The 266,774-nt window shown below is 45.0% G+C and overlaps 4 protein-coding genes across 7 annotated transcripts; 1 reads left to right on the top strand and 3 right to left on the bottom strand.

Annotated features, from left to right (window-relative positions):
• Nucleotides 1-68,477: 68,477 nt before the first annotated feature.
• Nucleotides 68,478-78,366, bottom strand: LSS (lanosterol synthase). Of its 2 annotated transcripts, XM_086615516.1 has the most exons (22): nucleotides 78,335-78,366; nucleotides 78,070-78,259; nucleotides 77,846-77,984; nucleotides 77,663-77,771; nucleotides 77,137-77,258; nucleotides 76,705-76,801; nucleotides 75,734-75,869; nucleotides 75,396-75,504; nucleotides 74,944-75,062; nucleotides 74,407-74,504; nucleotides 74,259-74,286; nucleotides 73,599-73,655; nucleotides 72,870-72,941; nucleotides 72,118-72,168; nucleotides 71,819-71,968; nucleotides 71,384-71,480; nucleotides 71,070-71,175; nucleotides 70,450-70,515; nucleotides 69,929-70,009; nucleotides 69,464-69,634; nucleotides 68,921-68,999; nucleotides 68,478-68,701 (listed from the first exon to the last, which is right to left on the bottom strand). In XM_086615516.1, the coding sequence occupies exons 1-22, from the start codon at nucleotides 78,349-78,351 to the stop codon at nucleotides 68,516-68,518; spliced, it is 2,280 nt and encodes a 759-aa protein (XP_086471642.1). In that variant the 5' UTR covers nucleotides 78,352-78,366; the 3' UTR covers nucleotides 68,478-68,515. The 2 variants fall into 2 exon arrangements, with proteins under 2 accessions (XP_086471642.1, XP_086471641.1); XM_086615515.1 differs by lacking the exons at nucleotides 74,259-74,286; nucleotides 74,407-74,504; nucleotides 78,070-78,259; nucleotides 78,335-78,366 and having other exon boundaries at nucleotides 77,846-77,962.
• A 16,160-nt stretch (nucleotides 78,367-94,526) lies between these two features.
• S100B (S100 calcium binding protein B) lies at nucleotides 94,527-95,304 on the top strand. Its single transcript, XM_009989303.2, is given in 3 exon segments — nucleotides 94,527-94,578; nucleotides 94,581-94,660; nucleotides 95,164-95,304. Coding segments are annotated over 3 exon segments (273 nt in total).
• A 12,223-nt stretch (nucleotides 95,305-107,527) lies between these two features.
• LOC147528344 (uncharacterized) lies at nucleotides 107,528-108,676 on the bottom strand. Its single transcript, XM_086615866.1, has one exon. It carries the CDS (start codon nucleotides 108,674-108,676, stop codon nucleotides 107,597-107,599), a length of 1,080 nt encoding a protein of 359 aa, XP_086471992.1. The 3' UTR covers nucleotides 107,528-107,596.
• A 426-nt stretch (nucleotides 108,677-109,102) lies between these two features.
• Nucleotides 109,103-247,897, bottom strand: DIP2A (DIP2 acetate--CoA ligase A). Of its 3 annotated transcripts, XM_086616102.1 has the most exons (39): nucleotides 247,801-247,897; nucleotides 204,456-204,527; nucleotides 194,913-195,032; nucleotides 186,117-186,236; nucleotides 179,227-179,472; nucleotides 173,490-173,618; nucleotides 172,558-172,677; nucleotides 168,703-168,900; nucleotides 167,024-167,115; nucleotides 166,685-166,795; nucleotides 165,764-165,887; nucleotides 165,380-165,489; nucleotides 164,477-164,579; nucleotides 160,805-160,869; nucleotides 160,385-160,478; nucleotides 159,796-159,915; nucleotides 158,252-158,366; nucleotides 157,048-157,187; nucleotides 138,188-138,324; nucleotides 136,720-136,800; nucleotides 136,409-136,536; nucleotides 134,339-134,453; nucleotides 133,006-133,207; nucleotides 130,958-131,067; nucleotides 130,738-130,818; nucleotides 128,078-128,201; nucleotides 127,159-127,280; nucleotides 126,744-126,855; nucleotides 126,430-126,539; nucleotides 125,792-125,922; nucleotides 122,420-122,588; nucleotides 121,081-121,251; nucleotides 118,942-118,971; nucleotides 117,768-117,829; nucleotides 115,881-115,938; nucleotides 115,339-115,413; nucleotides 114,323-114,497; nucleotides 111,706-111,829; nucleotides 109,103-111,111 (listed from the first exon to the last, which is right to left on the bottom strand). In XM_086616102.1, exons 1-39 carry the CDS (start codon nucleotides 247,895-247,897, stop codon nucleotides 110,859-110,861), a joined length of 4,746 nt encoding a protein of 1,581 aa, XP_086472228.1. In that variant the 3' UTR covers nucleotides 109,103-110,858. The 3 variants fall into 3 exon arrangements, with proteins under 3 accessions (XP_086472228.1, XP_086472227.1, XP_086472229.1); XM_086616101.1 differs by lacking the exon at nucleotides 118,942-118,971 and having other exon boundaries at nucleotides 134,309-134,453; XM_086616103.1 differs by lacking the exons at nucleotides 118,942-118,971; nucleotides 194,913-195,032; nucleotides 204,456-204,527; nucleotides 247,801-247,897 and having other exon boundaries at nucleotides 186,117-186,213.
• Nucleotides 247,898-266,774: the final 18,877 nt, after the last annotated feature.

Here is a 266,774-nt window from a genome sequence, read left to right as displayed (position 1 = left end):
CTTCCGGGATGCAACCAATCACACTGAGGGGTGGGCTACTGTTTGTGTTGTAACCAATCATAGATTGCCAAGTCTTGTTTAGAAAGCTATAAAGTGCGCTGAGTGTATACAAATAAAAGTTCACTTGTTTGATCACATTGATCGTGTCAGGTGTCCTCACTCGTCTCCCGCAAATGGCACCTGAACAGGGACCTTCAGATTCCTCACAGTAAAGTTGCGAGACTTGGCGAGGAAGAGGGCGGAAGGTCGACTGAATGATCCGCTGCCCCAGTGGAATGAGTAGTGACCCGCCCAGTCGCTGAGTGGGAAAAGGTGCGCCTGTTTAGTTGCTGGATCGACACTGGAATCTCGCCTAGAAGAAGTGAGCAGTCAGGGAGACAGATGGGGTTGGATAAGCAACAAGAGTCTGTCCTAAATCTGCTCCAACACATGCTCTCTGTGAGAAAGCTTAAATATGAGTGCTTGGCTCTTAAAGGGCTGTTACTGTGGGCATGGAACAAAGCGTTAATCCCCTCAGTAGGAGTTGTTTTTGAACTCGCTACGTGGGAGGCCATAGACACAGAGCTATGGGAGGGTATCAGTTCAGGGGGAGCGAGCGCGAAGGAGGCGAATAAATATGCTACTCTGTGGAAGTTAATTAAAGAAATGTTGCGTACCATGGAAGTTGAACGAACTGTTGCTGCTGCTGCTTTTGCTGCCTTCACCCCCCTCTCCTATTGATTCTTTAGAACAACTATGAACACTTCCTCTATCTTTTCTGCGATAAATGAGTGAGTCCCAAACAGAACTCCAATTAAAGTTTACAATTTATTAGGCGAATAAAAGCAAGAAAACAGCGCTGGGTGCACCGGGAGTCTCCACTTCACCAAGACGCACACCATATAGTTCTTATCTCTGGTTTATATTCCTTTTACTAATACCTATTCTTAATTATTTCTGAGAAAAGGTGGTCTTATTACAATGAGCTCAGAGAAGTCATCTCCATAGTCTCCACCCCTAACCCCCCCGAGTTGCGCATGCGCAGTGTCTCCTGGTGGTCGAGAGTAGGGGTCTAAGGGATGAAGGCTGTATGTCTTCCTCGTGATGACTTTTTCACCTCCCCAGGAAATTAGCTAAGTCATCATGACTGTGCTCTGAGAAGTCATCAGGATCGTCCTTGTTCTCCATCTTGGCTCCTGCTTATCTTACACAAGAGTTATGCAAGTTACAGATACATGGCTTGAGCAAGCTAACTTAAAAGTGGTTATGTGAGATTAGAGATTAAGCGCATACAGGCCCCCAGGCCCCTCTTGTCTAACACTTTGCAACTGGCAGTAAAGCAAAAGAAGAAGAGAGAGAAAAAAAAACCAAAACGTTAGGTGGCTTTTGCAAGAAGTGAGAACTATATATATACCATTCTGCTTTCTCTAGGACTACAGTTATACAAGAACGAACAGAATGGTTAAAGGTTACATATACAGAGAAGGTCATATTTCACTATGCGGCTCTAACATTGTTTTATATTGCCATGTATCAGGGGAACACATTTCATAATTTGGGCTCCTGGTTAGTAGTATCATGAGGCATTTCGCAGGTTTACGTTTTTTCATTTCACAGAGATCTTAAACTAAGACAATCACTTATCTTGAATAAGCACACCCTAATCCTCGCTACCTGTTTGCACATCCATCCATTGTCCCATATTGACATGAATCAAATGAACATATTTCACATTTTCTACGCTAATTTCTGTGCCTGTACTACCACCATTACCCTCTGCTATCAAAATAGAAACTGCGAATTCAGGGATCACGTGCTTAGAACTGCGCCGAAATGGTGGCAGCCAAAATGGCGGCAGCATGCGCCAAGATGGCAGCAGCACATGGGCAGAAAAAGGAGACTCGGAAGAGAAGGTGGAAGAACTACAAAGGGGCGTGGAAATAGGTAGACCGTCACGCCGGCCTAAGTCCCGCCTCTACCCTGACCTCACACTGTCCTGCCAAGAGCCCCGCCGAGAGCTCCACCCAGTGGAGGAACCTTTGTCCCCACCGATTTCATTGGGAGAACAACAGAAAAAGGAACTATTTGAAGAAGTCTTGCAGCAAGTTATGGACAAACTATCGGAACTAGAAACAACAGATGCTGACGAGAAGAAAAATCCACAGTATTCTTCTGATACTACAGTCCACAATACACCTAATCCTTTTGCTACGCCGTTAGTGCTGACTGCCCCACCACCCTTTGTGCCACCGGATGAACAAAAGAGAAGCAAAAGATGGAAGAGAGTTATTCGTGAAGCCTTAATCGAAGGAAATTTTCTACCATCTGCCTTTCCCATTGTCACAGACCATGAGGGAAATAGAAAATGGGAACCTTTTGACTGGAAAATTTTAGAAAAGGCGTGTTCTGCAGTATCACAATGTGGGCTTCAATCCAGTTATACTCAACAACTGTTGCAAATTATTTTCACAGCAGATGTGCTGATACCACATGATTCTCAACAAGTTGCCAATATTCTTTTGTCCCCTTCTCAGTAGCTTTTGTTTTCCAGGGCCTGGCAACAACTATGTGAACGTGAAGCTGCACGACCTCAGCATATAGAGGGAGATCCTCTATATGGTGTTCAAGCACAAATGCTGATGGGTCAAGGTCTTTTTTCAAATATGGTTTGAAAGGGTTACAGCAAGGGTTTTTGGGAGAAGTATTGCAGTTGTCATAGCAATTAGCTTATCAAGCAGTGACTTCAATTAGAGAACCGAGAAAAGTATATTCCTTTGCAAATATTAAACAAGGCCACCAGGAAAGTTTTCCTTCCTTTATTGATCGTTTACATCAGGCTGTTCGAAGTCATCCTGATTTGGACGAGACAATGAAGCAACAAGTCTTTAAAATGTTTGCCTTTGAGAATGCCAATGATAAGGCAAAAAGGGTCTTGAGCACATTGCCTAGAGATGCCCAAGTGGCAGATATGTTAGAAGTTATGGAACGCACCACCGGTCCTGCATCTTTAGTTGCTGCTGCGGTATATGGTGCTGTTCGTCCTCTATTAGAACAAAAAGGGGGAGGACCTAAGCAAAAGAAATGCTTTAGTTGTGGGAAATCAGGCCATTACAGAAACCAATGTAAACAGCCACAACAACAGCAGCAATATGGTAGCAAGAAATGGTGCAAAAATTGCGAAATGGATAATCATAATACCAACGAGTGCCAGCAGCAGGGAAACTGGAAACCGAGCACGCCAGCCCCGTGCGCAATGATAGTAAATCAGGGAGCAACACCAGTATCAAATCAGGAATTTGTCCCCTCCACACTGCCACCACAGGAAGTGCCGGAGTGGATGTGGAAACCACAGTAGATTCAATGCTCGTATCTGAAAAAGCAGTAGTAATAGACACAAATGTAAAGGGACCATTAGGTGAGGGGTTACCAGCTTTATTAATTGGTCGCTCATCTACATCACGTCAAGGTATTTTTATATTACCAGGAGTTATTGATGCAGACTACACAGCGATTATTAAGATCATGGTATACACATTAACTCCACCTATTTTTATTCCAAAGGGCAGTAAAATTGCTCAGCTAGTGCCTTTCCGTGCCTGTGTGCCTTCATCTGATAATGTTGAATGAGGAGAAGGAGGATTTGGCTCCACTGGTCAACCGCAAGTATACTTTGCTTTGGATCTAAAAAGGACGAAACCTGAAATGATGGTAACAATGTTGGGGCCAGATGGTATTAGAATAACCAGAAAAATGTTAATTTATTCAGGTGCTGATGTCACAATCATAGCTGCATGCAATTGGCCACCTAGTTGGCCGACCCTCGCTTCACAATTGGGAGTATTTGGCATTGGGGTAACTCAAGCCACCAGAATTAGCCAAAATGTGATTTCATTTATTTTTCCAGACGGGGCGCAAGTATCTACTAAGCCATATGCCATGAACACATCAATCACGTTGGTTGGTAGAGACTTGTTGAGCCAAATTAAAGTGCAAATCATGACCCAGCCTTTTTAGCTGCGGCCACTGGGGAGCAGCCTATCCTCAAAATACATTGGAAAACGAACAAGCCAGTGTGGATTGATCAGTGGCCACTCTCTCAAGAAAAGCTGCTCAAAGTACAGGAACTAGTATACGAACAGTTGTGTGCAGGCCATATTGTGCCGTCAATAAGTCCTTGGAACACTCCAATTTTCACAATACCAAGAAAGAATGGAAAGTGGAGATTGTTGCATGATTTGCAAGCAGTTAATGCAATAATGGAGGACATGGGAAGCTTACAACCAGGTTTACCGTCCCCATCAATGATTCCAGAGAAGTGGAAGTTGTTAGTAATTGACTTAAAAGATTGTTTTTTCACATTACCATTACATACAGATGATGCGAAATGTTTTGCGTTTACAGTACCTTCTGTAAATAGAGCCGAGCCGGCGAAAAGATACCATTGGATTGTGTTGCCGCAAGGCACGAAAAATTCACCTACAATATGCCAGATGTTCGTTGCATGGGCCTTAGATCTGATTTGGAAAAAATACCCACAGTACTTAATATATCACTATATGGATGATATATTAATTGCTGGAGAAGAACTTGGTGCAAAAACGCTTATATCTGAACTTACTACACAGCTGGAAGGAAAGGGACTAAAAATTGCTCCGGAGAAAGTTCGAGAAAAGACAGTGTGGCATTATCTGGGATAGATTATCACAGAATCCCAGATAAGACCACAAAAAGTCGAGCTGAAAACGAACATTAAAACTTTTTCAGATGTACAAAAGTTGGTCGATGATATTCAGTGGGTGCGCAATATTTGTGGAATTACAAATGATGACCTAAGTCCTCTAAATCAGTTATTGGGGACAAGCAACCATGCAAATGAATCCAGAGAAATTGGACCATCCCAAAAAATAGCTTTACAAACGATTTCAGCAAAATTAACTTCTCGATACGGATCGAGGTTCGTCAAAGATGAACCGATAACATTAGTAATTGTCAATTCTAATCAAAACAGGAAGTATCCATTTGCTCTTTTTATGCAATGGGACAAATCAAAAAGAGATCCTTTATCAATTGTAGAATGGGTTTTCCTACCCATGCAGACACATAAAACGGTTACAACAAGAATAGAATTGCTTGCCCTTCTGATAATGAAAGGACAGACACATCTATTAGAAATAGCAGGGAAAGATCCTGAAATAATAGTATTACCAATTGCATCTGTCTGGCTTGAATGGAGTTTATGACATTCATCAGAATTACAAACAGCACTATGTGGGTTTTCAGGTCAATTTAGTAATCAGTTTCCTGCTCACAAAATGTTAACATTTTTAACTGACCAAGATTTTGTTTCAACTCCACAATTGTCAGAGGTTCCGGTGGAAGGACTTAACGATATTCACTGATGCAGGACGGAAATCAAAAAAGGCTGTGAGTACGTGGCAATCTTCAACAGGTACCTGGGAGGAACATGTCATCAAAGGAGGCCCAAAAGACTCATTACAGACTCTTGAACTGCAAGCCATGGTATGGACATTTTCAAACTGGACTCAGCAACCTATCAATATTGTTTCAGATTCATTATATGTAGTAGGTATAGTACGTCGGTTAGAACAGGCTATGTTAAAGGCAATATCTAATCCAGTTTTAGGCAGGTTATTAGGTTAGCTGTTATATTTACAAAATATGCGCTCTGTTCCTTACTTTATTACGCATATACGTAGTCATCTAATTCAACAAGGCTTAGCAATTGGCAATAACTGTGCTGATCAATTAGTAGCACCTGCATGGACGGGACCACCTATAGATGCTTTCATATCCCCTTAGCGGACACACAAGGCATAGTAAAGTCCTGTACTTCCTGTCAGAAGCTAGGCTTTGGTCTCAGTCAAGGTGTCAATCCACGAGGATTACATGGGCTCCAACTATGGCAAATGGATGTTACTCATGTAACAGAGTTTGGACGTTGGAAAGACGTGCACGTCTTCTAGACACCTATTCTATGGCAATTTGGGCCACTGCACAAACTGGAGAGACCACACGACATGTCGAACGACATTTATATGCTTGCTTTGCAGTTTTAGGAGTTCCACGTGAAATTAAGACAGATAACGGACCCGCTTATGCTTCGCTTCACTTTGTTCGCTTTTGCAATCTTTGCACTGGGATACCGTATTCTCCCACTGGTCAAGCCATCATTGAGCGCTCTTACCACACGTTAAAAACCATGTTGTTAAAACAAAAAGGGGAACTCAGGGTTGGCTGCCCAGTGATTGATTAATGAAAACGTTGTATGTCCTGAACTTCTTACGGCTGGCAGGAAACAGCGATGAGCCGCCTATGTTAGTACACAGTAAAGGAATGGGCTTGTTCTGGAAAGAAAAACGCAAGGTCTAGTACTCTATAAAGATTTAAAAACAGGGAAGTGGGAAGGACCAGTAGAATTAAAAGCAACAGGCAGAGGATATATGTGTTAACTTACAGGAAACGGACCACTGTGGGTTCCGGCGAAGTGGGTAAAGCCATATATACCCGAAGCAAACTAGAATATGGCTTCTTCCCACAGATACATACTGGTTACTGACAAGAAATGGTTTAAAAGACTCAGAAGATTTCATGTTAATATGTAAATTGTTTTTATATTTCTTGTTGTTTGGTGTATTGCGGGTGTGGGGGTTGCTTGTATGCAATTCGAAAAATTCACTGTCAGCCAGCAGAGCACATACTTGGCAGGCCTTGTTGCATGCACTGGCCACGCGTGCAGCAACGCGCAGTCAGTGTCTTTTTCATAGACTCTGTTGAGGGTATAAAAGAGATGGCTCAGAGTGGAGCGGAAAGAGGCTACAGATAAACGGGGGACGCCCTGAAGGTGCTGTGCCTGCCTCCCTTCTCCGCGATGACCCTGCTGATGGACATAGTCCTGCTTAGCGGAATCTTGGGCATTGTAATAGACAAAGCACGCATTGGGCTTCAATATTTGCACCAGGATGAAAAGCCTTCTATTAGTTTTAGTAGTTATCACAATGATTCTCTTAATAATTTCTTGTCTGTTACGCTTGCTTAAGAAAATGATTGAACGGGTTGTAAAACAAGTCTGGATTGTTCAAAAACAAGAGGGGGGATGTGTGGAAGGATACCTGAGAATCAATGGACATGTGAACAATCCAGCCTTTCCTGAGAGCAGGTGCCTGGATGCGGAACAGGAATTTGACACTATGATGATGTTGCTTCCGGGATGCAACCAATCATACTGAGGGGTGGGCTATTGTTTGTATTGTAACCAATCATAGATTGCCAAGTCTTGCTTAGAAAGCTATAAAGTGCACTGAGTGTATACAAATAAAGGTTCACTTGTTTGATCACATTGATCGTGTCAGGTGTCCTCACTCATCTCCCACAGAAGAAAACTCCAAAATCTAAAAGAAGTGTGGGATTTAGAAAAAGCATGGAGGATGTACAGGAACAGAGAAAGCAATGAAAAGGGAAAATTAGGTAGAAGAATAGCCACAGCAACAGTCTCAGCATTAGAACAACAAAGAGCAAGATCCCAAGGACCCCCTGGAGGCAGAGGTAGAGGAGGGCCTCCTCAGGGATCTAGAGAGGGTTTCCAAACAACCTTACGATCAGATCAGTGTGCCTACTGTGGAAAACGAGGGCATTGGAGAAAGGAATGCCCTAAATTAAAGCCTGGGGTGGTTGCTGAAGCTAAATGATGGGGACCTGGGGAATCTACCCTGGTGGATCCACGGGTTAAATTAAAGCTAGGGAACCAGAATGAGGAAATAGAATTTTTAATAGATACAGGTGCTTCATATTCTGTATTAAATCAAGAACTAATACCCATAGGTCATGATTTTGTAACTGTAATAGGAGTCACTGCTCAGCAGAAAAAGGCTTTCTTTCTACAGCCAATTAACTTTCAGATTGGAAAACAAATAGGGATTCACCAATTCCTTTATTTACCAGAATATCCGAAATCTTTACTTGGACGGGACCTATTAGAGCAATTGGAGGCACAAATAACTTTTGAAAAGGGTAAAGTAGAATTCAAAGTAAAAGATGATCGATTAATCGAAGTCTTAAGTTTAGCTATGACCCAAATTGACAAAAAAACTGAAGGTACCTCAGAGATTGAAGAAAGCCCAGATCAAGTGTATCCAGGCGTATGGGCTTCTGAGATTCCAGATAAAGCAAAGAATGCTGTACCGATAAAGGTTGAAGTAAAACCTGGTTCTGGTGCAGTTAGAATAAAACAATATCCTTTAAGATTGGAAGACTGAAGGGGCATAAAGGAAACCATCGAAAAATTCCAAGAGTTTGGGTTACTGATTGAATGTGAATCAGAATATAATACCCCAATTTTACCAGTAAAGAAACCGGATGGGAAATAGAGAATAGTACCAGATTTAAGGGCAGTAAACAGAATTGTGGAGGATCTGTATCCAGTAGTAGCATACCCTTACACCTTATTAACTAGCCTGAAAGAAACGTAGGAACAGTTCACGGTTTTGGATTTAAAGGATGCATTCTTTTGCCTCACCTTGGCCCCCAAAAGCCGTCGTCTATTTGCTTTTGAATGGGAAAACCCCGATTCAGGATGCAAAACTCAACTCGCTTGGACAGTGTTACCCCAAGGATTTAAAAACAGTCCTACAATTTTTGGAAACCAATTAGCAAGGGAATTGGAACTTTGGGAAAGGCCTCCAGGAAATGGCATTCTTTTACATATGTGGATGACATTTTGATAGCTACAGAAAAGAGAGAAAAGAATAGACTGTGAGTTTAATTAAACCTCCTTGGATTAAGTAGTTATCGAGTGTCATTACAGAAAGCCCAAATTCTGCAGAAGGAAATTATCTGCTTGGGATACCTGATTTCCAAAGGACAACGACAGCTCGGAAATGAAAGGAAAAGAAATGAAATGAAAGGAAAGAGGCCATCTGCAAGACTCCAGAACCACCTACGGTAAAGGAATGTCAAACTTTTCTAGGAACAACAGGTTGGTGTTGCTTATGGATTTTTAATTATGGACTGTTAGTGAAACTTTTATATTAATTACTAAAGACAATCAGAAACAAAGAACCCCTGCTTTGGGTTTGCCAGATGTGACCAAACTTTTTTGGTTATGAAAAACGAGGAGTGGCCCTGGGAATTTTAGCCCAAAAGCTGGGACCCTACAAGCGAGCAGTAGCGTATTTTTCCAAACAATTGGACGAAGTCAGCAAAGGATGGCCAGGATGCCTCCGGACAGTGGCGGCTGTCATCTTAATCATTCAAGAGGCTTGCAAGTTTACCGTGGAGCAGAAAATGATCTTTTATACTTCCCATGCAGTAATTTCTGTTTTAGAACAGAAAGGCGGACATTGGTTACCACCATCAAGATTTTTAAAATATCAGGCAGTCCTGATGAAGCAGGACGATGTGGAAATTGTTACATCTACAATAGTTAACCCTGCCTCTTTCCTGAGTGATAAACAGGAAACTGACCCATCGTACATAACTGCATAGAGACGATTGAAACTATGCGAGCAGACTGGACCTGAAAGAGTCGGAAGAGGTCGATCATACCTGGTATACAGATGGGAGCAGCTTTGTGAAGAATGGAGTCCGAGTGGCCGGGTATGCAGTGACAACAACAGATCAGGTAATTGAAGCAAGATCTCTCCCAAAAGGTACAAATTATTACTATACTTTATGATACTCTAATGATTAGATTAATCAAGCAGCAGTCCATTTAGCAAAAACATTTCTGTTCAGAGAGGTGTGCCTTGCAGCAAGCTCTGAATGACAGCAAGTTCAAGGTACTTGAAGGGCAGGGTGAGATGGAAGGGAAAGGAAGGGAGAGAGTGATGCTTCCCAGGCACAAACACAACCTCAAAAAAATCCCCACCCAATAGATCAGCTTTCGATTGACAGACATGAATGAGAAAAGGTAAGATAACTACAGTGAAAAGTGCTGGAGAGGACTCTGGAAGGCACCCACGAACACAGAAAGCTAACAAATTCCACGAAGTGGAGTTGCAAGAATTTGTTGTTCTCTAACGCCAGAAGGTGAATGCTAGGTCTGACTTTCTATATGTAAAACAGATAATAAAACATTACCCAGCTACCATGAAATTGTGACCAACGCATCCGTATCTAATAAGCCTCATCTTTCAGACCAATAGCCTGCTGGTATAGTAAGTGCTGGAAAATGACTGTTTTTCACACCTAAGGTCTTCTGTAACATCACATCAACACAGTAAATATGTGCCTTTTAATGACTGTTGTGGTTTAACCCAAATGGAACTAAGTGCCAGGCAGCCGCTTGCTTACTCCCCCCACCCCCAACAGGATGGGAAGGAGAATCAGGAAAAAACCTCATAGGTTGAGGTAAAAACAGTTTAATAGGAAAGGAAAACAAACAAACAAAAATCTCAAAATAATGATAATAAAAGAAAATACAAAATAAATGATGCAAAACACGACTGCGTACCACCCACTGACCAATGCTTAGCCCATTCCTGAGCAGCAATCATGCCACCTGCCCCAGCCAGCTTCCCCAATTTATATACTGAGCATGACGTCACATGTTGTAGAATATTCCTTTTGTCAGTTTGGGTCAGTTGTCCTGGCTATGCTCCCTCTCATCTTCTTGTGCATCTGGTAGAGCATGGGAAGCTGAAAGCCCTTGGCTGCTTAGCAAAAGCTGAAAAATATCAACGTAGTATCAATATTGTTCTCATACTAAATCCGAAAACATAGCACTGTACCAGCTACTAAGAAGAAAATTAGATCTATCCCAGCCAAACCAAGACAATGATCCGTTCTACTAAATGACATGCAGCTTAAACTGTAATAATTAGAGCTTTGATGTTGTCTCCAATGATAGCTCCTAGAAGACAGCTTATAGTCCCCTAGGCTGACAGGCACCACTGGTAAGGTCTGCAGCAGACAGATAATGACTCTTACCTACCCACTGCTGGGGGAAAAAAAAAAAAAGAGCAGTGAGCAACATCCATCCTGAAAGAGGAACTCTCCTCAAAGCACCTGCCAAATGCAAGGTAAAGAAAAGTATCCTGTTGTGAGATAGACCTTTACAACACTCATCAAATTGCTTCCCTTTTCAGCATTCCTCCGGGCAGGGCTTGGCTGATTTCTTTTTAAAACAGGCCCTTCTCAGATTAAACACAGACAAAACAGTGCAACTGAACTGGCTGAAGGTGTTACAGAATCATTGATTTTTCCCATTTTAAGACAGATCAAGAAAAGGACAAAGCTGTCACAGAAAGCACACCTGCAAATCACTTAGTCACTTAGGGTAAAGCAGTCTGTGATATGATGAAGCAGTGAGAGAAAGCCAACCACCAAAATCTTACCCATAGCAGCTATTTTTATCACCTATTCTAGCAGACTGACACCCACACACTGCACGCGGGCTGAAAGCCAGCTATCCTAAAGGCCTTTGAAGAACTCCTCCATCATTTACAAAAATCGTCTAGATATTTGGACACTTATTAGAAAGAAAAGCAAAGCACCACAGAAGCAATCAAGACCCATCTCTGTGAGGTCCTGCAAGGGAGTCAACAATTTCCTTGCAAAATGCAGTATTATCAGTTGGCCTGTGGCTGTTGCCAACTGCAGTATATTAACAAAATATGTTAGGGCCGATGCTGCACTGTACACAAGTCTGCAACCAGATTATTAGAGATCCAGGAGCAACTTGCCTGCCCTGGCCAATTTCCAGCAAACAACTCACTTGGCTAAACCCAAGCCCTCCACCCAGAACACCCTTTGACAAAACAGCAGGTATTTCTGCTAATTTTATTTATAATATACCTTATAAATGTAAGAGGTTAACTGTCACACAATGAAATCTTTTCCATTTACTCTTTGGAAAAAGCCTAGGAAATCTGTTCTGGATCAGCAGCAGTGACAGAAACTGCAGTCTGTGTCCAGGCAACCTGATTTCACAGATGAAATGGAAATTACCTGGCAACCTACTCTGCCTCAGATAAACCGCACATGTTTAATAAGGGCTACTGAAGGCTGGTCTACTGCTTGTAAGTACTCTTGCATTTAGACATGATATAGTCAGCCAATTAGACATTAAATTAAATCTATTTCCTAAGAAATATTTATTCCATTAAAGGCCACATTCAAACATTCACAATCATGTTCCAAGACTCTAAATTCAAATTCTTAAAGAGGTAACAAAATAAACAGGCAGAGATGCGATACTTACTTTTCATTTGCTTCTTAATAAATTTCAAATGGTCCAACCAGTGCTAAAAAAAGAAAATCCGTGTTTAAAAGCAGTTCCATTTCAAGATTTTGTTGAGAAAACAAACTAATTACAGTAAAATTTAACAAATAAAAATCTCGTAAAAGGAAATACTGCCATATTTATTTGCTAAACTTCTACACATTTGCGAAAGTGTTTATTTGCACATTTACCAACTTACCTTCTTTCATGGGGAAAAGCTTGACTTATAAATGCATCAGTACTGCCAGGAAAGTTTCACTATTCCAGAGAGGAAACCTCGAAATCCAAAGGCACAAAGCAGTGGTGTGTAAGGAAAATATCCTTTCATCCCCAGATTTAACTGTTGCCCAAGTGCTCCTGAGGACAGCAGGCCAAACCCCTGTGTGGGAAAATGATTGAATTGGAGGGGAATGGGAGAACATTGTTCCCCAGAATTCAGCTAATATTAGAGCAGCTCTGACATGAAGCACAGCTGCTGCTCTCAGGAACAAACAAGGCCTCAATATCCTTGAAATGGGGAGGAGAGTGATACGAAGGTATCATGGCTCATCCCTGTTATCGGGGACAAGAAACAACAACAAGGCCCACGCAATACCCTTGAAATGGGGAGTAGAGTGGTACGGAGGTATCACGGCTCATCCCTGTTATCAGGGATGAGAGGCGCCTGGTAAAGATAACCATAAAAATGCCATCGAGGGAAGTGAATCACAACCGCTGCCTCAGCAGTGATGGCGAAATTGTGTCCTTCAGCTACTAAGTCACACCTCCACCCGCCTCCGAGCTGCGACCACCCCTCAAACGAGCAATTTACACCAATCCTAATTCGTGAACACCCCTCACGAGAGAAATTTACACCAATCCTAATAAAAGTTATGTATGACTAGAGTCACTCGAGCTCCACCTAAAAAGATATGAAAAAAGTATAAAATAGCAACAAACAAAAGGGATGTTAGGGAGAAGGCCCCCCATCGGAACGTCTGGGATCAGTCGACGGGCTGAACCTCTCTTCTCCCCCCCATAGGGACGCCTATTGGGTAAGAACTCTGTGTTATGTGCACTTACTTAATTACTTACTAACATCTTGCTAGCTATTTAGTATTATCACTGATCAGTAATCGTTTTATATTATCACTGCAGTATTCAATTAAAGTTGTTTTTGTAGTCAGTCACTATCACCGGCTATCCTCGAACCTGTATTCTGTCACAAATAAAATATATATGCATGTTTCCGGAAACTTTTGAATTATTATAAGGAGCTGGCCCATAGTACTACTAGTGATGATCCCTTAATAAGTGGGCGAATCACCCTCCGACCTACTGAGCTGCCAAGAGAGGGCAGAGGGAGTCGGGCCCAAGGGTCTCGCCTGACTTGGGAGCTGATAGACTGGTCTTTTGACCTCAAAACGTGACACCCTGGCTTTCCTTCTCCTTTCAACTCCCCAATTTGATGGAGACCCTCCAGATCCTGTACTGTCCTGCCTTCCATTGCTCCATAGCCAAGTTTTCTCAAGAAAAAGGCTGAGGACTTAACACTAAAAGCATTTGGGAAGCACTGATGCATACTTCCCTCCTCCTTTTAAATTAAGCAAAAAATCTTGAACAGATACAATTGCGATGACAAAAAAGTAGGCTTCCAAGCAAAGTTTATGCACTCACTCAAGTTGCATCCACAGAAGAGCAGCAATAAACACTATATAGTGTAAATTTTGCTTGAATCTTTTGACTATCTTTGTGCAATGTCCTGCACAAGGCTGCAATCTAATTTGAAGCAACTCCATGTAAACAGGCTTGTTGCACAAGGCAATAAAACAGTATGTGGACTTCCTTTAAATAAAAGTTTTTCTATCTTTATGCATATATTTATTTTAAAATAATAAACTAGGTACCATGGAACAAAATCTTAGGAGACAAAACCATCTTCCTTCCTTCCTATTAAAGCATTCATGCTTTCAAGAAAAGGAAAATCTCTGAATGACTGTCGCTGTATGTCACTGTTGAGACGGACATGACATACACAGGTTCAAGTAGTATTCATCACTGTGTGTCTACTTATTATATAATTAATTCCATCCTCTTGCAGGTTTCAGCATACTTTTATACTAATTCTAACAGTGCATGCGACATAAGCAATTAGGTGATTGGTTAACTACAGCTGTTTACGCGCCTTAGCCTAATACATGATTGGTGATCATGTGCTCTATATAATCCAAGCCAAATTCATTACATCATGCAATAAGTGCAAATACACAGTCCAGTTTCTTATCTTACAGTTTCTCCTTATCTTACGGTTCCCTGGGTCTCCCAGCGCCTGCAAGTTGTTTCCATTTCTTCTGTTCAGGAAGTTTCCAGATCTTCAGGGGTACACAGCAATCTCTCCAAGGTCAATTTCTTCATCTTCTCTCCTGGGATCCATGGAGCAGCTGTAGTTTCCCACAATTCTCCCTTTTTGTACTTGTGCTAAAAAAATTGCTCTGACAGTTCGCTGCAGGGCCCTTTGCAACAAACTGACCAGACAGGGCAACATTAATAACACAACTACAACAATAATCATAATTAACAACCCTGGTTTTAGCAATGATAACAACCAGTCAGGCAATCCCTATCCCCTGAACAATTTATTCAGCTAGTCCCATCAGTCATCTGCTTGCAATTTCTTAACTCCATCTTTCAGGAGCTGTATGCTCCTGTGTATTGATACAGCACATTCCTTCAAAGTCTTCACATCCATATCCTTGCGCTAACAATAAAAAAAATCAATTGCAGCTCTATTTTGCAGAGTAGCATGGCTAACACTATCAACATCAGTTAATAAATCACTCAATGCTATTGACGTAGCACTGATTTGCTTACTCAGCCAACATCCATCCTTCAACAAGGTAAACTTTCCACCACAGGCCAGACAAAACAAGCAGGAACCCACCAGGGGCCACCATCTGTCAAGACACAAGCATACCCTTGTCCCCAGGTTATCAGATCACAGGGATCAGACCACTGACCTGTCTGTAGATCCCGAACCCTAAACTTGACTCCTGGGGACATCCCACAGGTGGTCGTTAATGAGCCAAAGTGACGTATTATCAGGGGTTCCTGAGAATCATCAGAAACCTGTAAAAAATTCAAGACATACACAGCTTTGTTCAATCGAGCCTCTGGAGGATCCCCTGCTATTCCCCCTTTTTGTTTTTGCAGAAGCCATGTTATTGTGCCATGAGCACAGTTGACAATACCTTGTCCGGTGGAGAATGAGGGATATCAGTAACAAGTCACATCCCACAGCTGTAAAAATGAATTAACTTTTTCAGACAAATAGGCTGCACCATTATCCATTTTATCTGATGTGGGACTCCAGCAGTAGAAAAAGCCCGTTGCCAATGGGGAATGTCATCTTTGGCAGTTTCTCCCGTGTGAGCAGGTAGCAATGATGACCGAGGAAAACGTATCATAGATACATGGACAAATCTTAATCTGCCAAATTCAGCAATATGAGTAACATCTGTTTGCCAGATCTGTAGGGCCCACAACCCTCTAGGGTTGGTCCCATAGTAGTGTTGGCCTTGACAGTCAGGACATGCAGCAACAATAGCATGAGCCTCAGCATTTGACAAGCGAAATTGTTGTCTCAGGGCACGATAGCCCTGATGAAAAATTGATGAGAAGCAATAGCTTGTTGTTTAATATTGGAGTAGGTCCCACTGCTACACCTGATACTAATGCATCTGTTCTTGCATTTCCTTCCACCAAAAACCAGGAAGGGTCATATGACTCTTAATATGTAATACATAATAAGGAGAGTGTCGCTTTTGAATTTCAGTCCATAATAGTTTTAAATTCCAAAAAGTTTTTCCTGAGTACCATGACCAAGGATGGCCTTGTCTAACCCTTGCACTAAGCCAGCCACATAGGCCGAATCAGTAACAACGTTAACAGAACAAGAAAATTGCTGAAATACCATAGTCATGGCTCTCAATTCAACAATCTGAGGAGAGTCTTCTTGGTATTCCACTCTGTTGTGCCATTGATGTCCATCATACCAGGCAACGGCAGCCTTCCCTGTTTTTCCTGAACCATCAGTGAACACCATGGGACCAAGCACAGGATCAGATTGGCTTAATTGTTTTTGTGCAAATCAAATCTGGCCACCCATTTTTATTAATGGATGTGAGGGCAGGTGATAACTAATTTGACCTGTATAATTTGTCATTGCTGCTTGAAGTGCTGAACTGGTGGCCAGACACCATTCAAAATATTCACTTTGTACTAGTATCACAATGTTCTCAGGATCTCTTGCCAACAACTCCACACAACAAGCTCTAGTTTTCATAATAATTTGAGCTAAAAGTTCAAAAAGGCCAGAAGCAGTTTTCTTAGTTTTAAAGGGCAGAAAGGCCCATTCCAAAACATGCAAAGGATCTTGCCAATCAGAATTCCATTGTGCAAGCATTGCAAAAGGTATCAGATCATCTATCAAAACAAACACTTGTACTGGTACAGTTAAATCAATTCTCCATACATGTTTTTGCATGATTGCCTGTTCCACCTCTTCAATTACTTGTTTTGCTTCTGGAGTTAGAACGCGTCGTGCAGAAATGTCCGAGTCCCCTTTTAACAACCCCAAATAAGGTTGGACCCAATTAATCATCCCTTCTAGTTTTTGCACATCATTCAGGGTTTTACATCTATTGCAACTGAATTGGTTGTGGCGTTACCATTTGATCTAAAACACCTTCATACGCAGGTACAACCATGGCTGCTGGCGTTGCACTTTTTCTGGGGCAATCACCAATCCATGGTATTGCAACGACTTTTGTGCTTCAGCCTCCATTTCAGCTAGCATACCTGCGAAGGTGCAGCTAGTAAGATGTCATCCATATAATGATAACAATATCCTGATAGAAACGCAGCTCGAATAGGGCTCAAGGTTTTCGCTACAAACCACTGACAAATAGTGGGTGAATTTTTCATACCTTGTGGTAAAACTTTGCAATGATACCTTTTGGCTGGGTCACTGTTACTCACTGAAGGCACTGTGAACACAAATTTCTCCATGTCCTGGTTAGCAAGAGGAATAGTAAAAAAACAATCCTTTAAATCCATTACTACAATTTCCCATTGCATTGGAATCATAGTTGGTGAGGGCAACCCAGGCCGCAAGGCCTCCATTGTTGCCATCACTTCATTGATTTTTCTTAAATCATGCAACAAACGCCATTTTCCTGATTTCTTTTTATCATGAACACACGTGTGTTCCAAGGGCTGTGAGAGGCTTCTATATGTCCTGTAGTCAATTGCTCTTTAACCAGAAGGTGCAGGGCTGTGAGTTTTTCTTGATTGAGGGGCCACTGGTCCACCCAAACAGACTTTTCAGTTAACCATGTTAATGCCAGTGTGGGCTGTGTCACGCCCTGCAGAGCAGTGACCCTTACTAAAAATCCGTTGTAATTTTCACCCCACATTGTCAAGACAGTCCCTCCCCCACAAATTCAAGGGTGCTGTGGTCACACATGGTCTAACAGTGGCCTTCTGTCCCTCAGGGTTACTAATAAGGACAGGCTTAGCAGCCACAAAACTGTTAGCAACCCCCCAAGACCCATTACTCCCATATTATTCGACACTAAAGGCCAGGTATAAGGCCAGTCACGTTGCGCGATGATGGCAACATCAGCTCCTGTATCCAACAAACCCATTACTTTTGTCTGCGATGGGGTTGCATGATCCATTGAAAGTGTGCACATCATCTGTGGTCTCTTGTCGGGTGACAGTCTGGGACCAAAAAAACAGATGGTTTCTCTGTAGATCCAAACCCGTTGTTGCTGCGAACAGTCTGCTCTGCTCTAGGAACACAAATCACAAAGGCACAAGTTGAGCAATTTGAGTCCCTTTAGTAATGGTTACTGGTGGTGTTGCAGTAGATACCATACCACAGATCTGTCCTGTATAATCAGCATCAACCACTCCTACATGCATTATCAACCCTTGCAAAGTGCTACCTGATTGTCATACTAATAGAGCACTAAGTCCTTTACGATTGGTCCCCATGCATCCAAAGGCACTTTGTGACTTGAGAGTTATTTATTGCTACTGTGTTGGCAGTGGATAGATCCATCGAGCAGCTCTGACTGTTTTCCCTGATAATTTGTCACACAAGTTTGTGGATTGGTCTGCAGATGCTGCATTGCTCCCGCAAAGGGGTTGCCAGGACTGTAGGGCATTTTGTGTCTGCACCTGCCCCCTCGTGCTCTTTTTGCTGTTTCCTGGAATTGGTTGACCGTTAGTATAAAACTTTGATTGACATTGTTTAGCAAAATGACCTGTTTTCCCACATTTACGGCAAGTAACTGTTACTGAGCCATTAACTTTTCCGGCATTTGTTGTCACCTTCTGACCTTTCAGTTCTGGGCATTCTGATTTTGTATGTCCCAGGTTTCCATATCTGTAACACTTCTGCTCCTTAACATGCAACGAGCTAGGGCGGTGGCTAGTGCAGCCATTTTATGCTCTACAGTACTGACTTTAGCACATGCAGTAACCATTTCCTCTAAAGAGAGGTCCCCCAGTAATGTCTCAATAACTCTCTGACAATCAGGGTTGGCATTATCTTTCGCCAACTGTTTTGTTAACAGGGTGTCGTGGGTTAGGTTGAACCGCCCCTCCCATACAGCCGGTCACTCCCCCTCCCCTACCCCCAGGAATGAGGGAGAGAATTAAAGGATAAATGGGAAACCTGTGGGTTGAGATAAGAATGATTTAATACAGATTATTTAATACAGTGTAGGTGCTCACCATCCCCTCGTATGCGAAGCCCGTCTCGTCCCGAAGCTGCAATCCCGGACGAACGCGAGGCCCCGAAATAGAGAGGGGCAGAGAGAGAGAGAGAAGAAAGAAAAACAGCAGAGCAACAGCGCAGCAAGCGCAAAAGTGCAAAAGAGCCAAAGCGCAAAAGCCCTTCTTCCCGTCTGACCCTTGCTTTTATACTGGGCATGACGCTGCATGATATGGAATACTAATTGGCCAGTTTGGACCCTCAATCTTCAGTTCCACCACAAATCACAAGGGAATCGTGTCCCCCTTGTCCCAGCTATGCTCCCCCCTTATCCCGCCAGTGCTTCTGCACTCCAGCACACTGAAAAGTCCTTGGAGTCTCACGTCCAACCACAAACATCAGCTTGCTATCAGCATTCTTCTAAGAGCGAGCCTCTGAGTAAAACCAAAACACGGAGCTCTTCTAGCTGCCAAAAAGAAGAACTAACACTGTCCCAGCTGAAACCAGGAGAGTATCCACACCTTTATTCCGTACCATGCACGTCATGCTCAAACCTTACATATGTACTATTCCCTTAGCCATGGTCATCCCTCCAAAATGTGTCTTCATCTGTTGGAGCAGTCTCTCGGGGCAGGAAAGATGATGTGGAATTCGCTCGGTCGGTAGAACGGATGACATGTAGTCTTTGTTGCGCGTGGCGTCTGGAGCTCGTAGGCGACCTATCCGGCTGCCGTCTGCAGGTGGAAGATGTTGATCTCGAAGAAGTTGCTGGGTGTTTGGAGCCAGTGCTGGTTCTGCCGAAGTTCATTCTTCATTAACCTGGATGATTCTTAACATAATGGCACTAGTACAATGTGACAACCATAGCGACGATGGTATGCAGGGACAGGGTTATTCAACAATTCATATCACACGATTCAATTAATTTTATCATCTATTTTCACCCAACATCAAAGCCCCTTGAGGCACACATCGGACTTCCCCGTCCTTCTGCATCACCCACCAAGTGCAGCCAGGTCCTTGAGCAAAAGCAATCCCACGGCTGGGTTTACCTTTACCCGAGGCAGGAATAACCCCAACTGTCTTCCCGAGTGTATTCCTCATGTGCACTACAGGGACTTTATCTCCCTCTACAGTACGTAGAAGTTCTGATTGGGCAGCACCAGCTCGATTGGCAGATCCCCTAGTGTTGACTAACCAGGTGGCTTTTGCTAAACGTGTGTCCCAATGTTTGAAGGTTCCACCACCCATTGCTTTCAGTGTGGTTTTTAGCAGTCCGTTCTATCGTTCAGTCTTCCCAGAAGCTGGTGCATGATAGGGGATGTGAAACTCCCACTCGATGCCGTGCTCTTTGGCCCAAGTGTCTATAAGATTGTCACAGAAATGAGTCCCGTTGTCTGACTCAATTCTTTCTGGGGTGCCATGCCACCACAAGCCTTGCTTTTCAAGGCCCAAGATAGTGTTCCGGGCGGGGGCATGGGGCACAGCATAGGTTTCCAGCCATCCAGTGGCTGCTTCCACCGTTGCGAGCGCGTAACGCTTGCCAGTTCGGGTTTGTGGAAGTGTGATATCATCAATTTGCCAAGCCTCTCCCTACTGATATTTCAACCAACGCCCTCCATACCAAAGAGGTTTTAACCGCTTGGCTTGCTTGATTGCAGCACATGTTTCACATTCATGGATCACCTCTGCAATAGTGGCCATAGTTAGGTCCAGCCCTCGATCGCGAGCCCGTTTGTATGTGGCGTCCCTTCCTTGATGGCCTGAGGCATCATGGGCCCAACGAGCTAGAAATTTTTCACCTTTATGGTGCCAGTCCAGATCCACCTGAGCCACGCCCGATCCACCTGTTGATTGTTGCGATGTTCTTCCGTGGCCCGACTCTTGGGTACATGGGCATCTACATGACGTACTTTTACAACCAGCTTCTCTACTCGAGCAGCAATGTCTTTCCGCAACGGGGCAGCCCGGGTGGGTTCACCTCTGCGTTGCCAGTTGCTCTGCTTCCATTGCCGTAGCCATCCCCACAGGGCATTTGCTACCATCCAAGAGTCAGTATAGAGATAGAGCATTGGCCACTTTTCTGGTTCAGCGACGTCTAAAGCCAGTTGGATGGCTTTTGCCTCTGCAAACTGACTTGATTCGCCTTCTCCTTCGGTAGTTCTGCGACCCGTCGAGTAGGACTCCATACAGCAGCTTTCCATTTTCCATGTTTTCCTACAAGGCGACAGGATCCGTCAGTAAACAGAGCGTGTGTCTTCTCATTGTCTGATAGTTCATTATAAGGTGGAGCCTCCTCAGCACGTGTCACCTCCTCCTCCTCCTCTGGTGACATTCCAAAGTCTTTACCTTCAGCCCAGTTAGTAACCACTTCCAAAATTCCTGGGCGATTGAGGTTTCCTATCCGAGCTCTTTGTGTGATCAGTGCGATCCACTTGCTCCGTGTAGCATCAGCTGCGTGGTGTGTAGACGGGACGCTGCCTTTGAACATCCAGCCCGAGCAAGGGTGCCAGGAGCAACTGTGCTTCCTGTACCAATCACTTCAGAAGCAGCTCGGACTCCTTCCTATGCTGCCAGTATCTCTTTTTCAGTGGGAGTATAGTTGGCTTCGGATCCTTTTGTATCCTCGACTCCAAAATCCCAAGAGGTTGACCTCGCGTCTCCCCTGGCGCTTTTTGCCAGAGACTCCAGGTGGGACCATTCTCCCCGGCTGCAGTGTAGAGCACGTTTTTCACATCTTGTCCTGTCCGGGCTGGTCCCAGGGCTACCGCATGGACTATTTCTTGTTTAATTTGTTCAAAGGCTTGTTTTTGCTCTGGACCCCATTCAAAATTATTCTTCTTTTGGGTTATTTGATAGAGGGGTTTTACAATCTGGCCATAGTCGGGAATATGCATTCGCCAGAAACCCACAATGCCTAAGAAAGCGTGTGCTTCCTTTTTGTTGGTTGGTGGGGACATAGCTGTTATTTTATTAATCACGTCCATCGGAATCTGACGACGCCCATCTTGCCATTTTATTCCCAAAAACTGAATCTCCTGGGCAGGTCCCTTGACTTTACTCTGTTATATGGCAAAGCCTGCTTTCAGAAGGATTTGGATTATCTTTTCACCTTTCTCAAAAACTTCTTCTGCTGTGTTGCCCCATACAATGATGTCATCAATGTATTGGAAATGTTTTGGGGCATCACCCTGTTCCAGTGTGGTCTGGATCAGTCCATGGCAAATAGTGGGGCTGTGTTTCCACCCCTGAGGCAGTCGATTCCAGGTATACTGGATGCCCCTCCAAGTGAAAGCAAACTGTGGCCTGCATTCCGGTGCCAAAGGAATTGAGAAAAACACATTAGCGATATCAATTGTAGCGTACCACCTGGCTGCCTTTGACTCCAGTTCATACTGAAGTTCCAGCATATCTGGCACGGCAGCACTCAATGGTGGTGTAACTTCATTCAAGTCACGATAGTCTACCGTCAGCCTCCACTCGCCATTGGACTTACGTACAGGCCATATTGTAGGTAGTTAAGGCCTGGCAGTCGGAAGATAACGCGCTGTACGGATAGTTAGGACCCCCCCCCCTCCAGATAGCCAACCTCCAGATAGCCAATAGTGTTCAGCTCATGATGTAAGCAGACGGAAGCGACGTTGCAAACCTAAGCTATATAACACTGTGTCGTTTACTAATAAACGCCATTTGCCATCCACCACATTGGTGTCTGTGAGCTAATGGTCCGAGCGGCTCGCAGTCGGTTGTGTCGTCCCTGAACCAGGTCGCCACACCTCATTAGGCAACAAGTGGTGCCGAAACCCGGGAATTGCCACCTGGAATCGGGAAAACGGCAGCTGAAGCAACAGGATCCGGATCGGGCGCCAAACGGCCGGAGCGGCAGGACCACCCCGGCGGGGAGGATCCAGGATCGGGACCAACAAGGAGGATGGAAGCCCTTGTGAAGGTCGTATTGCAATTACATAAGCAGTGGGGTATTGATTGTAAACCTAAAGATTTTACTCTTGCAGTTGCAAGGCTTTTACAAATTGGGGTCATTGACCAGCCGGTGGATATTCTCCACCCCAAAGTGTGGCAAAAATGCACTATAGTGTTAGCCGAGGAGACGAAGTCCTCGGGTAGTGGAAAACATCTTAAGTCGTGGGGGAAAGTCAAACAGGCCCTGCAAAAGGCTATCCAAGAGCAGGAGACCTGGAAAGCGGCAAAAGATTGTTTATTGGCCATCCCGAAATTGGGGGTCGGGGCGGCTACGCAGACTCTGTACCCCCCAGATAGTGACGATTATGCTGAGTCTAAAGATCTGCAAGAGGGTGACATGCCCCTTCAACTTCCAAACCCTGACCTGCTTACGGAAGCGCAGAAACGAGCAAAATCTTTCTGGGGTGGGTTGGCTGAGGAAGCCAGGGGCGCTGCTGACAAATCAGAGCCTGGGGAAGTCTGGACGAAACCGCCGCCCTATGCGCCCCAAAATGGCGCTGAGCCCCAAGGGGAAGGGCGGAGCGAAAATGCCGCAGGCGGGAATAGCGAGGAGGTGCTAAAAGTAAGTAGTGTATGTGAATGTGAAAGTGAGAACAAAGAGAAGGAGAAGGGAGGTGGGGGCAGCCGAAAAAGGGAGGGGAGTGCGAGTGAGGGGCGGAGAGCCAATCGGAATGTCCACCCGAAAAAATGCCTTTGCAGAGCAAACACTTTGCCGAGCAGAAGGCGGGGCGAGCCAAGGGGGAGGGAACGGCCCGCCTGCAAGGGAAGTGGGCGGGGCCGGAGTCCGACAATGCTATTGGAACCCAGAAGTGAGCAGCCAGTCGAGTTCCGACTCCGGATCAGACACCAACTGCAGCGAGTGGCTCGCAACTGACTTAAACTCAGAGGAAGAGGAAATGGGGGCAGATAGAGTCAAACGCCAAAACACCCCTATTCGAATTAAAGGAGAGCCAAGAGGGGGACAAATCCCTCTCACGGATTGGAGGAAAATAAAGACAGTGTGCGCCGACTGTATCCCATTGGCCAAACTAGCGTTCCCGGTCCGGGTGACGGATGGGGGACAGAGGATCCACTCGCCAATAAACCCTAAGGATATACAAGCGATTGTTAAAGCAATTGCGGACAAAGGGCTTAATTCTGCCATGGTCTCCACCCTCATAGATGGTATCTTCGGGGGAGACGACATGCTCCTGTTTGATATAAAACAAACTTGTAGATTGATTTTTGACGGGGCAGGGATGATTGTTTTCAAACAAGAATGGGAAGACAACTGTGCGAGGCAACTGGCCCAAGTAGCTGGGCCAGGTCATCCACTACATGGCTCCAGCCTGCAGCGGCTGATGGGAACAGACCCAACAATGATTACCCCCCAGGCTCAAGCCCAGGGCCTGCGGGCCCATGAAATTATGGCAACTACCTGTGCGGCCAGAGAAGCTATTCGCACAGCCTCTGGAGTTATTGCCAAACCATCACCATGGGCCACAATAAAACAAAGTGAAAGTGAGAGCTTTACACAGTTTGTGGATCGCCTCCAGGCAGCGGTCGATTCTTCGACCCTGCCCGCGGAAGCAAAGGGCCCGGTCGTAGCAGAATGCTTATGCCAGCAGTGCAATTCGGTAACCAAAGAAATTTTACGATCCCTGCCAGCAGGGTCAAGTATCGCGGACATGATTAAACATGTCGCGAAGGAAGAGCATATGGATCCGATCCGAACAGCTGTTCGCACCACAATAGTCGATGTGATGACATCTTAGATGTGGCCAGGCAGGCCACGTTGTAGCAAACTGCCCCCAGTTGAGGGACCAAAATCGATCCAGAGGACTATGTTGGTCCTGTGGAAAGAGAGGGCATTTTGCCAGAGAATGCAGATCTAAAATTCAGGGAAACAGGAGGGGGAGAGTGTGCATGGGCCGTGCACGGCCCTCTCCCACTTGGGACACGAGGCAGCCCAACTATGCCAACCCCGAATGGGGCGAGGCGCTCCCGAACCCGCTGCCCCCCGAGAAGCGACCAACTTTATGGCTCAACCGATGGTCCCATCGGACCTGCTCATATCTCAGGGACAGCAAGGACCACCCTCTGGGGACGAGACCCCAGGGTGGCCCTGGCAGTAAAGTGTGATAAGCCGCCAGTGGTGTGGGGCATTTGTTCCCTTTATAATACCTTAAATGGCACCACTATTAGTGTTCCCTTCTTGATCGATACCGGAGCAGATGTTACAGTTATTCCCGAAACAAATTGGCCCCTGTGTTGGAAATTAGAAAATGCTCCTATGGTGGGTGGAGTTGGGGGATTAACCCGAGCTTGGAAGAGTGCTCAATTGATAGCAATAACGCTTCACACAGAAAAGGGACCAGAGAAAACTATTGCCCTCTTCCCATACGTCATGTCAGGAGTCCCACCCTTGCTGGGAAGGGACGCCCTAGCTCTATTAAAAGCCAGAGTGACAAATTTACCGTAAGGGCCACTGCCGCATACCCACTTCCACCAATCAGACTGACATGGAAATCATCTGACCCGGTGTGGGTCGAGCAGTGGCCCCTGTCGAAGCCTCAAATGGATGCCCTTCTTGAGCTAGTTGACCGCGAGCTACAACGAGGTCATATAGAACATTCCACTAGCCCATGGAACACCCCAGTTTTTGTAATACTCAAACAAACCGGTGAGGGGTTTCGTCTCCTCCATGACCTGAGTGAAGTAAACAAGAGAATTCAGCCAATGGGTCCTGTTCAAATGCTGTTGCCCATGAACTCTATGATACCAGAAGGACAACCTTGTGCTGTCCTTGATATTAAGGACTGTTTTTTCTCGATACCTCTGCATGAAGAAGACAAGGAGCGGTTTGCTTTTTCTGTCGTGTTTCCAAACAGCCAACGCCCTAACCTGCACTTCCAGTGGAAAGTGCTGCCTCAAGGAATGATCAACTCACCTACCATCCATCAGATCACGGTGGATCGGGCGTTAGCACCGGTTCGACACAGTGACCCGACCGCGACTATCATTCAATACACGGACGACATTCTGATCGCCGCGCCAACAGGAAGCCAGGTAGACCAGCTAGTGTCAGCGGTCTTGGAAACCCTGAAAACAAATGGGTTTGAAATCGCGAGCGCAAAAATTAAAAGAGGACCATGTGTAAGTTTTTTGGGAATAGGGATCACGAGTTCTTACATAATCCCTCCCCAAATAAAAATCCGTCAGCACATCAAAACGCTCCATGACATGCAACAGTTAGTGGTGTCCTTGCAATGGCTCCGTAATATCGTCCTGATCCCTCCCGAAACCATGGCCCCCCTGTATGATCTTCTAAAAGGAAAACAGCCGTGGGAGCAAAAAACTCTGATGACAGAAGCAATGAACTCTCTTGACTTTATCGAACAACAGGTATCATCGAGCACACTCGCTAGGTGGAACCTAGACGTACCACTTGACCTGTATGTACACTTCACAGAAGGAGGGGGAGTAGGGGCACTAGCCCAAGGCCCCCCGAGAAAGCTCAACCAATACAATGGATAGTTCTGGGAAAACCGTCACGTGCATTTTCTCCAGGAGTTGAGTGCCTTGGTAATCTTATCATGAAAGGCAGGAAACTTGCCCTAAGACACTTGGGCATTGAACCCGCCAGGATGTACCTGCCTTTCCGCAAACAGCTTCCAACGCAATCAGTAGCAATGTCAGAGTACCTGGCCATAACCCTCGTCGGATTCAGTGGAGAAGTTCGGTATCCTACAAAGCCTCCCTGGACCCAAATGCTGACAATTGTCGACATTGACCTTCCACAGAAAATCATGGACCGACCCCAACAAGGACCAACAGTCTTCACAGATGCATCCTCAGCGACCTCAACTGCAGCACCAGTATGGCAATCAGAAGGAGAATGGCACTGCATTAAAATGACCGATCATGCACTTTCAGTCCAACAGCTAGAAGCGACAGCCGTGGTACTCGCGTGTGGACTGTTCCCGATGGAACATCTCAACATAGTGACTGATTCGATGTTCGTGGCCAAGATTTGCCTAGCGATGTCGGGGCCCGGCATGTCAACATCCACAACAGCCCTAATGCTAGAAGAAGCACCTTTTTCCCGAAAGGGTACCATATCAGTCATCCACGTCAACAGCCATAACCCAATTAAAGGGTTTTTTCAAACCGGTAATGATAAAGCAGACGCCGCTGCAAAAGAATTATGGACGCTAAGAGGTGCACGTCAGCTACACGAGTCTCTCCATATTGGAGCTAAAGCGCTAGGGAAGAAATGTGGGATTTCAGTCACTGAAGCAAAACATATAGTGGCCACATGTCCCCACTGTCAGAAAGCGCCACTGTGGTCTAGTGGAGTCAACCCCAGAGGTCTTAAAGCCTCTGAAGTGTGGCAGACAGATTTTACGCTTTGTCAGTTGCTGAAACCTCGAGCGTGGCTAGCGGTAACTGTAGATACATATAGCAGAGTGATTGTAGCTACACAACACCTTAAGACCGACTCCAAAGCGACCATCCAACATTGGCTGACGGCCATGGCATGGCTTGGCGTCCCTAATCAGATCAAAACGGACAACGGTCCGAATTTTGTTTCTAAATCAGTCCAGGCATTTGTTCTGAAATGGGGTATTACCTTGACACATGGTATCCCATACAATAGCACAAGACAAGCCATAGTTGAATGTGTGAATCAAACTCTGAAATCTAAACTGGAGGTATTAGCAAAATCAGAAGGCTTTACCAGTGCCATTCCCCCAAGAGACCAAGCACGCCTGCTAGCAACTGCTCTGTTAGCACTAAATCAATTTCCCAGGGGGAAGGAAGTAAATAGCCCCACCCAGAAACATTGGGCCACCCGAGCGCTAGAAGAGGGCCCGCCGGTCATAATTAGAAATGAGCTGGGAGAATGGGAACGAGGGTGGAAACTAGCTCTGACAGGGCGAGGGTATGCTGCCGTCAGAAAAGATGGCAGGGTTAAGTGGTGTCCACTTAAGTCCATTAAACCAGACCTCCAGAATAAAGCTAATGAAAACTCTTGAGTTTTTGTCCACAGGACCGGATTATCGGACGCCCCCATAACCCATACACTCCAGTGGCAGAAGAGGACACCCCGGTGACAGGAGAAGACGACAAGTCGACAAGCATCCTGTCCACATCTGACAGCCCCGCATTGGCAACTTCCAAACAACGGCAAAACAGTCCCCATAGAGGGGCGCCGCGATGTTTTTGTGTTATTCTACTTCTGGAGCTTGTAACGCCATCTAGTGGCTCGTATGAACATCAACCATGGGAATGCGTGCTGATGAGATGGGAGGACCAAAAGATACTACAAAAAATCGTTACCCCAGGGCCCCCTAGCTTTCAGGTGTTACTCTGTGAACTAGCTCCAGTATTCCCCTGTTCAAATGACGCAAGTTATTATATATGCCCCAGCTCTAACCCCAGCAGATCTTACTGCAATGCCCCTGACCAATACCATTGTGCCTACTGGGGATGTGGAACTATAGCCACAGATTGGACGCCGGGGCAGGGCCGGACAAATATTTAAAAATACAAGAAGGACCCTACGGGTGCGTCACCCCCCAAAAAAAAACCCTGAAACCAGGATTTGCAGCGACCCATGGGATACTCAGCGACCCATGGTGTCACTATCTTATGTTAAACATAACCAATGAGAACGACTTGGGGTGGACTATTGGAAAAACTTGGGGCCTCGGATACTACAAAACCAGTAAAGATAAGGCGAAAATGTTTTCTATTAAAAAACAGGAAGTAAAGAGCGGCACAGTGATCAGCCCTAATGCCGTAATCGGCACAGCGATTGGCCCCAATGCCGTAAACAAAAACAATAACCAGTGAAGAAAACAAAGCTTGCTGATCCCCACCCGCGTTCCAACCACTCCCCTACCAGCTAAGCGGATAGTTCCCTCAAGCGAACCAAGTATGAATCCCCACTATCTCCCCGACATGCCATTTTTTGATGTGTTAGTTGCTACCTTTCGGTCGCTAAATCAGTCAAACCTGAATCTCACGAGCTCTTGTTGGTTATGTTACGATGTGTATCCCCCTTTTATGAAGGCGCTGCCCTCAATGTTCCCTTTAACTACTCATCAGACAGCAGCCCAACCCAATGTAGGTGGAACACACCACGAAAAGGAATCACCTTGAACCGAGTCAGAGGCCAGGGTGTGTGTTTTGGTAACACCACACTGGCAAACCAGAATAGTGCTGTTTGTGCGAAAACTGTTGCAATTGATAAAACCTATAGATGGGCAATCCCGTCCGCATCTGGAATGTGGATCTGCCAACAGTCAGGGATAACCCCATGTGTGTCCCTTAGACTTTTTAATGACTCTGCTGACTTTTGTGTACAAATTTTGATTGTTCCCAAGGTCCTATACCACTCAGAAGAAGAGATGTATCATTACTGGGGAGAAGACGACAACAGACTCCAAAAAAGGGAAATATTGACAGCCGTAACGATAGCGACGCTGCTTGGTTTGGGAGTAGCCGGCATGGCCACGGGAGTGACCTCCCTGGTGACCCAGCAACGAGGCCTGTCTCAACTGCAAGCCGTCATTGATGAAGATTTGCAAAAAATTGAGAAATCTATGACCTATTTGGAAAAATCCCTCTCCTCGCTTTCAGAAGTCGTTCTACAAAATAGACGAGGTCTTTGTGCTGCCTTGAAAGAGGAATGCTGCTTTTATGCCGACCACACTGGAGAAGTTAGAGATTCGATGGCCGAACTGAGAGAGAGATTGGCTCAAAGAAAAAGAGACAGGGAAGCCCAACAAGGGTGGTTTGAATCATGGTTCAGCCGTTCACTGTGGCTGACCACCCTGATGTCTACCTTAATGGGCCTGATCGCGACGATCATGCTGGCATTAATCTTCGGACCCTGCCTGTTAAATAAGCTTGCGTCATTTGTTAAGAGCCGACTGGAGAGAGTCAACATTATGTTCGTGGAACGCCAACAATTGCTCTAAGAATGTACCCATTTAGCATTACCCCCAGTCACACCCCGTTGTTCCCAGTCGCCTCCCAATAACCACTTACCCAATGTGCCTTATGTCCGTTATTATAACACTAAGATGTATATTTTTAAACTTTAGATTTTTAACTCTAGACTTTTTACCTAGATTTTATACTTTAGATTTTTATATTTTAGACTACCTCATATACTTTAGATTTTTAAACTCTGGACTTTCTAGCTAGAATTTTAGATCTTTTAGACTACCTCGTTAAGCATAGGGAGGGGGGAAATGTAGGTAGTTAAGGCCTGGTGGTCAGAAGATAACACGCTGTATGGATAGTTAGGACCCCCCCCCCTCCAGATAGCCAACCTCCAGATAGCCAATAGTGTTCAGCTCATGATGTAAGCAGACGGAAGCGACGTTGCAAACCTAAGCTATATAACACTGTGTCGTTTACTAATAAACGCCATTTGCCATCCACCACATTGGTGTCTGTGAGCTAATGGTCCAAGAGGCTCGCAGTCGGTTGTGTCGTCCCTGAACCAGGTCGCCACACCTCATTAGGCAACACCATATAGGGCTGTTAAAAGGTGAGCGGGTAGTCGTCGCAAATTGCTCGCAAATTGCTGTCAAATACTTGTTCATCTATAGCCCCTTGCAACTTTTCCACAAATTGTAAAAAAGGTGCCCTGACCCCTCGTTTAATCGTTGAACATCGTCTTAGGCTCCGCCATTTCTGCCATATGCATTAAAGCTTGCATCCCTATTTGCTTAATTTGCACAAGAATTTGAGGATGCCACTGTGCTTGAGTTGCCAGATTACTAAACACTTGACCCATTCCCATCAACACGTCAGCACCTACACCATGACAAGGGTCGCCTTGGGGCAATTGCATATTTTGCAACGCCTGATGATCGGCCCGTTGTCTCCAAACATTCATAAAAAACGAGTGCTGTACTTGCTGAAACATAATTTGAGCCAAACATTGAAAATCATAGGACACTGATATCTTTAAGTTCAATAATCGTAACAATTGTGTTACTGCTGGAGAATTTGGTCCATACTGGGCTACTGCCTTCTGCATATCCTGTATAACTTTCCACATGTTGATTGGGCTGATTAGAACTTGGGAGGGCTAACTCCACAGGGAATGCACTAGGTCCTCCCTCTATTTCCATCACAGGTGGATCCTTATTGACCAGTGTCCCCAGTGCTTCAGTCAAGTCTCAGTCTCCAACCTCCATTGCTTTTTTCCTAACTGCATCCCAAAAATGTACTGCATTACGTGGCTGAACCATCACTGCAGCAGGTGGCAACTCCCATGACCAGGGTAAGGGATGTCAACACGGTAGACCCCCCTGTTTTCCTGCCCACTTTGCAGAAATGGTGGGTATCTCAGCAAAATCTCTCATAGGATCATTATCTCCATCACTCTCTGGTAAAGGGGGATATAACTGATCCTGTATTTGTTTGTCCTCTGTCTCCTTAATATCAGAGGAATTCAATGGAGAAGAGAGAGAGCATGTTTCAACCTTAGGAAGTTGCATACTTTTCTTTTGCCTCTTGCAGCTGCTGCCAAGGCAACTTGTAGGGAGCAAACTTTTCCACTGCTTTTAGCTGTTCTGCAGGGGACACATACATTCCTGAGGATTTTTTTCTCTGTCCTTAGCTGTTCTGCAGGGGATACGTACGTTCCCAGGGAGTCCAGCTCCACTAAATAAGCAGATTTCAATAATCTTTTTCTCAGCTTAGCCACAGGCAGTAACCTCCCAGCTGAGCTACCATTCACTTCAGAAGTCTCTCCCACGACCTCGTTTACTGCTCCTCTGCAGTTATCGGAACAGAGTCCATCTTATCCTCTGCTTTATTGTGCTCAGGCTTCAAGTCCTTCAAAGCCTCTAAAAATGATTGCCACATTGTCAATAAGTCTGTAGCGTTTCTTGCCCCATGAGAAGCAGCGATCAAATAGTTTCTCCCCTAGGGCTTGCCAAACAGACACACTGAATGCTGCAGCAGAGTTCACTTCAAGCCCTTGCCGCTGCACATGCAACAACATTTTTTGGAGGTTATTATTAGTCACTTTCATAGAATCATAGAACGGCATAGGCTGGAAGGGACCTTAGAGATCATCTAATCCAACCTCCCTGTCATGGACAGGGACACCTCTCAACTAGATCAGGTTATTCAAGGCTCCGTCCAACCTGGCCTTGAACACCTCCAGGGAGGGGGCATCCACAACTTCTCTGGGCAATTTATTCCCAAGTCTTACCACCCTTGTACTGAAGAGATTTCTTCCTAAGATCTAATTTAAATCTGTTCTCCTTCAACTTAAACCCATTTCCCCTTGTCCCATCAGTGGACACTCTTGTAAAAAGTCCCTCCCCAGCCTACCTGCAGGGTCCCATCAGGTGTTGAAGGCAGCTATTAGGTCCCCCCGAAGTCTTCTCTTTTCAAGGCTGAACAAACCCAGCTCCCGCAACCTGTCCTCGTAGCAGAGGTGCTCCAGCCCCTGGATCATCCTTGTGGCCCTCCTCTGAACACGCTCCAGCAGATCTATGTCTCTCTTATGGTGGGGACACCAGAACTGGACGCAGTATTCGAGGTGGGGTCTCACAAAAGCAGAGTAAAGGGGGAAAAATCACCTCTCCTGACCTGCTGATCACGCTTCTCTTGATGCATCCCAGGATACAGTTGGCCTTCTCAGCCGCATGAGTGCACTGTCAGCTCATAGATTCATAGATTTCTAGGTTGGAAAAGACCTTAGAGATCATCGAGTCCAACAGTCCCTAATCCCCATTAAACCATATCCCTAAGTAGATCATCCACCCTATTCTTAAACACATCCAGGGATGGGGACTCAACCACCTCCCTGGGCAGCCTATTCCAGTGGCTGACAACCCTTTCAGAGAAGAAATACTTTCTAACATCCAACCTGAATCTCCCCTGACTAAGCTTATACCCATTTCCTCTTGTTCTATCACCCATCACTAATGTAAAGAGCCCTTCCCCCACCTCCCCACCATCCCTTCTCAAGTATTTGTAGGCTGTAATCAGGTCTCCCCTCAGCCTCCTCTTCTCCAGGATAAACAGCCCCAACTCCCTCAGCCGCTCGTCATAAGTTTTATTTTCCAGCCCCTTGACCAGTTTAGTCGCCCTTCTTTGGACTCGCTCCAGGAGCTCAATATCTCTCTTAAAGCGAGGGGCCCAAAACTGGACACAATATTCCGGGTGCATGTTGAGCTTCTCATCTATAAACACCCCCAAATCCTTCTCTTCAGGGCTACTCTCAACCCACTCTGTGCCCAGTTTGTATTTGTGCCTAGGATTGGCCCCACCCAGGTGAACGACCTTGCATTTTGACTTGTTGAAGCTCATGCAGTTTGCACTGGCCCACTTCTCAAGCCTATCAAGGTCCCTCTGGATGGCATCTCTTCCCTCAAGTGAGTCCACGGCACCACACAACTTGGTGTCGTTGGCAAGCTTACTGAGGGTGCACTCAATGACATCATCCATGTCACTGACAAAGATGTTGAACAGCACTGGACCCAGAACAGACCCCTGAGGGACACCGCTTGACACTAGTCTCCACGTAGACATTGCACCATTGACCACAACTCTAAGTGCGACCATCCAGCCAGTTCTTTATCCACCGAGTGGTCCATCTGTCAAATCTGTGTCTTTCCATTTTAGAGACACGGATGTCATGTGGGACAGAGTCAAACGCCTTGCACAAGTCCAGGAAAATGACACCTGTTGCTTTACCCACGTCAACCAGCGCTGTAGCTTTGTCGTAGAAGGCCACTAAATTAGCCAGGCACGACTTGCCCCTAGGGAAGCCATGTTGGCTGTCACCAACCACTTGGTTATTTTTTATGTGCCTTAGTACAGCTTCCAGGAGAATCTGTTCCATGATTTTACCTGGCACAGAGGTAAGGCTGACTGGTCTGTAGTTTCCCAGTTGTCCTTGGTCCCTTTTTTAAAGATGGGGGTTATGTTTGCCCTTTTCTAATCTGTAGGAACCTCACCAGACTGCCAGGACCTCTCAAATATGATGGCTAGTGGCCTAGCAACTTCAGGACCCGTGGATGCATCTCATCAGGTCTCATGGACTTGTGCACCTTCAGGTTCTCTAGGTGTTCCCGGACCTAATCTGCTCCTACCCTGGCTGGTTCTTCACTCTCCCAGACCCAGCCAACATCCTCTGTGATTTGGGTGGTGTGGTTCAAGTGGTTACCAGTGAAGACTGAGGCAAAAATGTTGTTAAATATTTCAGCCTTCTCCATGTCCTCAGTAACCAGGACACCCGTATCCTTCCGCAGAGGCCCGACATTCTCTCTCGTTTTCCTTTTTTCTCTCACATACCTATAAAATCCTTTTCTGTTATTTCTAATATTGCTGGCCAGATTTGGTTCTGTCAGGGCCTTAGCTTTTCTAACCTGGTCTCTGAGTACACCAGCAACTTCCTTGTACTCATCCCAGGTTACCAGTCCCTGCTTCCATGCTTTGTGTAATCCCCTTTTGTATTTTATTTTAGTCAGGAGTTCTTTGCTTATCCATATAGGTCTCCTGGTGTTTTTGCCTGATTTCTTCCTTTTAGGGATGCAATGCCTTTGAACTTGGAGGAGATGATCCTTGAAAGTCAACCAGCAATCTTGGGCTCCCAGTCCTTCCAGGACTTTATCCCATGGCACGCTACCAAGGAGGTTCCTGAAGCAGTGAAAGTCAGCCCTTCTGAAATTGAAGGTTTCAAGCTTGCTGAGCTTCCCCCTCTTAGCTGCCCTTAGGATCTCAAACTCCACCATCTCATGGTCAGTGCAGCCAAGGCTACCCACGAGTTCAACATTACCTACCAGCCCTTCCCTATTGACGAGAACGAGGTCTAACATGGCACCTCTCCTCATTGTTTCTTCTACCACTTGGATAAGGAAGTTGTTGTTAATGCATTCCAGGAATCCCCTGGATTGCTTGCTCCCCGCCGTGTTGTTTTTCCAACTGATATCAGGGTGGTTAAAATCCCCCATGAGGACCAGGGCTTTTGAACGAGCAGCAACTCCTATCTGCCTATGTAGGGCCTCATCCACTTGGTCCTCCTGATTGGGTGGTCTGTAGCACACTCCCACTGTAAAGTCGCCTACCCTTCCTTTCACTCTGGCCCACAGGCACTCGGTTCTATCATCATCACTTGCCAGGTGGAGCTCCATGCATTCTAGCCTTTCGTTGACATAGAGGGCAACACCCCCTCCTCGTCTCCTCTGCCTGTCCTTCCTGAACAGTTTATACCCCTCTAGTCCAACACACCAATCGCAGGAGTCATTCCACCATGAATGTCTCTGTGATGCCAATCAGGTCATAGCGCTGCAGCCTCACAAGCATCTCCAGCTCCTCTTGTTTATTGTCCAAGCTGCGGGCATTCATATGGAGGCATTTGAGTGGAGGTACCTGGAGCCCCTGATGATGCTCAGATGTTTCCATAGTAACCAGCCCCTCAACAACCCCTGCGCTCTGTCTGCAACCTGGCATGACACCTTGATCCCTTGCTAATTCACAAGACTGCACGATCTTGCTAGTGCATTCCTCCCCCACAAGCACTGGCATACTGCATTCCAGCTCCCTTCCAGTGATCCTGATTTCACCCCCACCCCCTTTCATACCTAGTTTAAAGCTCTGTCTATGAGCCCTGCCCACTCCCTTCCCAAAACTCTTCTCCCTCTGTGGGACAGGCTATTACCATGCCTTTCTAACAGACCTGGCCTCATGCAGATCCAGCCGCTGTCAAAAAACCCAAACCCCTGCCGGACACACCAGGCTCGGAGCCAGGTACTAATCTGCTGGTACTTCCTGCCTAATCCCTCATCATTGCCCACAGCTGGAGGGATAGAGGAGAACACAACCTGTGCTCCTGATCCTTTGACTAGGTGCCCCAAGGCTCTGAAGTCCTTCTTCATTGTCCTTGGAGTGGTTCTTACTAATTCCTCACTGCCTGCCTGAAACAACAAAAGGGGGTAATAGTCTGAGGGCCATACTGGGAAAGGAAACTTCTTCCTGACATCTTTAATTCTGACCCCTGGGAGGCAACAGACCTCCCTGTGCAGCGGGTCCGGTCTGCATATTGGGCCTTCTGTTCCCTTAAGCACTGAGTCACCAATGCCAATGACCTGTGTTTTATTCCTTATTGATGAGGTTTTAACGCCAACGGCAGTCCAACTAGGCTTTGGTGACACCTCCAAGCAGGGAGAACCATTGTTACCGAAAATCCGGAATAAGAAACTTATCAACACCAATGGGATGTAGATAAGCAGACACTTCTTTATTGCGGCGCCGGGTGCACGGGGGATATCTCCTCCTAGCGTGCGCCCCTTGCACCAAAGTCAAACTTCTTATATAGAGCTAACATATGCAAATCCATTAGTAAATCATACATAAACATATAAATTCCCAAAAATCATTAGCATATTCTCCTCCCATTTCTGATTCTGTGCCATCAAAGTTAGCATCATCGAGAAATGAGTCTGGGGTGCAATATAGGTAGGTGGTCTGTGAGTCGGTGGTCGCGATCTCCCCCTGCCGGAATTACCTTTTGCTTAAGTTCACGGTTTCAGGCAGGTACCCATAGACCATTATGAAACCGTTACGGTTGGCTTTCCTCATCTTCATTAATCTAGACCTTGATAGCTACATGCATTCTTCTGGTTCTATGTAGGTATCATAAATCAGTTTACAAATCAACTTGTGCTTTGTACTACATGTTCTTACTGGATGATTCTGACCGATCCCTTTGGTCCTGGTACAGGGCGATAGGAGTCTCATAGCAGCAGTTTCATAGCAGCATGTGTTTACTATACGAGCATACTTTTCATTAAAAGATTTCTTATAATTCTATATTATTAAAATCAACTACTAACTAGTTTATAATTAAAAACTATTGATTAAACTTTAATTACCAAAAATTCTAAGTATCAGTAACATTTCCCCCCTTTGAAAGCGTTGAAATTGCTATTTCAATACTTTCACCACTTTTACTTTTATTGTTGATACTCACTTATCATCATGTTCAAAGCTAAGATTCGTTTCAGCATACCTTGGCGATAAACCGTGGTCTGGTGGAATAGTAGGTAACTCTCTCATGATTCTGAGATTAATTGCAAGTCTACTAGCAAACTGTTTCTTTAAGCAATTGTATATTAGCATGATCATGAGGAAGACAATTAGCAACAGAAACAGAGTTTTAATCAAAGATTGGATCCAAGAGCTTAGATTCCAGCCTAGTCCTTTGAAAATTTTCCCTATCCAATCTTCTGACATGTCCTCTCGGATTGATTCTGTTTCTTTCTCAACTTTTTCTAGCAAATCCAAATCATGCTCCACATCCTGTGTAACGTTTGGGATGTGTATACAACAGTGGTCTAATTTATCTTTGAGATATCCACATACTCCATGTTCTTTGAGTAAAAGCGTGTCTAAAGCCATTCTATTTTGAAGTACCATTCGAGATGTTGCCTGCAATTGAATGTTTAATTCTTTGAATCCTTTCTTTGTAACATTTGCTAACTTTTCTACTTGACTTGTTAAATGATACAGCCATTCTCTGTTTCTATATGAGGCTATAGGATTTAAAAGAGACTCAAGAGCCCAGCTGATTTTTCAGTCCTGTCGATGGTTCGTTCCAAGTATCATCTGTCTCAGACCTTTTAGTTCGTTTTAAATTTAGACTTTCTAGGGGTCCTTTAAATGGTGACTTTTTTCCAAATTGGACACAATGTTGGCATGCCTAAGGTAATTTGTTTAACTTTGCCATCTAATGGTAAGTGTGTTGTCCAGGTTCCATCACTTAGTGCCCAGACCAGGTGTCCAGGACTCTGGATTGTACTTTTCTTACAGCTTTATAAATGTTCCCCTTTTAATTTGATAATCTGCAGTCACTTGAAGATCGTTTTTGAGTCCTCGACAGAAACACCCATATCTCACTGCAGCTGCTAAAGGGGGAATTTTTGTATTATTTTACTTACTGTACTACAATTGTAAACTTTGTCACATTTCCACCAAGATACTGGACTTTCCTCTTCTAGTGACGTAGTTCCTCTATCTGTTATTGTTGGCCAATATCCAGAAACTGACCCCACCCACGCAAAACACCAAGGGGTTTTTGCCATGTATTGAAATTGGGAGAATATATTCATGGACCAAATTGATTTCCAAGTAAGTTGCTCTTTTTGTGAAGTTTGAACGCTTTCTTTGCATTTCCATTCCATTACCATACGGCTCACATTTTTCTTTATTGGTTCATCATAAGAACACCATCCATAACCATATCCTGTATCTAGTCCTGTCCAGCCTCCACTGATGTCTACGAAGTTTGAATTCAGTAATTTTGTACATTCATCTTTACTTCCTGGGGACTTCCATTGTTTTCTAATATATCTCACTTGTTCATACCATTGAGTCACTGGCTGTTGTTCACAGTGAGTGGTCTCATTTTTATGCTCCTGATTAGTCAAATTCATGGTTAAGATTCCCCATGGAATGGATTCACCTACTGCTCTTGGTATTGGTAAACAAGCAGTAATTTGTGTAACATTCTGTAAATTGGCAAATCCTTTAATTAATCCTAGTATCAAATTTTCCTCAGAGGTTTGTTTGGGAATTTCAATCACTTGTTCTGTTTCTAATTGTCTTTTGTTCCTACTCACCAAATCAGTCCATGGTTTTACCAGTACTATCTTCCAGCATAAGATCCAAAGAACAATTACAAACAGATATGAGAAATTAGACATGTTTCAGAGTCAGTTTCAAAGTCTCTGGGTCACGATTCACAATTTTCCAGGGTGCTGGTGCTTTCTTCACTCGAGTGTAATGTATCCAGGCTGTAGATTCTGCAATCTTGACTGCTGTGAAAGTTGTCAACAGTATCTGGAAAGGTCCTTTCCAGCGCTCTTGCAGAGGTTCAGAAGTCCACGTCTTTACGTAGACATAATCTCCTGGTTGGAAATCATGCACTGGAGTGTCTAAAGATAAAGGTCGATTCCAAATCACAGCACTCCGAATTGCAGCTAAGGTTTTCCCTAGAGAAAGCAAATAGTTATATACATCTTGTTTTCCTTTTACATGCATATTTGGATTTGGTTCCGGGGACTCATAAGGTTTTCCATACAACAATTCATAAGGACTGATAGAGGTTCCACTCTTTGGCTGTACTCTGACTCGAAGTAATGCCAAAGGTAATGCTTGAGGCCATTTTAAATTTGTTTCTTGACAAATTTTACTTATTTGTCTTTTTAGAGTCTGATTCATTCGTTCTACTTTTCCACTGGATTGTGGCCTCCAAGATGCATGTAAATCCCAGGCAATGCCTAATACTTTGCTAATGCTTTGGACTACTTCAGCAACAAAGTGGGACCTCTGTCAGATGAAATTCCAATTGGAACTCCAAATCTTGGAATTATTTCTTGTAGTAACCATTTTACTACTTCTTTTGCTTGTGTGGTGCGACAGGGAAGAGCTTCAGGCCATCCTGTAAAAGTATCAACCCCCACCAGGATGTACCGGTACCCATTCTGTCTAGGTAATTCTGAGAAATCTACTTGCCAATAATCTCCAGGTTCTGTGCTAGATTTTAATTTACCCATTTGGACTTTTTTCTTGATTACTGGATTATTTTTCAAACATATTTCACATTTTGCAGTTATCATTTTAGCTAATCCTAGCATTTTAACCGATATTACTTGTTTCTGTAAGGAAGTTACCAAAGCTTCTACTCCCCAGTGACATTCCTGATGCTTTGTTTGAATTATTTCTCTCATCAGAATGGGTGATTTCTCTCATCACTACTTGTCTACTAGGGGTTACCCACCATCCAGCTAAGTTTTTCTTAGCATTTAATAACTGGCTTAATTTATCATCTTCCTCCGAATATTTTGGCTTTTCCCTAGGGAGGCTACTGTTTTGGAGGGAATTAATGCCATTTGGAACGCTTGGTTCTTTGCTACTTTTGCTGTCCTATCAGCTAAATTATTTCCAACAATTTCTTTTGTGTTTCCAATTTGGTGTGCTTTACAGTGCATGATTGCTACTTGTTCTGGTTTCTGAACTGCTTGCAGCAATTGTAAAATTTCATTTTGGTGCTTAATGTTTGATCCTTGAGAGGACAATAATCCTCTTTCTTTCCACAGAACCCCATGGACATGCACTACTCCAAAGGCATACTTGGAATCAGTCCAAATATTCACTTTCTTCTTTTCACTTAATTCTAGGGCTCGAATTAAGGCAATAAGTTCTGCCTTTTGGGCAGATGTGGTGCTTGCCAATGCTCTGGCTTCTATAACTGTGGTGTCTGTTGTTACCGCATATCCAGCGTATCGGACCCCTTGCTCCATAAAGCTGCTGCCATCTGTATACAATTCCCAGTCTGGTTGCTCCAGTGGTACATCTTCAAATCTTCACGACTGGAATAAACATACTCGATAGTAGCCAAGCAATCATGTTCCAGTTGTCCTTCTTCCTGTGTGGAGCTTAAAAACACTGCAGGATTTACCAGGTTAGTTGTTTTTAGAATCACATCATCCTGTTCGAGTTAGTACCACTTGGTATTTTATCATCCGGCTTGGGGATAACCAATGACCCCCCTTTTGTTCTAAAACAGTTATCACCATGTGTGGGACATAGACCGTTATTGTCTTTCCCAAAGTCAATTTGCGAGCTTCCTGTATCAGCAGCACTGTTGCTGCCACCGCTCGCAGGCAACTTGGCCATCCTTTACTCACTGTGTCCAGTTGTTTGGAGAAGTATCCGACAGGTCGCTTCCAGCTGCCCATCTTCTGGGTCAACACTCCCAATGCTAGGTGTTGCCTCTCATGGACAAACAACTGAAAGTTCTTAGTTAAGTCTGGAAGTCCTAAAGCAGGTGCTGACATCAAAGCACGTTTTAATTCAATAAAAGCTTTTCGTTGATCTGGTCCCCACACAAAAGGAGAAATCTTCTGGGCTTCATACAAAGGTTTAGCAATCAGCCCGTAATTCATAATCCAAAGGCGACACCACCCAGCCATTCCCAAGAATGCTCTGAGTTCGTGAATATTTTCTGGTTCAGGTATATTGCAAATAGCTTTTTTCGACCTTTTCCCAATTGTCGCTACCCTTTACAAATTTCAAAGCCCAGATACATTACAGTCTGGCAAGCTATTTGGGCCTTTTTCTTAGATACTTTGTACCCATTTAGTCCCAGAAAGTTCAAAAGGTCTATTGTTACCTGGATACAGGTCGACTTTTCCTCTGTAGCAATCAGCATATCATCCACATATTGCAGCAGTAGATGTCCAGGTCTTGGTTTCTCTTGTTTCCATATCTCGAGTTCTCTCGCCAACTGATTCCCGAAGATCGTTGGACTGTTTTGAAATCCTTGGGGTAGTCTTGTTCACGTTAACTGCATCTTTCGTCCAGTCTGTGGATTTTCCCACTCAAAAGCAAACAGTTTTCTACTTTCCTTTTCCAAGGGTATACAAAAGAAAGCATCTTTTAAATCAAGCACTGTAAACCACTGATAGGTCTCTCTTAACGAGGTTAGTAATGTATACGGGTTTGCTACTACTGGATAAATATCTTTGACTATTTGATTCACTGCTCTTAAATCCTGTACCAGCCGGTATTCTCCGGACGGTTTTCTGACTGGCAAGATAGGAGTGTTGTGTTCGGATTCACATTCCTCTGAAATCTTATATTTTAAGAATTTGTCAATTAATTTCTTCAATTCCTGTCTGATTTCTGGCTTAATTGGATATTGTTTCAATTTGACTGGTTTTGCTCCTTCTTTTCATTTTACTTTAACAGGCTCTGCCAGTTTTGATTTGCCAGGGATATTTGTTTCCCATACTGTGGGAATCATGGCCAAATTTACATCTGAAGGAATTTCTTGTCCCTCGGTTATTTCTTGGATCATCAGAATTTCACTTGTTTTTGATTCTGGTATTTTTAAGAGAATCTCTCTTTCTTCAAAACTGATCTGAGCATTTAATTTAGACAATAAGTCTCTTCCCAATAAGGGTACCGGACATTCAGGTACATACAAAAATTCATGAGTGATTACCTTTTTCCCAAATTTTAAATCCAGGGGTTTTAGGAATGGTCTGCTTTCTTCTTTCCCAGTGGCCCCTACAATATTTGCCGTTTTGTTCCAATTTTTCTTTTACAGGTGTTTAATACCGAAAACTGTTGCTCCAGTGTCCTACTAAAAATTTAACTTCTTTTTCTCCCAGCTTAATTACAACCAGAGGCTCAGCTGGGTTCCCCTCCGGTCCCCTTCAATCATCCAGCATCATGATTTTAGCTATTTCTTGCTGAGCACTTCCCCTTCCTAGGGCAGTCTCTTTTCCAATGTCCCTCTTCCTTGCACAAAGCACACTGATTCATTCCTAGGGGATTGTTAAAATTCCTGCCACCACCGTTCACAATCCTCCTCTTCCACCGAATCCTGAACCTCTTCCTCTGCCTCGTCCTCTATTCACTGTTCCTGTCATGACTGCTAGCAGCCTGTTTTCCCGAGATTTTCTTTCCTCCTGTTCTCTATTGTTATACACCTTCCAGGCTGCTTCCATCATCTTATTCAAACTCCTAGAGTCTTCTCCCTCTAATTTCTGAAGTTTCTTCCTTATGTCTGGTGCTGATTGTCCCATAAAAATCAAAGCCAATTGTATTTGTGCTGCCTCAGTTTCCACTTTTAAATCAGTATATTTTCTGGCAGCTTCTTTCAGTTTTTCCAGAAACACTGAGGGAGATTCATTTTTGTCCTGCCTTACTTCATATAATTTAGACCAATTCAAAGATTTAGGCATGGCATGTTTAATTCCATACACAGTCTCATTTTGATACCGTCTCAATCTCTGTCTGTGCTCCACATTATTTGGATCCCACTGCGGATCCCCAGATGGAAAATTCTGTTCTAAAGTTCCAGTCGTATTTTCATTCAGAACTGCCGCTTCAGCCTGTGCTCTACCTGCTTTCAACACCATTTGCTTTTCTGTATCATCCAATAAATTATCTAAGACCACCTGCAAATCACTCCAGTCTGGGTCCTGTGTTCTAATTATAGTATCCACCACTCTTCCTACTCTTTCAGGATCCTCTCTATAAAGTCCCGGCTGCCTGTTTCCAAGCCATCAAATCGGTAACTGAAAAAGGCACCTTTACATACACCGGCCCATTGCTGCCAACTCCCTGCCGCAGGGGAGCTATTGTGTGTGTCTGCTGCCGAGTTCTCCGAGAAACAGGAGTATGAATTACAATCTCAGAGGGACCCTCCTCGGCATCCTCAATACCACTGCTTTCTGGTTCTTGCATCTGTTCCTGATATTCTCGACCCCGATTTCTTTCTCTCCTAGGAGGAGATATGTCTAATTCTGGTCCCTCATCAACTTCAGAAGTAATCCTCTTTTTCAAACAATCCTTCCCAATTTCACACACTGAACAACACTTTTTCTCCTTTTTATTCCCTGTAGCAACAGCCATTATCAAACCATTTCCATCCGCTAGTTTACACTCTTTCTGCCAATCTTTTCTTTGTCTCAAATAGAAAAACAAATCTACATAAGGTATTTCATCCCATTTCTCTTTCCTTCTACAAAACAGCATTAACTGAAAAATAGTATTATAATTCAAAGTACCATTCACAGGCCATACTTCTTGATCTTCTAACGTATACAACGGCCACCACTGATTACAATATTCAATCATTTTGTTCTTTCGCAAATCATCTCCTATATCTCCCCAATGTGCTAATAAGCATCCTAACGGAGAAGTTTTCGGAATTTTGTCATTTGCAGCCAAATTACTCATACTTTTACTTTTAAACAAATGAGTTAACTTAGATTCCATGATATAACTGTTAATACAATATATAATCACTCAAATCTGTCACACTGTTTTTCTTCGACTGCACCCCTTACGGGATAGCAGAGCCACAAATCCAAACCCCGCACTCACTTCGTGCTTAACTGCACGTCTCTCTCTCACGGTCACACTCACACAGTTCTGTAATTTATTACCTTGAGCACAAGTATGTAACACAATAAACACAAAACTCAGCACCTTAGTACTCGGTCAAGATAAACGGTTCCACGATATAGCACACAAGAAAACTTCTAACTTACGTTAGAGGCACAACTTATAGAACACTATAGCTAGCATATAGGTTCCAACTCTCCGCTGTGTCCAAGCCTGCAATAGCTTTCGCTTATGGCTTACGGGCAGACGCCCAGGCTTCCACTCCACGAGGATCCTCTGCCCAACCCTGCGCAGCTTTCGCCACGACTGACAGGCAGGCTACAGCGAGGGGACTCGAACCCACTCGCAGTGGGACTCGAACCCACTTTCCAGAGGCGGGACTCGAACCCCCTCTATGTGGTGGGACTCGAACCCACTCACAACGGTGGGACTCGAACCCACTCGTTTGAAACAAAAGAAAGAAGTGTCTTACCCAAAATCCAGGGGACGTCGCGAAGAACCTTATGGATCGGGGATCGATGGGTGTCCCCGAGAAATCCTCGGTGCCGGCTGGAACCGATCAGGTCCCCGACTCCTCCGGTCTCCTTCAGCGAGGTCCCATCTGGGTCGCCAAAACTGTTACCGAAAATCCGGAATAAGAAACTTATCAACACCAATGGGATGTAGATAAGCAGACACTTCTTTATTACGGCGCCGGGTGCACGGGGGATATCTCCTCCTAGCGTGCGCACCTTGCACCGAAAGTCAAACTTCTTATATAGAGCTAACATATGCAAATCCATTAGTAAATCATACATAAACATATAAATTCCCGAAAATCATTAGCATATTCTCCTCCCATTTCTGATTCTGTGCCATCAAAGTTAGAATCATTGAGAAATGAGTCTGGGGTGCAATATAGGTAGGTGGTCTGTGAGTCGGTGGTCGCGATCTCCCCCTGCCGGAATTACCTTTTGCTTAAGTTCACGGTTTCTGGCAGGTACCCATAGACCATTATGAAACCGTTACGGTTGGCTTTCCTCATCTTCATTAATCTAGACCTTGATAGCTACATGCATTCTTCTAGTTCTATGTAGGTATCATAAATCAGTTTACAAATCAACTTGTGCTTTGTACTACATGTTCTTACTGGATGATTCTGACCGATCCCTTTGGTCCTGGTACAGGGCTATAGGAGTCTCATAGCAGCAGTTTCATAGCAGCATGTGTTTACTATACGAGCATACTTTTCATTAAAAGATTTCTTATAATTCTATATTATTAAAATCAACTACTAACTAGTTTATAATTAAAACTATTGATTAAACTTTAATTACCAAAAATTCTAAGTATCAGTAACATTTCCCCCCTTTGAAAGTGTTGAAATTGCTATTTCAATACTTTCACCACTTTTACTTTTATTGTTTGATACTCACTCATCATCATGTTCAAAGCTAAGATTCGTTTCAGCATACCTTGGCGATAAACCGTGGTCTGGTGGAATAGTAGGTAACTCTCTCATGATTCTGCGATTTATTGCAAGTCTACTAGCAAACTGTTTCTTTAAGCAATTGTATATTAGCATGATCATGAGGAAGACAATTAGCAACAGAAACAGGGTTTTAATCAAAGATTGGATCCAAGAGCTTAGATTCCAGCCTAGTCCCTTTGAAAATTTTCCCTATCCAATCTTCTGACATGTCCTCTCGGATTGATTCTGTTTCTTTCTCAACTTTTTCTAGCATATCCAAATCATGCTCCACATCCTGTGTAACGTTTGGGATGTGTATACAACAGTGGTCTAATTCATCTTTGAGATATCCACATACTCCATGTTCTTTCAGTAAAAGCGTGTCTAAAGCCATTCTATTTTGAAGTACTATTCGAGATGTTGCCTGCAATTGCATGTTTAATTCTTTGAATCCTTTCTTTGTAACATTTGCTAACTTTTCTACTTGACTTGTTAAATGATACAGCCATTCTCTGTTTCTATATGAGGCTATAGGATTTAAAAGAGACTCAAGAGCCCAGCTGATTTTCAGTCCTGTCGATGGTTCGTTCCAAAGTATCATCTGTCTCAGGACCTTTTAGTTCGTTTTAAATTTAGACTTTCTAGGGGTCCTTTAAATGGTGACTTTTTTCCAAATTGGACACAATGTTGGCATGCCTAAGGTAATTTGTTTAACTTTGCCATCTAATGGTAAGTGTGTTGTCCAGGTTCCATCACTTAGTGCCCAGACCAGGTGTCCAGGACTCTGGATTGTACTTTTCTTACAGCTTTATAAATGTTCCCCTTTTAATTTGATAATCTCCAGTTACTTGAAGATCGTTTTTGAGTCCTCGACAGAAACACCCATATCTCACTGCAGCTGCTAAAGGGGGAATTTCTTGTATTATTTTACTTACTTGTACTACAATTGTAAACTTTGTCACATTTCCACCAAGATACTGACTTTCCTTTCTAGTGACGTAGATCCTCTATCTGTTATTGTTGGCCAATATACAGAAACTGACCCTACCCACGCAAAACACCAAGGGGTTTTTGCCATGTATTGAAATTGGGAGAATATATTCATGGACTAAATTGATTTCCAAGTAAGTTGTTCTTTTTGTGAAGTTTGAACGCTTTCTTTGCATTTCCATTCCATTACCATACGGCTCACATTTTTCTTTATTGGTTCATCATAAGAACACCATCCATAACCATATCCTGTATCTAGTCCTGTCCAGCCTCCACTGATGTCTACGAAGTTTGAATTCAGTAATTTTGTACATTCATCTTTACTTCCCGGGGACTTCCATTGTTTTCTAATATATCTCACTTGTTCATACCATTGTGTCACTGGCTGTTGTTTACAATGAGTGGTCTCATTTTATGTTCCTGATTTGTCAAATTCATAGTTAAGATTCCCCATGGAATGGATTCACCTACTGCTCTTGGTATTGGTAAACAAGCAGTAATCTGTGTAACATTCTGTAAATTGGCAAATCCTTTGATTAATCCTAATATCAAATTTTCCTCAGAGGTTTGTTTGGGAATTTCAATCACTTGTTCTGTTTCTAATTGTCTTTTGTTCCTACTCACCAAGTCAGTCCATGGTTTTACCAGTACCATCCTCCAGCATAAGATCCAAAGAACAATTAAGAACAGATATGAGAAATTAGACATGTCTCAGAGTCAGTTTCAAAGTCTCTGGGTCACGATTCACAATTTTCCAGGGTGCTGGTGCTTTCTTCACTCGAGTGTAATGTATCCAGGCTGTAGATTCTGCAATCTTGACTGCTGTGAAGGTTGTCAACAGTATCTGGAAAGGTCCTTTCCAGCGCTCTTGCAGAGGTTCAGAAGTCCACGTCTTTACGTAGACATAATCTCCTGGTTGGAAATCATGCACTGGAGTGTCTAAAGATAAAGGTCGATTCCAAATCACAGCACTCCGAATTGCAGCTAAGGTTTTCCCTAGAGAAAGCAAATAGTTATATACATCTTGTTTTCCTTTTACATGCATATTTGGATTTGGTTCCGGGGACTCATAAGGTTTTCCATACAACAATTCATAAGGACTGATAGAGGTTCCACTCTTTGGCTGTACTCTGACTCGAAGTAATGCCAAAGGTAATGCTTGAGGCCATTTTAAATTTGTTTCTTGACAAATTTTACTTATTTGTCTTTTTAGAGTCTGATTCATTCGTTCTACTTTTCCACTGGATTGTGGCCTCCAAGATGCATGTAAATCCCAGGCAATGCCTAATACTTTGCTAATGCTTTGGACTACTTCAGCAACAAAGTGTTGCTATAGGAGTCTCATAGCAGCAGTTTCATAGCAGCATGTGTTTACTATACGAGCATACTTTTCATTAAAAGATTTCTTATAATTCTATATTATTAAAATCAATTACTAACTAGTTTATAATTAAAAACTATTGATTAAACTTTAATTACCAAAAATTCTAAGTATCAGTAACACCATCATCCTCACTGTTATCCAGTTGCCCTTTCAGAGCACTGTACCTGTTATGCAAGGACAGCTGGGGGCAGGGGAATTGCCAGGCAGTTACGCTTGCCATGCCGAGCAGGGACCTTGTGCCATTGCCCCGTCCCCTAATACCTCACATTCCCTGATCCCCTTTAACCTCTCTACTTCTTCTTTCAGCTCTGCCACAACCAGATTATGGAAGCTGTCAATTTCCCTCTTGCCTTCTCTAATTATTCTTAACCTGCTCACCTCCTCCCTGAGCTCCAGCATCCTGGAGCTGCACCACACAGTTTAGCAGGTCATCAACCTGCTCGCACCTCACACAGCCCTCCTCAGGGTTGCTCCCAGCAAAAAGCTATGACCTTCCTCACAGCCTGTGACCTGAACACCAATATCCCTTCGAGTGGGTGCAGAAAGCACAAATCTCCTCCGAACTCCTGGATAAGGTGAATCACTTCAAATCCCGCCCAATGAGCCGTAAGCAGCAGCAATTACCCCCTTGCTTGACTCGTACTGTTTATAGCCCCGTGAGCCGCGGGTGTGCTGGCACCGCCCCGGCTCTCCCAGAGCCCGCCTGCGCCTGCACCGCCCCCAACACCGGCAGATCTGGTCCCGGCTAGAAAACGTTTCGAAAAAGACCCAGAAAAGAGCTTTTCTTCGGCTTTTTTCTGCAGCCGCTCTCCCCAGTCGCAGTCTTAGCTGCTCTGAAATGGATCTTTTCAATATTAGCGTCTAGAAAGAAAGGACGGTTTCCTCCTCCTTTGTGAGGCTATTCCCCATTGTCCCGTTCCCAGCGGCCCACCTTTTCAGGTGTCTAAGTCGATCCGGATCAATTCGCAGCTTCCCCGCCGCTCTCAAGCTACGCTGGGCTCCGCCTCCACCGCACTTGGCTCTGCGTTCAAAAAGTTTGTGTCCTGACGTATCGCGTCGGGGTCACCAGATGTCGCTGTATGTCGCTGTTGAGACGGACGCTGTTGAGGGAGTTTCCAGATCTTCAGGGGTACACAGCAATCTCTCTAAGGTCAATTTCTTCATCTTCTGTCCTGGGATCCACGGACCAGCCATAGCTTCCCACAAATGACTCCTTATCATTCCACTAATACTGCGCTACCATGGCTAAATAATGTGAAAAAATATTTTTGGATAGTAATACTGGTATTTATTTACTAAGTATGTCCTAAGCCAAGGCAAAAGTTTATTTACCACAGGTGTAGAATGGTACAGATCAAAAGTCTGACAACTTAAGACCCTTGAGGTAAATAAATCTCACTAAAAACAAGAGTGAGAGAAAGAGAAATGGAACAATTATTCTGAAGGGGCTTTTATTTGCACGAGACTTGCTAGACTGCTTTAGGTGAGGCTGCCGAGGAATCCATCCTTATAATCTGAGAAACCTCTACCAGAGTAGAAATAAAACATTGAAGCAGCTCATAAAAATACATTCCTTAGAGTTGCAAGTAACTTATTGTATCTCCACTTAGATCTCTTAAGAAGAATTACACCAGAAACCACAGCAGTTCACAGCAGCTTTGTGAAATTTCCAATTTTTGATAAGGAAAAAATATCAACATTGAAACTTTGCTTTTTTTACTGACATTACACAAGTCTGTTACTTTCACACCTCCAGGACAGATTAATTTTTATGCTTCAAATACTACAAATATGCCTTTCTCCTCAATATTTATTCTGTCTTAACGACAAACCACTCACAAATATACTGATTCCATCAAAAGAAAAAATTAGCTTCATGTTAAATAAAACCAAACATGAATAATATCTACACTACAGGCAAAAATCCTCTAATAATTTTTTATCTGTGGCACATGTTCAGAAATAAGCACCGCACAACCTGAACTACAACAATTCCCAATGAAATAACAGCTGATTATCCTGATCTTGGAACGTGGTGTTCTAGGTGTACTAAAACTCAAGTGGCAGTAAGTTTCAAACTGATTATTCATAAGAATAAATACTTCAAAGAAGGTTTAAAAATAACTAACAAGACTCTAGGAACTACTTGTGAAGACTATAGCCTAGACAGGAAACAATCGAACACTGTCCGTACCCAAGCAGCCAAAGGCAGATTGCTCCAGGAGATAAAACACAGCAAGCAGTAAACTCATTTCTCTTCAGAAGCAAGAATGAGCTGCCATTTTATCCCCATCCCACATTGCACATCATGGCTGTGTGAGAGTGATGTGACCACCACACAGATCACAAAATGAAAATACAGAGGTAGGACATGGACTGCCAGTAGTATTGGCCCAGAGTTCCCAGGTCTGGCAGTTTTCATATAGATTTGTGAAATGCCACCAATTCAAAAGTCAGATATTTTTTGCAACTTCTCTGAAAATCAGGCTGAATTTCAACATTCTTTTGCCTCAGATAATGTTGGAGGGCCTCTTTGCACTCAAAATCACCCCAGCTTTCCAACTGTCCCTCTGAGCTCAAAAAGTTTCATAGCATTTTAGCTATGAAAAAAGGCTTAGTCTTGGCTACATATTTCTTGCTGCCTCAAGAACAGGAAAGTGAAAGCAGCGAGTTCTCAAGTCTCACTAGGAAGCTGAATAAAACCAGAGGAGACTTTTGCTCTTTCAGCACCTAGGACTGTAGCTCTGCCTCAGTTCTGCTCTGGCTAAACAACTGTACATCATTTCAGGATCTGAACTCATCAAAGAAACTTAACTATGGATCTCAGAGTGTAGGACTGAGGCTGACCACAGTCATTTCAACTATACAATGCCACATTTCCTATATCCAGTCTGGACTCAGAAGTATCAGTGCAGAACGAGGAGGAGGATTGGTTTAGGTGTGTGTTATAACAGGAAGACAATGTCTAAGCTACTTTGCCCACAGTAAGGGGGGGGGGGAACCCCACACCAAACCTGGTCAAACTGCAGGTAATCAAGATTCTATGATTACGAAGAGTAGAATAGAATAGAACAGAACAGAACTGTCCTGTTCTGAACAGAACAGAAAGTTCGGTTGGAAGGGACCTATAATGATCATCTGTCTAACTGCCTGACCACGTTGTCAAGGGCATTGTCCAAATGCCTCTTAAAAACTGACAGGCTTGGGACACCTCTCTAGAAAACCCGTTCCAGTGTTTGACCACCCTATTTGACCCAGTAGGTTTGAACTATTCCCACACGCCTTGTCACTAGATCACACGGAGAAGAGATCAGCACCTCCCTTCACCTCCTCAGGAAGCTGTAGAGAGAAAAACTGGAAGTTCAAACGCTAGATTAACTTCCATTTATTCCTGTTTAATCCCAGCATAATTTCTTTGCTTTGCCAAATGAATAATGTTTCTTATGGCATTAACTGACGCAAAACAGTAGTTAGTTGGGATACATGTGTTGAAAACACACATCAGTCAATTCCACATGAAAGAAATGCCATTTTAAAAAAACAGATTTCTAAAATACTGGAAGCACATATTTATCTCAGCATGCTCTCCTGTTGATCACTCACTTTATCTAAATGAAGAGGAAAAAATAAGTACCTCAATACTTCCCAAGTGGTAGCAACCAACCCTTTCTCAAAACAGTCACTCAACAAGGGAAAGATGTATTTGCGGCAAGATCTAGCAGATAAACGATAGCTACTGTAAGGACCACAGTGCCTGCCAAACGAAGACTGAAAAGAGCAGTACCACAGGATGACGTAAACCCATCGCTCACCTGAGCTTTGCAAATTCCACCGTCTCTCTACTTGTTTCCTAAAAGGATGAAAAATCCTTGTCTTGATCCATACAGCCCTTTTCCTGAAAAGGAAAAAAATTGCATTTGATCCTTTCTGGTTGGCTTGTTTTGCTAGTTTAAAATGCATGAAGAATGTCTTGAATAGACTGTTTTTCCCTTATGCTTATTTATGTACTTAACTATCAGTAAGAGAAAGCCCATTCTTACTGGAAGTTTTATTTGTTCTCTGAAAAGTATTATTTAAATGCTTTCTCAAGCACTACCTCGAAGTACAGGAGGGAAAACCATGCTAAATGCTCAGGTTCAGAAAAGAAGGTGTGCTAAACAAAAGCTGGCACCTTTAAAACCAAAAGCCAACTATCCAAAGCAACCTGGTATAGTGGAGGGTGTCCCTGCCCATGGCAGAGAAGTTGGAACTAGATGATCTTTGAGGTCCCTTCCAGCCCAAACCATTCCATGTCATCAGCCACCTCACTGCCCATTGTTCAGCACCTATAAAAGCAGGGGCCCCAGCAGCTGGCCCACAGTTTGCCGAGCTTCGAGGCCTTCAGACGCCAAGCATGCTTGGAAGGAAGCAGAGCCAGAGCAGCGAGGTGGACAGTGGCCCACCTCAGCCTGGAATACCACAGAGCCACTCCCTGCAGCCATGAGGGAGTGGGACACAGAGCCAGCAGAGCAGCATCACCCCTCAGGTCATAAACATGATGGAACTCACGTCTTTGACCAACAGCACGCAGCGCCTGGCTGTGGGCCCACCGGGGAATGCCATGGAGCCCAAGCAGGTCTGCCTGCCAGGGACCAGCCACAGCAGTGAGGCAGGTGGACGCCCACCTGTGTGGAGAAACCTTTCGCAGGATGCTGCAGCAGCCAAAAGGTTTCTCCACACACCTGTGCATGGGACAGAACAGAGATGGTTCCTGCATCCACCAAAGAGGCAGGGACCTCCCAGAAGCCTCTAGAAGGGTAATCAGTGGAGAAGGAATGTCACCCTTCATGCCACAAGCATGACCCACCTGGCTTCTTGGATCAGCAGAATGCAGTGCATGGCCATAGGTCCACCAGCGAATGCCGTGGAGCTCAAGTGTGTCTGCCTGCCAGGGAGGAGGCAGAGCAGCAAGGCAGGTCTCTGGCCACCTTTGCATGAGACAGCATAGAAGCAGTTCCAGCATCCACCAAAGAGGCAGGCACCTCCCAGCAGCCTGATGAAGCATGAAGGAGGATGATGAGGAACATCCCTCCTCATGCCATGAGAGCCACTGCCTGTGCTCACATGATCTATGTCGCCCAGCACACATCTGTGGGCACATAGGGGAATGGCATGGGGCCCTGGCATGACTGTCTGCCGAGGCGTGGTGTGAGGCCCAGGTGTGACAGCCCACCAAAGGACAGCGTGGAGCCCATGGAGGTGGATCCACCAGAGCAAGGCACGGGGCCAACAGCTGTTAATCCACCAGACAACAGCACAGAGCCGGATTAATCTTGAGAACAATTGAGTCATCTATAGCAGTGGGTCTACGTGCCACAGGGATCACCTGGCAGTATCCCAGCCATCCAGGCTCCTTCAGGACTGAACAATAAACAACAAAAGAATAAAAATGCTTTTGTCCTCTCTTATTTGGCACTTACATTATCACAGAGGCATTATCAACATTGCTGAAGGGCTGAGCTTCCCAATTGGTAGACTGATCAAATTGAAAGTAGCCCCCCCTTTCTGTCCTCTATCGACACAAAATCGTGTCTTGTCATGCCATCTGGACTTGAAGTTTCAAAGTACTTTGTTTGTCCATTCACCAGGATAAGTGTTGGCTTCATGTCTGGAGAGGCATTGTGACGTTCAGGCCCCGAGTGACCACCCTGGTCATGCCTGTTTCCTAGAGCTCTTCGTTGTTTCTCTTGTTTTCTACCTCTCTGTGTCTCTGTCCTGTGTTTAGATTACAAGCGCTTCAGAAAACAACTTTCTGCTGAGGTTTGCACAGCTCGCACCCAGGACAGCCATGTCTGTGATAGTCACATGGTTTTCATTCTGCCTTCCCAAAGCAAGCCAAGCCATAATGCAAGGAGTTTAGTCTCATCTGTCTCCCAAGCAAAGCTAGAAATAGTGTTAACTTCAGTTAACTCGTATGGGACATCAAGGAAGCTTGTCAAGAAACAGTAGTGTCCTGCCACGTAGGCTTTGAACTAGCCCTGGTTAAGAAGCTGACCAGCAGATTGTCGCTAGAGGACGCTCAGGCTGCAAGGGCATGCATTTCCCAGCATCCACATACCTGGAGGGAGATCTGCTTTAAAAGCCCTGTGCTGGAAGGACACGATAGGCATGCATAAATGCATTTCTTGGACTTGTCAGTAGAGTAATCGCCTAGAGCAGAGGACAACAGCAAAAAAACAGTGAAGTTCTGGCGTTTTTCTCAAGCCAAAGAGGCAATTTCATAAGGAGTTTCTATCCTTAACAGCTGCTAAAGTGCCAGCTGTCTGAAAACATCTCTGGCTCTTTCAAGGGGTGACCAGATTATTTTGTACCTACTAATGCAGAGCAAAAAGACAGCTTGTTTGTCTCCTCTAAATGAATGGCTGGAGAAATTTTACTAACTTGGTCCAGCTGTAATCTTGGTGTTTATCTTGGGAAGCTCACAGACTGGTTATGCTGGAGCCACATACTTCCCATTCCTGGTCATGGAGGGCTCTACATAGTAACAAGGACCTGGAGAACAGCTGTCTCCATGGGAGGTTTTGCCCCTTTACATGTGTAAGCAGAGGCTTTGGTTTCAGTGGGATTGCATTTCAGGTAACCCAGGAAGAACAGCATATGAAAGGACGCCTGCACACAACAGCATGTTTAAAGCTCCTTTGTAACTGGAGGAGTTACAAGTTTTTCCTCCAGGAATAACACAAGCAAGCTATACAGTGCCTTGTAGTGGCAAAAAGTAAAGCTCTAAGCACAAATGGTTTTGAAACTGCATTGCTAAATCATCTTAAAAAGAAAGTGGATCTCCTGCCAGCCTAGTTTCAGTGACTGTCGGGTTATTTTCTGTATGTAAATACTGCTCATTCTTTCAAAAGGGAAACAAACATTATTACTTTTAATCCCACACACCCAGTATTTCAGACTTGCAGTTCAGAGCTCTGACCCCAAAAAGTGAGTCATGGGCTTTGTGCCATACGAGGCTGCTCGAGACAAAGGAACTCTCCAGAAACTTCTGAGATGCAAAACAAGACAAATCCCTGCTTTAAGTTTCTAACATAAGACAAAAAGCACTCAGTTGTCACTATGCCAATGAGTCAAGTTATTCAAGACCCTCGGGATGGCTACCGAGGCACCTGCTGAGCATTAAGAGCAACAGAATCATCCACACCTGAGGAAGGCATGTGTGCTGGGTTTATGCAGTAGAGCTTTGGTAGTGGGGAAGGGGCTATAGGGATAGCCCCTGTAAGGAGCTGCGAGAAACTTCCCTGGCTCCAAAAGTCATCAGACCTGCCTGTGGCTAGGGCTGAGCCAATCAGCACCTCTGTGAATAACCATATTTAAGAAGAGGACAAAGAAACCCACACCATGAGGGACCTGCAGTGAAGATAGAGGGGAGGGCAGGCATGGGGCTTGACACCCAGCCTCCCGTGCGCCTGCACTGGGCTGATGCCACTTGGTTGGTCATGGCTGCAGCAGTGTGACCTGCAGTGCTCTGAAGCATTCCACTCCTGGGGCGCTCACTGGGCAGATTTCATCTTGCTCAGGTTCATCATCAAGGTTCATTAGGCCAGTCTGGCCTGGCATGGCTGCAGCAGAGAGAAAACTGAGACCTGAGAGAAACTGCTACACAGACACCAGGTCAGTGCAGATGGAGCAGATGGAGGTGTGCTGGAGCTGGGATTCCCCTGCAGCCCATGGTAAGATGGCAGGTGGCCCCACTGCAGCCCATAAATAGAAACAGTGGAGTAGCGATGCATCTGCCATCCATGGAGGGCTTCACGCTGGGGTGGGTGGCTGCACTTTAAGAAGCTGTGACTCCATGGGAAAAGCCCATGCTGGAACAGTTTGATGGATAAGAACTGGATTCTGTAAGAAGGACCCACATCGCAGAAGTTCGTGGAGAACTTTTCCCATGAGAAGTGACTCCACATTGGAGCAGGTGAAGAGTGTAAGGAGTCCTTCCCCTGAGGAGGAAGGAGCAGCAGAAACAGCATGTGGTGAACTGACCTGCAATCCCCTATTCCCCATCCGCTGCTGAGGGAGGATGTAGAACCAGGAAGAAGGGAGCGAGAGCAGGGAGAAGATGTTCTTAAGATCTGGCTTTGTTTCGTGTTATCCTCTCTGAACAAATGGGTTTGTCCCCAAGCCCAGTCTGTTTTGCCAGGGGCCATGGTTGGTGGGTGATCCCTCCCTGTTCTTATCTTGACCCTCAGGCCTTTTGTTACATTTTTCTCCTCTCCACCACTGGGAGGGGGGTCTGGGGCAGGTGCAAAGGAGAGAGGGGGAGTGAGTGTGAGAGCAGCTGAGCTGTGCTTAGTTGCCACCTCAGGCTAAACCCTGGGAGCATGGTATAAGCTGCAGAACATAGACATGAGCTGGAACTGCCTTGCCCAGACATACACATCACATGGAAATGACTGCACACCCTTCCTGTGCCCAGTCCTGACTGATCCTGAACAGACCTCTCCACAGCCCTGACTTTGAAACCCCCTCCTGCCTGACTCTGCAAGCCTCCCCCCTGTTGCTCACCAGCCTAGGCTGCAGCCCCAAGGATGTCGTTGCATCTCCCACAGCCAGGGGGAAATGACCCACCTTTTGTAGGCAGGGCCTAAACCTTAATTAGGTAATTACCAATTCAAGCCAGCTGGGTGATATCCATAATTCCCCCTTTTTGTTTTACAGTTTTTTTGGTTTTCAGGAAGGCTTTACAGTGAGCAGAGACCCAGTTCATTCATTCCAACTCCAGCACACTTCCCTCTTTCAGGGTAGCAGCTTTACCTTCTTTATCGAAGGACTTCTCACTCCAGCTCTGGCTCCAGCTCTTTTGTCTCTGGCGAGAGTCAGGGTTACTGTTGCTCACCAGCCTAGGCTGCAGCTCCAAGGATGCAGTTGCATCTCCCACAGCCAGGAGGAAATGGCCCACCTTTTGTAAGGCCTAAACCTTAATTAGGTAATTACCAGTTCAAGCCAGCTGGGTGATATCCATATCCCCCTGCCAACCACCCTGCACAAACATAGCTGGGGGGCTACCTCGGCTAACTAGGATGTCGCTGTGGTTGCCAGGTTCCTCCTCATCATCATCTGTAGAACTGAGAAACAAAGAGGGGGATGTGGACCAGCACAAAGAGATGGAGAAGGACAAAACTGTGGCCAGCTGCAGGATAGAGATGAAGGAAGAGCAAAAAGGTTTGGGAAGCAGGCCAGAGGGAAGAAAAAAGGGAGAGCCAGCTGAAGGCATGCAGAAAAAAACAGCAATGGGCAGCACCAGACAGGTGGAGCAAGAAGAAAAGCGGGACATGGAGCTGGGCAGAGGAATAATAATAAGACAGGTACAGGGAAGAGTCAGAAACAACAGTGAGCTGAAGAGAGGGGGCCTGGGACTCCCCGCAGACTACAGCCCCCAGTACGCCCGTGACCAGCACGGCCGGCGGTGCCCCGGGACTAAAAGTCCCCGGCACGCTCCCACCGCGCGCAGAATGCCTGCCCCCGCTCTTCCCACCGTTTGTGCCCCCGCGCCCGGGACTGCCGAGGGACGCCCGGCCCCCATCACCCCGGTACGGCCCCAGCCCCGCCGACCGCTCCCGTGTCCCAGACCGGCCCCTCCGCGCCCGCCCCGCCCCCGGCCGCGCAGCGCCGTCGCACCGAGGGGCTGTGGCCGTCAGTCCCACCGACCGCCCCTAAAGCTGGAGCCGCCCGGGAACGGGGAGGCTGTGGCCGGCGGTCCCTCTGGGGTCATTGGGGCAACAGGGGTGTCCCCGCACTCGCCAAAAGCTGGAGGGAGGGCTCTGGGTGCACAGAAAGGAGAGGGTGGAGGTACAGTGTTAGGCGGACAAGAGAACAAGCGGAGAGCTCTGGGATGCTGCAGCGTAAAGAAACAGCGATGGATGGTGCAAACAGAGAACTCCCCAGGGCACACGGAGAGGAAAACAGACCGCCCTAGAGCACACCAAAAAAATCACCAGGAAAACTTCAGGATGGGAGAAGGCTACAGAGAAGTCTTGGTGACGTGCTGCAAGACACACACAGATGCCAGGGGCGTGCAGAAAGGCTCATGGAGGGTTTGAGGTGTATCCAAGCACAAACAAAAAGCCTTGGTGCCTACCCAAGGGGCCGGGATGCCTGCTGTGGGGCTTGGGGTGGCTGGTAGGCTGTCATCTACAAGTACCCCTGGCTCCACGCAAATCCCAGCTCTGCTCGTGCTGGCCTGGCTCTCGACCCTGGACGTACCCAGGTCATCTTGGGGTGCTGTGAGCAAACCAGGAGCGGCCTGGGGACCCCATGGTCATGCAAGAGAAGCCCCCTCTGCATCCCTGTGGGTAGCACTGGCATTCCCCAGGGATGCTAAAGGAGCCCAGGAGGCCCTGGGACCTGCCTGATGCCTCACCCCCAGCATGTCACCTCCTCACCTGCACACTGTGACAGCCACTTAACAAGTACAAAGGGACTGCAGGCACAGCCATGAGTGCAAAGAAGAAAGCAATCATTCATTAATTAAGGCACATAAGTCACAGGAGTGAATCTGCTATGGCGTTTAGCACCCATACCGTCTTGTTTCCCCTCAGGCACCTCAGCAGTCCTTACTGGAGCAGTGCTTGTCTGATGGAGAATGGTCGTTGCCTGTAACAATGGGCTGCAAGGCAGAGAGGGAGGAAGAAAAAAGGGCCGGGGAGTGCGACAGAGGGATAAAGAGAAAAAGAGATGAGCTGGAGAAGGACAGTGGGATACAGAAAGGAAAAGCAGTGACACAGAGCATGACAGCAGGGTAGAGGACAGGAAGAGTCACAAAGGGACAGAGAAAGAGAGAGACAGGGAGCAGGACAGAGATGGAGAAAGGAAAAATAGTGACAGGCAGCAGCATGGAGAAAGCTGGAGGAATAGAGACAGAAGAACATGGTAGGGATCATCCTCCAGTCCTGCAGCAAAATGGGAATGCAGGAATGTCCTGGTGCCCCTGGGCCATGTCATGGAGGCACACAGGGCCCTGATGTGCCAGAGACTCAGCCCAGTGATGGGAAAGGCAGGTGAATGGGCCACTTTGGCCCCATCCCAGACCGCATTCCCTTAGCAGGCCCAGGGTCGGCCAAGCAGGTTTCCCAAGGGTGAGGCACTAGGTGCATGGGCTCCAGCCTCTCACCCACAGTGGCTGGCAACACTCGACTGCCCTGGGCTCTCCCCAGAGGGAGAGAATAAATGAGTAAATCCTGACTGTGCTCATGCAGCCTCTGGGAAGAAGCCAGATGTTGCTGGTGTTTCCTGATGGAAGTGGCGTAGCCCAGCACAGGGGCTGTCTTGACCTGAGAAACATTTTCCTCCTTTCGCCACAGTTACCACCCAAGAGTTTAAGGCAGATCCACTGTGACATCCAAATGATGCCCGAGAGCGTGAAAAATTTAAACAGGACACCAGAGATGTTGCTTCTACCTCTTCTCTGCTAAAATCCACTGTTCTCATGAGATCCAGGGTAGTGATCATAGAATCACAGAATCATTAAGATTGGAGAGGACCTATAAGATCAACAAGTCCAACTGTCAACCTGTAGAAGAGTGCAGTCCCTGCACAAAGTCCAAGTCACGTAAGACATGTACATGCCTGCAGCAGGATGCCTGCGAGCTCTTTGTCGATAACAGGGCAAAGGGACAACTAACACTAGATCCATATCTGGTGTTAATGTCTGGGAGGAGTGTGAAACTGGGTGGAGGTCCGGTGGTCTCATTCCTCCATTTTTCCACTCTGGACAAAACGAGCTGTTACCTCCACCCATGCATGGTGGAAATTGATGGACTTTGTGCCATTAACATAAGCGATAAGCTTGTCTACAGTCATCCCCACATGCACGTCCACACTAATGATGTAATGTAGATCTTGGGTACAAATACGCCCCCAATTTTGACCCCAAACAGGGATAGGAGAAGACTTGATGCCATACTGACGGACTGATTGAGGAATTCGTTCCCCTCTCCACTCCCCCCACTTAGGATGCCTCGTGGGTAAGGTTCTCTGCCTCAGTCTATGTTGAGTGATATTTTCGTCCTCGGTGTATTTGGTATTTTGTCCTGGGTGTGTTTTGCTTCCTAATGCAGGTTGTGCATTAGCGGGCTTATTCTGCCACGTAGCTGGGCTGCAACAGACAGGTTGTGAGCTCTCGGTATCAGACCTGTACGGTCTGTCTGGTAGATCAGCCGTAGCTCTGCAGTTCGTTTATCAAAGGCAATATCAAAAAGAACCTGTAAATGTTGCTCTTGTAAATAAATCATCTTTGTTCGTGCCCCCCTCCCGATTTTGTTTGTCTTGCATATTCTGTGTCGGCCCTAGGACCGGTTTTATTTCCCCTCTATTCGCAACACAACCCAATACCACCATGCCCTGAAGTGCTACATGTACACAATTTTTGAACACTTCCAGGCATGGTGACTCCACCACTTCCCTGGGCAACCTGTTCCAATGTTTGATCACTCTTTCAGTAAAGAATTTTTTTCTAATATCTCATCTGAACCTCCCCTGGCGCAACTTGAAGCCATTTCGTCTCGCCCTATCACTAGCTACCTGGGAGAAGAGACCAACAGCAGCCTTGCTACAACTTCCTTTCAGGTAGTTGTAGAGAGCGATAAGGTCTCCCCTCAGCCTTCTTTTCTCCAGGCTTCTTTTCTCCCAGGCAACTGGGAACCCCAGTTCCCTCAGCTGCTCCTCGTAACACTTGTGCTCCAGACCCTTCACCAGCTTCGTTGCCCTTCTCTGGACACACTCCAGCACCTCAATGTCCTCTTGTAGTGAGGGGCCCAAAACTGAACACAGGATTTGAGGTGCGGCCTCAGGGACACAATCATTTCCCTAGTCCTGCTGGTCACACTGTTTCTCATACAGGCTGCCTTGGCCACCTGGACATACTGCTGGTGCATGTTCAGCCAGCTGTCAACCAGCATTCCCAGGTCTTTTTCTGCCAGTCAGCTTTCCAGCCACTCTCCCCCAAGCCTGGAGCGTTGTGTGGGGTTGTTGTGACCCAAGTGCAGGACCCAGCACTTGGTCTTGTTGAACCTTATACAGTTGGCCTTGGCCGGCTAATGCAGCCTGTCCAGATCCCTCTTGCAGAGCCTTCCTACCCTCGAGCAGATCAACACTCCCACTCAGCTTGCTGTCGTCTGCAAACTTACTTAGGGAGTACTCAATCCCCTCATCCCAATCATTTATAAAGATGTTAAACAAGACTGGCCCCAGAACAGCCTTAGGAAACACCAACAGGATTTAACTCCATTCCCCAGCACTCTCTGGGCTCAGTCATCCAGCCGTTTTTTTACCCAGCGAACAGCACATCTGTCTAAGCCATGAGCCACCAGCTTCTTGAGGAAAATGCTGTGGGAGATGGTGTCAAAGGCCTTACCGAAGTCCAGGTAGACAACATCCACAGCCTTTCCCTCATCCACTAGGTGGGTCATCTGGTCATAGAAGGAGATCAGGTTGGTCAGGCAAGACCTGCCTTTCATGAACCCATGCTGGCTGGGTCTGATCCTGATTGTCCTGCACATGCTCTGTGAGCGCACTCAAGATGAACTGCTCCATGATCTTCCCCGGTACTGAGGTCAGGCTGACAGTTCCCCGGATCTTCCCTCTGGCCCTTCTTGTAGATGGGTATCATGTTGCTGTCTTATGCTGCTTGCCTTTGCCCTTTGCTTTTCCAAAAAGATAGGGCCAAAAAATCACAATGGTTGAAGCAGAACAATGCACAGGCACAGCCTGTGATTACTTTTACAGCTCAAACACTAATTTTTACTCAAGTCTTTAAATTTGTAGCATGATGCTCAGCTGTAGGGCCCCCCACTCCCTTGTGCCATGGTGCTGTGCCAGCTCTTACAGACCAGCTTCCTTGCATGCCTGGACAGCATGGTGATGGGGGCTGGGATGACACATGCTGTCACACGCACATGGCAGCTCTTAGGGACTTCCAGCCCTCTCTGGGCACCACTCAACCCCACCTGAGCACCCAAAGAGCCCCAGCCTCACTCTCTTCCTCTGTACTAACCCAGGCTGGGGAAAGGTGCATTTCCCTCTTGCCCACTTCTGCAAGCATAGAGGCTGGGAGACAATGTGACTTGAGCTCTCCTCTGGCTTCACCTCTCAGCAGGCGACTAGGTGGCTGTCCCAAAATTTACATACAATAAAATAATGGTGGTGGTGGTGTTAAAATTTAAGCAGAAGACCACTCCACTCTTCCTTTACAAAGTTCTCCCAGGACGTTCATCTTACGCCAATTTTCTCAGCCTGTGATAATAGGTGAAAGAAGTACAAAAGGAAAGTGTCACACCAGTTGTGGCTGGGAACAACCGATAAGCAAAAAAAGGAGGAAATCAGTAAACATTGAAATGTAGCTTAATTTATATTTTTGTAAAATGAAAGGCAAGATGGCAACCTTGCACAAGATAATCCTAAGGTTTTTTTCCCCCCTAAAAAGCAGTGGTCCCTGGAGGTAGAGTGGCTGAACTGCTGGGGCCATCAGCTCTTTCTTAAGCACTGTTGTTTACCTTCACTATTCCTATGTAGAAATTAGATTAAGAAATGACCACCACATAGCAATCTCAAAGCAAGGGGTTTGGTTTCTTGGGGTGGGAGTGAAGGAGGAAGGATAGTTAATATTCAGAAAACCTCAGTGACTTTAACAAGCTCCAGTTTTGGCATACTGTATTTGAATGGGAGACTGGAGAACCCCAGTTTTCCAACTTGTGCGTAGCCTAGCCTTTGAGTCATGACACCTTAGAGTACCTCAAAGCTGGTATTTAAGATACCAGCTGCCCCAAGATTGTAATTTCAATAAAGTCATGTCACTGTCCTCACTCAACCAGGGACCTGCTTGTCAGATACATGAAAAAACTGAGCTGACAGCCAAGAGGCTTCAAACCACAGGAGTGTCTAGGACAGCTTTAAAACATTAACAGACACCATCGAGACCTAAAATCCATTAAAATGGCCTTTGTCTCAGGCATAGGAAACAGTTTTCACACTCTATTAAGGAATCATAATTACGGTCTTGTACTCAACATAGAAACCAAATTAGTTTTAGAGCAAGAAATGTTGGTTCTGTTAGTGGCAAGGATATGGTCACGTTGCTGGGAAAGCTGACTGCCAGTGACCTGAAGAAGCAACAAGTCCAGCTTCCTAACTCCTGATAGAAAACCAGTCTCTTTTTTAAACTGATAACGACTATTTTGGAAAAAGTGGTTCAAGGACAACTAAAGCAGCCGTATAAACAGAGAAAACTGTAAACTAACTCCAAATGAAAAAAGTATTACTTAAGTACCAGTATGAGAGAAGTATTACTTAAGTATCAAATGTCTGGATTGTCATGGTGACTTTTTTGGTCTTTATCTCTCTTGTTGGTCTTGATAAAACTGGGGGATAATAAATCCTACTTCAAGTGTAGAGCAGAAACTAAGTCTAAATCCCCACAGATATTTGAGGATCCAGATGACTTGTGAACTCCATGAGATTGGTTCAAGAAAAGCAGATCAGCCTGGCCAGGTAGAACTGCTGGTGTTTGACAGCACATCTCCTGGATCTCAAACAACTGTCCTAACATGGTCACATTGCTGGATGAGGCCAGTCACCTCACAAATAGGGACACAGATGAAGTGGAGACGTTTAATGCCTTCTTTGCCTTTGTCTTTAACACTGATGATGGGCCCTGGAACCCCCAGAGCCCTGTGCTGGAAGACCATGACTGGTGGAATGATAAACTCCCAGCCAACTCTGAACTAGTTCAAGACTTCCTGCTCCAGCTGGATGCACATAAGTCTATAGGGCCCAATGGGATTCATCCCAGGGTACTGAAAGAGCTGGCCCACTTCATCACAGGACCTCTCTCCATTATTTTTCAACTGTTTTGGGAGTCCGGAGAGGTCACCGTCAAATGTTGTCCCAATTTTCAAGAAGGAAGACCCTGGTAATTACAGGCCTGTCAGTCTCACTTCAGTGCCTGGTAAAATTATGGAGAAGGTTATTCTGGGAGTTACTAAAAAATGCTTGAGAGACAAGGCAGTCATAGCCAGCACGGGTTCACAAGGGGAAAGTCCTGCTTAACTAACTTAATTTCCTTTTATGACAAGGTCACCCATCTGCTTGACCAAGGGAAGCCAGTAGATGTGGGGTTTATCTCATCTTAGCAAGGCTTTTGATACTGTCTCTCACAGTATCCTTCTGGACAAAATGTCCAGCATAGAGCTAGCCAAGTCCATAGTATGTTGGGTGAGCAACTGGCTGATGAGTTGGGCTCAGAGTGGGCTCACATCAGGCTGGTGGCTGGTCACCAGTGGTGTTCTCCAGGGCTCAATTTTAGGGACAGTGCTCTTTAATGCTTTTATAAATGATCTGCACGCAGGAATCAAACGTACATTAAGTAAATTTGCTGATGATACTAAATTAAGAGAAGCTGTGGACTCCCTCCAGGGTAGACACCTTAAAGAGAGATCTGGATAGACTAGAGAGCTTGGCAATAACCAACTGTATGAAATTGAACAAGAGGAAGTGCTGGACTCTGCACTTGCAACAGGGTAATCCTGGTTATACATTCAAATTATGGAATGCATCATCTGGAGAGCAGCCCTGTGGAAAGAGGTCTGGGAGTTTGGGTTGATGGCAAGTTGAATATGAATCAACAGTGTGCCCTGGTAGCCAAAAGGGCCAACTGTGTCCTGAGTGTCTCAAGCACAGCATAGCAAGCCAGTCGAGGGAGGCGATTGTCCTACTCTGCACTGCACTGGTGTGGCCCCACCTCGAGTGTTGTGTGCAGTTTTGAGTGCCTCAATGTAAGAAGGACATCAGACTATTAGAGTGTGTCCAGAGGAGGGTGACCAACATGGTGCAAGGTCTTGATGGCAAGACTCATGACGGGTGGCTGAGGTCACTTGGTTCGTTAAGCTCAGAGGAGAGAAGGCTGAGAGGTGACCGCATCACAGTCTACAGCTTCCTCAAGGTGAGCAGTGGTGCTGATCTCCGCTCTCTATTGACCAGTGATAGGTCACAAGAGGATGGTCATTCACTGGAACAGGCTCCCTAGGGAGGTGGTCATGGCACCGAGCTTGTTTTGAGTTCAAGGAGTGTCTGGACTCCTAGTCACATGGCTTAGTTTGAGGTAGACATGCGAGGAGCAGGGAGTTGGACTCGATGATCCTTATGGGTCCTTTCCAGCTTGAGATATTCCATGATTCTATCATCTCCCTTTCTGCCTCTCACTTAAAATCAAGACAAAAACAAAATTCAGCCTGAAACCCCAAGCTAACAGGTTTCTTTTACCTTTAGAGAGGACCTATCTGCTGCCCAATATCTCTGCTTTATGTGATATAATGCTACTCACTATGACCCTCCCACATTTTCCAGCTCTGAAACTGAAGGAAAGCGAGGAGTTCCTGGAATCCCAAGGGAGGACAGAAAATAAATTACATTCACTGGTTTATGGTTATGTCATGGGTTAGGCCGATCCAGCAACTAAATCCCATGCAGCTCTCCCACTCCAGTAAAATGGAGAGGAGAAAAATGTAATAAAAGAGCTGAGGGTCGAGACAGGAACAGAGGAACACCCACCAACCACGGTCCCGGGCAAAAGAGGCTGTTTTCTTAAAGCAAAACTATTTATTAACAGCTACCTACAAAGAGAAAAGCAAACAAAAACGGTTACTTGAGAGGATAACAAGAAAACAAGGCCAGGTCTTAAAAACAACACCACTGCCCCCCCTTCGTCGCTTCTTCCCGGCTCTACCTCCTCCCCCCAGCGGTGCAGGGGGCAGGGAATGGGGGAGTGCAGGTCAGTTCATTCCAAGTTGTTACTGCCGCTTCTCTTAAAGGAGAAGGAGTCCTTACACCATTGTCCCTTGCTCCAGTGGATCCCCTACTCACGGCGAAAGCGTGAGTCCTACCCGCTGGGAGGCAAATCCTTACCCCATCGGATTTGCCCCAAGTGCGGGCTTTACCTGTCCTGGGCTTTTAAGGAGCTGTAGCCACTCGCTCTGGCGTGGGTCATCAACAAACTTTAAATGCGCTCTGGCGTGGGTCGTCATACCGACCTTAAATGCGCCTCCGTACAGACTTAGATGTGTAAATGCGCCTCGACCTGTGCCCATGATTCACAATAGTCTCAGGCATCTCCTTTAACAAAGCACCTCCCCATCGGCGGGGGTCATCCCACGGACTCTAGATGCGTACCGTACTCAGGCTCTGGCATCTCTTCTCGACGCGGGTCCTCCACGGGCTGCGAGTGGGTCTCTGCTTGCTCCACCGAGGGCTGGCTGCAAGGGGCTGCTCGCAAGGGGGACTCAACCACGGTACATGTTGTTCCGTCCCATCTTCACTGACCTCTTATCTGTGTGGCCGTTTCTCTTAGATTTCAGTCCTTTCTGGGTGAACTCGGCCCGGTGGGCACCCCGGGAGCGGGGCTCTCCCCGAGTTCCCCAAGCGGCTCCGTCACCGCCATCCTCGACGGGGCGGGCACTGGCCTGGCCTGGGCCCCGGCCCGGCCGGGTGCCGGGAGCGGGGGCCGTGCCCCCCCTCCCTTCTCCTTGCTCCTGGGCACAGGCACACCTTTCCGGTTCCTTTGTCCGACGTAAATAGAGAAATTCGCAGAGGCGCCGATTGGCTCAAGCCCCGAGGGGGATGGGAGTCCGGTCTGATGGGCAGCTTCTGCCTCCCGGACCTCCCCCCCCACTTCAAACCATGACAGGTTATAAAATTTGCAAGGCAATCCTAGTTTTGTTTGATTAAAAAGAAATATGTTCTCAAGCCAAAACCTATGTGGAAATCCAAACAGCCACATCCTCTCCAGACACATAACTGCAGGATGCTCGAATCAATTCCGTTTCAGCTAGAAGAAAGTTTAGTAACTGCTACTCCCTGCTCCTGATCTTGTGCAAAGATGGAAACAAAAGAATCCATACTGCTGATTGGTATCTTACATCACAAATCTTTGGCCCCTTACCAATGAAAATGTTTATGATGAAAATGGGATTTTTAGTGATAAAACAGCTTCTTTGCAGCACTCCTAGGGACACCATGTTGCTTGGAGCATTAAGGATCAAGAAACTGTACACAATGAAAGAAAAAAAGCAAAATTACAACATGTTGAAAGGACACTGGTTTTGTCAAGTTCCCCTACAATGACTTAAAAACAAAACAAAATCAAATCTACAACAAAACCCTCTTCCTGCTTGTCATGGAGAATATGGATATGCTTTAAATGCAGAGTAGGATCACAGACAGGTGTAAAAGAGTCCAGAATTTGGAAAAGGCAAGCAGGGCTGTCAAAGCAACCCGAGTTGAATTTGCTTAAATAAGCTTTTCTAGCTAACAACTTGGGCAAGGGGATGGAGCACATGCTCAGCAAGCCTGCAGACCCTACCAGTCTGGGCAGGCAGAGGTATGATACAGAGCAGAACTGCTTCTCAGAGGCTGGAGAAATGGGTTGAACAGGAAGGTAAATGATTTTTCTATGAAGTTAGACCCAGGGAAATAGAGTATTTTGCCCCTAGGATGGAATAACGCCATGCAGCAGCACAGACCAGCCAAATGGCTGGCCAGCTGGCTGGGGAACGGCTTTGCAAAAACGAACTGGGGGCCCTGGTGGGCAATGAGTCCAAGAGAGTGCAGCCAACTGCACACTGGGCTTATCTGCATGAGTGTAAGTAGCAGGTGGAGGGACGTGATCATTCCTGTTCAGTCAAATGCTTCCTCAATCACATTCTTCTGGAGCCAAAGGCAAGGTAGGAGGGCGAAGCAGGCACAGGCTCCAAGCATGGCTTGCTTTGTTGGTAGAGATGGTGCCCATACCACTGGAGACTGGTGACTCAAGCCAGGTTACAAGACGCTGCTGTGCAAGCCTTCGTCTGCTTGGGACACACACTGTGGCAGACCATAAGGAGACCAACACGCAGTTAAGTTCCACTTGCAACACCATTATCAGTTTATTAACCTGTCTGCCAACACAACTTCCAACTCCTCACAACAAAATATGAACACCTAACTGCACCTTAGCCTGAACAGAGATATCTGCTGTGCTGGGAGAAGGCTGGAACCCAGGGACCTAGGCTGTGCCCTGAGACTCACCACCTCAGTGCTTTCTGCTTCAGTTTCCCCTTTTTCAAAGTGGGAATGATGCTGGTGACTTCACCTGTTAGGCTCTGGGAAGCCACCAGCTAGGGGACAGAACGGTAAGAAAACTGAGCGAAGCACTCCTCTTTCCCATCTGTCTGAGAGAGAGAATAGGTGCTCTCCCCGCCCCAGCACAGGCTCCAGAGCAGAGAGCACTTCAAAGGCAGTCGCTGACTCCCACAGCACAGAGGCCAGCTCAGCAGGGACTGTGCAGTGCATCCCATCATGATGCTGGGCACAGGGGAGGCCCCAAATCCCACGCTCTTGCAGCAGACAACCAGCCTGGACAGCATGAAGGGAAGATAAAGACAGCTTTGATCTACCCAGAATGAAAGACAGTCTGTCTAGATGTATAATACAACACAGCTTGGCAGCCTTTTCTTCTCAGATCACCAAACTGGTCTGAAAAGGCACTTCACTCCCCATCCCATGAGGGAGGATATACCTGGGGAAAAACCTTTGAAAGTGGAGTTTTAGAAGAGGTTCGATAGAAAGCAGAGACTCTGCAGCACCATGGCAGCACTCCTCCCTGGCAGAGGCAACAGTCCATGTGTTAAGATCAGCACTGAGATATCCTATGCAGGAAACACCCTCGTGGTCCCATGCAGCAGCTGGTAAGTCAGTGGCCATGGCATCTGCAATGGTCCAGGTTCAGGCAGACAAGGCCTCCAACGTTGTCTTCCCCGCCCCAGCCAAGGATCTGGATTGCAGTTGCCCAGCCAGAGGGCTGTTGGGATGCAGCCGGCAGAAACGCCCTAGTGTCCAGATGGGGAAGACATTGCGGTATGCAGTGTAACTGATGGCACATGACTTGTTGAACACCCCAGCAATATTCTCCTGAGAGAGAGACAGAGAGCAAGATGGTATGGGTGACAGGGGACCACAGTGTGTCCAGGATATGCTGATGAGCTCATTGCCTTCCTGAAGTCCCCCACCAAAAGCCACATGTGGCTTCCCTTCCAAGTAAGGGAAAGAACACCATTGCAATGGCAGCACAAGGCCCAGACCATCTGCAACACTAGGGGACCCCTTGGAAAGACCAGAGGAAAGATGTACCTGAGGCCAGTCCCCATTGGGCAGCTGCTTATCAATCAACACTTTGATGCCCCTTTCCAGCACGTTGATGTCAGGGTATCTGCAAAGCACAAGAGAGATGCGAGCACTCTTATCCAAACCATCTGCAAACCCCCATCCATGTGCTTAGGGAACTCAACCACCTCCAGGCTGCCCTGAGCTTGTCCCAGGCATGCTGCGTGCTTTGGGAAGGCCCCTCACAACCCTAGGACACCAGACATTATGAATACGGCAACGTTTTCTCAGGCTGGAAGCCTGCGGTTGTGATCCAGACCTTTGCTTTGCACTGGCTCCCCCTTGCCCAGCATTATGAGCCCCACTGGCCTGTGGAACACGGCACAGGCAGTGTCTTGTTGCAGGAGGCTTGTGACCGAAGAGATCATCAACAGACATGTCTGGGTGCATGGCCCACACCAGTCAGCCCCAGAGCCCGTGCCAGCCCTGCCACACAGCCTAGCCTGCATTTCCCACCTCACTGAGCACTCAGGGCCAGGGGGTGCCTGAAGAGGTGAAGGCTGTTCCTACCTGACGGCCATGAGCCCCAGCAGGGCCCAACACGTGCTGTGGATCTGCGACGCGGCACTCTGCACGTACACACGCTGCTCGCACGACTCGAAGTCCTCTCCCCACCCACCATCTGCCATCTGCTTGGAGAGCAGGAACTGGCAGGCCTGGGCCACCTCTCGGCATGCAGCCCTGCAAGGATGGGGCAGAAAGTCAGACAGGGCTGGGGACAAGGAGCATTCGCGCACTCATGTTTCCCAGCTGCAAACAGGAGCTGTGCTCTGCTCTGCCCAAGACTGGGTCTGCCCTGAGAGTGTGAGGCTCAGGCAGCGAGTGCCCTGGTCGTATCACAGGCACAGGATTTGGGAGGAGCAGTTCCCGAGGCAGGAGACCCCGTGCGCAGCCAGAGCACCCACCCAGCCCCACCAGTTTTGCCCCGGCCCAAGAGGTAGGCAGGGGCAGGGGAACCAGATAGCCCCTTCTCACCCATTGCGGTACATGTGCTGCATACTGGCGAACGCCTCCAGACCAAACCAGGTGCCATAGGTGAAACAAACCCCCCAGCTCCTAAGAGGAAGAGGAGAGCGGTACTATCAGGGGTGCAAGGCCCCAGGTAGAGGCAAGCTGCCACACACCCATGTTCACAGCAAGAGCAGAACCAGGCACAGAGCTGCAGCCCGCCTTCCCCTATGGCACAACCGTGCTCAGTTGCACCCCAGCTTGCTCAGGTGTCAGCAAACACTCTGGGACCAGAGGAGTTGGGGCCACCCTAACTGCCAGGGGTCGGGTCGAGGAGAGAGAGGAGAGGGAGAGGGAGAGGGAGAGGGAGAGGGAGAGGGAGAGGGAGAGGGAGAGGGAGAGGGAGAGGGAGAGGGGAGAGGAGCCAGAGGGGCATCAGTCCCTACTTGCCCTTCCCACAGATCCTGCCAGCCAGGAATGCTTGCCATCATGGGCCCTCTCACAGTGTGGCAGACAGGGGAAAACTGGACACCGGGAACACTGCTTACCCTTCCCACGACCCATCAGCTCGCTGCTTTTTGCGACAGAAGTCCAGGCCCTTCTGCAGAGTCTCCCTGGTTAGGAAAAAATACATCCACGTCAGAAGCAGCTCAAACTCAGTGGCTGTTTCATCAGGGGCATCAACCAGTCTCTCTGAGGCTTTGATGGGTTCCACTATTAGAGGGCTCACGAGGCAAGAGCATGCAGACAGGCAGCCACATTGTTCAGGATCTCAGAGTCAAATCATGCACCAGTTGGGTGCTTTTCTGCCTCATGTCAGCACACAAGCAGGGGACCCAGCCTGGCTGCAAAGGGCAACTGTTGAGTCAAGAGGCAGGCAGCTCTCCACCAATTTTCCCCAGCCTTATCCCAAACAGCCTGTGCCCTGCTCCTTGAAAGAGGCTGGGCCCCAGCTTCTTGGGGGGTGCTCTGGTTTGGAGAAGTCACCAGCGTCCCAGCTGTGCACACACCAAGGGCCACCGCAGGGGCTGCTCCATGCCAATGCAGATGTCCAGGCAAGACCCTTGACAAGGCTCAGCAGGGGCTGTGCCAACACAGGCCACAGCAAGCAGCATGGGACATTGCAGCCTGTCTGCTCCCCTACCCGACTCTCATCTCAGTGCCTCACCTGACCTCTGGGTCTCTGTGCTCAGGGAACTCATCGTGGAAGTGTCTCAGTGCCTGCATGACAGCCGATGTGCACTCCACGTAGGTGTAGTCAATCATGATGTCACCTGCCAGCAGGTGAAGGGTGTCAGTGCAACAGCCCCTCTGCTGGGGGGCCTCTGAGCCACATGCTGCCAACCTCTCCCTTAGAGCCAGGGCACAATTCCCACAGAGAGACCTGGGGCAAAGCCAAGTACCCACTAGGCACGGCGAGGCCAGTCCACTGTGTCCCTTCACAGTGGACAGGATGACCGGCCCCCACGCAGCTTCCCTTACCAAACACCTCTGAGGGGTTCAGCAGCTCCAGTAAGTGGCCTCCTCGCTTGGTTTCGTATGTGGCAAAGCCTCCATCCGAGTTCCTCATGCTCAGCAGCTGCCCAGACAAGCAGACAGAGGGGCTGGGACTGGCTCACAGGCAGGACCACTCCAGTCTGGCCCAAAGCCAGTCATGAGGACAACGTCAGACCCCCAAGTCGATGGGGTTGGCAGACAACCCAGGTCCAATACCACGCTGACAGGCAGGCCCAATCTGGACCATCACATCACATTACATCACACATGTAGCTCCGTATCACAGTAAAGATGGTGTTGCCGTACCAGGCCACAGGCCTTGTACTAGCTTAGTAACACCCGATCTAACAACTCATCAGCCCTGGACTTCTCTTATTTTAGCTTGGTTTAGCTGCTTGCATTTTCCTTTGCAGCACTTACCACATTCACAGCATCAAAGAGGCGCTCAGGGGGGACAAGCTTGGCTATGAAGGGGCACTTCTCCTGAAGCAGCATAAGTGACTTCAGTCCCTCTGCTGTGCAGTCTGCCACGATCCAGCCACAGTCTCGAGTGCTGAAGGGGAAGCCACCCTGGAAAGGGGTCACAAGGGCTCTGCACTTTTCCTTGACCTGTTCCTTTTGTGTAAGGTGGGTAGGTGCTGCCCCTCATTCCCATCCCGTCTGTCCAAACCCCTGCCCCATTCATGTGTCCTTCAGGAGACCAGTTCCAGCCATTGTACCTTGTTCATATGGCGATAATATTTCTGGTAGTCAGGTGGGTTCTCTGGGATCTGCCAAAGACAAGAAACAAGTAAGGGCAGGCTGGAGGTACTTGGCTGCAGGACCATGGCTGAAACCATCGCAGATGCAAAACTGTGTGGGTCTGGGCACCACCTGTCCTTTACTGAGGGAGGCACAGGGAAAGAGGTCAGATCTGGAGCTGGGAGTGTTGAAGATAAATCACATTTTGGCCTAGTTTCAGTAAGCGCTGCTGAAGTCCCCTCTTAGGGTGCTTTCCTGCCAGGGAGCCATCTGCCTTCAGTGCTCCCATTGGCAGCACCATGAGCAAGACCTATGACTGCATCAGCACCAAGCTGCTGGTGACAGTGACCTCCACCTTGAACCACTGGTCTGGCCAGCAGGAGCTGAGCTCATGCAGTCACTAGCCAAGAAGCCTGGGTTTCCCAGAAGAGTGTCTCAAATGTGTGGGCACCAGATAGGACGAAGGACAAAGAAGCCTAAGCTCTCAGTTTTCCAGCCCTTCTTAGCCCAGGCAGCCAACCCAAACATCCCTTGGTCTGGCCAATGTCCTCTCCAAGCTGAAAACATGGCTCCCAGCAAGAGGGAGCAGAAAACAGGAGGCTGTCCCTAGGACTTTACTAGTCCAACCCTTTAGAAGAGCTCTTCAGAAGGCAACAGATGCATCCAACAGAGAAGCAGCCAAGCCTGCATAGGTAGCATGTAAAAGACACCACCAACTGGCTCTGCTCACCTGAGTGAAACGGAGGAACTCATAGGCATTTTGGAGGCAGGTCGTGAATTCAGGCATCTTCTGGGCTTCTGCCTAGAAACAGAGATGTGCAGTCAGCATTCAGCAAGGGGCTGTGGCCACCAAACATGCCTCTCCGGAAGAAGAGGATGTGCTGAGACCTTGCTGACCTGCTGATCTAGGCGCTGTTATGCCTTGCTCTTCATGTAGCCCTTTCTGTAGGTTTGCATTCATACTTTTCCGTTACAAACCTCTACAGTGAGAACTGAACAAACAACAGGTGCCAGCATCACTGAGAGAGATATCTGCATCATCAGGTTAGGGGCTTACCAGGGCAATCACACCACCCTCCAAAAAGCATGCCCACCACAGCTGTCTCCGCCTGCAGGAAAGCAGGAGATGTGCACACTGTCCCTCCCAAATGGCAATACTCTGGGGCCAAGCAGAGCGAGGAAGATGGGCCGGGGTTTTACCACAAGACTACAGCAACTGGGAAATCTAACCTGACCCACTCAGTCAGTGCTGTGGCCTTCTGTTTCAAAAGCAGCTGGCAAATATGGCTGAGGTGGGCTCTGAGAAGACGTTGTTTGCCTGGCTCAGTCATATGATGCAATGCCAGAATTGCCACAGCAGAGGTCTGAGGGGATGCACAGTAGAAGCTGCTAGTATTCAGGGGTGTGCCAGGAGCGACCATCTTCCTAACACAGCACGCAGCACTGAGAGGTGCATTACCTCCAGGAAGGCTTGGATTGCAAAGGCAGTATCCCAGAGCTGGGATCCATTTGTGCCCTGGAAGAGAGAAAGTGGATAGTGAGGGGCAGGTGCTGGCAGCAGCCTGAGCCAGCTGTGGGGTCTAACAGACAGCATATCCCTCCTGCATTAACCCCACTAGCTCCCTCCACGCTGTGTCTCAGTTTTATGTCACCCAGCATCACGATTGATGGGGACAGATGCAGCAGCTCAGACAACAAGGGAAGAGGAAATGAGACAGCTGCTTCAACCTGCTCTGTGCACAGCCAAGACAGGAGAGGTGGTTAGTGATAAGGAGCAGAGGGACCCAATGGCTATGAGAGAAGAACAGCTCAGACCACATGCAGTATCAGGGGCCTGTCTTTCTCCTTCCCTTCTCCCAGGACCCGTGGGGATGAAGGGGATGGAGGCCTAGAGCTGCCCCCTCAGCTCACAGCCACAGAGAGGCAAACTAGCAGGATGGGCACTACTCACTCCTGGCACAGCCAGGGGAAGCGGCAGTGAGACAGACAAGGCCACCAGGCACCAAAGGTGAGATGCCAGGAGCTCAGGCCCAGGGTCAACAAGCTATCTCATTATTCCATGGGCTGCCTCAGCACACCAAGGTCCCTCGGTCACAACTGAACTCCTACAGCACTTCACCTGCATCTTCATGCCGTCGAGGCCAAGCCTGTGGAAGGAGAGAGCACAGTGCTGCAGTGTAGGCACAGCAAGTCCAGGATGCAGGTCGGGAGCCACAGTGTGCTCACTCCACAGGGATCAGAGCCCTACACTATGTCAGAGCCCTTACCAGAGATAGTCAGGGATCCTGGAAACATGCTCCTGAAAAGCTGGGGAGTTCTTCCCATCCACAAACCAGCGAACCAGCATGTTGATCGTCTTGGAAATCTGCCGAGAGCAGCACTGTCACTGCTCTGGATACAGCTTCTTCCAGCCCGAGAGACATATATTCCTCCCACCCAGCACAAAGGCATCTAGACGTGGTCCCAGGCTTGATTCCAACAGCTCTATCTGTGGCATCACTCAGCATAGCTAAGTTAGTGGGGTAGGTGCCATGAAATTACTTCAGAGATTCCCCTCACTCAGATCATTTCCCTGGACCACGAGAGGTACCCCTGACCAGGGCCACAGCTGTCCCCATGCCCTCTGCATCTTCTGTGCCCTGTTAGCATTAAGCTCTTGAGTGTTAGGAGCACCAGGAGTTGTGCCTGAGCAAGATCTGGTGATTATGGTTACACGCCACAACTGAAAAGGGCTGGGGGGACACAAGCTGGTCTCTAAACACCAAAGGGCAAGATTTTTAAAGGATCAACAGCCAGTGTCCTACCGGCCCAATGCTGATGCACTTGGTATATCTGTCATCAGCTCTGATGTGGTCATACAGCTCCGCGATGGCTCGCTGCCGCAGGCGAGTGCTGTGGTGGGCTTCGTACACATTCATGATGGCTACAGGAGAAGAAAGGGACATGCAATGAAAAACCCACCCCATGCAGCCAGATTCACGTGCTGTGGCAGGCTGCACCACTGTTCACGTGATGACCAGTCGAGGGAACTGCTCTGCCCCAGAGTGGCCTGAGCACCTGAGCACAAGACCCTGCTACTCTCAGGGAGGGAGAAGCCCAAGGATCACACAGTTCGTATCTCTGTCCCAGCTCCAGGGCATACATCAGTAGCTGGGAGTAGACCCTAAAGAGCCCCCATGGTACAAGGCAGCTTCAGTTGCACCACCACCCGCTCACATGGCAAGGGCCCTCCCACTCCAGCCAGCACTGCACTCACCATAGGCAATCCCCAGCAGCCAGCTGTGGGGGGTGTACACATCACAGGCAGCCACATTGTTCCTCTGGGCTGGCCAGTCTATGCTGGCATAGTCTTGCACATACAGCTCCTGCGAGAAGACAACAAAGGGCATCAGCCTGGCAAGATGGGAGCAAGAGGCAAGCAGAAGCAGCTTACTGCTGGATGTCAGCTCTGCTGCCTGGACAGAGACACTGTGCAGGTAAGAGAGCTGTCACTTTGCAAGCCAGAGGCTGGCCCATAAGGACATGGTAGGCACAGCAGGTGGTCAGGGAGCCATGTATCCTTGTCAGGAAGCTCCATCAGGGTCAGCTCCTTACCTGCCGCAAGCTCTGGATGAGCTCGTCTTCTTCTGCTGACAGACGCCTGGCATAACAGTAGCTCATGGGGAGGTAAACCTGGCGGCAGTGACACCAGAGCCGGGATGGGTGGGCTGGGAACCATGTAGGAAGCAGCCTGTTCGAAACAGAGAAGATGCTACTGTGAGGAACAAGGAGGGCCAAGGGCAGCACAGAGAGATGATGTTTTGACAGGTGGATGCTTGGAGCAGAGCACACCTTTCCCTATCACCTGTACCAGGTCTGCTGCTGCTGGTACAGCTGCAGAAGAAAAGAACGGAATATCCACACAGCCTGGGCCTGCTCAGATCCTCCCCACCAAAGCTGCTCCCTCCCCACCAGGGCCAGCAGACACTGCTCCTGGCACAGCTGACACAGGGCAGGCAGGATCTTGAGCTCAGAGATGAGGGAGGGGAGAAGCTGGTTCAGCGGCTTCTCTCTTCCCCACATGACTCTGAAAGCAGATGCCCAGACTGATGGTTAAGTGCATTTGATGACAAAGCAGCCCCTGATTTCCTCTAGGGAAAATGTCATACACTTTCCCTCTCTGACACCAAGTGGCCGGCCCCCTGAGTAATCAGAGAGGGTAGGAGTGAGGGTTAGAGCTGGAAGCCTTAATGTGGCTGTCCTGTCCTGCTAGGGCCCAGTTCTGGCTGGCCACAAGAGCAGAAGTTACTGGTGGCAGGCAGGGAGCACATGGATGTATCGGGGACCCTGTGGGTAAAGCTAACAGGGCTGAGCTCTGGCACCTCCCTTTGGCACAGTGTTCAGCGCTATCTACCCACCGGCTGGCCTTGCTGCTGGCATTCCAGCTGACAAGCAGCCTGAGCACCCCCAGTTCCAGCCACAGCTGGAGTTATCCCAGCAAACATCAGCGCCTGGCACAGCTCTGGGTCAACGCTGGTGGCAGGACTGACAATAGCCCCTACCTTCACATCAAGGGTGGCACATACCACATCTCTGGGAGAAGCGTGTTCATTCCCTCCCAGCTGTAAACGTTCAAGACAGCCAGCCAAAACTTCCCCCAGGAAGGGATTCCCACAGCACCTCCTGCAGAGAGCGGTATCAGCTTTCAATGTTCAGGCAACCATGCCAGCTCCCCACTTTCTTCCCAGTCGCCAGGTCCACTTCTCCCCATGTTTGGGAGCACGTCACTCAGGCTGGGACACATGTCCCAGAAAAGGGCAAGCAGGCAACGGTACAAAACTGTAACACACTTTCTCATCATTAATTGAAAATGCAGATGCCATCAAGGGCAAGCAGGAGCAACAATTCCTCCACTACTTGGCTGCCCCCCATGTTCCAGGCAGCCCTTGGGTCCCGCCAGACCTCTCTCATCAGCATACCAGCCCCATGGCTGCTGTGCTGGGCACAATGGAGCTGACCTTTGCTGTGCAGGTTGACACGGGCACGCACAACGTCAGGGTCATCTGGTCCGACCCCCAGGATCCTCAGGGCTATGTAGTTGAGTGCTGTGCCAAACACTGTTGATTTGTCTTCCACATGCCTGTCGCACATACAGAGAGACAGCAGAGCCGTTAGCATTAGTCAGACACAACCCACTGCACAGGGCTGTCTGTCAGGGTGAAGTGGGATGCCAGGGATGACTACAGAAAAAGGGAGACCCAAATAACCCCGGGAGAAACATTGCTCTGCACTACCCCATCACACATGATGCTTTGATATATAGTGCCACAGAGGAGATGCAGCCAGACCTGACGCTTCAGCCATCTCTGTGGCAAAAACATGGCCACAGAGATGTGGTACTTGGGGCGCCACACAAGTCAGTCCAGCCACCCAGAGGTACCACAGCTGCTGAGTCCCACTCCCCAAGACTGGGCAGATTTGACAGCAGCTCCAAGTGCTGGATCTTGGAGGTGCCATGACTACAAGAAGTATCTTTCTACTCACAAGCCCCAGCCTCCATCTGGGAGCTGCACAGAGCGCAGGTAGCGCACCATCTCTTTCCGAAACCCCTCCGGCAGCTGGATCTTGACGGTGTGGCACGTGATGAGGAGACCTGGAAGATCGGACATCCTGAAGCCAAAAGTGACACATTCCACGCTCTGAGGGAAGGCGCCCCGCGAGTCCTACCTGGCAGGAGGAAGAGGGGCCCGCCGTAGTCGCCCGCCCAGTGCCCGTCCTCGGCCTGCAGGGCGGCGTAGAACTGCATGCCTTTTCGGGCAGCCTCCCGGGCCGTGTCGGCCGCCGGCAACGGCGGCAGCGCCTCGTCCTGCGGCGACACAGCGCCTCAGCGAGGGCCGCCTCCCGCCCCGGGCCCCGCCGCGCGCCCCCGCCGCGCGGCCCCCGCCCCGCACCGTGTCCAGGCCGAGGCTGTGCTTCTCCAGCACCGTCTGCGCCCGCTGCTCGCCGTCCGCCTCGCCGCCGTCGCCATCACCGTCGCCCAGGTAGCGCCAGCGCTGCCGGCCGCCCTCGCAGCGCAACCGCCAGGCGGGCAGCGCTGTGGCCGCCGCCGAGCGCCGCGGGCCGCCGCGCCGTCGCACCGCCCTGCCGGAGACGGGCCCCGTTAGCCACAGCCGCCACCCCCGCTCCGCCCGCCAGCCCCGCCGCGCCGACACCCACCCGCCGTCCGCCGCCATCGCCGTCCCCGTCCCCATCACCGCCGGGCCGGCAGCGCGGCCGCGACCCGAGCTGCGCCACCCTGGGCCGATATCGCCCCACGGGCGGCAGCCAATGGGGCCGCGAAGCCGCGCCGAAAGCCCCGCCCGGTCGCAAGCCCCGCCCCCTGGGGCGGGGCCAGCGGGGAGGCGTCCCCCGCCCCCGGCGGCGCGTGTGCGGGGGCAGCGCCAGGCGTGGGGCGTGCCGTGCCGGAGCCCCACGGAACCCGCATCGAGTGGCGGTGGGTTATAGAGGAGCTCTCCCGCGGCTGCCCCCTGGCCAGTGACTGTGACACCGCCCTTTTGCCGGGGGGATGGCGGGAACCTCCTGCCGGTGTGTGCCTGTGGTCCGTGTCACAGCTGCGTGGGTGGCCTTGCTCAGAAGTCCTCTGCCAGCCCCAGCAGCCGCCACGGCATTAAGTGCACTTTTATTTAGAATCATAGAACCGTAGAATCATAGAATCATAGAGTGGTTTGGGTTGGAAGCGATCTCAAAGATCATCCAGCTCCAACCTCCCTGCCATGGGCAGGGACACCCTCCGCTACACCAGGATGCTCAAAGCCTCATCCAACCTGGCCTTGAGCACTTCCAGGGATGGGGCATCTACAACTTCTCTGGGCAACCTGTTGCAGCGCCTCACCACCCTCTGAGTGAAAAATTTCTTCCTTATATCTAATCTAAATCTGCCCTCTTTCAGTTTAAAACCATTACTCCTTGTCTTATCACTACATGCCCTTGTAAAAAGTCCCTTTCCAACTTTCTTGTAGGCCCCTTTAAGTACTGGAAGGGGAAGTTAAACCAAAGAGCTGTAAAGATGCCCTTTCCACCAGGGACTCCCTTGCAGGCTGGTGCACAGAGCCGAGGGAGGTGATGCTGTGTGGGGCCAGCAGGCAGCCCAGCAGAGAAAGGGGGTCTGGAGGGGAGCAGGCAATGAGCAGCAAGAGCAGCAGCTCATGGGGGCACAGTACAAGCGAGTGGTTGATCAATATGGACATGTACCCAATGGAGTGGGCCTTGATGGCATTTTACCACTTAGCAGTGGTGGTTCCTCCTGAGGAATCCTCCTTCCATCAGCCACGAGCCCGGGCTTAGTTCCACAGGCATTGCCCTTGGACCTGGTGGCACCTGCTGCGCAACCAGCTCTGACACCTGGCCCCAGGGCATGCCATGGTGGTGCTGCCCCTGGCTTCATGAGGATGTGCTGCTGCACGTGCCCCCACACACATCCTCCTTCTTGCAGCACCTCTTGTCATGGGGGTGTCATTGTGCTGCCACCAGCTGCAAGCTGGCTCCTCTGCCCCGGGCACAGAGACCACACTCACTTCCCCAGGAGCGTCATCTCCCCACAGACCCCCCAAGAGCCGCCCCATACCTTTGGGTGACAGCGCTTACCCTGAAAGCGACTGTCCCTGTGCACCTCCAAAGCCTGAGCATGTGGTTTCCATCGTTACTGGAAATAATAAACCAGCTCCGGATGAGTCTGGGTGCCCAGCCTACATCCTCACAGACCACAGGGGGCATGTCTCAGTGCTGCACTGACGGGGTCAGTGCCCGCACTCCCACTGCCCCCATGCTCCCCAGCTGCCCTGCAGCCCCACCAGCTGCTGCTGCCTCAGGAACCTGCTTTCGCTCACTGAACCTGCAGAAAAGCTCCCGGCCAACGAGATGCTGGCAGCACCCTCTGAAAGCACCACTGGCGGCAGCACTCTCGATTGCCGTCCTCAGCACAGCTCTCCCTGGGTGGCAGGCACTCGCTAAATACTGGGGCCCTGCCCGGGCAAGGAGGTGACACCCATAAAACATTTTGTTATGTTTTACGGGTGTTGTAACCATAGGGTTAGAGGAGAACAGACACTTGGCACCTCCTGTCATGGGTACAAGGGTCGGTCAGCCCTTATAAAAACATGGTCAGGGCTGGGGTGAGGGTGGGTGGTGGTTCCATCTCTGGTATCGGGTGATGGGGTGAGTCAGGCATCCCCACTGTGAACCCTGGCTTGGTGCCTCCAGCATGGGCAGTGTCGGGAATGGGGAGGTGTCACCCTCCCACAGGTGCTGCCGTGGATCAGTGGTCCATGAGGCCTATGAGAGGGGACAGAGCTCCTCCCGTCCTGTCCTGTCCCAGTGATGTGCACCCATCTGTCTGCCAACACCTCCAACACTGCCCCGCGTTTAGCAGCGCTCTTTTCCTGGGCCAGTGAGCAGATGGGTTTTAGCCCTTCAAAACCTCTCGGCGCAAGAGGGCTCTCCAGATGGAAATATGAGCTCCATCAGGTACACAGGTGGCTGGGAAGGGGTTAGCACCCTGACGTGAGCTGGAGAAACCCAACAGGAGTCTGGGGAGGTGCATGAGGAGTCAGGGAGCCCCTCAGGGACAGATGGACACCTGCGGTTGCACTCGTGGCAGAAGCGTGCAGCCCAGGGATGGCAGGCAGGAGGCAGGCCTGAGCTGGGCTGCAAAGGGGATTTTGTGGGACAGAAACGCCTGACTGGCAAAGACTCGTGCACAGGCTGGGGCCCTGCAGCCACATCCCAGATCTGCGGGGACACGGACTTAAAGTGACATTCTCAACATGGATGAATTTCCCTTTCCTTTCCTCCTGCAGACATCGTTTTTTCTACCATCCTTGTCCCTCCAACAAAATGCAGTCTTTCTGTAACACACGCCAATAAAACCTGCTCTGGGAAGGAAGCATGTGAGCCAGAGATGCTTTTCTTGCTGCTCTTGTGTGTTGGAAGGGATGGGTGAGAATTTAACACATACTTGTTTAAATGCAGTGATAAAATTTCTTGCTGCTGCCTTTCAGAGCAACCTGGCTTCCCTCCTACCGCAGAGGCAACACCAGATCAACTAAGCCAGTGGAAAGTTCAGGCAGAAAAGCCCAAATTCACAGCTGTAAATACCTGTGATCAAAATTCAACCTTGACTCTAAGGTCTTGGAGGCAGGGACCCCCTCCATGTCTGTGCACTGCCTGGCACAGCAGTCCTTGGGAGCCTCAGGGAGCAAGAAGTCCCAGGGATAAAAGAGCTACTCCCAAATGGGGCACCCATCAGCACCTCAGGACAGAAACATGCCTGTGAATTAATACTTATTGCATTCACACACTACAAATTGAATTCAATTTAAAATGCTCCTCTGGTAGCAAACAGCTTTTCACTCATGTCCAGCATAACTTCAGGGATTATTTGAAGAGGATACAGTAATTTTATTTGGGAATTATAGAACTAATTTGGTATTTATTTTATAAACTAGGCTTAGGTCACACACAGTTCAGCCCTGGCTGTGTTCAGTAACAGCAGAATTTTGTCTGAACAACAGTCCTGGAGTCCTTCTGGGAGCTGTCGTGGCATGAGGATAACATCTTTGACTTGTGCCTGGTACCACTGGTCCTCACTAGAGAGAGCTGTGTTGCGTCTCTTGCACAGTTTAAATGGACAAAAGGAACTCTAGGAGTTGACTGATACGAGTGTTGTATTTGGGGCGTAATAGCCTGTTGTTTATTTTTGGTTTAAGAAAAAAATTCAACGTAATGAATCTGCCTGAGACAAGCTTCATGTAAGCATCTCCAGTTCCTTGGGGATGTTGAAAGCCTTTGCCTGAGAAAGGGATGCTGCCAGCTTGCAAACGCAAATGCCACAACTTCTCCCCTCTTACTGGACACAAGACTCAGTTCACAAGGTCTTACCTCCCAGCTGCTATTTGTTATGCTGCCAGAGTAAAAATGGCAAAGGAACTTTAAAGCCATGGGATATCACCTAGTTTATGTTAAACGTGGCCGCCTTTGCTTTGAGAGAAGATAGACCTGAAACGGCCTTTCTGTTTCAGCAGAAATATTTTAAGCAGAAACACAGGTGGTTTAGCAGCATCTAGAAAAGACCCACAGTTCCCTCTGTCCTGGTGAAGGTAACTGGGCTGCAGGCAGCCAAAGTGTGACCTCCAGCACCTGCCCCACCTGCCACGGCTGCTGCCTGGACCAGTGGCCAGAGGGACACTCCAGATGGATGCTGCAGTGCCTTCTCTCAGCACAGCTTTGATGGAGGACATACTCATATATCTTTTTGAATAAACTTGAGTAGTCTCTTGTTTCAGCAGAATTCAGCCAGGAACTGACCTAAGCTCAAGGCTGTGTTTTAGATAAGGTGGCAGCAGCACAGTTTGGTGTTTCCCAAAGGGGTCATACAAAATGCCAAGATGCCAGCACCTGGTGGGCCAGCAGCAAGGTTCAGAGCTGATCCTCTGCAGCCCTAATGCCCGGCTGAGCTTGGCGGACAGTGGGGGAATGAAGGGATTGGGGAAACAGCAGTTAGCCAGAGCCCAGAGCCCAGGATTTAGGAGATGAAAGTGGATGTAAAAATACCTTTGAGAGGGAGGCTCCATCTTAACCTTGCGAGTCTGTTCTGTGGGGGCAAAAAAGTCCCATTGCTCACAGCATGGAGCCTGCCCTGTCCCTCCTCGCCCTCCGGTGGGGCAGAGGCGGCACTCGCACGGGGCTGGCAGGGATGGCACAGGGCACTGAATTGAGCCCGTCATCTCCTTCCAACAACTTCAAGAAGCACCAGCTCATTTCCACAATGTGTCCTGATGTTTCTGCTTCTAGGCACCATTCAAGGCTTCCCGTGAGGACTCCAGCTCATCTCTGACTGCTGTGCTTGTGGGTTCAGAAATAGACACAGCGGCCACGGCACAGAGCCGGGGAGCCCGTTATCCGCAATGCCACGCTGTGAGCTGGGACTGCAAGCACAGCACTGCGGAGGCAGTAGCAGCTTGTTCCCCCTCCCACCCAAATTCCTCTGCTTTCATTTTGTATCCCAGCTCAATGACTGCTGGCCTTTGTCGCATGGTCCGGCAGAGCCTGGTGCCACACACACACCAGGAGACAAAGAAACACACTGGCTTTTCTCCCTGAGCCTGCTATGAAGAGCCCACATTGTGTTTTACTGGAGAGAGGGAGACAGGCTGAGGGCTAAAGTGTTTTGCTTGGCTTTCGGCTGTGTAAAACCCTCTGTTTCTTCCAACACATCAGCCCAAAGCTCTATGGGAAGTGGCGCCCCTGAGGAAAGGAGCCCCAAGGTTACACTCTTCTGTTCAAAGATCAGGACCACAAATTTTAAAATAATGGAAGCAGCGATTGGGGCAGCACTAAAATCACAGTCCGGTCTCAGCCCCACACCCATGCCCAGACCTCCTGGACTTTCACAGGTCGGGCCAGGGACCATCCAGGCCAGAAGAGCAGTGTTTGCTAGGATATGAGCCTGGACGAGGATCAGGAAAGTCACCTGAAGCTGGTCATTAGCTGTCGCTGCTGTCTCGGGGACGGAGAGAAGAACGACACAGAATTCAGGTGCAGGAGAAAGAGCCAACGCCAACAGCAGGAGCAGCAGCAGCAGGAGTAGGAGCAGCAGCGGCAGCAGCAGCATCAGCATCAGCCGTTTATTAATTACAAATCCGTATATATATATAATATGGTTCACAAGGATGGCCAAGGCAATTGGTCGCTTGACCATCCACCTCCCAGAGCGATTGGCTAAATGCTACAACACCCATTTCAAAACAACTTTCCCAGTGTGCCATAAACAAGACTGCATAACAAGCTACAGGTGCAAGATAAAGTCTTAGTTTACAAAAACCTCAAACTGTTTCTCAGCTAGCCTGCATGGGAAAAAGAACTTTCACAGGACGCTGCAGTAGCTGGAAAATTTCTGCTTCTAGCCTTTTAGTATCCACAATTCCCCCTTTTTGTTTAAGACTGATTTAAAGTAGGCAGAGAGATTCTCCAGCAATGCCATAAGAGATACGCATATAGCAAACCCAGTTATACGTCCGGTCATTAATTCTAAATAGCCTTAAGGGCTCTACATTCTGACTCCATAACATAAGAAACTTTAAGTTCAGTCTCTGCTTGTAGAAGGACCGGGCTGATGGTCGATGTCTTGGTCGTCATCAGGAGGATCATCAATCGAATGATCTGCATTCTGGCCATCATTTGAAGGTTGCCTTGGAGGTTGCCCGTTCTGCTTCTGGTGCCGCAGGTCAGGGCGAACGCATCTTGCAGGCAGCCATCGTACCCCAGTATCTGTGGAAGCGCAAGCATACCCACGACCCCAAGCAATAAGCTCACACGGGCCTTCCCACTTCTTAGTGAGTAGGTCCCGTACCCAGACTTTCGCTCGAGGCAGGTGCGTCTCGCCTGAAGACTGCAACGAAAGAAAATGATTCAGAATAACAGGATTATTTGAATTTGGTGGCACTGTAAGATGATTAATTGTATATAATGCTTTTTCTAGTCGACTCTGTGGGGTTTCTCCATGCATTCCCCCTTTTTGTTTATCTAAAACACGCTTCAAAGTGCCATGAGCACGTTCAACAATGGCTTGGCCAGTAGGAGAATGCGGAATACCCAAAGTATGATTTACACCCCATAGGTGTAAAAACTGCTGCGTCTTCTGTGAGACATAGGCCGGGCCATTATCGATTTTCACAGAAAAAGGCACGCCCAAGACCGCGAAGGCGAGTTTCCAATGGGCAATGGCATCGCGACCTTTCTCCCCAGTATGAGCAGTTGCCCACATAGCTGAGGAGAAAGTGTCAATAGACACGTGCACATACTTAAACCTGCCAAATTCAGGAACATGCGTTACATCCGTCTGCCAAAGCTGCAGGGCCTTTAGGCCCCTGGGGTTTACCCCCGATGGCAGAGGTGCAGTGAGTCCGTGGCAGTCAGCGCAAGCGCTGACAATGTCCCGAGCCTCAGTGGGCGTTAAGTGGAACTGTTTCTGCAGGGTGTGCGCACTTTGATGGAAGAAATTATGCGATGCCTTGGCTTGTGCAATTTTGTCAGGCTGAGGCACTACCCATGCAGGGTTAGCTAGCATGTCAGTCCTGGCATTGCCTTCTGTTATAAAACCTGGCAAGTTGGTGTGACTATGGATATGCAAAATGTAATACGGATGAACTCGAGCTTGAATTGCACACCACAAAGTTTTCAATAGTGATAACAGAGCCGCGTTATTCACTTCCTTCAAAAGTGAACAATCTAAGCGTTGGGTTATGTCTGCTACGTAAGCAGAATCAGTGACCAAATTCAAAGGTACCTGAGAGAACTGCTGAAAAGCCATGGCAACAGCCCTCAGTTCAACCAACTGGGCTGAGCCTGACTCGTGGCCTTCCAGCACCTGCCACTCAGATTCCTCCTTCCAGGTAACAATAGCTTTCCCGGTTTTCCCGGACCCGTCGGTGAAGATGGTGGGTCCTTGCACTGGCACCCGACTATTTTTTGGCCGCAAGGTAAAGCTTGTCGATTTTGCCAATTGCAGTAATTTATGGCTGGGCAGATGATAAGCAATCTGTCCCGAAAAGTTTTGCAGCGCACTTTGCAGAGCAGCACTGTTAGTAAGGCTCCACTCAAAGTGTTCCTGCTGTACTGGAAGAACAATTGTTGCAGGATCCGCTGCCATTAATTGCAAACACCTTTGGCGGCATTTGATTATCAGACAAGCGATTAATTCAAACAATGTGGATGCTGTCTTTTTTGGCTGATGTGGCAAAAAGACCCATTCCAGAATATGCAAAGGGTCGGGCCACTGTTTATTCCACTGGCCAATGATACCTGTAGGATGAAAATCTGGAGTGGTAATGAAAACAGTGATATCAATGGAGCGATCCACTCGATAAACCTGACGAGCAGAAACAGCCTGTTGAACCTCCTCCAGTGCCCGTCGCGCTTCAGGAGTCAATTTCCGAGCTGAATTCAACTCGGGGTCCCCCTTTAAAATATTAACAAGTGGGGAAAGTTGTGCCGTGGTTAGCCCTAGATAGGGACGTAACCAATTGATGATACCCAGCAATTTCTGAGCATCATTCAGGGTTTTAATAGAACTCGAGAATTGCACCTCTTGGTGTTGTATAGTTTGATCCAGAATTTTGACTCCTAAATATTTCCAAGGAGGATGCTTTTGAACTTTCTCCGGAGCCACCTGCAATCCATAAGAATGCAGAGCAGCGAGCAGCTGAGGCTGTATCCTCAGCAGCTCGTCCTGGGTAGATGCTGCCACCAGGATATCATCCATGTAATGGTAGCAGTATGCCTCAGGAAACTGCTCGCGGACTCCGGACAAAGCTTGAGCGACATACCATTGGCAGATAGTCGGGCTGTTCTTCATGCCCTGAGGTAGAACCTTCCATTGATATCTCTTCGCAGGTTCGGCATTGTTAACTGTAGGCACAGTAAAAGCAAATTTTGGCTTGTCATCAGGATGTAAAGGAATAGTGAAAAAGCAATCCTTCAAATCAATGATCAGGATTTCCCGCCCTGCTGGAATCATGGTGGGTGAGGGCATACCAGGCTGCAATGCCCCCATACTTTCCATCATTGCATTGATTTTTCGGAGATCCTGCAACAATCTCCATTTTCCTGATTTTTTCTTAATTACAAAAACAGGAGTGTTCCAGGGACTAGTGGAAGGCTCAAGGTGTCCCTGTTGTAATTGCTCCTGAACTAACTGATGAAGGGCGACTAGTTTCTCTTTTGGTAGGGGCCACTGGGGTTGCCAGATGGATTTGCTTACTAGCCACCGCAAAGGCAGCGTAGGATACTCTGCGCCCTTCAGCACAGTGGCCCCCATCAAAAATTTGTCCCAATCCGTACCCCCCAAGCCGCCAATACATCCCGCCCCCAGAGGTTAAGCGGAGCTGCAGTGACATAGGGCCGAACTGTAGCTATTTGCCCCTCTGCATTTTTCACCACCACAGGTCGTTCGCTTAAATAGCTCTGTGTGGTTCCCCCCAACCCTGCAATGGCTGACCCCACAGGGGCTAAAGGCCACCTAGGAGGCCACGCAGAGAAGGAGATGATTGTCACGTCAGCACCCGTGTCGATCAAACCTCGGAGCTGAATCCTGGACGGCTGGGCATTTGGCAGGATTAGAGTACACATCATCTGCGGCTTTTGGCTAGAGATGTCTGCGGTCCAGAAGACCTGCGGAAGTCCCGTAGATCCAAAGCCGCCATCTCCACGACTTCATTGTTCTGTCCTGGGAACACATGACTTGAAAGGCACAAGTTGAGCAATTTGAGTCTTTTCAGGAATAGTGACAGGGGGGGTGGGTGTGGAAACCATAGCACAAATCTGGCCTGTAAAGTCAGCATCAATAACTCCTGGGTGTACAAAGATCCCTTGAGGGGTGACACTAGATCTTCCCACCAGCAATGCACTCAGTCCCTGTCCTAGGGGCCCGAATACGTTCAAGGGAACCTTATAAACATGACAGGATTCTAAGATGACTGTTGCTGCTGTATGCACATCCACTCCGATTGATCCCTGGGTGCTGGCTCTAAACTGGCTGAATAGGCCTGTGTCGGTGCCATGCCCTGGGGAAGTATTTGTGTCTGAGCGCACATCCCCTTTGCGCTCCTGGTCGAGTTTCCCGAGCGTGTCAAGGGTCGACCATTGGCATGATACATAGATCGACAATATTTTGCAAAATGACCTGGCCTATCGCATCTCTCGCAGTGAGCAGCTCCCCTGTTCTCCTTCTTCTTCTTCTTTTGTCTAATCTGTTTCTGCTTGCTCTCAACCTTAGGTTGCCTTTTTAGTCCACGATCAGAATTTAATTGAATAGGCTGCAGAACTGCAGCCAGAGCAGACTTCGGATTATCAGATCCCATTTTGGAACAGGCTTCAACCATGTCTGTTAGCGTGGGATCCCCTGGCAAAGCATCTATGATCTTTCTACACTCATCATTGGCATTATCTCTTGCTAGTTGTCTGCACAACAGCTGCCGCAAGGTCTCATCTTCGACCTGCTTCTCGAGGGCGGCAGCAATCTTTTCTACGAAAGATAAAAAATGCTCTTTCTGCCCCTGAGTTATTTTCACATATCGTGTTTTAGGAGCAGCCATGTCTATGCCTTTTAATAGGGCTCCCATACCAATCTTCTGAGCCTGCTCAAGGACCTGAGGATGCCAGGTGGCTTGAAGATCAGGATCAGAAAAGGCATTAGCTCCCATAAGAGCATCTGCTGGAACTCCATGTCTAGGATCAGCTGGAGGTAGTTGCATATTCCCAGCCGCAGCTTTCTCAGCCATCTTTCTCCAATTGGCCTCAAAAAACTGAATATTGTACAGGTTGAAATAATACCTGACCTAAATGCCTAATATCAAATGGAGGCAGCAGGTCAGTATTCAGCACTCTAATAATCTGCATGACTTCAGGAGACCCTAGCCCATATTGTGCCACTTTGGATTGCAAATCTTGGACCACTTTCCAAGCGATAACTTCATGTGTGTCAGATCGACCTGAGTTAGGAAGAGCTTTCTGTACAGGAAAGGCTTGGATGATACCCTCTGTGGGTTCACTACCACCTTGATCTACCTGCACAGCACTTTGAGGCACTATAATAACTCGCTCAGGTCCCTTTTCATCTTTAGGCATCCCGACTTTCTCTATTAAATCCCAGTCACCAACCTCCAGAGCCCGCCTCTTGACCGATTCCCAAAACCGCTTTGAATTATTTGGACGCACAGTCACACTACATTCGGGAAGCGTCCATGGACGGTTGTAGGTCAGCTGTGTTACTGGTTGCCGATGTCTGACCACCGCCACAGTTTCCCGCAGTGTAGTAAGCGAGTCCGCAGTAACACTGCTGGCATCGTCGGGCCTCACGGATGAGGCAGGCTGGCAGGGCACAGGTGCCTGGCCAGCGGGCGGTGCAGCGGCGGAGGCTGCGGGCGGTTGCGGAGCCACGCACGGCAATGCAGCTTGGGGGGCTGCGGCTTGCGGCGGCATCACTGTCCGTGCAGGCGCCGCCGCCGGGGGGGGTGCCGGCGCCGCGTTCGGGGCCGCGTCCGGGGCCGCCGTCGGGGGGGCTGCCGGCGCCGCACTCGGCGCCACTTCCGGGGCCGCCGTCGCGGTCGGGGGGGCCGCCGTCGGGGGGGGGGGCCGACGCCGCCCTCGGCGCCGGTCGCACCGCCTCCGTCAGCACCACTAGTTGCTGTAATATTTCCCGCAAAAGCGTCGTAGGCTGGTGTGCCGAGAGATCCGCCACCGGCGTCTGCGCCGTTTGCGCCGGGAAACGCGCGGATGCTGGCGCGGGACACAAGGGCGGCGGAGCCGACGCCGCCGTGATACCTCCTGCCCCTCCCGGGTGCGGTAGAACCCCGGCTGCCGTGCCTGGCTGCGGCAGTGGCGGAGCCGTAGGAAGGACACATCCCGCTGCAGGCACTGAAGCAGCCGGCTGTACGGGCGGCCGTAGCGCGGAGGAGGAGGGGGGGCCGCTGGTGTGGAGGGTGGGGGACGCTCCAACGCTTTGCTTTGACCGGTTAGTTTTGCTAACTGTTCCACTGGTGAGGGGTTCTTAGGTGGAACATAATCCCGCGGGGAGGGGTAGGACCTCCGCGCAGTCCCCGCGAGTCTCTCAGTGCCCGAGGGCAGCGGAGACGCGGCGGGTACGCTGCCTGTGCTGTCCGGGGTCAGTGTTCCCTCAAATAACTCATCGTCCCCTTCAGAGCCTTCACCCGCAGATTCGTCAGAGCCCGGTAATTCTTTTCCTTCTCTTCCTGCTGTCCACTTCCGCATTATACCGTATAGGGACCACCACGTACATAGCAGGTCAAGTACGCTCTTATCTCCAAGCATGATCTCATGAAATAACTTATCCCCTAACAGTTCCCAAGCTTCTGGGTTAGGGGCAGTGTCCGAATCAGCTACAAACTCATGTTCTGCTGCCCAGTTTAGCAATTCACAGAGAGCTTCATCACTTATGTCAGCTCCTGCGATTGTTATCACATTTTTGAAGGCAGAAAATATTGTGCTTTCTTTCACGGAGCTTTGCCCCATCTTCTCAGTCTAGAGTTTTGTCCCCGGAGCCTCGGGGGAAGCACGTACCTTCTAAATTCAGTTGCGGTTGTATCACGTCGGGGTCACCAAATGTCGCTGCTGTCTCGGGGACGGAGAGAAGAACGACACAGAATTCAGGTGCAGGAGAAAGAGCCAACGCCAACAGCAGGAGCAGCAGGAGTAGGAGCAGCAGCGGCAGCAGCAGCAGCAGCATCAGCCGTTTATTAATTACAAATCCGTATATATATATAATATGGTTCACAAGGATGGCCAAGGCAATTGGTCGCTTGACCATCCACCTCCCAGAGCGATTGGCTAAATGCTACAACACCCATTTCAAAACAACTTTCCCAGTGTGCCATAAACAAGACTGCATAACAAGCTACAGGTGCAAGATAAAGTCTTAGTTTACAAAAACCTCAAACTGTTTCTCAGCTAGCCTGCATGGGAAAAAGAACTTTCACAGGACGCTGCAGTAGCTGGAAAATTTCTGCTTCTAGCCTTTTTGTATCCACAATTAGCAGAGGCAGGAAAGGACCAAGGTTCTGGTGTTCACACCTGATCCTGCTGCTCCTTCCCACCCTATCAGCCTCAGCCAGCACAGAAGGGCGTTCCAGGTCATGTTCTGTAACATACAGAAGTCAGAATGAAATGGACAGGTAAGAACAATCGGGAAAGAGAATTTCAAGACTGTTCAGGTTTTGATCTGCCAAATACTAATTTTTTTGTTCCGTTTTAAGAAAAGGTCACTTTCAGGAATGACATCAGAAAATGGTTTAATGAGACCAAGCTAGGACCTTGTCTCTGACTAGGAATGGTGTGCTTTGATGCATTTCTTGGCTCATGACTGAGCTAAGACATCTACCAGATCAAATTGTTATCGATGGAGAAAAAATAGTTTGTTTCCTGCTGACAGAACCCCATTTATAGTCAGCTATTAAGTGGATACAAATATCCTCGAAAAAAATTGAATATTGCAAGATTGTTGACAAACTATCTCCACGCTAGAAACACCACTGCCTGAAAGTGTGTCCCCTATTCCTGCTAGTCCAACTAGAAAACTGCTGCAGTTCGCAATGCCATAAATGTGAGAACTTCAGTGGTCAGCTCTACGTTTAAAGTCAACATACTCGAGTTTAACAATGGGGAAATAATTTTTCCCAAACCTGTGTTTGAAGCTGTTTACAAAGGCTTTCAAGAGCTGATGTAAGGAAATGATCAGTGTGGACGGGTTTCTTTCACACTGGTACATGAAAAACTGTGAAGTAATATGATAGGTGTTGTCTCAGTGATCGCATCCGTGGTAGCTCCGGGGAACACAGGAAATGCCAGAGACTGTGTTTATCCAGCAGCCCAGTCTTGAGTCTTCAAAGGAACATTTTTGAAGACATTCAGACTTTCATCCTACCCCACAAGCGTAGGTATAAGGCTCTTACACTCTTCACATTTCCCACAGGAGCTGACTGTGGTAATAAAATGACACCTCTGGGCTCTCCATCAGGGGTATTGCTGAACTTTCTTCTTGGTAACAGTGGTGACTTGTTCCGAGTTGCACTTAGTCTGAAATTTGACAAAGGCCTAAGACATAAAGCAACTATTGATCCTGTGCTGTGGTGAAAAAGGCATAAACGGAAACATGCCACATCAATAATAGCAGACAACTTCAACTTTGGCTCATCCCATCTCATTCTTGAGAAATAGCGTGGCTAGGCAACGAAACACAGTGAAAACCTGCTTTCTTCAGCATGTTGTCCATCTTAATCGACCACCCGCTTGTACCGTGCCCCCAGGAGCAGTCTGGGTGAAAGATGCTGCTTTCTGCTTGTCGCCTGCTCCCCTCCAGACCCCCTTTCTTTGCCAGGCTGCCTGCTGGCCCCACACAGTATCACCTCCCTCAGCTCTGTGCACCAGCCTGCAAGGGAGTCCCTGGTGGAAAGGGCATCTTTACAGCTCTTCAGTTTAAATAAAAGTGCACTTAATGCCGTGGCGGCTGCTGGGGCTGGCAGAGGACTTCTGAGCAATGCCACCCACGCAGCTGTGACACGGACCACAGGCACACACCGGCAGGAGGTTCCCGCCATCCCCCCGGCAAAAGGGCGGTGTCACAGTCACTGGCCAGGGGGCAGCCGCGGGAGAGCTCCTCTATAACCCACCGCCACTCGATGCGGGTTCCGTGGGGCTCCGGCACGGCGCGCCCCACAGCCCAGCGCTGTCTCCCAGTAGGCACCAGGTAGGAGCTGCTGCTGCCAGCTCCATCCTTCAACTGCTTACAGCCTGGTACAATTGCAATTTCTCCACAAAGGGTCCCATCATCCCCTAGACTGCTGGGGTGGCAGAGAAGATGCAGCTGGACCCAACTGAGGTGCACAGCGAAGGGATAAGAGGCCACAGGCACAAGCTGCCATGATGGATGTTCCCGTCACATGGAAAGAAAAACCTCTGCCCCAAATATTTGCTGCAGCCCTGGGACAGGGTCCACAGGGACAGTGGTATTTGATCGTTCTCGTGCACCTGGGCCTGGCTGTGGGGTGCCATGGGGCAGATGTTGGGGCCCCCAGCCCAGCTCTAACCATGCCTGTCCTGCCATGGCTCACAATTCATTGCCTTTACTGTGGATGAGAGCAGCAGCACAGGCAATACAGCCAGACTGGCTCTCCTGCTGACTGTCCAGTTATTTTTTTTCTCACAATGGTGGCTTTCTCCACAAGAGCTCCCACGTCTGCAGCCGTAGGCTGGCATCGAGTCAATGCATCTCTGTGCGAATTACTGCGCAGGGCAGGGCTGATGCCCAGCTCCGGACGCCCCCACCTCCAGCTGCCATTGGCGCTGCGGGCACAGCGGCAGGGCCACGGGCTCTCTGCCCCTGGGCATAAGAAGCCAGCAAGTCCCTGGGGCGCTGGTCACATCACATTGCCGCAGGCTCTCTGCCCCTGGGCATAAGAAGCCAGCAAGTCCCCGGGAGTGCTGGTCACATCGCATTGCTGTGCCACAGCCCCGCCGCCAGCAGGGAGGTGAGAGGGGCTGGGAGATGCTGGGGCAGGTGCTTGGCTGCTGGAGCAGGTGGGGTGCTGCTGTGGGAGGGGTGGCGCGGGGGGTACTGCTGCAGCTCTGACCTCTGCCATTGCAGTGCAGGCTAGCAGGGTGCTGAAACGATCCTTATCTTTGCAGACGGGAAGCAGGCAGTGCTGCTGACAGCTAGCCCAGCGTGGCGCAGGCAAGGCATGACCATGCAAAGGGCTATTGGGATGCGTGCATGAAATGCTTTAGGAATATTTCCTACCTGACTGGAAACAGCCTTGCAGTTTGGATACCGACTGCTGCACGGAGGAGGGCATCAGCTTGACAGTCAGGCTGTGGGATAAAATCTAGTGCCTTCAGCACTGGGTCTCGTGGTGGAAAAACAGAAGCCAGACTGCAGGGCAGGAGGCATTTGTCCATGGGGTGTGAATTAACCAAGTGCCAGACAATTAGGCTTTTTTTTTCCCCAGCATCAGGGCATTCAACAACTTTTGGGAAGGTGGTTTTGCATCTCTCCCTTTTCCATCAGAGTCTCTTTGGTTTGTCTGTTTGTGACACCTGCAGAAAACACTGCAATCCCAATTATTAACATTCTTGAGAGGATCTCCAGATCAAGCACAGGAGGAGGGAGGTTAGAAGAGAGGTGTTTATTTTGTCCTGCTGGCACTCATCAAAACTGGTTCCTGCCTGGGTTCCCCTGACTGCTCAGCTGCAGACAGGCCTGCAGGCGAGAAAGGCAGAGGCAAGAGGGGCCAGGAAAACCTTTCTGAAGCTCCACGTGCAGAAACGAAACTCCTGCCTGCCCCTCTCCCAAGCGAGTAGAACAGAGCAATGGGTTAAGCAGCAGGAGCCAAAGAAGAGGTGAAGTGACAACATGTCACCTGCTAGCCAGGTTGGCACATAACAGAAAACAGAGTGCCTTGCTGGAAGCCACCAGGGCTTTGTGACCTCTCCTCGTTTTTCTCTCCTATGCCCTGCTCACACAGAGACGCAAGATGCCAAACTCACACCAGTCCCAGGGGACATGTCAGCTCCTGGCACGCGCCTGTCCTATACTGGGCACTCCTTGTGTTGTGGCTCTCCTCTCTTTAAGAGCTCCTGGGGGCAGAGACAAGGTCTCTCGGGATCTTCCACGCTGAAGCCAGAGTTGGTAGCAATGCTTTTCAGCAGCAGGTTTTGAGTGTGCCAACTGGCGCTGGCGGCGCATGGGAGGAGCCCCGGGGTGGCTGCGCTTGCAAAGCAAAAGGCATTGCTGGAGCTCACCCAGGCTAACGCTTTCATTGCTCCTCAGGGCCACACTGTGACCATGTCTGAGCTGGAGAAGGCCATGATTGCCATCATTGATGCCTTCCACCAGTACTCAGGGAAGGAGACAAGCACAAGCTGAAGAAATCAGAACTGAAGGAGCTCATTAACAACGAGTTGACCCATTTCCTTGGCGTAAGTATCGCTTTCCGTGCAGCACACCTGGCTAGGCTCAGAGAGCCGTGTCAAGCAGCTGCTGGGCTCTGCTAACTCCATCTCCCATGGGAAGTAAGCACAGGGGAAGAGATTAACTCATGCAGCAGCATGTTAAACACTTTGCTCCAGCTCTGCAGGACGAGAGCAACAGCTTGTGCTGGGGACTGGGGTTCAGGTTGGATACTAGGTAAATTTCCTTCCTTTGGAAGGGAGGACAGCATTGCCCCAAGGGGCTCAAGATGCCCCTTCCCAGTGGCACAGGTGTGGCTGTGATTCCCACTTCGGGAGGGCTGCTGTTGCGCAGATGCTGCTGCGGGCGCAAGATGGTGCCCCAACACAGACAGGAAACACCAACGAGATATTTGGGATGTTTCTGAACAAAGATTCAGCCATGAGCGCACCCAAGAAGTGAGGACATGTTACTGTCTGGGTCTCGCTCTGATCCTCACCAGCTTTGGCTGACTCTCTTTCTGTCCCTTCAGGAGATCAAAGACCAGGAGACTGTGGACAAAGTCATGGAGGCACTGGACAGTGATGGAGATGCAGAGTGTGACTTCCAGGAGTTTGTAGCCTTCATTGCAATGGTCACCGCTGCTTGCCATGAGTTCTTTGAGCATGAGTGAGCTGGTGGGAAGCAGACGAGCACGTCCTGCTCATGCCAGAGAGATGCAGAGCAGCGTTGCTCCTCCGGCAAAAAGACTGGGTGTGATTAGAGGCTCCTTGGAGTTAAGCTTGTGCTAGACTTAAGCAGCTTATTAAGTTCTGTGGCTTTGTGAGCAAGAAACACCCGCACAGCTCAGGAAAGTTTATCGACCAGTGCCCACCTGGGTGGACGTGGTGTGTGAATGCCTTGTCTCAAGCTCCTTCCCTACTGCTGTATGCAAGGGATGTGCACAGGGCTGGAGGCAGGCAGACACTGCAATCCAAGCTTGCTTGTAAAGGGAAAAGGGAAACTCAAGGGCTGAAGTAGAAGGTGATGCAGAGGGCCTGGTTACAGACACCTGGTTCCGAGCCCCCCGGCCTGAACGGAAAGGCTCCCATTGATTCCTGTGGGCTCTGACCACCCTGTGCATGGTACTAACCCAGGCAGCACAGCCCCTGTCTTACCACAGGGGCTCAGTAGAGCCCACGCATTTCTTGGCAAACTGAGATACCCTTGGCTTGAAAGGCAAAGCATAACCATCTAACAGTCCAGGCTCTTCTCTTGTCGCCAAATCCTCCTGCTTTTAGCAGCCTGCAGAGCTGGAAGTGAAAGTGTACGAGGCTCCTGGGCTGGGGACAGCTTCTAGGCCTGGGGTGTGCCTTGGCAAAGTCTCCAGGCTCAGTCAGAAGGGAAAAGAAGGATCTATCTGCCCAGTGTGACCACAGCGCTTTAATGTACACCAGGTGCAGCCTCCATAGTATGTGGAAACAATGACAATAAAATGTTGTTTTGGTCTCTGGGCCACAATTAGTCTCTTTTCCTGGTGAAGAATGTGTCCTTTTCTCCCAAGCTGCATGCACCTCCCTGGCTGCCCCACACTGCCAGAGGGAGCAGCTGGAAGATGCAGCCTGAAGCACTGCTACAGCTCACATCCCTGGGTTTCTTTTTGGGCATCGACCCTTAATCTCCTCCCTGGCAACACTGTGGATGGCCAAACAGTTCAAGGCTGTCACCACCACAGTGATCCACGTGGCTGTCCAAACTGGCAGATGTACCTGCAGGGCCAAAGGAGCACAATGCACCTCTGTGGGACTGCTGCTCTTCAGGATGCGTCCACTGCTGCCAGTGTCAGCCAGGGGCTTGCACTCGTGAGCCTTTGCAGAGCCAAAAGTAAACCTAGGACAATTTCCCCAAAGCCTATGCTCTTTTTCAGTCTGCAGTTGCCATCCAGCTCAGCGATACCTGTGGGTTAAGCATTCACGGCTAGCGACATCTTTAGTGACAAATTCATGACAAAGATGCCTGCAGATGTTGTGGTGGTTTTAACCTCATTCCACATTCCATAATGACTTCATGTGCAAAATGACATGTCTTCAGACAGTGACCATCTTGCTATTTTCATCTGCCTCCCTCAAGCTGTGAAAGGGGGCACTCAGGCAGAAACTTGTGTACAAGAAGGACAACATCCTGTACTCCATCTAGAATTAAAAAAGCAGTTTTGCCATCCCAAGGGTAGTGCTTATTTGTTGAGAACTTGTTTAGCATCCAAGTTACTTCCACTACATTTTTAACATCCTCATCAGTTCTCAGTTCAGCTGTTTCCAACACTTGTATGGACCCGAGGCAGCATCTGAGGACAACAAATGGGGACACTGTCTCTCCCAGAGTGTCCCCAAGGTTAGGCAGTGTAAACAGGACTCTCATGACCCTCTCTCGAGCCTGAGGGGTTCAGCAGAGGGGTTTGATGCTTCAGCACAAGGGTCTGAAGTGAGGCTGTCTGGCAGGTCTCCACGTCCCACCTGCCTTCTGCCTCACCGCACCAGCAGTGCTCACATGGATGAGGAAGCCTTCTCCAAGACCCAGCCTTTTCGGCAGCTCTGCACGGCATTGCAGCAGCAAAGAGCTGTAAGTCTAACATGCAGCTTGAGCACTGGCAGAGCTGGAGGGACTCAGAACAGGCTGTCCTGTCCCTTGGCGAGCAATGAGAGCAGGAGCAGGGAGTGACACAGTATGACTGCGTACGTTTCTGGCAGTGGGGCTGGTCCTGACTTAGCAACACCACGGTTGGGGATTCACAGAGGCTTCACCTGGCACAGGAGAAGGTGCAGCAGAGCTAAAGCAGAGTGGGCGACACCGGCCCGAGCACCCAGCATGAGGTGTCTGCTGACAACTGCAGGCAGCTGACAGTCACCACTGCTGACTCCTCCTGCATGCTGTCCCCTCGTGTGCACAGGCACAGTGACAGCCACAGCCGGTCACCCGCAGCACCTCTGCCTACATCCCAGGTCCCCATGGATTGCACGAGACACGCATCCAGCCTACAAAAAGGATGCTGCCATGCCAACAAGGGGTTTGGGTAGTGCTGTGAGGAGCTCAGGAGCACCACAAGGCTTTCCGGGGAAAAAAGATCTCCCAAGCCTTGAGGCTGACTGAGGAGTCGCTGTCAGAGCTGCGCAAGGCAGACATCACAGTTGGCTCTGAAGAAGGCTCAAAAGGCTTAAGCAACTCGCTAACCTCCCAGCAACGACAGGCTAGATTCTTAACAGTGCCAGTGCAGACATGACTGGTTTCCAGGCTCTGGCAGGGATGCTTCACTCTTCAGGAAGGGAAGACAATAGACTAATGACATTATGAAGTAATTTTTAGTTATGTCCCCATCCCAGACAACAGAATCAGCCTACTGGATACCTAAGGTGTGTGTGCTCTTACAATACTTTACTGGCACTGTTTAGACTGACCTGGCATTGCATCGATCCCAGGAGAGCTCAGAAAATCCACATTTTTGTCATTAGTGCAGACTGGGGTGTGATAACCTGCAGAAAGGCTGGTTTGGTAACATGGAGCTCTGGGGGACCCCCAGCGTCCTGGGAGGCTCCCTGAGGATGAAACAGCAGCATTACCCTAGCAGCACCTACCTGACATTTGGACATGTGTGTCAGTTATGCTTTTGACTCCCTATAGAAGATGCAAGTGAATTTCCCACCAGGAAGGGCACCAATGGATGGTTTCTTATATTAAATACCCTATCAAGACAAGAACTATTTATCAACAGTACCAAAAGTGAAACAAAGAGAGCACAACAATAGGAGGGAGTCTAAGACGTTTAACAGACTCAAATTAACTTCACAAACTAGAAAAGTGACAGACGGGGGCAGATTTAGTACACGCATGCTGTATTGTAGCTCTGCTGAATTACACTTTCATAATTTAAAATGCTGCCACTACTTTTTGCTCTGGGAGATTAGCATCTGCACTTTTACTCTCTCCCCAGATAATTACAGGTGAAGCACATCTGTGAAAGGGAATCCTCTCTCTGGATGAGACACAAAATTACCGGCACTGGAAGAGCACTTACAGACTCCCACAAAAATGTTCTTCCATGTAAGATCTACTCTTACTGGGACTGCTGATTACTGCTGTTAGCACACCTAAGAAAATTTTCCTCATTTTGTTAACTGCCGATGGGATGTGCGTTCAGGCTGAATCATTCAATAGCAGAGTTCATGTGCCGACAGTGAGAAAAATAACTTGCCTTAAAAAGAAACCCAAAATACACTTTTTCCGCAAATCATCCACAAATCAAATACGGACTTTCACAGACCCCAGAGAAGGAACATTCCTGACCTTGTTGGATGGAGTGAAGCAACCACGCGAAGGAAGCGCTGCACCGCTGGGCTGTGCCTCCCACGCATCCAGAACTTCGCGCTGGAAGCTGTGACAGCACTGAGAGGTGCTCCTCCATCCCAGCAGTCTAGAGACATGGAAGCACTCCTGCTCCCCCTGTACATTAAGCTGAAAAATATATTTCAAAATAAAGTGGCAGCATTTCTGTGAGTGATCCACGGATTGAATTTGCTCCACCTACCACATAATAAACCTAAAGGACTGGCCTGGCCTTACTGTACTGCAACAGCCAGGGCATTACAGCATATTCCCAGTTTTTCCATTCTGAAATATTCTTGACACTGGATTTTACTGTACGAAGCCTGAGTTCATCCTGTGAAATATGTTCATTTGATTCGTGTCAATATGGGACAATGGATGGATATGCGAACAGGTGGCGAGGAGTAGGGTGTGCCTATTCAAGATAAGTGATGATCTTAGTTTAAGATCTCTGTGAAATGCAAAAACGTAAACCTGCGAAATGCCTCATGATGCTGCTAACCATGAGCCCCAATTGTGAAATATGACCTTCTCTGTATATATAACCTTTAACCATTCTGTTTGTTCTTATACAACCATAGCCCTAGAGGAAGCAGAATGGTATGTATATAGTTCTCGCTTCTTGCAAAAGCCACCTAACATTTTTGCTTTACTGCCAGTTCCAAGGTGTTAGACAAGAGGAGTCTAAGGGCCTGTACGCGCTTAATCTCTAATCTCACTTAACCACTATTAAGTTAGCTTGCTCAAGCCATGTATCTGTAAGTTGCATAACCCTTGTGTAAGATAAGCAGGAGCCAAGATGGAGAACAAGGACAGTCCTGATGACTTCGCAGAGCAGAGTCATGATGACTTCGCTAGTTTTCTGGGGAGGTGAAAAAGTCATGACGAGGAAGACATACAGCCTTCATCCCTGAGACCCCTACTCACGACCACCAGGAGACACTGCGCACGCGCAACTGGGGGGGGGGGTTAGGGGTGGAGACTATGGAGATGACTTCTCTGAACTCATTGTAATAAGACCACCTTTTCTCGGAAATAATTGAGAATATGTATTAGTAAAAGAAGTATAAACCAGAAATAAGAACTATATGGTGTGCGTCTTGGTGGAGTGGAGACTCCCAGCGCACCCAGCACTGTTTGCTTGCTTTTATTTGCCTAATAAATTGTAAACTTTAATTGGAGTTCTGTTTGGGACTCACTCATTTATCACAATCCTGAACAGTGTGGGCTTCCGATAGTAGGGAGAAGGCAGCTGACAGAGCAGAAAACTAGAAGAGCAAAATGGGAACCTTTTTAAACAAAACAAAACACCTCCAAAACTATTAAGGAGCAAGAGAAAACTGATCTTTAAAAAGCCACTTTTACATTTTCTTGCTAACGAAGTTTTGATTCTGCATACCATGTTACGAGCACAGATAAAACCACCATGGCACTGCCGTCCATGTTTGGCAAAGAAAAATGCCAGAAATAAATTGTTATTTTGCAGTTACCTTTGCAAGCTAAGTTTTAAAGAACACTAGAAAATTAGAAAATGCTTTTCACTTCCATAGGCAAACTTTGATGTTTAGGTAAAAATAGATTTAAAAAAAAGTGACTGGAGGAAAAGATAGTGGTGTGTATTATTTTAGTAACATGTATTGAAATACAAAACCCAAAGAACTCTGCTTATATGGTACTGGCATATCTGAAGTGGAAATAAAACTCTGTGTCTACTTCCTCCTAAACAACACAACTGGTCACAAAGCAAAATCTGAAGACTGTAGGAAAAATTTACATTAGAATTTGTCATGACAAGAAACTCTGGCTTAGAAACATCTCATTTGAAATATCTGACCACACAAATGTTTAAAGTGTATTTATATAAACAGCTGAATAGAAACATCAGTTCTGCAATAAGAGATCTATCCCAGTATATCCAGTATCAAGAAATCCTGAAGTGCAAAAAGTTAGAGAATTTAACACACTTCTGTTAGCTGTAAATTAGTTCTTAGAGGTAATCCAGCTCCGTTCTCTATTAACATGACTTCTGGTCTGATACACTGCAATTGAATGTGCAAGCTTTCAGGAAATTCCTTTTTTGGCCTTAAAACAGAATCGTAAATATGTCATAGAAACCAAAACCAGGTGCCGATCCAAAAAGATCCTTAAAGTGCGTAATACCTGTTTTCACACAATGGCAGGAAAATACCATTTAAAAAATCAATCAGGAATGTGCAAGTAAAATGAACTCACTGCTTCCTTTTTTCTGCTGTAATAAATTCCTGGCTAACAATAAGCAATAAACAAAGGTGTAAAGTAGCCTCACAGTCCTGTTGCTGCAATGCCATAAAGCTTATAAAGTCAGTGCAAAATGCTGGCTCATAAAGAACACTGTTGCAATAAAGGCAGTTTTATTAATGTTTATAGAGTTATTTGTACTCACTGGAGTCTGATCTCACACCCCGGAATAAATCTAAACCACTCTGCTTCGACAGCAATCTTTTTGTGGCATCCTGCCTCCTTCCCTCACTGACTGGCCAGTGAACAAGCTACAGCAATTTGTTAATTCAGAAGGAGACGGCGTAGAATTCCCTTTACATTCCCAAAAGATAAGGTAAAAAAGAAAAAAATCATTCTTGTACCTTTGCTACAAGCTGGTAGTTCAGATGTCAAACCAACTCAGTTTAAGATGAACTACAGATTTTTGACACCTGTCTTCATCAGTTTTGAGGAAGATGAGTTAAGTTGCTTGGGCAATAAAACCTGCGGTGCTTTAAACGCACTTCATGCATGGCATTATCTGGATGCTAAGTACAACGCCTCACTGTAATTAAATGGTAAAACCAGAAAATGCTCAAAGATGCTGTATTCTTGCTATGTACAGTGCTTTTAAAAACAAATTGCATTTTGCAGGATAAATTCCTGCACTGTTGGTACAAATCTGTTTTCTGAAGGTGCGCCACCCCTCTTGCCTCTTCACACAAAAACCCTGCCTTCGTTTAAGAGACTACAACTTAATTTATTTCCACATACAAAGAAGCATCCCTCTTTCAGTCTGGGTAAAAGCAGGTGCTTTGGTCAGGAGGAACGTCTGTAAGTCTGTGTTGGAAAATGTTGCTGACACAAAACAAAACCACTGGGGCTGGTGAACAGCGTGGAATTCTCCCGTAACCACAGAGCGTTCTGCACACCAAAACAACTGCAGGGAGCCTCACAGACTCTTATGTATCTGCTACACCTCCGAGAATTGTTTGCATTGAACCCTGCATCAGAGAAAGAATTCCATTTGGAAACAAGCTCTGGAGTAGCACTGGTGCGGCATGTCATTTTCTTTTGACAAGCATTAAACAAGGCACTCTATCTCCCAGGACCCATGTTGCAGAGGGCCAGGAACAGTTCTTGTCTTAGTGACTTAGGTAATTTCTGCGGAGATCCACTTCAGAGCAGGTAAGACTGCGACTGGGGAGAGCTACTGCAGAAAAAAGCCGAAGAAAAGCTCTTTTCTAGGGCTTTCTGGAAGCATTTTCTAGCCGGGACCAGATCTGCCGGTGTTGGGGGCGGTGCCGGCGTAGGCGGGCTGCTGGGAGAGCCGGGGCGGTGCCAGCACAGCTGTGACTCACTGGGCTATAAATGGCCTCAACTAGTCGTTGCCCACTGCGAAGGAGCTAAGGAAGGCTATTGTTCCCACCTAATGATGGGACAACTGCTGCAGTTTACAGCTCCTTGGACGGGATTTGAAGTGCTTCACCTTATCAGGGAGTCATGGTGGCCACTTGGAGGAGGAAAAATGTGCTTTCAGCACACACTCGAAGGGATGTGGGTGTTCAGGTCACAGGCTGTGAGGAGTGTCACAGCTTATCCTTGGTAGCTGGGAGCAACCCTGAGGATGGCTGCGTGAGGTGTGAGCAGGTTGATGACCTGCTAAGCCGGGTGGCGCAGCTCCAGGATGAAGTGTTGGAGCTCAGGGAGGAGGTGAGCAGGTTAAGAATAATTAGGGAAAGCGAGAGGGAAATTGACAACTTCCATAATCTGGTTGTGGCAGAGCTGAAAGAAGAAGTGGAGAGGTTAGAGGGGATCAGGGAATGTGAGGAATTAGGGGACGGGGAGTAATGGCACAAGGTCCCTGCTTGGCGTGGCAAGCGCAATTCCCTGGCAATTCCCTCGCCCCCCCAGGTGTCCTTATGTAACAGGTACAGTGCTCTGAAAGGGGAACTGGATGACAGGGAGGGTGATGGCTGTCCCTGCTTGGAGGTGTCTCCAAAGCCGGGTCGGACTGCCGTTGGCATTAAAAACCTCATCAAAAGAGGAAAATATAGACGAGGGGCCACATGGAGGGTTGCCTAAGATCAGTCAGTCTGCTCCACGATTTCTGACTGCCTCTGTTAAAAGAAGACGGAGGGTAATTGTCATAGGTGATTCCCTTCTGAAGGGAACAGAGGGACCAATATGTCGACGGGACCCAGCCCACAGGGAGGTCTGCTGCCTCCCTGGGGCCCGGGTCAGGGACGTCACTAGGAAACTCCCTGGTCTGGTACGGCCCTCTGATTATTATCCATTACTGGTCATGCAGGTCAGTACTGATGAGGTAACAGAGAGAAGTCCAAAGGCCATCAAAAGCGACTTTAGGGCATTGGTGCGATTGGTCGAAGGGTCAGGAGCCCAGGTAGTGGGCTCTACTTTAGTGGCAGGAAAGAATATAGAAAGGAATAGAAAAACAGACTTGATTAACAGATGGCTCAGAGGCTGGTGCCACCGACAGAAATTGGGTTTCTTTGATCATGGGGAGGCTTTCACTGAAACAGGTCTGATGGCACCGGATGGGACTTGCCTTTCTCTGAGGGGAACCAGGGTCTTAGCGCAAAAGCTAGCAGGGCTCATTGACAGGGCTTTAAACTAGATTTGAAGCAGGAGGGGGGGGTGTCCCAGTTTTAGCTGGGACCAGGTTAGCTCTTCTTTTTAACAGCTAGAAGAGCTTTGTGTTTTGGTTTTACTCAGAGGCTTGCTCTGAGAAGAATGCTGATAGCAAGCTGATGTTTGTGGTTGGACGTGAGACTCCAAGGACTTTTCAGTGTGCCGGAGTACAGAAGCATGGTGGAATAAGGGGGGAGCATAGTTGGGACAAGGGGGACACGATTCCCCTTGTGATTTGTGGTGGAACTTAAGATTGAGGGCCAAACTAGCCAATTAGTATTCCATATCATGCAGCGTCATGCCCAGTATAAAAGTGAGGGTCAGCCGGAAAGAAGGGCTTTTGCGCTTTGGCTCTTTCGCCGCTTTTGCTCTTTTGCGCTTGCTGCGCTTTTGCTCTATTGCCTTTTTTTCCCCCCTCTCTCCCAGTACTCCCGCTCTCGGAGTACTCTCTCTCTCTCTCTCTGCCCCTCTCTATTTCGGGGCCTGGCGTTCGTCCGGGATTGCAGCTTCGGGATGAGACGGGCTTCGCATACGAGGGGGTGGTGAGCATCTACACTGTGTATTAAACCATCTGTATTAAATTGTTCTCATCTCAACCCACGGGTTTCCCGTTTCTCCTTTAATTCTCTCCCTCATTCCTGGGGGTGGGGGAGGGGGAGTGACTGGCTGTGTGGGAGGGTCAGCCTAACCCAAGACAGGGGGAATATCAAAAATGATAAAGATATGCTGGAAGTACCTGAAGAACAGAAGAAGGGAATTCCAGCCGCTCCAGCCAGGAAGTCAGATTCATCTGGGGCTCAACTTAAATGCCTTTATGTCAATGCGCGCAGCATGGGGAATAAGCAAGAGGAGTTAGAAGTGTGTGCACGCCTGTTGGGATATGATCTTATTGGCATCACAGAGACGTGGTGGGATGAATCCTATGACTGGAGTGTCAGAATAGAAGGGTACAGGCTTTTTAGGAAGGACAGGCAGGGAGGAGGAGGAGTTGCCCTCTATGTCAAGGACCAGCTAGAGTGCATGGAGCTGCACCTGGGGACGAATGAGGTCCTGACTGAGAGCTTATGGGTTAGGATTAAAGGCAGAGCAGGGACAGAGGACGTAGTAGTAGGGGTCTGCTACAGACCACCTGACCAGGAGGACTAGGTGGATGAGGCCCTCTACAGACAGATAGGAGCTGCCTCACGTTCACGAGCCCTGGTCCTCATGGGGGACTTGAACCCTCCTGATATCTGTTGGAAGGACAACACAGCAAGGCACAGGCAATCCAGGAGGTTCCTGGAATGCATGGATGATAACTTCCTTCTCCAAGTGGTAGAGGAACCAACGAGGAGAGGTGCTATGCTGGACCTTGTTCTCACTAACAATGAAGGGCTGGTGGCGAACGTGATGCTCAAGGACAGCCTTGGCTGCAGCGATCATGAAATGGTAGAATTCAAGATACTTAGGGAAGCAAGGAGGGTGCATAGCAGGCTCACTACCCTGGATTTCAGGAAAGCAGACTTCGGCCTCTTCAAGGATCTCCTCGCTAGAGTACAATGGGACGAGGCCCTGGAGGGAAGAGGGGCACAAGAAAGCTGGTTAACATACGAGGATCACCTCCTCCAAGCTCAGGAGCGGTGCATCCCAACAAAGAGAAAGTCAGGTAGGAACACCAGGAGGCCCACATGGATGAACAAGGAGCTCCTGGACCAACTCGGGCACAAAAAGAAAGCCTATAGGGGGTGGAAACAAGGACAGGTAGCCTGGGAGGATTACAGAGAAATTGTCCGAGTAACCAGAGATCAGGTTAGGAAAGCCAAAGCCCTGATAGAGTTAAACCTGGCCAGGGACATCAAGGGCAACAAGAAAGGCTTCTATAGATATGTCAGTGATAAAAAGAGATCTAGGAAAAATGTAGGCCCTCTCCGGAAGGAAATGGGGGACCTGGCCACCCAGGATATGGAGAAGGCTGAGGTTCTCAATGACTTCTTTGCCTCAGTCTTCACTGGCAAGAGCTCCAGTGGCACAGCCCAAGTCACGGAAGGCAAGGCAGGAAACTGGGAGAATGAAGAACCGCCCACTGTAGGAGAAGATCAGGTTCGAGACCATCTAAAGAACCTGAATGGGCACAAGTCCATGGCACCGGATGAGGTGCATCCACGGGTCCTGAGGGAACTGGCAGATGAAGTTGCTAAGCCACTATCCATCATATTTCAGAAGTCGTGGCAATCTGGTGAAGTTCCCAATGACTGGAAAAGGGGAAACATAGCCCCCATCTTTAAAAAGGGGAAAAAAGAAGACCCAGGGAACTACAGGCCAGTCAGTCTCACCTCTGTGCCCGGCAAGATCATGGAGCAGATCCTTCTGTCGACTATGCGAAGGCACATAGAAAACAAGGAGGTGATTGGTGACAGCCAACATGGCTTCACTAAGGGCAAATCCTGCCTGACTAATTTGGTGGCCTTCTATGATGAGGTTGCAGCATTGATGGATAGGGGAAGAGCAACTGACATCATCTACCTGGACTTATCCAAAGCATTTGATACTGTCCCACATGACATCCTTGTCTCTAAACTGCGAAGACGTGGTTTTGATGGATGGACCACTCGGTGGATAAGGAATTGGATGGATGGTCACTCTCAAAGAGTTGTGGTCAACGGTTCAATGTCCACGTGGAGGCCAGTGACAAGTGGTGTTCCTCAGGGGTCAGTACTGGGGCCAGTGCTATTTAACATCTTTGTTGGAGACATGGACAGTGGGATTGAGTGCACCCTCAGCAAGTTTGCAGATGACACCAAGCTGTGTGGTGTTGTGGACACGCTGGAGGGAAGGGATGCCATCCAGAGGGACCTTGACAGGCTGGAGAGGAGGGCCTGTGAGAACCTCATGAAGTTCAACAAGGCCAAGTGCAAAGTCCTGCATGTGGGTCGGGGCAATCCCAAGCACAAGTACAGGCTGGGCGGAGAATGGATTGAGAGCAGCCCTGAGGAAAAGGACTTGGGAGTGCTGGTGGATGAGAAGCTCAATATGAGCCGGCAATGTGCGCTAGCAACCCAGAAAGCCAACCATATCCTGGGCTGTATCAAAAGGAGTGTGGCCAGCAGGTCGAGGGAAGTGATTCTGCCTCTTTACTCAGCTCTCATGAGACCCCACCTAGAATACTGTGTTCAGCTCTGGAGTCCCCAACACAAGTAGGACATGGAGCTACTGGAACGAGTCCAGAGGAGGGCCACGAAGATGATCAGAGGGCTGGAGCATCTCTGCTATGAAGATAGGCTGAGAGAGTTGGGGCTGTTCAGCCTGGAGAAGAGAAGGCTCCGGGGAGATCTTATAGCAGCTTTCCAGTACCTAAAGGGGGCCTACAGGAAAGCTGGAGAGGGACTTTTTACAAGGGTGTGTAGTGATAGGACAAGGGGCAATGGATTTAAACTGAAAGAGGGCAAATTTAAGTTAGATATAAGAAAGAAATTCTTTACATTGAGGGTGGTGAGGTACTGGAAGAGGTTGCCCAGAGGAGTTGTGGATGCTCCATCCCTGGAGGTGTTCAAGGCCAGGTTGGATGAGGCTTTGGGCAACCTGGTGTAGTGGAGGATTTCCCTGCCCATGGCTCGGGGGTTGGAACTGGATGATCTTTGAGGTCCCTTCCAACCCTAACCATTCTATGATTCTATGACTATTACAGCCTTTCCGCCTGCTGCTGCTGCTTTGGGTCAACCTGGTGAGGCTGCTCAAGGCTGTCATCTTGTGCTGCTGCTTCTGCTTTTTCTTTTCAACCAGTGCTTTTGCCCTGGTAGTTGTTGGCTAGCATCAGGCCTCTCTTCATCCTGCTGGTGCCTTTTACAATGTTTTTCAAAGGTGGAAATTTTGGCATATGTCCGGTTGCAAACCAAATAGTGGTACAGCTGCTCCCCATTCTGTATTCTCATGTGAAGCTGGAGATAAGATGACCTGGAAAAGGCTCGGCTGCAGACCGAGCAGCGGTGAGGCTCATGTGCCTCGTGGGTCTTCAGATGCTGCCTGAGGGATGCCGCCTGCTTGAACGCCTTCCTGCTGCTGGAGCATTTGAAGTTCCTCTCGCCCGACTCAAGCAGCCGGTGCGACACGAGGTGGCCAGAGGAGTGGAAGCTCTTCCCACACTTGTCGCACTGGTAGGGCCGTTCCCTGGTGTGCAGGTGGATGTGGAGCACCAGCCCGGCCTTCTGCGCGAAGACCTTCTGGCACTGCGGGCACTGGAAGGGCCGCTTGTCCATGTGCACGTGGCGGTGGCTGGCCAGGGGCGCGGCGTGCCCGAAGCGCTTACCACAGTCCCTGCAGCGGAAGGGCCGCTCGCTGGTGTGGATGGCCCTGGGGCGCGCCAGGTGGGAGGACTGGAGGAAGAGCTTCTCGCAGATGGGGCACCAGTACCGCTGCTCGCCCACGTGGGAGCGGAGGTGGAGGGCGAGGCGCGAGGTGGAGATGAAGGCCTTGCCGCAGCGCGGGCAGGTGTGCGGCCGCTCACCGGTGTGCGTGCGCTTGTGCAGCACCAGCCCCGAGAAGAGGGCGAAGGCCTTGGCGCACAGCTGGCAGCGGTACGGCCTCTCCCCGGTGTGCACCTGGCGGTGCTCGGTCAGCGCGCCGGCCCGACCAAACACCTTCCCGCACTGCTCGCAGCCGTGCGGCTGCTCCGCCTTGGCGGCAGACATCCGGCGCCGCCCGCCCCGCCGGCACCATGGCGGCGACTCCGCGCCGTGCCGCCCCGGAAGCAGCGCCAGGAGCGGCGCGCCGCACGCACGCCGTGGTGACGTCAGACGCGCGGTGCGGCCCGCCGGGCCCGCCATGTTGTCGCTCACCGCGGCTCCGGCAGCGCGGCCGGTGCGCTGTGTCCCACCGGCCGCCTCGGCATGCTGAGCCGGCGGGGCCGTGTCTGTGGCTCAGGGCTCCCCATGGGCTCTGCGGTGTGAAATAGGCCGCGCCGTGTCGAGGGGGGGATGCTCACCCCCCCGTCCGCCTGCCGCTCTCCTCACGTCCAAGTTCAAACTGCGGCGGGTGCCGGTTGTGGCTGGCGGGGAGCTACGGGCAGGCCAGGGCGGCAAGCCAGACCCCAGGGAGCACGGCCGTTCCAGTGCTGGAAATATACGAAATTCGGGAACATCCAGGCTTTAAGGACGTGCAATTGCTTTAATTATAAAGCAATGGTACCGAAATTTCGCAGAAAAAGCTCTTCAGGCATTCAGCTGTCCAACACACAAGTGAAAACCGTAAGTTTTTGATGTAACCACCTACGTTGCAATAGTGGGCAAGTCGTATTGGCAAGAGCTGTTTTGAAATGTTTAATGTGCTTTTTTGTTTTAGATTTACTTTACAAGGCAAATTGTCTCACTGTCATCAATATCTCGATACAAAAATCTTACAATGCTTTATTTGCTAAAAAACGACAACATTAAAATTGGAGTTAGGTAGTTCTTTCCTTTTGCCAGCTGTTTTGTTCCAAGGAACGTCCCCTAGTTCACTGCCCCAGGCTGCCGTCCTTAAACAATAAGTTACATAAGTTCTGTACATAATTACAGTCAGAGTATGCAGCTGTATAATACACCACAGTCAAACACCATGAGAGCAAAGAACTACTATACGTGAAAGGTTTTTCTTGAAGACTTTATAGATATCCTCATATCAGGAGACTGACATCCATCCATCTTAGGCACTGATCCAGGCAGAATTGCCTTGCAGAAAAACCTGGCTCCTTTGCCAAACTCATCCATTATTTAAAAAAACCCAAATCTTATGTAGCTCAAAGTCTTTAACAACTCTATAAAAATAATTATTTGCTAGTCTCATCTTACCTTCAAATACATGAAGTATTTGAATAACTTCACTTTCTGAATTAGGTTCACTGCAGTATTAGATCAGGCAGAAACTTCAAAACATTAATTAGCCAAGTGTGACTCAATCAACTGGATATTTCAGCTGGAACAAAAAAGTCTGTCTAAATACAACCCTAATAAAAAAAAATGTACCACAGCAGATCAAGATAACACTGAATATCTTTTCCAAGGTGGAAAAAAAAATCACTATCGTGAGTTTTAGCACAGGATATTCAGGGAAAACATACTGTAGGACCATGCTTTGTAAACATTTCTACGAATCGTTCAGAGACTATTGGCTTTGGAATGAATTTTCAAATACTTGGCATTGTGCAGGGCAGTAATTAACAGCTAACGCTATGAAAACAAGCAACTTTAACATGAAGTTACGACAGCAAGAGCAATGAAGGCTCCTGCACCAAGCAGTTAAAACTGGATATTAATTTATCTTTTATTATAAAGCTTATAGCATCACAGAGTCCAGCATGGCACGATAAGTAACCTTGTTACAGCTGCAGTATTTGTTTTTGCTTGGTACAAAAAAGATGAACAGCAGCATAATTGTTGTTATATTGAATCCGGGATTGGAATGAATTTGTTTCTTCCGAATAGGGATGAGTCAGTGATTTAAAATAAAAAGGCTGCATTTTTAAATCTCAAATATGTGCAAAGTTCCTTTCAGTACAGTAGGGAACGACAGAGACGTGTGCAATCTTGAAAGATACATCCCAGCCCAGACACTGCGACTACACTGCAATCACAGGGAGGGTGAACTTCCAACGGTTACTCACAACTTTCAGTATTATTTCCAAGACTCCTCACAGGTGGTGTTATCTCCCGACTCTGCTTTATGTCCTTTTATGCAATGCATCAAGTACTGACATTCATAATTATTGTAAAAAAAAAACATTGGTCCATGATAATTCTAATGAGCTTCCTTCAGGAATTCCAGTAAACTCTCCATCTTAAGACAGCTGCAACTGTTACAATGGATTTATGAAAGCAAATGTAATCTGAGAGATGAAGGTCTGTGAAGATTAGTATCTCCATTTTCCTAAAGTCTTCAGCAGTTTTTAGAAACACAGAAAATGGATTCCGATGTAATTATTTGGAAAGTCCCTTGATTTTGGTGCTTTAGCCTTGATGTACTTTTCTGTTTTCACATGTTGTAGGCAACATAAATAGGATCCAACTGGTCAGCTAAAAATCCGTCTCTCAAGTGCATTCGTTGTTTCTCGCCACGGGAATTGATAGGAATAACCCCAGGGTCCACGATGACTACAACACCGACTATGAGATAATGCTCTTCCAGAACCACATTTGTTACCAGCGCGACAAGGTCCAATGCTTCCTGTTCTGAGCCTTCCAGCTCCACAACCACCACAAGCAAGTTGGTCCACGTAAACACAGCACTGTCAGCATGACACAAATATTAACGGTGAGACAAAAAATACACAGTCAAAGGAAGCTGGTTATCAAAAAGAGACTCATTGGAAATAAATTTTTAAGGACTTGAACAATATAATAGATGAGAACAAGTGATATAATAGAAATGTGAAAGTACTTGTCAATCAAGAGGAATTAAAGCTGTAACTTCTTGGGATATTCTCTACCACTTGTTTTATAATTGTCCATGAACAAAATGTAATTTTCTCTTACATGTAATGATGTAAATCATGCGTTTCAAAGTGCTTTGCACTTCTGTACATTCTGACACAGCCAGGAAGTCAATGACACAACTTTCGAGTGCTCTGCTGCCCTGCTCATGCCCTCCCTGTCTTTCAGAGAACTCTGATAAAGGGTGAGCTTTTCTTCTTTGAGCAGTGGAGGCAGGAGAAAGAGGAGAGTTATATTTCAGTTACTCTCACTGCAGGAGTTTCTAAGCAAAGTTTTGGTGAGTTCACTCTACGGTAAGCTCTCAGTCTAGCATGCTGTTCCACAGAGCTTGACTTCTGCTGCTTTAGAAGAAATAAAAAGATACAGAAGGGTAATACTGAGGCTCTTACCATTCTGCAATACTCTTGTGTGCTCTTATTACAGAGGTCTCTATATCAATGGGATGGTACCTCATTCCTCTGAGCTCCAGTGTTTCATCCAAAGAGCCCACCACATACAGGGCATCATGCCTCTCTGCAATACAGCACAGACAGTTAAAACATCAGCAGCTCTACAGAACAAACATGGTCGTTTGTACGTGCTTATTCCTGACATTCTAAGATGCTCCTGATGCTTCCTAGGAGAAAGAATCTATAATAAACATCAAGCAGCTCTACCATTTGGAGAGAAGAGAATTAAGAGGTCATGTAGTACTTCCAACTATTGACTCAAAGCAAATGAAGCCAGACTAAAAAGAATTTCTGAGTCATCCAGTTCTGCCCTTTCTCTCACATAATGTAATCTCAATGCATAAACCCAATCAAAATACCTTATTAAGGATCTTTTTGTCCCACTATTCTTACCAGAGAACTCTCCTCTGATCAATAGGAGCACTTTTCCAATTTCCAAATTTAACTTTTTCTTCTTTTTAAAACCAGCTTATACCCACTTGTCTTCATGCCAGCAATATCTTCTCAGCTTAAGTTCCCCACAGTTAATGCAGCAGGAATAACTCTATCCCCTCCTCAGCCTTAGCTTTGCAAGGTTAAATAAACAAAGCTCTGCTAGACCCTTCTTGAAGGACATGCTCTCCACATTGCCACGTTCATCCTGTAACTCTGTTCCGTTCACCTTCACTTTTTTTTGCACCTATTTTATAATTCTGCTCAATTGTGCAACTTGAGACGAAAAGCATCCTGGGAAGCTGCACTGTATTTCATGCACACTCGCCATGTTAATTCACCACATGCAGCCTCAAATGCTGACAAAATGCAACTGACATTGTTCCACAGTGGTAAAAACCTCTGTGATAAATGATTTTTCAGAAAGCTACAAGGCATAAAGACTTGCTGTAGTAACCTGGTGCCTTGCCACCTGCAACTTCTCTTTCTTTGGGAATGTCCACTCACAGATTCCCATTTCTGTTAACTACCAGCTTTCTCAAGAACAGGGAGCCACTTGAATTTGAACAGTAACAGAAGGACAACTCTGTCAGAGCGTCCTGTGCAGAACCTGGCACTAAGCAGCAATGTGCCCTGGAGGTCAGGTAACTACCCTAGAAAATCAGATAGGAGGAAAGCAAGGAATGCTTAGAGCATCTTGGCTGAGTGTTCTTATATCACGCTCTACCAGCTCGGAAGGGGAAGATGATGTACAGCAGAAGCTTTTTCAGGGAGCTGGATCTATGTCACATCAGCTCTCACCAATAGCATGAGAACAGATTACTTCAGGAACAGAGACTCGGGAGAGGCTGGGCCAACACAGAACTTACTAAGCAGGTTGAATGGGTGGAGAAGCTGAGTGCAAAGAAGGGACCATTCTGTGGAACGGTGGTAGCTGTGCGCTAAGGATACCACACATCTCTACTGAAGACTGTTTCTTTACCAGAATTCACCTTTTGCTGTCTGATGGCACTCTGACTGTGGACGAGGGAAGCCTGCACGATGCGGCTCTGGAGGAAATGGAATTGGGTGGGCTGCAGGGATTTCTCTAGCCAGAGCAGTAACATCCACCTTCCTTGTTCTTAAGAGCCCCAGGGAGACTGAATAGCACAGCAGCACAGTAGACTGTAGGATGACTCCCTCTTGGTGACTAGATGCAACAGAGGTAGATTGTGGACCATTTCTGAACCCTGGACTGGTATCCACTGCAGCAGATGGGGCAGCTCCTCAACAAAAGTCTGCACCTTCAACAAATCGCTCTCCTCGCTCACTCTTCTGCCTTCACATAATGGACGACTAAAAGTAGGATGGACATACACGGTGTCCCCCAAACAGACACTTATGTCCCAGCAGTGAGCACACTGCTTTTCTACCTTGTACCACGAGTGACTACGGAAAATGTAAAAGGTGTCTGTGAACCCCCTACAGTTCGTTATCCAGCGACAGCAACCAAGGACACAGACACCATCCATGTACATAACACCATTCGTCTAAGTCCAATCATAGACAATTAGCAATACACATTTCCAGTAAGTTATAAGCATTCAAACTCCTTTTCTTAGGATGTTTAGAGATTACTTTTTTTCTTAAAATGTGTGATAATCAAGAGTTATACCTACTCCATATTCTGTCTCAACAGGAAAAGGAACAGTTTTTCTTCCTGCTTACATTTCTCAAGCTTAGACATATTTGCTTAGATGGAAAAAAGAGATTAACAATTTATTTTCTATACTAGAAAAATTATGGAGAAGTTACTCCTCTAGACATTTAACTTCTGAAAGGCTGGGAAATCATTGGCACTTGTGCATGTCCCAGAACTGCTGAATGACAACATTATTTGGAAATATAGGAAGATGAACGTGATTTCTAAATATATGAAAAGGGCATTATGAATTTCTCATTTTACAGGATTACCCAGTATCATCATAATCAATGACTATGTACAGAGAAACAACTCCTGTTACATTCAGGACTTTTTGCTGGTGGAAGTCAGGATAAACTTGCAGGACAGCTTACTCTTTGCTGGCTCAACTACCCCAACAAGTTTCAAGCACATGCTTCTGTAAGTCCATTTGTATTCTCTCACCTCCACTAGCATCAGTCAGTTCTGTTCTGCGCAGAAAGCCTAGGTACCCGGTCCGAGCCCATATGGTCTGAGTGTCTCCAAAACTCAAGTGAGCAGTAAAGTGATCAGCATGCAGTGCTTCTTCTCCATACACTGTGTAGTAACCAGTAGCATTGTGTGGACTACTCACCCATATCTAGAGGATTAAAAAAAAAAAAAAAAAAATCACAACCCCAGAAAAAACCCCACCAAACCAAAAGGGGATAATTCCCATATAAACACAGGTTACTTTGCCAGACTCAGGCAGCATCATTTATTGATTTAAATGATCTGTTCCATTGACACTTTTGTTGCTCCTAAAATGCCAGTAGTTTTAATTAAAATATTTCACTAACTTCTGCCTCACAGAAAATGACAAAGGAAGAGGAGTTTTATGTACATGTAATTGGGGATGGAAGCTGTGGCTGCCCCATCCCTGGAATCGTTCAAGGCCAGGCTGGATGGGGCTTTGAGCAACCTGGTGTAGTGGAGGGTGTCCCTGCCCATGGCAGGGGGGTTGAAACGAGATGATCTTTGAGGTCCCTTCCAGCCCAACCATTCTATGATGGCAGAGAGTAAAAACGAACTGGGCATTTCACTTACTGGAAAGAAACATCTGTTAACCTGCAATCTTCTAATGGTTGGGTATCTTGGTATACACAAATCCAGATGTATATAAACCAAAGATTAAACCAAATTACCTCATTACTACTGCCCACTGATGGGATTACATAAGATATACACTGCCTCTTCCAGCTGCCCATCAGACACAGAGTGGTCAACTGATACCACCTGGTACTGGCATGCAGTAGTTGGGCAGAGGAGGGAGGAAACCATGCAGATGTACGTACAAGTACGTTAACAGTTCCAGCTCTCTGTAGAGGTCATTCACTTGCCACAGTGCGTGGACATCCCACTAAGAGACAGGCATTGATCTAACACGATTTATCTATATATTAAATCACTGATGATAAAGTATGACAGCATCAAAGCTTTACCTCTCCTAAATGCGAGTCTCCCAGAGGTCCCTTGGTTTCTGTGTGTGCTATGATGACCTTTACCCCTGGAAGAATCTTGAATAAGAAGCAAATATTTAATATAGATCTTAAAGAGAACCTGAATTCATCAAAACAAAAGTTAATAATGCAGAGCCCCAGAAGTCAGCAGTCTGTGCAATTCTTCCCCATCTACTCCTCTCTGCACCATAGATATCGACTGTCTACTCCTACCAAGTTGCTTAATCATTTAAACTCTAAGCAGCTATTTTTAACTTCACAGTTGTAGTTTGTTCACATCTGAAAAATGCCTTCCACACGAAGGCCTCTGATTTTTTCAGTTGTAGCAGTACATGCTCTCGCTTCACTTTATGCACCTGGCTTCATTTTAACTAGCTGTTCGTTTTATGTTCTCTCTAGTGTCTCTCCTAGATACACTGTGATTAGTGAAGCTTGTGGCACAGATTCTGTACTGAGAACCAGCCAAAGCAGATCACCACCCAGGTAGGGGTCATGAGGAGGAGGGATTGCTCTCAGTCTCTCACCTTCCCAGACTCCATAAGTGGCAGACTGTGTGGAGAACCTCTCTCTACCAAACGGACCCTGAGAAAATAAGAGAATGTATTTGTACAAGGATTTATGAACTTAAGTAGAAGTTAAATAGATGTGTTCCAGTATATCCAGTGTTACCTATCCTTAGCTGCACTGATCAAACTGCTATGATGCCAGCCAATTATGCTCAGTTATTCACCATGCAGTAAGACAGCTGAGAGTTTCTAGCTGTCTTCAAGACTTCCATATTAGCATTCTCATAGACCACGTTTCTTCTAAGAATCAAAAACTCGGCTCTGGAGAGATGAGTAACTTTTTTCAACACAGCTGTAAGATTGCAGTTCCATCACCATTTTAAATTCACCTTCTTTGTTGGACTCCCCTGGACCTCTGCTTGCCACAGTGAACTATGGCAGAGTGTCAGTAGGAATTACAAAAAGTGAAGAGCAAGCAGCTTAAACGGAATTAAGTGATGCTACACAGCCCAGTAGTGGCATAACTTAGGAGGATGGCACCTTGGCAGGAGGAACAAGAATTGAGTGCAGTAGGAGAGGCATACAGGAGAAGAGGCTCCTATACATTATGTCATATTACACTATCCCTACACCCATAGGCTAGAGCCGACTGACAGAGTGGCAGCTTTGAGGCTATGGCTGAACTTGTTTTTAACAGGAATACATACCATGCGAGTCATAGTGATATATTAAATAAGGAGAAAATGACTGTAGTTTACATTGATCTGTTCAGATGCCAAATCGGGGTCATGCAAACGACAGTGAATAGCTTGTCTTCTAACAGCCAAGATTTAAGATTGCAAAAACTAGAGGTGAGTGGTTACAAAACCTGTCAGTTCACATAAGCCCCTAATTTAACATTATCAATTAAAAAAAAATACAGCAAATGCACCAAGTCTGATACTATGTTGGCTAAAATAAGAACAGAAAAAAATACATGTATCCTACTAAACTTACAGTCTGAGCTTGGTGCTGGCAGCACTTGCATTGACTAAGTTAATCAAGAGACAAGTCAGTATGAAATTGATGATTACAGAATTAAGTCTGATGGAATGAGGTATCCTTGGCAAGTTTCCAGATGACGTGTGTACATACGTGTGTCTGTGTGTGTTCTGACACACTGTAGTACAGGCCTGACATCAGTTTATTGGATCTGGGAAGGCTGAGAGAATTGAGTTGGTTTGGTGTGAAGGAAAAAAAAAGACTAGGCGGAACTCTTAACGACACTTTTTCCACTACCTAAAGGATTGTTACAGAGAAGATGCCGCCACCTTTCTCAGAGTTGCACACCATAAGGAGAAGCAGCCAGGGACATAATATAGAAGGTGGGAAATGCCAGTAAGGAAAACTTGCCCAGAGCAGGGTGTCAGTCTCAGCACATACACCCAGAGAGGAGGTGGATCTCCATTCTTGGAGATTTTCCATACTGAACTGGTCCTGGTCCTCAGTAACCTGATGAAGCCTTGAAGCTGGTCCTGCTTTGACCAGGAGGTTGCAGGAGGGACATCCAGAGATCCTGCCCACCCTGTTTCTGTCTGTGACTAACAGCTGGTTGGCAAAGTCACCTTTTGCTAATGGCATGGTTAGGCAAGAAACAGCTAACGAGCCTAGATTATACAGGACTGACGAATGGACAGAAAGTTCAGTGAGGGTCTAGAAAGGAACAGCAGAGTAATGATGGGGGAGGAGATGCCGGACCACTTCCAGCACACAGCTGTCATTCTGTAGGCTGAGGGTCCTTGCGTACAGGGATGAGGGATTAGCTGCTGCCAAGAATATTTTAACAAACCAATGCAATGCAATGAATGAGGCTGAACATTCTCCTCTACAGTCATTAAATAGTTAATACTTTAACATAATCTGTACCTGTCATGTCGAAGTGCTCTCATATCTACATAGACTGTTGTTGGATCTGGTCCTGCTGTTCCCTAAGAATAAGAAAGAAGAAAAAAATTCAACAAAAGCCAGAAAATCCCACTTTCATTCTCACAGCCACATAAATTCACTAATTCCTCTCCTTTTATTACTGACTTTTTTATAAAGTACTGCCCTAATTTACCAGAAGTCTAGTAAAACAGCACTCCTTTCTAAAGTGACTGCCATAAAGTTTTCATGTTTTATGGAATCAGTAAATGAACATACGAGTGAAGTATGTATTTATACAGGTAAGTAAGTTTTTAATAAAAATTTTTACATTTAAAACTTAAGTTTTTAGAATTTTATTTTGGTAAGCACCTCCTCTAAAAACTACATAGCAAGTGCAAGGCATGTAAGCATAAACCTATGAAGGCCTAATCACTTTCCCAAAGCTCGGCTGGTCTACTTTGTAAGTTTTGTCAACTTTGAAGAAAAAAACCCAACGTTTAACTAAAACATAACTCTAACCAACCCCTATCTTTTCAAGGCTCCTGCCAGTAACAGCCTCTGTTGCAGAGAATAAACCTTCTGAGCAGCTCTGGTGAGAGTTTTCCCATTTCCCAGCATGGGAACAGGGGACCGTTTCCCCCCCCGCCCAGCAGAATTTAATCTCAAAACAACTAGAAACTACTGTGAAATGCATATTTAAGCTAAAAAAAACCAGGCAAAGTTTCAGTGACTATCCCCTCCCACCATAGCACAGCTTCTCGTTTTAGAAATACTTAAAATAGGCCACTTTGCCATCAGCTCAAGGTTGCAGTGCTGGAGAACAGTAATAATATCTTTATAATGACATTCCCTTGTACTTTTGTAGCACTGCTGGGGCTCAGTGATGCTGACAGCCACACTGGATTAGTGGTATGATCTTTATCTTTAGGAATACACCATTCAGTAATTTTAATCATTGGTATAACCCCCTTTCTGGCTTGTTTGAGAAGGAGGTTTTGTACTTCAGCTACAAGCGTTCTTTGTGATTAAAACTAAACTTTTTTAGGAAAAAAAAAATATCTCGCTTCATTCCTTCCAAATGCAAACTCTCTCCAGTGGCATACATTCATTACAGAGTAACACTGCTGGACCAGATTGACTTTAGGACATTACAAGCACACATGCATCACTATACCTGTTCGGCCAGCTTGCCCAGCCTGTTTGGCTGACAGTGGGACCACAAACAGAAGTAACAGAGGCCATCAAAGTTTGTGAAACAGAGAGAAAGGGGAAAAAAGAAAATACAAACAAAGAGGCACTGGAAACATAAGATACACACAGTAAGACAGAAAACAAAACTCATACTGTTTTAGAGTGAAAAAGAAAATTTCGATTTCAGATTACTTAAGAGCTTGGCAATTTTAAGTGGTTCATTGGGAAACACGCGAGTACCAGTTAATCAGGAGAGGTTTAAGGCAGATCATACGTAATACCTGTTGCCTTATCACAAATCCCTCCTCCATCTGTAAGTATCTAAAGGCTGCTTGCAGCTTCAGAAACACCTTCTCAATAAAACACTCCAGTGAGGTTGGAAGATAGAATGTATTTATTTGCATGCTAGCTTGGATCAAATACCTGTTCCGTTTGGTGATTCATCTATATTCACTTAAATTCAATTATGTAAAAATGTCAAATACAGATATCACTTTGGAATAATGAGGGAGAGGGGTGAAAAAACTCAAACACTAAAAAAAGCTCAAGAATGGAGAAGGGAGATGAAAGATATAAAATGAAGGGGAAGCTTAACTGAGCAGCAGCTCTACACTCCTCAGTTTTCTTGGAGTACTTTTCACATTGCCATTTAACACTCCGCAGAAAAACTGTTTTTTTCCCTTCCTTTGTGCTGTCTCAACAGCAAATACCCCAAACTGACTTTTAAAATTCTTATTTAGACAAGCAATTCCAAAAGCTGTTCTTTCACACTTGGCTTCTGAAATGTTTTATTCAATGAATTTAAAAATCTTAATTTAGAGTTGTCTTAATTTCATCTGTATCCTTCTTATTATTCCATCTACTGATTCATAAAATTGCTCTGGCCGCATTTCTTTATAACCATTTATCTAGGGGTTGTTAAAAACCTTTTCTCCTTCAATATGTATGAAAGCAACTACAGAAACTAAAGAAACAATTATGAATGGCAACATATTTAGAAGCTCATGGCCTAAAACATCTCTCTTGTAGGAAATATAGAACATTGAAATACATTCTGAGAGGAAAAAGGCTTTCCTTCATCTAGTGGGCATCAGAAAGCAAAAAACCCCAAGTTTTACAGAAGTACAGCAGCAATCTTCATAGAATCAGTTTTTTTTATTAACTGCAATTCATACCAATAACATTGGAAGTAAAATTCACAATTACATACGTAATTAATGCACGTGCCACCTATGAAATTCCCCACATAGAAAGCTACACACTGATGCATCTGAAACTTCAGCACTTTCTCTATTAACTCAAGTATCATCCAAAACCCAGGGTGCTTTGCTGTTTTCTAGACTACACAGTGATTTTTCAGGTAAGTTGTGGAATACTTTTTTTTCCCCTCTCCTAAGTAAAGAGGAAACATCTCATTAAGAAAAGTTACATTTAATCTGGCTAAATTACACATACAAGATTATTGTCAACTGAATACTAAACTATTGAAGGTGGGACTGGACCACAGCATGTCATTATCTCCAGTCTGTGAAGCAGGACTGTGTTCTTTATGGCCATATGCTCTGCCTCAAAGCTTCCAATATTATACCTTTAATTGAAAAAAAAAAAAAGGTCCAACTCTCACATGAGGTGAGACAAATGTATCTGCACATTGATAATACTCATTTGAAATCTTTAAAAGTAAAAAAAACCCTGCCAACCTTGCAAATTTTCCTTGGTCTTATTTGAGGAACTCTGTCTTCCACTTAATTCCACATACACATAAGCAATTTTTCAAACAGAGATAATCTGAATCATACTAAAGCTGAAATGGTACTGCTTGAAATATTTAATATGTTTATGAACAGGAAGCTGTGTATTTAATTTAATACTGCTCCTACATAGTAGGAAGGAAACAAGTTTCTTAATACTGACCCTCTGTATTAGAAAGGCAAATGGATTGGTCAATTAGTACAGAAAAGTGAAGTTATAATCCACATCTTCGAGCCTTATTTAACTTGGTGTTAAAGCAAGCAAGCAATGGAGCTCTATTCCATTACAAAAAAAAATTACATATAGCTGAAAATGATTTCCTATGAAGTTCCCAGAGACTCTGTACAAGGAATAAGCAATTTAATCTCACCTGTAAGCAAATGGCTACGTTGACCCTGCACCCAAACGTAGTGCTCACTGCACGAGCAGAGAGGCCCAGGTCTTTGAATAACTTGGAGAAAGACTGTGTTAATGTAATCCTTGGCCTCTCCTCTGCAACCACCATGCACGTTCGCACACAGGACAGGTTAACTCCTTTCATCTGAGAGGTTGGGGGAAGAAAACAACAATATTGTACGTTTGAAGTAAAAAATTATAGAAATAAGCCATTTTAATTTGCAGAACAGATGGACTTTAAAAACACTAGAAAAACTGACATGAACTGGTTAAACAATATCGGACTGCACTCAGTTTGGCTCCATCCAGCCAGGACAACCCTCTAAAATTGTGCCATGAAGCTTTGTGGCAGGGTTTGATGCAAAAGACGCAAACTACTCGCACGGTGTAGCTACAACACAGCCACTCACCATTCTGAGGTGAAAAACCCACAAAATGTCATTGTGTCACAGGGCTGGGCTCACAAGAGACCAACTCAATCCCTGTGCTGCACAGTTCAGATGCAAGCAGAGCACTGGAGACAGTGTGAATGTGAACCTGCAGCAATGGCTGTGGGCCAGGATGCCCTTCAGGGAGCGCCAGGAGAAAAGACAAACGAGTTTTTTGGTTATACTGAGAATAAGCACAATGTAGTGCTTCCTTGTGCACAATGAGCTCCAGACATTTCCAGGGGAAGTCCTGAGCAGCTTAGTAACTACGCTGTGGGAACTCTCCTATCGTTGAGACAGAGGCACCTCTCCAAGGAAATTAAGTTTCAGTTAAGAGAGTTCCCTCAAAAGTAAACAGATGTATTACTGTGTAATTGCTGCCGTGAGGAAGATTGCATCCATTTTAGAACTCCACGCTTTTGGTGTCAAGCAACCTGAAAACAGGTGATGCTTGCCAAGTTTTAGTGGACTTTTGGTTTTGGTTTCTTGGGAGAGAGGTTTTTTTGGTTTTGGTGTTAGGTGGAGCTTTGGGCTTTTTTTTGGTGTGTGTTTTGTCTGTTTATTTTTTTTTTGTTTGATTTTTTTTTGTCTCAGACAAGAAAAAATGGATAGGATTGCTATGTATTTTGCCGAAAATTTCAGAAACACCCAGCAGCACAGAGGTAGCACAAATAAGCAAAGCTGAAAATATAGGCTTCTTTTTTCCCCCACCAGAAACACGGGAGCTGAAACTTGCAGCAATCTCAACATTTCCGAAAAAGCAAGTCATAGTAAGAGGCTTTCTCAAACACTCATGGCCCCATCTTCTGCAAGCCAAAATGAAGTACTTTCAGAAAGATAACATGTATTTATATGTCAGTATGTTGAAAAATTAAATCCACTCACCCGGAGCGTGTCAGTCTGTGTTCCAAGACCTTTGGTGCACATCTCCATCACGGAGTAAGAGCAGAACGTGACACGCACTTTATACTGACTCACAGCAGACAACCACAGAGACACGTTGCTCTCCAGTTCCAGAGGAGGGACTAGAATAGACTGGTGACCTGAATACACACTGGGGAGAAGAAAAAGAACCATGAAAACCTGAAGCCAGCATAAAAAAGCCGAAAGTTACATAGAGTCAATGAAGCAAATAGGGAAAACTGAGAGCTTGGCAGCTGTTTGAACTTCAGCTTATCTTCTCCACAAGGAGCAAGAATCTCTTAGTGGGCAAAGAACTGTGTGTTTGAGTTAAGATGCAAACTTTAAGGTGAGGATATCTGTCCTGTGGTGAATTTTGTTGAATTGTAGGCAAATACTCAATGCCTTGAATAGATGGAACTTCTGACACTAAAAGGTTAACATTCAGAGAGACATTACAGATTACAACTGGTAAGTGAGTTATTTCTGTGAACCATTCGAGGGAAAACGTACCTTTTGCTTTGAGTGAAATGAGACTGTAACACTTACATTGCACAATTCAAGTTTTTAGTGCAATTTTCTAGTCTTTGCCATAGGTGTCTCAGTTTTTAAACAGTTTTTATGGGAAATATTTAACCTGGACACGAGTTAACATAAGTGGACAGAAAGTCAAATTCAGAATTACATCACCTTTTAATTTTTTTAAAAATATTATATACTCATTTCAAGACAGTAAACTCCATGACCACACGGTCTTAAATTATGAGATGTTTTTCAGATCAGTGACTACAACAAAATCAGTGACACACCCCTCTGTAAAACCAGGCTTAGATAAACCAATGCATCTTGAAAAAAATCACAGCATCTCTAATTGCTTTCAGCAGGTAACTTGCCACGCTTGCCATTTCTCCTGACCTAGACATGATGTGTTTTTGCAGTGCACAATATGATGAGGAGTTTTTTTGTTTTCTTTCTAAACATTTGAAATAGAAAAAAAATAATTCTGTCATAAAAGTCTTTCACACTAAAACAAAGCTAACTCAGATGAAACGCAGCAGACCTTATATTAACTCTTGGACAGAAAGCATGACACATATAGATTTCATAGATTTCATAGATTTCTAGGTTGGAAAAGACCTTGGAGATCATCCAGTCCAACCGTCCCTAATCTCCCATTAAACCATATCCCTAAGTAGTTCATCCACCCTTTTCTTAAACACATCCAGGGATGGGGACTCAACCACCTCCCTGGGCAACCTATTCCAGTGGCTGACAACCCTTTCAGAGAAGAAATACTTCCTAACATCCAACCTGAATCTCCCCTGACTAAGCTTATATCATTCCCTTCCCAAAAATATTTTAAAAATACATTTATATTTTAATTCTTCCGTCGCTGAGGTTTCTTCTCCCTCCACCCTGCCCCACTTTATTGATGATATAAATCATCAGATGTTACAAAAATTAAATTTTGGGTTCCTTCAGTACACTTCCTTTCCAGCTGAGGAAATTAGAGAGGGAAGGAACAGGTTAACTGCAGTAAATTTAACATCTGTTTACAAAATAACCCTTTATGTTCAGTTTTTGAATTTCTATTAATGAAATATCTAAAAACTATGAAATCTTTGGAATAATTAAAGCATATGGAATGTTTTAAAAGGGAAAAAAGAGGAAAGTTTTGCAGCTGTGCAAGATGTGCTGCACTACAGTAGTTATCTGATTGAATCAGTTCAGGTCTCATTCATTTTAAGAAATATTTAATTGCTCCCTTTAGCAGTATGTCTTAGTGTAATCTTGCAGTCAACACCTTAAAAGTCTTGTAAAAAGATATGATTTTATCTAAAAGACCTAAGAAGGATTTATTTAATCAATATGAAATAGGTAGTGAAGTCCTTTTCTCCTTTGATTTGGTATCTAGTTGTGCTGGGTTTATGAGGTGGGGTTCTGGCAGCAGGGGAGAGGCTGCAGAGAGAGCCTCTGGAAGGAGATGCCAGAAGCTTCCACGGCTTCCACACTGGTCGGACAGGTCCCTGGCCAGAGTCGAGCCAATCGGCGCCTCTGCGAATGCGCTACTTAAGACAGGACAAAGGGGCCCGAGCCAGGCAGGACCTGCAGCAAAGAGAGGGGGAGGGGGGGAATGGCACTCACAGCCTCCTGCGTGGGTGACTGCCTGTGCCAGGCTGCCACCACTCAACTGGAGATGGCTGCGGCGGTGCGGCTGGGAGCACTCGGAAGTGCCCCGCTCCCGGGGTGCCGCTGGGCTGAGTGCATCCTGCCGGGACTGCTGAGGGTCATTGGGCTGCAGTGGAGAGAGGGCTGAGACCTGAGAGAAACGGCTGCACAGACACCAGGTCAGCGAAGATGGAGCAGAGGAGGTGCCGGAGCTGAGAGTCCCCTGCGGCCCATGGGGAGATGACAGCGGCCCCTCTGCCGCTCGTGGAGATTAACGGTGGCGCAGAGACACACCTGCAGCCCGTGGAGAAGCCCATGCTGGGGCAGAGATGCTGAGCCTGAAGGAGTTCTTAGAGGATTGTCTCTTGGGAAGGACTCCCCACACTGCTGGAGACTGACAACAAAGCAGAGAGGCATCTGAAGTCCATAGAGGACTCCATGCCGAAGCAGGAGGCTGCACCCTAAGAGGCCATGACTGTGTGGAAAAAGTCCCAGATGGAGCAATCTGATGGGTAAGGATTACATCCTGTGGGAAAGACTCACGTTGGAGAAGTCTGTGGACTCTCTCCCATGAGGAGAAGCCCCACGCTGGAGCAGGGGAAGAGTGTGAAGAGTCCTCTTCCTTAAGGAAGGGGCAGCAGAAACCACATGTGACCAACTGATCTGCAATCCCCCCCATCCGTGTCCCCCTGCGCCACTGGGGGAGGGAGCAGATCCGGGAAGAAGGGAGGGGTGAGGGGAAGGTGTATTTAAGATCTGGCTTTGTTTCTCATTATCCTCTCTGAATGAACTGTCAATGAATCAAACTGATTTGTCCCCAGGCTGAGTCCGTTTTGCCTGGGGCCATGGTCGGTAGGTGATCCCTCCCGGTCTTATCTCTACTCTCAGACCTTTTGTTACACTTTTCTCCTCTCCACCTCACTGGGGGAAGGAGCGAGTGAGCTCTGTGGCAGCTTAGCTGCCAGCTGAGCTAAACCATGACACTAATTAATTCCACTCGCAAAACTCAAGTTACTCAAGTAACTAACTAACTAAATTAAATGAATTTTGTTACCACAAACAGTGTTTTATGAAATACCTATAAAAAGGTTAATTTGAGTTTCTCTGATGGTTGCATCCATGTCCATTCCCTTGGATTCTGGAGAAGGCTGGGAATGCATGAGACAGCCTACAACTCAGATGACATACCTGCACAAGCACCACAGTGCAAATCCCAAGCCACAGTAAGGGTCAAGGCAGATGGCAATCTGACGTGAAGGGTACAGCTCACACTGCAGCTTTATGGAGCGACATAAGGCACTTGTAGCTGCATGTGACATCTGTAAGAGAAAAACAGGTACTCTCAGGGACTTTTTTTTTTTAAAAAAAGTGTATCACATGTAATAACTGACAGAAATGTATATTGTAAAAGACATATCTAAAACAAACATCGTGGTTTGGCTTTTCTTAAGCACCTTTAAAACAGGGAAAGGATTTGAGCCCAGAATTTCACAGGTACTTTCCATGTTAGTACCAAATGACATCTGTCATGACATGGCATTGAACGACGCCAAATGACATCTAACATCTCTATGATAAATTGCAAGAGAAAACATTCATGAACTTTATGAAGAACACTGCCCATTTAGTCCCCTTGGTGATTCCTCACATAGCGCCAGTAAGACTGAATGCTTCCAAAAAGTGCATCAAGAAATTTTGATGTCCTGCAAATAAGCTTTCTGAAAACTATGATGGTCCCATCATTTTTGTATTTCTTCTCTGGCAGGAGGAATGAATATGCCTATACATAAGAAAGCAAAGTACAATAATCTCTCTCGTTACTCTACCTTTACTCCTGCTAATATACCAGTAGTAGACACACTGAAGTCCAAGTATGCCAACATATCTGGAGATGTAGGTCTGAAAATACTAGCCAGCTTCTTTTTAGGCATATCATCTATTTAAAATACATAAAAAGAGAAAAGTACCATATTATTATTTTGGAAAAAAGCACAAAATAAAAATGTATCTTTACAGCATTAACCCTAGATGCTTTCTAAAGTTTCTGGACAGCAAGAAATTAGGCAGTTATGGTATAACAAAATAAATAAATCAGTCTTCAAACTACTTACAATTTGGCTAGTGGGCAAACATTCTGTACCTGTATCCAGAATAGTGGGCCATGTTTTAATATCTACAGCTGTTGCAGCTTCCTTGGACTTCAGCAGTTTCATTATCACTTGTGTGGTCAGTATACATGCAGACTTACTGACCTGTAGAAGACATAGCATTAAAAACATTCTTAAAACCAGTAAATGAATGCCCAAGTGATTTCATATCCATCAAGATGAGATAACAAGTAAGGTGAAGAGATAAACATTGGAAACAGCAAAATAAATCACGACAGAAGTAACATTTTAAACGAGCTTCTGAAAAAAGCATGTATTGACTCAGCCCCAGCAGACTATTTTTTTTCCTAGCTTATTTTACACTGACTGTGGCAAAGCAATTTATCAGGCTGCATCAACCATCCTGCACCCACCAAAAGCATTAGGAGAGGAATGTCTTACACATACCTCTACAATCATTTTGACAGTGGGCAGAGTGGTAGCAAGGTTCTGTGGATGAGGTGGGCGAACGGTGATAGGTATACAGCCAGCATATAAACAGCCATAGAAAGTTGCTATCAGGTCCACTCCTGTAAAGGATATTTGTGAAATTAAAGCTGTTTTTATCAGAACACCTTTAACCAAAATCGAAATACACATTGATTTATTTTATTAAGACGTAAGGATTTATCACCAAGGTCTCTTCAAATCAACAGGCTGTTCATGGCCATGCCCAATTCTATAAGGTTAAAATATTTTGCATTTGAGAGTTAGCAGAACTTATTCAAACCTTACAAACTTTAAATTTGAAGGGAAATATTTTCATGGACACGTAGTATCAAATAACAGAAATAACAAAACAAGGTATTGTAGGTTATGTAGATGACAACTCAGGATTCTTTTAAAAGGCACACATTTGTTTTTCACAATTATCACTCTGAAATATGCAGCCATCCTACTTTTACGAGGTAATACGTTTTTCCTGGGGTACACTTGTAAACATACAATAGTAATGCAGGTCTGGTGTCCATATTTCACTTCTAGAGGCAGCATTCAGGAAAGGAAGGGTGTTTATACACTGACATTCTTAATCTAGCTTTCAATGGATACATATGCAATTTTATTCCATTCTCTGAGGCTGAAAAACAAGAACCTTTCATGTGGTTTAAATCAAACTACTCTTGCAATTAGATGAAATGTTTGGTAAACGTAGTCTGTCACTTGGAGAAGCTACTTAATAATAAAAGGACAAAAAGGAAGTCTCTTGAAATACTAGGTCACTGCCATGTACCACTATATTAAATGGATGTCTGAATGCTCCATCCTGGCAAGAGTTTTCTTTTCTTGTGATGTCTGCCTTTGATTTTTGCTGTCTGCACTGCCCTACCTGGAGGATAAACCAGGGCCACGTGGTCACCAACATTCAGTCGTCCTTTCTCCATCAGTGCAACTGCCACTCTTTCTGCTTTCTTGTGCAACTGTATGCATGATGCAGTGCTAGCTACAGTGCCCTGCATGAAACAGAAGCAACATCAGAAAACTTTGTGGAGAACAGTTTGAAACGGAATAAAGTACATCCTGCAGAGGCAATATTTCATTTTCCTTATTTTAACAATAAAGACTCTATCTCAGTGTTTCGGAAACCATGCTGCTGGTAGCATGAACTTTTAGAATGCTAGAGAATTTTATACGTATTATTTTGAACAGTGAAGCAGCTCCTAAATTTATATGGTACCACAAAAAGAATACCTTACAAATATTTGAAAATTCACAGTCCAAGGGAGAAAACACAGCAGTAGCAGTAGTAGCACAATTGTTTTAGCAGCAGGTGAAGCACTGCATCAGCTTTCCCATGCACAGCCAAACCTCTGGATGCTTTTGCCATCAGCAGTCTTAAAAGCACAAGGAAACTCTGCTGATGTCTTTGGCGTCAATACTCTTTTAAAGGGTCATAGAGGCAACCTGAACTGTGGTTGGTACGCACTGTCACTTCTGCTTCCGTGCACCTACACCTACTGTCCATCTTGTAGAAAGTGTATTTCTCACAACTATGCATCTGGAAAGTCTTCACATGGAAGCTGCTGTATCTTAGGATTGCTTAGGCAGTTGCAAAGTCAGGAGGATTTCAAGAGGCTTAGTCCAGTTTTTGATGTGAAGACAGAAAACATCCTTTTGCTATGCAGCCTAGGAAGTGATGCCTTAGCCTTATGCCTGTGAGGTTGGGATGTTTTTCCAAGACTACAATCTGATTGAAGAAAAACTGGTCGGACAACCACCTCAGAGAAAAACAGTCAAGAGACTGAATGAAACCTTCCGCTATACAGACAAGGATTATCACAGCAAATGTCTGCTATACAAGTATTCAGTTTCAAGTCCAAGACCAGCTGCCAGATGTAATTCTCAGCCCAAGTGCACAGCTGTCTGATCCACGGTCTAGTTTGATTCAGGATGGCACTGGCACTTTGCTCAGTTTTACTAAGGAAACTGTTGTTAAAGCCTGGGAGCCAAAGTAATGCAAAATAAAAACAGCAAATATAATGTATTGATGATACGGGAACAGTAGCAGCTCAAAGACTTGGGAGCAAAACATTGACATGAAAAAGTGTAAAACAAAAGGGTTTCTCCCAGAGAGCTGTAAACGCAGTAATGTTCAATGCTGAAGCTTATTAGTCCCAGCTATTTAAGGCATGTATTCACCAACAGGTAACTTCTTTGTGCCTAATTTTTGTGTTTCCTTTTTGCAGAGTCTCCTTGTGAAGGGTAAAAGTTGCCTGGATAAAGTGACCCAGAAGGGGGTTCTTCATGCTTGAAAACTTCCCTCAAAAGCCTCTTCACTCTGAGAGAAGAATAAGCCAATTCTGTGGCTTTCAACAATAGCCATATTGAAGCAGTCTCTTCTGCTAAAGCAGTCTCATGACAAAAGTCAGAACTTTGAACCATGTCGTAAACCACTTTGCCTGTCTGAATGAGAGACCCAAAGGCAAATCCATCACTTCCCAAGCACTGCTGCTGGACCTTCTGAAAGCACGTTCCCTATCTCACATGCCTGCAGTACAGCACAGGGTAGGCTCAATTTGTCACTGGGCTGCTATTGTCACTGCAAGGGTAGCTACTGAATACAGGCTCAAACAAAAATTGTCCAACTTTGCCTCCTGGAAAGAAAAGAGACGAATAAAAAAGTGCCAGAACAGCAGTAGAAAAATCTAAAATACTCTTCTGAAATATGTACAGCAGTAGTGCTCCTCGAGCTGAGGGAAGCTGAAATACTAAGGAACATGCAAAAGCACGTGTTTTTTCACATCCCTTGACAAAGTTTTGGATGCACAGGAAACATCAGTGCTCCGAAACTACTGCCAGTCACATGCAGAGCAGAGTGGCCACGAGCAAAACTGATGTATTTACTGAGAAATACAACTGTTGCCGTATCGTATGTCATAAGGGCTTAGACAGCCCTTGAACAGAATAAGTGTACAGAGTCTGTAAGCATGTAAAGTCTGTACTCCCAAAACTGAAGCATTTACTTGTTCATGTTCGAGTGACTGTAAGTGCCATCCTTTTTAGAGGCAGAGCCTGGCTGAGGACAAGGCATCAGTGTCTCCTGAAGGGTGTGCAGTGCTCCTGGAAAATGTGACTCTCAAGCTGTCCCAAGGGTTCCCTACTTAGGCTCTAGATCTTCACTTAAAAAATACTCGAGCTCTGACTTCCAGTTACCCTTGTGCTCAGGGAAGATGACAGAATTGTGGCTTCCCTTAATATAACAACAGTTGTGTTCCAGCAGAAATGTGATTACTGCAATGTTTTAAGCTAGGGTAGAATGCATATTGAAATCCCAGATGGGGAATACAAAATGTGGAATAAAATTCCAGATGTGGAAAAGTTATGCTGTTTGCTAACTAGCAATTTTTGTCTGCTTCAAAACCATGACATCCCACATCAGCAACATAACCTGAAACATTTTAGGAAAAGACTTCTAGCTGGAATTTTCTTAGAATCTGAACAATCTTTTACTGATCTCAATCTCCAAATATGACCTAAAGTGCATCTCACCTTGGAATTCAACAAAAGGAAGAGAGGATGATCTGGAGTTGTCTGAGCTCGCCACTGAAGAACATCTGCTAAATACAGGAACTGAAATAGGAAAAAAAGGAGACGCTCAGATTCACTCAAAATGCACCATGCTTAGTTTCAGCAGAACACCATAACTGGTCTTCTCTCATTTTGAATAAGCCAATTCAAACATTTAATAGTACCAGGACATCAGTGTTACCTTTCTTGCCTGGTCGTTATCCTCCAACTGGGTAACATCTCTCCCTGAGGCTTGTGCAATTCTCTTTCCAGCAACAAGGTTTCCTACTATCATTGAAGCAGGACCAACATCTGCATTTTGAAAACAGTGCAAAATGAGGAAAAATAATGTAAAGACATATAATAACCTATAATTTGGCCTGCAGATTACGACAAATGCCATATGTAACATAGATCTGAAAAGATGGAACAGCTAAAAGGATAATATTGCATGCAAAAAGAGAGAAGAGGATAGTATGGTACACTAAAAATCAGTCCATTATCAGTACAGAATCATAGAATGGTTTGGGTTGGAAGCGATCTCAAAGATCATCTAGTTCCAACCTCCCTGCCATAGGCAGGGACACCCTCCACTACACCAGGTTGCCCAAAGCCTCATCCAACCTGGCCTTGAACACTCACAGGGATGGGGCATCTACAACTTCTCTGGGCAACCTGTTCCAATCCAAATGTCCCCTCTTTCAGTTTAAAGCCATTACCCCTTGTCCTATCACTACATGCCCTTGTAAAAAGTCCCTCTCCAGCTTTTCCTGTAGGCCCCCTTTAAGTACTGGAAGATCACCCTGGAGCACGTGGGTCGGGGCAATCCCAAGCACAAGTACAGCTGGGCGGAGAATGGATTGAGAGCAGCCCTGAGGAAAAGGACTTGGGAGTGCTGGTGGATGAGAAGCTCAACATGAGCCAGCAATCTGCACTGGCAGCCCAGAAAGCCAACCATGTCCTGGGCTGCATCCAAAGCAGCGTGGGCAGCAGGTCAAGGGAGGGGATTCTGCCCCTCTACTCTGCTCTCGTGAGACCCCACCTGGAATACTGCGTTCAGCTCTGGAGTCCCCAACACAAGAAGGACATGGAGCTGCTGGAGCAGGTCCAGAGGAGGCCACGAAGATGATCTGAGGGCTGGAGCACCTCTGCTATGGAGACAGGCTGAGAGAGTTGGGGCTGTTCAGCCTGGAGAAGAGAAGGCTCCGGGGTGATCTTACAGCAGCCTTCCAGTACCTAAAGGGGGCCTACAGGAAAGCTGGAGAGGGACTTTTTACAAGGGCGTGTAGTGATAGGACAAAGGGCAATGGATTTAAACTGAAAGAGGGGACATTTGGATTGGAACAGGTTGCCCAGAGAAGCTGCAGATGCCCCATCCCTGGAAGTGTTCAAGGCCAGGTTGGATGAGGCTTTGGGCAACCTGGTGTAGCGGAGGGTTTCCCTGCCCATGGCAGGGGGGTTGGAACTAGATGATCTTTGAGGTCCCTTCCAACCCAAACCATTCTATGATTCTATGAACTCTCTCAGCCTGTCTCCATAGAAGAGGTGCTCCAGCCCTTGGATCATCTTCATGGCCTCCTCTGGACCCACTACAGCAGCTCCATGTCCTTCTTGTGCTGGGGACTCGAGCTGAACGCAGTATTCCAGGTGGGGTCTCACAAGAGCAGAGTAGAGAGGCAGAGTTCCCTTCCTCGACCTGCTGGCCACGCTGCTTTGGATGCAGCCCAGGATACGGTTGGCTTTCTGGGCTGCCAGTGCACATTGCCGGCTCATATTGAGCTTCTCATCCACCAGCACTCCCAAGTCCTTTTCCTCAGGGCTGCTCTCAATCCATTCTCTGCCCAGCGTGTACTTATGCTTGGGATTGCCAAGCAAGTTTTAATGGTATGGTCCATTAAAAATCAGTCTTTTACTGATTCAGCAAACTGCAGTCTGCCTGTACTTCAGTTTTATTATGCGAGTTACCAGCCTGTGCAAGATGGCCAGTACAGGAACAATTTATAACGTAGCTACAGAAGCACGAAATGGGTATGTACCGTATGTCCTTGCATTTTCCTGGGATTCAAGGCAGATCACAATGCCCTCACTGAGATGTGGGCTGCTCTGACTAGCAGAGCTCTGCCAAGTTATGCAGCTTAAAGCCATCCAACGTGCAAAACCCTGAGCTGCCATGCTGCCCCTGGATCATATTCCATGCACACCCTCATGGACAGACACGCAGAACTACAGAACATGCTCTGGTTTGCTCACCTGGTTGTTTCTGTCGAGGCTTAGGCAGATTAGTTACACAAGTATGTGGACACATCAAGACATTACAAGGGTGCAGAGCACCCTCTAAAAAGCGCTGCTTGGTTTCTGAAATATGAATTCCTCCGAGTGGAGCCTTTGGCAAAGTGTTGGCTGGCACCAAGGCAAGACAGTAGATGCCCACTTGGTGAATGCTATCAATGGCCTTGATAGAAAGAAAGAAAAAAAAACACATTCCACATTATCGACTGGCATGTAGCTAGAGCAAGAATTTGAACTCAAGTAATTTAAAAACATTAAAATTTTTACTTGCACCACAATTTGCAAATAAAGGGTCCAATTCTGCACTCACTGAACTCATAGAAGTTGTGCCATGACTTCAATGGGAGCAGGAGCAGACCCAGGACTTTGCTTGTGCACTGTATCAAGGGGATGCCACCTGCACATCAGGGATTAGGAAAGTCTCTTAAAAGTGGGCAAAAAGTGCAGAGATTTTAAAAAGCCAAAATTATACCACAGCAAATTTAGCATGTATGGCACAATCACAAAAGCGCAGTAAAACATAAAACCACAAAAATAGGGAGGGAGACATCTTGCTGCCTAAAACTTAAGTGTCTATTTTAGCTATGACATTTCTAAAAAGAGAAATAAAAATATTTCCTCCTATAAAAAATAGTCTATTACCAAATATTCCCTCCAAAAAGATTACAAAGCTGATATTAGATAGAAACCATTATTACACAATTGCCTTATTTTTAAGAAGCATCTTCCAATTAAGTTGGTCTCTCTAGCCTTCCCTTAGCTGTCCCTTCACCAGAGTCGTCTCTAGAACTGACCTCATTCTAAATCCTCAAAGACAAACCTACCAGAATTCCCCTCCCTCCTGGCCCCCCATGAAAACACAATAAAGTAATCAAAAGTTTTTAATGCTTGCTTTTGGAGATGTAGAATAAGGATGTTAGTGACATTAAAAGATTTCAGGGTCTGTTTTGGTACTTTGCAATAAGTATTCCCTTAAACATCTTTAGACTTGACTCTCCCAGCCAGTATGAAATCAGCAGAGATATGCAGAATTAAAACAAACAAAACCTATCATTTAGGACTTTAAGAATCCTAGTATTATGACATTAAAAAATATTCTGAAAGAAAGCCTTACTTTTTACAAAATCGTGTTAACTATCAACCCTGAAATGCATTCGGAAGTTCAGCTTATTACAACTCTGTAGTTAGACTGATAAGTTTTTCTTACGGGAAAACTTAAAAAAGATGTTCTAAGATTCTCATTTCATACATCAGCCTTATTAACCTGGAAAGAGAGAAAGGACAGACTGACTACCTGTAGAACCCTGCTCATCCACTGAAAACTATCCTCCTCTGATGCATCAGGGCGCTGCTCTGCCACAAGCACTATTCGATCATCATGCAAAACGGTCACAGAAAACACTGCTATCCTAAAACGCAAAGGACAGAAGAATGATAGGATGCAACATACGATGAACATACCATGGTTTATTGCCATGTGGAAACAACTGCAACCTTTAATGGTACTGTTTCAACACACACAAGCATTATTCATGCCAGATCATCACAAAATCATGGACAACTTCAGAACAAATGTTGTTTCGTTATTGTAATTGATTTCTGTTGGAGGTCAAGTGAATTTGCAGTCACCAATGCAGCATGTGTTCTACACAGGCAGGTTCCATACGTGCAGGGGCTGTGCAAACCTCGCCTATGTAACTCCATCATGCACTCTCAACTTCTTGCGCCTACATGTGATGTCCCTCCTGAAAGGCAACTATGCCAAATTACTGGCCAGCATGTCTATTAATGCTTGCACTGAAAAATACTTACTCCCCTTTGTGAATTAAATTAGTTTTAGCCTTGCACCTTCTAAGCTAAAATACTAATAATGCCTCAACCAGGTATGTGCCATTATTTTTATGATATGTGAGTTGCACGAGTGATGCAAAAATGAGGAAATTTCATCTTCCAAAGAATCACAGAATGCAGCGAGCCCGGACACCTTCAACTAGATCAGGTTACTCAAAGCCTCATCCAACCTGACCTTGAATGTTTCCCATCTCTCTGGGAAACCTGTTCCAGTGTTTCACGACCCTCATCGTAAAAAATTTCTTCCTTATATTTAGTCTGAATATACCCTCTTCTGGTATAAAACCACTACACCTTGTCCTGTTGCTACAGGCCCTTACTCTGTCCCCATACTCCTTACATAGCCCCTTTACGTACTGAAGGGCTGCAATAAGGTCTCCCCGGCGCCTTCTCTTCTCCAGGCTGAAAAACTTTCTCAGCCTTTCTTCATAGGAGAGGTGTTCATGGAAAACCCTCTGATCATTTTTGTGGCCTTCCCATGGACCAGCTTCAATAGGGACTTTCCTGTGCTGAGGACTCCAGAGCTGGAAGCAGTATTCCAGGTGTGGTCTTGCCAGAATGGAGTAGAGGGGCAGAATCACCTCCCTTGACCTGCTGGCCACACTGCTTTTGATGCAGCCCAGGATATGATTGGCTTTCTGGGCTGCCAGCGCACAGTGCCAGCTCATGTCCAGCTTTTCATCCACCAGCACCCTCAAGTCCTTCTCCACAGGGCTGCTTTCAACCCCTTCATGCTCTAGTCTGTACTGGTATCAGGGATTGCCCTAACCCAGGTGCAGGACCTTGCACTTGGCCTTGTTGAACCTCATGAGTTTAACATGGGCCTACATCTCAAGTTTATTTAGGTCCCTCTGAATGGCACCCTGTCCCTCAGCTTGGTGTCATCTGCAAACTTGCTGAGGGTGCACTCGATCTAACTGTTTATGTCATTGATGAAGATATGAAACAGCACAGGTCCCAATATGGATCCCTGAGGGACACCACTTGTCACTGATCTCCATCTGGACATTGAGCCATTGCCCAATGAAGAGCAATAACGTTGGTGATAAAACACATGCTGTCTCTGAAGGTCCTTCAGCAGCCTCAACACTCCTATTTTGTTCTTTAGAACATTCTGCAAAATTCTTCCCTAGGTCACTCTGGGTGAAAGGCTCAGGTGGACAAAAGGGAGTGTGTTTTACATTTAGCATACAAACTTCATTAGACTGTCTTAAGAGAAGCTTTGAAGGAAGTTTCAAGCAGGCACTTAAAGATCAATGCTTATACTATGTGAAAGTAATTTTAAATCTATTATGCATGAAGCAGGGTGTCAACATTTGTCTTCCAAGTTAGCAGGGACAGCCAAGTTCTTGTCTGGTATATTACAACCTAGTGCCACCTTTCCTATAAAACACACATGTAAAAATTCACATGTAGAGCTCCTGTGTACACCATGTTACTTGTTGATTGTTTGCAGGTGAAAAAAGGAGCAACAAAGTCCAATCAGCAGTGGTGAAGTTTTTAATATACTCACCTTCCTCGATAGACAAACTTCATGGGTTCGACTGCCAGTGCGGTGGCTACCACATCATCTGCGTTGTGCCTGCGGCCACTAACTGTCATCAGGCCATCCAACTTTCCTACCACAAACACCAAATACTCCTGAAAAGAAGACAAGATTAGAAAAGAGGCGAAAAAATTCCAGAGTCCTAGCAGTACATGCCTGACTAAAGCCAACAATATTGAGGTCACTGCCGTGACACAAAATCCTGGTGAATTCGAAGGCATCACTTAGAACTGGGAGTCAGGACAAAGCCGGGCTCCAGAAACCTCATTCACACTTACAGGACCCACAAAGCCGAGCAATCCCGTTCTCGTGAAGGGCTGGTCCGAAACAGGCACGCCAGCTGCTGTCACCGGAATGGCCTGAAAGAACATGTAAGGACACAGACACTCACAATACTGGTAAGAAAAGTGAAGTTAAAATGCTTTCTGCCTCTCTTTCATTGCAGCTCTATGCTCAGCTGAAAAATTACCCGATGACAACAGTTACTATCACATCAAGCATGAGCTTTTTGAATAATGACAAACACACCAATTCTCAGCTCTGTGGTACTCTTTTTTCTTCTCCTTTTCTCAGCTACTTAGCCTTCATAACGAGAGTTCACATCACTTTTTAAATCAGGTTTTGTACCTGATTTAATCAGAAAGTCTTTCTGTTGCTACTGTTAACATCCCTGATGAGATATGTATCTATGCACACCACTTCAATTGCCACAAATGCTAGGCTGTCAGAACTTTAAAGTTTGCTGCAATTATGGGACCACCTACACCAGAGAATCAGAGTGAAAGCATTAAGCTCATTAGCAAGTTCCTCTCATCTGCTCACGTGATCTCCTTGCCTTCCTCCCACTCCCTAACTCTTCCATTACATCAGGTTTCTCACCAGTGCTCTCACTAGCTAAGGACAGTGCAGAAAGCTGAACTGTTTAAAGTGCTGAGGTTTAGCAAGATGACAGAAAGAGGTTTTTTTGAAAGAGAAGACTCATGGTCAGTATTTCTTTCATCTCTCTGGTAGAACTCCCTACTTCAGTTAAGTCTTCAAACTGCTGCCCAGTGTAACACTACTGTGTGTGCAACTCCCAAAGAACCTTTACTCCTTTCTTGCCAGAAAAGGGTAAACATGAAATTGAGGTACCAGTGCAAGGAAAAATCTGGGCAGAAAGATCACTTTTGCTTTACTTTGACAAACTACAAGGCTTATGACTATTATGCTATCATCCTTACTATCTCTTCTTCTGTGTACCTAGGAGTATAATTTCATATATCCAACAGCAAACTCCTTAGTGTTCTAAGCATTACAGCAAATCAACACTAAAGTTCACTTTGAAAAGCACATACTATTTGCAATACACAAAGGAAGCTTTTCTAAATAATTATATCTGAATAAATGCATTCTGATCCTATGAAAAAGCTCACAAATATCAGACTAACTTCTAACTCTATGTCCCAAGCTGTGCACCAATAAACTTGAAATGTCTTCAGGTAATTTTAGGTAAGACTGCAGTGTTAACAGAGAACTAAGATGAATTTAAATGCTAACACAGGCACAACACCGGATTGCAGAACATAGAGGTAGCTGACTGCTGATGGTACTTTGTATTTTCCGTTATAAGAGAATTTAGAGTTCTGATAGAGAATGAAGCAAAGTCTATTTGGTCACAGCTTTTTCTAATAAAATTAAAAAGGATGTTTAAGAAACAAAAGTTTATTTTCAAGAAGAAATACTAGAAATGCATCAATGAAACTTTACCTCAAACACATTCTTGGTGATTCCAAGGAGGCCGAAATATGCCATCCCAGTTGCACCTGAATTCACACATATTTCTCCAATCTCATCAGCTTTACACAGATATGGAGTCCCGTCCACCTTCACAACACAGACATTTGCTAAAGGGAGAGGAAGAACACAAAATCACAGCATTGGTATCCTTCAGCAGCTGACACAGAAGTTGCTTTGCCACTGACAGGCAGATAAAGATTTTAATATCAATTATCCATCAGGTATAGCAAGATAGCTCGCTCTTTTTGTCAGCATGTGTAACGTGTTCTCCAAGATTAAAGATGCAGGTTCACAAATGCAATGCAATTTTTTTTTTCTTATACTGCTTCACAGCCTATGAATCAGCTGCAACTGAATACAAAACCGTAGCAACTGCTTTTCAACATGAAGGTAGATGGTTTGATCAAGGACAAGCATACATGAGAATAAATATGAAAAATAAGAAGACACGAATTACAGACATACCATTTCGATTATTTATTGCACACTCTGGTATTCATAGTATCAGTCTGTCAACTATTATCTGGAGACTACAGCCAACTCATCTCACAGAGCTGTCCCTTACTGAACTTATTCCTGTGACTACATAGGAGTAGTATCTCTTTCCTATGTTCAGTTTGATGACCTTCTTCAACTCAGTGAAAGGACTGCATTTCATAAAGGTCCTACCACTATTACCCTTACCAATTTTCTTCTGAAATCTCAGAAGTCTTCCTACACTGAAGTTTTCTTATTTTTAATCAAGGATATATATACTTGTAAACCAATTATTATACTAAGCTTTGCTCTGTCCACCGGTTATATTTTACTTCTAAAGCCACGGTTTTCTCAGAGGTTTCTCTGGCTGAGTAGAGCCCTTGCTTAAGCAGTTTGGACTTGTCCTTTTGTAGTCCCAAAGGAAAAGGAAAATGGATATGGAGGGAGAAGGCACAATGGAGCAAGGAAGTTTAGCTTAGCACTTAAGATTAACAAAGAAATTAAACCGACTACCTGGGTCAATACAAAATAAACAGAGCTTTTGAAAAATAACACAGACTATACCATAAATTATTTTTCTGCCCTTTCCCATTGCATCTGCTTCCAACTCAGATTATCTCAGTACTTTGTGGTCATACATACTAAATTAAAGAAAAGAAAACCATGAGACCCCAGAGGTATCAGAAATTCATTTAGTTGGTTTATTTCTATCAGGATCTTTTGAATGTTTTGGCCATGGAACAAACGTCAGATGGGAAGCCCAGATAATGCTTGCAAGAGTCATTATGAAGGACTGTATTACTGTTCTCTAATTTAGCCAGTCTTATGTGATATACAAATAGCCCTTTTACCCCAGCTCAACTAGCATGAAGAGAAATCATAAATGGAAAGTGGCACATTTCCTTTAATACTAACACATAATGAAGGCAGCTCTGCTGCAGGCATGGAAAAAGAACTCTGCTGGTAGAACAGGTTCACAGGTACATCTTCAAATCTCAGAGAAGTCTCCAGTTCTCAACAACTGGCATTTATTAATGAAATGTCTGGAACCATGCAATGATAACCTTCAGTGACCAAATAAGGAGATGTCACTCAAATTCTGGTACAGGTCCAAGGCCAAAGTAGAAAAACAGTTTCAGTTGCTGAAAATTACATGTATGAACTAGAAGGCTGGAATTAAATTATACAGTATGAACTATCAGTTAGTCATGCAAAAAACACATTTCGCAATTTAGGAGGAGAAACCAGAAAAAAAGGCTGTTTAAAACTGAATGGTAAACTGAAACAGAATAAAGAGTTTATTACCATAGGAAATAGCTTGAGCCAATCTCAGAACTCTGTATGTAATGCTTGAGCCATGATGCAGAGAGAAGTGTTAATAACTAGAGAGCGCAATGATTTGTAGGTACACACAAATGCTACAGTCCTCAACTCGTTCACAAACATGGAAAAACCAACAAATTAGCCTACAGTTCCCAAAAGATGCTCCATCCATGAAGCCCAAGGACAAGCCTATCATCCTGATCAAGTGAAAAAAAAATACTCACCAGTAACCATTGTATGATACAGGTAGTTTACACGTACATTCTAACAGCAGGCATAGTTCTGCCCTGCCATATGACACTGCAAGGTATGTGTAGAGCCTGTACTCTTGCTTCTCCTTCTTTTCCTGCTTCATGTGTGACATACAAGAGAGTGCATCTACCACCATTTCAGTCTCTCTCAACAGCATTGCATCTGAAAAAGAATTAGAGAGAAGGGAAAAGCAGATGGGACAGGAATGTACATGTGGACTACACATCATGAAGAATACTGATTAGTGGTAAGAAAGCTTTCTTTCTTCAAATGAGTCCACATGTACATTCTTATAGATGGCAACTCTCAGCAGTTAGCCCTGCCATGTGATTTCTGGCAGAGGATGAGAATCCTACTGTGCAAACAAATGACCGCACTGATGCCCTACTAAAGACTGGATTCAGCTTTGGATGTTTCAAGAACAGCACAGCATGAATGCAAGAAGAATGTCAGAGACCTGCACAGCAGAAGGCTACTACCAAAAGTGCCTGAAGAGTGTTAGAAAGTGCTCTCTTGTTCCACTTTCACAGTTTCATAGTGGAACCATATGCAACTGATATGCTTTTGGATTGTTATTCCACTATGTGCCAAGAGTGGAATCCCAGGATCTTCTTGTAGCAAGCAAATCTTCCTAAAAAGCCTGCGTCTGTGAGAATAAAAACAAGAGGGCCCTCCTTGCACTACAGTCTTGAGTTATAACTTCTGTTCTAGAAGCATGAAGCCTTAGGAAAAATACTAAAAGGCTAGGATAAAATGTCTCTACTACCATGGAAGAAGGTATTTGCAGGGTTTCCAGGGAAATCTAATCTTTAAAGAAAACAGCATATGGGGGCATCCAATGCAAGGACCTGAATCTTTCCCTGCTCCTCTGGGAAGGGCAATAGGCATGAAGCAAGTCAACTTCCTAGATAAAGATAAAAAAGAATCTAGACTCTAAAGGTGGTCACACAAGCATCCAGACCACAACGTTTAAACTGGAAGAAAGCATCTCATCACAAGTGTACGCATTGCCAAAGATCTCCAAGAGAAGTTGTTCTGCAGTGGCAGGCTGTCGCGCCATCTTGTGACAGACTAGAGCCAAGTGGAATACACAGAACAGATTACTACGATGAATTCTAAGGACTGAGTGGGTAATGCTATCTCTCATTTACAATCTAAGGAACAAGACTGAAAGCTTACAAGGTTGTTCTGTAACAACTACTTTCACAAAGCAGGCACTGAGATAAAGAAACCAGATTCCTCTGCAGTGAAGATGCATCATGGTAACTACCAGAATGTGGGCAAATGTTTGCTGAGACAGAGGGAACAATAACATCCAAGACACCCGTAGACCGGAGACAGAGTAAGCATGCTACCATTTGAGAAATTCAAACCGTTCTCCTTGAACTTCTAGGAAAGGTACTGAAAACAGTCACAATCCAGAACTTGAAACTGTATAAGCGTAAGTTCATCTTGCAGAAGCCTAAGATCTGGCACCAATCCAATCTTTTCTGCTTGAGTATAAGAAAGTAGTTGTTGCAGCACTCTTTCTATAAACCAGGTTTTGTATGATTAGGAACTATAGGGATGCAGACCTTCTGGATTAGAGAGGGTTACTCTCCTGTTGAAGAAAGAATGTGAGAAGGATCCCTGTAAAAGAATCAAAACGTTTAGTCAGGAAGTAGCAGGGAGGCAAACTTAATTGAATATGCCGAGCATCCATATCCAGGTCCAATCATAAGGCATAATACGCTTCCAAGATGACAGATGATACAGCAATGACATCTCAGTTGATGGGAAAGTTAGAGGCACAAAACAGTCAGAAGAAGAGAGGTTTGGTGCTCTACCATCTTTACCAGTTCAATTTGAAAAACATGAACTAAAGATTGATATGGCGAAAGGCGAGGCAAGCATCATCCCTCCAGGAGCTGCAGAGAAGATTCCAGGGGAATGCAGACTAGGTTCTCACTTAAGAATTCCTATGCTATCTTTGATGGGAAGATTTCTTCATGGATGCTTTGCACTTCCCTAGTGGCTCTTGTGATTGGCATTCACAGGAGATAATGAAAGTGAACAGCCAAGGCAACTGAAGAGAATCTGGCATCCAGAGTGGCCTATCGGTTAAACCGTAGTGATGTAAGATATGGTCCTGATGCTGAGAGGTCCTGGTGAAGAAGATCCCCTAAGCAAGCGGGCTCAGTGTCTCGGAAAAAATAGCAAGATCTGAAGAAAAAAGGGGCTGAAGTGGACACTTTATCCATGACCTTTTAACCAGCTGGTTCCTGAATAAAGTACGCCAGGGATCTTAAAGGGTAAAGAGATCAAAACCATTTGGCTTGACTGGACAAGCCTCAGCATGACTACTAGTTCTTGGCTGGGAGACTACTTTTACAGCACTTTTGACCAAATGAAATTCAGGACTGTGAGCTCTCATGCCACAAGACGTTGGAAAGCGCAGGCCATGTAGTCACTTCCAAGACCTTAAATGTATTCAGTGGAGATCAGAAGATGGAACAAAGCCTTCAGGGATGGCATCTGACTCAAATTAGGCCTTTGGTGAAAGCACTGCAATCTAAGGAAAGGAAAAAACTCAAAACCAGAACCAATGAGCAAGACTCATCAATCAGCAGAGTAATTCAAGAGAGCAACTAACAGGAAAGGAAATGGTGGTATATTGTCTCCTGTATGCCAAACATCAAGTGAGAATGGACAGAACACATGCCCCATGAATACTACATAGGAAAAAGCACAAATGTTACAAGGTAAGACACAAGTATATCCACTGTTAGAATGTACAGGCAGACTCATTGGAAAATAAAAAATTAATCACCAGAAGTCATTAATTTCTTTTCATTTGGCACACATGTATGAATAACTGCTAGCCCTTTTACCTTCTTCCTACTCTGGAAGCTTCTAACAATTTTGTTTTTTTTACGAGACAGTCATAGGGAACAAAGTAATTGGATTATCCTCTAGAAAGTACTCTATTGTGTATGTTCCGACTTAAGGAACATACAGAGAAATTTCTGCTACAAAATACCTTCAGACCTGAAATTTGTACCATTTGGTCCAACTGAAGCTGATCTGCCTGAGATACTGATAGTCCAGTGCTCATCAGAGTTTTAAAAGAGTTAATTCATTAAGTTGCCTAACTTCTGCTTAACCTACAAGTAGTTTTGCCCCTTACTACTATGTTTTAAAATAGCAGGAGCTATCAGTTACAAGTCATAGAATCATAGAATCATAGAATGGTTAGGGTTGGAAGAGACCTCAAAGATCATCTAGTTCCAACCCCCCTGCCACAGGCAGGGAAAAAAAAAAAGTCATATCACTTGAAGGCACTAAAGGGACACGCACTGAGCTATTCTGCCCTCACACAGTCAGACAAGTCACTCCACGTTGTCGGAATGTTGTCATGGTGTTCTCAACTGTCAATGGCATCCTAAACCAGAAGGGCTCATTAGATTTGCCAGATGATACTCCAAGGAGAATGAGTTTTTTCCTTTTTTCACAAGGACAGGGACATGTTTTTGATTAATGACATAGAAGAAGAAGGTGAAATTACTTACCCACAAACATACAAGTAATCTTCAAACATCAAGGCAGACTGGAATCCGCCACTGAGCAAATGCACTACGGAAAATTAACCCAGTGGACTTACAGCTGTAATGGCTGAATATGAAGAGTAGCTTAAGGTGCAACACAACTGTAGGCTGCTTTGTGCCTTAGTGTAGTCAAGAACACTCTGCCCAGAGAGCAAGTCTACAGCAAAGTCAGGAGGTTCTCCATGTGATAAATTAATCCAAAGATTTTAATTGATTCTGAATTAAATCTTAATTAAATTAAAGCGACCATGAAATGGTAGAATTCAAGATACTTAGGGAAGCAAGGAGGGTGCATAGCAGGCTCACTACCCCGGATTTCAGGAAAGCAGACTTCGGCCTCTTCAAGGATCTCCTCGCTAGAGTACAATGGGACGAGGCCCTGGAGGGAAGAGGGGCACAAGAAAGCTGGTTAATATTCGAGGATCACCTCCTCCAAGCTCAGGAGCGGTGCATCCCAACAAAGAGAAAGTCAGGTAGGAACACAGGAGGCCCGCATGGATGAATAAGGAGCTCCTGGACCAGCTTGGGCACAAAAAGAAAGCCTATAGGGGGTGGAAACAAGGACAGGTAGCCTGGGAAGAAAACAGAGAAATTGTCCGAGTAACCAGAGATCACGTAAGGAAAGCCAAAGCCCTGATAGAGTTAAATCTGGCCAGGGACTTCAAGGGCAACAAGAAAGGCTTCTATAGATATGTCAGTGATAAAAAGAGATCTAGGGAAAATGTAGGCCCTCTCCGGAAGGAAACAGGGGACCTGGCCACCCAGGATATGGAGAAGGCTGAGGTTCTCAATGACTTCTTTGCCTCCGTCTTCACTGGCAAGAGCTCCAGAGGCATGGCCCAAGCCATGGAAGGCAAAGGCAGGGAACTGGGAGAATGAAGAACTGCCCACTGCAGGAGAAGATCAGGTTCGAGACCATCTAAAGAACCTGAATGGGCACAAGTCCATGGCACCGGATGAGGTGCATTTCCGGGTCCTGAGGGAACTGGCAGATGAAGTTGCTAAGCCACTATCCATCATATTTCAGAAGTCGTGGCAATCTGGTGAAGTTCCCACTGACTGGAAAAGGGGAAACATAGCCCCCATCTTTAAAAAGGGGAAAAAAGAAGATCCAGGGAACTACAGGCCAGTCAGTCTCACCTCTGTGCCTGGCAAGATCATGGAGCAGATCCTCCTGGCGACTACGCTAAGGCACATAGAAAACAAGGAGGTGATTGGTGACAGCCAACATGGCTTCACTAAGGGCAAATCCTGCCTGACTAATTTGGTGGCCTTCTATGATGAGGTTGCAGCATTGATGGATAGGGGAAGAGCAACTGACATCATCTACCTGGACTTATCCAAAGCATTTGATACTGTCCCACACGACATCCTTGTCTCTAAACTGCGAAGACATGGTTTTGATGGATGGACCACTCGGTGGATAAGGAATTGGATGGATGGTCGCACTCAAAGAGTTGTGGTCAACGGTTCAATATCCACGTGGAGGCCAGTGACGAGTGGTGTTCCTCAGGGGTCAGTACTGGGGCCAGTGCTATTTAACATCTTTGTTGGAGACACGGACAGTGGGATCGAGTGCACCCTCAGCAAGTTTGCAGATGACACCAAGTTGTGTGGTGTTGTGGACACACTGGAGGGAAGGGATGCCATCCAGAGGGACCCTGACAGGCTGGAGAGATGGGCCTGTGAGAACCTAATGAAGTTCAACAAGGCCAAGTGCAAGGTCCTGCACATGGGTCGGGGCAATCCCATGCACAAGTACAGGCTGGGCGGAGAATGGATTGAGAGCAGCCCTGAGGAAAAGGACTTGGGAGTGCTGGTGGATGAGAAGCTCATCATGAGCCGGCAATGTGCGCTGGCAGCCCAGAAAGCCAACCATATCCTGGGCTGTATCAAAAGAAGCGTGGCCAGCAGGTCGAGGGAAGTGATTCTGCCCCTCTACTCTGCTCTCGTGAGACCCCACCTAGAATACTGTATTCAGCTCTGGAGTCCCCAACACAAGAAGGACATGGAGCTACTGGAACGAGTCCAGAGGAGGGCCACGAAGATGATCTGAGGGCTGGAGCACCTCTGCTATGAAGACAGGCTGAGAGAGTTGGGGCTGTTCAGCCTGGAGAAGAGAAGGCTCCGGGATGATCTTATAGCGGTCTTTCCAGTACCTAAAGGGGGCCTACAGGAAAGCTGGAGAGGGACTTTTTACAAGGGCGTGTAGTGATAGGACAAGGGGCAATGGATTTAAACTGAAAGAGGGCAGATTTAGGTTAAATATAAGAAAGAAATTTTTCACTCTGAGGGTGGTGAGGCAGTGGAACAGGTTGCCCAGAGAAGCTGCAGATGCCCCATCCTTGGAAGTGTTCAAGGCCAGGCTGGATGAGGCTTTGGGCAACCTGGTGTAGCGGAGGATTTCCCTGCCCATGTCTGGGGGGTTGAAACTACATGATCTTTAAGGTCCCTTCCAACCCAAACCATTCTATGATTCTGCATCAAGTACCACTTTTTTGAACTCTCAAAAACTCGACCAACATCAAATTCAACCTCAGTCAGTTTACCAAAGGATCCATGACTACCTGAAGGTCATGCAAACTTGTCCTCTCCATGCTCCTGTGACTAATCCATAATCTAAGTAGAAGATTTGGAGCACAGCTAAATTTCAATGGGGTTTCAAGGGTACATCAGTAGCGTGAACAGCCGAACCAGATAGCAGTAGTCCATGCCACCTGTATTCTAGTTGAAGTGGAAAAATAACCATTCTGTTGAGACACAGAAAACAGTCACAGCTGATGGTCTTCTGGGTCTTTGCAGACAGGTTTAACAACCTGAATTTGAACATTCAGATGAAGCAATTCAGAAGCCATTAAGTCAGATTAGGTCACTACACTCTTTTTTCCTGCACTCAAGTTTTCATGTTGAGGCCATACAACAATGCCCATCTTCAATGGCTGTATTCACACTGGCCTGCCTTTACAACCTTGCTTCCTAGAGTGTGAAGTTGAAGCAGAAGTCATTTTGCTGTAAATTGCCTGGCCCACCTATCTTGACTCCAATCCGTGATGCCATAGTATGCTCATAAGGATCATAAGCAGAAAAGAGAGATGGTTATAAAATGATAACTGCCAGAACAGCAGGTTGGGCATGAATGCCCACAGGAAGGGCTCCTTTCCCTTATTTTGGTATGAAATGCAGAGCTTCACAGAATGTTAGGGATTGGAAGGGACCTCAAAGGATCATCTAGTCCAATCCCCCTGATGGAGCAGGACCACCTAGATCAGATCACACAAGAACGCGTCCAGGCGGGTTTTGAACATCTCCAGAGAAGGAGACTCCACAACCTCTCTGGGCAGCCTGTTCCAGTGTTCTGTTACCCTCACTGAGAAGAAGTTCTTCCTCATGTTTAAGCAGAACCTCCTATGTTCCAGCTTATATCCATTTCCCCTTGTCCTATCATTGGATGCCACTGAGAAGAGCCTGGCTCCATCCTCATGACAGTCACCCTTTACATATTTATAAACATTAATGAGGTCACCCCCTCAGTCTCCTCTTCTCCAAGCTAAAGAGACCCAGCTCCCTCAGCCTTTCCTCATAGGGAGATGCTCCACTCCCTTAATCATCTTTGTGGCCCTGTGCTGGACTCTCTCAAGCAGTTCCTTGTCCTTCTTCAACTGAGGGGCGCAGAGCTGGACACAATATTCCAGATGCGGCCTCACCAGGGCAGAGTAGAGGGGGAGGAGAACCTCTCTCGACCTACTCACCGCACCCCTTCTAATACACCCCAGGATGCCATTGGCCTTCTTGGCCACAAGGGCACATTGCTGGCTCATGGTCATCCTGCTGTCCACCAGGACCCCCAGGTCCCTTTCCTCTGTGCTGCTCCCCAACAATTCAGTCCCCAACTTGTACTGGTACATGGGGTTGTTCTTACCCAGATGCAAGACTCTACACTTGCCCTTGTTGTATTTCATTAAATTTCTCCCCGCCCAACTCTCCAGCCTGTCCAGGTCTCTCTGAATGGCAGCACAGCCCTCAGGTGTGTCAGCCACTCCTCTCAGTTTAGTGTCATCAGCAAACTTGCTGACCGTGTACTCTATCTCCTCATCCAAATCATCGATGAATATGTTAAACAATACAGGTCCCAGTACGGACCCTTGAGGGACTCCACTGGATACAGGCCTCCAACCGGACTCTGTCCCATTGACCACTAATCTCTGGCTTCTATTCTTCAGCCAGTTCACAATCCACCTCACTATCCGACCATCCAGATCACACTTCCTCAGTTTAGCTGTGAGGATGCCGTGGGAGACTGTGTCAAATGCTTTACTGAAGTCAAGATAGACCACATCCACTGCTCTACCACCATCCACCCACTGGGTGATGTCCTCATAAAAGGCTATCAGGTTTGTCAAGCACGACTTACCCTTAGTGAAGTCATGTTGACTGCCCCTAATGACCCTCTTATCCTTGATATGCCTGGAGACAGCACCAAGGATAAGTTGTTCCATTATCTTTCCAGGAATGGAGGTGAGGCTGACCAGTCTATAGTTACCTGGGTCTTCCTTCTTGTCCTTTTTGAAGACCGGAGTGACATTTGCTTTCTTCCAGTCCTCAGGCACCTCTCCCGTTCCCCATGATTTAGCAAAGATGATGGCGAGTGGCCTGACAATGACATCCGCCAGCTCCCTCAGCACTCGCGGGTGCATCCCATCAGGACCCATGGACTTATGGATGGCTAGGTTGCTTAACTGGTCCCTAACCAAGTCCTCACCAACCAGGGTAGACTCCTCCTCTATCCTGACTTCCTCAGGAGCCTCAGGGTTCCGGGGCTCATCAGGATAGCCTCCAGCAGTATAGACTGAGGCAAAGAAGGCGTTCAGTAACTCTGCCTTCTTCTTATCCTCTGTCACCAGGGCACCCTCCTCATTCACCAGTGGGCCTACATTGCCTCTAGTGTTAGTTTTCTCTGCAATCTATTTGAAGAAGCCCTTTCTGTTGTCCTTCACCTTTCTTGATTAATTCCAAGGAGGTCTTAGCTTTCCTAGTTGCCTCCCTGCATCCTCTGACAGCAGACCTATATTCCTCCCAAGTGGCCTGCCCCTCCTTCCATGATCTGTACACTCTCTTTTTTCACTTAAGTTTGCCCAACAGTTCCCCATTTAACCATGCAGGTCTCTTGGTACCCTTTCTTGACTTCCTACCTGTTGGGATGCACCGGTCTTGAGCTCGGAAGAGGTCCTTGAAGGCTGACCAACTATCTTGGGCCCCTTTACCTTCCAGTACTCTGTCCCATGGGATTTCTCCTAGCAGTTGTTTGAAAAGATCAAAGTTGGCCCTACTGAAGTCCAGGGTTCTAGTTCTGTTAGGTATTCTCCTCCTGCCACATGGGATCCTGAACTCCACCATTTCATGGACACTACAACCAAGGCTACCCTCGACCTTCAGTGCTTCAACCAGATCCTCCATATTAGTGAGAATAAGATCCAGCAGCGCTCCTCTCCTAGTAGGCTTCTGCTCAGTCTTTTATTGGTAGCTCTAGATATAAATTTAAGTTCAGTAAGAATAACTGAACTACCAACCTTATTGGTTACAAAGTGTTTCTGGAAGTAATGAGAAAAATAAAACAAGATCAGTGCCACTTGCTACACGATGGCCGAAATCAGCAGACTGGTAAGATGCCTTCATCCTCTTAGTCATAATGAGGGCCTTGATGTAGTGGGAAGAGGTGGTTGCTGAAATAGCACAAGATGGCTTTTCCCTTCATCTTTACCTTGAGCAAATGCCCTACAGAGAGTAGGGCTTTGGAATCACAGCTCAGAAAGGCATGAGGTTTGTAACAGGACCAAGAATACCAAAGCCACAGGTGCCAAGGGCATGATCAGGACGATACAGGTTCTTTGGTCACTAACACAGTTAATTTGAAGGAGTAAGGAGAACTCCAAAAAATCTGTATCTCATCCTCTCCAAGGCAATGTTACGCTACCAACCTCGATGTTGCAATCTTCACTTCTCGGACACTATGTGGTGTTTCAGGACACAGATCCCAGTCATGGTCCACAGTCTTAGGTCTGGTTTGGCACCCTAATTTTATTAAGACTCTTCAGAGTGCTCTCCTCTTCAAATAATGCATGACTCAGCAACCTAGCCTCAAAAGAGAGCAACAGGGAAGAGACAGTCTCCTTCTCCTTGCTACAATCTGCTTAATGGGCTGGGGAACAATGCCTGTATCTACCTACTTTAGGAAGCACAGTGTTGCAAACATGTTGTTAAGAAACTGAGGTTGATCCTGGACTGACTAGTTTGCTGGGATATGCAGAGTCTGGGACTCCCAGAATGGCTGAGGTTGGAAGGGACCTCTGGAGGTCATCTGGTCCAATGCCTCAGCTCAAGCAGGGCCAGCAAGAGCCAGTCCCCCAGGACCATGTCCAGACAGCTTTCAGTATCTCTGAGGATAGAAACTCCACTATCTGGGCAACTTTTGCCACTGCTCGGTCACCCCTGCATAAAGTTTTTCCAAATGCTCCAATTCCCAGATCATCTTTGGCCCTTCACTGGACTCACTTCAGTAGCTCCATCTCTCTCTTCTACTAGGGACCCAGAAAAGGACACACCGCTGCAGCTGTGGCCTTAACAGTGCTGTGCAGGGAAGAACCATCACCTCCATTCACCTGCTGACAACACATCTCCTAATGCAGCCAGTGCACCATCAGCCGCCTTTGCCACGAGGGCACATGGCTGACTTGTGTTCAGCTTGGTAGCCACCATGAACCCCAGGGTCCTTTCTGCAAAGCTGCTCTCTAGACAGTTGGCTCCCAGCATGTCGTGGTACATGGAGCTGTTCCTCCCCAGAGCAGGGCTTCTTATTTCTCCTTGTTGAACTTCACGAGGCCCCTGTCAGACCATTCCTCAGCCTGTCGAGGTCCCTCTGGATGGTGCAGAACCCACTGGGATCAGCCATTCCTGAAGCTTTGCATCATCTGCATATTTGCTGAGGGTACACTCTGCCTTGTCATCCATAGAATCATAGAATGGTTAGGGCTGGAAGGGACCTTCAAAGGTCATCCAGTCCAACCCCCCTGCAAGGAACAGAGATATCTCCAACTAGATCAGGGCGCTCAGGGCCTCGTCCAACCGGGCCTTGAACGTCTCCAGGGATGGAGCATCCACCACCTCTCTGGGCAACCTGTTCCAGTGTTCTACAACTCTCATGGTAAAAAATTTTTTCCTAATATCCAATCTGAATCTACCTCCCTCTATTTTAAAACCATTACTCCTTGTCCTATCACAACAGGCCCTCCTGAACAGCCTCTCCCCATCTTTCTTGTAGGCCCCCTTGAGGTACTGGAAGACCGCTATAAGGTCACCCCGGAGCCTCCTCTTCAGCTCCAGGCTGAACAGCCCCAACTCTTTCAGTCTGTCCTCATACGAAAGGTGTTCCAGCCCTCTTATCATCTTCGTGGCCCTCCTCTGGACCCTCTCCAACTGGTCCATGTCCTTCTTATGTTGGGGGCTCCAGAACTGGACACAATACTCCAGGTGAGGTCTCACGAGGGCAGAGTAGAGGGGGAGAATCACCTCCCTTGACCTGCTGGCCACGCTCCTCTTGATGCAGCCCAGGATGCGGTTGGCCTTCTGGGCCGCAAGAGCACATTGCCAGCTCATATTGAGCTTCTCGTCCACCAGTACTCCCAAGTCCTTCTCCTCAGGGTTGCTCTCGATCCATTCTCCACCCAGTCTGTATTTGTGCCTGGGATTGCCACGACCCAGATGTAGGACCTTGCATTTGGCCTGGTTGAACTTCATGAGGCTGGCATGGGCCCACCTCTCCAGCCTGTTGAGGTCCCTCTGGATGGCATCCCTCCCTTCCAGTGTGTCGACGGCACCACACAGCTTGCTGTCATTGGTGAACTTGCTGAGGGTGCACTCCATGCCACTGTCCACGCCACCGACAAAGATGTTGAAGAGGGCCAGGTCCAACATGGACCCCTAAGGGACGCCACTCGTGACCGGTCTCCACTTGGACATCGAGCCGTTGACCACCACTCTCTGAGTGTGGCCATTGAGCCAATTCCTTATCCACCGAGTGGTCCATCCATCAAACCCATGCCTCTCTAGTTTAGAGAGAAGAATGTTGTGCAGGACAGTGTCAAAAGCTTTGCACAAGTCCAGGTAGATGATATCCGTTGGTCGACCCTTGTCCACCGATGCTGTTACCCCATCATAAAAGGCCACCAAGTTGGTCAAGCACGATCTGCCTTTGGTGAAGCCATGTTGGCTGTCACCCACCACCTCCTTGCTCTCCATGTGCCTTAGCATGGTTCCCAGGAGAATCTGCTCCATGACCTTGCCAGGCACAGAGGTGAGGCTGACCGGCCTGTAGTTGCCCGGGTCCTCCTTGTTCCCCTTTTTAAATATGGGGGTTATGTTCCCTCTCTTCCAGTCATTGGGGACCTCGCCAGACAAATACAATGGCCAGTGGCTTGGCAACTTCATCCGCCAGTTCCTTCAGGACCCGCGGATGGATCTCATCAGGCCCCATGGACTTGTGCACCTTCAAGTTCCTCAGATGTTCCCGAACCTGCTCTTCAAGTACAGTGGGCGGTGGTTCATCCTCACAGTCCCTGCTAGTTCTTTCCACAGCTTGGGTGGTAAGACAAGAGGCTTTATCAGTGAAGACTGAGGCAAAAAAGTCATTGAGTAACTCAGCCTTCTCTATGTCCCGGGTAACCAGAGCACCAGTGTCCTTCCGGAGGGGGCCTACATTCTCCTTGGACGTCCTTTTGTCCCCTACATACCTATAGAAGCATTTCTTATTGCTTTTTATATCCCTTGCCAAATTCAATTCCTTCAGGGCTTTAGCCTTCCTCACCTGATCCCTAGTCACTCGTACAGCTTCTCTGTATTCCTTCCAGGCTATCTGTCTCCGCTTCCACCCTCTATAGGCTATCCTCTTCATTTTCAGTTGGTCCGGGAGCTCCTTGCTCATCCACGTGGGCTTCCTGGTCTTTTTGCCCGACTTGTTCTTCATCGGGATGCACCTCTGCTGAGCTTGGAGGAGGTGCTCCTTGAATGTGGACCAACTTTCCTGGGCCCCTCGTCCCTCTAGGGCCGCCTCCCACGGTACTTTGCCCATCAGGTCCTTGAAGAGGCCGAAGTCCGCCTTCTTGAAGTCTAGCGCACAGAGCTTGCTGTATAGTTTCCTTGCCGTCCCGTGGATCTTGAACTCCACCAGATCATGAATGAAGATGCTGAAGAGAATTGGAGCCAGTACTGAGTCCCAGCCTGCACAGCCAGTTACTGGCCTCCAGCCAGACTTCGTGCTGTCGGTCACCACTCTCTGGGCCTGGTCCTTCAGCCAGTTTTCAGTCCTCCTCCCTGTCTGCTCATCAAGCCCATACTTCTTCAGCTTTTCTATGAGGATCTAACAGAAGACAGTGTCCAAAACCTGACAAAAGTCAAGGTAGACAATATCCACTGCTCTTCCCTCATCTTCCAAGTCAGTCACTTCATCATAGGTGGTGATCAGATTGGTCAAGCATGACTTCTCCTTGGTTAATCCATGCTGATTACTCCTGATTACTTTCTTGTTCTCCATGTACCTGAGAAAATGGTTTTCAGAATTAGTTGTTCCATCACCTTTGCAGGGTTTGAGGTGAGGCTGACCAGCCTGCAGTTCCCTGGGTTCTCCTTCTTGACCTTCCTAAAGACAGAAGTGACATCTGCTTTCCTTGAGTCCTCAGGAACTTCTCCCCATCGCCATTGTCATTGAAAGATTGTTGAGAGTGGCCTCACAATGACAGCAATCAGCGCTCTCAGTACTCATAGGTGAATCCAATCAGGGTCCATGGATCTGTGCACATGCGGTTTGCTTAAGTATTCCTTAACTTCATCTCTTCTACCAAGGGTATGTTTTCCTTGTTCCAGACTTTGCCCTGGGTCTCCAAGGCCTGTGATTTCTGAAAGCCAGCCTGGATGGTAAAGACTGAGGTGAAGAAGGCATTCAGTATCTCCGCCTTTTCCATGTCCTCTGCCTCATTCAGTACCAGGCCCACATTTTTCCTGGTCTTCCTTTTGTCACCTATGTATTTATAGAAGCCCTTCTTGTTGCCTTTAAAATCCCTCTCAAATCAATTCCAGCTGGGCTTTGGCTTCCCTTGCCCCACCTCTGCATACTCAGATAGTGTCTCTGCTCCTTTCAGGTTACGCCCCTGCTTCTACCTTCTGTATACTTCCTTATTATGTATGATTTCGGCCATGAGATCCTTGTTCATCCATACAGGACTCCTGGCATTTTTTTCCTGACTTCCAGTTCTTTGGGATGGACTGCTCTTGACCTTGGAGGAGGCGATCGTTGAATATTAACCAGCTTTCTTGGGCCCCTCTCCCTGCCAAGGCCTTATCCCCTGGCACTCTACAAGGCAGTTCCCTGAAGAGGCTGAAGCCTGCTCTCCTGAAGTGCAGTGTTGTGATCTTGCTTTTGTCCTGCTCTGTCATAGAATCATAGAATGGTTTGGGTTGGAAGGGACCTCAAAAATCATGTAGTTCCAACTCCCCTGCCATGGGCAGGGACACGCTCCACTACACCAGGTTGCCCAAAGCCTCATCCAACCTGGCCTTGAACACTTCCAGGGATGGGGCATCTGCAGCTTCTCTGGGCAACTTGTTCCAGTGCCTCACCACCCTCAGAGTGAAAAATTTCTTCCTTCTATCTAATCAAAATCTCCCCTCTTTCAGTTTAAAGCCATTGCCCCATGTCCTATCACTACATGCTCTTGTAAAAAGTCCCTCTCCAGCTTTCCTGTAGGCCCCCTTTAAGTACTGGAAGGCTGCTATAAGATGACCCTGGAGCCTTGTCTTCTCCAGGCTGAACAGCCCCAACTCTCTCAGCCTGCCTTCACAGGAGAGGTGCTTCAGCCCTCGATCATCTTCATGGCCCTCCTCTGGACTTGCTCCAGCAGCTCCATGTCCTTCTTGTGTTGGGGACACCAGAGCTGAATGCAGTATTCCGGGTGGGATCTCATGAGAGCAGAGCAGAGGGGCAGAATCACCTCCCTCAACTTGCTGGCCACACTTCTTTTGATGCAGCCCAGGATACAGTAGGCTTTCTAGATCTTGAACTCTGCTATCTCATGGTCACTGTAGCCTTCAACCTTCCCATCTCCAATAAGTGGCTCCTCATTTGTGAGCATGAGGTTCAGCTGTCGTGGGTTAGGCCGCTCCGGCAACCAACCCCTACACAGTCGCCCACTTACCCTCCCCCGGCCCCAGGGATGAGGGAGAGAATTAAAGGAGAAACGGGAAACCTGTGGGTTGAGATGAGAACAATTTAATACAGATGGTTTAATACACAGTGTAGATGCTCACCACCCCCTCTTATCTGCAGCCCGTCTCGTCCCGAAGCTGCAATCCCGGACGAACGCCAGGCCCCAAAATAGAGAGGGGCAGAGAGAGAGAGAGAGTACTCCGAGAGTGGGAGTACTGGAAGAGAGAGGAAAAAAGGCAATAGAGCAAAAGCGCAGCAAGTGCAAAAGAGCAAAAATGGCGAAAGAGCCGAAGCGCAAAAGCCCTTCTGTCCGGCTGTCCCTCACTTTCATACTGGGCATAACACTGCAAGATATGGAATACTAATTGGCCACTTTGGCCCTCAATCTTAAGTTCCACCACAAATCACAAGGGGAATCGTGTCCCCCTTGTCCTGGCTATGCTCCCCCCTTATCCCACCGTGCTTCTGCACTCCGGCCAGGACATGGCACACTGAAAAGTCCTTGGAGTTTCACTTCCAACTACAAACATCAGCTTGCTATCAACATTCTTCTCAGAGCGAGCCTCTGAGTAAAACCAAAACACGGAGCTCTTCTAGCTGTTAAAAAGAAGAGCTAACTCTCTCCCAGCTAAAACCAGGACATCAGTAAAGATCCTCTCGTCATTGGTTCCTCTCACTTGGGTCAGGAAATGTCACTGATGCTCTCCAGGAATCTCGTGGCTTGCTTATGCTCTGTCATGTTGTCACTCCAGCACACATCAATGTGGTTGAAGTCCCCCATGAGGACCAGGGCCTACAAACATAAGGCTGCTTCTAGCTGTTTGCAGGCCTCATGCACTTGTTCTTCCTCGTCCCTGGAAGTGTTCAAGGCCAAGCTGCATGGGGCTTTGAGCAACCTGGTGTAGTGGAGGGTGTCACTGCCCATGGCAGGGGGGTTAGAACGAGATGATCTTTGAGGTCCCTTGCAAACCAAACCATTCCACGATTGGTCAGGCAATCTATAGCAGACACTCACTACTATGTGACCTGTACTGTCTGCTCCTCTCCTGTTGTTCTTAAAGAGACTATATACCAGCATGTCTCTCTGATCCCAGGTACGTGAATACCTCCAGAGGAGGGCAATAAAGCTGGTTACAGGGCTGGAAGGCATGTCCTATGAGGAGCGACTGAGGACTTTGGGTTTGTCTAGTTTGGAGAAAAGGAGGCTGAGGGGCAACCTCATTGCTCTTTACAGCTTCCTGAGAAGGGGATGTAGAAAGGCAGGCGCTGATCTCCTTTCCCTGGGATCCAAGGACAGGATGCGTGGAAATGGTTCAAAGCCGCACCAGGGGACGTTTACGCTGGACATTAGGAAACACTTCTTTACCAAGAGGGTGGTCAAACACTGGAACAGGCTTCCTAGAGAGGTGGTCAATGCCCCAAGCCTGCCAGTGTTTGAAAGGCATTTGGACAATGCCCTTAATAACATGCTTTAATTTTTGATCAGCCCTGAAGAAGTCAGGCAGTTGGAATACATGATCATTTTAAGTCCCTTCCAACGGAAATATTCCATTCTATTTTATTCTATTCTAACACATGGACTATCATCCTGGATGAAAGACAGTATTTTTTACTATGCTTTATATTTTATTGTTCTGCTGTATTTATTATTACATAGCTGTATGTCAGTCAGCACTAATGCTAACGATTGAACATTAACACAACTCACAGACCAGCCAAAAGCACCTGCCCATACCAAAATCTGTGGTCCTTCAAATTTACCATTGATTAATCTCTACTGAAAACACTGAACAATGTTGTCATGTGTTTAGGTAATGCGTCAAAATACAAGTCATACTACCTTGAAGGTATTCATCACTGGACACTTAATTCATCAGCACAAGTATGACAGTAAAGATAACTCATGTGGAGCATGTTTAAACGTACATGAAATGCCTTCCTACCTCCAGGCATAATCTGACCAACATCCTGTACAGTTAACACCGACAACTTCTCTTCTGTATCCACTCTTATCACACCGAAACTCAGGCAATTCATAGATAACACTGCTTTTCCGGGAGGAGGCCCACCCAGTTCTGGAGGTCTGAAAAACATAAAGTCAAATCAGATATGAATCAACAGACCAATGGCAATACAGTCATCAGTCATAAAAAACACCGTGCAAGTCTCTCAGGCTTGTTAAGGTTATGAAAAATTATGGTTTCTCATTTTAAACAAACAAGAGTTCAAGACTGGTAATACATTCTAACTAGGCAAAAAAAGAGCTAGAACAAAACATCACGTAGCTTCCTCGCACTCTAAAATGTTACAGAGAGGATGTAGTTCTATTATGGGCAAACAAGTGTCAAGAATCAGCATTAGAAGGCTAAATTTTCTAAAGACCAGTAAAAATTAGAAAGTGTTTGGAGGGCTTCTTCTTGTGGAGACACTTCTTATTCAGCAGAATTGACTGAGGACCAACAATTCCCATTTGTGTAAATGTTCAACTTTCAGAATGGAATAGAACAAAAGATTCCAGGTGCTGTTGTAAAAAATACTCTTTATTTTTTTTTAAGTTGGGAAATGTCAGTTCTCCCACCAGAGAAAGTACTCTCCAAAATCTCAAAATTTTTTGTTTCAAGTTTTCTTGGAATTGATTTTCCAAAAAAGCATATTTTGATCAAACTCTGCCAAAAAATTCCAGTATATGCCATCCATATGTCTACTCAAAATCTAAGTATTTCCTTTTTTCAGAGCATCCTTTGCTATCTCCAGAAATTTAATGGTATTTTTCAGGCCAGTTACAAATATTTTTTCTTCCTTCAGCCTCCTGCTTACAAGACATAGTACGTAAGCAATTGATTTTTGAGGCATTTTATAAAGGTTCTCCAGCAACATCAGTGAGGATGAGACCTTGCTTTCCCAAGCAGTACAAAAACCAAACCCATATGGCTGACTACTTTTAAAAAATATTAAACTTTTTAAAGAAAACAAACAAAAATCTTCCATCCTTCAGTGAAGAAGATACCTGTGAGCCTCAGACTTCCTCTGTCTAGGTCTTTGGGCAGCTTTATGTGGGTAATAGTCTTTTCTGACTACGGTTTTAACATCAGATACATCTTGATAGTCAATAAATGCTTCAGTTCACTTCTCAGAAAAGAGAATTACCTGCGAATAGCAACAGTCAGTGCCTCTGAGGAACTAGCACAGGGACAGATTACTTCTGGTCTCAAACCTCTGGATTGAAATACATTCAGGAATGCATCACAGGAAGATATTGACCCTGAAAAAGAACAATCACACAACTGGAAAAACTTTGCCATGGGCAGGAAAGCTTGAGCTGCAGGATTTCAAATGCCCATGCTTACTCTCAGCTCAGCTATACAAATATGGCTGCATCCATGCACAAAATCAATATACTTTCAAACTGTTTAAAAGACACACCAGCCTATTATTAGACGTTAGATTTGGAGAAAAAAATCCCAGTGGTTAACAACTAATACACCAAATGAAATTCACAACTGCATACTCTCTCTGGCAGTGAGAAACATAATGGAAAGTCCTCCAGTGATCAGAATACTTTGTCACTAAGTGTAACTGTATCTGTCAGCTTCCTATATAGCTCCTATATGAGTGTTTCTTACGCAAGTCAGAACCAAAGCATTTGGAAATTAACATTAAATGCTTCTGACATATCTTCACTTCAGTTCAGAACTCTACCTACTCAGCCCAAAATGCAAGAGGATATCTCATGACCTAAAGCTTTGTATTTTACAGCTGTGGAATTGCAGCACGTATCTCAAACCAGCAAACTTCACTGATTGTACTACATCCTAGGTATAATTCCATGTCAATTCATATAAGAGCACAGCACTGACGAAGATAAAGTTAAAAAATGAATTTATGCAGCTAAATATAGCTAAGAAATGCAGACAGCAATGAAAAAGCAGTGGCATCCCTAGCATACGAATAGTATTTTACTATAGAACAAACTGCCTAACTTTCTAAGCATAAGCTCTGAAGCAGTGGTTACAAGAAATATAGTCTTAGCAAGACCATTTCAAGCTTTCATCTTCCACCATCACGACTTGTTGACCTCTCATCATGCAACCCCAAGGAATTTGAAATACTTTTGATTTTCTGGTGTATGAGAACAGCAAAATTAAGCAACTAAGGTATATTCTTGCCTTTTGCAAAAAAAGCCTCCCAGTTGCTTTCTCGAATTACTGTAAACCACCATCATACGACTAACAGAAAAAGGCAAGAACCTATCACATACTCTAGTTAACAGTTGTCATGGTTTTGAGTTAAGGCTGTGGCTGCTCCCATTTTTATGTCCTTGCACATGACTGAGATAAGTCCTAGGGGCACGTACAGAATCAGACACACTGCAACTCAAAGATTTTATGTCTACATGCAATACATGAGCAACTACTTTGAAACTGGCGTTATGATTTACTTAAAATTTAAAAAATCTCTTTCAAATTACATTGCCAACTATTCTTTATATAAAGAATAGATCCTTCAGAACATTTTCTATGCAAGTTTTGCTCCAGTGTCCTTGGCAAAGAAATACTGCTGCTGTGTCTGTTCTGCTGAAGATGAACGATAGCCAGTGCTGCTGAGCTCCTACAGTGCAGACCCAGAGTCCTGTGATTTAGTGTGCTTTAGTTCACCTTGGACTGACACTCAGAAAATGCACCCATACTCACATGGATTAGCTCCATCTGCCACTATTAACATTCGTAAAGAGCTCAGACTGACATCTCTCTGATCCCTCTGAGCCAAAAGTGACCAGTGCATATCACGTGATTTTACTACCGCTACATGGGCTGAAAATAAAAAAATAATTATGGTGTGTGTGTAGAACAAAATAAAGACAAATTATAAAATTATATAAATATTTCTGTACATTTATGTAAATCCATGGAACAAATTACAAACCTAGAAAACAAATACAAATGCCAAATATTTAACTATGACACATGTATACTCACATCTGTCTCCAGATGGACTTGATTACAGAATTTAAGTGTTTACTATAAATTCAAATACTGAGATGACAAACAGTTTCTTTAAACAGATCCAATAGAAGAAGCCATCAACGCCTCTCATCAATGAATCTATCAGTACATACAATACTGAAATGAAGTACCCAGTTGCTAAAGCTGTGGCAAAGAAGTTCAGCTGAACAAAACAGCAGTGCCTTCAGCTAGAGCAGATATTTTATACAAATAATTTTTTTTTTTCTTTTAAATCATCCAAAAAGAGATGGGTTTAGTAAAAATACTTTAAGGTTACCTTTGTACGAGCAGACTTTCTGTATCCAGGAAAGAGGATTAACCTTCATTAATGCATAGGGAATACTGATGACATGCATCCTGTTCATAACACTCTATGAGAAAAATGTTGAAAAAATAAACTTTAAATGGCTCAAAGAATACACAGCATGTACCGATACTTAAAAAACAAAACCAAACCATCACAGCTACAGCACAACTCTTAAATTTAACTGCTAGTGAAAACTATGTGTATAGTCAGTAAAAACATAAGCTATGTCTGTGCAGTCTGTTACTGAAAAAGTAACACTTTATCCTGGAAAAGATAAGTATTGAAATACAAATCGTTTGAGAGAATTTATGACCTCATTCTGATAACCAATCCTCTACCCCTGAGAGAAGCAATTTGCTGCAGTTCTATTTCATTCATTCAAATACTCACTGTTAATACACCATGCCAAAGGCCTGCATCTCTTTTGAAATCCAAGACATTTGTTAATGTTTCAGCTGAAAGTGAAGGCAAAACTATCAGACTTAAGAAGCATATTTATGAGAATATTTAAGAACTCAAAATATTTGCTAAAGCAACTATGAAGCTTCCAACACCACTAAGAAATCCAAGCCATGTTGCTATGCCTTCTTGTCTATAACAAACAGGCTGCTTAAGCTTAAAGTGTCTTATTTTACTTACAACGATGACCTTCAAATTATTATTATAGACTAGATTATTACATGGTATTTAAGACTCTGTTTTCATTACAATACCACTTCCATGTGTTTGTTACATTTGCCAATGAACTACGCAGACAAACTTTAATTTTGATGCAAACTTTTGCAGCTGAACTGAAAAAGTTCAGCTATATTTGAAAGAACTAAATTTAGTGAGAAATATTATCATGGCTGTACTAAACGCTCTTCAACGTCTTCTCTGAGAAATCTGAACACTTTATGTGATTTAAAAAAATAGAATCAAAGATCTGAAATCAAAGATTAAACCTGATTTTAGATGGACATCTTATATTGATCAGGCAAACTTGCTTATCACTGATGTAGGATGGCTGCACGCACAAGAAATTATTCTTCGAGGTGTTTAAGTTTTCAGAATGTACACAGCTATGTCCCAGTAAATAAAATACTTCAGTAAGTCAGCCACATATCATTCTCTGAGTGACTGAGAGCTCCAATCACTGAGACACATAGTCCGTACATAAGGAAATGCAAATCTTACATACTCTCAATTCTTTTCAACCTTCATGGAACTGGAGCTGCTGGAGAAAGCAGTCAGCAGTTTCACAGCATCTTATGACAGACTCTGTATGATCCTCATAGAAAAACTGAAGAAGTATGGGCTCGATGAGCAGACAGGGAGGAGGACTGAAAACTGGCTGAAGTAGAAAAGAGAGATGAAGCTACGGAAGTGAGTCCAGTAAAGGGCCAAAGACGAACTGGGAATTGGTGCATTTGGAAAAACTTTATGCAGGGGTGACCGAGCAGTGGCAAAAGTTGCCCAGATAGTGGAGTTTCCATCCTCAGAGATACTGAAAGCTGTCTGGACATGGTCCTGGGGGACTGGCTCTGGGTGGCCCTGCTTGAGCTGAGGTATTGGACCAGATGACCTCCAGAGGTCCCTTCCAACCTCAGCCATTCTACGATTCTGTGTGTCCCAAGATACTTTAGCACATACTACCGTATTATGGGATAAAAACCAGTCAAATCACGAGATTCTTCCAGCAAATAGATTTCAAAGGAAAAAGTTTTTGGTTAATGGTGGCACAGATGAACTCTGCATATGGTCAAAGCCAGGTGCAGTTCTTTGATATTTTTTGAGAGAATGACTGAAAACAAGTAAATCTCTCACTTTATCCAAATCCCTAGGGAGATGTTGTTTTGTATGACATGCTTAACTAAGAGGAAGATCCCTTCCTTTCTGAAAATAGGAACTACTGTGGCCAAAATTGTGAAGCTGCAAGAAGGTACACACAAAACAGAAGGCAAAGCTTTATACTGGGTATGGTCCATACAGAACACAAACCTTGTGTCTACATTTAGCTCATATCCGGGGCTAAACACTAGCCAGCTGTTCTGTTACCCAATGACCCCTCCCCATTTGAGGAGTCAGGAAAAGAAAGGAAGACCCATGAGTTGAGATAAAAATTATTTAATAATTGAAATGAAATAAAATGGAAAATAATAATGATAATAATGTATACAGACAAATAATGCATGGTGTAATTGCTCACCATCCCAGAGCAGGAAAATCCCCAAACTGCAATCCCAGAAGAGTGCAGGCCTCGGGAGCAGAATGACAGGTGAGACCCTCCAGGGATGGCAATCATTGAGAAAGACCGTGCCCAACAAACTTTCCAATCTACAGTGAGCATGATGTTGCAAGGTATGGAATACCCAACTGCCAATTTAACCGTCAATTGCCCTGGCCACGCTCCCCCCAGGTTCTTGGATATCTGGGTCGTTAGCAAAACCGAAAAGTCCTTGATCACTATAGATGCCTGTATACCACAGCTGGCTACAAATTAAAACAAAGTGTCTTATCAGCTTTATTCTCCCTGAATCAGGTGCTGCAGTCTTCTTAAAAATGCAGCTTACTTCAGAAATGTAGCTTTTCTGAACAGAAATCTGATTCTATGATTCTATCCCAGCGAAACCAGAATATCTTGTGACAGCATCTCTAGCACGTGCCAATAGAAATTTGAAAAATGAACATACAAGAGGACAAGAGAATTCAGTATCCTCTGTGAAGGGCTGAAAGGTTAACAGCTAGCAACACTACCCCATATTCATCTGAAAATTAAGATATGTAGACCCCATTGATCCATAACTGGTTGCCATCATCCTTTCAGGATTCAGGAATCGCTGTGCAATCCTTTACCTACAAGCTGGGTGCACCGTTCGCACTCCCAGCGCAGTTCTTTTAGTTGGCAGCTGTGATGGAACAGTGTTCCGATATGAAAACGGGAGAGGGTCTTAGATGATAACTAAAAAAAGTACAGATATCTGACTGTGAAAATCTCTTTTACCCTATCGTACTACTTGTATGGACTTTGGAGGACTACAAGGATAAGCCAATTGCTGAAAACAGGACAGGAGGAAAAAAAAGTGCAAAAGAGGACGGTTAGCAACTATTAGCAATCTGCTCATGCCCTCAAATGAGCTATCTAGAATCACAGACGTAGTTCACTTAACTGGGCCAAAAAACTTGCACTAGGACTTTGAACTTTGAGATTTAGGCAGGCAGAGTCATCAAAGGTACAAGAGCAGTAAAGGCAAGCAAGTTGGGGTGTTTTTTAATATGTTAACTCTCAGACTTTCTTGATCAAGCCTTTCTTTCAAAGGTCAAGTGTCACATTCCTAGGAATCACGAAGTAGAAGAGTTGTAAGGACTATGATGCATATAACATTTCACTTAGTCATTACTGGGTTTCAAGTCAAGACTTCAAAGGGCCTTCTTTTTGGTCAATAACTGCAACTCCTTCTCCTGAGAGATAAGAAGCTGCATAACTGACACCAGTGCGTCCACATGGCACACCAGTCTGCACTGTTAGAGCAGCTACAACTGGAACGGGCAGCATCCAAAGCTCTTCGAAGAGATCCAAGCTAAACATAATGGCCTCTAGGCTCAGTCTAAGAACTCTCTCTCAATTTCTGCTCTAAGGGCTCCTCTGACTCTGCATGTGGCCATCTCAAACCGGCTGCCTTATGACTTCATAGAGTGGCCAGTGCGTTCAAAACGCATTAGGGAGGGTAAAACAGATTTGTAGCAAAGCTGTTTCCAGAAGGATGAAAAATCAGTTTAGCTCTTACCACTGACTAAAACATTTATGAAGACTGAAAAACCCAAACCCTTTAATAAAATTAATAAGGATCTTAGGTTAAAAAAAATCTAATACACATTAATTATACTTTCACAAGTGGCTTCTTACTTTCCTTCACATATCACACCAATTATGAATGAGGAATTTTGTCTTTCCCTTTGCAGTTAAAGCTACAACAGCTTATCTAAAGTACTTTTAAGACAGTAAACGTGATTTTGCAACATAAATTGTCTGAACATTCAAAGCTATGAGTATCATTTTGAAGTTGTACCTATCCTGCTTACCTTCTGAATAACCACATGCCTGAGTCAATGCATGACAGTGTGCCAGCATGGAAGCGTGAGATATAGTAATGCCCACTGTGCTGCCCTCTTTACTTGTTTTGTACTGAAAAAGAGAAAGTTTACACAAGCATTAGTTTAACAACAAAAGCTAGAAGATTTACAGTAGTGAACTGAAAGGATATTTTACTACAAAAATGAAGTGAACTTTAAAAAAAAAATATTAAAAAAGCTAGCATAAAAGACACATTTCTGTTGAGAGAATACACTAATATAATAAGAAATGTGACTGTTTCTCTAATCCAATTAAACAAATTGCCCCCAGGATGCAAAAATGCCAATTATCCCCAATCTTCAATCTGACTCAGCACAACCACTCAAATGACAGTTCACCTGGCAACCTTGAGGGAAACATTTTTGTTCAAGTCCTGAAACTGCCATCCTAAAAGAGCAAGAGCCCCAAAGAGAGATCTGAAGGGAGAGAAAGAGATCCCAAGTGGGCGAGAGAGAAACTTCCCGGCTAACTCTCATCTATGTACTGGGTATGACGTTGCCTCAACCCTAATCTAAGCTCAAATCATAAAGCCAGGAGTGGCAGGTCCTTTGCTCCGGCTGTGCTTCCCCCCAGCTTGTTGTGGCACCTGGCAAAATATGAGAAGCTGAAAAGTCCTTAAGATCTTAGCAACAACTGTAAACACCAGTGTGTTATTGATGTTCTTCTCATACTAAATCCAAAACACAGCACTATTCTAGCTACTAAAAATAGAACTGTCCCAGTTGAAACCAGGACACAGTTAAATATTATAGTCATCTCTTTTATTGCACCACGAGATTAAGAGAAGAAAACATGCTGTGACATAAACTGCAACAGGGTAACTGTAAATTAGGCATATTATATTGGATCACCTCAATATAAGCAATCTCAGCACTGGCATCCCGTACTTGTGGATGCCAGTCCTTAGTTGGTTTTGCCAGATGCTTCCCATCAATCACAAACCAAATGAGACGAGGCCAGCCTTCAAAGAAAAAGAAAAGTTACTGCCATTACAGTTCCAAAACCAGCTTTTTTTCCCCAGTACAGAGATAACAACAGAAGGGAAGCAAAAGCTGCAGCATCACCTCCCTGACAGGAAGAAGCAGCGCTAAATACTGTCGTGACAACGAAGGCAGTTGTTGTTTATATTTAAGCTAGAAGCATGCAAGCAAACTCAAAGGTTCCTGTCTAATAACAGCAATGGATATACCCACTTTTTATCCTATAAAGAAATTTGAGTTGCTTAAAAAACATACCTTTGAATGTAACCACCTCACCAGTCTGAGCTTTAGGAAGGCCTTTCTGACAGGCATCGGTGGTTAAAGCCAGCGTTACTCCACAGCTGCCCAAAAGAAATCCAATCTGCTGGCTGCCAGCATCCTACAGAGAAACCGTGTTACAGCAAGCTTACAAACAAGGAAGCTTTTGTATAGTTTACTGTAACTTTTCCAGGTTTGGAAAATTTAAGCCAATCTATATCACAGGAAAAACCAAACATCTATCCCATAAGACCTTTTATGGAAGACAAGAGACTGAAGTCTATGCTCAAAAGGCTTAGTTTTTGCTTAGTGCTAACTAAGATGGATTCGGCAGTAGATCTGGCAAGCAATGGTAGCAAGTAGTGTCAAAAGCAATGGCTGTGCATCCTTCTCCAACCCAACACGGCCGTTTATAAGTTCTGGTAAAACAGAGAGCTGGTCTGATGCTGTTTCTGAGGCACTGAAGAGTAGAGCTTGTAGCTTTTCAGCTGTGATTGCACACCTTCCCTAATAATCTCAATGTGTGTGGGATCATGCTCGTACTACCAATACCTATGTGTGTGTCCACCTGCCTGTGCTCTCATTACTCAGTGTGAGAGCTGAAAAGATAGCATTTCTGTGTTATATTTTAAGAAATAACTTCATACATATTTTCAAAAATAATGAATTAAAGTAATTTCTACAGTTACATATCCCAAAATAGCTAATTTATTAGCTTCATGCTATTTCCCCCCTTCCCTAACTAAATGTTAAACACCTTCCAAACACATAATGCACACTTAGTACTTCAGCTGATGCACCACACTACTTGCAAAAGTGTAGGCTTTCAGGGGTCGCACATAAAGACTACAGGATTTAGATTCCCCCCATCCCTTATTTACTTATGAAGCCATAAAAACGTTGAATGTATTTGCCTACCTTTCTTGTTAGTGGAACTTCTATTGGGACAGGAATAAGTTCTGCCAGGAGACATCCATAAAATGCCACCATAAACATAACTGGATCGCTATTAGGAAATACGAGAGCTACCTACAAAAATACATTAAAAGAACAAGAAATATTTTTTGTCATCGTTTATGCGGGAGGACTGCTTTTTAATTTGTGGAAAAAAAAATCTTCACAGCAACATTCAGGTTCATATTTAAACTAGGAACAGAAATACTAAATGTTATGATAATATAGTATTAGAAGGCTTTTTTTTGCTAAAACTGTTCCTCACTATCTGATCCACAGAGATCACTTCGAACAGGAGCCTACCCGGTCTCCAGACTTCAGCAGTGGTTCGTTCTTAGTGGTTAGCTTATTTAGCAGGGTATACGCTAACTTCAAGCTTCGACTCCACAGCTTGCCTAGAAAAAAAAAGACAATACAAAAATTAAAAGACAAAGACTAAAATGTTAACATTTAATTGGAAAATCTCAGTGCCTTATACATGCACCAGGTAAGCTGGCAGTATTAGAACAGGGTCAAGAGGCACGTGAGCAAGTAATTGGGGAAAAGTGAACACTGCCGTTGTGAATGCAATCCCACTTCACAAACCTACTGAGTTCTTCCCGTGCTTCAGTGCATGCGTGCACACACACATGTAGTCTGGTTGACACCAAAAGGCACATAACAAGACTCCTTCCTAAGGGAGAAAGTAATCTGCTTGGGATAAAAAGAAAAATCCTGAACTAGAAAAAAATTAACTGAAATTTAAGAAACAAAAGGGTAGGAATAAATGTCACAATATCCGGCTCTGTGGAATGCCAGTTCAGTGCTCAGCAGCGATCTCCACAGTTCTCAATAATTCAGAATAAATTATTCCAAGCTATTAAATACAAAGACTACAATCTAACTACTTATTTGACATAATATAAAAGTCAATTTTTAATTTGTAGCATCCAAAAAAAAGAGCTTTGCTAAAAAACTTTATAAAAAAATGAGCAACAGTAAAACCCCTCCACTGTAAATGGTAAATCAAAGCAAGCAACCAAAGCACGCCGTGGCAAACAGCATCTGGAACTCAGCTTCCTAGCACACGGTCTTTGTTAGGGACTGACATCCACACTCAATCCTTTGAGACCATGCAGCAACTATCAGTTATTTTGTGTTTGTCAGTCTCAAATTTCTTCAACAGGCTTTTTTCTGTGTAGTTTCCAAATATATTAAAAAAAAGTAAAACAATACAACCACATCAAATCAACAGTTCTTTATAGAACTGGCCACACCGTGTACTTGGCAGAGTCCGAGTACAATTTAGAGTTTGGCTTCTCATTAATTTTTTTTCTTTTTTTTTTTTTAAAAAAAAGTAAAACTAAACATGATATTCTAACAATTCTCAAAGCTCCACTGCCAAGTGATGAAACTAATGCAGCTGCTCAGTTACCCTTCCTGTAAGCATACTTCACCTGCACTCGCAAACAAGAAATTTTAACATTCTAACACACTACGCAATGAAATGCTGCAGTTAACTGTCCTGGGGGACACAATTATTTTCCAAAAAAAATGCAATTACTGTAACAGTTCATTGATACAGGCAAGTTTTACTTCTGACAATAACATCTTTAATATGCTCCTGAAGTACAAGTCTTCTCGACAAGAATATGGAAGGAGATGCTAAAATTTAACATCTACTCTAGGAATCTGAACAGTGTGTTATTAGTCATCTGTTTCTTCTTATTTTATACCAGGCTACTTTTAGTGTTCTTTTAAGAAAAAAAAATCCACAATTATTTGACATTTACAGATAGCCGCTTGTAACGAATCAATAGCTTATCCATTTTTCCTTCATTAACTTTATTTAAAATGTTTTTCATATACAAATTCATAATTTGCATTTGAAAGGCAATCTCAAAGTATCTGTCACGAGCATAGTTAGTCCCTCTTAAGTAAAGCAAATTGTTAATTCCATGATGAATATCTAATTCTTCCCTACAGTTATCACCAATACCTACCGTAGGTGAGTGTATAAATAGCTTTCCCAGTTGTATCCAATGCAGTCAGACACGGGGCTTTCGGCTGGGTAGTTCCCCAGCGCTGCAGGGCAGCCAGCAGGGAAGGCGGCCAGTTGGTTACCACGCCTAAGGGTTCACCCTTCAGTACATTCATTTGATTTCCTTCAGGCTTTGGTTGGTTTGGGTCAGGCTGTTGCACTAAAACCAGAGCACAGTAAACCAGCAAACGTCAATCCTTACAAAGTGTCCAAGTTACACTTCACAGACTATTCTACGAACTGTTCTCACCTTCCTCACAGCTATCATCACTTCTCCTCTGCTTTATGATGATATCCTAATCACCTGTTGGCTTCACAAAAAATAATTACCATCACTTTGGAGTTCTAACTGCACATTATTCAAAGGACTTGGCCACAGGAACAGAATTTGAATCCCTACTTCACTCTCTTTCTCTACTTTGAAAGATGACATTTTCTGCTGTTTGTTCTGCACATCTATTTAAATGAAAGCCTACACCAAGTCAACAAGCATTATCACTAAGAATGTCTCCAGTGACAATCAGACATCTTATTTTTGCTGCATGGAATTCTCGACCAGTGATGAAGAACGACACTATGCTTCTGTAACAACATATATTAAAAAACCCAACAGATGAAATGCTCGATATAGATTACCTACAACTAAAACTGTACTGCTCACAGAATACTTTGTTGGATTTCTAGATTATCTCTCTCAGTTGCGGAACATTGCAGGGTTTGTATGCCATTTGCTCTGAGTAGCTGGCTGTTAAAATCCTGCCCCAAGCTGCTCAAGAAGGTGAAGTATCTTGATCCCAGTCAGTAAAACAAAGTCACAGTCAGACTTAGCTAACAGTCAATCTGAAGGACAGTCAATTGAAGGACATGGAGCTGCTGAAGCAAGTCCAGAGGAGGCCACAAAGATGATCCGAGGGCTGGAGCACCTCTCCTATGAAGGCAGGCTGAGAGAGTTGGGGCTGTTCAGCCTGGAGAAGACAAGGCTCCAGGGTCATCTTATAGCAGCCTTCCAGTACTTAAAGGGGGCCCACAGGAAGGCTGGAGAGGGACTTTTTACAGGGGCATGTAGTGATAGGACAAGGGGCAATGGCTTTAAACTGAAAGAGGGGAGATTTAGACTGGATATAAGAAAAAAAAAATTTCACTCTGAGGGTGGTGAGGCACTGGAACAAGTTGCCCAGAGAAGCTGCAGATGCCTCATCCCTGGAAGTGTTCAAGGCCAGGTTGGATGAGGCTTTGGGCAACCTGGTGTAGTGGAGGGTTTCCCTGCCCATGGCAGGGGGGTTGTAACTAGATGATCTTTGAGGTCCTTTCCAACTCAAACCATTCTATGATTCTATGATTCAATCCATGTCATAACTAAAATTAAAAGTTCAAAGTGATGCCCTCTGTTCTTCACAACGACATACCTGCACCTCAATGAAAGTTTGCCTGAAAAATCTTTGGCGAAAGACTAGAACCACATTCACTTCATATTTTAAATTATCAAAAAGAAGAACAGGGAATCTAGTAGCAGCTGCTCAAAAAGTCACATTGTGAACAAAATGTTCATTTATTCTTTAAGACTACGAGAACAGAAGAAAAATCATTCTGCAAATGATGCATTTTTCCAGCTGATGCTGCTGGATTTAAAGGCAGCTACATATTGCTAAGCAATTTCTACATTTGTTAGAGATGCTTTTCTTTCTGGACACATGCATACAGCAAAGAGAAGTCTTTCTACGACAAGATGACCCACTTAATGGATGAGGGAAAAGCCGTGGATGTGATCTGCCTAGACTTTAGTAAAGCCTTTGACACCATTTCCCACTGCATACTCCTGGAGAAACCGGCTGCTCACGGCTTGGACAGGTGCATTCTTTGTAGGGTAAAAAACTGTCTGGATGGCTAAGTCTAAAGAGTTGTGTGGAATGGAGTTAAATCCAGGCTGGTCACAAGTGGTGTTCCCCAGGGCTCAGCATCAGGGCCAGTTCTGTTTAATATCTTTATCAAGCATCTGGATGAGGGGATTGAGTGCACTCTCAGTAAGTTTGTAGATGACACCAAGTTGGGCAGAAGTGTTGATCTGCTCAAGGGTAGGAAGGCTCTACAGAGGGATCTGGACAGGCTGGATCGATGGGTTGAGGCCAGCTGTATGAGGTTCAACAAGGCCAAGCGTCAGGTCCTGCACCAGGCTTACAAATCCCCACACAACGCTACAGGCTTGGGAAAGAGCGGCTGGAAAGCTGCATGGTGGAAAAGGAGCTGGAGGTATTGGTCAACAGCCAGCTGAGTATGAGCCAGCAGAGTGCCCAAGTGGCCAAGGCAGTCAATCACATCCTGGCTTGTAACAGCAATAGTGTGGCCAGCAGGACAAGGGATGTGACCATCCCTCCGTACTCAGTACTTATGGGGCCGCACCTCAAATCCTGTGTTCAGTTTTGGGCCCCTCACTACAAGAGGACATTGAGGTGCTGGAGTCTGTCCAGAGAAGGGCTACAAAGCTGGTGAAGGGTCTGGAGCACAAGTGTTACGAAGAGCAGCTGAGGGAACTGGGGTTGTTTAGCGTGGAGAAAAGGAGGCTGAGGGGAGACCTTATCGCTCTCTACAACTACCTGAAAGGAGGTGGTAGCGAGGTGGGTGTTGGTCTCTTCTCTCAAGTGTCAAGCAATAGGACAAGAGAAAGCCTCAAGTTGCACTGGGGGAGGTTTACATTGGATATTAGGAAAAAATTCTTCAGTGAAAGGGTTGTCAGGCATTGGAACAGGCTGCCCAGGGAAGGGGTTGAGTCACCATCCCTGGAGGTGTTTAAAAGATATGCAGATATGGTGCTTATGGTGGACTTGGTTTAATGGTGGACTTGGCAAGCCTAGGTTAACGGTTGGACTGGATCTTAAAGGTCTTTTCCAGCCTAAACGATTCTATGACTCTAAGAAAATAGTGGGTTTTAGCTGAGCTATATCTGCAGAGCATGTACAAGCACTACCCTTTCATGTAGTGCACAGATAAGACATATTGCCCAGGGCACGCAATGTGTTTAATTCCTCTGAACCTCTAAAATAATGGCAGTTTCTGGATTTCAAGAATAGGATATTAACATGTATGCAAACAATATCATCATAATAAATTCCAGTTACTAGCAAGTAACTTTTTTCATCAAACTGACCAGCTATAAAGCAGCTTTTCAGAGCAGAACGTGGGGGTGCTTACAGACAAGCAGTTGAATGTGAAGGGCCAGGGAGGCCATGGAATCTCCATGTTCGGAGATGCTCTGAATTGGACTGGACACAGCTCTGAGCAGCCTGAGCTAGTCAGACCTGCTTTGAACAGGAGGTTGGACAGAGGCTTCCAGAGGTCCACTGTACTATCAGTTACACTTAGGCTACGCCCCGACTTACTCCAGAGAGTACCCTCTATAAATTCGCTGATTACCACAGGGCAGAGTTTAGAATCTCTGAGGCAAAAAGTGACCATGGGATCACCACCAAACATGACAATTTCTGGATGCACCAATAAGTTCTTGACAAAAATGTGAATAGAACTTCTCCAAATGTCTGTAAATCACTGTCTTTAGTATTCACTAGCTCATCACACTGGTTCAAATTGGGCTGAATCAGAAGAGTTTCCAAAGTGAGGGAGGAGAGGAGAGCAGAGAAGTAGTACACTGAGTAGCAGGGTTGAATTGAAGATTACGTTTCACTTGTCATAGCATATGACCTTTCTCTCTCCAATATAACAACTTCACCATGATTTGTTTTCTATTGAGAAGAGAAAAAGAGAACACTGGCTTTTGTGTGCCGCTTACACTACGAGTGAAAAACGTATTTGAAAGAAAATTAACCTTCTAGCAGTTCTTCAAAATCATCAACAAAAAACTCTTTCAAAGGTGGGCGTTTTGGTCTTTTCAAGGTATTTAGAAGCTGCTGGATTTTAGATGACACTCTGCTATTCACTGGGACACCTGCCAAACAGAAAAGATTTATTACTTACCATATATTAATAAACATACACTAAAATCATGCTACCACATTGCTGACAACATCATGCTAAGATCAGCACAGCGTTTAGGTGGAAGAGTGATTCAAGATGAGCAGCTTGTTTGGAAAGAAAAAGCTTTATTCAGTTACAGTTTCAACCATGGACTGACTTGTTTTAAAACAATGCTGTTCCCTAGCTACCTGGCTGATGCATATACCTTCTCAGACTTTAATTTAGTTTTTCAAACTGCTGACTCCTTGATGTGATTCCAATACAAACCTGAAAAACATTCTTTTCTTCAAAAGTCTAGGTATTTGCTACACCTTAACATTCATTCAGTTCTGAAAGTGAGAGAATGCTTGGAAAAAAATAAGTGAAGCTTTCGACATTTTACAGGGCTAGCAAAAAATAATCACAACACAAACCCATGTTGAATTCTGATTTGCATTTGTAAAGGTGATATATTTTTAAAAATGTAATATAAATGTGTATGTTTGTTTCTATTTATTTAGATTTAAAGTTCTGAGGCACTATAAGATTAAAATTGTGAGACTAAAGGGTTTACCTTGCCGTTTAGTATAGAAATATACAGAAATGGGGACATTGCTCCCACCAGCAGAACATGGGAAATACAGTACAGTTTCCTCTCCTATGACAGGCCAACCGATACACCACACCACTGCAAAGCTTTGGAGGAGCCAGGCACATAGCACACAACGAGTGTCAAGCTCTGCTACGCACTCATTCAGAAAAAGGGACACACATTGAAAGGTAAGAGGTTTATAGCACAATCACCATCTGCAGTTTCCAAAATGCTGCTGTTGTAGCCTCTGGGAACTCCTCGTACTGATGCTAACTGTGGATGCTCATGATGTAAATGTTCCACCAGGCCAGTGGTTACATCTGGAGGTGCAGAGTGGTTATCTGTAGAAATGGAAGACAGACATGGGAGCTCATCAGTCATTTTAAGGATCAATATATCCAAAGTAGCTTCTTACAGCATGCTTGCTGTTTTCTCATGTGTTTTTAACAAAACTCTGATTTCTCTGATCAAATTGTAACCCAAATGTTTTATAATGTATATTTATATAGGGAAGGAAGGGCAATTCTCAAATCCTCATATACTCAGAGCCTTGTAACACCTTGTAACAACCTTGAAGCAAAAAGCCTGCTTTGCCTGGAACTGCACCATGTTTCCTTGCTGCAGAACAATGCTTAGGGAATATCGTCATTCCAAAACTGTGACCTAGATGGAGTGGTTTTGAATGGAATCACAGGAAATGGCAGTATCTGGTAGAAGTGTTCAAATGAGAGGCCTGAAGTATTCAGAATCCTGATGAGTAAAAATAGCAGTGCAACAGGAAAGAGCTTAAGAACATGGTGCTGCACTGCTTGGGGTCATGCAGCTCTGCAGTGATACCCCTGGAAGGACCTCAGCATGCCACAAATTCTGCAGAAAGAACTCAAAGCACAGGGAGATCTAGGCAGTGCTGTGAAATACATATATTACTCCACTCATTTTGAGGAAGTGATTAGCACTAAAATAACAAGTGCTCATGGCTCTGTTCACAGATTTCCAGAGCTGACATACAAGCCACCAGTGCAGCCTGAAGTGGTTTTAGAAGGAACACCAGAAGAAAAAATTAAATCCATTCCCATACTTTCCAATGGTCATCACTGCAATGCCAATTTTTGTATTGCAGAGACCTGTCTTGTTGGCTACGAACCAAAGACCACAAATTCCTTTCATGTGGGTAAGGTACGAGGAGAGCAAAGTATCACTTAACGTCTCTGACAAATGCCTGAGTTAGAACCAGTAGAAAGAAAAGGTGACAACTATGTGTAAAACTGATCTGAATAACCACTATACAGGATACATGTATCCAGAGTAAATGGAAAAGTTCTCACTGTGTCATATATAATTTTGGAGTTGGTTTTGGTTGGGTTTTCTTCCTTACTGCAGTCTGAAAACATGACTTCACGCAGCATGCAGGTGAGAAGCTATGCATAAAATTTCAGAAGTTGAAATGCTGAATGGATGCATATTCCTGAAGGGAAAAAGCAATCTCCTGCCCACACTCATGAGGCAGATATTTGAAATACAAAAGCTCTGCAATTAGAGGCTCAGAAAATAACACATGGAACAAGCTATTTGGGAATGTTTATGGAAGAGCATACTTGGGAACAGCTCAAAGAAATCACACAAAAAAATGAGAATGCTCAGAGAAGAAACAAAAAACCCATTAACAATCATTCTCAACTGAAAACAAGCACAGAATATAGCTATATATGGAGGTGCTAATCTACAGCATTCAGATCTCTTACAAGCATCTCAGAGCCAAGTTTCACGCAAATCAATGTCCCTCACCACAGAACGGAAATGGCACGGGTCCTTCCGAACAACTTCTCTGCTGTCCACGGCTGTTTCATCTTACATACAGCAGAGAACTGACTGTCCCAAGTCTGCCTTGAGAAGGCAAAATTTGGCAAATTTTTTTTCTACGTATGTAGAAGGATAAGTTCAAGACTTACGCTCAGACAAAAATCACATTAGCTTAATCAATTATTTAGGCATTTTATTAAAATATGTCCATGAGAATCCATAAAATTAGCCTATATCATCTAGAGACACTATGGCAAAGTAGAGAAAGAGAAGTGGTGAGGAGTCAAAAAAAAAAGTCTGAACAGAATTGTGACTTCATGAATAAATTTAACTGGATTTAGACTGAAGCACCTTTCCATTACTGACTAGAAGACAGAGATAAGTGCAAGAGAGAACAGTGGCCCAAGAAAAAAGGTATGGGATACAATACAGAAAATTAAAAGCTAGGCACTGTAGAGAAAGTAGTCTCTAGGGAGGAATCTGAGTGAAGACTCAAACACTTTAGAAAAGTCCCTATCTAGAAGGAAGTCAGGTTAGACCTAGAGATTGCTGTGTATGATTGTTTTGTCTCTAGGAAACCACTCGACCAAAATAGACATTTAAAAGGAGTTTATTATTGTATTAGAACAATAAAACAAAAAAGAGAGCACCAACCAAGTCAGAACACAAAATAGGATTCACAAGCCACTACTTCATTCCTGTATTTCCTGTTCAATAAACTCTTTGAAACTGTTTCTTACACACTTCACACTCACAGCTCCTGTAAAACTGCTTACAGAGTTCAAAACACCTACTCTTGTAACCCTGCTTCCTCTTAAGAAAAGGAATTGTACTTTTAAGTCTTTTAATAAATAGTGGGTCAAATTCCATAATAATCCATTTTCCCAGTTACTCAACAAGAACCAAGTTGGAAAATACTCCACAGTTGCAACGATGATCTTGAAAATAACCTAGACACACTGCTAGCCTTACTCACTTAAAAAAAAAATATTACACTAAAGAAAAAAATCCCCACAAACAACATGTAGATGTTGTCTTTGCTTTTATAGGTGAAAGACAAGCAGCTTAAGAGCAATGCATGTTCTTATCTGACTTCATTCAATGCTGTAACTTTGCAGTTCCAACATTGCAGTCTGCTGCTTGGGAACTTAGTACGATCTCATTCAAAATGCAAGCTGGAGAAGATGAGCTGCAAAGGAACAATCTGCAAAATTTAAATTCTCCAACATCTCAAAATTGTGAATAGTTGTTTAGTACATAGTCAAAATACATAATACTTTAATAAGGCATAGTATTTAAAATATGTAAGATGCTTTTTATATTGCTGATGTCAGTACATAAACTGAGAAATTAAACTCTTCTACGCTCTAGGACAAATCAAAGACATCCATTATGGAAGTATATCAGTATTTATTGATAACAAAAAAAGTTTTCAATGTAAGAACTGAGCAAGTTTTCATATTCTCTTGTGCAAGGAAGACTACACAAAAGAATACTGATGAATTATTTTAACATGAAAAATGCCACAACTGAATTGTTACTGGACATGCATGAATGTTACCGAGCTAGAAATGAAAATTGACGGAATATGGCAAGCATTTCAGAAATTATGAAGATTACTCTTATGCCAAAACATATTTAATTTTTTGTCAAAGGCACTGGAAATTTTACCTTTCTAAACATTTTTAGTAGATCAGCTCTTAACGATCCCTGACCTTCCTTCTTGATAGATACTATAAATGCATATATATTTCCTGTAATGAAATTTCAAACTGTTCTACTGCATGCAGTCCAACATTTAGCTACTTGAATGCTGAACTTTGAACTGTTAAGAAGGCCTTGATTTTGTCTACAATTTTGATGATTAAATGCTCCTGATGGACAGATCATTATATTTTGCTTATCTTGCAAGTTTTTACAGCTATATTAAGAATCTCAATCACACAATTATGGCTAACCTTCCAAGTTTATTGGTTAATTTTAAGGAGTTAAAACATGATTCCTATGAATCCATAATGCCTTCAAAGCAAGGTGCAGACATATTCCATCTTACTTATATCCACTAAGTAAAAAAAAAAAAAAAAAAAAGAACAAAAAAAAACAAAACAAAATTGAAATTTCCCATTTATAATAAGCCTGGAAACAGGAAGATTAAAATTTAGATTTCCTTAAAGGCAATGAGATAGTTATGTTTTGTAGAAACAGGAAAAATTTCACTTGCAATAAAGCCACAAAAGTTAACCGAGGAGGCAAATCTTTCTATGTTTATGGATGAAGTACTGATGAAGTGCAGAAAAATAAACCAAGCTGAATGCTACCCATAACTCTGTAAGGCACAAAACAAAATCCAACGTTTCAATGTGCAGGAACTAAGGCAACAGCACGAAGCAGACCTGGGGAAAAACATTTCGCCTTGTAAAAGCTTATATATCAGAGCTCCTCTCTGTGCTTAGCTTCCACAACTAAGAGATTGCCATACAAAACAGAGCAGGGAGCAAAAGCAAGTAGGAAAGATAAAGACAACCCTTCCCAGACTCTCTGACATCTAAAGAGCCTTCTAGAACACAAAGCAAGCTACTAGTTCTTTCCATCTCAGGTCCAGCACCCAAGCCACACAGAAGACCCAGAGGATCCTCTTTCAGAGAGCCTCTAGCTTGTTCATACTCCTTTCCCGGTTTCACAATGTGCTTTAGGAATGGGAAGCAGTAAAAGTCCTGGTCACAAACTACAAGCATTGGTTGCATTTTGAAGCCTGTAGCTACTATAAACTGATGTTGATGCCTCAAGCTCAGTATAAGGCAGAAGGAACTCAGAGGGCAAACCAGCTAAGAATGGAGAATCAACCATGATTAGCTGCCCCACGCCTAGGAGAACAGCGAACTGTCTGTATCATCCAACAGAGAAGTCGAAAGGATGCGTGATCAGGCTTTCAACAAAATCTGAACCTAACAGCTAGGCCAGCTAAATGAACAGGTATTTGCAAAATATATTTGTGCCTTAAACTATCATGTTAATTAGAGAGAAGCCTGTATACTCAATTTAAATCTAAAGCGCTTCAGTGTGTTTTCCTCATTTGACCTAACCTGTTCTCTGTAACAAATTAGGAAAAATTGTTTGTACAGTGTATGTAGGCTTATAGTCACAGATCAACAAAAAGTCAGGTAAGCAGAGCACTAAAACTGCCAAAACCGGAAATGTCCAGGAACAATGTGTGTGTTACTTATCGCATATTACCAGAAGCACAAGAAGTTCACACTGTAGCACACAGGTGAAAAACAAACGTCATTCTTCACTTCAGTTTTCTAAATTACTGGGGGGGGGGGGGAAATACTTTAAATACAAAGTGATTGTTTCTCCTCTAGGTCCTTTCCCATTGTTTAACATTAGTGCGGTCCTGCTCCACGCACATAAATCCACTACCAGTCCTCACTGCAGCATATAAAAACATTGTAATAATTATTTTCACAGTGGAAGGACTGCCTTTCTCCCTCCCTACCAAACCTTTCAAAAGCACAAGACTAGTGCTCTGTATTTTAGGACCAAAAATGTAACCTGAAGTTCTGGACCTTCAGCATTACAGAAATTGAGACAAAATTCACATTTACATTTCAGCTTAGCAGTGCTTCTACGTTTTCACTCTAGTTTCACAATAAAGGACTATTCATGACTTAAATTTTAATTAAAGGGGAAAAAAAAAAAAATCACATTTCAGCTTGAAATCTAGCTTTGCCAGTACCTCTGATTTCATAACTTTCCAAACAATTCTGGATGTTTTTCTAGTCTTTTGGGTGTTTACCAATTGAGTCACATTTGAAATCCATAACCTGATATTGTCGAGGATAAATACATGCAGATTGGAAAACATGCACCAAAAATATGATCCCTTTGAAATTCTGCTTTTGAACCCAGTAAAATTGAACTTAGTTTCTTGATAAACCAAGCGTTTTGCCAAGAAGAACGCATGTTCAGATCTCATGAACAACTGGTCTGGTTTAAATTAAACACACACACATCATACATACCTGGTCTGTGGACTGTACATTTTAAAGCTACTTATAGGTATCTTCTGGTGAAGACTTTTGTGTTTAGCCCTGCTTTGGGATTTTTAATTTGATTTTATTCCAACCACACAGGCAGTTCTTTACTGACCTAGGTGGGTGTGTGCCATGAGATCTGCAAGCACAGTGGCAGCAGCGGTGGCAGTAGCGGTATTGGAAGCAGCAGCAGGTTTCCCTCCTGGATGAGATGAGGTGGAGGATGCAGAGGATGAGGTGGAGGAGCCCTGAATAACCCGGTTAAGCCAGGGCTCTACGTTGGAATGGCTCTGGAACGGAGTGGAGGTGATCCGCCCTTGCCGACGTAACGAGCCCTCATCTTCTGATGCTGACGATGTGTCTGTGATTAAAATAACGATGACAGGCATGTAATGTGGGAATGACCCAACAGACGGGAACATGAAGTTTTTTCATGTTCTTCACATAGCATTCTCATGTGCTACACATGAGACACATGTATCAAGCATATGGTATATTCACATGCAGAAATTCTGCTCATTGCCATTTTTCAGGTTAACACAATAACCGCTACACATTACAGCTAGAACACACTTGAAGTAAAGTTTTGTTTACCTCCTGTATTTGGGATGAAGTTAAGACTCAAAAAGAAAAGGCTTCTACCTAAGGTACCTAGTACACTCACTAACCATCCTCAGCGAGCATATCGTACCCATTCCACTGAAAGAATATTTCTGTTCTGAACAGGTAAACTCCACCTCATCCCACCCGAATAAACTCCATCACATTTTTTGTTGGCTTTTTTTTTTTTTTAATTACTTTTTGAGGGGAAATTCTTCACTTTTTGATTTTTTTTTGACAATTTTTAGAGAACTGATTAGTAAAAAAAGCACAGTGCTATAAAGCTCAATGAAAGAGTAGTTTCATTAACATGAGAATAATTAAAAGGAATTTAAAAGCACAGATTTCAACCACATGAACTGATATTAACAAGTACTGCATAGAAATGCTTAGTAAAGCATCTTTTCATTCTGGATGTATATTTGTTGCTGTTAGAAGTCTGACAAAAGGCTCCTGTTTTAATTACCTTCCAATAATTTACAACTTTCCAGAAATTTTCCTTTGGCTCTCAATCCTTCCACACATATAATCAACTCAATAACAAATAAAAATTGTCTTTCTAAATACCATGAAAATACATCTCTGATGATTTTGAGTGAAAAATAGAAACTTTTTGTCACAGAAAAAGAATCTTGCCTTCCTAAAGAGATTGCTGCAATTTAAGAACTGATCCTCTGTATGCTTCCCCGCTCCCTCTCCCCCAGGCAACTAAAGGAAAGCTCCTAATACAATGTGTTGCCCGTATACCGATAAAGTTCACATCAAGACAGTTTGTGAAAAGCGATTTTAAGTCACACGTAATGGCCAGACCAATTAAGTCAGCGGGAGCTGAAAAACAGCTTCTGAAAAAGATAGGGTGTCCATTACGATAGAGTCCTTTCCAGACATGGAAATCCTGGGTGACAGTGGGGTGGGTTACCTCAGAAATTCTGCAATGTTATTTTTTTTTTTTAAATCCTCTGAACACACAACTGTTCAGCTATACACAATTCCATATAAATTTTGTTGAAGCTACATTATAAAATATTTTCCTCATCTTTGGCAGTAAATTTCAGTTACTAGGTGTTTAGTTTTCTTCTTTTAAGAATATGAGCATTTCCAATAGCTTCCGAATAATTGCTCTTCAACAGCTTAAAACCACAAAAATCAGAAATCATTTCATAAGAAGCCCGTTTAACTCACTGGCATTTTCAAAGTTAAAACTGTAGATCTATGATTACTTGAACATCTCTAGTCAAACACGACAATTTTAAATTAAAGCACACAAACAATTTATCTTTGAGAAGATACAGCTGTGGTGGATCACCGTTCCTGGGTCTGTGCCTTGTATGTTATTTCTGGTCTATTGCCATAGTTGCAGTTTTTGGCTGCTGACTACATCTGCTCCTGGAGAGGAGCCAAAACTGCCCCTTAGTGCTTGCAACATTCCCTTTCTTTTAGGCAGGAAGCAAAAATAAACAATTCCAGGAATATGGAACAAGATAGTGTGATAGTTTGATGTGTGGGGGGGTGTTCTGGTGGCAGGGGAGGGGATTTGCTCCCTGTGCCACCAGATCTGAGTCCCACACCCCCCCCGGGGGAGTTGAGCCAAATCGGCGCCTCTGCGAATTGCCCTATTTAAGTTGGGACAAAGGGGCGGGAAAGGGGCTTTTTGCTCAGGAGCGAGGAGAGAGCAGGAGGGCGCTGCCCTCGCTCCCGGCTCCCGGCCGGGCGGCTGCCCGGGCCCGGGCCGGCGCCATGTGCTCAAGATGGCGCCGGGGGAGCCGCATGGGGGACTCGGTAAGCGCCCCGCTCCCGGGGTGCCCAGCGGGCCGAGCTTCCCCAGAGAGGATTAATATCTAGGAGAAGACAACCACAACGACCGGGTCAGCCAAGATGGAGCAGGAGGAGGTGTATTGGAGCTGAGGTTTCCCTTGCAAATCAGTGTGAGATGGCAGGCGGCCCCCCTGCAGCCAGGGTGTACTCGGCGGAGCAGAGACCCACTCGTGGCCCGTGGAGAAACCCACGTCGGGAAGGAGATGCCTGAGCCCAGGAGAGGTCGTGGAGCAGGGGATGCGCGACCAGGTACTGTTGATAATGGGGCATGGAATGCACGACGAGGTCGTGGAGGCATCTGGAGACCGTGGGACGACCCACGCCGACGCGAGTGGCAGCAGCTCCCTAAGGGGCCGAGACTGGTAAAGCCCGAACTGGTGCGATCCATGGGGAAGGATTGCAATCCTGCGGGCAGGACTTACTTTGGAAAAGTTTGGGGACTTTTCTTCGTGAGTAGGGGATCCACCGAAGCAAGGGAAAAATGGTGTAAAGACTCCTCCTCCTTTAAGAAAGGAGCGGCAGTGAACAACATGGATGAACTGACCTGTACTCCCCCATTCCCTGTCTCCCTGCGCCGCTGGGGGGAAGGCAGAGCCAGGAACGAAAGGAAAATAGGGGGTGGGGAGGTGTTGTTTAAGATCGGGCCTTGTTTTCTCTTTTCTCCTCTCAAGTAACCGGTTTCGTCCCCTTTTGTCTTTTGTTAAGTAACTGTTAATAAATTGTTTTGTTTTATTAAGAAAGCCTGAGTCATGTTTTGCCCGAGACCATGTTTGGTGGGTGCTCCCTTTCGGTTCTTGTCTCGACCCTCAGTCCAAAAAAAAAAAACCACGACAGATAGGATTACAAACAGTCAGGTTTCAAAAACAAAACAAAACAAAACCACAAAACAAACAACAAAAACCAAAACCCACCAAACAAAAAACCCAACAAACCACACACAGCCCACAAACACATTTGCGATCTATTATCACTTCAGAGTAAGAAATAAAACTACAGAAAAAACAGGTTTCTCAAAGAATACATATTCTGACAGTAACTCCTTATCCAGACACAAGTTGAATAAAGTGTCTCTAAAATTTCTAAGCTTTCAGATGTCCTACATAAGCGGAGAGGGGAACCCTCCCCCCCCACCCCGCAATGTAAAATATTAAATGTGTATAAAAATGAAGGATCCGTAGTAAAAACATTCTAGTATCAAAACATAATTACAACAGAAAAATAGCAAGGTAACATCAGTAACTAGCTCTGTGGCAGTCTAAAGAGTTAATTAGTGGTTCTCGGCTTGCTGTGAGCAGAATGGTACGTACTGGGCTGCGGCTCTTCCCAGCCGGTTGCTGACCCAAGACGGCCACAGGAACCACCACCCTTTGGATCAGACTTGCATTGAGACTACAGCTCAAGTTCTGATCACGTGAAATCTGTATGAGAAGGACGAGAGACTCAATGGAATGAAAAAAAAAAGTAGATTAAAATTTTTGGAAGAGTGACTGATGAAAGCAGTCCATTACTGCCAGTCAGGAGTTGGTTTTGAACCTAACGTTTACAATCCAGTGCTTCCTTACTCATGACTGATGGTAACTGTAACAAAATTTCAGTTATTAACAAACCCTGATTTTAATTGCATTAACTTCTGCCAATACAAGGACTTCAAGGCAGTGGTTTAATGTCTCAAGACAATAAAACTAGATGCTTCAGTGCTACTCAGGTTCTTCGCCATTTCAGACCTTTCCTGCTGAGCTAGCTTTGCAAATAAAGGCAGGTCCATAAAAAGACATTATTTTTATGAATTGATATAGCTGAAGCAAATCTTCAGAATATTTTTGAATGGCCTCATCTCCTATGATACAGAATTCATCCAGTGGCCTATTCTCTTACAGAGATAAAGGTATCTCATAACAAGTCACCTTCACAGCAGAACAACAGATCTCAGAAACATTTAACTCTTCTTTCAGAATGTATTAGTCAGGGTGCTTTAGCATCCTGCTAAAGCTCAGCATGAGTATACCTGTCTTCTCTGCTAACCACATGGGCAGGCGTGTTAGAAGATGGCACTCTGCAGCAGCACAAAGACACAAAACCACTCATACCACCACAGGCAGACACCACGGCCTCCTCCTGCCCCGTCTGGGTGAGGAGATGGAGGTCCCACATGTACACAGACGTACACCATGCACCTCTCCAGCAGCTGAGCCTGGGCACTCGGTCCTTGGATCCTGCTCTCCCTGGTTGCTGGCACCTGGACACAGGAGCCTGAGGCCGCAGTCCCACTCCATCAGCCTGTACAGAGTGGCCAACTCAGCCACTACACTCGCACCGAACACGGAGCCCTGTGCCCAGGAGAGATGTTAGGAATCACGTGTAACAGGAGAGGACAGACTGCAGAGCCAGGCGCAGGGCACGGCCAGGCGAGTGTACCATGGATACATGACCAGCCTTCTTTATCCCCTTACCCCGTTATTTTCCCCACACTTGTTCCTCCCCAAATCACCTAAATCTACCCCTTTCCCCATCTGCAGTTTCTCACTTAAACATGCCATTAACAAGTCTCATGCAGTCACAAAATTCTTTTGCACTGCATCCCATAATGTGTCCCACACCCTCTCCACCCAGATGCTCTAGTGTTGACCAGTCTTGATGGGTTTCCTGCCCAGACAGGAGGGCTGAGGCTCTGCAGACAGCCCCAGGAGGGACCCAGACAAGGTGAACCTTCTCCTGAGCCCTTAATTTGGGTTCCCACCTGCTGCTGGACCCTGTTCTCCTCCAGGCTTGTGGAGATGGGTCTAGGACAGGCTGATGGCTCAGGGGCAGGTCTGGGAACAGCTGGGGCAGGGTATCATGTGCTCTCGCCAAGGCGTGCAGACCAGCTTTTATGACATAACCTAACAGTTTATCCACAGCATCTCAATTTTTAGACTCTCTCAACCCTCTCAAGGCTTCGTTCCTTCAAAGCGGCGTGCAGAGCCCTGACCTCAGGCAGAAAGCGCACAGCAGCAACCACAGAGACTGCTCTGAATCTCTGCCAATGGTATTCAAAAGAGAATGATATTTTGGTGTTCTCAAACACATCTGCAAGGAGATTCCTTCTAGTTTTAAGTGCTAAGGGAGACAGGAAAGCCTAGCTATCCCTCCACTCTCAGCAGAGCTTCTGGATGCCAGCTATTTTTTTGTACACCAAATCTCAGGCGGAATGCACGTTTTTTTCTCGTTGTGACACACCTCACACTGAGCACATAGTGATTTGTCACACGAGGGGAATGAGAGAAAAGGACAGAGTGATGTTATGTGAAATATACCAATGACAGTTCTATCAAAGTTTATTTTGGACAGTGAGAAGGAATATTGCTCTGAAGAGCTATAAACAGAAGCCTCAGGGCCTCTCTCCCAAAGTCTCAGTATACAGATGGTTGCTATACATGAATTTTTTCCAGGATTTCACTTCATGCAATTCACAACTTTCATATACAAAACCAACATATGTGCAAGAAAACTCAAGCATATGATAATCTTCCTGCTGCAAAAGCCGCCCTCATGGGTCTACAAGTACTAGAAGAACAAGCTAATGAAAATACATGCTACCTTAACATATCTTATAGGCAAAAAAAATGAGGGTGAAGAAAGACCATATGTAAGATTACAGAAGTAATTTATTAACTAATGAAATAATCTGCGAACTCCCAAAAACAATATACGAAAGTGTGTGACTAGCAAAGAAAACTGGAATTTCCTTTAAGTGTGAAGAACACAGAGAAGCAATATAGCTCAGGAAGCAAGACAGCAGCACATCAGACCTGCTCTTTTACAGAAGGGAGATAAGAAACGGAACTGGAGAAGGGCACTAGAGGTCAATGTGCTTCCAGGCCACATTAGAAAAGACAAGTGCACATCATTCAGAACTTAAGAGCTTAGGGAAATTCCTCTTCTTTGTACACAAGACATTGGCCTCAAAACACTTGGCTTGCTCACACAACATGTTATCTGGAGGAAGATTTTTTTTAACCTCCAGAGAATTCATTGGGAGACAACAGGAAGATTACTTCCTCCCCACCCATCCCCCCTGCCCCCCCACCCCCCAAAAAATAAAGCATTCTGACCTAAACAATCTGAACAATTATAGCATATGATTTTCTGAATGCTTTAAATTGCTCCTCACAGTTGAAATCGTCTGATGAATGTTCTCCAAGCGAACGCAGCAACTTAATGGTCTGGCATTTTCTTCAACTCTTAAAAAAAGAATCTCATGCAACGTGAAATAAGGTATTTACAGCTCTGACATGCTTGCCAAGATTATCTCCTTCCAAGTGAGATATTACGTAAGAGAACATACTTAATGCACTAAGGGCAACTGCTCACTCCATTATTGCTTTCAAGAGTACCTTTAGCAGCTACAGTATCTCTAGATGAGACACTAAAAATCTTGAGGAAAGAAATCAAAGAACAAATCCAATCAATACCTGATTATGAGGAAATACAGCCACGAATATAGAAGTTTATTGCAACATACATACAACTTACCAAAACAAAGCATTTGCTCTTTATATTTTGCTATCACATTCACCTGGCAAGATTTAGAGATGTTAACTCAATAGATACCTGGAGGTGTGTAGGTTTCTACGGAAGAGTGCACAAGAACAGACCGTCTTTTGGAAGGCATGGGCATTTTTCTCTCTTTGTATTTTGCGAGTGCTGCTTGCACTGCTTCAGTGTGGACATCTATATAGAAAACAAAAAAAAAGTTAAAGAGATTAAGTTTATATTATTATTTTGTTCTAAAAAGATAAAAATCATAATCCCATCTTTTACAGCTCAAATCCAAAGGCTGAATCACACATAATGTCCCTTATGGCTTTAGTCCTGTTTACCCAATTGCTGTGCTTGCAAAAAGGAGCAGCTTCCAGCTTCAGAGGAAGCAGCACTTCTTGGAGAGCAGAAAGGTCCAAAGCTAAGCTACAGTAACACGGCTTTCAGCTCTGAAGCTGTGACAACTCTGTGTCAACTGTTTCTCCTTCAACAGTGTTTAGCAGAACAGAATTAACACGCCTGCCTCCCACTCAATTCAGCTTAGAAGCAATGGTTTCGAAAGCTGAGCAAGGTCAAGATGACATTTTCCTCATGAAATCAGCTTGAAAAGGCTTTGCAAGTATCATTTAGGAAGAACATCCTGAAAATCAATACTGAAGTTACAGAATACTCAGCACACTAGTTCTGAGCTACGATTTGTTTTCATTTTTGGGCAAAATTTCAACAATGATACAGTAAATTCGCAACAGCACTGGACTCTTCATCCTTCAAAAACCACAGTGGGTAAAGAAGTGAAAAAAGTATACCTGAAGCTCTCACAGAAGAATGCAAGTAAGAAAGAACAGAAAAAGGCTAAATGTATACAAAGAATTAGGGAAAATACACAAAATGTTCTTCTCACTGTCTGGAAAGTAAAAGTTACTCTAATATACTCATTGGTATATTTTAACATTTCTTATTTTTAAGCCAAAATTGAGACTAAAGAGGAATTTAGTATTCAATCAATACCACACTGCAGATAAAATTTAACATATTCTAGTCATTCTAAATTGCCTTTAGCGGATTTTCCTCTTTGACATGTATATTTCAATGGTATCAAACACTAAAACTGATGTAGAAAGAAAATTCATGAGAAGTGAATAGATATCAAGGAGAATGAGGCAGATCAAAAATATACTTTAACATACAACCGAAGATCCAAACTCATTAAAAACAAGTACAACATATGTACACTTACACATGGCTACCAGAGGCACAAAAGCAAGTCTTGTGATTATGCTTTTGTCTCACCACGTTTCTTTTATGTGGAAGCCGCTATACAAGAATCACAGAATGAAAACTGTTCAATTTGAAAAAAAATACGTATTCTTTCATTGAGTATCCATCTAAGGCTGAAAATACATAACAGGTTGATAGACTTGTAGGTATGAAATTCAGACATGTGACATACATACACCTACACAACTTACATAATTTTAAAAAAAGGCAATTTATCTGCCCCATACCTGTAGGGATTAACCTTGATGACAATGACAAGTACAGCTTCATATTTTACAGTACCTTTTTTTTCCCCCCAGTATTTTTTCTTCATTTTTACAGTACCTGAACTTGCTTTGGTCATGCTCAGCACAAGGTTCTTCCTAATTTGTTTTAAATATGCTGATCAATTCCAGCTAACTTTGACAAAGCAAAAGATAGCTTAGGGGAAAGCTAATCAGGATATATTTTAACAGAAATCAGAAGAGATTTTTGAGCATCTCAGAGAATGAAAGGCTACAAAACAGCCATGCACTGCTCACATTGATGTGAACATGTAGGAAGTCTTGGCACAAAACACTTTCCAAAGGCAGCTGTGTCCCAGTGCACTGGATAAACACTTGACACTTGAGGCAAAACTATTCAATTCTCTATTTCAAAAACAGATTACAAATGTTGCCCATATACTTAGAAGCATGACCTCACTTGAGAATGCTTCATGCAATATACTTCTAACCAACTCTAATGACACACTGGCAGATGGCTTTCCTTCAGAACTTCTTAAGTACATCAGACAAAAATTACCATGGCTTAATCTGACACCTTTTCCCATTGTAGATGAAAAGTGTTCCATTTCCACATGTAAAAATCCCACCTGCTCCAAAGCATATTCACACCATGGACCCCAGGCATCTAACTTTTGGTCCCTAACTACACACCACGATTTACGACAACACATGAGATCAAAGAGATGCCATGAGAGAAGCAAGTTAAAACCCCACTACTGGAAGAACACAGCTCCTTTTTCTGGCATTTAAGGAAAATGCCAGAAAAAAACCCAATCCACTCTTAACCAAAAATCTGGAAGCTGCTTTTCTCAGTCACAGCTCCAAATGAGAAACAAACTCTTTCCTTCAGCCTGGCCAAATGGATCAGAAAAATCAAAATGAGCCCTGTGTGCATGGTGCCCGACACCACCGAGTTCTCTGAAGTGAACAATGTCACGTTTCAAGACTGCAGCTCGCCCAAAATAATCTGCTCAATGCTGTACTGAGAAAAAAAAAATAAACAAATATTATACCACCTGTATGTTCTTACAAGATTTAGGAATTTACTAGGTAGATGCTTGTCTCAAGAACTTTTTGTGGAACTAACCTGTATGTTTAAGGAAAAGGATGTTATAAGGGAAAAAGAATATTTACAAAAAACAAAAAGCCAACTAAATGTCTAAACCTCTAACTTTTGAGACAAGATTTTTTTTTTTTTTTTTTTTTTACACTGGGCACCAAGTCAGATTTTTGCTGCTGTCCTTCACACAAAGAAGTTGTTAACAGATGTTTTACAAATTAAAAATTCATTACCCTCTCCCTATGTCTCCCTGCCTTCTTTTCTGACATCTGAGCTACTGCTTTTTGTCAAGTCTTGGTTTCTCCTCTTTAGTTTTGGACTTTTTCCCCTGCCTTGTAAACGTCCACCGTTGAATTTTATTCTCATGGATACCCAGAAGCAAACCTCTTACCTTCACAAAACTCCAGAAAGTTTAAGCAGAACTCAACACATTTCTTGTTTTGCTGTGTTACTTGGATGCACCAAGGACATTACTGCTATCCATAGACTTGAGACTATTACTTAAATTAAAGGTTATTTTTGCTGCCTGAAAAGTTAGGAGCAAAATGCCAATTCTGCAGGACACGTTTCCATAGCAGAACTTTTAGTGAGAATCAAGCTGCATGTTTTTAAAAAAAGATGGTAACTATTAGACACTTTCTCTTCAACCATGCATATATCTATATATAATTTAGAAGATATTTTTATTTTACTAACATCTGGTAGGAAGAAGGGGAACATAACAAATGTTTTTTCTCCAGAAAAGGTCTTTCAAAAGAGAAAATAACACACGATATTTATAGTCTGCATAGAAATTCATTAAGTCATTAAATAACATGGCAGATAAAAAATGAAAGCATTCTTAGCTAGTTGTGTATTTAGGGAATGGAAAGATCTAGCTTGAGGCAAGGGTGTGTTAAGGCATTTTAACAAAGTGGAGTGGGACAGGTCGTAACATCACATAGATTCGTGGTAGCAAACATGGGAACTATTTATTCAATTTCCAGAGGGCAAAATCAGCACCACCTCCTCCTCTAGCCCTCCTACTCCCACCTCAAAACCTGGAAAATAGTAGGTAAATCATAAAACGCAACCAGAAGACAGTCAGGGTAACATTTTGTTGTTTCATAATTTATTTTTATAGCACTGATTTAATTCATTAAGATCTATTTTTAGCTTGAGATTTTTCTTTTAATATTTCATCTGTGGATAACAACTGAGTAGGACCACTCACAGTCAAATAAATCAAGGAATCGGTTTCACTTCCCTGGAACACTTTGTTCCTATTTCACATTCCTTTAAGAGCTTTTCTACATTATGTACACTAAAAAGTAAAGTAATTAAATCATTTCAAAGAAGCAAAACATTTAGGGTACAAAACCTGAGAAATTACTACAAATTAAAGTTGAATTGGATATTAGAATTACAAAAAGAAGCTCTCTACCATTGTCTATTACTAAATTAGTAAAAATTTACTGTGAAACTGATTTAACATGTATGAACTGTGGACTTCAGTTTTCTTCAGTGGATTAAATAGTCATCAAAATCAGATCAAATGCGATCTGTATTATGTCATATTTTTGATAATAGGGAACACAAATGTTCAACAGTGGACACCGAAAGAGCCCAGCATTTTATTAACGTGGATTATGCATACAAAAGTGAGAAAATACATATACTGCCGTTCGAAAGCACAAGAAAGTCTTGAAAAAATAGCCCTGTGTTCCTGCACTTTATTAAGCTGCAAACAACCATGAACAATGTATTATTGATTCAAAACATTTTTATCTTCTCCTGTTGTAGTAAACCACAATCTTCTCTTCCATTTTATGTACCTATTCTGATTTTCTTTCCTTCTACACATACTTTAAAAAGGATGAGGGAGGAAAGCTAAGAAATAGTTTGTAGACTATAAATCACCTAAACTCTTACACCATAAACCCTCCAGCTATTAGAAGCTCGTTTTTGTCTCCTTGTAGCCTCTGCTTGTTTATCAGCCTCTCAATTCTTGTTCCTGCCTTAGACACAGTTGTTTGAAGAAAAACTGGCTGCCCAGTTTCCCTACTGTTCCCAGATCCCCAAGCACCAGCAGCTAAAGCCACCAGCACTGTCTGCCTCTACAAACGGCTGCTGCAAACTAGTGTCCCGTATGACTGCGTCTCTGTAACAAGGATTGCCAGTTTAAAAAAAAGTAAAAATAATTGTAAAAAAGCCTAGTATGACTCCAGGGAGGCTGCAGAGCACAGAGGATCCCTGTGGGATCAAGCTCTATCACGTGAAATGAAGGAGCGCTGCTGCGCAGGTACCACCTGCAGCCCGACTAGACTTGTTCCTCGCTGGGGCAGCTCCCCAGTGCATCCCTGTGTCCTGTTCCAGGCAAGCTGTGAGAACAGGCCATATGCTACGCATAGCCAGAGCAGAAAGAGAAAGTATAGCCGCTGGGAAAGCTTTTTCAGGCTAGCTTTCCCAGCTAGCCTTTTGTGTTCGTACCCAACACCAGGCAGCAGTGGGACTCAGCAGAGGAGAAGGCGCAGTGCCTTCCCCAGAACCTGCACGCCCTCCCTGACAGCAAAGCCAGCAGCAATACACCCAGCACTGGGTGCCCTCTGAGTTGAGGGTATGAGGGTCTCAGTGCTTATCACAACCGAATGCTTGCAAAGTCTCTGCATTTCTCATTTCCTCCATCACACTGTCACTCACAGAACAAAACCCTAGTTAAAGCACTGTAATTTTCACTGCTATTCTGGGAACTCTTAGGTAATTTAGTAGTCTACAGTATTTATTGATGATATTCACTGATGGAATTTTTGGGGTAATATTTACTGCTTGAAGACAAAAATCTGTGGATGATAAAAATTATAGTTAATTTAAATGGACAACAACTCTTGAAAACTATAAAAAAAGTGCTTACAGCTAGTAAATGGCAGATCAATTGCCTAAAAAGGCAAAATTGTTTTGCTTGCTTATTTGAAGTAATTTATGTTAATGGTTCTAAAATAACTATAATTGCTCCAGAAAGAGATCCTGTTCTACGAAAAGTTGCGTTCCACCCTCATCAGCTACTCTTGAAAAGGACACAGCAGAACTGATGAGATGCAAAGAAAGGAAAAAAAAGAAATAAAGGCTGGAAGGAAATAAATAAAAAAAGAAGAAGAAACAACACTCCTCTGCTCCCTCTGAAAGTCTAAATAATAAGGTGTGCAATTGAGAGAAGAAGTAATAGCACCCAGAATTACATCCTAAAGCTGTTTATCCTTCACAACAGGTAACGTGTCAACATATAGGGAAATTGAAAAAGGTAACAACATTTCGAGTTGGTGATGGTGGACATCTTTTCTTTAGGTAGAATATTGTCGGGGGAGTTCCTGGCTGCTACATGGGAAGCACCTGTGCCTTGTCGAGACAGGTGCTGCGAGTCACGGCGGTCAGCCGGAGACCACGTGACCTATGGGAGGCTTAAAGGCGGGGCACTCCCAAGAGGGAGTGGGGCAGTTCCCTCCTGGAGACCGGAGTGGTAGGAGCCCCTGGAGAGCGGTGAGCTGGAGCTCTCTGTTGGAGATTAGAAGAGCCTTCTGATTGTGAGATATGTCGTGGTCGCGACAGCCGTTTGGCTGCGACCCACTGTGAGAAGATACAGGCAGTCCGTGACAGAATATGCTTTTAGCAAAGCTAGAATTTCTCAGATAAATGGGAACTGCTTTGTGAAGCAAAACTGTGACTCTCATGCTGAAGTATTGCGAGGAATAAAGTGAAGCTGCTTTGTAGTAACTGGTGTTTTCGGAGATGTCTTGTAAACATTTCTATTCATGCTCCACATATGCATAAATTTCACAGCATGAGTAGCCAAGAAAGAGCATCAACACCAACGTGAAGCATTTTCAGACTTGAATCAACTAGATGATTCAATGTCTATTGGAATCAGAGCAGTAATACTTCCAACGAGTAAAAACACATGCAACACACACCTTGCATTCTTCTTTCAGTCTGTCTCTTTATTGAGACAGAGAGCCACTAATGAATAAATCTGAAGAATTTTTTTCTAAAAATTAGAGACCAAAAAGGGGACAAGAGGGCTTCTCAAAGTTACACCTACATTACCCTGCACAGACATAAGCTTAACCTGAATCAAGTCAAGAAAAACCATCGCTATTTGGTTCTGATACCACTGAGCACATCAAGCCTCGTCATATATCACTAATGCAAAAAAGAAATCTATTACATGTGTTACAATTAAGAACTTTTTCCCCCAAGAGTTTAAATTTCTAAGTGAAGAACATGTTCTAAGCAAGAAATTTTAATGAAACATGAGTTTGCAGAGCAGTGACATGGCAGTCCACATGAAGTACTATCTAGGGTTTCGGCACTGGTCAGTGATCAGCACAAGAAATAACCTAAAAGCTCTACACATCAGGATTCTTCTTGAATAACTGTCCACTGGCAGGACTGCCTGAACATTTAGGGTCGTTCAGAAATACTCATACTGAGATGTAAAAACATCAGCTAAGCTCTAGACTGATAAGACAGTGAGCAGTACTTCAGAATGACTGAAAGTCGTTTTAAAGAATTTTAAAATCAACAAGGCCATAGAAATATTAAGTCTAGGAAACAGGAAGCACTGATAGCTAGACTAACATTTAAAAGCCACATCTATTCATAAGCAAGTACACTAGCTGAACTTGTTAACATCTACCCACTTTATGTGTCTTGCCCTGTGCCAAACTTCCCCCAAACCACACTCGTAATATGGCAGGGTTGTTCACTTTCTTCTTGTTTTTGTTTGCTTTTTTAAGTATCCTTGGTGTGAATTAAATAGGACATCTGACACTGAGACACAGAAACTGTCCATGCATACAGCATATTGCTCTAGATCCCCCTAGCTCTCTCAGCTAACAGTTCCCAAGTATTCCGGGCTGTGGTTGTGCTCTTTTTGCAGATTTTATTTCTGTTAGTTTAACAACATCACATGTTACTTTAAATGAATTAATTTCTATCAGATTCATGAATCTGCTTTTAATTTATTTGAATCTACTTGGTCACAAAGTAACTTGGAAATCATGGCTGTAATTCAACCACTAAATCTGGGGGTTTTTTTTTAGTATATATTCAACAGTATATGCATTTATATTGTATTATTATTGTATTATTATATTCAACAGTATACAATTATATTGATGATACATTTGAAATGCAAAAATAAATTTAAATTACCAATTTGTACATACTCTTAAACATGTCATTTAATTAATTTTGATACTATGTAATCTTCCTTGACATTGAGAAGTTTCTTCTTTGTGTAGCTGAATACATGCATCTTTCCCTGGAGTCCAGAGATATCCTCAGAATATTTAAGGAGTCTCATTCCTCTTTCAATCATTCATAAGGAACCTATACAGGCATACCAGCTCCATTTCTGGAGCAAGGTTTTAAATGTCAGCAATGCAACTATGAAGCAATAACCACTATGCCCAAGGAGTTGCAAAGCAAAGTGATGCAAGACCAACAACATATTAAAGATGCACAGTGCATATCATTACTCACACTTCTCATTCCCAAACCCAAAATACATAATTACCCTGGAAAACAAACCAGAATAGTTTCCAGTTCAAAGTTCAAAAGTGTTTAGAAGAGAAAAGCTTCCAAACACCTGTCTTTTCTCACTATTGTGACAAGGCATTTCACAGGGAAACAGTGTACTTCAATCACCTGAAAAGTAACAATGGAAACAGGATGTGATGAGGATATTGATATTTTCACAGAAGTTTCCAAAACAGGTTTGTCACAGTGGTGTCCATTTAAAATTAAGTAGAATATCCATTGTGACATTTCCTTTTTTTGTGCTCTTGCTTTAAACCAGGAAATATTTGAAAGTGAGCTACAGTAAATATGATAATCCTATAACCTTCCTTTAATAAAATAGCCCAACCAATCAACAAAAAAATCCCACAACCCACACGCTGTAACCTTTTAAATGTTTAAATAACCATTCTAGAGACTCAAAACCCAATCAGCAAACGAGACAATTGTTAAGCATGGTGTAAAATTCACAATAAGAAAAACACCAGAAGGCTTGTCTACAATTTCTTTCCCCCCTAGCATTTCCTCCATTCCAGATTCAGAAAAAAAACACTCACTTACAGAAATACAATAAGCTACTGGAAAAATATTCATTAGCTCTTTCCTTCTTCCAAAGCACCTGCAACTTTTTCTTTAGGTGTAGGTACTGCTTTACTGATACACTTTTCCTCTTAAGACACCTGATGTTTTAGCTGCATTTCTTTTCCATACCAGATCGGAAGCGCTCATCCCTCGAGTTGGTGGAACGGGATTTCTGCTGTTTAGATACAGCAGCAGTAGCTTGTGAAGAGCCTGAGACTCTGTTCTCTGCTTGCAGGGATGGATCCACACCTGAAATAGAGTTTTATTTCAGTACAAATTCAGGTTTGTAAATAGAACATCTATTTCCCATGTCTATGTTCTTTTGCCACCCTCGACATCTACTTACGAGTTCAACTGGAGCCCTAAATCCGTATCTTTAAAAAAAAGTCATCTCATCTTCCAACTCCATTTTAAATCATTGAAACCAAAACCTGGCGTTTCACACAGAAGATAAGAAACACTTCGGAATAACAGAAAAACTCCTTTGCTTCCTGCAGGAGTTTACAATCATTTGTCATCAGGTGTTCTGTGTGCCAGATCCATGCGGAGGGAGGATCCTCTCGCAGCTTACTGCTAGACATCACGGGAAATGCTGCAGAGCTTGTTACAATTACATACTGGACTTGGAGATCCTGAAGGGACAAGATGATACTGCTCTATCTTTTAAATAAAACTTGAGCTATTCTGCCAAATTTCTTTTCAGTCTAAGCACAAAGACAGCTAATTGGAGTTAAATTTAGGAATGTGCATATCTGCTTAATCTATTCTCATTTAATAGAGCAATACCCAGAAGATTAACACTTCACAAAAACTGCACTTCTCAAAGAGGGTAATGAAAATAAGAGGAACTGAACACCTCTCTAGACCTTCCCTCTGCACCAGTCTAGAACAGGGCTCTAGAAAGATAACCCAGAGCAGATGCCTACCTTCAGGCTGGCTAATGTCCAGGACAATGAATCTCATCTTTACACACTAGCACAGCAGAAACAAGAAATCAAAGGGGCGGACAGTAACTATTACACATTCCCTGTTACTTCCCAACCCCCTGAATGAGGAGACTCCCTGCTGGCTCTTGATACATCTCCAAGGACTACACAAACGTGAGTTAGAACTCAAACTCACAATTTTATTTTAGAGACTGAAATCTGAGGACCTCTCTTTACCTTTTTGTCTGAGAAGCCTCATCTCAGTTATTAAGCATCCAGTCCTTACTCAGGTCCCAGTTCAATTTTATCATTCTTTCCTGTCATACCACAACCCAGGACATATTGCCTGATGCACACATTTTTGTCTTCAAGATCTGAAATGACTTAAGTGTTCACACCTTCCAGGTCAGTGAAACTGAACAAGGGTCTACCAAATGTAACTTATTACCCAGAATAAGATATTAGAAAATCATGAGTTAAAAAAAAAAAAAGTAATAGGCATCATATACATGCATTATGCTTGACAGTCTTCCACTGTTCTACAACATTTTCCTCTACTCCAGGAAGTAAACTTCAGCTCCTAAGTTTCCCCTTGGCAAAAATGAAACAATTTTAAGGGAGTTATTACTTTCCATTAAAGGAAGCATACAATAGCAGCGAAAAAAAAAAAAGCTAAGATGATTCTTGTTAAAAATTCAATGAATCCAAATACCAGTCGGGAAACTAAACCACTTCAATGAAAATACCAATGGCAAGAGAGGTGCTTATTTAGGCATTATGAAAAGACTGGTAAGTAGAACACTTCAGCGTCATTAGCTAGAACTTTTCTTTCTCAAAATCATAGTCCATTCTAAGCAGCAGTTCAGGAGATGCTTCACAGTCAGCACAGCTCTCCTAACACAAGCTGATCCTGCCTGTTCACAGCCCAAATTATTATAAATTACATTAAGTGCCATGCAGCACAGTTCTAATCAAAACAGACAGTAAAAGAAGCAGAAGTCAGATACGAAAAGCCCTTGTGGCAGTCACCAAAATCAACGCTAGAAGCAAGGAACGGCAGGTGAATCACAGCAATCAAAGGAAGATGGTTGGCTGAGCAGCACCCAGCTTCAGCAGAGAGTAATGGGACAATTCCATCCCTGGACCTTGGAAAATCCTTGTTAAAACACTCTTGCTTTGCTATCAACTTCCGCGATAATGTTTGTCACATCACTTACATAAATTTGGTTATATTAGCTGAGCCAGAAGAGGCAATGTCTATTTAAGCACACTAATCAGAAAAGAAGAAAGCTATCAAGGAGGATGGATATAACTGCGTAGTGCAGTTAGCCAAAGGTCCTCCCACTTCAGATCCAGTTCACCAAAACAGAAACCTCAGGGAGTCAAGTTTCATTGACACACCCAAGTAACTGGCCACTGAAGAGAAAAAAGAGGTTCAACAAGATAATTCAGGGACATCACGGAGAAATCCTGTTCCCCTACTAGTAGCCCTAATGGAGGAGGAAAGTTTCTATGCAAGACAGCAGCAACTAAAGACGAGAATTATTCCATAATGTGTCTGCCTGATAAGATGGCCAGATTTACTTTTGAATTGATAGATACCTCTGGGGGCAAGAAAAGGGAACTACTTCGTTAGGTCCTTCCGCCATTGAACCAGCTGTCTGAATTTCCAGAAATGTCAGAGAGGGCTACGTGATGACTTGCCACCTGGGTGTAAAAGCGAAAAGTTCTCACAATGTATCTGAACGTGGCCTTACAAAATATCTGAGATGAGCCAGCAGTAAGAGTTCACGTAGACACCAGTAGGTCAGGAAGGAGGTTTTGGAGTTACAACTTAAACTGTTTAGAAAGGAAGCTGAAGATGAGCACCTTCACGGTAGCATAATAATTCCTGGTAAAAGACACGAAATTACACCAGGAGATGGAGACAATATGTGCCTGAGAAAAAAAAAATGTCTCCAGTTAACTGAAACTGACAGAATAAGCAACAGCACAGTAAGCAGCAGAGCATCAAGAAGTGTAAGGAAGCAAAACTAACAGTCTGGGCAGACGCGACCCCCTACCTTCATCTCAAATTAGATGACAGTCTTGTCTTCTGTTTTAGAGATACCACTTTTGAATGTCTCCTCCCCTTCCCTCCAAGCAAAATATGGTGGTTTTTTTTTTTTACAATGCAGTCATCTTTTCCCTTTCAGTGAGGCTCCCTATTCTATTTCCTCCCCCCCTCAAAAGTCTCCTCCAGGTATCTTCTGCTGAAGCTTTACCAAAACTAATGTTCCCACAGTACTGCCTAGGAGATGCTGGAGAAGGTGAATTTGTACTAATTTGTACTACAGGCAACCACCAGGAACACTCACATGCGACTGTCTCCCATTCCGATCTTGCATCTCAACTTCCACAGAGGGAATTTCAGGAGAAATACAGTAACTTAGCATGGACGAAGTAGCACCTGCACATGTTCAGATCAGAAGTCCCTCAGCTAATACCCAACTCCAATCTCCTACTCAGTGTAACACCTCAAATGAAAAGGAACTGGGGTTTTACAGTTGCTTTCCTTACTCAGACAGTACCCAAGGAATTGGTCAGGATGTAGTTACTAACATTAGGTTTAAGCAAATGGTAAAAACATTGAAAGGAAAGCTGTCCTGGTTTCAGCTGGGACAGAGTTCGCTCTTCTTTTTAACAGCTGGAAGAGCTCCGTGCTTTGGTTTTAGTCTGAGACTTGCTCTGAGCAGAACGCTGACAGCGCACTGATGTTTATAGTTGGCACTGAGACATCAAGGACTTTTCGGCTGCCATGTTCTTACCAGGGTGCAGGAGCGCAATAGGATAGGGGGGAGCATGGCCTGGACAGGGGGTCCACGACTCTCCTTATGATTTGTACTTAGACTCAGCATTGAGGGCCAAACTGGCCAATTAGTATTCCATATCATGCAGTGTCATGCCCAGTATAAAAATGAGGGTCAGCTGGAAAGAAGGGCCTTTGCTCTTCTGGGGCTCTCACTTCCGGACTCTTGGAGTGCTCTCTCTCTATTTTTGGGCCTCTCGCTTGTCCAAGATTGCGGTGTCGGGACTTATCTGTTTTGGGATCATTAGTCTGGGAGAAGACGGGCCTTAGTCAAGGGGTGGTGACCAATTACACCGTACATCACTCATTTGTATATATCATTGTACATATATGTATATATTCATATATTAGTAGCAGTAGTATGAAATTGTTCTTATTTCAACCTATGAGTCTCTCTCCCTTTTTCCCTTTAATTCCCTTCCCCATCCCTGAGGGGTGGGGGAAGGTGAGGAGCCGCTGTGTGCAGTTTAGTTGCCCTCAGGCAACTTACACACATCTTTTGTTCTCCAGAAACACAGGGCATTCAAGCCCTGATGACCCTGGGGTGCCTTGGCTAGGAAGAGGTCCCCAAGTTCATGAATGAGCACAGTGGTCAATCTGCAAATCCAGTACTTGCATAGAAGGTGTGCCTCCATGGAATCCAGGTGCTCAAGGCACTGGTCTGATCCCACTGGCATTTGACAACTAAACTACAATGTGACAGCTGGCCTAAAACAGTAGCACTGAGTTTTCTCAAATAAAAGAATATTTAGACCAGGAAAATTTGACTCCTGAAACATTCAAGAGCTAGGAAGAAAACAAGAAAACATAGGCAAAAAAAAAAATATATATATAGCGCGCACTATATAGCTGTTATATTTTATCTATATTATACAATAATGAATTATAAATATTATATATAAATGAAAGCAGCTGTTTTATATACATTCTCTATATGTTTATGTATATAAATAAAAACATAAATAAATAGAATAGCTACACTGGTCAAGTTTTTAAAACCAACAGCTGGTAGGTGAGCAGGAAATTACCACAGTAGCAAAGGATGGTTACAGGTCAACTCCTATTTCACAAAAGGGAATGCAGACTACCGTCAAGTGACTGACTGGTTGCTGTCAGAACCTCTGAGGTTCATATTTCATCTTCCCCTTTGGTTAAAATAGCTTTGAAATGCTTTCAAGTGTATGGAGTATCAGCAGAATTCAGGTAATGGCATGGCAACCACTGAAAAGAAATTTACAGTTACCAACAAATCACATCACAGTGCAGAGAAGGGAATTTCATTTATTTCACATTCAACAACCAGCTCATGACATTGCACTTCCTGACATCCTGATATGAATTTTTTAATGCTCCAATGACAAATGTAACTTCATAGGTAGAAGTTATCTGCTCTCTCAAGCACAGCACTGAGATTGCTTCTAATGAGGCTTTGGGAGTTGCCATAGTCCCTGGTATTGTTTCGCATTCTGAGATATATCCCAGACATGGGAATATAAAGGGACTCTAGGAAGAAAGAGTTCCCTTAACCATGAGAAGTTTCCTGAAATTCAACAGAAAAATAACAATGAACATTGGTGACAAGGAAGTAGAGAGAGAAGGGAGCCCAGTATTTGCTCCCCATCAGGACAGCACACTCCAGGATACAAGTTACCAAATTTCGCTGTAAATACTGCTCATTCCATCATGCTATTTCTGATTCTTTTTACGCCCAAGCTCTATCCACATTCAAAATGATTTTTCAATCACCCAGAAAGCTGAGTGTTATCCATCCCTCAGAAGCTTCACCTAGCAGCATGCCAGGTTGCCTACAATATAATTAATAATTTCCTCCGAGTTTTATCTGAAATTTGGGTGCAGAGGTTGACTGAAGAAACTCATTACTGACTGATTACTGTTAAAGTTTGCTATTACTCAACACTCGTTTTTACTTTTGCAGTGCCTTTGGTTGGATTAGTGAAAGATGACACATTTTAACCAGCATTTCCCCATAACTACATAGTTTATGGTTCCTAAGTGAAATCTAACATTTCCCATTTCCACTAACTCTTCAGAACCTCAGGTTTAGAAATTCAGAATGCAAAACAGAGCCTACAGGAACACGACTCCTGAATACTAACATGATCTACTTAATTTTAGTGTTAACTGAAAATACGCTTTGCAGCCACTTCTGTCTGTATCTATTCACCCAGCCCACTGTCTGTATAATGATTTGATTCCCCACAATTCAGCTACAGATTCAGCTACACAGCACAGTAGAAACTTAACACAATCCATTTTACATGGCATTGAAAGAGCACGAGTTGCCCCATCATCAGTTCTTACATGGCAGTTGATGAGGTATAACAGGAAAAGTTATACTTCCAGAACGCAAATCTTATGATCATGCTTTAAGATGCAAAGATCATACAACTTGTTGATTCATAAGTATTTGTTAAAAGAAGATCCCGTCATCTACCCATGTAAATGTGAACACTATGATTACAGATATCTGTTTCAATTTCTAACAAGACAGAAGAATCACTTACTCCAAAATCCTAGAAAACCCTGTCCACATTCAAGTCTACATTGGAGAATCTGCAGTAGATTCACGGAACTGTCACCCTCTCCTCTCAATTAAAGCCATCTCTTTCCACAGTTGCTTCCAAATCTGCACCACGACTTTCTCCTTCTTTACAAGTACCACATCAATATGCAGTCCTATCTCGAGTTGTCTAATAATTTCATATTTCATAAACTTACATTAATCAATACTTCTCATTTCAAACAATTTCCTCATTATTCCTTTTTCTACCTTCCTGCCTCTCATCCAGAATTCTATTTCTTACTCAGTACTTTCACTGTCCACCCTATGTTTTGCTGAAAATCTTAGAAATCAGCAGAATTGTACTATCAGCTAAAGTTTCATAACAAAACAAATAGAGCTATGTATTGATGCACCATGAGGAAGACATCAGGTTTTGTGAAATTCTAATAAGTACTGAAGAATGTGAGATAAAATTACCTGCTCAGCAGTCTTTACCAACGAAGAAAAGATGACAATGCGTATACTTGAAAAAGAAACAATGACCAAATTAGCTTTAGAAAGACATAGGTAATTGGTCCTGGGGATGCTCAAAGCACAGGCTAAGAACTCTTCAAATTTAAAATGCTGGCAATCCATCAGTCTACAAAAACTTGATGGATAACAGGAAACTTAACAAATCCTAAGAGGAATGCTACTGAGAAAAGGATGTAAAAAAAAAAAATCTTATGACCAAATTGTTAATGATAAAAAATTACTGCAGGCTAAAAGCCACTGGGACTCCCACACATTAATTGGAGCCATGCTGAAGCTGTGTCAACCAACAAAACTCTGAGCTAGAACTGGGTTAATGGAACATATGTCAGGAAACTGAAATAAGTAGTTAGCGTAGGGTTTCAAGTCTTTTTGCCAGAGCACCATTCTTTGTGCTCCAGAGGTAGCCAGCCTGCTCGCTCTCTTTTTAGCATATTAAAGCCAGATTCCCGTCACCTTAATGCAGAGCTATGCAGAAGTGGTAGACAAATCAGGTAATCCAGTATTTATTAGAAAATGTGCTATAAAGCAAGTAGGACAAGCATAGGATCAGTCAATTTTGACCACTCTTTAAGATTATGGAAAATCTGACTGAACACGGAGAAATTTTTAAGCAGCTGGAAATCTAAAGGGACCTAGGATTCTTAGTTGAGCCTAATATCACATCACAAAGTAGAAGACCGCTGAATTGCGCTTCCATCTCCTTAGGATATGCTTTCTTACAATTATTGTCCAGGATGTTAAGGTGTTCATCTAGATTATACGAAGTCACTTCTAAATGAAACACTCCTGAAGAACTCAAGTTTGAAAGAGAAGCTTCAATGAAGTAATTCCAAAAAAGTGCCATTAACATTTTTCCCATTCATTTTTTTTTCTTCCAAAGCTAACAAGTCAATTCTGTAGTTTCATACACTGCTTCAGTTGAGTGAGTTCCTGAATGAGCAGGTTACCGAAATGTGATATTACAAAACACCTTTGGAAATCATACAGGTATCACAGCAGGCTTCTAGAGCAGACTGAATTTAATCAGTCTACCCACCCCTGGAAACCCTGCACAGGAGCCAGTGTTGCTTCTAACACCCCAAGAGTTAGAATATGACACAGGGCGCAGCAGTATTCATGCAGAAAAGGGGAATAAAGGTGCTTTACACTGCATCCTAGCTTTAAAATTTACTTTAAAAAGCATAGAAGACAAAGAGCTGTACTTTCCTAAGCTACATGTGAGACCCCAGAACTTGAACAATGTGTGCAGCCTTTCAGCTTAAGGGTTAAGAGTGAGGGGGAAAAAAAACCCACCACCACCACAAAACACTATCAACAGAAAGGAGAGAAGGCAAGAGTAATCAATGGTTATAAGACACTAAAACAAGACAAAAATCCACAGACATGACTCTCTAGTAGACAAAGTTCATTGGCAGGACATTTCTCGTAACTGTTCCTCAGCCAAAATTCATGCTTGGCCTAGTCTCAAAATCTTTAACTAAGCTGAGTTGGAAGACAGGGTATTTTGAACAGAAAAACAGTTCCTTAAAGAAAAACAGTGTAAGCAGGAGAAGCTGTGGCAGGTCAAGCTAGAGCTTGCTGCTGACTGCAATACTTATCAAAAAATCCAAATCGTTTCTATTCAAGGAATGAGCCATTTTATAGAGATGAGTTCGGTCCTACACGGTCTACTGAGTATTGCAGATTTGCTAAGGAAAAAGTTACAGCTGTTCTTAAAGAAAAAAACCAACCAACCAACCAAAAAAACCCCACAAAACATCAAAACCCCCCCAAAAAGGCACATCAACAAACCTGTGCTAAGAAACCCCATGATGAAACACCAGATCACGTACTAACTGTTCACTACCAAACACACACAGTGACACTTTTCTAAAACACCACAACTCAGCAGTCTGCAGAACTCATGAGAATAAAACTTTTGTCTATCCTGCTGCGAAGCGCCACAGGGATCAATGCATTAAGATTTCGAAAGTGAAAGAGACTATCATCTAGTTCAACAATTCACACAAAACTGGCTGGAGATGCCCATTCCTCCTTCAAATCAGTAACTTCTGTAAATATCAGAACCAAAACAGGACCAAAATCACAGCATTAACCCCTCTGTTCTCTGATCTGAAAGCATAACACAAACATTGTAAATAATACTTGTTACTCATTTTTTCTCATCTATCTACAGTGTCTCATTATCAGTTCTGCTCATCTTGGTTGTTTTCTCATTTTCCCTTATCTCAACGGGAATCTCTCCACCTAGGGAAGAACTGGCCTAGGGTTATTATGCAAGACCAAAGCTGGATGGTAGCACAACAGCTTTAATCGGAGTTATTTAAGTGTCCTAGTACAAAAACAAATGAAAAAGTTGTGCATTTAGCTTTCGGCCATTGACTATGAAGTCTGATAATAACCAGGTTAAGTAGCAGTAGTTTCTAAGAAAAAGTCAGTATTTTGAAGAAAGAGGGGGGAGCAGAAGGCACGTGCAAAATAGCACACTAAAGAATGAGAGTTACGACTAGTGATTGTTTTCATTTAATGAAACTGGCCAAGTTGGTTTCAGGAATAACTTTACTCATTTTTAAAGTTATCTTAAAGTCTTGGATGCAGTTCTCAAACTAAAGTTTGATGACAAAAATGTTACTATTTAACATTTCACACAAAACATTAAAAAAAACATTTCAGACCTTTCTCTTGTTCTGCACTTCTCTATAATAGCCATTTTCCACTACTGGTTAGATGTCACGTCAATCAAACGCTATTAATTCATCTCTTCTATTTAGTGAGAACTTTTCCATTACATATTTTCACAGATTTAGCACAAAAGGTGTAACTTACATGCATTCTCTTACCTTGAATTAGTGGTATGTACCGTGCTAACAGCTTTGCTCTTTTCTTTTCATATCCCTTCTGAGTGATGTCTCCTAGAGAAATGAAGAAATAAATTTGTATTGTTTTGAACAGTTCTTAAATAAGCCTTCTCATTTTTGTGACACCTACATTAAACTCACTAACTTTGAAGCAGTCAGATTAACAACAAAGACCTGGGCATGTCAGAGAAATTCATGGCCATGTACATACCACTCATGCAGCGCTATCTGTGTATGAGCATCTTGGAGGTACAGGACAGAGGAATAGTATTTTTGTCTGCAGCATCTGTGTTGAACCTGGTTCTGGAGATATTTACCATAATGCAGAACGCAGTACAAAAGATCTGCAGCATAGCAGAAGCCAACAAGCCTGGCTCTTGTAGCGCTTTTCAGACTCTACACGGTGTTGTCCACTCTGCACTGTGAGGCACATCGATCTGCGCTTTCAAACTCTAGGAGGTGATAATCTCCTTCTAGCATTAGTTTCTGTTCACAGTGGTCATTTGATATCCTGTTTTAAATCTACATTGCAGACTCCACTGGTAAAACTAGTCACGCAGACTAGAATAAAAGCAAAACTTCTGTACAAACCCAAAATAAGTTCTTGAGACTTTTCAGAATCTGTCCTTCCATGATTCTACCAACAGAACAAGGTGGCTTCATGCCAAACTAGCAAGCAGCTCAGTATAACAATTAAAAAAAAACAAACCCCACCAAAATTTTACAAGCTTTATCCATTTTCTAGATCTCAGCACAGACATCAAAACAGTGATAGAATCATAGAATGGTTAGGGTTGGAAGGGACCTTAAAGATCATCTAGTTCCGACCCCCCCTGCCATGGGCAAAGAAATATTCCACTACATCAGGTTGCCCAAAGCCTCATCCAACCTGGCCTTGAATGCTTACAGGGATGGGGCATCTGCAACTCCTCTGGGCAACCTGTTCCACTGCCTCACCACCCTCAATGTAAAAAATTTCTACCTTATATCTAATCGAAATCCCCCCTCTTTCAGTTTAAATCCATTGCCTCGTGTCCTATCACTACACACCCTTGTAAAAAGTCCCTCTCCAGCTTTCCTGTAGGCCCCCTTTAGGTACTGGAAAGCTGCTCTAAGATCACCCCGGAGCCTTCTCTTCTCCAGGCTGAACAGCCCCAACTCTCTCAGCCTGTCTTCATAGCAGAGGTGCTCCAGCCCTCGGATCATCTTTGTGGCCTCCTCTGGACTCGCTCCAATAGCTCCATGTCCATATTCTTATGTTAGGGATTCCAGAGCTGAACACAGTATTCTAGGTGGGGTCTCATGAGAGCAGAGTAGAGGGGCAGAATCCCCTCCCTCGACCTGCTGGCCACGCTGCTTTGGATGCAGCCCAGGATATGGTTGGCTTTCTGGGCTGCCAGCGCACATTGCCGGCTCATGTTCAGCTTCTCATCCACCAGCACTCCCAAGTCCTTTTCCTCAGGGCTGCTCTCAATCCATTCTCTGCTCAGCCAGTGCTTGTGCTTGGGATTGCCCCGACCCACGTGCAGGACCTTGCACTTGGCCTTGTTGAACTTCATGAGGGTCTCACAGGCCCACCTCTCCAGCCTGTCAAGATCCCTCTGGATGGCATCCCTTCCCTCCAGTGTGTCCACAACACCACACAACTTGGTGTCATCTGCAACATCTTGGTGATCTCAACTTAAATGATGATCTTGTCATCTTGGTGATCTCAACTTAAACCCACTCCCACCTCCCAAAATTCACACTTGCTTAAAGACCGTGAGATACCATGCAGTTCCACTAACAAAGGGGACTTTTATCACTCCATACCTGACAAATGCATCACAACAGCATGAAATATAACCAAGATTAAAGATCCTAAAAATATCTGATGGCATTTTTGAAAACATACTCAAGTAGAAGGTGAATTTTGGAAATGTAGAGAGATAGCTTGACTTTAATTAGGACACAAAAGTTAAATTTTACATTTAGATCTTTGCTTCAAACACATTCTTCTAGCAGTATGTTGGTAAAAGAGCGTATCAAAGCAAATTATGGAGAGAAAAAAAAGGCATGAATTACACACATGGATTAAGTAAAACAGCCTATACCTCTAGCTATTTGCTTTCTGGCAAACCTGAAACTTTCTCTCCATCCTATTCACACAAGGAATTAACACTTAATGTCTGGAAACCATAAGATGAATTAAAAAAAAAAATAAAATCTGTGACTCTTAGCACACCTGGTGCTTGAATGGATTTAGGTCTTGCATTTGATGGAACTACCAGAATGCTGCCCAATGCTATTGCCAAGGCCTCTCCGATCCCAGCCACCAGGTGTGTGGTGAGAGCTGACAGCATGTCCCAGGCACAGGACTTGCTGGGTATTTGTCTCTATCTTTACACAGTTTTCTGCAGGCAACCAGCAGAATCAGGAGTTACTAGGGCAATTCAGAGAAAGACAGTATGATTTACATGGGATTCATTCCCATCGGAAATTAGGCTATAAAGATTAGATTTTACTACTAACAGTCACTTTTAATTCATGCAGGCAAGAAGCACAGCTTGGGAATACAGAAACAAGAACCCCTTTTCTCAGCCAGATTTTACATAGAAAAGTTCTTACTCTGTATTTTAAAATGTTTCTCGAGTATTGCCTTAATACATAAGGGTTGGGTTTGTTTTTTTTGTTTAATATTGTCCATGGTGGTATGTGCTTTCAACACATTTCCTCAAGCATCCATCTCCCGCCTACATCAGAGGACACTGCTAACGGACAAAGTAACTTCATTCTACCATCCCGCCCGCAATTGAGTGAATATTCGTCATTTAAAGCTACTGACAGTGCCCAAAACAAGCAATGAGAGCTTGAAGACACTGTTCAAAACAAGAAAAAAATGCGAATCCTGAAGTGCTTCAATCATTGCAGGTATTTCAGACTACAACCAAACAGAATTAGTCAGGTTTTACTCATAAATCTGTGTAAATATTTCATGTAAAATTCGGACGCAAGACAGAAATGCTTTGGTTACCAGTTTTCTTGAGCAGAAATTCTTTTAGCAGAATAGACAGAAATACAATTTTTATCTCTCTTTATGTATACATGTGTTATATAATTATATCAAAACAAGAATGAAAGAAAAACAAAATAAAAAACCACAAATGCTCAAGCAGATTTGAGTGCCTGGGAACAGCTGACCAAAATGACAAATTACCCTCTAAGTCAGTCAGTCATTTCTACAAAGAAAGAAAAGGGACATCGAAAAAGATGCATCATTTTCAGTTATGGAAGGAATAAAAAAAAAAACCCACACAGACAAGAAGCACCAGCAGGAAGAACAGTTTATCTTAAAACACATGTAATTTAGAAGACGTTTTATTCGCAATCTCAGCGAATTCTTTGAGTGAAAAACGTTTTATGTAACACAAACTTGCCATACCGTAACTTTGGTGAGGACAGTAATTTTCACAGCTTCGTAAATGGTTCAAGTACTCCTTTAATCAAATCTCTACCCAGATCACCTTGCAAAGCATCACCCAAGGGAAGAGGTATGCCATGGAAGCAGCAGATCAAAAGACAGGGTTGAAAAGAGAGTCTCATTCAAACTAGAGCATCTCAAACTTTGGCATCTCGCTGCATTTGGAAATTCTTTGATTTTGCTGGAACGCTGACTTGAAGAATTTTCCTTGAATTGGGTTAAGAGAAGCCCAAAGTCAAAAGCATCTCTGTCGACTTTTGCAGTCCCACTGGCAAGTCAGACTGTGCCGCCCAGCACAGCTTTTCTTTGTTCCTTTCCCAAAAAGGTGGGAGTGGATTACTCCTGCCAATTGCTCCCCACCCCCTCACCCTCAGAGCCTCTGTGGGATTAACCCATCATTGGGGTTTCTTTGTGATCCCTCACCTCTTCCAAAAAGAGCTGCTCAGCCACATCTGGTACGCTCGGGCCACAGCTGCCATTTAGCCTCACTTTCTCCCTAGTTATTAGATTACACAAAAGCAATGTGTGGTTCCTCAGTCTCAGCAAACCAGCTGGGAAGCCTGGATAAAGCCAGACACTGGGTCAAACTGTTACTTCTCTGCCTGGAACATCTGACACATTTTACAATTTTACAATATGTCAGAGGCTCCGAGAAAATTAATCCAGAGAGGTATGAAAGTGCTGGCATTTCTTAAAATGATATATAAAAAAGTATTTTCTTAGTTAGTGCACAAAGAATCTGTCATGAAATTACTCCAAACCTACCCAGGCATGTTTTTATTTCACGATGTTAGCACTAACGCTAACAATCTTAATGCCAAACTAACTATCTAAAAAAAAAAAAGTTACCTGCATTTTATTGCGTTTTCATGACTAATTTTTCACTGGCTATCCACTTGCTGGGGTCAAAAATTTCAACTACCTTGTCTTCAATTCTGACAAGTAGGTGCTGAACACTGAGTAAGTGCTCCAATGCTCTTCAGAAACACAGGAATAGGAAACAAGCACATGCTTTGCTGCCTACAGCCGCCATGTCTCATTGCATCACAAAACCCTCACACTGCAAAATCCCAACTCTGTAACCTCAAGTATTTTATGGTAGCTGTACTCAGGGGATAACAATGCGTAAAAAAGGGAGGGTTTAGCTAGGAATTGGGCATATGTGAGCTATGTTCATACAGGATGCCTAACAGAGAACATTACTTCCTTGATTACCAGCAGAAAAAGACACCCAAAAGTGCAGCAGCCTCTCCTCTTCAATGCATGAACATACAGGGCAGAGCACACCCTGGGGCAGCTCTTTTGTAGCTTTCTATCCCTGAACTAAGGAGTACATGAAGGCTTCTGCAGAAGAATGGAAGGCAAGATGCAGATAGACACTCAACAGCTCATGGAAAGGTGAGCTTGCTATGAAGTGAGTGACTTCTCCAGTTCTTCATCAGTAGTTTGCAGTTAAATTCTCCCTGGGAGCAGCTATAAGAAGTCACACACCACAGTGTGTTGGCAACAGGTCTCTAGAGTCAAGAGTCCATCGTGTAAACACTCTTCACAAGATGACTTTGTGTACCTGTGCTGGGTTTATGGGAAGGGCTGCAGAAGGTGGTTTTGAGATCTGGCTTTGCTCCTTGTTATCCTCTCTGAATGAGCCATTAACTAATTAAATGGGTTGGTCCCCAAACTGAGTCCATTTTTCCCAGGGCCATGGTCGGTGGGTAATCCCTCCCTGTTCTTGTCTCACTCTCAGACCTTTGGTTACATTTCTCTCCTGTCCACCTCACTGAGGGGAGCAGTGAGCGAGTGGCTCAGTGGTGGTTTCGTGGCCGCCTGGGCTGAACCACGGCAGTACCGCACAGCTGAGGATGGCTCTCTGAAAGCCTGGTACTTGCTAAAGATAAGGAAATCGCTACAGGTCACCAATTTGCAGAGGTCAAGAACAGAGACATTTCTAAATGAGATAACTGTACATTAAACATGAATGGAAAGAGTAAGATGTATTACATCTGCAAGACAAAACCTTTAAGGATTCCACTGTTTGGCCACTGGTGAGCACAGCCACAATCTCAGGTATATCAATTATTGACAAATCATTGCAGAATCTTTTACCAGTTCCTTCAGTATAAAGTGAAAGTCAAGAGTGTGAATAATGGCTTCCGTCTGAAGAGGTGGTTCTTGAATGGTCTGAAAAGGCGGGCAAGTCACCAGCCAAAACATAACTCAGAATTCGCCTGCAGAAAAATTTGAAGTAAATCTCCAGTGTTTCTGGGGACAGCTTGTCACTGTATCTGAAGGGTCGGTGGAGTTGGTAGAATCAATTCAGCAGTCATCATTTCTAATTCTAACTCTTAGACACATTTGGTAAATATTTTTAAGTGAAACAACTCACCAAGATTTATTTTGCATCATCCTAGAACTATCATAAAAAGAACACTGCATTGCTACATGTTTTTGGATTTTGTTGTCGTTGTTTCTGACTTTGAAGTAAGTCAGAATAATTACTCTGATACCTATGATTGTTGTCCACTGCAAATGCAAAAATAATCAAGGCATTTCTAAGAACTATGATGATAGTCAACAATAAGGAAAGCCAGTGACACTTGATGTAACAGCTGGGGAATTGAAAGATGGTGCTGAGGAACACTGAAACATACAGCCAGCAGAAGAAACAGCTGTTTCTCATGTCCTTTGTCCTCCAGAGTAAATAATATGCCAACCAGTCCTGAGGAACTGCTGCTAATGGAAGCACATCAGAAAAGAAAAGAGACCTCAGCACTACAAAGGCTGATGACAACAGAACCATCAACAGCTGGTTCATCTTCTGTGCTAAAAGGACAAAGCTCTGAAACTACAGCTATTTGAGCATGAAGGCCACAGAGATCATGAGCTTCTGTGTAATGTTATACATTAAGCATTCCTGATACAGCCTCAGAGAGCACCAATGAGATGATCTACTCAACATCAACAGGGAGAAAGTTCCTTAAGGATGATTACTAGTCAAAGGCTTGAAACTAATACAGGCAAGCAATACCTAGTAATTGGTGCACCTAACCTGTAATAAGGACATGGGAACCATGTGAACAACAATCCCTACTACAGTGTTGGTGGATAAGGGAAAAGCAACTGACGTCATCTACCTGTACTTGTCCAAAGCATTTGACACTGTCCCACACGACATCCTTGCCTCGAAATTGGAGAGACAAAGTATTTGATGCATGGACCACTCCGGATAAAGAACTGGCTGGATGGTCGTACTCAAAGTGCTATGGACAATGGCTCTAAGTCCAAGTGGAGGCGAGTGACAAGTGGTGTTCCTCAGGGGTCAGTACTGGGGCCAGCGCTGTTTAACATCTTTGTCAGTGACATGGACAGTGGGATCGAGTGCACCCTCAGCAAGTTTGCAGATGACACCAAGCTGTGAGGTGTTGTGGACATGCTGGAGGGAAGGGATGCCATCCAGAGGGACCTAGACAGGCTGGAGATGGGCCTGTGAGAACCTCATGAAGTTCAACAAGGCCAAGTGCAAGGTCCTGCATGTCAGTCGGGGCAAAAGGTCTTGGGAGTGCTGGTGGATGAGAAGCTGAACATGAGCCGGCAATGTGCACTGGCAGCCCAGAAAGCCAACCGTGTCCTGGGCTGCATCCAAAGCAGCGTGGCCAGCAGGTCGAGGGAGGGGATTCTGCCCCTCTACTCTGCTCTCATGAGACCCCACCTAGAATACTGTGTTCAGCTCTGGAATCCCTAACATAAGAATATGGACATGGAGCTATTGGAGCGAGTCCAGAGGAGGGCCACAAAGATGATCCGAGGGCTGGAGCACCTCTGCTATGAAGACAGGCTGAGAGAGTTGGGGCTGTTCAGCCTGGAGAAGAGAAGGCTCCGGGGTGATCTTAGAGCAACTTTCCAGTACCTAAAGGGGGCCTACAGGAAAGCTGGAGAGGGACTTTTTACAAGGGTGTGTAGTGATAGGACACGAGGCAATGGATTTAAACTGAAAGAGGGGGGATTTCGATTAGATATAAGGTAGAAATTTTTTACATTGAGGGTGGTGAGGCAGTGGAACAGGTTGCCCAGAGGAGTTGCAGATGCCCCATCCCTGTAAGTGTTCAAGGCCAGGTTGGATGAGGCTTTGGGCAACCTGGTGTAGTGGAGGGTGTCCCTGCCCATGGCAAGGAGGTTGGAACTAGATGATCTTTGAGGACCCTTCCAACCCAAACCATTCCATGACTGTATGAAAATCTCAAGGATTCTGTTCTCAAAACATAGCTCTGAGAACTGCAGTAATTAGAAACTAAAAAAAATAGCCATCCTCCTAGGAGCACAACGTTTACCTTTCCAGTGAGATACATTTACAGCAGATCAGCAGGCTTCGGAAAGCCGTTGCTAATAGTAATCAATTTGTAAAAGATTGAAAATGGAGAGAGCATGACAGTAGAATCATAGAATGGCATAGGCAGGAAGGGACCTCAGAGATCATCTAATCCAACCTCCCTGTCATGGACAGGGATGCCTCTCAACTAGATCAGGCTACTCAAGACTCTGTCCAACTTGGCCTTGAACACCTCCAGGGAGGGGGCATCCACAACTTCTCTGGGAAATTTACTCCAAAGTCTTACCACCCACGTACTGAAGAATTTCTTCCTAAGATCTAATCTAAATCTATTGTCCTTCAACTTAAACCCATTTCCCCTTGTCCTATCAGCGGACACTCTTGTAAAAAGTCCCTCCCCAGCCTTCCTGTAGGTTCCCTCCAGGTATTGGAAGGCAGCTATTAGGTCCCCCCCGAAGTCTTCTCTTTTCAAGGCTGAACAATCCCAGCTCATAGCTCGCAACCTGTCCTCGTAGCAGAGGTGCTCCAGCCCCTGGATCATCTTTGTGGCCCTCCTCTGAACACACTCCAACAGATCTATGTCTCTCTTATGGTGGGGACACCAGAACTGAACGTAGTAATTTAGTGGCCTACTACAACAAAGCTACAGCGCTGGCTGACGTGGGTAAAGCAATGGATGTCATTTTCCTGGACTTGTGCAAGGCGTTTGACACTGTCCCACATGACATCCTTGTCTCTAAAATGGAAAGACACAGATTTGACAGATGGACCACTCGGTGGATAAAGAACTGGCTGGATGGTCACACTCAAAGAGTTGTGGTCAATGGTGCAATGTCTACATGGAGACCAGCGTCAAGCGGTGTTCCTCAGGGGTCTCTTCTGGGTCCAGTGCTGTTCAACATCTTTGTCAGCGACATGGATGATGGCACTGAGTGCACCCTCAGTAAGTTTGCCAATGACACCAAGTTGTGTGGTGCCGTGGACTCACTTGAGGGAAGAGATGCCATCCAGAGGGACCTTAATAGGCTTAAGAAATGGGTCAGTGCAAACTGCATGAGCTTCAACAAGTCAAAATGCAAGGTCGTTCACCTGGGTGGGGCCAATCCTAGGCACAAATACAAACTGCGCACAGAGTGGGTTGAGAGTAGCCTTGAAGAGAAGGATTTGGAAGTGTTTATAGATGAGAAGCTCAACATGAGCCGGCAGTGCGCTCATGCAGCCCAGGCAGCCAACCGCATCCTGGGATGTATCAGGAGAAGTGTGGTCAGCAGGTCAAGAGAGGTGATTCTCCTCCTTTACTCTGCTCTTGTGAGACCCCACCTCGAATACTGCGTCCAGTTCTGGTGTCCCCACCATAAGAGAGAGTAGGAAAGGCGTTTGTTTATCAAGGGTGAGATCCACAGCAGCAGCCAAACATAATTCCTGAAATGAGTACTGAGTCACGATGGTAGGTCAGATCTAGAGTCCTTCACTTGGGGTGTAAAAACCCCAAGCATCGCTATAGGCTCGGGGAAGCGTGCCTGGAGAGCTGCCTGGCGGAGAAGGACCTGGGGGTGTTGTTTGACTACCGGCTTGATATGAGCCAGCAGTGTGCCCAGGTGGCCAAAAAGGCCAATGGGATACTGGTGTGCATCAAGAATAGTGTGACCAGCAGGAACAGGGAAGTGATCCTGCCCCTGTACTCGGCACTGGTGAGGCCGCACCTGGAATATTGTGCCCAGTTTTGGGCCCCTCGCTTTAAGAGAGATATTGAGCTCCTGGAGCGGGTCCAAAGAAGGGCGACTAAACTGGTCAAGGGGCTGGAAAATAAAACTTATGGGGAGCGGCTGAGGGAATTGGGGCTGTTTATCCTGGAGAAGAGGAGGCTGAGGGGAGACCTGATTACGGCCTACAAATACTTGAGAAGGGATGGTGGGGAGGTAGGGGAAGGGCTCTTACATTAGTGATGGGTGATAGGACAAGAGGAAACGGGTATAAGCTTAGTCAGGGGAGATTCAGGTTGGATGTTAGAAAGTATTTCTTCTCTGAAAGGGTTGTCAGCCACTGGAATAGGCTGCCCAGGGAGGTGGTTGAGTCCCCATCCCTGGATGTGTTTAAGAAAAGGGTGGATGAACTACTTAAGGATATGGTTTAATGGGGATTAGGGACGGTTGGACTGGATGATCTCTAAGGTCTTTTCCAACCTAGAAATCTATGAGATCTACACTCTTGGTCATACATGATACATCTCAAGCTATGTCACATACCCCTTGTCACCCAGCTTTTGAACTCCAAGCGTGGCAGCCAACACCAGCTGCTAATACTCTGAGAACAGGGTGCAGCACTGAAATACAGCAGGGTGTTTGTCACCAACAGGGCCTGGAGGAAGGGGAGGAGGAAGCGGAGGAGCAGCTCTCCTGGGCGCTGAGCTCTGTCAGCAGGCAGGGCCGGGCAGCACAGGGCATCTTGGTGCTGCTGGATACCAAAGCTGGTGAAAAGGTGAGGTCAGTACATTACCAAACTGCTGTTCTGTAGCATCTGATACCAAAATGAAAACCAAGTCATGACAAAGCCTGTCAAAGTCGCTGCTTACCTGAAATTCAAGTCTAAAAATCAAATATTGTGAGGGTGTTTCCAAAGTCTAGCATTTTCTTTCGAAGAAGGTGAAACTAAAACAATTGCAACCCTGATCAACGGGTTGATGGATGAGTTGCCAAGCCCACTGCACCAAAAGCAGTGAAGAAACATTCTGTTAAACCTTCACTCTGGAATTGCTAAACTTGTGGATGAGGGGATTAAACCCAGAGGTCTAAGATTACGATCTCGTGTGCATGAGTACTTGCCACACAGGTAAGAAGTACCACACCATCCAGCAGTGGAAGGAAAGCAAGAGACACTGGGAGATGACAGTCCTCACCAGGATTAAAGGGCAGAGCTGACAAAGTTGACTGAGATCTTACTGGCTTGGGGAAAAAAAACAAACCAACCACCAAAACTTTACTAACCACATAAAGGTTTGTGGACTTTTCCATAAGATCAAACAGCTTATACTCACTGTTTAGATACGCTTAAAGGCTTAACCCAACAAACATTTGGAAAGACATGTTCCCTTCCAAGGCCACAGACATGTCTCATATGAACATGGAATCTCACTGTTGCAGGTAGCTCAAGGTTGAAATATGACCTTGACGAAAGTCCCTGAAAATAAACCAAAGATCAAAATACAAATCCTTAAAGAGAAACTGTAGAAATATTGGAAAGGAAGAGGGAAGCTTAAGAAAAACTTGCAGAAATAAAATACTCTTAAGAAAACCAAACTGGTTTAGGGACATATGTTCTCCATGTGTTTCTCATACACACCCATGAGCTTCCAGCTGTGCTGTACACAAGTGTGCCATCAACAGATTCTGTTGAGCGACAGGTCACAACCATTCTTACTTACGACAGGTCACAACTCTCCACTTTTAATCACTACCTTCTCTTTGAAAAGCATTTAAAACTGTAGATGCACACGAAGCGGATGACGCTTTACCTTTAACATGCAGAAAAGAACACTCGATGTTCTCTTACCTCTGTAAGTTTGCAAAGTATTCAACCAGTAGTCTTTAATCTTGAATCACTGCTATTTTCTGAAGCAAGGGCCATCGACTGATGCCTTAATTTAGTTTGCATATGATGAGCTAAGTGAAGTGTGAAAATATCTTCACTATCATCTTTCATATTACACCAATGTGTTTAAAATGGAAATAAGTGACATCTGATCATTCCACATGGCGATGTGTTTGACTAACCTATAAGAAATTCTGTTCTGAAGATCCTATTTTAAACATCCTGAGAGCATCAAGATGCCTTTTAAGCAGTATTGGAAGTTTAGCACGACCTCACTGAAGACGTATGTTACCAGTAATTCCCACTTTGCAGCAGGTCTTTCATCCTTTTGACAGAATTTAAGTTGTCAAAGTACGAGACTTTTCGGCATGTAAAAGTAGTAACATGGAGATACGTAACTACTTAAACATACACAGTTTCATTAAACCTTTGCATACACAATGAAATCATAGAATCGCGTAAGTTGGAAGGGATCTTAGAGATCATCTAATCCGACCTTCCTGTCATGGACAGGGACGCCTCTCAACTAGATCAGGCTACTCAAGACTCTGTCCAACTTGGCCTTGAACACCTCCAGGGAGGGGGCATCCACAAATTCTCTGGGAAATTTACTCCAAAGTCTTACCACCCTCATACTGAAGAATTTCTTCCTAAGATCTAATCTAAATCTATTGTCCTTCAACTTAAACCCATTTCCCCTTGTCCTGTCAGTGGACACTCTTGTAAAAAGTCCCTCCCCAGCCTTCCTGTAGGTTCCCTCCAGGTATTGGAAGGCAGCTATTAGGTCCCCCCCGAAGTCTTCTCTTTTCAAGGCTGAACAATCTCAGCTCCTGCAACCTGTCCTCGTAGCAGAGGTGCTCCAGCCCCTGGATCACCTTTGTGGCCCTCCTCTGAACATGCTCCAACAGATCTATGTCTCTCTTATGGTGGGGACACCAGTACTGGACACAGCATTCGAGGTGGAGTCTCAGAAGAGCACAGTAAAGGGGGAGAATCACCTCTCTCAATCTGCTGATCACACTTCTCTTGATACGTCCCAGGATGCGGTTGGCTGCCTGGGCTGCATGAGCGCACTGCCGGCTCATGTTGAGCTTCTCATCTAAAAACACCCCCCAAATCCTTCTCTTCAAGGCTACCCTCAACCCACTCTGTGCGCAGTTTGTATTTGTGCCTAGGATTGGCCCCACCCAGGTGAACGACCTTGCATTTTAACTTGTTGAAGCTCATGCAGTTTGCACTGGCCCATTTCTTAAGCCTATTAAAGTCCCTCTGGATGGCATCTCTTCCCTCAAGTGAGTCCACGGCACCACACAACTTGGTGTCGTTGGCAAACTTACTGAGGGTGCACTCAATGCCGTCATCCATGTCGCTGACAAAGATGTTGAACAGCACTGGACCCAGAAGAGACCCCTGAGGGACACCGCTTGACACTGGTCTCCATGTAGACATTGCACCATTGACCACAACTCTTTGAGTGCGACCATCCAGCCAGTTCTTTATCCACCGAGTGGTCCATCTGTCAAATCTGTGTCTTTCCATTTTAGAGACAAGGATGTCATGTGGGACAGTGTCAAACACCTTGCACAAGTCCAGGAAAATGACATCCGTTGCTTTACCCACGTCAACCAGCACTGTAGCTTTGTTGTAGAAGGCCACTAAATTAGTCAGGCACGACTTGCCCCTAGGGAAGCCATGTTGGCTGTCACCAACCACTTGGTTATTTTTTATGTGCCTTAGTACAGCTACCAGGAGAATCTGTTCCATTTTACCTGGCACAGAGGTAAAGCTGACTGGTCTGTAATTTCCCGGCTTGTCCTTGGTCCCTTTTTTAAAGATGGGGGTTATGTTTACCTTTTTCCAATCTTTAGGGACCTCACCAGACTGCCAGGACCTCTCAAATATGATGGCTAGTGGCCTTGCAACTTCAGCCGCCAGTTCCCTCAGGACCCGTGGATGTATCTCATCAGGTCCCATGGACTTGTGCAGTGAAGACTGAAGCAAAAAAGTTGTTGAATATTTCAGCCTTCTCCATGTCCTCAGTAACCAGGTCACCCGTATCCTTCTGGAGAGGCCCCACATTATCTCTCGTTTTTCTTTTTTCTCTCACATACCTATAAAATCCTTTTCTGTTATTTCTAATATCGCTGGCCAGATTTGACTCTGTCAGGGCCTTAGCTTTTCTAACCTGGTCTCTGAGTACACAAGCAACTTCCTTGTACTCATCCCAGGTTACCCGTCCCTGCTTCCATGCTTTGTGTATTATCCTCTTCTACTTGATTTTAGCCAGGACAGCAAGTTCTGGAAACTAGACAAATATTTACTAGCCAATTGCATGTATCTTAATGACAGAAAGGGAAGTAATTTTACCAATATTTTAGTAGCAGAAGAGTAAGTTTTCCACTTTTTGCACAATTACCCAACGGGACTATGTATTTTACAATACCATTTGTTGCCTAGTGTGCTTTATCTTGGCCTAAATTTAGTGATCAAGCCATTAGGAGTTTTGCTATCGCCAAAGCAACGCTAAATGTTAGAATTAGAAAATTCTTTTCTGACACATTTATGTACCAGCTTTTCATCTCAAAGTTTCAAAGCAATTGCTACACAAAGGCATCACTTACATTTTACGAATTAAAAAACCCAAGGTGAATGACGCGTGCAGTACAGCAAGGATGAGAAAAGTCTACACACTCGAGGTTATTCTGTTCTGCACAAATCCACACTTGTAAACTGTGAATGTACATTGAAAGACGAGAAAGTTGTTCCTTTTTAAATATTGAGCTGCCTGGCTTTAAGCCATTATTTGCTTCATCTGCCAGGAGTTGGCGTTTGACAGGGTAAAAAGAAGGTTAAATAATTGGATCACAAAAGCAACCTGGCAAGTCTCCAGGCTCAGTTAGCCCAATTAATGAATTGTTTTTATACTGCTTCAGTAAATCGTTAAGCTCACTCCACAGGGAGATACAAAAAGCTCCAACTCTACCACTTCCCTTCTATCCCATCAGGGCTCTCCGTAGAATACAGAAACAGATCGACAGATGCTGCTATACATACATCTGTAGATGTACCCGTCTGACCCTGGCTCCTGCTCTTAAAATTATTTTAGAAACTAGTCCTGTTTTATATACGTTGAGACATTTCCTTTCAATGAAACACTCTTATCTACTATTGCACCAGAAGGACAAACGAAGAACCATCTTCATTAAGCTTGTGTTAAATTCTGGTTTGTATTTCCACAGCAGATACAAGCTTCAGAACATAATGCTCCCTGCAGCTTCATAACATCACGTGTTTTTAAGTATGAAAACTGTTTTTGAAACACTCAAGTGATATGTTCTGTAAAATTGATTAGAATCTTCACCCAGAGATTATGAACAAAGTTTATTAAACCAGATACAGCTTTCATCTCTCATTATTATGTAAGTCATGAACATTGCCATCTCCTTTCACAAGCTGAGGAAAGCTGTATGCATGGAGAGGGTGGTGGAAATCAGCTGTTACGCAGGGAACATACTGTCTGCTCCCCACAAAAGCCCACAGATGATGCTGAAAAACAACACACGATGTTGAAAAACAACACACTAGGAGTGGTCAGGAAGATCTGTGAACAGTATCTTTTAAAATTTAAGCTCAAAGATATTTTCTGACACAGTTGAAAATTATTTTGCTAAAACACGGAAATGAAAAGCTTTTGAACAGATGTTGTATGCATGCTATGTGTTCCCCTTTTAAACAGTGTTAAGAAAATGGTATCTCAAAATAATCAAAGTGTCAGCGTACTGCAGAGATGAAAATACTCAGACTTTTTGCTTGTCACTTCCTAGATGCATCAGGGATACAATATGCAAGTAGAACAACTTTGCCTGGCATGTAGTAATCAACCATTACAATGAATTAGGCCAGAAATAATTGCCTGAACCAAGTCATTTTAACCTAAAGCATGCAGCGGGGAGGCAGGGGGAAAGCACTTTACTGCCAGGTACAAAGACACTTCTTTTTCCTTCACCTGGTTGCACTGACAATTTCTGCTGCCATAAAGTCCAGGCGCAGTCTCAGACCAAACTCTCTTCCGTTGTTACCACAGAAAACTCTCTGAAAACTGCCCCTCAAGTTGTACAAAAAAAAAAACCACACAAAGCTTTCTATAGTACTTTTTGCAACAACTTTAATACACATTCCTCTCCAACAACACAGCGAAGAGAAGAAAATTACTTGCTAGATAGCGTTTTCTCTGTATAATTCAGTTAAGACAACCAAACACAAAACAAAATTCATTAATTTGGTAATAAATGTCTTACATCATGAAGCCATCCCTTGCCTTAAGGAACACGTGTGTAAAAATAAAAGAGGATACATGCACCATTTAATGCTGCTTGAAGCTGTTAAGTTGTTGTAACTCCCTTTTTGATCTAAAGAGTCTTTTTTTTCCTTCCACATCCTCCACACACTCACTACATAAAAGCACAGTGATTAGTGAGCAACACGAAGATATTTCAGACTATTGAACTTCTACATCTTGTATGAAGCTTTATTTTTATGGTGCACTTTTTGGATGTTAGTGACATTGATTTTTTTTTTTTTTTTTTTAGTACTCTCCACTAATACCCAAGAAGTTACCCCATCAGCTGCAGATGCTATACAAGCAAGTGTTTCACATTTACCAGTTGCAAAAAGCTCATATTGATACTTTGGTAGCAACCACAAAGCCCAAGAGATCACAGCAAAGATGTCATTTAGGCAGAATAGTAAAGATGGAAGCAGCCTTATTCAGAAATTCATTACTATGGGAAGATACAACTCACTAATTAGATCATGAAAATCTTTTTAAAACCCACCTGAAAAATCCCAAGACACATAAATCACAACACAATATTCAAATTTCATAGAGTACATTCAAAACATACGAAGTCACACAACCTGCAATATCTAGACCATACACAATTCAAGTTATTTTAATTTACAAACTACAAAACTTTTTCAATGGATTTCTAGGTCAGTTTCCTGACACATTATTACCACATCCTCACATGCATTGTCAAACCACACTTTTAGAGGAAAGGACAAACAAGATTTAAAGTTGATCTTAAAATAACTGAGGCCAAGTGGGGGTGGCCACTGGGCTAAGCTTCACTATGAATGTAGACACTTTGACTTTTTAAAATAAAAGGTAGTACATATTTTTTTAAAAAAATCTTCATCAGTATCCATTGTAAAGCTAAAAAAAACCACAAGACAACATAATTTTACTAGGAAATTAAATCTCACTAAAAGACTTTACATTGGATCCACATAAACCATCTAATGCGATCACGAAGGAACAGATGAAGTGATTCACAGTTCCTGGCTGAACTACAGAATTATAAACTACCCTGAAAAACTGAAAGAGAGAAACCATCTGAATTATTCACGGAAGCATGCAGAAAAGCACATAAACAACCTCTCATGGCAGGAGAAAAACCCCATCAATCCCTATTATAACCAGAACACTTCGGTGCTTACAAGCTTGGGAAGCCCCAGCACGGGCCCTTACGATGGCTAAACTTCCATTCATTTCTAGTTTCAACACTACTTATTAAGTGTCTAGCTGAGGTCAGGAGCCTACAAGTGATCAGCAAATGAAGTATCTTCCTGAATCTGAGACTTGAAAAGTGCAAGAACACGGCTAATAAGAGCCCTCCTCAATTACTCTCACGCAGGAGCCGCGCGTTACCAGGCAGGTACATGTTCAGCACACACCACGTACTTGTTCGCAGTCTGCAGCTACGAGCGTTCACAAAAATCAAACAAATCGTCTCACACCACCTTTGAGTAGAAGGCTGTTATCAAGGAGCAAGACCATCACACCCATTGGTGCTGTTACGCACAAGTGGACTGCTTCATTCTTGCACTTGCCCACCTGGTCAGCTCAGCCATTCCTACTTAATGACCAGACAGGAGCCATTAGTTTGCTACTGATACTAGGAAAGTTAGTTCCTCAAAAGGAAGATGCTGATTTCCTTCCAAATGTTTTCATACCCTTAACTTGACAAATCTTCCTTAGAGAAACACAGACATCTATTTTCTGATGAACTGGAGCTCTCCCTGAACAGCAAGAATCAAACCTTGTCATTTCTGTCAACTAAAGGGCCTACAGGAAAGCTAGAGAGGGACTTTTTACAAGGGTGTGTAGTGACAGGACAAGGGACAATGCTTTAAACTGAAAGAGGGGAGATTTCGATTAGATATATGGAAGAAATTTTTCACTTTGAGGGTGATGAGGCACTGGAACAGGTTGCCCAGAGAAGCTGTGGCTGTCCCCTCCCTGGAAGTGTTCGAGTCCAGGTTGGATGAGGCTTTGAGCAACCTGGTGTAGTGGAGAGTTTCCCTGCCCATGGCAGAGAGGATGGAAGTAGATGATCTTTGAGGTCCCTTCCAACCCAAACCTTTCCATGATTCTATAACTGTACTTATTCCTCATCTATCTTGTTAGAAAGAGACGAAGGAAAGCCAAGTTCAGTGTCTGCAGTCTTACAGGCTCAAGCCTGCAACCAGCACCCTGTTTGAGGTTGAAGGTAACACACTGCTACCAGGCTGCTGCTGAGGCAATAGCTAACTAGCTATTCTATAAAGTGAGGTTTGTTAAAACTGAAGTAGTGAAATGCATCATTTTTATTACATTAAGTATTGAACACGATAATTTTTTTTTAATTAGCTGCTACAAAAGGACAAAGTATGTTAGGGAGAAAAAGTGAAACAATTCCAGTAATGAAACAAAACATCTACTTCCAAAATTTCGCGTGCAGTGATACCCATAATCAAAGGCTGCAGCGTTTCTGAAAAATTCTCTTTCACAGAAAAATAACGTTAGTTATCAATGTAACAATGATGTAGAAGTTCATGGAGACTTGGAGAAGGGAATCTAGAAGCACTACTACAGCAATAAATGTCCTTTCTGATGAGTGTCGCCATCAATTAGGTAGGAGAAATAACATTGCTGAATCTATTAAATCCATTTAACATTACCAAAATATATCTATTTTTAAATTGATCGCACTCTCTGTAACATTCTTTTGTATGGAAAACTGAATATTCAAAAACTGAGGAAAAAAGCTCAGAATAAAACTTCATTTGATTCCTCATACATATTTAGTAGAAAGTTCCTCAACTATGCACATCTTTTGTCTTGCCTTTTCAGAAGTCCACTTCTTTCATTCTGAAATAATTTAAAAACCTGCATCTGTGGATAAGCCACTGAGCAGGACTGAGTCACCACTCAAACCACAGCACACACTGATCACACCACCCACTTTTTCCTGTCAAATTTGCTTTCAGACAGTTCACTTCAAAGCTTGATCCTGCTGACGGCATCGCGAACAGGAGAGCCAGCACAAGGGGTCAGTGATCCTCCACAAAGAGCCCTGGGGACTTGCTTGGAATAAATCAGCCCCATCAGGTTTTATAGCCATCATTTTACCCCAACATATCTTGAAGCACTGCCATGGGCTTAGCTGCTAAATTCCACCTTAGTTGTTGAGCAAAGACCTACTCCCTTATTAGACTGACCAAAACCTAACACTTATTTGGTAATTTTATAAATGTAACATGAAGAGCAGGTCGGCCAATTTCACCTGGTTTTTATTGCAGCATGTAACTGATTTTTATTTTAACAAGTATGATAATATTGTTATTTAGTTTAACAATATGTATCCACCAGTCTTTGCATTAATAAAATTGAAAGGTTTTTTACCTTTCTTTTATAATTCAAATCCAGTAAAGCATAGGCTTCAGAACAACAAGGCAAAGAACACAGACTTCAGGCAATTTACCTCATCAACCCGACCAACTACTTGGCCATACCTGAACAAACTTTTGCTACTTATATGGTGTGTAAAGTCTGATTCAAGTGAAATATTCTGTGTTTTTTCTTTGATTCAAGCCATTTTTTTTATTAGAGAAATGTGTTCAGTGGAATCTAATCCTCTTTTAGAAGCTGCAGATTAGTGCATTAAATTGCAAAAATAAAAACATAGAAAGAGTAAGGAATGGACTGGCCACTCAATTAACCAGGAAATCAAAACTGGGAGAGGGGAAGCCACAATAAACCTGCATGGTTGTCTTTGTTCACTGATTACAGTCTAAGCTCATGTAACAATTTCTTCTTTCCTTCTCTGTTACTCCCATGCTCCACTAAAACCTGGAGAGATATATATAAATGACTGTCATCAAGAACTACATCAGCAGTATCACCTGGAAAATTTTTCTCAGTGCAAACTTTGAAATTGTTGCTTCTTCTACAAAGAAGTTATTGACTTCACACGGAATCTAGCAAATAATTACTTTTCTTTAGACATTCACACATTTTGTATATATGCTCAAATTAACAGATCAGACTCAGCCTTCACTTGGTTGGAATGTGAATGGCAACTAAAAGACTGATCTAATGGCAAATAAAAGACTGAAGAAAACCCCAAAGTTCAAGTTAATTTCATCTATGAAAAATTTTATTCTGCTATAGTCTTGAGTTTTCTCTTCAAGAGTTACCAACTCACACAAATACAGCATATTTCAGTGCTGGAGTTATGACTGGTGACCTGCTTTTACACCTTGGTATTTCAAAGATTAACAAAACCAACTTGTACTGAACTTGAGTTTAATGAGAACTACCCTAAAATGAGGATTTGACCCTTAAGACAGGAAGACACTTCCAAGCTTACAAGACCTTCTCCCTGCTGCTGAGCAAACACAGGTACGTCACTTTTTATTAATGGCACAGGAGCCCTCAGCGAGGTTCTCAGTATTGGGCAACACTGTGCAGAAGGTTTATTGAGTTACACGATCTCCGTAACGCAGACCTTTAAGTTGCACTGGGTTCAACAGTTGTACTTGGACAACAGCATCTTTACAAATACATCTCGCTCTGATTTCAAAGACTCTAATGGCAGAAACGTTGTTCCAGTATTTCCTACCACTAAACCACATGCGCTTACGATTCATCTAAGGTGATGTTTCCCGCCATTGTTCCTCACTGTTTCCATCTGTGATAGCTTTGAGAGCCCTCACCACCTTTGTTTTTCAATGCAGAACTACCAAGCCCAATTCCTTACCTTATTCTCCCACTTCTTTGAGTCCCCTCCATCTTTCCAAGTTTGCAGGCAGCAGAAGCAAAGATTCCCAGCAGCTGATGAACACAACATTACTTCAGAAAGCTGCTATAATTTATTCAAGAGCTCCACCAACACATGCAGCAGGAACATCATCTGTCTTGGCCAATAGTTTCCTAACTTTCTACGGCTGTACATTGAGAGAACTGACAAAGCTCTCCTGCAGGACATTCAGCACCATCTCCCACCCTTATTCTCTCAAATGATTTTAATAGCACTGCCACTGACAAACTACAGATATTTAAGCAGGATCCATTTGATTCCATCTGAAGCCGCTCTGACATCTCACTTGCTCAGAGCTTCCCGTCTTGAGAGCACAGTTTGGCAGTACCTAAACTTAGCAGTATAGAACTGGTCTGGCCCAAGTTCATGCTTGCCTCACGCTCTGGCATGCCTCAAATTGGAGAACCACTGTTACATGCCACAAGACTGCACAGAGAACCTGCATCAACTGATTATTCACCACTTCTTTCTATTCTTTGCAATCTTTGTTTCCCAGAATACAGCCTACGGATTCTGCCCTACATCCTCTGATTTCATGTCCATATATTTGAAGACATTGCCTCTAAATCTCCTTACCAAGCTACTTGGCTACTTACCTTTACTTCTCTCACTAGAATGTAAAAAGCATTCAACTGCCAATCGATTGAGAAAAATACAGTGTCTATAATTGGGCCAAACCTAGGAAATACACTAAAAATGCTACTATTCAGGAAGTGGTCATATTTATAATTCCATTTTTAAAGTTCTATCATTAAACTGCTTTTTAAATCATTCATAGTGACTTCTAATATTCCTAGCTTTTTGCTATCACTTCACTAACTCAAATACCTCTGTTTTTTTCAGAGCTTCCCCCATGGTAGCTATTTACTATTTGGTCCACACAAACAAGACATTCTCAAGTCTTCCCTATTCACATAGGCCTCATCCTGTCCTAGGATATGCTCATCTGTTATCTGCAGATGATGACTGTGTTACCCGATGCGTCCTAATTCCTTCCAAATCACTCACTTAATGGTTCTCTCAAAGCTGCAGAAGGTTCCTTGCAAGATTCACAAGTCTTTTTCCTTTGTCTCTCAAACTAAGCCTTCATGAAATATTTCCTCTCTTCCCACTCCCTCTAGCACTACTGAAAAATTAACATGGAATCAGAGAGTAATCCAGGCTGGAAGGGACCTGAGGAAGTCTCTAGTCCAATCTCCTGCTAAAAGCAGGAAAATTAAGAGGTCAGACTGAGTTGCTCAGGTGTTTACCCAGATGGATCTTGAAAACCTGCTCAGATGTTTACCCAGATGGATCTTGAAAACCAGAACAGAGATTACACAGTCTCTCTGGAAACTCCAGTCGCCCTCTAGGTGAAAAGGCTAATCCTAATCACTCTCCATATATCCAGCCAGATCTCTCCTGCTTCATTTTAAGTTCATTGCCTCTCATTTTCCCTGCAAGCACCACTCAAGCACGTGGCTCCATCTTCTGCATAATCTCTCTGGAGATGAGACACCAACAGTTCAAAGATCTCCTTCACTAGCCTCTTCCCCCCCTTTTTCAAGGGCTCCTACAAGCAAACTGCCCTCAGTTACTGATTTAAAGTTTTCTCACTCCAGTGGACAAGGCTTAACATTCTCAATTATGGCTGAAAAAAGACATACAGTGTTTTCTACCCTTTCCCTATGCCCACCAGGGAACTCCTTTAAGTACTTCTGCCCTCCCCAAATTATTTGAGAAACATGGGATTTCGATACAATTATGCTCCAATACTTAGGATTCCTTTGTCCTTGATGCAGTTATTCTTCTTTCAGTCTCAGTGGGTCATGGTGCGAAGATTTTTTGATGCTTCTGTGCTCTGAACCTGAAAATGACATTTTTAACTGCAGAGAATACCTCCTCATCCATTCTACTAGTGCCTGTAGCATTATGTCACCTGCCTCCAGTTATGCAAAATAAAATTGCTCTAGCTATTACAACCTGCCAAATTAAGCCTTTGATTTCTTGCTGGCCAATTTCTTACTTCCGAGTCTGGGAAACAGTTTTTTTTCCAAATCAGGTTGGAAAGAATGATGACTACTTCGACAATTCTCTCTATTGGCAGATCTGGTTTTTCCAAACCACAAAGCATTCTTCCTGTTGAGCCACCAACACAAATCTCATACAGAGAAAGTCTGGCTTCAGGTCAGAAAGAGGAGAGAGCGCATTCACCTGCTGCTGATCAGCAGTAAGAGACCAATGCAGCATCTGTGTCACAAATCGTGTCTCAAAAGATCATAGACCTTCTCTCAAGATACACTTGCAGTTTCAACAGCAATAACAGGCAAGTGAAGATCTTAAAAGTTAGCAGGTACGTAACAGAAGAGGACAGGTGTAGCTGGTATGTAAGTTTCCAAAACAAGGCCAAAGAATACTAAGAGAAATAGGATTAAAGAAAACCAATTGATTTCTCCAAGTCTGGTCATGCAACACACCTAGGCTAAATTAATAGGTTGCTGCTGCTGAAAGATGTAGCTCTGCTTGTCACTTCCCCCACCACATCCGCCCATATGCCCGCCATAGGGCTCACTGATCACAAAATACGCTCAGCCAACTCACGAGCCTGGCAAGGCAACAAACAGCCAGACCCATTAGCTTTGTGCCAGGTAAGTCTGCTGTTAGTTAATGAACTGAAAAAGCTCTCTGTTGGACCAGCAAGCTGCTAGATCTTCTTAATTCCTACAGAGTAACCAGGTCCTCATTTTCACTTTTGACATCTCTAGATAAGGAAACATCAATAAAGTACACAGAAAATGTAACTGTATCAGAACAGCCATGAGGGTCAAAGCCAGGCAACTCATTCTAGAGGCCTTCCTTCTTCTCTCATGTGTGCTCACTCCATCTTCTTTTGCATTTGCCCATGTCATACCATACAGCTTTATGTAGAGCTATGTCAAATTCAGTACGCGTGTTTGGTGCTGCTATTAATGCCAGTAGTGTTGAAAGGACATTTAAACGTGCAGCACATGGTTTCAGTTCATTATGTGGGTGGCTGAGGAGAGGTGCTGCAGCACAACTATTTTTCACCCTGGCAAGTAGGCAAAAGGTGTGGCTGCACAAGGCAGGATTGTAGCTGGAAGAGACAGACTTGCTCCCCTCCAGTGTGCCCCAAACAATTGTTTCTGCCACCACTCTGCACCAGCTCCAGCACTCGGATCCCTCCAAAACCTGATTAACCCTCAAAAAAAAAAAAATTTGAGACCAAAAGAATTGGGATGGGATGGGGAGAATAATTTTCTTTTAAGTGAATAATCTGAACTGGCTCATAAAAAGGTCTATTGAGTCCCATAGTCAGCATGCAGGATAGTATCCCACGGCCCAGAGCACAAGAGGAAATACCAAGCAGCAAGGGACTAGGCTGTCCTCAGTCACTGGTGAAATACCAAAGTTCTTCAGCTTAACAGCAGTTATGTTTTCCTCAAGCTCTTCCATTACTACCAGCTTTCCCCCACGGCTCCTTAACAATCATCACTATTAAGTGATGATTACTCATTTAATCACTTGGAGTCTCTTTATTAAAATAAAGAGACTGCAATCAATTCCTTTGAAACAGTACTCTTCCATCTAAAGTTCATGTATTTGATGCCGTAACAGCGAAGCCGAGTACTATTTCCTCTCTAATTCCAATTCTGAAAGAAAAATGACCCACCCCATGCAATGCTGCCCAGTACTAACATACAAAGTCTGACTGCCAAAAAGGCAAGTTTACACAAATACTAAAGTTAAAGACAAACGTGGGAGTTCAAAACCACCAGGCTTAAGCTTGCCCATTCAAACCAACGTAGTCCCTTGCAAGCAAGTACTGGGAAAATGTACACAACCATGTTTATTTTTCAACAAGATCTCTCATTCATCCAGTGCACTGAAGAGACACAAACAGAATATTGAATAGTTTTGTGTTTTAATTCTTTTGCCAAGATAGAACAGGCTGCAGAATGCAAGAGCACAAGAACAGGAAGGTCACGGTTGGAGGTACAGATCGGAGGAGTTACTAGGCTGGCACCACACGTTGAAACTTTTTCATCCTAAAATATATAATCTGTATCTGTTTATACTCAAAATGTTCTCATTCAGGTAAGTTATAGTATGAAAAGTCACCTGATCCTAAATTGAGATTTAGTTTAAGCACAGGTATATTTCAGAAGTCCACCAAGGTCACCCGCAGAACCTCTTGTTGGCGGTTCAGAACCTGACGAAGCAGCAACAACCTGTTGAATGCTTGGGACAAAGATGCAGTATAGAAAGCAGGACCACACAAGAACTTTTAAAAAAAAAAAAAGAGCAAGATGGCACTGCTTGCACAGAGGTTGGTATCTTTAAAGATAACACCTGGATCCAGTTTGACCTTGTATAACCTGTATTAAAATAATTTCCAGACATCTGCAGAATAAAGTTATCCACTGAAAAGTTACTTTTTACTCCACCTTTTGCACTTCAACTTAGAAGAGTGGAACACAAAAGTTTCCACATGGCAATCTCATTAGCCGTGAAATCGTCCTATTCAAAGCAATAGATTTTGACGTTTGCCTCCACAAGCCTTGGCAAACCTAAGGCACGGCTGATATTACCCTTCCTGCTGAATTACAGGAGCATTTTTTCAGCTGATTACAAGGTTATGTTTAACAGTAGCACATTAAACTATGTAATGTCTAGACATACTTTAGCAAATCTGTAGGTTTCAGAACAAGGATAAAAATGTCAGAGGATCATAGAGTCATACTAAAGGGTTGCTTGCTTCTGCTATCAAAGTTTAAGTAAATGGACTTCCAGGCAATATAAGAGCTCACGGACAGAGATCACAAAAGATGGGAGGATGAACAGTAGCACAAGGGAGAGGGTAACATAAGGTAGATGACAACCACTCCATTTCACATCTCAATCCTTGCTCCATCTAAGCTTACTCAGTAGGCTGTTTGAACTCCCATTTTCAGCAGAGAAGTTCACTTATTTAAGGAAAACAAAAAATCTGTTTTGCAGGAGTGCTTATCAAAATGATTTTTTTTTTTAATTTCTTAAGTAACCAACGAAGTCTGAATACTGCATTTTCAGGAAAGCACTACAAAGCTATACAATCAAGATTTACTTTTTGTTGTCACCAGAAAGGACTGGGGCATAGTCATATACACATACAAATGCCAAAAATGGATTTTTCTGCCTGAAATGAATCTGTAGTTATTTTTCCCCAGTATAACTCACTCCATAATACACAGTTATGATTCAACACCACCTCTTATGACAGTGACTATTTCAGTTACCACCGATACTGAAAAGATTTCTGAGAAAACAAGTGAAATACACTAGCATTTTTAAAATCAACAGCCCAAATAATGCTTAAATTGCTTGAATAATTGATTTAAACATTCATAAGACAAAGTCATTCCTGTTCACCACAGACCAATGCTTCAGGGCTCTACATTATTTTAAACTGGAATAAAAAATTCCCTACATTGCTAATACAAAAAATACACATACTCTCAGAGTAAGGACTTCAAATACTTATAATTAGTCTCTTCCTTTTATTAATTCACGAGAACATTTTGCTTTTTACTGCTTCCTCCCAGAAGACTGAAATCAAGAAATTCTGATTACTCATATCAGCCACCAGCAACATTCCTGAAAAACTCTACAAGTCACTGCAACTAGAAAAAAAGTAATTTTTAAGTCCATATTCTGCATGCAGATTCTCCTTAACATCCTGTTGTTATTTCTTTGTTGTAAGCAAGAACAAAGTTCTACAAAAGCTACTAGTGAAGTCCCTTCCTGATGGAAATCCGTAATGTTATTAACATGGCATCAAGATCCAGTAAATTCTACCGGAAATACCAAAAAAAGTTAAAGTCATCAATGTGACACTATTCTGCCAAGTGATGGATTTTACATTTGTTTATTTTTAGGCCTCACTTTCAACAGCACTCAGTCATTAAAGGATCTGCTGTTCAGAAACTCTTCTAATAAATTCATATGTATTCAAGACTCTCCAAGAAGTGTCATGTGAAAGCCCTGACACCAGAAAATTCCTTGGAAAACCTAAGAGCACTGCGTTGAGCCAACATTTGTTAATCAGCACCTAAGAAAGGTTAGTAACTAATAAGGGCTTGCCTCAGCATCCTTTCTGAACACAGGCAGCTATTCTTCTGGTAGAAGAACAACTGGTTCTCCATGTGACTTTGTAAACAGCAACACCCTGAGGTCTTCCCGGCTGTTTGTAAAGCAGTAACCATCCCGTGCAAACCGTTTCCTTGCATCCCAAGCTCCCACCTTCCTTGGGTAGTAGAGGACTGCATTTGGCAAAAAGCTGCAACTTTCTACAGCACAAAAAGCATCATTGAGGTCCACCTGGGAACACATCCCTGCACACTCCTGAAATACTTTCTGCCTAAGATTTTGCAAGCATTTAGTGTAAGACAAGAAGCATTTTCCAGAAAGAAAAACAAATCCTATTTGGAATGGATCCTGGGAGGAGAAAGAGGTAGAATAAAAACTTCTTCTCCACTTGTCATTACAGCTGATCTCCAGCTGTCCTGTCATCTCGAGTCAGAAAGGAGTAGCATGCTGCAGGTTTTCCTGCATGCAGCAGAAAAAGAAAGTAGTAGACAAGAGTTAGAGCAAATGTCAGATACTGAGCAAAAGGACTTTATGTTGAGCAAGTATTGAGACACTCAAGAAAAGAGAATTACTGTTTGGAAAGTAACTGGGAAGACATTTTTTATGAACAGGGTGGTGAAACACTGGAACAGATTGCCCAGAGGTCGTAGATGCTCCATCCCTGGAAACATTCAAGGTCAGGTTGGACGGGGCTCTGAGCAACCTGATCTAGTTCAAGATGTCCCTGTTCATTGAGGTGGGGGTTGGAACTAGATGATCTTTAAGGTCCCTTCCAGCCCAAATCATTCTGTGGTTCTATTCTACAATTCAATTCAAGAAATAACTGGAATAATGGTACCTCTTGGTTTTCTAAAAAAAACACCAACCAAAACCAAACCACATTTCAATTTCTTCTAGTAAACATACCAATATAATTTTTTTTAAATGCTCATGCCTATTAAGCGTAGACTGCACAAACCAGTAATTCAATAAAAAATTTTAAAATACTCGGATATGCTTGGAATCAAAGAATCACTTATACAGAAAAACAAGTCCAAAACCTTAAAATGAGTCTCGAAGGATTAACACCAATTCCTGTTAACATTGGTAACTGGATTTTTTTAAACAGAAGTTTTCTTAGTATTAAAATACAATCCACTGGCATTTATCATTAAACATCCGATGGTTTCATTCCATTAAACACCTATTACTTCACTGCTATTAAATGTCTACAAATCCATAAGCCTGCAGAAGTTACTATTTTATCACCTGGTTCATCATCTGAAGGTAGTACGTCAGCATGATCAGTTTTTTGGGGTATTTTCCTCCCTCTGGTCACAATGTAAAAGTGCTGTGTTTACAGAAATATCTTTAAAATAATCTGAACCACATGTTGCCAAATATATTTCTACCACTTATGCATAAGAACATTATTTTCCAGTCAACAATGATACTGTCCTCTCAACACAAAACTATGTAATGGTCTTTATACAGCATCAGTTAACAATTTTACTGCAGTCATTCTACCACATACAATATCCAGTGAAAACAGCTGCAAAATAAGTTCTCAACTTTTGAAGTTCAGAATTTCCTTTCTAAAAGGGCACTGAGAACCTACTTCATGCGACGAACCCGATTTTGATAACATCAATACTGCACGAGTCATCGATCCATCCAACAGCACCCTTCACTCACCACAGGGAATTTTCTCATACTGATTCATAATCTCTATTTTGTGTTGTCAAGACACTGCTTGTTTTAACGTAGTACGGCTACCTCTCGTTATCATTTAGCCAATGTCACTTTTACTTTATCATGATCACCAGTTATGGGCTCAGTGAATAATAGTCAGCAATAAAAACAACACTGGGGGACAGCAAGGAAAGAACAAACGGCTCACCAAATACCTGTCAGGTATGTCTCTTCTTAAGGAAAACGTCTCTCCGAAGTTACAAGACTGCTGTTAATTCCCCCCCTTATCCAGAAGAGCCTATCTTGCTATCACACTTTTCACTGCAGCACATAACCATATTGCCAACATGAGAGAGAAATGACTATTGAGCTTCATGTACTGAATCATGCTACGAGAGATAACATCTGCCTCATTTACAATCTTTGGTCTTCATTATTCAAAAAATATCCATGTGAACTTAACAGAAAACAACATTAAATGTAGGCACGAATGCCTGTGATTCGGTTTACGTGGCTTCTCAAACTGCACAAACACAGCGAGCATGACTGAAGCACTGCAGAGTACAGGTCAAAGTTAAGCATAATGTATCCATGTGCACCTCACTGCTCACAAATACTCATTAAAGGAAGGTAAAGCTGCCAAAAACTCGTGCGTTATCACTAGTGCTGAAGACTTTGTACAGAATTGGATAAAACCAAGAACAGGCTGTTTCCACAGTCAAGAAAATCTACCTGTTTGTAGCACGACAGCGACTAAGATGGCCTAACCACAAAAAGAAACAATCCCAATAAATAGTGAAAGCAACCCTGATGCAAGCGCTTGCCAAGACACATGAGGTGCTGTAGGGCACAGAAGACATACAATGATCACAGGAACAAGTTGTCAGATATTAGCTATGCACAAGTTTTTTGTATTTAAAATTATTTTAAAATTAGTTTTTCTCTTCTGGATGCATGCCAGACAGCACTGGTCCTGCCTGGGTAGAAGGATCAGCAATATAGCAGTTGTCTACGAACCTACTCAGTCAATGAATTTGTCAAACCTTATTTATATAGTTTCCATTTTAAAAGTACAAGACTTCATTTATTTCTTACTACTATCATTTACTGGTTTCCACTAGGCATTCTGCTCTTCCTCCTTTGTCACTTTAAGCCAGCCTGTAAGCTACCTTCATCATCACAACTACCCAGCTACGCCAACACATAGACTTACAACAAAGCGTAAGACCCGTTCAACTTGCTTGGGCAAAAGTACTATACACCAGGATTTATACGCAGCCCTGTTATAATTTAAAATATTATTTATAATCTTAACAGTAGCATAACGTGAGAATATCAAGCCATAGCTACAAGCGAATACAGAATGTGAGGGACCGTTATGAATAGAAATCAACAGTTTAAGATGGACAGAAACTCTCGGGAACTGGGAATTGTGCTGATGTCTCTACTACTGTCAGTTCATGGTTGATTATGCCTTTTTCCAAGTAATAATTCATACAGCTAGTCCATAAGTCATATTTTTTGTCACCAGTCCTGGAAAAGGAGAACAAGTGAAGCTGCCTTTATATTGTTTAGGACCTGAAGCTATCCGTGGCCCGTTTGCCAAGCACATCTCAGAAGCACACTATTGACAGGGTTAGAAGTTATTTCATGTGGTTCCCTTTCTCTTCCTGCTGGAAAACTATGCAAGGTTTCTCTAGTTTAGTGTGTGCTGTGCCACAAGGTTCTATTATTAACAATAAGGTAAAAAAAAAAAAAAATTTAACTGAGAAAGGAAAGGGCGATAACCACAGTGGTACCTTTTGTAGATCTTCATTTGATGGTCTCTGGAGCATCCCTGCCTCCTGCAAACAGCTCTGTTAGAGGCATTTGCAGCACCTGAAGTTCTTTCAATTAACAGAATCTAAATGCTCTGAAGGACATCTAAAGAACACCTTTCGTTAGGAAGGGAAGATTCTCATTTGCTACACCTTAATGGCCAATCTCAGGCACTGATAAATTTATAAATTCACACCCTACGGAAATAAAACCAAACCAAATCACAACAATGTCAGTATCTGCTAAAATTCAAATTTGAAGAAAACTATTGACTTTTCACTCATTCAGGCATTTTGCTGATACATCTAATCCTGGCATCACAAGTTTGAGAAGTCTAGAAATACAGATATAATTTGTTCTAACCACTAAGTAAATCAGAATAGCATTTCCTGTTTATAAACACCCATTTCCTTAACGTGTTTCTCCATCTGTCACACAATCACATTGGCCAATTATCTGTGCTTTTAAACAGACTAGTTTACTGCATTATTCATGACCAGTAACCCAAACCCTCACACAAGGTGAGCGTAGCTGGAAAGGGCGCACAGGGACAAAGGCGCACACAGCCTCTGTGCCTGCACTGCTGCTCCAACTGACATGTCCAGCCACAGTTTCAGATTTGACCACCACAACATACATTGCTTCTCAGTTCACCAAACTGCTCAAGGAAAACAAACTCACAACCAGCAAAAAATATGACACACAAACCCACAACAGACAAACTAGTCCTTACCTTAGTTGTGTCTTCTGGGTAAATTTAATTTAAGTGTAGCCCAAAAGTCAACTGAGACTACGTGGAGTAAGTCTCCCAGAAACTGGGAGAACTCGAGAGTAAAAGTTCTCACCATGCAAGCTCATCGAGCAGCAATGTACTTGCACTAGATCAAGGGGGAAAAAAACAAACAAACAAAACCAAACTAAGAACCTCTAGCTCCTGCTTAAGGAGTGACTCTGGGTTCCTCAGTTTGACTGCTAAGAAGTTTCAAGATCATGAATTTTACTATGCACATGTATAACCCAAGGGCAGCAGAAACAAGGCAAAGAGTAAGAAGGGGCAGTCCCAAGTACAGTCATTGTAATTCACACAATATTTACTATAACCTCAACTCGCTGGTTTATATATTTTAAGTTTCCTAGTGACTGTTACTTGGTAAATAAAAATTTAGAGAAAAAAATAGAAAAAGATGCTCAAACCTAAATATTTTCTTTCTTCAAATACTGTTTCCTGAAGAAAAATTAAGGGAAAAATCTTTTCTGAGCTCCTGTCTCTGGAAACAGTGAATACTCTTTGCAAATGGAATTCCCACTAAATACAAATTATACACAAACATTTGAAATGAGAAAATATTTTGTTAAGCAACATCCAATTGTAAACAAACATTTTTTCTCAGTGATCCCGAATGTTTTTTCCTAACCCTGCCTCTCAGTGTTCTTTAATGACACGATATGTCTGACATGCCTGCTTTGCATTTTCTTAACATTTATTGTTCCCTATGATGTAAGGCAGAGATCTCATATTGTGGGACTTTTACAGAACTTAGCTTCATAGCACGAAACAAAAGGATCTTGAAGATAATAAAACACAGTAGCATACTTTTTTACCCTTCAGCTTCTTCTCCCTACTTTATTACGGCATGCAGATTGCTTCTGCCAAAAACTCACCGCTGGTCCCCCTGCCACCTCCCCAGATTACACATTCCCACTGTGGACTTTGCATAGGGTCCAGTGCTTACCAGAACCTGTGAGCTAAATCTCCTCTGCGCAAAAAAATCGCTCATCTGTAATCTTTATATCATTCACAAGACTTCTCTTTTCAGCCTCACAACTGTACTGCCATCCTCCATGGCACATACCACCTTTATCACTGGCATCCTTCCTGCCTATGTGCCTTGCTGCAACAGGAAAAAACAGAACAAAATCCCCAGCCTTCCTTGCCTCCAAAAAGCTGCAGTTCCCAGACTGCCCTGCAGAAACATCTTTAGCCCAGCCAGCTGCTAAGCTACCACACCACTGCTGCTCACTCCTCCTTCCCTTCAGCTGGGCAGAGGGGAGAAAAACCTAATAAAATGCTGACGGGTCAAGATAAGAACAGACAGAGATCACCCACCAACCACGGCCCCCGGCAAAACAGACTGGGCTTGAAGACAAATCAAATTAATTAATTAACAGTTCATTCAGAGAGGATATTGAGAAACAAAGCCAGATCTTAAACACATCTTCCTGCCACCTCCCTCCCTTCTTCCAGCTCTACCTCCCCACAGCAGCGCAGGGGGACAGGGAACAGGGGTTGCAGGTCAGTTCGTCACACGTTGTTTCTACCACTCCTTCCTCTTCAGTGAGAGGACTCCTTACACTCTTCCCCTGCTACAACATGGGGTCCCTTCTCATGGGAGAGGTTCTCCAAAAACTTCTCCAGCGTGAGTCCTTACCCATCAGATTACTCCAGCGCAGGCTTTTCTCATGGAGTCACAGCTTCTCAGGGCGCAGCCACCTGCTCCGGCATGGAGTCCCTTCTCACAGACTGCAGGTGCATCTCTGCTTTGTCATCAGTCTCCAGCAATGTGCATGGGCTGCAGGGGAACCCCAGCTCCAGCACACCTCTTCTCACTCCGTTTTCACTGACCTCGGTGCCTGCGTAGCTGTTTCTCTCAGATCTCAGTCCTCTCTCTGCTGTGGCTGCGCCAGGCCCAACCCACCTGACCAACCTTGGCAGTCCCAGCAGTAACTAACCCCACCCAGCAGGTGCCCTGGGAGCAGGGCACTTCAGAGCGCTCCATCCCACGTCGCTGCCACCAGCTAAGCAGCTGTGGCCCAGCGCGGGCAGCAGCCCACACAGGAGGTGGGGGGACCAGGCCCCCCTGCCTCCCCCTTCTCTTCACTGCAGGTCCCACATGGGATGGGTTTCTTTGTCCCCTTCTTAAATATGTTTATTCACAGAGGTGGGTCTGGTCCGGCCACAGGCAGGTCTGATGAGCTCTGGAGCCCAGGAAGCTTCTCGCAGCTCCTTACAGAGACTACCCCCGTAGCCCCTTCCCCGCTACCAGAGCCCCACCACATATACCCAGCACACCTCTTTGTGGCAAGACAGAGCTGAAGGCCTTCTTGTTATATTCCAGCCACCTATCATGATAGGTTTTCAGTTCTCCATATGCAAACAGCTTTTTCTAACCCTATCTGATAATAACACTGAGTGGTTTGTATTTTCCTTGTATCTGATTAATCACAGATCTGTGGGACACTAATGTATTGATCTTGCACCATGATTTATGGAAGCTTTTGTATTTCAAGTCCTAGAAGGATAAAACACTGCTATAACCAGCAATTTCAGGCTGGATCCAGGACAGCTCTGAAGGAACAGCAGTACGGATATAGGCAAATGGTGAAAAAAAACATTTTGGGTATAGATTCATATTGCAGCTAAGCTGAAGTATCAGCACCCTCCTTCATCCTTCTTCCCCTAATCCTTCCAACCAGCTCTGAGCCCATCTGCCTACAACACTAAGCCAATTAAACTCACTAAATTGCTTTTAAAAAAAAAAAATCACTTTCTCTCATGTTAACTTGCTGCCACTGTACCACAGTATCAGATGGGCACCAGATGTAGCTCAAGATAAAAGCTTGGGGATGGAAATCCCCCTTTTGGGCAAAACCTACCCAGGCAGACAGGGCCCCTTCCAGCTCCCTGCACAGCAGCAGCCAGAGAGCAGAGAAGCAAGGCAAGTACAAGATCCCTGTTGTAAAAACTGAGATTCTCTTGTGCACAAGATGGGTAATGGAAAGAATGAGCTCCTGCAGCAGCAGAACGGTGCCCCAAACTTCACCAGAAAACCACTACACAAAGGATAATAGGGCAGAAAGGGAAGCAGCAAAATGCCAGTACTATATTATTTTCCAGTGGGAAGGAAGCAACTAGCTGAAACGATACTGCCCATATATATATAAATATACACACGCACACTCTTCAAACTTCAGCATCAGCCTGTTAAGTGTAATCAGCAGTTTCTGCATTTGAGTGGAATATTGTTTTAAGGATAAATAACTTTCTTCTGAAGCAGCTGTTTACTTTGAAAGGCACTCTAGGGGAAAAAAAAAAAGATAACCAGAAATGAGAGAAACAAGAAAACTAAGAAAAAGAAACAACTTGAAAAATTTGAGCCACAATGAATTATAATAAAAAGCCAGAATAAAAGATGATTTGCATCTATCTTCATAATATTACAACATGAGCTATTAGTATATTATCAGTGTCCATAAATAGCAAATACTAGAAAAGGCAGAATTTTGTCAGACCTTTCTTGCTAGCATCCAGAGGAACACTGAACAAGAAGCTCCTGATAGGGAAGGGATGAGGCCCAACTATATTCACCAGCTATAAAAGGTGTATCCAAATTGTTAAAAAAGCATACTCAGAGATAATAAAACATAAGTGTCTTGACCTTTAAAACGTAACAATACGACCACGCAGATTAAGAGCTGCTTCTTTCTTTCACTTTCTTGTCAGTAAGCTTATCATAGACACCCACTACAAGACACAAGCTTCAATTATAGGAAAACAAACAAAAAATCCAAGCAGGTTTAAAAGAACACAAGTTATTAAAAAGGAGTGAATAAAACATATTTGTTAGGAACCAAGCCAAACAATGCTGCATTTTTCAACAGGACTTCAGAGGAGGACCTATTTTTGTGTTGTGTTGAGCACTGCTGGGGAAATAACGGTTGAGGAAGAACAAAGGTTCTTTTTCTAGAACAAAAGTTCTGGTTTTATAGAACAAAGGTTCTATAAAACAGTAAGAAGATGGCAGAAGGATACAATGATGATTTGGAGGCTTTAATGATTCAGCCATACATTTCAACTTGGTCCCTTGAGTTCTGCATTGCAGAACTGCTTTCTTCAACCTTAGCATAGGAAAACCATACATTTACATCTTACTGCGGGGATCTTCAAATTTGGGTCTGCAATCAGCATGTCAAGAAAATGGAGGAGAATGCAAGAAGTTTTATGCTTCCTTGAGAGCAACAAACCTTGTGCCAAGAAACTGTCAAATACTTTGATACTTATTCCAAGGTAAATATTCAGGTTCTCTATAACCAAATGACTGTCCAAAGTCAGAGACAAGTATTTTGCTTCTGTATTTGTATACAGGTAGAGTAAAAAGATCTTTCTTCCAGTAACAGAACTGACACATCTGTAACTCAGCAGTATGAAACAGCATCTTGAATCTGTCATACTATTCTTCAGTCCGAAAAATGCCTATAACCCTTCATCAATGAAATCACATTTCAGAAGAATAACTTATTCCTTTAAAAAAAACCCAACACTAACATCCCGAAAACAACAACAAAAAACCCCAACGGCTTCTTACAGAAACCATTTTAACTAGCAAATGGAAAAAAATAATTTAAAAAATCACTTAATGTTCTCAAGACTGGCAGAGCTTGTTTTAGGTTTGGGTGGAGAGGATAGGGAGGTAGAACACAGGACAGTGTTCAACGTTAATTTTATAAAGGTCTATTTACTTCGTAAATACGTGCATTTATGGTTTTAAGGGAAGCTTATTTTTGCATAAGAACACATGGAAGAAAATGTATTTCCTTTAACTCTCTTAAAGTAGAGGTTGCCACCATCCTCCTGTTCCTCACCAGGATCTAACCTTCCTTGCCAAAGCAACATACAAAAGAATAACAAGGTTTAACAACCAGCCCTCTGCCACAGAACAGCTGAAGTTGGAAAGGCCGCCTCAAGTTCAACTTGGTTCAAGCCCCTGCTCCTGCAGGGTCAGCTAAAGCAGGCTGCCCAGAATCTCATCTAAAGAAATGCTAAAGGAATTACTGACAAACCTCTCCTATGTGTTAGCAAGGTCAACCCCAGCGTTTTACAGTTATCGTTATTGTTGCCATTCAGACCAGCAATGAATTAAGGTATCTCCCAGGAACAGTGAGCTGCCACTTAAGTCTTCAACCTCCACCTTCAACAACTACAGCTGACCATTCAATGCTGAACTGGTCTGAAAGAGCCAGAGTATTTCACATTCTTCTACTCAAACACAGGGAAGAGAACAATTTAAACACTGGTTAACCACAGCAGAAATCCGGAAGACAAAAAAAAAATGCCCCAATCACCTAACTGGTCGAGTGCGAAATTCTGCTTTGATGGGTAAGAAAGCTGATGATCTAGCACTCCTAGTTATCCTGGTTGTGCATTTTCTGTTTCCTCAAAGTGATAAAGATAACAAGACAGTAAGATTTAGTCCTTTTTTGGTAAGCCCTTAAGTGCATCCCCATCACTTCTAAGTTGGAAGCCACAGATGTCAAAATAAGACTGGATGTCCTTACATTTTCTGCAGATTCTCACTGCTCACAGGACTGTTTTTATCAGAAACAGCTAAGGATAAAATGTGAAAGGATGCTCTCAGCTAAGATGAGACACCTTGCTCATCCTCCCATGTTCCAGAAGGCAGGAAAAAACAGAAGGGCGGGGGGAGGGTCAGAATAACACTGATGGAAAATTAACATGAAGGGGGAGAGGGAATACAAGTGAAAGGGAAAGTACACCACAGACGAAAATCACGGTCAATGATTCTATTCCACCACTATGACAGAACTTCACAGTTCAAATCTTTAAGGTGGCTAATCTTTAAGGCCAACCCAACAAGAGCTCCTAAAACAGCTCTTGTTACCTTCCAAAATAGAGGGGAGAAAAAAATAAATATTCTACTCTGATCATCCAGCACATCAGACAAGAGTAAGAAAAAGAAAATGGGTCAATTTGTTTTTCTCTCACAACGTAGAAGGGTACACAGGACTTTGAACTCTTCGCACCATCTATGTTAACTGCCATCTCTCTTAAATCTCTAGTTTATGAATTAATTCCACTGAGGATATAGCAAAGTTTGGACAATAAACAACTATAGCGCACTCCCACAGATGAATGAGAAGTGACAGTCTGCCTCCTTTTTGAAGAATAGGCTTTTCATTTGAAAAAAGGGAGGGAGTGTGTTAAAAAAAGACGGCAGTAAAAAGCTGTAAAATTGGTGTTCACTGTAATAGTCCAACAAACATAGCTACAAGAGTCTCAGTTGTCACTATTACAATTATACTTACACGATGGGATAACTCTGAAACATTGAGAATGGTCTCAATTACGACATCTAAGTCAGTTTAGAAAAATACCTCCCACACATTCTAGACAGGACAGCTCAACCTCAACAGTCCCTGTTAGCAACGGGCCCAACTGGAACTTCGTAGACCAGCACAAGCCGTACAACCTCATGTGGTTGATACACGAAATGGAGGAGGACAAAAACGTAGAGGAAAAACAGCTGCTATCATTGCAGTGCCAGTATCCTGGCTCAAAAGAAGGCTTTCTACTTAGCCCAGTGGCAACACCTCTCTCCACCTCTCCTTTCTCCTCTCACTCTACCAGCAAACTAGTCCATGGTTAGGGCAAAATTCAATGCTTGAACAGTCTTCAAAACGTGTTGTGGCCAAAAGGAGCACAACAGATGGAAGCATCCCACAGACCAGGTGTTCACCAACCAGTCACCTAGCTGGACTGTCTTTACCTCAACAGACACGTGGCCTTCAAATAAACTTCAGTTCCATCCTGAAGCAGAGTAGGGAGATTCTGAACCTACTTTCAGAAATAAAATGCACTCTTGATCTAGCAAGTAAGGATGCTATTCCCTTTCTACAGTTAAATAGCAACGGTATCATTAAAGTTGCCATAACCAATAAGGAAAAAAAAATAATCTTCATTCCAACCATCACCTCATCAAACAAGATAATTTGTGTTTTCTACCATAATAAGAAAGTCTTATTTGGAAAAGCAGGGCACTTTAAAGCCAATCTAGTTTTCAGCTGCTGCTGTTACAAAAGAAAATTTCATTGCAACCAGAACACGGCTTCAGAAGGCTAAAGTCATATGGCATCTGTTCTTTGATGACCTAGACTAGCTGAGCAGTCAGAGCCTTGAGATGAGACAGAGCAACGACAGCTCACTGGGCAACAGCTCCACAGGCAGCCTGTCGATGGCTGTGGGGGACCTGGCACCCACTGATGCCATCAGTGAAATGGAAAGGCTGGGAGAGCAACTCCATCCAGCAGTAACAACTTCTGCACATGAAGCCCCAAAGCTTCACAAGCTTTTCACAGTAGGCAAGTAATCTGCTTGGACATAACCAAAAAGAAGGTTTTGGAGCAAAGGTCTACCACTGTGAAGGCAGCAGCTTTAATCAATCTCCTAGAAGATATCCTCAAAGATGGCTGTAACTGCAACTCCATATACACATTTGTAGTGTTAATTTCAAATAGCAGGAAGTTAAATCCTCCACCTGTTACGGGCTACGAAAAGCCTCTCTTTTCCTTAAAATAACTGAATCTCTCCCTAATAATATTCCCATAATATGTGCATTAAGCAACATAAAACTAAGGATGATACGAGTTGAGAATGTGCTTAGAGATCCACCAATGAAACACTGGACTCCCACAAGGTCAAGCCATTACAACTAGATTCTCTGAACACTTCAGGAAGGTCATGGTAGCTACATCACTGCGTGGTTTTACAATCAAAACCTGTCAAAGCAAGATCAGTTTAAATAGAGGCACATTTTGATAAAAGGATTCAAATATGCTTGTACCCATACAACACACATTTGAGTTGGCTACCACTCATTGGCTTATCTACAATCTAGCATTAAAGCAGTGAGTATTTGTAAAGCCTACAACAGTACCTGACTTCCAGACAGGGCTGGCAGAAAGAGCTAGCCTTGATCCATCAATTGGTAGTCACCAATGAACCTCAAAGCCCTTCTCCATATACCTTACATGATCAGAATTAAAGGATCCCTTGTGTATGATAACCACGAAGCTTGCAATGGCAACCACTTCTTGCCACAAGACTGTTTTATAATAAATAAATAATAAAAATCCCCCAGAAACCTGCTTCCCTTCAAACATCACATGACCATTTCAGTCACAGACTAGACCTAAGGATACAAGCTAGCCTGAAGGACATCAGCCAGTTGCTCCCGAGACCTGCGCTGCGTGTAACATGCGAGAACAAGCTTTGTAGACTTACTCAGTCCCCACGGGCATTTGGCAAGCCCCACATACTATTACACAATTAACAGTTTCAGACAGAAAAAGCAAAGCATTGTAAAATTCACATGCTGGTCAAACAGCACCTGAAAGTCTGTAAACCCATGTTTTCCTTTCCTTAGCTTGTAAGTAACATTTACTGAAAGTAAATCATATGTTAAGCAGTCGAATGGCCCAGACTCACCAGAGCCACACAGCAACAAGCATAAAAAGAATTCCAAGAATAGAAACAAGTGTAGTTGTATATTCTTGCAAGACCCTGAACTGTTAGCTGAGGGGACTACCACCATGAACAGCTTTAGAAGATAAAACTACACAAGCTAACACCAGTGGGATGGTCCTCGTTGCTACAAGGACATGTAATACAGTTTAGTCTTCGACAACTTCCACTCCAGTGTATATTGCCCTTGGTTTAGAAAGGAACAAGCGAAGCATTCTCCTGCACAGATGACCTGGAAGAAGCAAGACATGACCCAATTCCATATCCTCTACACTTAGGAGAGTAAAAATGAAGCTGCTCAAACAGTGGAAGTGCAGTGTTTAGTGCTCTTCAGCAAGCGGTCTTTAAACATCAAGATTTATTTCTGCCAGAGGAAAGGTTTCAGGACCTCTCAAGCTTTCCTCTCTCATCCAAAGCACACATCTTGTTGCATAAGCCAGCAAATTATAGCTACGTGCTATGGAAAAAAGCTGGGAAAGCTCTGAGAAGGATAAAAACGAGGAGCCTTTTGCACAAGAGAACAGTTAAAAGCTGTTTAAAGGCACAGCTTTCAAATAAAAGCGTTTTCCATGAATGGACAAATTCTACAAGTAACATTCGTGTCTAAGTGAGACCCGCTCTTCAAAATTATCCTACCTTAATGAAAAGCAGTGTAGAAATACATTTGGATACATAAAAATACAAACAAATATATTATAAACTACGATAAAACACATACAGGCTTTAAAAAAGCACATTGATGTTTTTCTTACAAAATCTCCACTGCAGGTTGGATTTATTTTTTAAAAAGAGGGGTTTAGAACTTTAGGTCTTTCAGAGCGCAGAAGACAAAAACATTGTTTACAGTGACTAATAAAAAACTAAATACTGGACATTCACAGCATCACTTTCACACTTTTGCAGAAGGATTCTTATCCTGCCAGGCTGATTAGGGAACGTCTCATCTTTCTACTACATCATCAAACTGCACCATCTTACAGTCTTAAAGTAAGCAAGCCCAGCCTACAGATCAATGAGTTACAATTCAGCTTAGCTGCCAATCACTGTCTGAAAGCTGTCCTTATCTCCCAAAAAGGCTGCGGCAGAACTCTCTGTTTTCACTAAGATTTCCTGTTTTTTTGAGAAAGAAAGAAATTACAGTGTTGATACAACAAAGCAACACAGCAGCATTGTTTTAGGGTTTCTTTTTTTGCCCTCAACTATTATTTTTCTGGTACCTGAAGAATACAAACAACTGCCAATCAAGAGATTAGGATCTTGTAAAAGTGGAAGGATCTATCACACTACACATGACCAGAACTCTATCAAGAGTTAGAGTTCTCTCCCCATCCAAAACTCTTCTAAGCAGAACACTTTATTTGGGACTTTGAGTTGTCACTAGAAAGTAGCAATGTTACTCTGTCTTCATTTTTCTCTACATCTTAATGCAAACACACTTCCCAACTTTCACTATAATGACCTAGGGCAAAACCAAAGGAAGTTTTTAATCATCTTCCTGATTTATTTACAGGTGAAAATCATGTAATCAAAGAGAATACATGTTATTCCTGCCTCAACATAGCATACATGACATTTCAATTAACAAAGTACACATATAAAGTAGAAAGGAACCATCTCTCAAGTTTCTTCTTTCCTCTTCTTCCCTTCACACTTCCTCTCAGATTATGGTAACATCCTCCCAAGTATGACCTTCTCCAATTTATGGCACATTCAGCATAAGAAATCCATCATTAAATCTCCCTGCAGTCCATCTGTTTTCACACGCATACACAAAAGCCTTCATCAAGGCAAGGTCAGCTACAACATCCATACACAAACTGCAGAAGAGCACTGTACGCATAGTGAAAAAGCTGCTGAAAACTTGAGGAAGTTGTTATCAACAGCAGCCTTCCACTATGGGCTGGATTCTGCTCAAATAAAAAAGGAGGGAAATAACTGACAATCTCTATAGGTATCAATTTACTTGTCCTAGAAGCAGTACTATACAAAATTTGTATCACTTCACATAGATTAAAATGCAAGTATCTAATCCTAGATCACTATTCCTTCCTCTCCAAGTTCTGAATGTTAATGATGGAAGGGTCCATTAAAAGCAGTGCATACCAACTTCAAGTGATCGCAGAACACGAGCACGTAACATATTACCAGATGTTGAAGAACTGCCTGCAAACCCTTTCAGGTCATTCAGGCAAGGCATAAAAGGATCCTTTATGATCTAAGGATCATAAACTAAGTCTTCAGAGTGGTCAAGAAGCTTGAGCTAACATTATCACTTTATCTAATCGCTTAATTAATCCAGCAATACAAATTTCAGTATTAGACGCACTGCACTAATGTCGCGATCACTTTAGGCATTTTCACAGATTTAACATACTGCAGGCCCATACATTAAAAAAAAGATTCTAGTGGTTAAACAAACACACAGTCAGGATCTACACAAAGAGAAGCCAATCCCAGTACATCCTGGTGGATCAGCAAGTGTCAGACATCCATACAAGAGCCGCTGTAATGAGCATGGCCAGAGCGTGAAAGCACGTGGGTACCTGCTGCACACAACCACAACTCACCAGTCACAGGAACTCCTCTTGCACAAGCAACAGTACGTGTCGGGTGCTGCTTCCTACTGCTCTGCCAGACATGCAGCGACAGGTTAAACTTGGACAACAAAGTTACTAATCCGGTACTTTTCCCCTATCTCTGCACCACAGGTTCCACACTGGAGGCAGGGACAGCCGATCTGTGAATCATTTCCTAAACCACAACAGATGTCAGCCGGCATATTATGGTGAAATAACCCCACTTTTGCCCACCTAAACATACTGATCTGAAAACTGCAACATCTGAAGAGCAGATTGAATGTTCCTGCCCCAGGATTGGGGAACTAGCAGCTTTTTAGCTCTTCTGTTCCAAGGTGCAGCTTGACAGCATAGTTCGGGAACATGCAATGTCTAACTGCCCCAAGAAACCTCTGTCTCAGCTTCCTCCACCTCTTGTGTGCTCTCCTACATCAAATGTCTACACCTGCCTGTGTGCAGGGTGGGCCACACCAAGGAACCAACATGCAAAAAACCAAAACCCAACCCAATCCTACCAAGAAAGCAAGTACAATTCCCATGACAGTCACAGAAGAACTGTTACCACCAAACCCAAGCCTAGAGGTGGATGGAAAGGAACCGCACCTTTCTGGGGCAGCAAACTAATAGACGGGCTTAAGCGTACTGCCAGAGCGAACCTCAGCCTGGCACTGCCTCTGTGCCACCTCTGACCACGGGCTTGTTCGCTACAGAAGTGTCACTGTATTCCTGCCTTGAAACTTGATATACAGGAAAGCATAAAAACGCTAGGAATTATGGCCATACAAAGTGAGAGGTTAAACATTTTAGCTATAATTAGGAATAAATATAAAAATAATAATTAAAAAAAAGATATTTTCAGAGTATCCAGCTGCACACTAACTGACCACCGTGGTACCAGTCCGAATCGAACGGAAAAACCTCTCACGGCCATCTCGAAACGCTCCCGCCCCAGCGCAGGGGCCGCAGGAGCCGCCATGCCCCGCACGGTTCGACCGCCGCCGGCCGAACCCGCACTTTGCCCGCCACAGCGCTCCCAGGGAGCAGGGCGCAGGCCCGCACAGCCCCGGCCTAGCTCCCTGCGGAACTCTCCCCATCCCGGCTCCCCTCCCAGGGCTGGGGGCGGGAGAGGAGCCCTGGGCCCCACCGCGGCGCCGGAGCCCCAGGGGGAGCCGCGGAACGAGGCCCCCGCGGCGGGACCAAGCCCCCCGCCCGGGCGGACTCGAAGCGACCCGCAGGCTCCCTGCCGCGGCGCCGGGCGAGACGACTGGCCCCCGCCCGCAGCCCCCCGGCCGCGGCCGCCCTCACCTTCCGACAGCTCCAGCTCCAGCTCCGCCAGGCTCTCGCGCACCTCGGGCGGCAGCGGCACCACCTCCAGGGAGCAGCCCCCGCGCTCTGCCGCCATGGTGCGGGCGAGCAGCGAGCGGGCCCCGCCGGAGCCACCGCCCAGCGCTGCCGCAGGTGGGGCCGGGGGGGAAGGGAGGAGGAGCGGCCGCGAGACGGGACGAAAGGCGGCGCGCGCCGCAGACCCGCTGCCGCAGCCGGGGACGCGCACCACGCGCTGAGGGGCGGGGCGCTCCCAGGCCGCCTCGCGCGAGCCGCCCCGGACGGGAAGGGGAACGCGGGGGCCCCCTGGCGGCGGGAAGCGGCTCCGGGGCGCGCCCTGCCCGGGGAGCCGGAGCCCGTAACGCCCCCGCAGTTAGCTCCAGCCCCTCCACGAAAGCTTCCCTGGGAGCACCCCCTCTCCGGCGGCGAAGGCGGGAGCCCGGGCCCTGCGGGAGGCGCCGGCAGCCCGACACGGTCCCACCGCGAAGGGCCGCAGCAGGACCCGCGCTCTCTCTCCTTCCCCCGCTCTCCTGCTGGCTGGTGCTGTGTCCCCGTGCCTAAATACCGAAAGTGCACTTTCTCTCCCTCCCCTCGTCTCCCGGCAGAAAATAGGAAACGTGACAGAGCCCGAGGCCCCGGTCCAGTCCTCACAGTGTTTTCCAGGAGCAGGAATAGAGCTTTTCATGGAGCAGAATTACACTCCGAGTACCTGAAAACACGACAGCCTGGATGTACAGTGGTGCCTGGGCCTGAATAAAGTGAAAAAAAAAAAAAGTATATTTAATCTGTCTTCTAAAGACAAGGACCTTTGAAGGGCACTACGGAGACCAGCAGGGGCTCGTCCCAGTTCAAACACAGGTTCCAGAGTGAACACGTGGTGCGATACCAAGGTGTGATTTTCCCCTGGCAATTCCTGCAGAGCCCCGCAGACTCGTGCAAAGGCAATTCCAGGACCTTGCTAGTGATCTTGATCATAAGGACTGCTCCACCAGTAACTTTCCCGGAGCCATAAAGTAGGGAAGAAATCTGGGGAGAAGTTTTCTACTAACAAACTACTTGTGTTAGAAAAAGCTCTCCCTTTTGGAGTGGCCAGGTTTGTGTTGGTATCACATACGGGCAGGGACAATACAGCTCTCCCACACCTCCAAAGTAAGTGTTTCCTCTGCACCTTCCCCTCCTGAGCGCGGTGCTGCAGAACAACATGGCTGTGGCACTGCACCTGGTATCTCTGTGGGCCCTGCTCCTGAGCTAGCAGGAAAATGACAGAGGCTGAAGAGTTAAAAGAGGACACCTCACTGCCAAGGTGAATGCTGTTCTCCTCATGAGCTTAAGTGAGCTTAGGTATAAAAAAACTGCATGGGTTTCACATGGGTTAGCACGAGTTCGTGTCACACAACACCCCAGCATCCACAGGATGGTACAGCCTTCAAACAAGGGAACAGTTTGGGGCTGCGTGTCTCCAAGCAGCAAGAGATAGGACAGCATTCATGTTTGCCAGCACCATGTCTACATTCTGTGCAATGTGCATCAACGGCATGTCATAGCATAGCACAGCGTGAGGCAGGCAGACATTTGAGTTAGCAGATATTCCAGGTCATTGTAGCAGTAGGAGAATCTCTACTCGTGCTCTATTCAGGGAAGATTACAAAAAAAAACAACTTAGAGGATCAACCACTTTCTGTTCCTGTTATCTACAACAGGTCCTTGCTTCTCCTTGCCTTTCCTTCTGCTCCTGCCCTTTCTATTCTTTCCCTCCCCAGTCCTGAAATGCTTCAGCCTGCAATTTCTCTGCTCATACTACTGAGGTCAACGTGTCACAAGAGAGTGCATCCTGTGTGACTGCTCTTCAGAGGGCACAGACGCACCACACCAGTACTTGGAAAGCCACATTGTTCAAAACTTGATTTTACTATCCAAACTGGGCAGAAGCCTTTCTGACACGGTGCTTCCACCACCCTTCAGAAAACTGTCTCTTTGGGAACCAGGGAGCTGATGGGAGCTTAGCTGCAGGCAACGCATTAACTGTAGCTCACAGATCCTGAAGACTGATGGGCATCATTTCTTCTCTGCAGATTTTTTTTTCTGAATAGGGGCCTGTAGTGTCTGCCTTTTGTCCCCCACATCCTGCCTGTTTCTGGAAACAGCAAATGCCTGAGGAGACTATCTTAGAGGGTTGACGACTGTGGTGCCTGTGGGATAAGCAGTCTCTTTGAAGGGACAAGGTGAGGCAGAGGAGTAATATGGCACTGACGTCATGGAAAGGTTCCACCTGAATGCACAGCTGAATGCAAGCTCTGCAGAGGCTTGGGCAGAGGCAGGGGAAGAGCCCTGCTGTTCAGTGGGGCCGAGTGCTTGGCTTCCACAGGTGGTGGTGGGAGAGCATGGCTGGGGAAGCTTCGGCAGCAAATACATCAAGTTACAGATAGCTCTTGTTGTCTGGAGCTGAATTGCTAACAGCCAGCCTTACTTCATTCACAGTCCTTATTTCTGAGAACGATGAAGTAGACTATGCATAGGAACACTTTAATTATCCACTATTCCACTATGCTCAAAGTGCTAATGGAAAATAGTGTTGGTTCCTAGGGCTTTTTGTACACACTAAGGCAATACTTGTGTTATCCAGCAATGAAGGGGTTAATTTTTTTTGTGTAAGAATTTTGTGAAGAGTTGAGTTTAGTAGGTGATTTACGCATACCTAACGAACCTAACAAGATGACCATCCTTGAAGCTGCCAGAAGTGATTAAGAGGGAGACTCTTTATGCAGAACTGTCTGCCCTTGAAGGGAACATCCCAGAAAACATATAAACTTTGTTCTCGTGTTTTTCTGAGCTGCGAACGTGCGCAGCAGTGACTTGGGAAAAAGGTAATTCCAGCTGGAGGAGATGGCAACCACTGACTGATGGACCACCTAAACATAGCCCAGACCCAAAATAAAGGGGCGGAGGAGAGAACTGAGCATGTGAAGTAATTTCCATGTAAAGTGAGAGAAAAGTAACACATTGTTTAAGAGAATATCAATGAATATGTAAACACATTATGAATATGCATGATCGTAGTGTATCACTAAGTTTCTGTCCAGGGGTGCAGCCAGGAGGAGATATCCCCCATGCACCTGCTCGCAGGCAGCAGAGAAAGCAAGAAGAGATTTTGGGATACTCTTCTGCAACAGCGTTACAGGAGGCCACAAGCCACCCTTGGGCCAAACAAGGTTCAGGAGCGGGCAGCCCGCTCCCATCGTCAAGGCGAGCAGCGAGGGGAAAGAAAGACAAAACCCCAAACACATCTGCGGCAGAGCTGGCACGGAGGGGCTGGGGCTCCTGGTGGTCTCCACCCGGGAAGGCCTCACTGCTGCCTCACCCTCTTCCCACATTCCCTGCCAACGGTCCCAGGCCTCTGGAGAACACACGAGAGACGCTGACACTGCCGAGATCCGTTGCCTGGAAAGGCCTTGATACCAAGGCCAAGCTGCAAGGAGAGAGCCTGTTCCATCGTTACAAAACTTTGACAAAATAATCACTATTTAATCAAGTAAAGAAAAAAAAGTTAAGTAGAAAATGGGAAGGCATAGTATATAAGTTAGGATTGTTAAGTAACTATAGAGACCTCACTAGGAAATTACTGGATCATTCTATGTATTGTTTTAAACCAAGGAACCATGGACACCTCATCAACCAGCTACTGCATTTTTTTATGTTTTGTTTTAAGAAATTAAGGGAACTGTCACGGACACCAGTTATGCTGCTTGGAAACCCCCTTGCCCCTTCCCATCTATGATTTGAATATCAAGGATTCTAATCAGTAAAACTAAGTAGAATTAATCAATGATTGTTATAGAATAAGAATATTGATAAGGTAATATAGCTGGTAAAACCAATCACTTTAAAGGTCAAATTTAAAAGCGAGAATAACATCCAATTTTAAGTAAAAGAACTTATGTAACAATGATTCAATAAAATGAGACTATAAAAACCTATGGATTTTGATGCTGGAGTGGATACGCTTAGACAGAGCTATTCCCCCGCGTCCCCAGCACTGAAATAAAGGAGTGCCTGTTTATCTACCTGTGTAGATGAATTTTTTTCCCGGATGGTAACACCATCCCATCCTTTGCCTCCAGCTGGGAAAGGTCTCAAGATTATTACAAAGGCCCTTTGGAGAACAACCGAGCTGGTTACCATCTCATCCCTTGCCTCCGGCTGGGAAAGGTCTCTACTAAGACCCTTCGGAGAACATCCGAGCTGTCCCTCAGGCTGCCTGGCCCAGCAACAAAGCCGAAAGCAAATCATCTTGACAGAGCAACCACGCGTTTTGTGCTGAAGGAAGGTAGGAAGCAAGCAAGCAAGCAAGAAAACCCACTCTCTTGCCCCACCTTCCAATCCTGGCATGTGCTCTTCACCCCTTCATTTTGGAAACCCCTCCCTTTCCATCTCTCCTCACAGGGAACGGCTAGGAACTCAAGGGGTTAAATCAGGAAACAGCTCCTAAACAGCTCACTTGTGCAAGTCAAAAAACTAGGATAGTCTTTCCTAAGCCACCTGTTTACCTACCCCTTGCTTTTTCCTACTGAAAAAGTGCAGTCCTGCAACATTTCTTTACATTTTTATAAACAAATAATCACTGTCACCAGGAGACGCTTCGAAACGCAATCAGAACAAAGGCACCCCCATTTCCCACAGCAAAACATCCCGCGTTTCTGAGAAGGGCACAAGATGGGAACCCTGAGATGCTGCAGCTGTTCCTCTACAGGGAAAGAGGATTCAGAGCCCGATCCAGCTCCCGGGTCTCTGCCTCCAGAACAGCAGCTTTGGGCTCCCTGACCACAGCTGCTAAGGAGTAAGACAGCTCTTGGTGAGGGTCTGACAGCTCCTGGCTGGTCTTGCCACAGCGCTCAATATAGTCCTGCTTGTACTTTCATCCTTGGGCCAGCTGCCTCTGCAGAAGGGACACCTGAAAGAGGCGGAAGGCCAAGCTCAGACAAGCACACGCTGGTAGGACCAGCCATAGCTCCACAGTACCGGCTGCCAGGGAAGATGCACCCTCGAACTCCAGCCCTGGTCAACACTATGTCCTTGTGGAATAGCAGGGAACAGGTTCTCAGAGTCACCCTGAATTGAGCTCACATTATCAACAATTCCGAGTCTCCTTCTGGCATCCCATTCACACGTACAACACTGAGATGGGACACATAGGTTAAAGACAAACGTTCCTACAGGGTTGGGTAACCCAACTCTTCTTTGCAGAAGAGACATTTGGGCTACTGACACCTGAGTTCCACGTGCTTTTGCCTCAGCAGGAGGACTACTGGTTACACAGGTACTAAAGAACTGTCCTCTCATGACCTAGTTTCAAAAGTTGACAGATAGCCCCTGAAAAGGGAGCAAACTCTCCTTTTTCCTAACTTGAGAGCATTTCACAAATGAGCAGAGCAGAATTTGATGAACAAAGGCCAGGGGGGAAAGGAGCCTTACAGGACTGCTGAGGCCTTCAAACTCCTCCAACTCGCTTCCTTCCTGGCAACACGGGATTGTGCCTGGTGGGCTTTTTGGTGGGACAGAAGCAGCTTCTCAGAATCCCGAAAAACCATCCCACACTTTGGTAGGTAACCCAGAGGTATGAGTGGGAGAAGCGGCCAACTGCTGCTAAGAGCATCTCCCAGGACACGGGAGATCAAGTTCCAGTTCCGCTGGTTCCCGGACTTCGAGGAGTGCCCTAACCAGCCCGCTGAGGACCATGCTTTGAGCAGTGCACCTCTGTGTTCCTATTCAGGGGGAACATCCTTAGAATATCCTCTGTTTTACAGCGAGTTTCAGGTTTCTGAATTTCCTCCTATCTCTCTCCCACCCTGCCTGACCTTTACGCAAGTCAGAGACCAGCCCTAGGTGAAGGATGTTGTTTGGCCATGGCCAACAGATGTGTATGACTGGGAATTTTCACTGCCGGCTGTACTCGCTTCCCGACAGCCAAACACCACTCAGGCTGTAGCAGCGTGCAAAGTTGTGCCCATCAGTACAGCCTCAGCAGCTTTTGACGAGAGCTTTCCGACTCCTCACCTGCTCCTGCAACTCAGCTCATCGACAACTGCAGCACGCCTCAGACTCCTCCTGTGAAGGAAACGCAAGGATTTCTTTCTGCTCTCCAGTTTGGCCAGGGCCATGGTCTATATTCAACTGCTCTTAGGTCTATCCTGGGGGCTGCTGCCACTGGGATTTGCCATCGTTCCTCTGTTATGGCCAGAGCCTCCTCCCACCAAGTCACATTCTGCTCTCACCTCTCCAGAAGCAGCCATCTTGTATTGGTCAGAGAGAGAAAACCTGCCTGCATCTGTCACCAACTGACCACGACAATCTCTCTTCAGTCTCCTCCGTTCACGCTCCACCTGCATGTGGGACAGGAGAAAGGGTCACAGAAAGCTGCCACCAACCGATGAGCAAAAGGACCTCTGGCCATCATGGCAAGGAGGTTTCTGCTCAGAGACTGGTAATTGCACCAGAGAGCGTTGAGGACAAAAAGCACTCGAGGTAGACTCTCTTCTCTTCGGAAGAGCAAGAGGAAACAGTTCTGACACAGGAGTGTCAAGTAGGTGTGTATGGGGGCACGGGGGCAAGAAGTGTGGTACCGCAGTGACTGTGCACTTGCGAAGGCAACGGGGGGCCAGGAGAGAGAGAATTCAACAGTGTGTCCACAGGGCAGAAAGGGAGAGGGAATGAAACAGGCAGAGGGCTCCAAAGTGCTGTCTGTGGAAACGTGCTGTGTTCCAGAGGAGCGTGAGGCTTTGCGGAGGCAGGGGAAGCCTGTTTTACCTCAAGAGTCCTCCTGAGCCCAGCATTGAGTTGCTTCAGCTCAGACTTCTCCTGTTCCAGCCTTGCAACTGCTTGCTGCAGACATTCCAGCCGCTGCAACAGGAGTCTCTTCTCTGAGAGCCATGAGAGCTGCTCCCCTTCTGCAATAGCCTGCTGGACATACAGGGAGGAGATTATGTGAGCTGGTGCCACAGCAAGGTTAGGAGGGCCAGAATCAACGTGCTGGGGAGAGTGAAGGGACTAGGGATTTTCCGGACAGTGCCAAGCCCCTTCCTCTCTTCCTTGTCCACAGGCCAGAACAACACACTCTCTTCCTAGGGGCCCTCCTCCAGATCACCTTGGAGAAATGCAGTTGTTTCTTCTGGACATGCTTCCTGCCAGTTTTGTTCAACGTCCCCCACCCTGGCTTTGAGAAAGGCTGGAAACGTTCATTTCATATTCAGCCACTTAATGGTTCTACAAAGGTCTCTAGGATTTCCAGCTCCCTCTCTCTCAGCCCTTTCTTGTCCATCACAAAGACTTCCACGTTTACATGTTCCTCTTAGGGAAGCTATTTGACATCTTTGAGCATCCTCTTTGACCTTCACTGGCTATTCTCCCATCTGGAGTTCCACTCTCTGTCCTTGGACAACCAAACAATAAGCAAGATGTGGCTGAAGCATGTATTTCTGCAGTGATAAAATACTGTGGGTTTGTTCTCTGTTCTTGTTACCTCTCACAACCTTTCAGTTGACTGATGATCAGTCCCACTGCCTACCTGATGACGAAACCGGTCCATTTCCCTCCCAGAAACCATACTCTGCAGGAGCTGTCCTGATGTGTTTTCCCGTTCCTGCTTCATGCGAGATCTCTCTGCTGCCAGCTCACCTTGAAGGCACTTGACTTCTTCTGCAAACACGACAAATGGCAAGATTCAGAGTCTACACAAACCACCGTTCTGGCTTTACTGACCTTAAGCCATTGGAATTTCAGTGGAGGAGGGATCTGTCTCCAGCTCCTTCACTCCTCAGAAGCACTGCGGACAGACAGCTGATTTTATACCATCTTCCCCGGGCAGGGGAATCACCAGAAACAAAGCACACGATGCTCCTACCTTGTACCACCTCCTTGGCCTGCACGACTGCATGAAGTTGGATTTCCAGCTGACTCCTGGCGATCTCCAGCTGAGAGACATGCTGCTGAGTCTCCAACAGGCTGGATTCCAGGCTCTCCTTCACTGACCTGCAAGTTGGGAACACGCAGAGAAATGACTTTCCTGCTCCTGACACCCACGGGGAGTTAGTCCAGTAAGAAGTCGGTCAAGATCCCTACACCTGAGTAAGGAAAAGGGTTGCATGGAAACTCGTGCAGAGAAAACACAGAAATCTGCCCTTTAAAATAGCGATGCAGGCCTCTCTGAGGCAATGTCCAGGCTTTCCTTATGACCTGGCAGAACACGGAAAGCCCAGCCCAGTTTGATCTCAAGAGCCAGATCTGAACTTGCTCTTGTCTCATCTGTGACACACAGGTAGCTGTGCCCACAAAGTTGGTGCCAGCAAGGAAAGCCCCGCCTCTGCTCACGGCCCCGATCTCATCAGCACTTCCACATTGCTCTGCAGGGGCACAGAAGAAGAGCATTGTCCTGGCTGACTCACGACTTTTTAACGCCCTTCATAGCGTAGGGATAGGTGGGTCATTTCCCAGACTCCCTATACTGAAAAGAGACTAAAGAAATATAGCAGATGACATTGTAAAATCTCATGCTTGTAGCAGCATTTCTAGGAAATCAGAACTAGATTTTATCTGAACAAGAACTATCCAAAAGGACAGACAGGTGTCCTTACATCCCTGGGCTTCAACCAACTGCTCCGTATGACACCCAGGATTCTGGAATCAGGAGCTGCAGTTCCCTCCCTGACCTAAGGCTCTCGAGAAAAACATCTGGCAAGAACAGATGCTGATTTTTCGTTATCTATCACCAAAGGATGTTCATCACTAATATATACTTTTTTAAAAGAAATCATTTCTCCGTTTTCAAAAGAAAAAAGGGAGCTGAATATTTAATAATTTAAGAATGGCCCAATAATTGACCCAATGTAGTTCAGCTGGATAAATAAGAGAAGCTGGAGCTCAGAAGAAGCAGCAGCAGCAGCTCTCAAGAAACACATTGAGTCAAAAGGCTGTTTATCAGCTGGTGGAACCAGCTCCAGGTCCTGCACCATAGATAACAAGAGTTAGCTTAGAAACAGAAGGCCCTCAAGATTTTCAGCAGGAGCCTCTAGCTTCACCCTAAACAGCAGTGTCCTCCTCACAACATCCATATGTAATAGCCTTGAACTCTGAACATCCCATGTCAAACTACTTGAGAAGGAAAGGACTACGTTCAAATGCACGCAACAAGAAACCAAAACCAGAGAGAAACTTCAGGTGTCAGTAAACATCTGCGTGCTTTCAGTATTACTCAACTCAGAGCCAAGTTGGCTTGCTTTGGACTTGGCACAGGAATGTACAACGGGGCATAAACATGAGCCCATGGCTCAGGAGAACTTTGCTCGCTTTAGCTGTCACAAAGAGAACGTTCAAATCATGATACACTGTTGGGGTTTTTTTGCTCGAGAGTCTTCTGTTTTCTGCCCATGAAAGGTGAAAACATCTGAAAAGCACACAGAATGCAATAAATCGTCGTGTAACGATTACCACCTTCACAATCACAGACGTGAAATAATGTCCTGCCTAGGGTCTCCCCCCTGTCTTTACCTGGCCTCTGCCAGCTGCTCTGAAAGGCCTCATCTGTCTCGTTCCATGGCTGCCAGTCGCAGCTCCAGGACGCCTTGTCACGCACCAGCAATTCCTTCTCGACGGACACCTTGGCCAGTGCTTGCCCTTGGCGAGAGGACTCCTGGCGCAACTGCTCCAGACCACTGCTGGCTGACTCTCGCTGGCGGTAAACCTGAAAGGGGGACAAAACACAGTTGGAGTCCTTTCTCTGGCGTTCGGGGCAGAGCCAGCCACTGCCACTTCTGCCTCAGCCAGAGGTGAAAGAGCTCCTCTACTCTGGGCTCAAAGTTCAAGAGCAGTGGCTCTCCACCGCACTGACACCCTGGGCTGCCAAAAGGCACTGGCACTGTTAGCCTGAAAGTGATGTGTAAGGCCCTCCTGGGTTGCCTGAGACCAGATGGCTCCTTCACGACACACACACACCCCAGACGATGCACTGGTGTGCAAAAGTACTGCATTTGCCACAACTGCCACCTCGCAAACTGAAATTCTATCAGAATCTATTCCAGTGCTGGAAATTTGCAAGAAACGTTCAGCAAAAGCAACTTTGCTCGCTGAAGAAAGTGAAAATACACAGGGTTTCTTCTTGTAGGAAAAAAACCCCCAGGATCAAAGTGTCACCTCCTTCAGTGTGTGAAGCTGCTGGATGCAATGAGCTGATGCTTGGCAGGGAAACAGCCTTTGTGGCGTGCAGCGTCATTTAGTGATTTGTGAAGTCTGGCTGATGTGACCAAGGAGATAGTAGACACTGTTTGCACAGTAGTCCCTGGCAACAACACTGTGCACTTGTCTGACACAAACAAGTTGTCTAAGAGACCTTGCTGGTATTCAAGCTCAAAGATGAACCGTGATTTTTTAGCTTTTTTCTGCAGTGCAACACCTCTGTGGGTATCTGCCAAACATACCACTACTCCAAAACTCAGACTGTCTGACAGAGAACAGACCATCGGAAACAAACAATTCTCTCTAAGTTATCCCATAATACCCACGATTGTACGTTATGAAACTGACATTTAAGTGATGACAAACTCCCCAGTCTCCTCCAGTGACATGATTCTCCCAAGCTCTTTCTCCAGGGGACTGAAATCCAGAGCGAGGAGTCTTACGTGATCACCTAGTTCTCAGCTTCCTCCTCAAAGCCTAAAGAGGCTCTGGCAATTCACCGAACCAGAGAATCATTTAGGTTGGAAAAGGCCTTGAAGATCATTGAGCCCAACCATTAATCTAACACTGCCAAGACCACCACTAAATCGTGTCACTAAGCGCCACATCTACACCTCTTTTAAATACCTCCAGGAATGGAGACCCAACCCCTTCCATGGGCAGCCTCTTCCAATGCCTGACAACCCTTTCGCTGAAGAACTGTTTTTGAACTTTTCTCCAGGCTAAACAACCCCAGTTCTCTCAGCTGCTTCTCGTAACACTTGAGCTCCAGACCCTTCACCAGCATCGTTGCCCTTCTCTGGACACGCTCCAGCACCTCACTATCTGTCTTGTAGCGAGGCGCCCAAAACTGAACACAGTATTTGTGTCTCCTTGACACAAACACGGCAGAATCCAACAGATACAGCTTCCCTGAGCCAAGCAGCCAAAGGCCCACCCAGAAGCACCAGGCTTTGGCCTCACCTGACTGAGTTTCTCTTGGGTTTCTTTTCTCTCCTCTGCCAGGATTGTCAGCTCTGCCCGCAGCCCCTCCTGACGCTCCTCTGCTCTCTTCAGCAGCTGCTCCAGGTGGGCTTTCTCTGCCCAGAGCTCTTCCTTTGTTCTTTCACACAAGCACAGCTTCTCCTGCTCACACATCTTGCCTCTCTCCAGCTCAGCCACTTGACCGGACAGGACTTCATTCTCTTGCTCCAGCTACAATCACAGAAGCACAGACAACACAAAAGTCAGGTTGACTAGGGAGAAGGTTTGGCTTGGACAGAAAAAGCAATGTTTCCATATTCAGACAGGCATCCTGTCACAAGGCAAGAACTCTGAGAAGAAGCAGCAGCTGGAGACAAACACCTGGCAAGACCTTTGGCAACTCTGCTCACCTGCAGTACGAGTTGGTTCAGCTGCACTTTCTCCAGTGCAAGAGCTTCACTGACACTGCTCGTGTTCGCTGCTGCATCACGCAGATCAGCTAGTTCAGCACTCAGCTTGTTCTGAGCCCCTCTTAACTCTGCCTCTGACTGCTCTGCCTGAAGAGACAGAAGAACAACGTGACAACAAAGGCAGGGAAATCCCTGACTTCAAGCAGCAACTTCACGTCCCCTTTGGTCTCTCTGACCTACTCCCAGTTCAGCGCTCCCAATAAGCACATGGGGACTAACCACCCCAAAGAGCCTGTCTGCTCTGATCACCGTTTCCCACCACCACCACCACCGTCCCTCTCTTCTACCGCCAGAAACAGCATCTAGGCTGGTCTTGCTGTCACAACTCCCTCTCCCACAAGTGCTACCTAGCAAGAAGGTGACCGTAACTTCTCCAGGGCCATGGTAAGCTCATCTTTCTCTTGCTTCAGCAGATCCCTCTGAAGGTGTGATTCCTCCAGTCTCTCTCTCGCCACTACCAACTCGCTCTCTAATAAGGCGTATTTTCCTTCAAGTGCAGCTGCGTCCTTCAGTCTAGGAGAAGGGGAAAGGCAAACAAGTTTCTAATGTCAAAACATTCTTGTTTCCAAAACCAGGAGTATAAATCATGTCCAAGAGACGGCAGGTGGAACCGCTTCCAAGTTTTTTCTTTACACTTAAAGAATGCTGGAACTCCCTGACTAGAGCTGCATCGCTCTTTGTCCTTGATGGAGGAGAAATATTTGTCCCTCAGAACGTAAAACAAGCATCCCGAAATCACAGAACGTTTCCAAAAAGTTCAGGTACTCTCAGCTTAACAGCTCCCTGCCTGTTACTTCTTTCTCTCCTTTGTGATCCATTGGATACAAGGGGAGGAGATGTGAACAAATTTCCAAGCCAATAGGCATGGCATCCCAGGAGGATTCAGGCTGGCAGGGACCCCGGGAGGCCGCTAGCCCAATCTTCAGTTCAAAGTAGGTGGGGTCAGCTATCCCATGATCCAGCCAGGTTGCTCAAAGCTCTGCCCAGTAGGCTCTTTCCAACTGCCAAGGATGGCATTTGCACAATGTCGCCGCCGTGCTGGGGACGGAGAGAAGAATGACACAGAATTCAGATCCAGGAGAAAATACCAACGCCAACAGCAGCAGCAGTATCAGCAGCGGCAGCAGCAGCATCAGCCGTTTCTTAATTGCAAATCCGTATATATATATAACATGGTTCACAAGGATGGCCAAGACAATTGGTCGCTTGACCATCCACCTCCCAGAGCGATTGGCTAAATGCTGCAACACCCCTTTCAAAACAACTTTCCCAGTGTGCCATAAACAAGACTGCATAACAAGCTACAGGTGCAAGATAAAGTCTTAGTTTACAAAAACCTCAAACTGTTTCTCAGCTAGCCTGCATGGGAAAAAGAACTTTCACAGGATGCTGCAGTAGCTGGAAAATTTCTGCTTCTAGCCTTTTAGTATCTACAATTCCCCCTTTTTGTTTAAGACTAATTTAAAGTGGGCAGAGAGATTCTCCAGCAATGCCATGAGATACATATATAGCAAACCCAGTTATACGTCCAGTCATTAATTCTAAATAGCCTTAAGGGCTCTACATTCTGACTCCATAACATAAGAAAGTTAAAGTTCACTCTCTGCTTGTAGAAGGACTGGGCTGATGGCCAATGTCTTGGTCGTCATGAGGAGGATCATCAATTGAATGATCTGCATTCTGGCCATCATTTGAAGGTTGCCTTGGAGGTTGCCTGCTCTGCTTCTGGTGCCGCAGGTCAGGGCGAACGCATCTTGCAGGCAGCCATCGTACCCCAGTATCTGTGGAAGCGCAAGCATACCCACGACCCCAAGCAATAAGCTCACACGGGCCTTCCCACTTCTTAGTGAGTAGGTCCCGTACCCAGACTTTCGCCCGAGGCAGGTGCGTCTCGCCTGAAGACTGCAACGAAAGAAAATGATTCAGAATAACAGGATTATTTGAATTTGGTGGCACTGTAAGATGATTAATTGTATATAGTGCTTTTTCTAGTTGACTCTGTGGGGTTTCTCCATGCATTCCCCCTTTTTGTTTATCTAAAACACGCTTCAAAGTGCCATGAGCGCGTTCAACAATGGCTTGGCCAGTAGGAGAATGCGGAATACCCAAGGTATGATTTACACTCCATAGGTGTAAAAACTGCTGCGTCTTCTGTGAGACGTAGGCCGGGCCATTATCGATTTTCACAGAAAAAGGCACGCCCAAGACCGCAAAAGCGAGTTTCCAATGGGCAATGGCATCGCGACCTTTCTCCCCAGTATGAGCAGACGCCCACATAGCTGAGGAGAAAGTGTCAATAGACACGTGCACATACTTAAACCTGCCAAATTCAGGAACATGCGTTACATCCGCCTGCCAAAGCTGCAGGGCCTTTAGGCCCCTGGGGTTTACCCCCGATGGCAGAGGTGCAGCGAGTCCGTGGCAGTCAGCGCAAGCGCTGACAATGTCCCGAGCCTCAGTGGGCGTTAAGTGGAACTGTTTCTGCAGGGTGTGCGCACTTTGATGGAAAAAACTATGCGATGCCTTGGCTTGTGCAATTTTGTCAGGCTGAGGCACTACCCATGCAGGGTTAGCTAGCATGTCAGTCCTGGCATTGCCTTCTGTTATAAAACCTGGCAAATTGGTGTGACTATGAATATGCAAAATATAATATGGATGAACTCGAGCTTGAATTGCACACCGCAAAGTTTTCAATAGTGAAAACAGAGCCGCATTATTCACTTCCTTCAAAAGTGAACAATCTAAGCGTTGGGTTATGTCTGCTACATAAGCGGAATCAGTGACCAAATTCAAAGGTACCTGAGAGAACTGCTGAAAAGCCATGGCAATGGTCCTCAGTTCAACCAACTGGGCTGAGCCTGACTCGTGGCCTTCCAGCACCTGCCACTCAGATTCCTCCTTCCAGGTAACAATAGCTTTCCCGGTTTTCCCAGACCCGTCGGTGAAGACAGTGGGTCCTTGCACTGGCACCCGACTATTTTTTGGCCGCAAGGTAAAGCTTGTCGATTTTGCCAATTGCAGTAATTTATGGCTGGGCAGATGATAAGCAATCTGTCCCGAAAAGTTTTGCAGCGCACTTTGGAGAGGAGCACTGTTAGTAAGGCTCCACTCAAAGTGTTCCTGCTGTACTGGAAGAACAATTGTCGCAGGATCCGCTGCCATTAATTGCAAACACTGTTGGCGGCATTTGATTATCAGACAAGCGATTAATTCAAACAATGTGGATGCTGTCTTTTTTGGCTGATGTGGCAAAAAGACCCATTCCAGAATATGCAAAGGGTCAGGCCACTGTTTATTCCACTGGCCAATGATACCTGTAGGATGAAAATCTGGAGTGGTAATGAAAACAGTGATATCAATGGAGGGATCCACTCGATAAACCTGACGAGCAGAAACAGCCTGTTGAACCTCCTCCAGCGCTCGTCGCGCTTCAGGAGTCAATTTCCGAGCTGAATTCAACTGGAGATCCCCCTTTAAAATATTAAAAAGCGGGGAAAGTTGTGCTGTGGTTAGCCCTAGATAGGGACGTAACCAATTGATGATACCCAGCAATTTCTGAGCATCATTCAGGGTTTTAATAGAACCCGGGAATTGCACCTCTTGGTGTTGTATAGTTTGATCCAGAATTTTGACTCCTAAATATTTCCAAGGAGGATGCTGTTGAACTTTCTCCGGAGCCACCTGCAATCCATAAGAATGCAGAGCAGTGAGCAGCCGAGGCTGTATCCTCAGCAGCTCGTCCTGGGTGGATGCTGCCACCAGCATATCATCCATGTAATGGTAGCAGTATGCCTCAGGAAACTGCTTGCGGACTCCGGACAAAGCTTGAGCGACGTACCATTGGCAGATAGTCGGGCTGTTCTTCATGCCCTGAGGTAGAACCTTCCATTGATATCTCTTCGCAGGTTCGGCATTGTTAACTGTAGGCACAGTAAAAGCAAATTTTGGCTTGTCATCAGGATGTAAAGGAATAGTGAAAAAGCAATCCTTCAAATCAATGATCAGGATTTCCCACCCTGCTGGAATCATGGTGGGTGAGGGCATACCAGGCTGCAATGCCCCCATACTTTCCATCACTGCATTGATTTTCCGGAGATCCTGCAACAATCTCCATTTTCCTGATTTTTTTCTTAATTACAAAACCAGGAGTGTTCCAGGGACTAGTGGAAGGCTCAAGGTGTCCCTGTTGTAATTGCTCCTGAACTAACTGATGAAGGGCGACTAGTTTCTCTTTTGGTAGGGGCCACTGGGGTTGCCAGATGGATTTGCTTACTAGCCACCGCAAAGGCAGTGTAGGATACTCTGTGCCCTTCAGCACAGTGGCCCCCATCAAAAATTTGTCCCAATCCGTACCCTCCAAGCCGCCAATACATCCCGCCCCCAGAGGTTAAGCGGAGCTGCAGTGACATAGGGCCGAACCGTAGCTGTTTGCCCCTCTGCATTTTTCACCACCACAGGTCGTTCGCTTAAATAGCTCTGTGTGGTTCCCCCCAACCCTGCAATGGCTGACCCCACAGGGGCTAAAGGCCACGTAGGAGGCCGCACAGAGAAGGAGATGATTGTCACGTCAGCGCCCGTGTCGATCAAACCTCGGAGCTGAATCTTGGATGGCTGGGCATTTGGCAGGATTAGAGTACACGTCATCTGCGGCTTTTGGCTAGAGATGTCTGCGGTCCAGAAGACCTGCGGAAGTCCCGTAGATTCAAAGGCACCATCTCCACGACTTCGTTGTTCTGTCCTGGGACTACATGACTTGAAAGGCACAAGTTGAGCAATTCGAGTCTTTTCAGGAATAGTGACAGGGGGGTGGGTGTGGAAACCATAGCACAAATCTGGCCTGTAAAGTCAGCATCAATAACTCCTGGGTGTACAAAGATCCCTTGAGTGGTGACACTAGATCTTCACACCAGCAATGCACTCAGTCCCTGTCCCAGGGGCCCAAATGCATTCAAGGGAACCTTATAAACACGACAGGATTCTAAGATGACTGTTGCTGCGGTGTGCACATCCACTCCGATTGATCCCTGGGTGCCGGCTCCAAGCTGGCTGAGTAGGCCTGTGTCGGTGCCATGCCCTGGGGAAGTATTTGTGTCTGAGCGCACATCCCCTTTGCGCTCCTGGTCGAGTTTCCCGAGCATGTCAAGGGTCGACCACTGGCATGATACATAGATCGACAGTATTTTGCAAAATGACCTGGCCTATCGCATCTCTCGCAGTGAGCAGCTTCCCTGTTCTCCTTATTCCTCTTCTTTTGTCTAATCTGTTTCTGCTTGCTCTCAACCTTAGGTTGCCTTTTTAGTCTACGATCAGAATTTAATTGAATAGGCCACAGAACTGCAGCCAGAGCAGACTTATGATTCTCAGATCCCACTTTGGAACAGGCTTCAACCATCTCTGTTAGTGTGGGTTCCCCTGGCAAAGCATCTATGATCTTTCTACACTCATCATTGGCATTATCTCTTGCTAGTTGTCTGCACAACAGCTACCGCAAGGTCTCATCTTCGACCTGCTTCTCGAGGGCGGCAGCAATCTTTTCCACGAAAGATAAAAAATGCTCTTTCTGCCCCTGAGTTATTTTCACATATCGTGTTTTAGGAGCAGCCATGTCCATGCCTTTTAATAGGGCTCCCATACCAAACTTCTGAGCCTGCTCAAGGACCTGAGGATGCCAGGTGGCTTGAAGATCAGGATCAGAAAAGGCATTAGCTCCCATAAGAGCATCTGCTGGAACTCCATGTCTAGGATCAGTTGGAGGCAGTTGCTTATTCCCAGATGCAGCTTTTTCAGCCATCCTTCTCCAATTGGCCTCAAAAATTGAATATTGTACAGGTTGAAATAATACCTGACCTAAATGCTTAGTATCAAATGGAGGCAGCAGGTCAGTATTCAGCACTCTAATAATCTGCATGACTTCAGGAGACCCTAGCCCATATTGTGCCACTTTGGATTGCAAATCTTGGACCACTTTCCAAGCGATAACTTCATGTGTGTCAGACTGACCTGAGTTAGGAAGAGCTTTCTGTACAGGAAAGGCTTGGATGATACCCTCTGTGGGTTCACTACCACCTTGATCTACCTGCACAGCACTTTGAGGCACTATAATAACCCGCTCAGGTCCCTTTTCATCTTTAGGCATCCCGACTTTCTCTATTAAATCCCAGTCCCCAACCTCCAGAGCCCGCCTCTTGATCGATTCCCAAAACCGCTTTGAATTTTTTGGATGCACAGTCACACTACATTCGGGAAGCGTCCATGGACGGTTGTAGGCCAGCTGTGTTACTGGTTGCCGATGTCTGACCACCGCCAGAGTTTCCCACGGTGTAGTAAGCGAGTCCGCAGTAACACTGCTGGCATCGTCGGGCCTCACGGATGAGGAAGGCTGGCAGGGCACAGGTGCCGGGCCAGCGGGCGGTGTAGCGGCGGAGGCTGTGGCCGGTTGCGGAGCTACGCACGGCAATGCAGCTTGGGGGGCTGCGGCTTGCGGCGGCATCACTGTCCGTGCAGGCGCCGCCGCCGGGGCTGCCGGCGCCGCCCTCGGCGCCGGTCGCACCGCCTCCGCCAGCACCACCAGTTGCTGTAGTATTTCCCGCAAAAGCGCCGTACGCCGGTGTGCCGAGAGATCCGCCACCGGCGTCTGCGCCGTTTGCGCCGGGAAACGCGCGGATGCTGGCGCGGGACACAAAGGCGCCGGAGCCGACGCCGCCGTGATACCTCCTGCCCCTCCCGGGTGCGGTAGCACCCCGGCTGCCGTGCCTGGCTGCGGCAGTGGCGGAGCCGTAGGAAGGACACATCCCGCGGCAGGCACTGAAGCAGCCGGCTGTACGGGCGGCCGTAGTGCGGAGGAGGAGGGGGGGCCGCTGGGGCGGAGGGTGGGGGACGCTCCAACGCTTTGCTTTGACCGGCTAGTTTTGCTAACTGTTCCACTGGTGAGGGGTTCTTAGGTGGAACATAATCCCGCGGGGAGGGGTAGTACCTCTGCGCCGTCCCCGCGAATCTCTCAGTGCCCGAGGGCAGCGGAGACGCGGCGGGTACGCTGCCTGTGCTGTCCGGGGTCAGTGTTCCCTCAAATAACTCATCGTCCCCTTCAGAGCCTTCACCCCCAGATTCGTCAGAGCCCAGTAATTCTTTTCCTTCTCTTCCTGCTGTCCACTTCTGCATTATACCATGTAGTGACCACCACGTACGTAGCAGGTCAAGTACGCTCTTATCTCCAAACACGGTCTCAGGAAATAACTTATCCCCTAACAGTTCCCAAGCTTCTGGGTTAAGGACAGTGTTCAGATCAGCTACAAACTCATGTTC

The sequence above is a fragment of the Tauraco erythrolophus genome, chromosome 8 (assembly GCF_009769465.1).
Source record: "Tauraco erythrolophus isolate bTauEry1 chromosome 8, bTauEry1.pri, whole genome shotgun sequence".
Classification (NCBI taxonomy): Eukaryota; Metazoa; Chordata; class Aves; order Musophagiformes; family Musophagidae; genus Tauraco; species Tauraco erythrolophus.
The sequence above is the reverse complement of the archived record's forward strand: the minus strand, read 5'-3'. Positions and strand labels throughout refer to the sequence as shown.

Bases quoted from the DNA above. Each gene is read 5' to 3' on its own strand.
- LSS (XM_086615516.1), bottom strand. The intron at 75,870-76,704 runs GTATGTGCCACC...TGTTTCGAACAG, and splicing joins ACGCTTCTCCCAGAGATGTG to GCTGCTTCCTACATGGTTCC. The intron at 74,287-74,406 runs GTAAGGGCTCTG...CTCCTTCCACAG, and splicing joins AGGATCCCTGACTATCTCTG to GCTTGGCCTCGACGGCATGA.
- LOC147528344 (XM_086615866.1), bottom strand. From the start codon at position 108,676: ATGGCGGGCCCGGCGGGCCGCACCGCGCGTCTGACGTCACCACGGCGT.
- DIP2A (XM_086616101.1), bottom strand. From the start codon at position 247,897: ATGGCGGCAGAGCGCGGGGGCTGCTCCCTGGAGGTGGTGCCGCTGCCG. The intron at 168,901-172,557 runs GTTAATTTTCTT...CTCTGGTTTTAG, and splicing joins TTTTGAAGAACTGCTAGAAG to TGCAACAGCCTGACCCAAAC. The intron at 125,923-126,429 runs GTAGAGTAACGA...TTTCTCTTACAG, and splicing joins GTATATTAGCAGGAGTAAAG to ATGTCACATGCAGCTACAAG.